Source organism: Syngnathus typhle, linkage group LG17, assembly GCF_033458585.1.
Source record: "Syngnathus typhle isolate RoL2023-S1 ecotype Sweden linkage group LG17, RoL_Styp_1.0, whole genome shotgun sequence".
Taxonomy (NCBI): Eukaryota; Metazoa; Chordata; class Actinopteri; order Syngnathiformes; family Syngnathidae; genus Syngnathus; species Syngnathus typhle.
Genome location: NC_083754.1, coordinates 5,383,762 through 5,591,666, shown reverse-complemented (window position 1 = coordinate 5,591,666; position 207,905 = coordinate 5,383,762). Strand labels below are relative to the sequence as shown.

General features: G+C 45.0%; 12 protein-coding genes and 3 long non-coding RNA genes across 18 annotated transcripts; 8 read left to right on the top strand and 7 right to left on the bottom strand.

The window, feature by feature from the left end:
* Nucleotides 1–11,151: 11,151 nt before the first annotated feature.
* Nucleotides 11,152–24,766, top strand: s1pr2 (sphingosine-1-phosphate receptor 2). Its single transcript, XM_061302654.1, has 2 exons — nt 11,152–11,509; nt 21,346–24,766. The coding sequence occupies exon 2, from the start codon at nt 21,437–21,439 to the stop codon at nt 22,550–22,552; it is 1,116 nt and encodes a 371-aa protein (XP_061158638.1). The 5' UTR covers nt 11,152–11,509; nt 21,346–21,436; the 3' UTR covers nt 22,553–24,766.
* On the bottom strand, nt 16,958–26,624 carry LOC133170070 (uncharacterized). Its single transcript, XR_009718494.1, has 4 exons — nt 26,491–26,624; nt 25,121–25,280; nt 19,983–20,027; nt 16,958–18,387 (listed from the first exon to the last, which is right to left on the bottom strand). It is a non-coding gene; the product is annotated as an uncharacterized LOC133170070 (long non-coding RNA).
* Nucleotides 26,623–36,131, top strand: dnmt1 (DNA (cytosine-5-)-methyltransferase 1). 2 transcript variants are annotated; one of them, XM_061302529.1, is made up of 35 exons: nt 26,623–26,756; nt 27,083–27,119; nt 27,822–27,926; nt 28,015–28,219; nt 28,310–28,382; nt 28,509–28,587; nt 28,675–28,724; nt 28,795–28,849; nt 28,972–29,055; nt 29,124–29,233; nt 29,308–29,426; nt 29,596–29,688; nt 29,756–29,907; nt 30,014–30,201; nt 30,362–30,376; nt 31,258–31,438; nt 31,512–31,609; nt 31,703–31,847; nt 31,918–32,033; nt 32,260–32,461; nt 32,526–32,659; nt 32,733–32,909; nt 32,988–33,212; nt 33,279–33,471; nt 33,573–33,663; nt 33,778–33,918; nt 34,000–34,282; nt 34,355–34,496; nt 34,579–34,745; nt 34,816–34,993; nt 35,065–35,260; nt 35,343–35,506; nt 35,576–35,692; nt 35,769–35,862; nt 35,933–36,131. In XM_061302529.1, the coding sequence occupies exons 1-35, from the start codon at nt 26,710–26,712 to the stop codon at nt 35,968–35,970; spliced, it is 4,494 nt and encodes a 1,497-aa protein (XP_061158513.1). In that variant the 5' UTR covers nt 26,623–26,709; the 3' UTR covers nt 35,971–36,131. The 2 variants fall into 2 exon arrangements, with proteins under 2 accessions (XP_061158513.1, XP_061158514.1); XM_061302530.1 differs by lacking the exon at nt 30,362–30,376.
* Nucleotides 36,132–36,724: 593 nt separating this feature from the next.
* On the bottom strand, nt 36,725–38,804 carry eif3g (eukaryotic translation initiation factor 3, subunit G). Its single transcript, XM_061302683.1, has 10 exons — nt 38,706–38,804; nt 38,586–38,632; nt 38,106–38,194; nt 37,990–38,049; nt 37,812–37,916; nt 37,550–37,745; nt 37,286–37,396; nt 37,083–37,219; nt 36,904–37,010; nt 36,725–36,835 (listed from the first exon to the last, which is right to left on the bottom strand). Exons 1-10 carry the CDS (start codon nt 38,726–38,728, stop codon nt 36,820–36,822), a joined length of 891 nt encoding a protein of 296 aa, XP_061158667.1. The 5' UTR covers nt 38,729–38,804; the 3' UTR covers nt 36,725–36,819.
* Nucleotides 38,805–39,149: 345 nt separating this feature from the next.
* Nucleotides 39,150–42,614, bottom strand: ppan (peter pan homolog). Its single transcript, XM_061302608.1, has 12 exons — nt 42,410–42,614; nt 41,984–42,154; nt 41,809–41,910; nt 41,689–41,739; nt 41,329–41,499; nt 41,028–41,104; nt 40,629–40,736; nt 40,443–40,566; nt 40,294–40,372; nt 39,994–40,123; nt 39,749–39,909; nt 39,150–39,678 (listed from the first exon to the last, which is right to left on the bottom strand). The coding sequence occupies exons 1-12, from the start codon at nt 42,422–42,424 to the stop codon at nt 39,254–39,256; spliced, it is 1,614 nt and encodes a 537-aa protein (XP_061158592.1). The 5' UTR covers nt 42,425–42,614; the 3' UTR covers nt 39,150–39,253.
* Nucleotides 42,615–43,332: 718 nt separating this feature from the next.
* LOC133170067 (uncharacterized) lies at nt 43,333–48,490 on the bottom strand. Its single transcript, XR_009718491.1, has 2 exons — nt 48,241–48,490; nt 43,333–43,479 (listed from the first exon to the last, which is right to left on the bottom strand). It is a non-coding gene; the product is annotated as an uncharacterized LOC133170067 (long non-coding RNA).
* On the top strand, nt 43,358–46,534 carry angptl6 (angiopoietin-like 6). Its single transcript, XM_061302621.1, has 7 exons — nt 43,358–43,499; nt 44,157–44,615; nt 44,770–44,907; nt 44,972–45,164; nt 45,497–45,690; nt 45,828–46,098; nt 46,170–46,534. Exons 2-7 carry the CDS (start codon nt 44,157–44,159, stop codon nt 46,352–46,354), a joined length of 1,440 nt encoding a protein of 479 aa, XP_061158605.1. The 5' UTR covers nt 43,358–43,499; the 3' UTR covers nt 46,355–46,534.
* Nucleotides 46,930–49,023, top strand: LOC133170034 (uncharacterized). The gene is made up of 5 exons (XM_061302675.1): nt 46,930–47,093; nt 47,258–47,464; nt 47,705–47,941; nt 48,017–48,316; nt 48,483–49,023. The coding sequence occupies exons 1-5, from the start codon at nt 47,045–47,047 to the stop codon at nt 48,680–48,682; spliced, it is 993 nt and encodes a 330-aa protein (XP_061158659.1). The 5' UTR covers nt 46,930–47,044; the 3' UTR covers nt 48,683–49,023.
* Nucleotides 49,024–49,912: 889 nt separating this feature from the next.
* On the top strand, nt 49,913–61,349 carry trip10a (thyroid hormone receptor interactor 10a). 3 transcript variants are annotated; one of them, XM_061302604.1, is made up of 15 exons: nt 49,913–50,287; nt 53,863–53,978; nt 54,517–54,573; nt 54,726–54,873; nt 55,386–55,448; nt 55,716–55,820; nt 55,907–56,035; nt 56,175–56,321; nt 56,396–56,584; nt 57,881–58,045; nt 59,096–59,205; nt 59,318–59,450; nt 59,862–59,950; nt 60,035–60,171; nt 60,306–61,349. In XM_061302604.1, exons 1-15 carry the CDS (start codon nt 50,264–50,266, stop codon nt 60,455–60,457), a joined length of 1,764 nt encoding a protein of 587 aa, XP_061158588.1. In that variant the 5' UTR covers nt 49,913–50,263; the 3' UTR covers nt 60,458–61,349. The 3 variants fall into 3 exon arrangements, with proteins under 3 accessions (XP_061158588.1, XP_061158589.1, XP_061158590.1); XM_061302605.1 differs by lacking the exon at nt 57,881–58,045 and adding an exon at nt 58,260–58,283 and having other exon boundaries at nt 49,915–50,287; XM_061302606.1 differs by lacking the exon at nt 57,881–58,045 and having other exon boundaries at nt 49,915–50,287.
* Nucleotides 61,350–79,329: 17,980 nt separating this feature from the next.
* Nucleotides 79,330–105,918, bottom strand: olfm2a (olfactomedin 2a). Its single transcript, XM_061302632.1, has 6 exons — nt 105,476–105,918; nt 85,901–86,050; nt 83,329–83,484; nt 81,955–82,174; nt 81,502–81,608; nt 79,330–80,299 (listed from the first exon to the last, which is right to left on the bottom strand). Exons 1-6 carry the CDS (start codon nt 105,536–105,538, stop codon nt 79,625–79,627), a joined length of 1,371 nt encoding a protein of 456 aa, XP_061158616.1. The 5' UTR covers nt 105,539–105,918; the 3' UTR covers nt 79,330–79,624.
* Nucleotides 105,919–112,756: 6,838 nt separating this feature from the next.
* On the bottom strand, nt 112,757–139,788 carry col5a3a (collagen, type V, alpha 3a). Its single transcript, XM_061302519.1, has 67 exons — nt 139,501–139,788; nt 133,708–133,857; nt 133,424–133,628; nt 133,187–133,352; nt 130,276–130,398; nt 129,233–129,595; nt 128,515–128,628; nt 128,324–128,437; nt 128,192–128,245; nt 128,074–128,115; nt 127,684–127,746; nt 127,429–127,503; nt 127,252–127,335; nt 127,101–127,157; nt 126,950–127,003; nt 126,756–126,809; nt 126,631–126,684; nt 126,451–126,504; nt 126,237–126,290; nt 125,833–125,877; nt 125,026–125,079; nt 124,916–124,960; nt 124,788–124,841; nt 124,571–124,615; nt 124,193–124,246; nt 123,756–123,800; nt 123,592–123,645; nt 123,444–123,488; nt 123,282–123,335; nt 123,097–123,204; nt 122,961–123,014; nt 122,652–122,705; nt 122,521–122,565; nt 122,325–122,378; nt 122,138–122,182; nt 121,954–122,007; nt 121,802–121,855; nt 121,594–121,647; nt 121,414–121,521; nt 121,170–121,259; nt 121,038–121,091; nt 120,822–120,929; nt 120,636–120,743; nt 120,402–120,455; nt 120,157–120,210; nt 119,956–120,063; nt 119,835–119,888; nt 118,877–118,930; nt 117,890–117,943; nt 117,771–117,824; nt 117,588–117,695; nt 117,444–117,497; nt 117,303–117,356; nt 117,170–117,223; nt 117,021–117,074; nt 116,820–116,927; nt 116,664–116,717; nt 116,462–116,515; nt 116,295–116,402; nt 115,945–115,998; nt 115,801–115,836; nt 115,650–115,703; nt 115,281–115,557; nt 115,093–115,205; nt 114,960–115,028; nt 114,652–114,885; nt 112,757–114,575 (listed from the first exon to the last, which is right to left on the bottom strand). Exons 1-67 carry the CDS (start codon nt 139,574–139,576, stop codon nt 114,429–114,431), a joined length of 5,505 nt encoding a protein of 1,834 aa, XP_061158503.1. The 5' UTR covers nt 139,577–139,788; the 3' UTR covers nt 112,757–114,428.
* Nucleotides 139,789–143,831: 4,043 nt separating this feature from the next.
* On the top strand, nt 143,832–148,257 carry rdh8a (retinol dehydrogenase 8a). Its single transcript, XM_061302677.1, has 6 exons — nt 143,832–144,185; nt 145,730–145,891; nt 146,703–146,882; nt 146,952–147,045; nt 147,378–147,561; nt 147,636–148,257. The coding sequence occupies exons 1-6, from the start codon at nt 144,080–144,082 to the stop codon at nt 147,861–147,863; spliced, it is 954 nt and encodes a 317-aa protein (XP_061158661.1). The 5' UTR covers nt 143,832–144,079; the 3' UTR covers nt 147,864–148,257.
* A 5,684-nt stretch (nt 148,258–153,941) lies between these two features.
* On the top strand, nt 153,942–166,809 carry LOC133170069 (uncharacterized). The gene is made up of 7 exons (XR_009718493.1): nt 153,942–154,530; nt 157,539–158,836; nt 159,614–160,158; nt 160,282–160,424; nt 160,758–160,789; nt 160,897–160,995; nt 166,700–166,809. It is a non-coding gene; the product is annotated as an uncharacterized LOC133170069 (long non-coding RNA).
* Nucleotides 166,810–170,134: 3,325 nt separating this feature from the next.
* On the top strand, nt 170,135–193,136 carry notch3 (notch receptor 3). The gene is made up of 33 exons (XM_061302510.1): nt 170,135–170,495; nt 171,098–171,170; nt 178,062–178,204; nt 178,266–178,601; nt 179,301–179,423; nt 179,495–179,728; nt 179,793–179,948; nt 180,022–180,207; nt 181,097–181,210; nt 182,098–182,211; nt 182,915–183,148; nt 183,260–183,370; nt 183,499–183,691; nt 183,753–183,898; nt 184,569–184,802; nt 184,874–185,026; nt 185,103–185,331; nt 185,405–185,606; nt 185,678–185,834; nt 185,916–186,100; nt 186,479–186,611; nt 186,680–186,937; nt 187,164–187,273; nt 187,355–187,884; nt 187,947–188,273; nt 188,347–188,486; nt 188,570–188,798; nt 188,939–189,029; nt 189,114–189,282; nt 189,431–189,735; nt 189,819–189,966; nt 190,038–190,135; nt 190,257–193,136. The coding sequence occupies exons 1-33, from the start codon at nt 170,435–170,437 to the stop codon at nt 191,685–191,687; spliced, it is 7,353 nt and encodes a 2,450-aa protein (XP_061158494.1). The 5' UTR covers nt 170,135–170,434; the 3' UTR covers nt 191,688–193,136.
* Nucleotides 193,137–193,264: 128 nt separating this feature from the next.
* cntnap1 (contactin associated protein 1) lies at nt 193,265–204,246 on the bottom strand. The gene is made up of 24 exons (XM_061302714.1): nt 204,088–204,246; nt 201,863–201,964; nt 201,592–201,785; nt 201,367–201,520; nt 201,052–201,255; nt 200,798–200,982; nt 200,577–200,726; nt 200,240–200,501; nt 200,026–200,175; nt 199,780–199,954; nt 199,598–199,704; nt 199,402–199,524; nt 199,106–199,309; nt 198,880–199,036; nt 198,674–198,801; nt 198,422–198,595; nt 198,122–198,340; nt 197,810–198,049; nt 197,504–197,743; nt 197,310–197,437; nt 196,959–197,052; nt 196,646–196,876; nt 196,526–196,570; nt 193,265–195,767 (listed from the first exon to the last, which is right to left on the bottom strand). The coding sequence occupies exons 1-24, from the start codon at nt 204,146–204,148 to the stop codon at nt 195,568–195,570; spliced, it is 3,927 nt and encodes a 1,308-aa protein (XP_061158698.1). The 5' UTR covers nt 204,149–204,246; the 3' UTR covers nt 193,265–195,567.
* Between the last annotated feature and the right edge of the window lie 3,659 nt (nt 204,247–207,905).

Sequence of the window (207,905 nt, the reverse complement as noted above, 5' to 3'; positions counted from 1 at the left end):
ATGAATTTTCTTCCTCCCATAATCTGACGAATGAATCTCTCAGGGAGAATCCCGTACCTACTCCTGAAGTTCTGGGAAAGGTGGAAACAGTCATCGTGGAGTTCAATGGCTTTCCCAACGGGTGTAGCCTAAGGGGGACCCGGCAAAATGGACTCCCGACTGTAATCAGGCTTCATACAGTACGGCTCTTTGTTTGACGAGCGGGCGCTTTAAAACAAGCTGTCTTTGTACGTGGGGGTACTCATCAACACTGCCCCTCCCTTCCTCCTGTTCGACGTACCTCGGGTTCCTCCGCCGCCTCGGGCGTCTTACATCAAAACGTTCACCTCCCTTTGCCCTCGCAACCACGAGCCGCCCTAGCCTGGATTTGACCTTCACGCAAAGCAATCATGTGTGTGACGTGACGCTAACCAGGAAGAGAGAGAGAAGCATACCGCAAATTTGTTCCTCGTCCCGCATGAGGAGTTTTTGTGTATAACAACCTAATGAGACGCGGCAAGCGCTCGAAACACTCCGTTGACGATCATCTGGATTGTTGACGGCCTCGTTTTTTTGGTCATAAATGGGGTTCCTGATCTTTAGCTGACTTTTAATTCATAAAACGAGATGAGCGCAAACACGTTGAATATTTATTTGGTCCGTCAGAGGTTAAAAACGATATTTCATTACTCTCCAGCTGCATATTTTGCTTGGCAAAGGGCTCTTTGATTCATGTTTGTTGTCATAAATTCATGTTGGGAAATTAATGTGGAATTAATTTATATTCGTGTTGATATATTTTGGCTAAGGGTAAATTTGGATCCCAAGAGAGGAACTACATTTCTAATGCGGGGTTCAATTTGGGGAACTACTGAGTTGTTTGCGGTCCCTTATCTTTATTGCACATTAGGATTTTATTGCTTTTAATAATAGTATCATTCTAAGCTTGTCGTTATTTACCATTATTTATGCATTTGTTTGGAGAGACTGTGCAATCTCCAAACAAAGAGGCCAAGAATCAAACCCGAGAATTGTGAGAGACGTGCTAACCACTAGGACACCGTGCTAAATTAACTACAGTATACACCATTTCTTTTTTTTTGGACAGTTGCGTGAGATTTCTAGACTAGTTTTCGCACCTTCACCGCTAATTCTTTTAAAAAAGGAAAGAGTTTCCATAACAAGAGCACATGCTGTGCTCCAACAAAGCGCCCCGGGGGCTCACTAGAGACAAGCACTACATGGTCCTAACCCGCCCCCCCATGCTTGCACCCCCGCACATCAAACCATCATCTGCTTTCCCTCCCCTCGCTCCCTCCCACTGTGCCCTCCAGTCAAGTCTGCTGTTATTGAACAGGAATTTCACAGACGCTCCCACTGAGACCATGTGACCTCATCAGCGGGCAGGAAGTCAGAGGGTTCAAGTTCCCCCCGCCCCCTTTGCGAGAGCGATCCCACACAACCCCGCGGAAGGGGAGAATGGGGTCGCAGAGAGACCCCCTGCCACATCATCACTGTCATCACATGACGCAACGCCAGGACGGAGGAGAACAATCTAGATCCAGGTGTCTCCAACTTCCCGGCTCCGACGTGGGCGAACAATATGGAGGAAGAGGAAAGGCGATGGGAGCATTGTGACAATTGTATATATAACCATTCAAAGACGTTAACTGTACTGTACGTGACCATTCATAGAGAAAAGCCCCCCCCCCCCCCCCCGGCCTCCCCATGACATCAGGGAATAATCGTTAATGTGAAACATCACGGACACAAATGATTGGAGGCTTTTTTTTTTCCAATTCTCACTGCAGTAGGTCAACGACCTTGACTGTTTGTCTGTCCCTTCCTGTGGCTTGCACCAGTCATGACATCAGTGGGAATATAAAGCCGCATGAACCCAGCACGCCCACCTGGTCCCATCCAAGCTTTCCTCAGAGAGATTACATGTCAAGAAATATAAACGGAAAAATTGCTTTGGTGTTGGAAGTGCGCGGCTCCGGCATTGATCCATTTTTATTGGAGGCCAGAAACTTCAGCGAGCTTGTTTACAGTGGATCAATAGCAACAATTTGATGTAACCCGGGGCAACATCACGAACAGGGTGACAAACGCACACCATCACAAATCGCGTCCAAAAGTCTCATGTTGCGGTCCAACAACCGGCTGCAGAGGAAAACTTTTTTTTTTTTTTCACCTACCGCACCACACACAGTCAAATAAGTTTTGTTAGCTTTTGTGACTCAGCTAAAAAACACACATGGGTTCGGTCGCTTCTACAGACACCTCACTATGAATTGATCATGGTACAAACTCTAATACCGCTTTTCCATATGATGTGGAGAACCATGAAAACCACACAACATTCAGCCCAAACCAGATCTTTATTCAAGAGGAGACAAGACGGAAAGAAAACAGTCAGGCGCATTAGCTTGAGAGCAAGGTCCTAGCGATAGCATTAGCACACTCCTTTGAAAAACAAGAATAAAAGAAAGCACATCAGTAAGCGTTAGCGATACAAACTATCCGACTTATCGCAAAGAATGCGGAGATAAAATGGTGAAATCTAAACAGCACCACATGTCTGGGAGGTTGACCGTCACCAGGCGAATATCACAATGGGCTGCCTGTGCCTGTGTGTTTTTCAAGAGCCTCCGTCTGAGTATTTGTAGCTCGGGTGAAAGACAACATTCAACGAGATAGAGGCTCGGCGCTGAAGACTGGGAGGACGTTGACTGATAAACTCTGAACTCTCTTCGCACAATGCCAACATTCAGACGGAGCTTGTGATGAGATCACTTGACGCTTAAAGCCTTCGGACGTGGAACGGAACGTGATGATATAGTGTGTTAGCAACAAGACCGTATTTTGTTTGAGAAATGAGTCATTGAAGGTTTCTTTGGAAAGCACGTGAGATATGGATTGGGTGGCCAAAGGTCATCGAGATGATCAGAAGTCAAATGAAAAGCTCTACGTGAGTGCTTTATTTATAGAAAGTACGAGAGGGGAGTCGAGATAAAACATTTCCAAGTGCTGATAAGTGTCAGTGGAGTCTGGCTGGACTGAAGTTAAGAAGGTCAGCGCTCGGATTGGATCGTCACCAACCGTTGCCGTGGCGACAAGCCAAGGTTTACGGGATGGGGTCCTTCATAAGTAAAAAGGGCCAAAGAGAAGCAGAGAGGACCAAAGGGGAGCGTTTTGGTCCTTCAGCAGGTCTGGTTCCCATTAGATCAGGAGGCCCTGGATCACTTTGTTTGTACAGGCAGAAAGTCCCAAAGGGGGAACACAGAGGCGGCCTGCTGTTGCTCCTCCCAACTTGGCCGCCATGGAGGGAATATCAGCTGCAGTGCTTCACTCTCTCACCCCCCGAATTTTGTCCCGGTCCTCCTCCTTCCCACCCCACCACCAAGTCCAAACGGGCCTTTTTGGAACTGTTTACGGATGTTCTCTGTTTATACGATGAAGTTCCTGCCAGAGTCTTGCCGTTGTTGTGATCAATATGAAATTTGTCAGCTGTCAAGAATTGAACCAGTTTCGATGGTACAACCTCAAACAGTCACAGGTACGAATGTTTTGGAGTGACACAGTATGTAGGTCTAACCTTTGCGTGTCCTTGGAGGTTTGCAAATATATACTGTTGCTCACTCGGGTCGGGCAAATCAATAAAAAGATTTTCCGCTGGCCTCGTACCAAAAAAAGCAGCTCTTATATAACATCACTTGTCGCGGGGTGACTTTCCCACACCTCAAATGACACATTGCCTTCATCTGCAGTTTTGCACAGTATGTGCAAAAAACAAAATTAAGCGAGCAAAACGTTTTGGGGTTTTCAGACTGTGGTTAGACTTAACAGACAGTTGCCGTCGCTTTGTATTGCAGGCTATAAAAAAAACAAAAGCGACACCCGGATGGTAAGCTGTGAACGGTGACAGGTAAACGCAGCGGTGGAGTTGACCGCCGCGGCGCCGTTTGACGTCAACGTGGTGCCGTCGTAAAGATCTGACTGCCCGGTGAGCGTCTCAAAATGAAACAGACGTTTGTTAAAAGGAGATAAAATGGTGAGAATGCTTTCAGTGCGGTAGAAAAGGGGGAGGCATGGAAAGGGGTGGGGGGGGAGTACTTGGTGGGGGTTCAAGGAAAGGGGATGATGTTTCTCCCTTCATGCTCAACAGGGAGTGGTCTGGGGAGGGAGATTTATGGAAGCCAGTACTTCACTACAACTTTTCCAGGAATCCGAAGCTTTTCCGAGGGGGGGCGGGGCATATGACTGAGGAAGAGGTCAGGGGGGTAAGAGTGGTCCAAAGCTGGAAATGAAGCAATATTTCACCAGGACCTCAACCATCAATCCACTTCAGGAAGGAAAACGGGAACCAATCAGCGTTTCCTATTGGGGCGTTCTTCGACTTTGACGACGGTCAAAGGGTTGACTTGCCCAAGCGGGGAGTCGAATAGTTTCAGCAATTTATTGCAACTTGTTGAAGCAGGTGACTGCCAGCTAAAGAAGTCAAGATGGGGTAAAGGTTTTGGTTTTTGACCTACCAACCGGCTCGTGTGACCTTTGACCTTAATGTGCTATAGAAAACTAATAGATGGATGAATCATTGATTGATTCATCTGGTTTGGTTGAACATCTGCTTCATTATCCTCAAGCTAACATGTTAGCGCCGATGCCTTGACAATACCCCGCCTAATTGCCGATTGTTTATATTGCCGCTTCTTCCGCACGCTGACAGAATGAAGCCCCAGCTGGCGAGCGTCACACTCAAAGCTCACGTGGCTAACGTTACGTCGAGCCAGATTTGTCATAATGGATGCTGGTGGCGCTCGAGAGTCACTGCGGGTCTTCAGAAAGACGTTTGATTTGGAATTATTTAGCCGTCGGATGTTGCCGGTTGCTGAGCAATTATAATAATCATGTCGTATTGAGTTTCTTCTGCAGCAGTTCTCTTTTTTTTTTATTTGTATGAAAGGCATAAGTGCAAACCCATCTGTGGTAGACGCTAACTTGTTTTAAAATGAAGAGGCTATTATAGCCTGGCAACACTACGATGGCATTCAGAACTTGATTGGCTGTGGCCGATGAGGTCATCGTGCACATGCAGTCGCTGTGGCAGCTGAATCAATAAAAGTAAACTCCGCTCACTCTTTATTGTTTCGCCTACTACCTCACTACTATAAGTGAGAGCGATTTCAAAGTCACCAAAAATTACATTTGAACAAGGTTGTCTAAATTATCGAGAGCCGTGCGGCTGGTCAGGTTCAGCGGGAGGCCTTATCACTGGTGCAAAGGTCAAGGGTCACTGGAAAAGGAACAGATTTATCACAGCTGCAGGAAAGTCAATTCTCTTTAATAGCTCATTTAGGAGAGAAAAGACTACGGTGGACATGTCATTATATTATACGCACACGTATATAATATTCAACTCGCTGCTGTGCTTGCATATAATTACTTCAGGTTCAGTCAAACAGAGGTGAGCTGGAATGGGAGCGAGTCGGAGCGAGGGAGCAAGAGGTGTTCCAGCTGCAGCCAATAAAAAAAAAAAAAAGTCCGGCAGGGGATTTGAGACGGTGATGGGAAAAATGCGTGCAGCATGCGGATCAAAGTGTCGTGTGTTAAGTTTGACCGCATGGGCGGGACGGTCAACCGCACTCTGGTTTATATGCAACCTTAGCTGGACTAGCATCATTTAACATCACCTACTTATACTGATTTCCCTCATTTTTTATCTATTTTATTTTGAAATTGTATTAACGTATTTAATTTACACTTTCACAGTAAAAAAAAGTTTCGTTTCGTCAGTGTCTTATTTAAAAGAGAGAAGGGAAGCCGAGTTTCGGTTTGGCACAAAATGGACGCCGCGCAGTAAAAAGTATCAAGAGTTGAAGTTTACAACAGGTTTGCGTTGGAACAATTGCAGAAGTAACAGCACTCGGAACGATTTCCAGGCAGGATGTTATCCCCATCATATGCCATATATCAGCTTGCACCATTCACCATCTGCCTCCTGGATTGATCCATTTTAAATCCTCCATTTCAAATCCATATTCCCCCCCCTCAAGTCACCTGTGTGTTTCCTTCCAACACTCACTTCCTGTTTATTAGTTGTACTTTCTGTCTCAATTGCGTCAACCAACGGTACAGTATTAGCTAACATCGAGGAGTTTTGTTTCCTCTATCCATCTATTTATCTATTAGGGGTGAGGGAAAAAACTTCATATTGCAATAAATTAAGGATCTGCAACTGTCTGTCTGTCACTTCCAGTCTTGGTTGCGCTCCAGGCTATATCGGGCTAGTGTGAGTTTTAGGCCCCCGCTGTTCTCTTGTCATCCCTCCTTTTGTCTATTTCAGTGCAACATTTGACCACTTTGACCACAAAGCGCATGTCTGTGTGTACCTTGTGGTCGGAGTGCGAGGCAGCGGCGAGGATTCCTGACCGGCTAACAAAAGAAACACACAAGCGCGTACACCTTGGATTAAAGTAATGGCCTGACCCTGATCCTTCTTATCTGATGACCCCCCCCTCACAGCCAAGTGGAAGCCAACGGTGAACGGAAGAGAAAAAATGTGCACCTTTGACGCACGTGTTTGCACAAACTGTCTTTTGTTGGCTGGATTTTAAACAAATAGTGAGCGCCGTGCCTCTAGCAAAAATACACAAAGATCAACGCGGATAAAGTCCTCCGGGCGGGCGGCATGCCGACCTCTCCAGGCCAGATTCCATCGGGCGCACGCTTGACCTGTTTACCCAAAAGCTTATTTTACCCTCTGCCGAGCGACTTCACTTCCTCGGCCTTACGCACGTCATCCGCTTTCTGTTTTCTCGTCCCATCATTACCTTTCGTCTGTTTTTTTCCCTTTCCGGCTAATTTTCTGGACGAGCGTGAAGCGTTTTAACGTTTGAAGGTCCTGCGATGCTTGACGCAAAGCGATGACTCACCTTTTGAACTTCCTCGGTGATTTAGCGTCACAAACGTCAAGCTCGGCTTTCTGGCCGCTTGATGGGAGCCACATGGTGATGCCCGAAAAGATTAAATGCCGAGCGACTCGCATGTGTGCGATTGCGTGTCACGACATTGAAGCCTTTGTAGTGCTTCTACACCTCTTTAAAGGAAATAAAGACAAACTCCCCGACCGCCTAATGACTTTTTCAACCGCAGGGCTGCCAGCCGCTTTTTCCAACAACTAGCGCTGCAAACACACAGTGTCACCATGACGATAATAACGTTTCAGACTTTCGAAAGTGTAGATTTGAACGTGTTTTGCTAAGTCTACTTCTTGTAAACACTGCCTAATCTGTAGGACGCTGCAAAAGTCATGACTCCCCCCCCCCCCTCCCTTCAAACCATGTGGTCCACTTTACTCTCCCCCTCCTTTAGTGGAGCACAATACAATAAACACATCCGACATCCAATACCCAAGCAGGATTTTCCTCCTTAGGGTCATATGGTTTGCAAAAGCAACATATTGAAAGGGCGGTTTACGTTAAGCGATTTATAATGCAAAATGCTCATTTTGATTATTTGTTTACATTCTGAAGAACTCATAATAGTGTCCGTCTAAAAATAGTGTAAGCAGAAACGGATTGCATCACATTAGAGCGCCTCATTGTTCGCCATTAGAGCTTCCGCATGACAGTGAGAAAGTCAGAAGTGCTAAGAGGGGAAAACAATAGGAGATTTAAAAAAAAAAACCACACATTTCCCTTTTTCAGTGGTCACTAATTTGTTAGATAGTATTTTGTCTCTTGCACATTTAAGGCAAGATGTACTTACGTAATTAGTGTCAAGTTCTGTCATTTCAAAACAGGTTCAGACTTCTCCTGTGCACAGGAAACAGTTGAGTTCTTTTGTCCCAGAGAGCGAGACAGTAAGAAAGATGGTGAAAAGATAAGTCAACACTGCAAAGTCTTCGAAGAAAACCTGTGAACAGCGGAAACATGTGGCGCAGGCAACGCTGTTTGGAGTGCAGAGAGACATGAGCCAGCCTGACTCCAAGGCACAACAAATTGTTGAGGGGCTTTTGCGATACGCATCTATTTTTTTTTCCCACCCAAATCACACACACAAACTAACCAGTTGTTATATCAGTTGTTGCACTAAAGAAACAAGTCAGTGACAGGCCCCGCCTCCATCTTGTGGTTACTCACATGAGCGGCCATAAGTGAATTTTACAGCTTTACGACATAATCAGTTAAATGTAGGTCATTATGGCATTTCTGCAGGGAAGTTGAAGAAGTAAATCATGTGCCTCTGGTAATAACAGTTATGTTTTGCTGAGATGCATCCCATGACTGATGCCTTAAGGCCCCAGCTGACTTCCTGGAGCCAGATGATGAAATGTGTTTATGGGCCAAATTATTCCTTAAATGTCCAGAGTGAAAGGATTAGTTACGCTACATGGGGAATATCTATCACCCCTCGCGAAACACTCATGTTGAATAACCTGCTGAGGCCTCCAGGTGTTGTCGCTGACTCATTGGCAACCTTGAGCCACGTTGTTGCCCAAGTGTATTCATCAATTCCCTTGAAACGATTTTGCAAGATTTAGGAAAATGTGGGTCAGGCGTCAACGCCCTAAGTGGGCAAAGTAGGGCGGCGGGCCTACGTTGTTCTTTAATCTGGTCTATGCGTATGCATGATCAAAAGTTCCTGAAAACAAATTCTATCATTTATTATCCTATATATCTATTTTTGATATATTTTTTACACCATCTATGAAAATAAATTCAATTTGTAGCCCACTCGTGTTCTACACCAAAAGGGGCCATGTAAGCAAACCTTGCTTGAAATTTTAGGTCAAATTCCAAATTGTTTGACTGTCAAATAATTGAGAAATCCTAGCCGGGTAATGCTAATCTAAGCTAACCGATACAAAAAAGCCATTTTTTTCGACCATAGTAATAAATGTCAGTAAAGGCCCGATTATCCTGGAAAGGTTATTACGTAGAAGAAACTAAGTGAGTAAACTCCGCTTAAGATGATGCTAAGCTAACTGACTATAGCTTCAAGTGTCAAGATCATTAGCCAAACGACTGTTTGTTGCAATTCTCGAGTTCACTCCTCACAGTCGCAAGTGAAATAAACTGATCTTCCTGTCTTGTGAAATGCACGCTTGTGAAACATTAGCATATCCGAGGCGCAGGTCCACCCTCTTCTCTCGTGGCGGGGTTGACTCGTGTATGCTGGTGCTGCTGGCTTGGTGGCTGTAGGAGGCTGCTAATAACAGCTGCCAGATGTGCAGAGTCCCTCGAGCCCATGCACATTCTCACAGACAATGGAATGCCTGTGAGGAGCCCCGACAGGAAGTGAGGTCAGGGCTCGTGCCCCCTCCCTTAAACTAAAAGCGCCGCAGCATGCAACTTCAGCGGACAAACTCTTGAGAGTGTCCCGTCCGTCGTAAAAAGACGTAAAGTGCCGTCTACGACACATCCCGCCGTACGAAACGTGTGAAAAAAGAGCCCTAAAAAAAAAAAAAGGGTTTCTCTGCAGCCTGACTACTTTCCACATACCAGCTGCTGCGGGGGCGGCTGGGAGTGTGCGTTGCACAATCTCCTTGCCGTTCTTCCCCAGAGTCAACTACGGGCAGACACGACATGAGTCAAAGTAACTGAAATGCATCAGCGTAGATTTGTCTGCTTTTTTTTGTTTCCACTGGTGAACTCTCGCCACAGGTGGATACTGTGAGTTATAGGCCTCTTTGTTAGTGCTCTGATGTCACTCAGCCAGGTATGAGCAGAACCGCCTGTCTCGGAGGGAAGACACCGGTCATAATCCCAGGGGGTCCACCCAAGTGATTATTATTACCCTCTAAAATAACTACTTGCACTTGCTTCATAAAACAAAAAGTACTGGAAAAGTCAAGTGTCAATAGTAGATATGACATGGACACTATGTAATGTTTAATATTTGTACTACTTCTGTATTATTGTCTAATTTTCTCGTCTGCAACATTATGTATTCCCCAACACTTTCTTTTGTCCAAAATTAAGAATTACAGCACACTTTGCACCCCCATTTTTTTATTTGCTGAAATTAGCCTGTTTTAGGGGGGTGGTCCTGTCTAATGCAAATGAGAAGCTAACGCGATACAATGATGAATAGCTAGCATAGCTAGGAGGCAACAATAAGTTGAACCCAAAGTCTAAAAAAAAAAAAATCAACAAACAAGCCCTCACTAAGACATGGGTGGCAACAAGAAGACAAAATGAGCATGATAAAAACGTATGACTTTGATACACCTCAGACATGACATCACACCCGCTAGAGATGACTTACTCAGTAATCACTATGAAGACCTTATTAGCACCAAAAGCAAGGAGCACCTGCCCCAGTGAATGATGATGACCGACAAGCCCCGGAGGCTTCATGGAGAACGTAGCGCAGCCTCACAGGGGTCAGATACTAACGGTCGTCGCGTTTGATCAGGCTGAATTGACATGTGAATGACCGCCTTGGGGTCACCGTTTGCAAGTGCAACAAGCCCTGATGCTTGCAGAGGAAGCGAGATTAGTTGGGAAAAGCCAGGACTCGGCGCACGCTGGGATCTTCGTCGGAGGGGGGAGAGGAAGTGAGGAGGTGGAACATCTGGACTTGATTTGTGCTACGCTCCGATCCGGGGAAACGGTCCCAAAAATAGGCTGTAAAACACATTACCTCCGCCAAGGTGGTTCGACTTTATTTGTTTGTTAGTTAGAGGCCTTCAACGGAATCCTTTACGCAATCTTACGGAAAAAAATGGAGGGAGTGTTTCGGATTATTTTATCTTGGCTGAGGTACCATTCTATGATTTATTCAAGTGTTTACTTAATTTACACTAAAAACTATGGAACAGAAAAATAAAGTACATTAGAATAATAATTTTGAAAAATTAAACTGATTTTTTTTTAACAGTAGTCTGTTGGAATTAGGATCTATTTAAAAAAAAAGTCAAATAAAAATCAGTGGAACCGGTATGAACTGATCATTCAGTCTGCTCCATTCAAGTACATTATTAACAAAATCATAATTATCTTAACATTTTAGTTACTCTTTTACTTTTCAACATTGCTGACATGATTGTGGTTATCACATTATTAGAACACGATGGGAGCTGACTCAAGTGTGTTTGTGTGTGTGTGCGAGGCGATGTCGTCATACGCGCGCCTCCCCGCCTCCGGAGTGTGCGCTTGTGCCTGTGTCAGTGTGTGATTGCGTGTTCAGTCAGCAGCAGAAGCAGCAACAGCAGGACGAGCACTCGTGCGTCGGCAGACGCGCTGCAGGATCCGGCTGCGGGACGCTTTTTGGGAGCCTCCATCGCTACCCCGACAGTTAATTGGACTTGTACCGGAGTCCGCCTAATTTGGGTCCGCTATGGATCGTCTACCAGCACGGACCAGACGGCGCGTCCTGGCACCAAAACGATCGTGATTGTCATCCGCTGGATCGGAGCAGGAGAGCTGAACTTTCGGGTTGCTTTTATTATTTCGCTCTGCAAGTTGATGACTACATGTGAGCGTCATTGGGGGGACCAAAGTCATATTTTCTCTCTCATGGGGTAAGTTTGCGAACATTTAAGAATGACGTAAGTTTGCGAACATTTAAGAATGACGCTCGACATAAACTCCCAACAAAGAGAAGTTTTTCCCCCCCAAAGTTTGGCGCTTAAGTGAAAGTCGAAGCGCAGATGTGGCAACTACTGCAAATGCGCGTCTTTTGTCCCTCCGCGTGCGTGTTTAATGCCTAACACGGTGTCGTTAAACATTAAATTGATGCCGATGGGCGTACAGTGGGCTCAATGCATCATTTGCTGTCTTGTGCATGTGCGTATAAGGAGGGGGGGGGGCTCCCTCAAAGCCGTTGCGCAGCCTGCTGTGTCCCCCCCCTACTGCTATGACCCCTCCAATGTTGTTGAGGCTTGTTCATCCGTCACTCTAAAGAAGGCATTGTATTGAAAGGATGTATTAATAAGACAAAAGCCTCCATTATCACCAGCACCATAACCCCCCCCTTCCATGTTCTGACTAAATCTCTTAGGTCAGAGATGTCCTCCCCAGAGAAAAGCACCTCACAGCTCAAACAATAGCAGGACTTAACACACTCCTGTTGTGGATAGTGGGAAGGTTATTTCGATTTCTTTGTGTGTCTTGGCATGTGGATGGAATTGACAATAAAGCGGACTTTGATTTTTTTTTTTGCTTTGAATATGAAAGCACACACAAAGACTATCACTACTTTCTTAAAAAGGCATTGCTCTAAAAATAAGCTTGAACCGGTGGCAGGGATTGTTTCCTAAGGCTAAAAGCAGCCCTGGAGGTGTCGGCAGCGCTTTGGCAAGAAGTGCCAAATCACTGAGATAAGATGATAAGGCGGAGGAAATAATGTTTATTGCTCAGATAAAAGCGCTGATCCATCATTTGCTTTGCTGTGGTACGGAAGGCAGGAGCAAGTGTGGCAATGATCTGAAGGGAAGACCTGAGCAAAGAAACCAAATGTGGTGGTGCAGTGCAGGTCGAATAAGAAACCCAGATAACATCACGGCACGAGTGGGTGAGGAGGAAACACGCTCAGCGGCGGCGGGTGAGGGCTTATCAAGTGTCGAAAGCTCCGTCGGCAGTTTCATTGATGGAAGTGTCACGCCAGAGTTGCTTGGTTTGTTTTGGATCGCCCATCTTGGGCAATCCCAGCATACCAGCGACCGACCAGAGTCCATCCGCATTTTGGTTTTGTGTCATTGCACGGCCCATTGAACCAGAACAAACACTTTGCATCCTCATAGAGCCTGTTTTGGTTTCCTTTGTCCTTTCTGTGATTGATCTCGCAATGTTATTGAACAGATGTGGGTTGCCAGAAGCGGAAGAATTTCTCTCTTTAGGTAGAATCTACACAAATGTTGATCATTGGAACTACAAATTTGAATCTCAAAGGATCAAATAAAGTTAACAATGTGAACAGGAAGGGAACAAAAGCAATAACTTCAGGAGAACCCCACTGAGATATAAAAGAAGGCTTTGAAACTGAATCTTCACGTGAGAGTCCAAATCTCGTTTTAGTTCCAAAAGACTCTGATCTAGTCCTAAACTGCGAAAGTAAATGATTCAAATTCTTGAATCAGCACCGTAGGATGACCAGTATCTGGTCCAGAACCCAAAAGGTGCAGAGATCTTCTCAAGCAGTTAAAAATCAAAACATATTTGAGTAATATCCCATTGACAAACTCTTGATATCATACACTCCATATAGGGACTCCAAAAGTTGGAACCCATCTTGGGTCAAAAAAGCACAGAATGTGTTTCCCAGCTGTGAAAGACTGATACAAGAGCAGTATCTCTTGGGGAACACCCAGTCCATATAATCCTTAGGGCCAATTACTGGACCACATGTTTTATATTCTATTTCCAGGATGGTGCAATACCCGGTTCAAACTACTGTACTCTGTAAGACTGACTATGAAATTCCAAATGTCCTATCTTGTCCTGAATCAAAACAGTAGAGGTATTTACCCAAGATGTAAAAGTCAAGAATTGAACAAACCATTGTCCCCCCTGAAGATAGACTTTTAACCCAAAGTTCAGTTCAGGTAGTCTGCAAAGGTCAAAATGAAAGCTATAAAGATAGTCAATATAGGGCACACAGTACAATATTTTTCTTTCATCTGAGAGCACATGCCAGAAGTAGTAATCAATATGTGTAGCGCAGTCCCGCATGTTTGAGTTGCCTGTATTTCATGTGTAACCGGAGAAAGGGATTAGCATGAGAATTGGCGTCACATAGATCTGTCAAACAAATAAACGGATGTCTAAGTGTATGCGTGGATAAATAAATGACAATTGAGGGGTGGGAACTGGATTTGCGAGGGACTTTTCTTTTTCCTACTGGAACCGGCGGTCACTGGGGGGGAGTCAGGCGGGCGGTGTCGACCCCCCCTCTCTCGGAGGACGCTCGGGTTTCAGTCGAGGAGTGGGAGCGGTCCGCTAACAGGACGCAGCGAGGCGGCTTTTCCGTTGGGCGGGTGACTCGTCTTTTGTTGTAGACGCACACCACTTGATGCGACGTGATCGGAGGGCTAACAACAGATCTGAGGACTACGTTGCCAGAGGCATCGAGCTGGTTAAGTGAAACCACTGTCCCCGACGTGACGGTGTGACACATCGCAGCAGACAATCAAGCTGTTTCGAGAGTTCTGACAGTTCTGACCCCGTCACCCCTACTCACAGAAAAACCCTTTTATCGGGTGTGGCAGATGAAGATATGTCTTCTCACAAGTCACAACACAACACCATGTTGCTTTCTGATTCTCAGCCAAGATCAGGGAGTGTCGCCTATCTGAGAATTATACGGCGCCTTGTGATTTGTTCTTTCTAAGCCACTCAGCTGTGGTTCTCTTCGAGACATTCGCACAGGCTCCTCTGGAGTCCGAAGGTGTCTTAGTCAATGAGAAATCCATTAACTCATGTTTCATTCCTTTTTCCACTTGAGGGACTTGAACAAACTATGGGAGAACCCGCCAGCGGTGGCCTTTCCTCTTTTTCAACACACCGTGACCAGGCGTGGATTCTTGTAGCGGCATGCTCGGGTATCCTGCGTGGATACAGGCTCCAGTCGCGTTTAATTTTAAAAGTCAACCCCAAAACATGCGAGGCCAGGGATTTTACGCCTAGTCCGCACAGAGGCGACTATTTTTAAAACCCCTTTCGGTCCTTTCATCCACTTTTTTGTTTGAGGTCAGTGAGAAGCAGCGTTAAGACTTTCCAAAAACTGTTGTCAGCGTTTGTGTGTAGCCAGGGAAAACCGCCGTTTTTATTGGCCCCTATCCTTTGTATGACGTTACCGCCATCTCCTTACGTGCGCAGATTTTATGCTTTATGGTATACAAAAATAACTGAACTTGGCAAGCAGTAGTCGTGTATGATTCTAACGTTCCTTGTTATTCCACCTTTTTCCAGATATGACTTTCTTCAAGCTTCTGATTGGTTCCAAGAGGTTCCAGAATGTCAGTTTTTCAGTAACTAGACTTTTACAGCAACATAGTGAGGACTCAATCTGCTCTGGCAGTGTGACGTTTCGAATTACAGAGTATCTGTCCAGCTTTTTACTGTGCACGGGGTTTTGATTGTCAGGTTTCTGGTTCTGGTTGCGGTTTCGGACAGGATTGACAGCGCTTTGCAGCTTTCACTTGAGGTTACACTGAGTGATTTATAAAGTGGATGGCAAGATTAATCAGTGTGGTAACATCTTGGTTTTTCTGACTGCTGGATCAGTGTGAACGGGAAAAGTACCAGAGCAGGTAGACGTGAGGATGCTGTGTCTGAAAAGACCTTCTTGTTCTTCCTCCCACTTGGGAGTCTTTGTTATCCAATCAGCTTTGTTTGTGCAGCTGCAAAACTCAACGGGGTTACCTCCAATCCAGCAGTAAGCCAAGCATCTTTTTCTTAGATTTGGAATTGTCCAGCCGGTTGGAGCTGAGAGCTCGAAGCATGTCATGCACAATTATTACAATGCCACTTTAGCCTCTTTTGTTGAGAAGCAGCTATTATCCTTTATCCGCTTTCCAGGTTTTTAAACATGAAGGATTTAAGTTAATACGGGCCGGGGTCACGATTGAGGCCAAACAGACTGGCTAGATTCTTTAATATGATCAAAATAGCTCATCCATTAGAAAATATTGACAAAAAATATATTGTTACCGTTTTACTCACTCAGAATTGTTTCAAGAATATATGTGGGGATTTTTTGGGACATTTATTCCGAAAAACTTCAGGGCGTAGTCGTTGTTTCTGTCATCCGAATTTGTTAAAACGGTACCAAACCTCCTGCAAATGTCCTTTTGGCTTTAGTACACACATACTGGAAGTGAAAATGGCCTTTCCCAGACTTTCCCACAATGATGTTTCATACAATGGTCCAAAATGTCTATCAGGACGATGACTCAAGGGCTAAAGATCTCAGCCAACCCATGATTAATTACTTGATCAAGAGGCGTGTCTTAAGACCATATTGTGTGATTTCAAATGGGCAATAAATGCAAACTGTCCTTTTGGCAGGCAGCAACGTGATTTATGTTGTTGTCATAGTAGATTGCAGTTCTTCATGAGAAGAGAGTTGACATCATAGAGAGATATCCAAGAGGTTGTTTCAGTACATGTTTCCCTCCCTAGGCAACCATGTTGTTTTTTTCCCCCCCCTTGCATAACTGTTCCCGGATTTTAATGGATTCTTGTTTGCTTGGGGGGAGTCTTGACACTTTGTCCTTTTGCTTGAGTGTGAGGATGGATGGATGGACGTTCCTCCATCAGTCCAGCATCTTATCAGCGGGTGCTAGGCAGCGGCGGTAGAAGCTTGACTAGATGGTATCATGTTCCATTTCACGTTGTTGTCAACACATGACTCCCCCCCCCCCCCCCCCCCCCCCCCCCCCGGGTCTGTAGAGTTCATGAGATGGAACAAGCGTGGTGGTTGCGGTCACGGTGCGGAAAGCGTCTCGTCGCCTCCTCTGAAAAGATCACTTGAGAAGGGGTGGAGTTCAAGGTCTGGATTTTAGAGAAGAATGGGACAATGGAGTCCCAAAAAGAAGGTGCCGAGGCATTCATTCATTTCAACTCATTGTGAAGATACGGGGAAGCTGAAACTTGAAGGGTTTTTTCTGTGTGGTTTCATCCACACAGCAAGACCTGACCGCATTTCCTTTTTCTACTCCACGTAGGCACCCTTAATGTAGAACCAAAAAAAAAGTCTTGGTTGAGAGTTAAGATGAAGTTCAGCTTGGTCGAAACACACAGCAAAAACATCTGCCGTAAATAAAAGCACGGCAAACCTTCCTGAGCTCGGACGTAAGTGAGAAAGGCAAAAGCGCCTAAACCGCATTGACACGCACGGAGGGAAGAGACTGTGCCCAAACTGTCAGACTATTTGACAAGCGAAAAGGGTAATCCCTAATTAAAAAACGAGACCCCCGCTATGAATTGAGGGCACCCATTTTCAAACCCCCACCCACCCACCATGAATATCCAGACGGGCGTCTCTAACGAAGCACGTTTTTTTTTTGCGTGGAACAAAGACCACGGAAGGTTTTGGTGTTAAAGACAAAGAATGAAACCACAAAAAAGGGCCAAGAGTGAAGTGTTTCATGTGTCGGTAAAAGAGGAAGTGTTTTGCTCTCTCGCTAATGTCATCCAACGCTTTGGTGACGTAAAGATACTCCAGTAACTGACAGCCTGCTGCGTACATTCAATCCAGAACAATTTTTTTCGCTGGCTTTTGATTGACACTTCAGGAGTGGTGTTAGGTGACAATGACAAAAAGTGAGCTGACGTTATTCTAAAAATGTCTCGTTCAACTTTGGTTGTAGTTTTCAAATCTGCTTCGTCTGTTCATGTTGTGAAGCTGCGCGAAGCTTTTCTGAGTTCCTCTCAGCATCCGAGCGGGAGTTATTGAGGGTCGGGCGCCTCTCCTCTTCCTCGTTTCAACTTCCTCTTTGAGGCGCCGCTCGGTGAGATGTCTTAAAAAAGCAAATCCCGGCAGTGTCATTGTCCTACGTGCTCGGCCCACGTTTGACTCTTGGTCGAACTTGCTCCCATCAGGCCTTGCACTTTTTGATTATGGTTTTGAAAGATAAAAAAAAATGATTCTAATGGATTTTAGGCTATTTTTATTTGATTTTGTCTGAACAAACAAATCTTTTTATATTATTACAAAGACATAATGAATTTCATCGAAATAAATGATTTTAGGATCATTTCCCACGCTAGCTTGACGACTGTTAGCATTGCCGCACTAGCTTGATAACAGTTGTTGTTAATAGCAAATGCAGATAAGCCGCGTGCGTGCCGTCGCAACTAACGGATGTGAGCCTCGATAGTTATTTTCGTCTCATTTCAAGGTAGTAGTAGACAAAATCAGCAGCACCAGAGTTTGTGATCTCTTTGCACCCCTCGGGGGCTTATTCTCATCATCCTGCTTTTAAACCCTGCGTATTGACCGTGGATCAATATTGTGGTGTGGCTCAGATGTGGAAAAGCTCACGTATCAAGCCTCAGGGTGGAGTCAGAGGGAGGCCATGGCCACGTGCCAGCAGACCATCCCAGCGTTTCCTGTTTAGTTCAAGATGTTCGTGCGTGTTGGTGTTGCTCAAAGAAGCCCGATCGATGTCATCCCGGTCCAATTAGAGCAAAGTGTGCTGTTTTGAAACCTTGTTGTGATTTTTGCCAAATAATAAATCAGTGGAAGATTTTCTAGAGCCAGAACTTCATTGATATTGAATAATACAATAGTATTGTGTTGTTGTTTTTTTAAAACACAGTTGTGAGAGCAGCAAAGACATTTCTTTTAGTGCGAGGAAAAACTTTGCCTTACTTTGTCACAGGATGTCGGTTCCAAACCACAAACGTCTGCGCGGTCACGAAACAGTTGAGATCCTGCAGCGCAATCAAGGTTTTCCTGAAATGACAAACAAAAGCAAAACAAAGGTACGGCAGGGTTCCTGTTTTGTAGGAAAGGTGTGCAAAGCACCTAAGAGGAGAAAGTGAGGGAGTTTAGAACCGTGACAGGTAGCAGCATTTGGTGTGGTGCTAATTGGAGCTTATCAGGTGATGGAAAGGGTAAGGTGTTTTTAAAAAAAAAAAAAAAAAGGCTTTGTGGCTCTTGTGCAGCTGTCACCGGAGAGCTTCGACTGTTCGGAGAGAAGCATCGGTTTTCAGCATGATATTGAAAGTCTCGATGGCGTGCAGGAATAATAAGTGCCAGGTGACTGCTTTGTTTTTATCTGTCGGTCACTTGCCCTAACACGCCCGCCTGTTCGCAGCCGTGGCGCTTTTCGTCAGCTTTTATTTTTTTCCCCTCCCCAAATCCAGACAGCGTATTTTGTCTTTGTGTGAGCTTTCGGCACGGCCGACCATTTAGTCAAACAAAACAAACAATTTTGCAGTCAAAATAAAGTGAGAATGCAAGACAAGGGGGGGGGGGCAGGTAGAGAGGCGGGGAGAAACCGGCGCATCAGGTTTCCCCGTTCCGTCACGACAAGACGGCAGCTTGGTGACAGGAGGACCTGCGAGCTGTCTCCGCAATGCATGCCAGATCAGTCGTGTGCTGACCTGTCGGAGATCACGGAAGAATTCCCTCTTGCCATGTAGTCTGTTTAAAAACATTACGTAAGCGTACGTAAAAGCAAAGAGAAATATCGCACGATTATGATATATTTGAGAAACGGCCCACAACACAAAACACCACCACAGGGAGGCCAGAAAATATCATCATGCGGGCTGCAGATGGGCCCCCGTGCCACATGTTGGAGACCCCTGGTCTCACACATGGCAGCCTAATCGTTGCTGGGAGCCGATGGCCACGGCCGACTTAATCAATCCCGGCTGCCAGAATGAAACCTAATGTGTTTTGGCCGCCGCAGCTGGCACATGTGCTCAGTCTCGGGCTTTCTTGTTTATTTCTATTAACAGAGCTAAGAGAGTGATGCCGACTGACTAGACTATTTGCGAAGCTGGACGCTCGCAGCTGTTAAGTCCATTCGTGCCAGCCCCTCCAGATGCATGATCAGCCTCAAAGAAAAGTGAGCGGCGACATTATGAGCGCCCGAGGCCGTCAAGTCTGGCCGCCGCGCTCAACAGCTTTATTGTTCCTCGGCTCGGCTTGAGGAAACACTAAGATGGTTATTGCTGGCGAGGCTGTAAAGCACCTGTGCAATTGCCCACACGTGCACACTCCGAGGCCAATATTTGGCGGAATAAAACTCGAGTTACTGATTAATTGGCTGATTCATTTAGTAAAATATATAATAAATATAACATTTGTCTTCAATAAATATATATGAATTACTGGCAAAACATCTGGCGGCTTTGCTTTGACCTCCAATAGACAGAAGAATTGACAAAAATCGGACAATTCTTTTTTGCTGAGGAAGGTGTTTAAGTGTGATTATCTTCATCTTATGATGTGTTTTTAAAAAATAGTCCATTTTAAAAGAGCTAATATCCGCCGATGCAATAAGCCGATTAATCGGTCACCTAATTGAAAAAGCTCACCTGTTTGCAATCTTCTCTGGACCACCCAAAGATGCTGACAAAGCACTGTCAAATAAAGAAATCGGTGTCAAGGAAGTCGATCAAAAATGAGATTGCACGGCACAAAATGAGAGACAAGTTTAGCCCGGGTTGTTAGCAGCAGTAACAGAGTTTTTGCTGTTTAGTTTTCTTCCAAAATTAAAGTAAGATGAGTTTGGTTTTGGCAAACTGTTCAGGCATCATAGTTGATGGTATTTCTTTTACAGTGTATTCATGAAGATTTGTATTTTTTTTCGGTAGGGGTCCCGTATGGATATGCAGATATGCGGCTTTGTGTGCGTGCGGTCATTCGGATTCCTGCCATTGTGTCCAGATGCCGTTCCACATGCATGCTCCTTGTGTGGTTTTCGCTCCTTCTTGCTATCACAAGCGAGTAGCAGGGCGACGCATCAGTGTTAAATTACCTCCGGAGCAACGGCGCACATGGATTGTATTACTTCTGACAGCTTTAAAGCTGCCAGCTCCTCCTCTAATTAGATTGTCCCTTTTGTTTCCAGCCAGTTTTTAAGACTCGCTTGACAGTTTTCAACTTTTACCGGAGTCACATGAATATTTAAACTCATGTGAGTTCAAAGTTCACCTGCGTGGCTTTCGCACCATTATGCTTGTTTGTCAACTTGACATAAGAGACGCCGACATACATTTGAGTAACACGTGCGTGGGAGATGTTTAAAAGTCAGAATCCCAACACGCAGGTTGGTAAATATTGATATGCTAACGAGGTACGCTAAGTGAGTATTTGCAAAAATCAAAAAAGTAGGAAGCTTCCAAGCTGTTGCGCAGGCCTGCGGAGGCCGGAGAGAGAACGGTTTGGATCCAACAACAATGCCTTGTGTTGACAGCGGGGCGTTCGTGGAATGTGTCCTTCAGTGAGTCCGCTTTGTCCATCTGGCAACCCTCTTCCCTCCGTCTTGAACTCGAATCATCTACCTGAAAACGAGATCTACATCTGACAACAGGAAGGCACTGTCCCGCAAAATAAGATATGTTCCCCCAAGGTGTCGTTGAAGGTTTCTTACAAGCCAAGGACTACGGCGAAGATGCAAAAAGCAGCGGAGAACGTTGTGTGTGGGGGCGTTAAGAAGTTCCAAACAGACAACGTGTGTTCATTCTGTGCCAAATTCCTGATGAGGAAATGACCAGTGATTCTGTTTCGGTATTCCAGTTCAATAGGTGGCGCCAAAGCGCATTATTTTGTGGCATCCTTAACTTTTCATGATCTGAAGCTAATTTGCATGTCAAGGAAACCTCCATGCAGCTCTGCTTACCCGAGAGGGATGAGTGGTTCCGGAGAACAACTTCTAAAATTGTCTTCTCTTGGTAGGTGACCCACGTTAGAGCTCCTGAAACGAGACTGAGGGACAGACGTCCCCCTCCCTTTCCCCTTCCGGCGAGCGGCACGGCCTACCAAGTGAATGAATCTTTGCCGTGAAGCGGCAGCGGTGTCCCAGCTCGTCGCCATGAGGAGCAGATACTCACAGTACTACAACCGGACTCTGATCCCCTACTACTACGTGTTCGCCAAGAACATGACCCTGGAGGACCTAGACAAGCGCTACGAAGACAAGAAGGTGCTGACGGACCCCAGCATCATCATCGTGGTCCTGTGCACCATCATCATCCTGGAGAACCTCCTGGTGCTCATCGCCGTGTGCCGTAACAAGAAGTTCCACACGGCCATGTTTTTCTTCATCGGCAACCTGGCCTTCTCCGACCTCCTGGCCGGCTCGGCGTACATCGCCAATATTTTCCTGTCGGGCTCGCGGACCTTTGACCTGGTGCCCGTGCAGTGGTTCATCCGGGAGGGCACGGCGTTCATCGCCCTGGCCGCGTCGGTCTTCAGCCTCCTGGCCATCGCCATCGAGCGCTACATCGCCATCAACAAGGTCAAAGTCTACGGCTCCAACAAGACCTGCCGCATGTTCCTGCTCATCGGGGCCTGCTGGGTGACGTCCATCCTGCTGGGCGGTCTCCCCATCATGGGGTGGAACTGCATCGACAACCTCCCGCAGTGTTCGGCCGTGCTGCCGCTCTACTCCAAGAAGTACATCCTCTTTGTGGTGACCATATTCAGCCTCATCCTGCTCTCCATCGTCATCCTCTACGTGAGGATCTACTTAATCGTACGCTCCAGCCACCAGGAAGCCCCAAACTCCCCCACCTACTCCCTCTTGAAAACGGTCACCATCGTGCTTGGCGTCTTCATCATGTGCTGGCTTCCCGCCTTCACCATCCTCCTACTGGATTCCTCGTGCACCATCCGGTCCTGCCCCATCCTCCACAAAGCCAACATCTTCTTCGGCTTCGCCACGCTCAACTCGGCGCTCAACCCGGTCATCTACACGCTGCGCAGCAAGGACATGCGCAAGGAGTTCCTGCGCGTGCTATGCTGCTGGGGGGTCCTCCAGAGCGGGCGGCCCGCCGAGCGCTGCCTGGTGCCGCTCAAGAGCTCCAGCTCGCTGGAACACTGCACACACAAACACGAACACCAGAACACGCCCATCATGCAGAACTGCACCACTTGCGTGTGACGGCGGCGGGCAAGAGAAGAGAGCGGATGCAATCGCCTGAGTTGGGATGCGAGGCCACTTTTGAACACCAACAAGATCTCCACATTGGGGTGCTTGGCAAATGTGAAACTCTTCATGGGTACTCTTGTGAAATCACATGGAGTCATTTTAATGTATACTAGGCTGGATTTACACTGCATGGTGTGACGCAATTCAGATTGTTTTTGCTCTCAAGTGACCATAACCACATATGTCAAATCATCATTTCCCCTTAAAATGAATAGAATTGCCGTTAATCTGTTCCGGCTACCCCCCCCCCCCCCCCAAACAAACAAACAAAATTGTGTGGTTTTTGATAAGTGAAAATAGCACTCAATAATAACTTACCTTATAAAAAGGAATTAAATAAAAATTTAAATGTACGCAATAAAGTCATACAGACACAAATTAGAATAGCACTTTTACTATTACCGTAATTGAAGATGCTGTAATATGAATCGTTCTTGGCAGAGGATAAAGAATATGTGGCAGTGAGTATTGTTATATTAAATGTGTACATGTATTGCTACATTGTGTGTGTTTTAAATATTGGTCGCTTAAAAGGTTAAGAAAACACACACACTGTTCATGCTAGCTCTTAGCATGCTAATAGAATTTTCCATTTACTCCCATTTAAATTCAAAATAAGTGGAGAGTCAACCTCATGTTTCATATTTGTGTTATTTATAAATCATTGTTTCGTTCCATGTTGTGTTCACTGCCCTCTGTTAATATTTGCGTCATGATCTCTGTGCAATTTAGGGACAGCAGATGTTTTCAGTTTTAACACAGCCATTTTGAGCCTACGAGTCACTTGAACCGTACATAACGACGAATATGTACTTCCAATCGGAATTGAGCAACTGCAGTGTAAATCCAGCCTCGGAAGCCAAAACCAAAAAGACGCGCTGAACACCACATTTGTGTTCTTTTTTTCGCAGCGTCTTCAACGCAAAGCTTTTAGCGTTGCACTTTCTAGCGTGTAGGCCAAGCTCCTGACACTCCGACGTCGTCACGTGTGTGACCTTTTTGGGATTTCCTCTGAATTCATGGATGCAAAAGTAGGAATCTTGATGATTGTAACACGAGCCATACGATTACTATCCCTTTGCATTGTATTGTACTTGATGACTATATGAAGTCCTGTTTGCTTTAAAAAAAACAACGACAACAACGGATCCCAAACGAGGAGGTGAATACAGGACATATTAAGCCTTTTTAAAAACTCATTCCACAACGCACGGCTCAAAGCAGGGCTATATAGTCCCGATATAACCTTACTTAAAATCCATTTGAGTAACCATAATCTGCTTCTTCGTAATGCATGGAATTGTAGCTCATTACATGTGTATGATGTACTCCAGCTTCCATCACTAACCCTCCTTTCTATTTTTCCTGTTGTTTATATTGACGCTCATCTTGTGTATGTATCTTCCAGGGAAAGCACATTTCCTCCAGTAATTCGCTTTGACTGGTTATTTGTCCCTGACAGTGTTGTTAGCAACGTTTCTGTTTGCGCCATCCAACTTGGCTGAATGTATGCATGAAGAAGAAGAGGAGGAGGAGGAGGTTTTCGGGGCAGGGGTCCCGTGGTCGACAGTATTACTGCTCATCCTGACTCACTGTGAAGTCTTAAAACAAAATCCTGGTTTCATTCGTCCGCCGTATGTCTTGTGTGCAACTCGAGCTGTGGGAGCAGATCTGGTTTCAAAGACCCAAACCTAGGAGGTCAACATCATCCTCAATCCGGATAACTAACAGGAAGTCCTGTTGTGTTGGTTTGTCCGTGTTGTCCGGTTCCTGTTGTTCGGGATTATTCTCCCATTCTTCCTGTGTGTGTTATTTTTATGACAAATAATTTAAAAAAAAATCACAATCATTCATACTCACACAGACCAGCAGAAATGGTGAAAAGCACTTTGGCAGCTTCAGTGATGTCTTTTTTTTTTTTAGGCGTCTGTCGTGTCACTTGTCGTGTCGCCTGACTATAAATATATGAACATGTATGTAAGTATGTACAGTTTATATGCGTGTGTGTTTATGTATGAAAATGCGTCTTGTGTGCAATAGCCTTTCGTTTGTGTCCTGTAGCACGCTGCCTGTGTCCATTCGGTACAATCTGAAACACTAATGTAGGTACATTGTTTTTGTTTACTGCATTCCTTTTTTTTTTTAATAAAATGAAACATTAAGGAAGTTGTTATGTTCTTTACTTTGGCACACTAACACAAAAAGACTGTACAATGACTCGAAGATGACCTTTAGCGAGCTAGCCAGGCTACACCGTAGACAGGTTGCCAACCAATCACATACGGAGAAACATTAATTTGGGCCGCACTGTTTATCTGTTAATCACCCCTGCCTTACTCAACAGCATTGTTCATTTGCTCAAAGGAAAGAAATGATGGGAAGCCGGGCATAGGCCATGGCGAGTGACATTCGGGGTGTGGCGCTGACCAAGAATGTCTATTTGTAAGCTAGCTTGTCTGAGAAATGCCCCACGGGGATGTTTTTGGGGTCTGGGGGAGACTCGGGCGAGGGTTGACTTACAGCGGCCTCGAGAGACTTGGGTCTGTTTCCTGTCAGCCGTCCAGGATTCCTGGGTGGGAACTTTGGCTGAATCAGGCCCAGGAGACTGCGGCGACTGGGAAGACGGCCAGATTGCCGTTCAGCCGTTTTCCTTGCAGGATGTGACATCAGACGCTCAAACCTGGAAGGGGAAGTCACGCATCAAATCAAGCAAACAACCTAATTGAATGAAAGAACTTGAAGATGTCAGGGGTAAAATATCTAAACATAATCAAGGGTGAAAATAATTTTTCAAGATTAAATACATTTATATATTATGTATACATACACACTCAAGTTTTTAATCAACTCTAAACAAATTATCAGTTAAATGAAGGACCGTGGATACATTTTCTTTAGAGCAAACGCTTTATTATGAGCAGAAATCTAATGTTACGCTGCCACCTAGTGGCCGAGTTATGTACTACAATCACAGTATAGAGTTAGGTCCTAACAGGGGTGTCAAAGTCATTTTTTTCGCGAGCCGTATTGTAGTCATAGCTTCTTCCGGAGGGCCATTATGACTGTCAACCCAAATAAATGTATGAGCACCTCATATTATATGCAATAAAAGCTACAAAACAAACTGACAAATAACTCGTTTACAAATCAGACGAGTAAAAACTGGTCAAATATTTCAAGAAAATATATTATTAAAAGTGAAGACAATTTGCAATTCTAGTAATGATACACGAATTTGATGCACAATTTCACATAAAATGATATGGCGGGCCGTATCTGGCTCCCCGGGCCTTGAGTTTGACACCTGTGAGTTAGGATAAAATGTAAAATCAGAAAATCTTTGATTGACCCGCGGGGTAAATTCACGTGATAAAACAGTAAAGGATTGATAGATGGCTAAATAAACGAATAAATAAATAAAGCCGATGCTAAGGACGCCATGGACCCGAGAGGGCGCCACAATTCGAAAATTAACCTTCAATATATGATCAAATAAGCAAAGACAACTGACACATTCTATCGGTTTTACATACTTGGCTTAAACGTGGATTTCTTCTTTTTTTTAATATATACTCTGTAATGAGTATGGGTTCCAAGCATGCTGTCTCAGATTTCGAACAAACAAAAACAACAATGAAGTCTATTATTTTGTAAAAATTGCCAAACAATGGTCTGTCCGTTTCCGTATGCTCCGTCGACTTCCGGGAGATAAAAAAAAAAAGGGGTAGACTCATGTTATATTGAAGTTAATGACTATTACACCATACCTAAAGCGACAAAATTTTAAATAGTAGTTAATTTGTAATTATTAATTACATATCTAGTGTGTTTTCATCGAAAATTATCCCTCTGTTGTTGACTAATGCGTCACTCCATTGTAGGTATCTTACCCATGGGGCTCTGCAGTGGTACGGTCTGAAACGCCCAGGTTTCCGCGCGAAAAGACGGCCCAGGCGCGCCAATTGCTTTTCTAGCGTCCATTCCACAACACGACCCATGCTAAGGCAGAGCTGCAACCCCGCTCTCACGCTCAGCCGCCTCTTTTAGATTGTTTTAAAGCCATTTTATCTTCCGCTCTTAATCGTTTATTTTATCGCCTGCCAAGCGTGATGCCAGCCAAGACTTCCCTGTCGTTGCCAGAGGATGTCAGGAAAAGGTAGGCTGTCGTGAATAACCCGGATGCTAATTCTGCGTCGTGCTCCAACAATGCCACTTTATTTCGTTTTTTCGGGGGGGGGGGGGGGAATTTCATTTCTGTTGGGCTGTACCAAAAGCTCGACCGCTACCTCTTCACTGTTTTTGTTAGCATGTTGCCACTGAACCGTCGCGTTAGCATGCCTGTTAGCGCCGCAGCCTGTCAACGCGTGTGTGCGGGGATGAATTTGGCGCCACTACGAAGAGTCTCATAGTGATAAACAAAAGAGATGCTAACATGGCTAAACATCGTTCTGACCTTTTTTTTTTTCTTACCTTCCTTTAAAGGCTGCAGGTTCTGCATGAAGATGGGTCTTCGGATGAGGTGAGTTGGACTGTCAACCAATTTTATCACAGGAGATCGCTAAACGTGGACAAATATGAAGCGCTCTTTTCAAACGTCTGCTCTCGGTTCCGGTAAAGCAACAGGTGTAAGCATTGATGTTAATTGGGGCTTCGTGTAATTGCGGGTACGCCATACAAGTGGTCCTCGGGTTACGACGGGTTTCCGTTCTTACCGCGACGTAACTGTCATTTATATGCACTTATAAACTCTATCGATAATATTAGTCAATTCCATGGGTAGTGTTAGTTCTCTTCACATTTGTACACTACAAAGATTATGAAATATTAATGTTTATCAAGTTTAACTAGTGATTGTGTCAAACTTTTCTTGTTTACGGTGCTAAATAGTTGTTTAAATCCACCTCAAGGATCATTATCTCATAAGTTTTAACGAATGTTTAGTTAGCATGAACAAAAGTTAGCTAGCCATATTTTGCTATTACACCAGGTTGACTTCCTTTTTTTTTTTTTTGTTAACGTGGCACTCTCCACTTCATCTCTATTGCGTCCTCCTCGGCTGACATGTTGCTAGAGTGGCTTTATTGCTTATGTCCCTTAGGTGTCGCAGTGGAAAAGGTTATGACTTGTTTGTTTTCCTTTCGACTTGGCTTTTCCACTCTGCCGGGACTGCTTCCCTTTTCCCTCCACAATGCACCAACAGCGATTTCGCATGTCGTTCCAGGACGTGAAAGAGAAGCTCAAGCTGGTGCAGGACTTTCTGCACGCCGACACGCAGGATGCCCTCGGCAGCCTCGAGGAAAAGATGAAAAGCTCAGAAATCTCCATGGTGAGCCTCTCTCTCTTTATTTATTTTTTTTATTTTGTCTACATTAAATACCTTAATTTAATCTCATGTCTTTGTTACCCTCTTTTAGGAAGACTACATCTCCAAAGTGAAGTCCCTGCTGGGAAAGGAGCTAAATCTGGAGAACGGCGAGGAGACCAACGGCAAAACAAACGGCCTCAGTAACGGCTCCCACAAAGACGAGGACGGCGGCATGGATGTGGAGGAGGAAGACGAGACCGTCAAATCACCCAGCGCACGAGGGAAAGGACGCAAGAGCAAGACTGATGCCAAAAGTTGGTTCAGAGCACTTTTCTTTACCCGCATCTTTTTTTTTTTTTTGCGTCTGTTATTTTTCATCTTTTATTCTCGATTTTCCCCCTCAGAGTCTCCAGCCAGTTCCAGGGTGACGAGAAGCGGCGGCAAGCAAGCATCCATCATGTCCATGTTCCCCAAAATGTGCGTTAGTCCAACATAAATTCTTTACTGGCTTACTGTGGGCTCTTTGTATTGTATTTCTTGAAAGAATGATAATTTGAGCATGATCATTTGGATTTTTGAAATAAATAAAATCCTCTTCTACAGTCAAAAGCGCAAGTCTGAAGACTTGAATGGCGAAGCCACAAATGGAGAAACTGCAGTGAAACAGGAAGATTGTGCCGAGGTGAGTCGTCTTCCTGCGGCTCACTTTTTCACACTTCACAGCCTAATAATGTTTTTTTTTTATTATTATTATGAACTCCCTCTTCAGAATGTGCCACAGTCCCAGGAGAAGCGTCTGAAAGTGGAGTCTGATGACAAGTAAGTTCCTCAAACACTTTGAAATGGCACTTCCTTGTATTTATCACTCTAACGTACTTGATTTTGACAGAGCCGCAAGTCCCGAAGAAGCCAAGCCGGAGACCACGACAGTTTCTTCTGCAAAGGTAACATGTTGAGCAAAAACGTCAACACAACTAGTTATCGGGCATCCAACGTCTTTGCATCAAGCTGTTGTAAAAAACCAAAATGATAAAAATGTGTAGCTTACATTTTCTGTGCTTTTCAGACTCCGCCTCCCAAATGTCCAGATTGCAGGCAATATTTGGACGACTCTGATCTCAAGTTCTTTCAAGGGGATCCAGACACTGCGGTGAGTGTGAGATTATTTTTTTATTTTATTTTACCAAGAGTATTCCAATAATTTGGTTGCATCTTCAGCTGGACGAGCCCGAAATGCTGACTGACGAGCGGCTCTCCTTGTTTGATGCAAACGAGGACGGCTTCGAGAGCTACGAGGATCTGCCGCAGCACAGGATCACAAACTTTAGGTAAAAAAAAAAATCGTTTTGACTTTCGACATTGGAACAAAAAAAAACTAAATTATTTGTTTTATTTTCCGCAGTATCTATGACAAGCACGGCCATCTTTGTCCCTTTGACGCCGGACTAATTGAGAGGAACGTGGAGCTCTACTTCAGTTGCGTTGTCAAGCCAATCTATGATGACAACCCCTGCTTGGATGGTAAGGATCACGCTGGCTCAACGGACACTTCATTAGGCACACTTGCACAATCTTAAATGCACTCATAAAGCTGACTCAGAATAGTTGGAGTCAGTCTTCCATTTAAAAATATCTGACGCTAACAGACTCGATTCCGCTGGCGTTACTTAATTAACTGATTCCTCTTGAGGTGGCGTTCCTGCCAAGAAGCTCGGGCCCATTAACGCCTGGTGGATTACTGGATTTGATGGAGGCGAAAAAGCGCTCATCGGGTTCACCACAGGTATTGACACTGACTTTTTATTTCCCGTCCAATGGAGATGAACAATTTTTCTTCCCTCCCTCTCCAGCGTTTGCCGACTACATCCTGATGAATCCCAGCGAGGAGTACTCCTCCATCTTCGCGCTGATGCAGGAGAAGATCTACATGAGCAAAATCGTGGTGGAGTTCCTCCAGAAGAATCCGGACGTCACTTATGAAGATCTTCTCAACAAGATTGAGGTGAGGATGCGGGTGCTGTAGAATTTATAGGCGATCCCAAATTCTCTGCTATTATTAATTGTGCTTCCCCCCCCCCCACCCCCCCCCCCCCCCCCGCCGCCGTCAGACCACGGTGCCGCCGCCGGGCCTCAACTTCAACTGCTTCACCGAGGACACGCTCCTGCGCCACGCCCAGTTCGTGGTGGAGCAGGTGGAAAGCTACGACGAGGCGGGCGACTCGGACGAGCAGCCCATCATCGTCACGCCCTGCATGCGTGACCTCATCAAGCTGGCTGGCGTCACTTTGGGCAAGAGGTACGACTTTGTTTTGTGGGCGAGGGGTGCTCCGCCTTTGGGGTTGCTTTTTAAGTTGCGACTCCTGCCGCTTATTAAAGTTGTAGCTTTTCTTTCTGAAGAATTATTAGTGTCAAGTGCTCGCTAACGTCTGCCATTCCTCTGACATTTCCTTATGCAGCATGCTGCTGTACTGGTAGGTAGGCCGGAATGCGTTAACGGCTTGTGTGATGGGGGGGAGAAAATAATCCATGCTATTGTTTTGTATGGCTTCACATACTAGTCGTTTATGTGCACTAGCCTCATTACGCCATCTGGTTTGTCCTTCCAAGGCGCTCCGTGAGCTGAGTGGCGCAGTGCCGCGCCCACATACATTTATTGTTAGCCAAGGCAACAAGGCCTTTCGCGAAACTATCGAGTCATTATCGCGCTAGAAAGCAACGTTTTGGAAAAAGCTCTTTTCGAAATAGCTTTTGAAGGAATAAATTGTGTCACGAGCACATGTAGCAGTCAGGAGGATGGAGTGTGTGATTTGCCTCCAAGGGTCAGGTTATCAGCCCAGTGTTGCCATGGCAACTAGTACATGGTCTTTGAATTTGGAGTCTGCCTCTTCTCGCATCACCGCTGTTTGTGTGACAGTGTTCAAATTATTTGGAGAAGCTCGGATTTGAAACCCCTTTTTTTTTTATGTGACCTCACACAATACACAGCAAAAGACAACAATCGCTGAGGCATACTGCTAGAAAATATTAAGAATAGTGACAAAAGAAGAAATAGATGCTAGGCCAACTGTTAGCTTAGGTGCTAGCGACATTTCATTTGTAAACGCCTGTCATTGGGTGTCATAACAAATACTTAACACAACCAGCTGCTGTTTGTGTCGAGCATCAACATGACTCAAAAAAAATATAATCAGTCCGCTACTCTTCATTCTGCAGCTTCACTGTGTCTCGCTTGTGTGGCGTTGCATGGCTGGACGCTTCTGATGATTGGGCCAATTGCTTCATCGTGTGACATTCCATTCCACAACCACTAGGGGGTCCTAAATAACCAGCATTTGAACACAATTTCAATCAGGCGAGCTGCCAGACGACAGGCCATCCGTCACCCCACCAAGATCGAGAAGGACAGCAAGGGTCCCACCAAAGCCACCACCACGAAGCTGGTCTACCTGATTTTTGACACCTTCTTCTCGGAGCAGCTGGAGAAGGACGACAAAGAGGCCATCGCCAAACGGCAGCGCTGCGGCGTCTGCGAGGTGAGGCTCGGCGGCCTGATTCCCCAGATGTATGTGGAAACCTTTACGATGGTCTTTTCTTTTCTTTTTTAAGGTTTGCCAATCTCCAGATTGTGGCAAGTGTGCCGCCTGCAAGGACATGATCAAATTTGGAGGAAGTGGCAAAAGCAAGCAGGCGTGTAAACAAAGAAGGTGAGCGTAAACGCACCTTTTCGATCTCAGTTTTATCACGTGTAAATTTTCAAGTTAGCGGCCCATCGTTAATCAATGTCTTCATCGATCCAGGTGCCCAAATCTGGCTGTGAAGGAGGCCGAGGATGACGAGAATATAGAGGAAGAAGATGTCCCGGTGAAGAGCAAGAAAGCATCTCGCGTGAAGACCAAGAAGCAGGCTCAGTGCAAGCTGACGTGGGTCGGCGAGCCCATTCAGGTACGGGCCGCTTGACGCGCTAGAGTGTGTCGCATACGAGACTCTGTGCTCACCTTTTAGTTGCTTTCAGTGCGAGGGCAAAAAGCAGTACTACAAAAAGGTCCGTGTGAATGATGAAGAGCTGGAGGTCGGCGACTGTGTCTCGGTTTCTTCCGAAGATCCTTCCACTCCGTTGTACCTGGCTAGGTAAAATTTCTAACCCAAATTTAATTGACATGGCGTTAATGTGCCCAGGTGCCAAAAAAATGGCAACCGCAAGATCTGTTGCACATTGCGCATCTTGCCCACCAGGGGGCAGTAACCCAAAACCTTACAACTGACTCGTTAAACTGCAATAATTTTAGTTTGCCTTGTACGGAGGACCAAGAATATATGTTGGCCTTGTGACTTGACATGTTTTCTTGTCCACCAGGATCACGGCAATGTGGGAGGACAACAACGGCAAGATGTTCCACGCCAACTGGTTCCTCCGCGGCACGCAAACTGTGCTCGGCGAGTCGTCCGATCCCCTGGAGCTTCTCTTGGTGGACGACTGCGAAGACATGTCTCTCAACTACATCCAAGGCAAAGTCAACGTCAGCTACAAGGCGCCCTCCAACAACTGGTTCATGGAGGTGAGTCCACCTGGCTGAGGAGTCTCCCCCTCTTCTCTCCTCACTGCTTCTTTTCGCGCAACAGGGCGGGATGGATGCCGACGTCAAGGTGATTGAAGACGACGGCAAAAGTTTCTTCTATCAGTTCTGGTACGACATGGACTTTGCCCGCTTTGAGACGCCGCCCAAGACCACGCCGTCAGAAGACTGCAAGTTCAAGTGAGTGCAAGCATTTACTTAACATTCCTCAACTCTAGTGTAGTCTCATCATTTCTTCATTTTATCCGAATAGATTCTGCTGCAGCTGCGTGAGGATTAAAGAACGCGAGGAGCGGGAAACACCTTGCGCCTTTGAGCCGCTGGATGAAGAGCATGACTCCAAGGCGCTCTACGCACTGGCCTGCTTCAGAGGAGAGCAGTTCAAAGTGGGCGACAGCGTCTACTTGCCTCCTGAGGCCTTCAACTTCAGGTGACCCACAAAATAAAGTTCTGATCATCACACTTGGCGGCGCAACATCATTGCTGACAGTCTTCCGTCTCCTGTCAGTGTGAAAGCAACCAGCCCGGTGAAGCGCTCCCACAGGAAAGAGGACGTGGACGAGGACTTGTACCCAGAATACTACAGGAAGTCCTCAGACTATATCAAAGGCTCCAACCAGGACGCCCCGGATCCGTTCCGCATCGGCCGCATCAAGGAGATCTTCTGTCACCGGCGCAGCAACGGCAAGGCTGACTCGGCGGAGGTCAAACTGCGACTATACAAGTTCTACAGGTAACAGTTTGATTGTTTGAATTTTCAAAGAGATAAAAAAACTAAAGTGACTCTTTCCTCTCCTAGACCGGAGAACACCCACAAGGGAGTAAAAGGCAGCTACCACACAGATGTCAATCAGCTCTACTGGAGCGACGAAGAGGTCACGGTCAGCTTGTCCGACGTGCTGGGACGCTGTCACGTGGAATACGGAGAGGACCTCACCGAGTCGGTCCTAGAATATTCCAACGAAGGACCCGACCGCTTCTATTTCCTGGAGGTACAGTCAAGTCAAATTTGCTGAGTCGGGATGAATTAACGCTTTCCTCACTCATTGAAAGCTCAAATTTCCGCTCCCCCCTTTTAATTTTCTTTTTTCAGGCTTATAATGCCAAAACCAAAAGTTTTGAGGATCCTCCAAACCACGCTCGCTCTGCCACGTCCAAAGGCAAAGGAAAGGGCAAAGGAAAAGGTAATTAAAAAAAAAAAAAAAAAAAAAATCAACTAACATTTATGAGTTGGTGCATTTTATTTTAGTTTTTTTTTAAACCCCAATCTAGTCAGTCTTATATTTTTTATTTCCAAGGTAAAGGCAAAGGGAAGTCCTCCGCCCTTCAGGAACCAGCGGAGCAAATCACCGAAGCGCAGACTCCCAAGGTGCATAAATATCGCACTCTGGACGTGTTCTCGGGCTGCGGTGGTCTCTCCGAGGGCTTCCACCAGGCTGGTACGAGCTCCCCCTCCCACCCACATGCTTAAATGTCCTGATCCGGGCAAGTTGGCGAACGTCCATTTTCATATTTTGAAGGCATTTCCGAGACTGAGTGGGCCGTGGAGATGTGGGAGCCGGCGGCGCAGGCCTTCCGGCTCAACAACCCGGGCACCACCGTCTTCACAGAGGACTGCAACGTATTGCTCAAGCTGGTCATGTCGGGCGAGAAGACAAACTCCCTGGGACAGAAGCTGCCGCAGAAAGGCGACGTGGAGATGCTCTGCGGTGGGCCACCCTGCCAAGGCTTCAGCGGCATGAATCGCTTCAACTCTCGCACCTACTCAAAGTTCAAGAACTCGCTGGTGGTCTCCTACCTCAGGTGCGACAAACCGAATATGAAGCGACTTGGTCGATGAGTTGAGGGAATGGCTAACGTTCGGTGGACTTGCAGTTACTGTGATTACTACAGACCAAAGTTCTTCCTGCTGGAGAATGTGAGGAACTTTGTGTCCTTCAAAAGCTCCATGGTCCTCAAGTTGACCCTGCGCTGTCTCGTCCGAATGGGATACCAGTGCACGTTTGGAGTCCTGCAGGTATTTATTTATTTTTTTATTATTGTTATTGATTTTATTGTTTTTACTTTACGGCAAATCGACACGGTCCCTTTGGAATCAGGCGGGTCAGTACGGCGTGGCCCAAACTCGCCGCCGAGCCATCATCCTGGCAGCCGCTCCCGGAGAGAAGTTGCCTCGCTATCCGGAGCCCCTGCATGTGTTCGCCCCCAGAGCCGTCTCCCTCAGCGTAGTGGTGGACGAAAGGAAATACGTCAGCAACGTCACGCGGTAGGTTTCCTCTCCCCCCGTGCATGCGCTCGTCATCACGTTGTGTCGTAACACGACGTCCTGCGTACAGCGGCAACGGCGGAATCTACAGAACCATCACCGTCCGAGACACCATGTCTGACCTGCCAGAGATTCGCAACGGCGCCTCGGCCTTGGAGATTTCCTACAACGGCGAGCCTCAGTCTTGGTTTCAGCGGCAGATCCGTGGCACGCAGTACCAGCCCATCCTCAGGGATCACGTCTGCAAGGTGAACCCTCACGCTGAGCCGCACATCTCCTCCGTTTTTATTTTATTGATTTATTTTTAATTTGATTTTAGGACATGAGTGCTCTGGTGGAGGGCCGCATGCGCCACATTCCTTTGGCGCCCGGCTCCGATTGGAGAGACCTTCCCAATATCGAAGTGCGCCTGAAGGACGGCACCAAGACCAAGAAGCTGCGCTACACACACCCGGACAAGAAGAACGGACGTAGTGGCACGGGCGCGCTCAGAGGCGTCTGCACCTGTGCCGGAGGTACGCACATCCTCAAGTAGCTCTTTCATGAAGTCACTCGGATGCTAAATTTTTTTTTGTGTGTGTGTGTGCGCCCATGCAGGAAAGCCTTGCGATTCGGCCGACCGACAGTTCAACACGCTGATCCCGTGGTGTCTGCCTCACACGGGAAACCGCCACAATCACTGGGCGGGGCTTTACGGGAGGCTGGAGTGGGACGGGTTCTTCAGCACTACCGTCACCAATCCTGAGCCCATGGGAAAACAGGTGAAGAAAATCTAAGCTCAGGCCAGGAAATGAATTGAACATAAATGTCATTTTGATTTATTTTCACAGGGTCGCGTTCTGCACCCTGAGCAACACCGTGTGGTCAGCGTGAGGGAGTGCGCACGCTCTCAGGGGTTCCCCGACACGTATCGCTTCTTCGGAAACGTTCTGGATAAGCACAGACAGGTGAGCAACCACGCCAGCGCTTTGAGCCACAGAGAAAGTCAACGTTAATCGCCATCTTGTTGTCGGTGCCTGGCAGGTGGGCAACGCTGTGCCCCCGCCCCTCTCCAGAGCTATCGGGCTGGAGCTTAAGAAATGCGTCATTGAAAGGATGAAGGAAGAACAGACAGCAGGTAAACACCGCATTGTTAAAAAGTATCAAAGGAACAATTTAGTTCAAATGTTGCTTGTGTTTGCCTCCAGAGAACATCAAACAAGAGAAGATGGAGGTGTCTGATTAGTGTTCTTCTCTTGGCAGCAAAACGTGGATGATTATATTCATTCATGGCTGGCTCGGTTACCGGTCAGAATTTAAATGTGCTTTTAATGCCTGTTAACATGTTGGACAAATTGTATGTAGTTTTTATATGTAATATTTCAAATAAAGCTCTTATCACATGAATCAGGTGTCCAATTGGATATGCCTTCTTCTTTCGTGTAACGTCAGATGTCCAACTCGGTGTCGCGTAGCCATGCCCGCATCTCTGGTCCTAGGTCGAAGAGGCTGGCTTCCGAGGGTGGTCCATATAAGGGGCAGATGTTGATTTTATATGGTCGGCGGTCTGCTCAGGGTCACCACACTCTCATGCCGCACTGTCCGCCAAGCCCCACGTCTTCATTGATGACCCAAAGCGACCGACCCCAGTCCGTAGGCGGTTCAGCGTGGTCCATTGCCGGCGTGGTAGGTCGTATCCTAAGACGGCCCCATCTCCCGGGTCCCAAATGTAGGGGTGGACTCGGGAGGGTCCGGCCGACTCCCACTCCTGCTTCCAAGCTGCTGCCAACCATGCATCTCTGGAGATGTCCTCAGAGGTGGAGTTGAGCATCTCTTGTGCTGCCTTGTTGTAGGGGTGCTTCAACTCAATGGATATGCCAAAAGGTAAGCAGTGCTGCATTGAGTTAGCATTAGTGCCCCTTGAATGCTGTTGATAGGGTGAGGTATTTATTTCCATGATTGTTTCAGCAAGGTGATAAATGGGTTACGTTGACAAAAACTTTCACAAAAAGTGATAATGATCTTTATTTCGGTAACCAGCCATATTTTAGCACCGTGACAAAACATGGCCTTGTGATGGAATATCCTGAAGTCCTCAGTTGTTTGATGGTCTGCAAAGAGAAAATAATAGCGCTCACTTATTTTGAATCTTTTAACACCCAAAGCAGCGTCAACTTACTTGGCCCATTCAACGTTGAGAATAAGATGATCATATCCAAATCCTGACACGGCCACAATGGCTCTGGCAGCATCCTCGCGACGGACGAAACTGATGAAAGCGAAGCCCTGCGACGGTTGTCCACGTTTAAATTTCATGTTCTGCTGCTCGTAGAAACTGCGAGGGGTGTGACTACTCACCTTGGACTGCCCGGTGTTCTTGTCTTTGGCCAGGTAGATTCTTGAGATGGAGCCGAAGGGTCTGAAGAGCTCCTGCAGATCGGTCTCGCGTGTATCCTCCGAAAGGTTGGTAACACGGATGGTGGCGTTGTCGTCGGCTATGCGGGTGTTGTGTGTTATTTACACACGTTTGGAGCCGCTTATTTATTTTATCTGTAGCTTACCTCTGCGGTTGGGCTGCATGGACTCGCCTCTGCGTGTACTCCCGTCCCTCAGGCTGGGGGGCACGTACTTGCCAGTCTTGCTCTGTGCGGGCTGCGCGGGCTCTGGCTCGGCTGATTTGAGACAAAATGGATGACATTTTGTGACTTTTTTGGGGTTGATGGAAGATGTTAATATGGCTAACTCTGCATTGGACTGATGACAAAAAACAACGGCTGTCTTCCATATGAAGTTTACCAAAAAAATTCTGGATGACCTCGCAATACCTGAGCCGGCAGGCTTTTCCTTGTCGGAGGTAGACAGGCCGAGCTGCTCGGCCAGCTCCTTCTGCATGGGGCCCAGGGTGTCTTTGTAGGGACAGCGGGTGGTCCAATGGTCGCCTTTGCAGATACGACAAGACACGATCTTCTGTCCTTTCAGCTTGTTCATTGGGTCCTCATCTTGGTCTTGGGCATTCAGATCCTGCAGGAGGAGACACTCATCAGACGCGTTATGCAGAATTCCCTGAAAGCGGGAGTGGATCTTCACCTCTTTGCTAGAGATGAACGTCATGAAGACGTCATCACTGACGGTGGTGGTGGCCACATTTGGACCCGGGGCGTCGAACTCTGAGTTGCCGAATTTCTTCCAGTTCTGAAGGTGAGGGGGAAAAAAATTCGGTCATTGTGCTTCATTTCCACTCCGCTCTGACCTGTTAAAAGCCCACCTTCCTTCTCGCCACAGCTTTGGAGGCTTTCCTGGTCTCTATCTTGATCGTCCGCACAATCTACAAATTATACGCATGTCACTTTTTGTTTAACTAATATAACATGTCTGATTTACCTTAAACTTCTTTCCATCGTCGTCAATTTTATACTCTGTAAGAGTTTTAATGTTTCCTTTGATGGTTTCCTTGGGAGGTGGAAGCGTTCCTGACAAAATGACATTGGCAGTCCGACATTAACTTTATTAGCAGTTTAAACTCCGACATTTCCTTAATTCATAGTGTAACCCATAAATATATTATAACTATGATCCGAAAATACTTTAATAACATTGCTAATGCTTACAAATAGGTTTACTACATTGCATTACGTCACATCCCAGACCATATGTCTGCTTCTTTTCTGCTTGGGTCAAATGTACCACATTCATTATTAGTATTTATGACATGCATAAAGTTTATGCCGTAAAGGGGGGAAAATACACGCATAGCTCGGTGTCGTGCACGTGGAAATGCTAGTCGCTTAGCTGGCAACGTCCTGCCGGCACAGTTCCGATTGCGCGTACGACTAGCATGCTAACGATTCAAGCTAGTTTTACCTTCATCTACTTCCTCTTCTACTTGGTCGGCCCAACTGGGCTTGGAGCTGAGGGGGAAATTGAATAGGTTATTAAATATGGAGTAAATACAAATGAAGAGATTTTTAGATGAAAACTCACTCGTCGAACTCGATCGACGGCATCCCGTGTGTTCAGCTAGCTTAGCTACAGGACGGTAAAGACCGGAAGAGCGCCGTGCTAACTCTGACATCACTTCTGGTATTTGAAATAAAAAAATAAAAGTTTCCAGGTCCTCGCTTTACGACGTCGTTATGTTCCTTTGAGTGCCGGTGTAACCCGAATTTCGGCGTTGGAGCAAAATATATGCTAATGAAGCTATATGGTAAATATGTTTATGAAAACTAACATAACAAAAACGCCGTATATAAAAGACTGCAATACTTCAAACGCGTTTTTTACGAACGTGGTGTATAATAAGATCAAGCTTGAATTTAGGGTAATTTTAATTAATTAATTAATTAATTTGGAAAGAACACTTTATAACCCTTACATGTACTTAAGCCAAGTTTTTACAATGCAAGAAACAAACAATATTTTTTTAAATAAATTTATTAGAAATGAACATTTCTATAATAGTACAGGCAATAATACAATAAACATGTCCATCCTGCTTTCTCCAACAGTCAATGTAGCCGAGTCAAACATGCTCAGCCTTTTCCCTTCTTGCGTTTGAAGCCTTGCTTTGCACCTCCGCCGCTTTTCTTGTTAAACGGCGCTTTACTTTTCTTGCTCTTGGACTGAAACGCTTTACCATTATTTGTCTTTCCACTGAAAGTTCTCTTTCCTTCAAATTTGTTCTTGTTGCCAGATCTATTTTCCCCGGCGCTCTGTTTATTTTTGAATGGCTTTCCTCCAGGTGACGACTTCTTTCCAAATGTTTTCTTTCCAACGAATTTCTTCTCCCGATCGGCAAATTTCTTTGCCGGTTTATCCTTGTAATGTCCGCCCGGGCTGCTTCCTTTAGTGCCTTTCTCTCGGCTGGACGCTTTATCAGCATAGGGCTTCCTCATCTTTTTGGCAGGTCCTCGAGATCCATCGTTGCTTCTCCGCCTCTTGGCGCCAACGAACATATCTGAAGATGAAGGCTTTGGTAATATGCCGATTCAAAAACAAGCGCTTGCTATAGTGTAACTGTTACTAACCTTCATCCGGCTCTTCTCCCACAGCCTGCCTGTAGTACTCAGCCTCGTCGTCCGACTCCACCGCCGTTGCTGCTCGGTCGTCCTGCGCGCCTGGATCCTCCACCTCGCTGTCTTTGTCCTCGTCACCTTGTTTCTTCTTGAGGCCCGCCAGGCTCTTTTTCCTGTTTGCAGGTAATATTCAAAAGCAGGTTACATAATAGTCAAAACCTATGGCTAACATTAGCGAAGTTCTGATCTTATCCTACTTGTGCTCCTCCTTTTGCAGTTTCTTCTGAGCCACGTTCTTCTCCTGCTTCTTCCGGCGCGCCTCTCTGGCCTTCATCTTATCCTCCTTCCTCTGTAGGATCTCCAGGATTTCCTCCTCTGTCTTGGAAACTGCGAGGAAAATGATCCTCAAATAAGTACATTCCTTTGGTTTCGCATCCACATGAAATATCTTTCGGTGCATCAGTAAGCGTTTACTTGTAGTGAAATCACAGGTTTCATAAAGACATGGTCATCCTCTGCACCAAGACTGGCGGACCGAGCCGGCCGACGGGACTTACTTGTGGAATGATACATGATGTTTCCCTCGGCCATGCCGTCTTGTATCTTGACCAGCTGCAGAGTCATGCGAGGTCCAATCTGCACATCACACAAAAGCTCTGAATTAGGAAAAAAAAAAAACCCCACAATGTGTTTTCTTCCAGCGTACCTCCGTCAAACGGATGGCACTCTGCTCGGACGCCATGTTGCCGCGACCCGAGTACACCTGAGGCAGCTCGGTGATGTTGTGCTCGCCGTCCTGCTCGGCTTCGCTCTCCGAAAGGTTCGCCCCTCTGGCAACAGTGATAACGTGGATCAGATGAGGAATTTGTCCGTTCCTAATGTCTCCACTTACTTTATCATCAGCTCACTGATGTCCTCAAATTTGCACATGTTGGGGAACTTCTCCTGCATCAGCTTCTTGACGCCGCGGCTCATGCCTACCGGCACCACCTTCAGGCTGCTGCAAGGTAGGACATGTTTTGATTGTTGGGTTTTAGAACATATCGGGAACATTGTCTGTGTTTCATGGTGGTGGGGAGGCCCGTCAGTACGTTTACTTTGAAAATGAATCACTGAGCAGTCAAGTTCAGAGTTTGTCATCATCTGGGCCGCCACACTTGCGCAAGAATAAATTATTCTGCCATTTATCCAATAGAAAATATATATCACAATTGGGTCATCATCATGTTCCATACTATACTTGTAACTTTGAATGTGTGTGGCTTTAAAAGGCGATCGTAAATCAACTTACTAGTGGCGAAACTCGATTTCCTGCGTCTCCTGGTTGTAGTTGAGCAGCACGCACCTCTTGATGGTGTTGAGGCTCACCTGGCGGGAAAGAAAACTTGTCATTTCTCACAAAAACTTAAAATCTGTGCATTAAATGAGTACCAGGCTGAATAATCAGTAAGCGTTTACTTTTTAGAATTCTTCAAAGGAGAACTCAGCAGACTATACTGTCATCATTTTAGTCAGCGTGGTTATAAACGGAAGGCTGTAAATACTGCCACAAGCCTGTTTGGGCGTCCTTAAATTAAAAATTCTCATCACACCTTGTGCACATTAATGGACGGGAACATGTTCTGGAACATTGTGGCCATCAATTTGATGTGCATGCCGTCGGATCCAAAGTTGTTGAGGATGAGTAGCGGGTGGTGCGTGAACTGTTGCCCGTGCATGCGGTGCTTCTTCAGTGACGAGACCACGTCTTTGACCAGAGTGTACTGCAAAGATGATAAAAATCGGCTATTGGTACCAATGCAAATTTAACACGAATTAAAAATTAACAATAGAGTGCATCAGTGCGTTTACTTTGAAAAACATCACTTAGAAATCAAGTAGGAAAAAAAAAGTGTCATCACTTGCACCCATCCATATGTTCTTCTTATGTTTAGGGTACAAACAATATTTACCTTGAGCACTTTAAAATAGAGCATGGGCCCTTTGGGTAGTCGAGCCAGCCTCTTAAAATGACAAAAAATATGTTAGCATTTATTTCTTCTTGGCACCAAACGTGCTTCTTGTGCTCTCACCATTGTGATGCTGCTTGGCGTCTTGCTGAAGATGATGAAGTGGGTCACTCCGATTGGTCCGGCTACAGTTACAAAGTCTTTCAACACGTTCTTTTTCCGGACCTGGTTCAGGTGAGGATCATTTTGATTATTGACTGTGACAATGCGAAATGTAAGATATAGAAGAAGGTCAAACCTTTAATTGTTCCGCAGTGTAAGGGTCCATGACTCTCCTGACATCCATGATGAGCTGAGCCACGTTTTTCCCCACTTGACCCCGATGGAAGACGAACGAGTGGGGGACGGATCGGTATGACTCTTCAGCCACATGGTGAGCTTCTGCTCGAGACTTTTTCTGGTTCTTGGTCTTAAAAAAAAAAAAAAAGTATTGTTACACATTGAATCTTGTAACGACGTTGTAGTAGCAAGGCCTGACAGAGCACGCTTGATGTTTAAACAGTAGCACTACGTTCATTACAAACATCTAACTAAAATATTAATAATCAACACATGAAAAAAAATCATGTCTTGTTTAGTACACAGATGCAATCTCAATAATCTCAGTTTACTTTCGGCCAACTCTGGAGCTAACATGCTAGCACATGGAAAAGAGGCTACTTACCTTTGATTTGCCCATGATTACGTGAATCGTAGTTTGAGTACAAATAAGTAACTTTACTCTTTAGTATACAAAACATATAACGACCAATCGACCATACTGGCTATGTTTTTTTCTGTTTTAAACCGACTACACGTAGAGTGTTAACGAGGCGTCCATCGCCATTCCGTCCACATGGTTCCAATGCGTATCACATACTAATATGTCCGTGTTTCCACTTGCGCGCTAGACTGACGTTCCTAGCTACGGTAAACTTAACGCTCAGCCAATTTTACCAATGCTGTGACTTTTTGTCGTCAAAATAATGTGTTCATAGTCGTAATATAATATGCTTATACAGCCACCTAATGTAGTTTTAAATTATTATTATTATTATTATTATTATTTTAATTTTTTTTTAAGTAATTAGTTGAGTGTTACAATAATAAGCTTCCGGGTAATGTGCAAAATGCAAATAAAAATACTTTACATATTTTTGCAAACCCGAATGTAAGGCCAGAACAATGTTAGCAATGACTATAAATACTTTATTTCTATTCTTGTTACTAGTTCCAACAAAACATTATTAAAATAAATTAAATGAAAGGGATTCCTATTCTGCCCATTCAAAAAACGTTTGCAATTTTTTTCAACATCATTTTTATTGTCATTACCAGAAGCAGTAGCTGTAACTCTGAACAAGAGCCCAGTAAATCTAATCACATTAGAAATTGAACTGCAAAACAAATGTGATCAGACTGTACTGTATATCAATTGCATGAATATAATTGGAGTGTGTGAGCCTTTCAGGCAGCTTTATATTGAGGGAGGAGACTCCTCCCAGAACTTCTCCAGTAAGCAAGCAGCTGGGAGGAGGTGTCTTCTGGCAGGCATACATACTTTGTAATTAGCCTTCTCCCTTCATTCAACATCCTGTACAGGCCGTGACCCCTGCACACAAACAAGGGGCTGCAGGACGACTTGCAGGGTGTCATTCTTCTCCATCGCCCCACATCCCTCCACATTTGCCCCTGGATCATATTCTTCTAATTGACGGAGAACATCAGGCAGTTTTCAGGAGGATTGTTTGGATCCTAAAGAACCAACGACCAGAGTGAGTTTTTAATTACACAGCAATGAATGAATGTATAGTATTCATAACACACTTTGATTTGGCACTTATGATTTATATATTTATTTTTATAATATGATACATGATTTTTATGATGTGATTATATATATATTTTTTTTAATTAAATCATCTTCATTTAACATGATTTGAAGACATATTTTAAACTAGACTCTTATAGATGTATGAATACGCTGATATTAAAATAGTTTCCTCTCAAAAATAAATCTCAGAATTCACTTGCAAACTCCTCGAAAGTGGACATTTTGTCTTAAGGGCTTGTCAACATTGTGCATTTACGATGTTGACCGTGACAAAGTATCCAGCTGACTGCAACATGGAGGTGTGTGTTGATTTTGGATGCCTTAGTCAGTAAATCTCTGCCACTCTTGTTTGTTGCCACTTTGCAAGGAGACATGTGGTCAGCACAAGGCACGGGAAAGTGTTTAAAACTCTTTAAAAAATTTGGCCTTGTAAATCGACACAATTGCTTAAATTCTTGCCGGTGTTGTTGCTAGGCGGAATATGCGGAGTGGAGTCTATTAAATATCGAAACAAAACAAGGCCGCATTTCGCTACTTTGTATTAAATATAAACACAACTAAAAATAATCTTATCATCTTCTCTTTTTGTCCTTCAAAGATGGAGCACGCAACATTAATAGGACTGATTGTCCTCTTGCCGTTAAGTCTGGACTTGCTCCAGGTCAATGGCCTGAGATCCATAAGAGACACCACAGGAACTCATTCACCGAGTTCCTCGGATGTCAAAGCGGGGCGTTGCTCCTATACGTTCATCGTCCCGCAGCAGAAGCTATCCGGAGCGTTGTGCTTGGACACGAAGGCCGCCAACCAATCAGAGGTGGTGGCCTTACGGGCAGAACTGAAACGGCAGCAGGAGCAGCTGGAGAACCTCCAGACGTTGCTGGAGCAGGAGGGGAGCTTCATCACCGAGATGAGAATCCTGCGTAAGGAGAGCAGCGGCATGAACGCCCGCATCGCTCAGCTCTACAGCCAGCTTCTGCACGAGGTCATCCACAAGAAGGACCAGGCCATGGAGCAACGCAGGGCGGAGAGCATCCTGCTTAATGCGACAACGCATGTGAGTAACACGATAAAATATTAATAATAATAAAATAATTCCGCCTGGGTCATAAGTGGAAATTACAAATTTAAATATAAAAGGCAATTGTGAGGTTACTTCCTGGTCCTATCATGAAAAGTTTGATCTAATGTGCATGGTGGTCTTCCATCAGGCGCTGCAGGTGTCCAGCAACTTCAGGGAACTGGAGAAAAAATACGGAGTGCTTACATCCATGTTGACCTCCCAAAGCCAATTAATTACCCGTTTGGAAAGGCAATGCCAGTGTAAGGACAACTCTCAGTCTGACCTGGTAAGAACGTCATTTTCAACCCAACCCTTCTCTCTCTTATCTAATAACATTGTGACCGCTGCAGATGCCGACGGACTCTCCAAAAAGCCGCTCCGGTGTGCTGCTTAACGACAGTTCTGAAATCAGCAATGATCTTCAAAGGGACCAAAGTGCTCTACAGCAAGACAACCCTTTGGAGGCGCTTCTGATTTCCAGCACCACTGTCAGTCCTTCAACAGCCCAGCCTGTCATTAACTTCCCTGTCACCAAGAGCCCAGGTATGCAAAACCGCATATGATTCATAATTCTGGTTTAATTCCGTCTTTAATTCCTTTGTCTGCACATCGTGATGGATTTTAGTGCTCGCATGAGCGTCAAATGCCGTCGGGGTCGGTGACCTCCTCGGGGGAGAGTCTTATCTCTCTGGGGAATGCCAAAACAATGTCAATGGCAGCGTGCAAAGCTTATCAGAATGTTTGAAATTAGTAAGCTAAATAGCCTCGTGTGGGAGGCATTCCCTTCATACCGAACTTCTTGTTTCTTCTCCACTTCATATTAAAAAAGTGAATTCCGACAATGAAAACAAATATAGTTGTTTGCTGTGACTCAGGGCCATGGCGGGACTGCAAACATGCGCTGGAATCCGGCGAGACCACCAGCGGCATCTACCTTCTGCGCTTGCAGAGCGCCAACCGGCTCCTCCAGGCCTGGTGTGACCAGAAGCATGCTCAAGGAGGCTGGACGGTCATCCAGAGACGGCAGGACGGCTCCGTCAACTTTTTTAGAAATTGGGAGCAGTACAAGGTCATATTAAAACCGTTCACTACCATTGACGACTTTAGACGTCAAAGATCTGTTTTAACTGGCATTTATTTTGGATTTCTATGGCAACCAATCCAGTTCAAACTTAATCGCAATATCGATCCTCCGATGTATTACAGCATGGCTTCGGGAACCTGGACGGAGAGTACTGGCTGGGCCTGGAACATCTCTACTGGCTTACCAAGCAAGCCAAATACAAGCTGCGTGTGGTTCTGGAAGACTGGCAGGGCCGGCAAGTGTTCGCCGAGTACGACAGCTTCCGGCTGGAGCCGGAGAGCGACTGGTACAGACTGCGCTTGGGTCAGTATCGGGGCAACGCCGGCGATTCGCTCTCGTGGCACAACAACAAGGCCTTCACCACTCTGGATCGGGATAAAGACGCCTATACAGGTTTGCATTGTTTACGTCGCTCACCTACGCGGACTTGAGGCTTTATTACTTTCTCATGGTTTTGTCGGCAGGTAACTGCGCCCACTACCAGAAAGGAGGCTGGTGGTACCACATGTGCGCCCACTCCAACCTCAATGGCGTTTGGTATCGGGGCGGTCACTACCGCAGCCGCTACCAGGACGGCGTCTATTGGGCCGAGTTCCACGGCGGCTCCTACTCGCTCAAGCGGGTCCTCATGATGCTCAAGCCCGTGTAATTTCTTTGCATCACACTCGTGGGAGGGAACGAGATCGGCCTTCCCCTTTTTGCTGCTTTCGAGGTCCTCCACTGACATTCGCTTATTCAGTTACTGCCGTGACTCCCGCCGTTTCTCCCGAGTTCAATTGTGTAGAGCGCAATAAATCAAATGACCAAATAAATCCAATTTGTTCAGTCACCTGGGAAAAAATGGATACATTATTTTCAGACTATTGTCACATTTTCTCATCACCTCAATAAATGCTAATGGTTTATGTTCTTTTCTTTCTTTTCTACTTCATATTATTCTCGCTTTTTGTGGTACATACATTTGTAGCGGCTACGCCGTTGTGCAATCGGCCTCCTCACCTTTTTTTTTTTTTGCTGCTTAGTGTCATGACTTTGCCTCATATTTTCAGTTGTCATATTTCCTACCATATAAATTTGAACGACCCCGCCCTCCAAATTGATGATTTTTTTCCTTCGGTTTAAAAGACTCCCTGAATCATCGCCGATTGCTTCACAACCTGCTTTTTTTTCCAACCAAATTTAAGGTTTCTTGTGAAAGAGGGCGTTGACGCCTTACTCACAAGGTTGTGCAACTGAAGCTAGACGAGGTGTTGTTATAAGGAGACTCGATGGGGAGCTTCACCTAATAGTCCTGAAGATGGCCATCATATAAAGAGACTCTCCATTTATTTCTGTAAGGATGGCGCTTCAGATGTTGGTGGCCGTCCTCCTATGGGCTGGATTATGTGGTGAGTTTTAACAGTGACCTTGAAGACATTATCTCTAAAAACAATGTTTGAAGACATCCTACAACATTTCCCTGACAAACATCATTTGTTTTGTATGTATGTGTTTCAATGTATCCTGTTAAATGTTATGCGCCCATGCATAAAGTTGACCTTTGCTTCCCCAGCTGATCCAGCTCTAGGGGAACAAGTTTCCAATATAAAACTCTTCTGTGGAATGTATCCCATACTCACTGAGATAATTGACAATAGGGATATGTCATCTACTCAATTAGTCTACGACTGTCTTGTCTTCAATTTCCATTTCAACGGGGAGATGCCTCTCTTGATCACAGTGCTAAGAGTCCCTTCCACGGAAGTGGAACTGCCACAAGGTTATTATGATTATTATTATTATTTTTATGATTATTATTATTATTTTTTTTAACTGCTGCCAGGTGAACGTATAACTTAAATTGCATGGACCAAAATATTGGGGTCCCAGTTGTTTTAAATGAGTTATTCTAAATCTAAAAGTTATGCGTGAGCGCTCTCTGGTGCTTTACCAAAGAATAACAGCCTTATTTTGTTCTCTTTAATTAACACCTCGCTCGCTGTTTTTCCCTCGATGTCAGTTTGTCCTCTAGCGCATTCGTACTTTAACTTTGCTGCCAAAATATCCGAACCCTGCTACGAGAATATCACTCTCGTTTGGGACGAGCTTTGGAGGGAAACACACGGAGGCCGTGACGTGAAAGAACTGTATACTGTCACCAATGGGACTCTGAGAGAGTGGGGCGCAGAACAAGAATGTTACACTGGCAACTTCTCCCGTGAGGCATGTTATGTTCTGCCTCCCATTGTCTTTTACTGTGAGTACACTGCATCGACACAATATTAATATTTTTTAAAAATGTGATGAAAATAACATTTCATTCAATTTGCAGCGGATCCAGTTATGGTGTTGGTATATGTCAAGCCCGATTCTGGTCCCATGTTGGAGGACAACTTTTACACTCTTTTTTGTAACATTACCGTGCGGAACCTTGTGCAAAACCTGACCATCAGATGGCTGGAAGACGGCGGAATCGTAAGAATTCATAACTATTCGGTGACCTCGGAGGAGACCTCATTTATCTTGAGCATCAGGATGAAAAGAGAATCAACGTACACTTGCCAGGCTGAGTACATCCTGATCGATAATGTCATCGGGCAGCAGGAAGCTTCCTTTATGGTCACGAGTGAATGTAAGCGTGCTCAATCTTTTCGGATGCAATTGCATCACTCTTCTGCTTCTTCTCCTGCGCATTATTACGCAAAGCTCTCTGGAATGGGGTGTGCGAGTCTATGCATATTTTCCCGATAGCAGGGTGAAATGTCGCGACTGAGCCTCCACTTTTGTTTCTCTTGCAGTCCCCGACAGCAGTCCAGTCCCCGACAGCAGACCAGTCCTTGTGCCAGTCATTATAATTTCTGTGTTGACATTGTTGGCAGTCCTCGCCCTGATCTTTATCTGTATCGGCAGGAAAAGAAGAGGTCAGTACTGTTTCAAGGTCCAAAGTGACAATATCGCTCTCGGAAACATTCTTGGTGGGAACAGGCTTGCAACATAGATGATTCAGACCGTTTACTCACTCAGTAATGTTGCTCGATTTAACTTTTGAGCCTCCCAATAACGCTCAGTGTGCTGAGGATTACAGGAGGGGTGGGACAGGGCGAGCTGGATATTATTCAGTAAACTTGGAAAATGCCCAGTCATTGGCAAAGCATTGTTTTAACAACAATCTCTTACAGGTTTGCAGGTTGTTATTGTTTTTTTTGTTTATTGTTGTTTTTTTTATAAAATATATATGTTTTAAGATCATATTTAGTATTGTGTTTTGGATCGATTATTTTAGAACCTTCACTTTAATACTGTAAACTCTGGTTGTATTCCATTAAATGTACCACTTTATTTTTGTGCATATTGTCTTTTGAACTGGACCATTTGACCAAACGGTTTCCATACATGTTTCATGAGAGGCAGGCACGATGTTCTTAAATGTTCTATCAAATGCTAGAAGGTACAATAGATGTGTACAGTAATCCCTCGTTTATCGCGGATAATTGGTTCCAAAAAACATCCGCAATAAGTGAAATCCGCGGTCACCAAAAAGAAGTACTGGGCAGGCGGAAAGATGCTAATTCCTGAAAACGGACTTCTAAAGGAATATAAACGAACATTTGGAGCAGTACTACATTGTCCTAAAGATTAGACACATGTTTCCTCAATTTAGAAGTTTTAGTTTGACTTTTAAACGTTTTTTTTTAATTTGGAAAAAAATCCGTGATGTAGTGAAGCCGCAATAAACGAGACGCGAAGTAGCGAGGGATCACTGTATATCCATTCATGCAACTGAATAATTCATGACTTCCTCGGAATCTATTAGCAAGTAGATTTGTGAATAAATTTAGACTTGATCATTATTTTCCTATGGTATATATATATAATAAGCATAATGAATACCAGTGTGTGAAATATTTTGCTTGTTACGGTTTTGACCAACAAATCAGACAGAGGACAAAATAAAGCTGACGTCATGAGGGCCAGATTTGCTTTGAAGCCAATCAGGGTAAAGAAACTCCCGTTGCTACAACGCCTTCAAACGTGCTGATAAAGGCCCCTGGGTAGATAAAATTGACACGAAAGCACGTTGAGAATAAAATCAGATGAGAAAAAAAACTAAACAAAAAACATTCCTTTACAACAAGTGTCCCTAATGTGGTGTCCTGCACGTGTGCCAGCCGAGTGTCACGTGATGACCGACGTGCGCGTCAACGCAGAGCACGTTCGAGGACGCGCACGCCAATGCAGGCGGGACGTGGCCTTGCAGTCAAACTTGCTTGGGCTGGCCCTTTAAGGACTGAAGGATTTGGGAGTGACGCGGATATGAAACCCAGTTTAGTTATCTTTTTTTTCTGCGCTATGAAAAATATTTGGACAAACTAGACTAACGGCTGTCAGACGGCTTTAATTAGCCAATTATGCTACCGGTTTACATGACTTGTTGAAGGAAGCGAGCGACGCTGCGGATAGGGCGACGATCGGCCAGAAAGTCTTCCTCCGCCCGCCTTTCGGGGGATTATACTCTGAGAACTTTGGAGAAGTTCTTTGTATTCGGGGCGGTCGAGAGGGCTTGGCCAGCGGGCTGAACATGGACTGGGGCACGGAGCTTTGGGTGAGTCGCTGCCGAATATGCAACGCGACCAGGACGACTCTTGCTAGCTTTTACGTCTGATTTAGTTAGCTTCATTTGATTCCCCGACATGGTGCGTTCATGGTCACCGCCGTTTTGCAAACAGCGAGTTTTGCAAATTGAAGTCCACGTTTGCACGATGACACACACAAAATTGCGGGTCATTTTATTAGGTACACGAGATGCATTTGATCTATTTTGGACGGAGAAGGTTGTGCAGGTTGTACCTAATTTAATGTCCGAACATCCCTTGCAGAGCACATCAAGGTTCTCGCGTCACCCCTTTCAAATGTTTTGCACTTAAAAGCAATTCCGTGCATGCATCTTCAAGGTGTCCCGCAGGGAATTGTGTGTTATTTCCTTGTTGACACTTGGCTTCCATAGAGATGACACCACATGCTCAGTGTTATTTGGATTTGAAAACAACCTTGTACTGTAAATCACACGCGTGTGCACTTTTACTGTATGATGATGTAATCATTGTTATTCAGGTGTAAACAATGACAGAAAATGGGGACAACAGCTCAATAACAATTATGGTTATGTACGAACAACTGCTCAACTTGTGACACACAAAACAATTGCTTCTAAAGGTCAACTGCAATTGTGTACTAGAATGTTCTCAATAGAGTCAAAGTGTTTCCTCTGACAGCTTTCTTGAATCTAGAATATGTATAAACAAAGTATGCGTATATAAAAATCTATTCATAAAAGTAAAAGTGACTCTTCTCTCAGCTTATCAGTACGACACTGATACCATTGGTTCAACATATGAAGGCCCTGTTTCCATTTCTCGTCATTGCTCACATGGCCTAAAACTGAGACTCATATGCCCTCTAAGCACTTAATGGGCACTGTTTCTTTTGCACCGAGTGCTATGTTGCCACATTTTCTTGTGTGCAGTTTTTTCCACACTTATTCCGCAAACTACATTCTTTTTACTGGCGGTCAGATAATTCGTTCTGTTAGCATAAGGCCGTTGCAGCTCATAGCAGCTCGTGAGAACGAGACACCAGTAAGACGGCATAGTAACGTGACGTCACGGAGCCATTTTCCTTGACAGGCAGAATTGAAGAGAGAAATGCTGCAGCCTCATTACGGCGGTCCCCCCCTCGGGCCACGTTTCCCGTCCCTTTTTCTGTTCAGCGTGCTTGTGCAACAGCGTAATTAGTTTTGCCCTACTTTGATTGGACGGCGGTAGCGGCAGTGTGAAGAGCAGGTTCTTTAGCTCATTTAGGTATTTGCTGATCCACATGCTTATGTGTTGCCCCCCACCAACGATTCTCTCTATTTATTTCTTCTAGCAATTCTAAGTTATAACTTAGTTCCTTTCCCCCAGTGTGGAATTGGGCGTCCATTGCTCACTGCTAAAAGGTTATAACACTGTGATTATTGATGCTATTCATTAGCTCGCATTTTGGTTTAGTTTTAAGATAATGGCCCTAAATTCGGACTCCTTAAGATACCATAATAGCAGTGTTTGCCTTTCTTTGGAGTGGATTAAAAAAAAAAAATGCCTGTGAGTAATGTTATATTGTTTGTCGACATGTGTTGCTTCACCGTTCAAATTTGTTGCTAAAGAGACAAATGATGCTTATTGTTAGCCTGTCGTCTGTGCTGTTTTGCGTTGTGTGCCACAGTAAGTAGTAATGAATTAAAAACTGAATAAATATGTATATATAACAACATAATTTAAACTAATAACAAATTCACTACATGATTTGCGACAGGGAAAATGGTTTTGAAGAATAACTAGGAAATGAACCAGTTGCTGGTTTCATGAATGTTTACCTCAAGAGTCACTTGTCTGGCATCTGATCGCACTTTAATCCCGCTGCTATTTAAAGGTGCGTGGTGTGCTAACCTGATAGCGAGCGCTAACAGGGATGGATACAGATGGTCATGAGCTGTTCAGGTGTCGCAAGTCACCTCTCTGTGAATGAACTCATCGATGGGGAATATGTAAATGAGAAATGGCAGAAAACCCAAATTCTTGCGCCATTTCTAAAAATAATAATCCTATAAAACCGTGACACACAATGATGCGGCCCTGCTGTCTGAAAATGTTCCAGACGACATAATCACTCGGACCGTGAATGAATAGCATCACGTGTTGATGTTTCATGCTCGTAGCCTCAGGCCGATTGGTCAGCTAACGCTAAAATTGTCCAGTAGGACTCATCCACACAACTGACCTTCTTTTTAATTTGAATTTTTTTGCTGTTCTTCACCGTACCGCAGGATTACCTCAGTTGGGCGGGTGAACAAACGTTTGTTGGATGACCTTTTGTTTTAGACCAGAGTCTTTAACCTTTTACTCTGTTCTGTAATTAGCCCAAATGTCGTCTCCGGAAGGGCGGACAAGGACTTGTCCGGGTTCCCCTCTTCAGTTTTCCACCCCCTCTCCCTCCCACCGTCTCCTCAATACAATCACTAGTCAGAAATAAATCCCGGGAATCTCCCGTGAGAGACAATCATCGCCACTCGCTCTTGACAGAGTTGCCTGAGCGTAGCCTTTTATGATTTAAATCAAATTCCACCCGGCAGAGAATGTCGAGGTTTGCCGCTGACATGAAACGCAGTCTCATTTTACGCTACATTTGTCGTCAATTTGCCGTCGTCATGCGTCGTATCATAGCAAGTGCTTGCGCGCCTCATTATCATAATAGGAACACAATATGGAAGATATTTTTGTAGACACAAATACGCTTTTGCTTGTGTGGGCTTTTTAGATTCTTTGTGTGTCTTGAAAATTGAATTATTGTTAGCATATGTGTATTATTGAACATAATAATGCCCTTGTTACTCGCCAACATTCCGTGTTTCAATGTCATGGCTCGCCCAAGCTAGCGACATGAAGCTAACTTTGTTTCATGCTTTAGCAAATCAAGTGGTCATGTTTTTTTCCCCTTAAATCATTACACTGCTGATCTGGTCATAATAATCTCTCTTGGAACGTATTTCGAAATTTGGACTGGCTCAGTAATTTTAACTTGGTGATACTTTAGGGGCATGTCTCAAAATTCATAATTATAACCTCCCTAAATTTTTCCATGTCCCACTTTTGTTTTTGCTTTGGTAACCATGATACTTTTCGACCAATTTGATTCCAGCATCCATTCACATGGCGTTCTTTTGCACATTTGAGGCATCCGTGTCGCGTTTCCATGTGACCAAATACGGCTCCTTTCTCGATAAACAACTACGATTCTCACATTTGGAATGCCGGTGTTGAATTGGGCATGAGGAAGTGCTCGAGTGAGTTTACGGTATACAGTAGGCTTGATCTGCTGGTTCCTTTATCTTTGCCGGTGTTTTGTGAATGGAATCTTGGACAAGCAGCTGACGCGGACAAACCTTTTTATTCGTGTTTTAACTGTAACTCTGGTACATATGCTTGGAATGTCTGCAGCGTAACATGAAGCAAGATTCTTGACAGCATTCCAGCCAGTGCAACATTAACTCAACATGAATCACATCCTGCAGCGAGCGTCTCCTTTCTCTAATCACTCCCTCGTGTTCTATTTTAAAGATTTTTCTTTTTTTTTTTTTTTAAGGACCGATGTGACGTCATCGAGAAGCATACGCACTCCGGGTTGGAGCTGGTGGAGAAGTATGTGAAATTTGTGAAGGAGAGGACGGAGATTGAGCAGAACTATGCCAAGCAGTTGAGGTGGGCCTTGTCCTTCTTTTGGATCATCTCTTTCGAAGTGTGTGTGTGTGTGTGAGCTGTTTATGGCATGTTTGTCGAGTCCCATGACTCTATCGGAACACACTGGCCTCATTCTCCAGCTGCAGTCCCACTGCTCCCACTCGCTGAGCATGCGCTGAGGAAGTGGGAGCAGACGAGCACATGACACACAGGATGTGGTCAGAGGAAGAGTGAAATGAGGAAGAGGACCGGCAATTTTTTATTTCTAAATTCCATCCTGTGGTTGACAAGTCGATGAGTTTCCTCATGTTGTGATGTCATTCGACTTTTACTTTCACTCACCCAAACTTCCTTCTATTGCATCGGCATTGCAAAACACGCTAAATATAATTGTGCTGAAGTATTGGGACACACACACACACACATGTTGGATTAAAGATTTTTTGTAGGATTCAGTTTGTGCCTGGAATGTGAGGTTGCATTGAAGGTGTCCCAATACTTTTGTCCACATTGTGTATATCGTGCCATTATTTTTGAATCGCTTTTTGTCTTTTTTCAGGAATCTGTCCAAGAAGTTTAATCTAAAACGGAACAGCAAGGAAGAGCCAGATGTCAGGTGAGCTAAAATAAAAATGACACTCCCAAGGTATTAGCTAATTTTTCACAGGGCGCTAACCGACAAATCTCTTATCACGACTTCCGTCCGAGTGCGTTATCTGAAATCCTCATCACCGTCTGTTTGATCTTTTCCTCCGCCACGACCTTTAGGCTCACCAGCTACCAGTCGTTCATGGAAGTCTTGAGCGAGACAAACGACTACGCGGGCCAGAGGGAGCTGGTGGCCGAGAACATGCTGATGAACATTTGCGCCGACCTCACTAAGTACCTGCAGGAGCTCAAACTGGAGCGAAAGTCGGTCAGTAGTCACTTTGACGCAATTAAATAGATTTATGGGACAAAGTATTAAGATACGCCGCTTTTCCATAAAATCATACTTGGATGAGACCTATGTGGAAGAACCAATTCAAAAACGTTTTTCGAGAAAGTTAACTTCCTGTAGGTGCGTTGCAATACTTGAGTACCCTGGCAGTCGATATAAAGGGGCGGTTGACGTGCGTCACAGTCATGCGGATATTACGGACGTTCATTGAAGTGGATGAGCAGTGATGTGGCGTCTCTCGGCGAGGAGTCATTCCTTGGCTCCGTCTCGTCGGATTATCAGTCTGAAGGCAGACGAGACGTCTCTGGCCGACACGCTGGCATTTGTTCTTTCCCTTTTTTTTTTTTCCTCCCCATCGGATTGTCACTATTCACTCCCGCACTTACACACGGCTGCCCCCCCCCGGTTGTCACATGACCCCCCCCCACCCCCTCAGCCCCCACCCTTCCTTCCCCTTTCGCTGACTCTATTTTTACAAATTTCTGCAGTATCTGATGGAGGCCAAGAAGGCCCAGCAGGCGTTGGAGAGCACCAACAAGCAGCTAGAAAGCGTAAGTGTGGTCTCGTATTGACACGGCATTGAAGTGAACCTGGCAGTAAAGGTTCATGACAGATTTCATACAGTCCGTACATTCTAAACTCATATAGTCAGTTTTTATTTTATTTTATTTTATTTTATTTTATTTTATTTTATTTTATTTTATTTTATTTTATTTTATTTTATTTTATTTTATTTTATTTTATTTTATTTTATTTTATTTTATTTTATTTTATTTTATTTTATTTTATTTTATTTAACTGGGTTGTCCACTTACCAGAGTAAAAAGCGTTTTGAGCGGGAATGGCGAGAAGCGGAGCGAGCGTCGCAGAACGCCGACAAGACTGATCAGGACAATAACGCCACGAAAGCGGATGTGGAAAAGGTGAAAAGAGTTAGAGGAGTTGAATTGTCTCGAGTCCTGGCACTTCTGATGTAAATCCGTGTCTTCTTCCTGCGTGTTCTCGGAAGGCTAAGCAACAAGCGCACATGAGGGCGCACGTCGCAGAGGAATGCAAGAACGACTACGCCGCTCAACTTCAAAATTTCAACAAGGAACAGAAGCAGTTCTATTTCACCGACATGCCGGTCATCTTTAATGTAAGTTGTTGGGGAGGCAATTTCCCCTGCAAGCCACCCTCTAGCTCCGCCAGTGGCAGTAGCATCATCCACGTTGAATCACACTGAAAGCAGAAAATATGCTAATATCATTTTCATAATTGTTGTGTGCATGAACCAGAAAATGCAAGAATTGGACGAGCGGCGGATGCGAAAGTTGGCGCAGGGCTACATCTTGTACTCGGATATCGAGAAGCAGGTGATGCCCATCATCGGCAAATGCCTGGACGGCATCACCAAAGCCGGCACCAACGTCAACGAGAAACACGTGAGTCACTTCGGCTTTCGACCGACTTTGAACAAGTGCAGAAAAGTAAGAGTCGGATGGCGCTCGCCACTCAGGACACCATGGTGGTCATCGAGCAGAACAAGTCGGGCTTCGATCGGCCCGGCGACGTCGAATTCGAGGACTTCAGTCAAGGCATGAATAGGACGTCGTCAGACGGTAGCGTGGGAACGCCCAAAGGCTCCATTGACCATACGGTTAAAAACCGAAGCAAAAACTTTTGGATTTTCAGCAAAAAGTCCAAGGTAGGAGTTTGCATGTCATCCAAGCGCACATATTTGACCATATCAAGTTGAATATCGAGCGAAACTTTACATTTATTTCAGTCCAGTAAATCAAAGGTTTCTACGATATTCAAAATGAGTGGGATGCAACTGTAATGCAGTAGCGCAGCAGTCGACTAGCGGGCGGCTCCTTGCATGGCGGGCCGAGCCGGAACGGACCTCGCTCCCGTTCTAAACCTCCACAGCATGCAATTTTTGAAATCATAATGCCCTTTTGCACCCCATAGTGTTTCTAGAATCCCACCTGTTTGCATGATTGAGCCCCCCCCCCCCCCAACCCCCTCCCCTCTTCAAGACCCCCACCTACGCACAGGTCAACCGGCAGTCAAGCGTTGTGCTGCGCTTGTGCTTTCAGAGCCGGGGACAACATTGAATTTTTCCTCGGCAGGCATCCGCAAAACACACTGCTTCCATTATCCTTGGCGCTACAATCGCGAGCATTGTGAGGACAAGCCGCAATGTTATTTGCCGGGTCAGTAAAACGGGACTCAAGGTCAAGTGGCGCTGGCAAGTGGAGAAGCTGTTAGTTCGAAGCGACGACGTGGGTGAAAAAAAAAAAAAAAAACATTCGCCACTTGCGCAAAACTATTCCTGCGCACCTTCCACGCAATACTGCCACCTACAGCACTGGAGTGGAACGACGTCACGGTGGAGGGATTTTTGTAATTATCAATCCGCATCGGTCACGTGAAATCGCTCGGTCTTCCAAGTCACATGAGTAGCCCCCCTTCCATCACCCCCCCCCTCCCTTCTATTCACAGCACTAAATGACCCCCTCTGTATTTCTTGTTTGCTTGTTCAACGCCTCTCTCCGCTCAGCATGTCTCCCCAGGCTGCGCTCGGCCGTGCATGTGTGTGTGTGTGTGTGTGTTGCTGCGTGTCATCAGTCATGCTCTCCTAATTAGGCCCGAAGCCAGATGAAGAGCAAGCTCACTTGAAGGGACTTTCTAGGTCTGGCAATGAAAGCAGCACTTCTCCTGTATTGCTGGGTTTTTATTTTCCGTATGAGCCCGAAAGCCTCGCTTGTTCGCTCGCTCGCTGGCTCGCTGGTGTGTGTTTGTTTGCTGCCATGTCGCCGGGGCTCAATGTTGTCTTCTTGCTTTGTATTGGGCTTCAAGGTGTTGACGGTGTCTTTTTCTTTCTCTTGTCATCTTGTTTTGTCTTTTTGTCCCACCCCCTTCCCCACCCCTGCTGTACATCGACCCGCCTGCTTCCTGCTGTACCCCCCCCCTCCCCCCATCCCTATTTCCTTACCAGCTCTCCCCTTCTACGCTCACACCTTTCTCCACCCCTCCCGCCCCCTCGCCCATTAACGGACCCCCGTCCCCCAAGTTTGGCCGGGACCCCCTGTCGTACTGTTTGAAGGAGATCAATAAGACAGTCAAACCCAGAATCTCGTCCTTCCGCACACTCAGGAGATCGGTGAGTCGGTCAACTGCTGGGGCCTGCACATCCTGTTGCCGCTCCACCTAAGCACTACTTTTGTCTTATTGTATTTTCTCGCTGTGTGTGTTTTACTGGACAGTTTATGGAATGTTGCTCACATCACGTTTGCATAAGACATCATTGCACAGGCTTCTTTTTAACAACACTAAGCATGTGTTCCAAACTATATTTTGCTTCCTTCTCTTTTTAGAAGTTCACACCAGAGAGGATTCCGGTAATATGGCACGCGCTGGTTTGCAAAGCGGGTGACTCATAAAGCGGCCACCTTCCCCATGCAAATGCTCATTTGGTTACGATTATATATATATATATATATATATATATATATATATATATATATATATATATATATATATATATATATATATATATATATATATATATATATATATATATATATATATATATATATATATATATAAAAAAAAAGAGCAAACAAATCTGACTCAGCTGCTCAACGACTTGCCCCACAGCAGTTGACATGATTTTTTTTTTGCATTGAAAAGGTGGTCACTTGTTGGTGGAGGAGAGGACACACAATTGGTCACGTTATGAGAAAATTGGGCCTCATTATTCTTAAGTAGATAACAAAAGTGGCAAGTTGAAGGTTTGTCTCATTATGGAACATGACCATGAAATATGTTGATTTCAAATGAAAATGAATTCAAATACTGGATTAAGCTGTCACTTTATGAGAATAAAGTAAATGATTACATTTAATTTATTTTCAATAAAATATCCATATTTATATACATTTTAAAATCCCCCAATATGTTTTTTTTTTCCTTCAAAATATTCTTGTAATACAGCTTCCTTTTTAAAAATCTAATTTTCAGTGTGCCCCTAACATTCCCTCATCCAGCGTGACCAACTGTGCCCAGATTAACCTTTTGTTTTGGAAGGTAATCTGATCTCCAAACGTGAGAGCGCCTTGGTGTTTTTTCCTGACTGTGTGTGTGTGTGTGCTTGTTTCTTTTCTGTATGCTCCGCAGCGTTAACGCTGACTTCCTGTGACCTTTTTTGCAGCCGGCGGTCACGGAGGACTTCACGCACCTCCCTCCGGAGCAGCGCAGGAAGAGGTTGCAGGAGAAACTGGAGGAAACTGGCCGAAGGTTGCAGAAGGAAATCGATCAAAGGTCTGCACCCGTCCGTTCATCCCCATTAGGGCTCCCCCTTGTGGACATCGTGTTAATGGCATTGCGTGAGTGATTGAAACTTCTAAAAAATCTCTCTCTGTCTGGCTGTCAGTGAGGCCCTGGAAAAGATGAAGGGTGTTTATGAGAAAAATCCTGATCTGGGAGACGCCGGCAGCCTCGTACCCCAAATCAACCATACAAATCTGAATATAGAACGCCTCAGGCAGGAGCTAAACAAGTATGAGGTAATGCCGACTTCGGGGCTGGTCTTATTTATTTTGCCCTGTAATAGGTAGACGGGCCATACTCTGAATTATTAATCTGAACATGAAGTATTTGTAGCAGCCTACTGAGAGAGGCAATTAGGCCTTTTAGTTTGATGGGAGCAGGTACAAGGTATTACCTTGTCGGAATTAAGTTCACCCACAGGAGCTTAATAGTACCGCACGGCTTTTTGGTGGTAATTCTAAGTTGCAAATCAACTTGTGAACAGAAACACTTAACAAGGCAAAAGTGCGAAATGTGAGCTGTCCAAATAGACGTGGTATTTATATTATATATTTTTTATTTGATTATATTGTATTTTATTTATCTGTATTTATATTCTATTATTATTTAATGCTGTTAAATGCTTAAGCATGGCAACGCTTTTCCAGACATGGCTGGCTGAAGCAGGTGGTCGAGGAGACACTCCACGATACAAATCTCACTCCTTCAACAACAACGACACTCACGAACCGCTTAGGTGATTCGCATTTTCCTCGCCCCAGTGTTTGACCCATTGAGATTGCCTACACACCCATATGTGTGTGTGTGTGCTCTAAAACAGCCTGGATGGAGCACACTCCGATGGTGGCACGCCCGACGCCTCCTCCCACGCCATCTATGCTGAGTTTGATGATGACTTTGAGGATGAGGAATTGGCGGCGCCCATTGGGAACTGTACCGCCATGTATAACTTTCCCGGTATGTCGCTAGCTTTATTACTACGTCCACCTTGCCACAAAATAAATAACAAAAATGTTAGCAATCTGATTATCTTTACCCTTGGGGGGCGATATTTCGAAATGTTCATCCTCAAGGTTGTGTCTGTGTCGCAGGCGCCAGCGAAGGCACCATCGCCATGAAGGAAGGAGAAGTGCTGGCCGTGGTCGAGGAAGACAAAGGCGACGGCTGGACTCGCGTCCGTAGGAGCAACGGGGACGAAGGCTACATCCCGACGTCTTACGTCTCCATCTCGCTCCATAAATGACGCACGCAGGCGAGAGCAACAAGATTGGACTCCCTTGAAAAAAAAGATAAACAGTTAAGGGAGACATCGTGAAGATGTTAAAGCGCTTGTGGGCAGGACCAGAAGCGCTACCACGAAGTAGGGGAGGGGAGGGGAGGGGAGGGGGCGGGGCTCATGCAAATGTCGTCCCAAATCGGTAAAAGCACGGTGCTAACAACGTGTGTTCCACATGGTTTGCTCTTCTTGTAATCCCACTTAGGAAAAACATTTTCGGATGAGTTCTCAGCATCACTTTACATCAACACACGGTGACGCATTTGCTTCGAGTCAAGTTTTGGACCTCGATTGTCTCGGTGCGTTTTCATTTTTGGTTGACAGCAGACAATCGCAAACCATCGTCCAAGCTAAAAAGACACAGTGGTTTCCTTTGCTGTGTTTTCTACTACATGTAATTTATTACAAATGTTTATGTTCGTTTTTTTTTTTTTAATGTTCCGCTTTGAATTTAGTAGTTTTTTTTCAAGTTCTTGCACACGCAGCGGAGAATGTAGTCACAAAAGGGAGCAGAGGAATGCACGAGTTGCAAAAGTAGTGACTATTGTATTTATGTAAGATACACTTTAGAGTCACAACAAGACCACTATTGTCTTATTTAACCTTTGAAATGAAGATTTTTACAGTGTGATAGAGAAGTGAAAGACGCTAATTATTTGTAGTGCGTTGCTCTTAATTGTCTTCATACACTTTTAAGTTTGTTCTAAGCTACGTTTCGGAGGAAACATTTGTCTTTGGTGCCTTTCAGCTAAGAAATCCTCAACGTTATTGTTAAACGTGTCCATATTCACCACTTTTGCATTAAAGTTATTTTCCTGGTTCAGAACTAAATAAATCTGGAGCACATTTTAAAGTTAAATGTGTCGTTCAGCCTCTTACGTTCTCATTTAATTTTCACATTTGTATGTTTTAAAACCTGTTAAGTATTATAGCTATTCTGGAAGCTGTTTATTGTTTTTGCTGGTTTTATTCATTTAAAATATATGCTGTGCTGTATGGAAATAATTGATCCATATTCATAGTAGAGAACGCTTGAAACATATCGACCACTAGATGGCACTGTTGTACCTTTCCACGTTAAGACTTACAGTAGCTTTCATCGTTTTTCGCGTGTTTATTTTATACAGGTCATATGCATTTTGGTTTTCAAATTGCTTTTGAAATGTACATCCCAAAATATGTCTAATTCCAAACTGAAACACTTAAAACAATATTTTTCTTGAGTGTATAAAGTCCAAAAAGATTCAAATACCCTCGCTGATGAATAATCACTATACCTTGAACATCCAGAAGTTAATGATCGGAAATCGAATCGGAGCGCTCCACCGGGCCAGAACATTTATCACACACAAAGGCTCAGGAACAAAAAATGATAAAGGGCAACGGCGTACACTTTTTCTTTTATTAACCATCGCCAAAAATGCATTACAAGTAATTAACTTGTCAGTCAATATGAAGGGGACCTTTCTATGATGCAATTATCCGCCTCAACCAAACAATATAAAGACTAAAATTGTATTTTATAGCCAATACTTTTTTTCTACGTAGTTTCATAAACACAGAGTAGACTTGGTGGTTTGTGTTACAAAAAAAGCAATTACTCTATCTCTCTGCCTGCTGCACCACGGGTGTTTAAAGATTTAAAATTCCATCCTCAAGCAGTTGCCCAAAGAATGAAAAAGGGATATATCCACAGAGGTTAACTTTTTCAGAAGCTCTGGTGGTCTTGTAGCATATTTTTTCCTCCCTCCTCCAAGCCACAACATGAAACAATTTTACGAGGCCAAGTCGGAGTGAAAAATACTGAATAATTAAATATTTCAAGTTGAGAGTTTGCGTAGCTGCTGTTTAGACACTTTGTGAATCTTACAATGAAAGTAATGAATAAACAATAAGGCTTTTTGATTACTCTCTTGTAAATGTTCAAATAATCGTCCCGAAGCCTGACAAATGCCTCATTTTCATTCCTGGGGTTGTGCCTGCAAAAAAATCTATTGGACTTTCTGCGACCATTCATCCATGCATTGGCGTTGCCTTGGTTTTATTTTCAATTAAAAGATGGGAATGGTTAAATTGCACTTCAACTGGACCGTTTTGGGTTCTGTAAAAGCAACATTATGTCAAGATGTTTTCTATGAAAATAGCCTCTAATGATGATAAAAATGTAACACAAGGAGTTGTTCATTAAATTGACTCTTACAGATGCACAACAATGGTTCTAAAGGACAATCTAATTATATTTATCGCTATTTATTTGTAATAAACTGGTGTGCGGATAAATTTATTTACTCCCCTGAGTCACAAGATCTTTTTTTTTTTTTTTTTTTGATCAACTGAAACCCAATGTAAGGTTGTTTAATTTCCTAGCTGTCCTGAATGCAGCACAAGGTGTTTTTTCTTTTTTTTTTGCCAATTATGGCTAAAAAATTTTTTTTAAAAGACTTCGCCAGCTCTACTTGCCGTGTTTTGCTCTTGTTCAGTCAGGTATGTGACATGCACTTTTCACCCTCTAACATAATACAGCCTATATAATACAGGCACATAACTAGTTTGTGTATTTATACTTGATTTTATTTCTCATTACGCATACCAGGTGAGAGTGGGTGGCCATTTTGGGTGTTAAAACAGTTTGAAGTTGAGTTTTAAGTTGCTTTATTTGGCCAACAGCAACTTTTGGTTCACATTTGGGGTTGCAAATTGCGTTCAATATCAATCTCCAAACCAATATGGCCACAAAAAGCAATTGTATTGCGCCTAATAAATACACAAAGAGGCCACACCTGTTAATTTGTATTTTATATCCTAAACAACATTAAGTAGTGTCCTCAAATGCTCTTAATTTGCATAATGTGAGTCACCATCTGTGTTGTTTTGAAGCGATCCCCCCCCGAGTTACCTCTAATGATTAAAATTATGCTTACACAACATCTTTAAAAAACAAAAATAGTTTCATCATTCAAGTGTACGGGGGTTAATAAAACAAGTGGGTATCGATTACACTCGACATTTTTGCCAGTTCTTTACTAAGTTACAAGAGCGGTCATTGCTCCTCTCATATTTTGTTGATGGGGAGCAGCTCCTCCATCAAAATGTCGCAGAGTTACGGATGAATTTGTTGCAATGTTGAGGTGGACCCTGTGCTCATTGATCATTTACTGAGGGATGTTTAGAAGCAGTGTGTTTAAATAGAGATTTAAAACTTTATTCATGATTCATTTTGTTGAATTCATTGGAAAGCGGTGTCTGTCCAATTCCATTACGAGGGATATGGGATCAGGTATGCAAATTTCCGAATGACAAACGGTAAGTGACACCTGAAACCAAAACACGCGATTAGAGTGTGATGATTTAATACTTTGTTCAAATTGTCTCTTTTTGTTTCTTTATTTGGTATACGTTTTCTTCTCAACTTTGCCTGATTTAAATGTATTCAAATAAAAGATAAAAAAAAGCCAACCCTGGCCCTGTTTTCTAATTAGAATTTTAAGAAACTACCGTACTTGAGGAAACACAACCAGTTAGCGACTGTGACTGATATGTCGTTCATTCTCATGCCCTTGCAGGCACAGGTTGGGGTTGAGGAGCTTTGCTGAAACCATGGCGGAATATCCACCATCAAGAAGCTCGAACGTAGACGGTATGTTCATCACCTTTTGTTGATTTTCAAAAACACTTACTTACTGAGGCTAATATCGGCTCACTAAGCTTTCCAAAAGCGGTCGTTGAATGGTTGCTTGTCTATAGGTGCCCTGCGATTGACTAGCCATCAGTCCAGCATGTACCTAGTGTCTCACTCAAAGTCAGCTGGGATCGACTTCAGCTCACCAGCGACTCTAATGAGGACAAGTGCCATAGAAAATGAATAGATGGTCGTGCTTCAGGTTGTTTTGGGTCGCTCAGTTCAGGGTGATAGAAGCTAATTGGCTTTCTTCCCCTTCATAAAGATCTGGCAAAATAAGTTTGAATTCCATGCAGTGCTACATCCAATTTACTTAAAGACAAAGAGTCATATAAATAATGTTTTTAATTTGGTGCATGTAAGAAAGTCTTCCAATTGTAGAATGTCTCTGACTGATCAGTGTTCATTTTCTTTTTATTTTCTGGCTGTGGCAGCTGCATTTCTTGCCAAGCCAGCGTCGGTACCGTAGGGTAGCCCCGGAGAAAAATAGAATCAGAGCAAAGATGTGCAATTCTCCCACAACGGCGTGCTTCCAGCATGTTTCTATTAATAGTTGAGATTTAATTAGAGAATCTAATTGGTGGCGCCAGCTCAAGTTGACGCGCGGGGTAGTGCGGCTGACATCGGCCGCTGAGTCAACAAACGCCATGCTTTTTTCTTTTAATCTTTTAAACTTTTTATTCTTTCTATCATATTATCTCCAGGGACATATTTTTCTATCCTCTGAGAAACACGACTAATATTACAGCCGTCACTTCCAGTATTTGTGAAAGTCTTCTTCGTTCGTGTTCGATTGGCTATAATAATATTAATCAAAGTTGTATGCCAGAAGAGCCAAAATAAAATTTACCGTTTTTTTCCATGTATAATGCGCCCATGTGTAATACGCACCCAAATTTTGACTCCTACTTAAGTCTGTGAACGTAAAGTTATTTCAGAAAAAAGATCATCTTTGGGAACAACCGGATGTTTTGCCGGTCAGTATCACTGCGCATGCGCTAGCATAATCAATAGCGAAGAAATGTTTCGGATTTGTGTAGGATACATTGTGACAGCAAACGAGCAGGGGATCTAGTAAGCGTCTGATACGAGAGCATTGTGTTCGTATGGAGCGTGTTTGAAGTGAACAGCAGAGAAGAAAGCGCATCTGTAATGGCGGCCTCTGAATGATATCCGGATTTTTTTAATATATTTTTTTTAATTAAAAAAAAGGAATTTTTTTTTGTACCCATGTATAATGCGCACCCCAGATTTTAGGACAATAAATTAGTTAAATTTTGCGCATTATACATGGAAAAAAAACGGTAGTTTATTATTCAGTTACTTTTATTATTTTTTGTTCTTTTATAATTATTCCATTAATCATAATTCTATTATTAATTATTGCTAAGTGTTTCGACCCCCCCCCTCCCCTCAAATAAAAGTCTTTATGGATTTCTCTCGACAGTTCAACATTAGTAAGTGAATCATATCTGCGAATGTGACCTTTTCCTTTCCTCGCACACGGAAGCAGTGTCTTTCCCATCCAGACACATTTGCAGTCGCCTCGCTGTCATGCGCAGGTTCTACTCGTCTCTCGAGTCGCCGGTAGGCCTCCCCGTGACATTGCTTGGCACCGCTGCCTGCTTGAGTATGCACGAGAGCCCCCCCGGTGATTGATGCCCAGAAAAGCGGAGAGGAAATCTATCCCCGGGTTGTAGTGCCGACTGCTGATGAATGACCCCTCAGAGGCCTGAGCAGAACTGATGGGTCACGGGCGCCTGAGACCTCGGAAGATGGATGAGGCTGGGATGGATGAGGATAGTCCTAGCAGTGGGAGTGCCAAGAGAAAAAGGCCAATTGAGTTGTGAATTTTTTTTTAACACCAAGGAGCCTCGTCGACATCGCGACCAAAACATTTGCACAATTATCTTTGTTTTATTATTAATATTATAAAAACTAAGGAGCACGGCAACGTGACTGTCATCTAAAGGAAGCTTTTGTATTCTACCCTCGTAATCCGCCGACGTGGCACCTCTCCGGAACATAGATTTGATCATCCGCCTGCAGTGAATTAAAGCAAAAATCAATCTGGGTGATGCACACCAAGAGGAGCGAAACTGACAGAAAATAATACCATCTGTGTTTTTTATGACGGCGGCAGATGAGAGCGGGAGGTGATTTTAGGAAGCAAAAAAATAAATCCACTCCTGACAGGTTCAGCCCTGAAAGTATCTTCTTCACTGGTTTCTCAAAAAAAGCTCCGCCTTATGGCTCCACAACAAAGACAGATAATGATTCCATATCATCAATGTAGAAAATATGGTAATAAACCACTCCAAAAACTTTGCAATGTTCTTCACCCTCTCTCGGCTGCCAAGGAGATTCCTCGCTACATCTCTGCATGGCCGCAATCTTGGCCCGCCTCCACGTGGCCATAAAGGGGCGCACAACAACAAAAATTGGCTTCCTTTATGAGCCGCCACGGTTTTTAGCATCTCAATGGAGAATTTCTCCCACCTCCAAGCATCGCCCTCATTTACATACCCGCTAAAATAAAGTCATTTGCATTGCGTCCCCTGCCATAGGCTCCTCCCCCGAGGCAGGCCGCCGCTGCCCTTTCCGACCACTCGGGTGGGCCGCAGTGGTGATAAATTGGCATGGATTAAATGTCAGCCCTTGGAGCGCATCCACCCTCCGCCGAACCACTGTGAATCTCAGGAACAGGTCGGACAAATTAGAGTATAGAGTCGGCGTCCCGCGCCGTCATCCAGACAATTTAAGGGGACTGCTTGACCCGGAACATACAGACACAAGGTGAGACCAGCCCACCTTGGCACTGCTACGTGTACTGGTCTTAAATTAGGATTTGAGTGGATAATTGATTTTTAACATCTTGACTGCTTTTTAAAATGACAGCGACCTGACATGTGACAACGAAAAATTGACGCGGGTTTTCCACCCTGAACCAGAGGTCTGTTGTAGTCCAAAGACTGACCCATTTAGACTGCCTACCTAGTATTTCTCAAAGAAGAAATTAAATAGGCTTAGGACATTTGTCACCTGCAAAGTCAAGAACTGAATGGCTACAATTTAGTGCACAGTTCATTCAAATTGGATAAAAGCTGACAGCAAAGTCTGATACATTATAAATGATAAGATTTCTTTTTTTCTGGCTGGGTAATTTTTCACGACTCATAAAAATGTAATAGGGGCACCTGTGGAAGAATAACTATCCATCAAAAATACAGTTTATATATTTCGCATCTGTCAAATCAAAGCCATGTAAGTATTTTTTTTTTCTGTGTGTGGCGGGGGATAATAAATCGAAAATGTACAAATGAAACATTGTAACAAGCATTTAGTTTTGTCGACCTTTGTTCTACTAGGAGAGCTCCAACTCGACAACAATTCCCAGAAAAAAAAAAGATAAAAGACCAGTTTTTCTCTGCGTGGGTTAAAAGTGAACTCTCGTCTTTGCATGCTGTGGCTTTGGTGTTATTCCCAAGCACATAACTTTCCAAGACTTTTGAATATACAAATCGATGGAATTGCAAATTCTAGAAGCTGCTTCTGCCTGGTAGCCACCAACACACCATGGAGCTCCAAAAAACATTAGTGCTCTGATTTTAAAAAAAAATAAAATACAATTTCCCAATTTCCTCTCACCAGAATAACTGAACAGTTTGCAAAAGGCTTTTTAGGAGAACCTCATGGAGCCCCAGCAGAACTAAAATAACTACTTTCCTATTAGCCAGCGCTTTGGTGCCACTTGGTGGGCGTTTTTGAGAATTTTGGAAAGCTTCCAATTAAGTGAGTTTGTTGTGAACCACAACTCGGCTAGGGTTCACTACGCAGTGTAGCTAACAAGTAAGCCTGCTGCTTTTCTGTGCACCAAAACACGAGGGCAAAAAAAAAAAAAACCCGGCAACTGTGGTCTCACTGCTCTTTATCTCTAATGGACGACTGCCCAGAACTAAGTTGCTTCTGGGACCAAGTGGAGCGCAATGCTGCGCCACACTTATTACACAACACAAACTGCTTGTGTTGCTGAAAATGTCGACAACAAGGGCAGCAAAAGGACAACGTGAGCATTTGCTGGCTCCGTTTGAGTATCTGTCAACAGCCTCTTGGTCGCCGCGCAATCTTCGGCGTCTATAAGCTCCGCTCTCATTTAGCGTCGTAAAGCCGGCGGAATCTCCGCTGAGGTGCCCGGTAATTGATGAATGGCTGCGGTTGTGTTAGCGCAAGCTAGTCTAGTGCAGAGGAGAGGCCAAGGGGAGGGGAGCAATTTGCAGCTCAGCGAGGGGGGGCCCCGCTCGGCAGCTTTCGTCCAACACTCCAATTTGGCTTGCTGAGTTTTTTTTTTCTTGAAATTTTGTCGCAGCTTAGATGGCTTGCTGTGAAGTTTCACAAATGCGACTCTACGTAACCTACATTTTCGGTTCGTTGACACACTGTGACGTTACAAATTGAATGCCCGTTCGATCTCTGTTGCTAACCAAAACAGCTGCACCGAGGCATATGAACAGATTCTACTTTGTAGAAAAAAAAATGGCAGCGTGGTGTCCACTATTATAGGACTTATGGTTTTGAGGTTTCGGACTGGTGACAATTTATAGTAGGCCTTCGATGAAGTAGCCTGTGAGGATGAGAAGTCGACTGAGCGAAGAGCTCCCGCGAGTGAATGCGTCCTTATAAATATTCATGTCGCCCGTTTGTCTGTGTGCGGCAACAGCTGCGGCGCTTTCATCTGGCGAGCTTTCACATTTTCCGAGAAAAGATGCGTCCGGGACGGCGAGCGGCATCGCGTGCCGTTTGTTAGCCGAGTGCGTGCTAAAGTTGTTGTTGTTTTCGCCACATGATTCATAATGAATGAGGCTCACCAAATTTATATTTGGGTGTGTTTGTTGGCAGGAAAACTTTACTTTAAAGATAGACTCATGTTTTAATTGACAAATAGGTGCTCCCTTGGTATATGAAAACTTGCATTCCATTATAATGTCGATTTAAAGTCGATTAATTGTTCACCCCTACTACCTAGGGGTCAACTCTGATTTATACATGGTTGTTTTTTGTGTTTATTTCCAAGCCTTTCCATTTGTCTTCATTCATATATTTGATTAACTTGCACTACTACTCCCACCAGCTTGCCTTGCCTTGCTCTGACAAATCACCACAATAAGCAGAGTAGAGGTAAAGTCCCTGCTGGGGACCACGGCGCACACACGAGCGGCGCTACATGCAAGTGCGCGTGCACAAATAAATATGTAAATATCTCCATCTACGTATAATGCTGGCACAGCGGTGGCGTCACCAAAGATGGAAAGCCTCCCTTGCTGTTTGATCTTTTAATTGCCACCAGGATGCTAAAGGTTACGATCCGTTTATGTTTGCGAAGACGTCCATCGTATCCCTCGCGCGTCTATTAGCATTAATTCACCTCTTGCTTGCATTTGCGTGTCTATTCGTAGTAGTAGATTTTTACGGGCAAATCGGAATTTCGAGTTCTCCGCTGTCGTAGTAAACCACGTTGTAGCGCAGAATGTTGAGCGCCTCTGAGGTCTACTGGAAGAAATACAGCGAAATTAAGAGATGATGCAATAAAACTCTATTAATAGTCGTTCTTCCTACAAAGCGGGGAGAATACAGTGGGTATAAAAAGTCTACACACCCGTGTTTAAACGCTTGGGTGTATTAAAATGATTAATTGAATATGAGTGGCAAATTTTGAACCTAGCCACTCTTGGCCACGGTTATAAGAAGGTGTGCACACTTATGCAACCACATCTCAGTTGATTTCACGTCCCATTTTGAAAATGTTTTTTTTTGTAATTGAGTTGTACAGGTTATAAGTCACCATAGTGGTAGAAAAAAAAAGTTTTAAAAAGATTTTCATGGCCTTGATTTAATACCACTAAAACTTGACTCTTCACACATTATGCTATGCCAGCGTAGCACACTGAGAATAAAAGTGACCATTACATTTTTTTTTTTCCATTGGGATGATGAAAAAATATCAACACATGCTTTAACCCTGACCCTTGTATTTTTTTTTTGCCTTTATTATTCACATACTATTTAGTCTACGGCTACTTTGCATATTCCGTTTTCTGCTCCCATGGCAATGCATCTTCCTCCCAGCTGACTGGTTGCCATGGTGATGCCACTGTTGCTAATGTAGTATAGTATAAGCCCATGGGGGCTGCAGTCGAAGTGCAGTCCAACTGAAATGATTCAAGTTACTGGAGCATAGCATCTGCTTGGAAAGAAACAACATAACATCTCGATATTAATTAAACATCTCCCTTGCACAAAAGTAGCTCCTGATTCTTCCATAAATTAATCTAAAACTCAGCACATGCAAATTCTTACTTTGGTCTTCACTTTGTTGTGCTAGCAGGAGGGACACTTAAAAGCGTTTTTGTTTTAAATAAAAAAAAAAAAGAAGCTAATTTCATGTTTACTTGAGCTGCATCTTGATGACCATTTTTTAAAGATCTTGCTTTTTACGCTTCTTCTTGTGATGGTCATCTTTGCGAAAGCGTAATGTTGGCTGAATTTGGAATAGATCATTCAAGGTCATTAATTAATCAGAACATTTTTCAGCCTACTGAGCCGCAGATGAAAGGCTAATGGAATGTGGGGAAAAAAAAAAGTCACAACAAAGTCAAAGTACATTATTGCAAATGGAGGAAACGGATTTGAAGACAGTCATAATAAGCATTAATACTATGGAGACTTATTTCCCCTACGGTGTCCCTGAAGGTAAAAAAAAAGTCTCATATTTGCTTTGAAGTGCTGCGTTGTGGATGGTGTTTATTGAGTTTATGTACGATTCGCCCACCTGCTGTCTGAATGCTTGTTGTCCTCTTTTTTTTTGCAAGGGCCGTTAAGTCGACTTCTCCACCTCTTCGGCGAACAACCCAAAAGCTCCTTGGGGAGGGGCAGGAAACACCAAAGTCCAAGAAGCAATTAAATGCAGACAGATGAGGAAAAAGCTTGGCTAAATGTAAGTTCAATTGAATTTTGGCTTTACAATTTGGGACTGCGACTGCAAAGTACTTCAACAACACAAATAAAGGTATAAAACATGTCCTATAAATATTTGCTAATCGAAGAAAATTATTCTGGTTCTGACACTTGTTGCTAGGAAGAGTCAAGTGAGGTTCTAAAACCCCTTTATAAATCTCTAAAAACTATAAGCCAAAAATAAGATGACTAAAATTTGCCCCTTTCCAACACTCACATGAGAAATAAGTTAATTTGGTTCACCCTCTTGCAGTGACCTTAACCTTAACCTTAAACTTTTTTTTTTTTTTTTTTTAAATGAAAAAAAAATCAGATGTAACACACAAACCACAATATTAGCCTAAGTAGGGAATATTAGAATGAATATTAAATATGCCTGGAAACATTTTAGTGGAGACATGAAGCGAGAAAAGTTGCAAGCCACACAATATTGCCTACAAAATTGTGGATTAAACCACTTACAAAAAAAATACTGGCATTTTTTTCCCTCTATGCTCAGACTTGCTTAATAAAGTTACATCACCATTTTTTTTGTCTAAGTGAGGCCTTAATACAACTTAAAAATTCCTTAAAAACAAAACATGACTGGTGAAATGTTGCTTCCCCAACACTCGCACGAGCGACGGCACACTTTACGCCGCTTGTTCTTCCCGCGTGTTGCCCTGAGCGATTTCAAATTGACATTTGGAAGTGCTCGTTTGCAGATTTGTTTGCATCCCTCGCAGCTACTGTGTCACTTAATGGAAGGAGCTCCCCATCCCCACCCCTCCCTTACCTCTTACATCCTCCAGGTCTTTCTTTTAAATCCTTTGCTATCCTTTTTCTTTTTTAAACTTTTTCTTTTTATCTTAACTATCTGAGTGCTGTCACCCTTCAAAGTCAACACAAACGAAACGGCTAATGAATCAAACCGAACGGACTCTTTTGTCACGCCAACAATTACACAGCATGTTTCTTTTTGAACAACAACAACAACAACAAAAAAGCCTCAAACAACAGTTTGATTACCGAGTGGCGCTTCCAGGAATTCCAGGGCAGTAATTGGATGCTTTGCATGAGTCAGCATTTTTTGGCAGGGTTTCAGCTTCATTCTCCAATTCCCCCCCCTCTGAAACATGAATATCACACAGAGAGACACATTTGCAGATTTTGAGCCCCCCCTCCCCCCCCTCCATCTTTTTGCCAACATCCACAATGAGTCAACTGGCTCAGGGTCCCTGCAGGACAAAGCTGGTAGCAGCAGAAGCTTGGCAGAGCACAAACCCTTTCATCCAGTGCTCATCATGTTGGTCCACATGATTCTCACTGCCGACTTTCTTTTCTTCCAGGCTTTTTAAAACACATTTGAGAGGTTCCATTTTTTTCTCGTGCGGTCATTAACCTGAGCGTTGTGAAGTTTGCTCAGGTGTCTTCATTCCTGGCCAGTGCAGACCATTAGAATGATAAAACTCTTCTTTCTTTTATGACTCCCTCGTTCATCTGCAATACAATATAATTTGCATGAGTGTGGGTTGGCCACAGGGGTACTCTTTGGTTCCATATAAAACTGGATGCATAGGTGGGCCTAGACGCCCCCCCCCCCCTCCTCCCCCTCTGGGTTAAACCTTCTCATGCCAGCCATAAAGAATTTCCTCTTATTTCAAGATGATATTTGGCTCTGTTGCTGTTGTGTGTTTTTTTTTTTTTTAAATCTCCACGGGGCTCCAGGGAACACGGTCGGTGTTCCGCTTCTATTTTTCATGTTAAATGGGGCGAGGCTTTAATTGCATCAACAAGCAGCTTCAAAGTGTATACATTCTTTCAGCTATCCGGGCCAATTACTGTGCACCTGACTGCGTTGGGTCGCATCTCTGCAAGTCATGAATAAATCTCAAGTCCTAACCTTTTGGATTGCCAGCGTGTCAAAAAAAAGTCAAAATAAATGACACACTACCCCCCCCCCCCCCAACTCAGCTGCTGCGTAGCTAACTAGGCCGCATTCTTCTATTGTTATGTCGTAATCCGTCTCACGGAATTACAATTATTGTTGTGAAGCCCCCCCCCCTCGTACTGCATGACGGCATGGGGGTTAATTACACGACAAGGCGCAGATTGCACATGCACGCTAACATCTGCTCCTCCGTTTCCGACATCCCGCCATGCCGCCGTCCATGTAGGAAGCGGGAAAAGGAAAGTGGGACAAAGCCGACTTGTAATGAATTCTAAAATTAGAGAGCTACGTTACGCCTTAGTTCTGGATTGGGGGGGGGGTAGCAGGAGGTGTTCAGCTTCCAATAATAGCCCCACCCAAATAAACAATAGGGTGGGTGCTAAAAAAGATGCAGGGTAAAAAAGAAATTGTGCTGAAATGCGACTTGGGACATTTTGGGCAAAACAACCCGGAAAGCTGATTTGTTTTGATAGACAAAAAGTATTATAGTATAAGTAAGTGAAGGGAAGACAAAATACACATAAATGCATTTTTGCTCTGATGATTAATGTGTATTGTCCCCCCCCAAAAAAATAATCCCAGCAGGTACTAGTTTGTCCCAAGGACGTGAGTAGCCCACGCGTCTAATCTAAGAATAGCTGATTCCCTAAGAAGAGACAAAACCGAATATTAACAAAGATCTTTAAGGCTTCTATATTTCTTTGAAAAATAAAATAAATTGTATTCAATTAGGGGGAAAAAAAAGACCAAAGATTGATTCTCTTGCTTGCAAAACACTTAATGCCGATAAAAAAAAAAACTCTGCCATCTATTTTCTTTGTTGAAACCTTTAAAGATGTCAGGCTGCGGCACCTCGTTATGGAAGAGAAAGCAGTTTATAACCCTCCTCCGTTAATAAAAAATGACATTATTAAACATAGATAGATCCTCCCTGCCTTTTATTGGGATTCTTATTTTTCTGTGACACGGTGTCATATCTTTTTAAACATTTATTTAAAGACTCCTCTTCTATCTTAAACAAGGACCGGGTTGCAGATGACCTCAATCTCTCATACTTGGATGTTTCCTTCTCCTCCCTCTGACACGTCGACCTGGTCATAGATCTGACACGACAAGCTCGCACCAAGATTTATCGTAACGATGAAGACGTTTTAACGATTCGCAGTGCCCGCTGTTGCTTCATGCATGGTTGTGCACGTGTAGGACATGTGCAAAGCCCTCACTCCAGGAGCCATCAGTTGCCGTGTTTGACACGTTGCAAGATTGTAAAAGCAGCGGCTCGCCCGCTGCGCAACGAGGATTCTCTTACAGGCACTTTTCTCGCAGTTTGGACGTCAAAAATGACAGCTGCGCCCGCTACAAAGGCCCGCTTCCTGTCTGTCTTCGTCTCTCTCCCCTTGTGATGGATGCTTTACTTCCACTCGTTCCTTTCGCCGCCTCGTCTGACGGCGAGATGGGAGGTCTGCCCTCTGACCACGTTAGAGAGCACATAAGGCAGACGGCGGCAACATGTTTGAAATTCTGCCGACGGGAGTTATATTCGCCGCGGCCAGATTATTAGGTACACCTGCCTGAAAATCAAGCTGGCTCTGCAGATGATTATGATGCTAATGTTATTATCATTCTGAAAGCTGAAGAATTAATCCATCTATCTGATTGCTTTTATATATTGTCCCTAATGGCGTACCTAATGAACTGTCCGCTGAGTGGAAAGAACATCGGGGGAGAAACAGCACGTCTGCTTCCTCACGACTGCGCTCTTCCTATTTAAAGTTACAAATAAATCCCCCGAGATTCCATCTCCCGCCGCTGCAGAATTGCCATCGTTAGCGTTGACCTTTTCACTATTTGAAGAAATAGAACCTAGGTTGCGCCCTCGGATGGAAGTTTACGCATGAGGCAATTCAAATGTAAAGACGTCGTATACTTTGCTTTGCTTCGAAATTCTCATTTCAACACAGGCGCTTCATCTTGGTCCTTTCACAGTCTTGATGAACACGTCGCTGCTTGGTTCCGCTTCCCTCGCCAGCTCCCGCCCGCCCCGCGGCTTTGACGGGCCTAGTTCAGAGACGCCCACACTGTACAGGGCCCCTTGAAGCGGCGCTGACTTGACAAAGAGGCCCCTTGACTATTGATTGGCCAAGCACATAATTAGCCCGGGTCTAGTGTTGTATGAGTAAGAGTGTGTGTGTGTGTGTGTGTGTGTATGTGTGTGTATGTATGGAACGTCAAACGGCTCAGAGAGCATTAACGACATCATTGTCCAAGACTGATTGCATTCATTTGATGCGCTTGTTGATAAAAGCGACCTCGTTTAGTGATGCTGATCCAGCCGCATTCTCACTGGTCCCTTGATTAGGTACGCCTTCGCCAGCTAATGAGATCCAACTCAAGAGCGGAATCAAAACTTCTTTCGTGATGAAGAGAAAAAAAGCTAGCCAAAGTGACCTTGATATCGCAGTGATGGTGCCTTTTTAATTATAATTGCGATTCAACAAAGTACCTTTACCCGCTCGGTCTTCACTTATTTAGTTTCTCTTGCAAGCGTCATACGTATGAATCATAATTCCCTAGCGTGTGTGCAAAAAAGTTTTGGTGCAGTTTTTCAACTTTTAACCCCACATTGCACAAGTATGTCCCTGTATTGAGCAGTGATAACACTTTTTGTACTGTACAATTTGGATTTTCCACCTCGGAAAATATTTCATTAAAAACATCTGAATTTGAAACATCATACAGGATGTGGTATTTATTTATTTATTTATTTATTTATTTATTTATTTATTTATTTATTTATTTATTTATTTATTTATTTATTTATTTATTTATTTATTTATTTATTTATTTATTTATTTATTTATTTATTTATTTATTTATTTATTTATTTATTTATTCTTTTCCTTTTCTTAATTTTCATTTTTTTATTTTTTTTTAAATGTATTTATTTATTAATTTATTTATTTGGTACCCTGTTTTTTCGCGTCTTGCGTGATGTTTGATGTGGCATTCCAGGGTCTCTCGAGAAAACGTTCCGAAGCGTCGAGCAGAGCGGTTGGGTTTCTTCTCTTCTGAGCCCGCCTCCGCCAGTTTGTCTGGAACTATTTGAAAGGCGTCTCTGAAGTACCCCCAATATCCTACCCCCGCTTGTCGTTTCCCCTTGAGATCAGCCGAAGTGATGTTCTTGCTTTGGACAACCATCGCCTCAGACGTCATCGGAGGTCCTCTGAGGTCCTCCGATGAGATTTGGATGGAAGGGAAAAAGGCCAAGAGGGCTTCGACTGTGATATCAAATGTCGAGATTGCGCTTTGGAACGGCGAGTCCTTAAGGAAATTGAAGTGACCGGCGGTGATGTCTCAATATGGTGAGCTCCGTGAACTCCTCCGACCTGACTCTTATCAGCCGAGACGCACACTCGGCTTGGGAACACGTTGACATTTACAATGCACAATTTCACACTCGAAAAAGCTACCGGAACAAAAATGCTGGAGCAAAACATCTCGACAGACAAAAATTCTATTACTATTATGGCAGTTTTTTTATGTGCCTCTGTCCATATCATCCTGCCCCCAGAGCAAACCCAAACGTGATGTGTAAAGTGTGCTGTAATTCCGTGAAAGATTAAATGATACCAACACAATTTGGATTCGACTGCCTTTATAAGACTCGCAGTGACGCTTTCCTTGCTCCGTCGAGAGATTGCCCTGCCCTTGTTTGCGTGTAAAATGACCCTTGGAAGAGGCAAACGACGGAAAGCATTAGCAGCAAAGCGGCAAGCGTCATTAAAGACAATTACAGGCGAATAAGAACCATTATGTGCTTTGTGTTTACAGCCCTGCACAGGAGGACAACAAAAAGAGATTCAAGGGGAGCCAAACAAGGAAGGTAGGGGATGACAACAACATTGCGTCAAAAGCTGGGATATATTTTTTTAAGATTCTGATTCAAATTTCTTTTCATTACACTTCCACTCTGGTTTACAATGCACACATTTGAGCCGTATGAAATTACGACAAGTTGGGAGATGACATTGTAACCACGGCAGAGTCAGCCCCCGTCATCTAGGCCGTCCGTATAATTGAGTCTGACTCATTAATATGCGACGGAATAAAAACCCTTTGACTACCTCAGCAGCTCCCGTCGCTTGTTTTGGGGAGAATTTGATTTAATAACAGGGATCAGTAAAGTGCTGTGATCACAGCCTTTTCCTCCCATTTGCATATTAATGCAGTATAATGTGTGGAGCCTGCAATGTTTATAAATGGTTCAGGTCCAAGCATCTCTTTTAATTACTTTTGCTTTGGTGGTCCACGTAGGACGTGCTGCCTACAATATAGGCCAAGAAGAAGAAACACTCCCGAGTTGAATTGCCAGTGTAACAATATACAATTTATCAAAAAAATTAGCATTTTCTAAAAGAACACTTTAAACATGGGAGAAATATAGTCCACATTAAACTTGATCTTTATTACCCTCCACTGTGTTATGAAATTAAAAATTGAGCCCGCATATCCCGCCCACGTATGTATTTATAGCACCAAAGTGTGGAGAACAAGCAGAGGCATCTTGCATGAACAGCAGCTTGACTGGAGTAGATGCCACACACAAAACAAAAGTCCCCCAGAGAGTCAACAGGGAAGCCGAGTGGAAAAACTAGCAGGGACATATTATAACTTTTGCTGTCACATCTATTTGCCTGACATCCGTTTCTAAGTCCTATTTCGGCACAAAAAAAAAACAAAATGGCGCCACCATGAACGCGATTAAAGAGTCGATTAACGAGCGGGCTTCTCAGTTAATTGGTGGAAAAATTACCTTCATCTCCGACCCGTTACTCCATCTGCACACTCCGTCTTGATCTTAAACCTAGCTGTGAAATGTGGAACTATAAAACACACTTAAGGCAATGTAGTTTGAGGTGGGGTCATCAATGTTGATGCAAAATAGTTTTGGGTTATTATTTTGCACAGTTGACATTTAAGAGGTACTCTACCATTTTGATATCTAGTCTTATTGATCATTAAGAATTGGATTATTTAGAGAATCGGATAAATAAGGGGCTGTTTGATATCTACCGTAATTTTCGGACTATAAGTCGCGTTTTTTTTTCATAGTTTGGGTGGGGGGGGCGACTTATACTCAGGAGCGACTTATATACATATATGTTTTTTTTCACTTTTTTGGGCATTTTATGGTTGGTGCGACTTATACTCGGGTGCGACTTATAGTCCGAAAATTACGGTAGTTTTATTGATCATTAAGAATTGAATTATTTAGAAAATTGGGTAAAGAAGGGACTATGAAATGAGCCCTGCGGGACTTCATGGGAACTGTTTTATTTTTGAGCAGTACTGTAAATGATTTTGTCGTATATTACGGGTAGGATGCTAGAACAGGCACATCAGACTGTCGGGATGACGTTCTAGTGAATGAACAGAAGAAGAGCAAGTGCACACTTGAACGCAAGTGGAATCTGCCAAGAGCAGCTGCACATGCTGAGATAATTGTCTTTCCATTGAAATGAACCAAAAAGAAAGCCAGATGACAAAAGTGGCATTCGTGCAGTTGTTCTTCTAACTTGTATATAAACTCTTCTGCATTGTAGCCCTCGCCCAAGTCGTGAACGGGTAATGCGAGCAGCCTACCTTGATGCTATTTCTTACGCCGCTGATCTTTATTGTACAATCATAACACGGCCGACGCGAGTACCGCAGGCCACGTTTGGGGAAAAAACGGTTTTCGTACTAGTTTCATCTCCGTCACTATTTACATTGGACATCCGATGGCGTGTTTTATTTGAGCTCTTCTATTGTGCTTTAAATGTCAGCCATGAACTTAGCAGCCAGGAGCACTATATCGGTAGAAAGGCTATCTGCTATGAATGAGATTGCCATGGTTACATGCAGCGGCTCCTCAGAAGCTCAGGAATAGGCTGTGTCTTATAAATAATTGATCCGGGTAAAAATTACACCACTACGAGACACAGGCTACGATAATCCAATGTGGGTTTATCGCCGCGAGCAAAAAATAGCCAACACGCGTTCGCAGCGTTCCTCAATTATGGGGATATCTTTTTGGGACATATTTGAGGAGACGTTTGCTTGACAGGAGCTGACAGGCAACACAGACTGTGAGCGATATTGTAGCAACAAGTCTCTTAGTCTTTGTTTTCATTTGGAGTTCACCTCTTGAATGATTTTGAAGGACAAAGAGTCACCAGGTTGTAAATGTTAAAGACTGATATTTATTTCTCATCACAATTAAAATGGACCATGCTTACTCATCACAGAAAGAAAACAAAACAGAAATGCTTAGTCCAGTTTCATGTCTGACCTTGCTTTGTTTTTCACAATGTGAATAATAGCACTGTATGAAGGTTTGATAAAAAATACAAGGCTACGCCTGTGTAACACTTAAATAGCCCCGCCCACCCAGCTTGAACTTGTTCCCGCCCACAGTCTTTTGTCCCAAAAACATTGTATACAGCATTAGATGAGTCCAGCCTCTGTCGGGCTCTCAGTCTCCAGAAGTCTTAATGACCTGGAACAGTGTGACATTGTAGAGCACCTGATGGCCATTGTTCCAGGTGTAGAGGACCCTCTCCCTGGGGTTGTAGTCCATCATGGAGATGTGGGAGTATTGATTGTGGAAAGGGATGTCCGTGTACTCGTAGCTGGACGTGTTGGTATAGTAAGCAAAGTAGATCTTGGCGCCGGCCAGGTGAGAATTGGTGACGTAGAGGGTGCTGCAGATCATGAAGGACTCTCCGGCGCTGCGCTTGGGGAAACCGGTGTCCCAAGTCTGCTGGACCTCCAGACTCTGCGGATCCAAGCGGCTGATGACGATATTCCCGGCTTTGGGGATGGTGGTGTAGACCGCCCATAGACCGTTCTCGTCGGCCATCAGGTCGATGTCGGAGGAGCCGCCCCAGGAGTAAGGGAAGGTGTTGTTGTAGCCAGCGCCGCTCAGGCTGCGCTGAACCAAGACGCTCCGGGAACGGAAGTGATACTTGATGATGATGTTGCTCTGGTATTTGTTGTAGTACAGCGAGCCGTTGTAGACCACGTGGCCGGTGCCTGCCCATGGGTGGGGGAGCAAGTGCTGCACAAAGTTCTGACCCTTCATGAAGTCACTCATGGTGCGGTACTCCAAAACCCGACGCCCCTTGAAGTAACCGTCCATGGACCAAACCTGCGACAGGGAAAACAGTCAATGGCGTTTGCGTTCGACTTTGAGTAACTTCTTGTCCCCGCTCGACTAATTCAGGTTTCAAGGTTCCGGAATTTAAACAAGACGCGTCGTCTGCTGACCGTGCGGACGCCTGACTGCCATTCTGAACGGGCATCGATCCGGACTGAAGACATCGCCGCACTTTGCAGTCGACCGTTTTGCCACTTAGAGAAAATCGATCAATTTAGCAGCTCTATCCTCTTCCTCGAGCGCTGACAAGGCCCCGTTGGTCTGCCGCCCCCTCCCGATGCTTCCACTGAGAGAAAGTTCATCTTTTAATTGATTTAATTAAACAGCACTCCACATAGATGTTTATTTTGTGCTTAACACAGCGAAGAGGGGTTTGCTACAATAGCGCCCTCCCCCCTCCCCCTCCTCCCTAGGTGCAACAGTCGGCACTTTACTTGCACTAAGAGTTGCGCTGGGAGAAGCGAGGTGCGGCAGTCGGATTGTGTGAAACAGAAAACGATGGCGCGTTAAATATCCTCGGCCTGCTAGACGAGCCCCGGGAGCTCTGCAAGGGGAAGTAGCTGAGCCTACTTTAATTTGATGTCCATTTTGTTCCAGTTTTTTTTTTTTTATTATTATTTTTGGCAGAAGATGATGATTCAGCAATCGTTTTTCCAAACTGAGTAAAATTCAAATCCAAACTTGGAGGCCACTTCTGATTATCGCCCGTGTCCAGGGTCCACACGCGACTAATTGCCTTGGCCATTTGCAAAACTCCAGAGCAAACAACTCATTTATTCCTCCATTGTTGATGATGAAGTGATTTATTAGCTGGCGCTGCAGAGGCGAACCAGCGTCGGGAGGAGGTAAATGGATCCATTAGTGATTATCGGCTCACAAACGATCATTCCTGATATATTTCCGCTGGAAATGAAGCTCAAATCGGGGGCATTTTTCATTGGGAACAAATGAGAATGATTTTCTCGTTAATTTTTTGGAATTCATTTACACCTGCAACCCCCACCCCCCCACTAATGGGTGAGCGGGAAGACAAACAAGCCTTTCTATCAACTCATGGAAATTTCCATTAATTTCCACTTGTGGAAACCAAACACCTTGTCTTAACTTAGCTTCCATTTTACACATCCCCTCTTTGGCTTTGCGCTCAACTCCATCTTCTGTATTTGCTCTCTTCCAGGGATTAGAACACTCACTCGGTTGTCAGAGCTGGGGATCATCGTATCTGTCATCCAGGAGCCGAACCTGGACCCCGACGCACGGACCGTGATCGGATTACTGACGCCGGTGAGCTTCCCGCAGCCTGCAGGTCAAAGAAAAGATAAAGGCAGGAACGTATGAAAATGAATAGTACATATGTGGCGGAACGTGCAGTTGGACATTTTAAATTGGATTTTGAAAGGGTTCTGACAACTCTCCATTCGTTTTACTCAAAATGGATGGAGTGGTTTTATGGATAGATGTTTTTCATAATTTGAGACAGCCACCAGGGTTTTAATGTTATACAGCAGATCATTTATCTCTTTATGATGTTCATTCTGTCGCTCACATGGGTCACGCTAATTGCCCATCGGCGTACAAATGGTGGAAAGGATCGATTAAGAATTCATGGAAGGCGCCCCGACGCTCATTTGCATGCAAGTACACACCCAGTTTCTGCATGCAAGAGTGGAGGCGGGTTTCCAACAGCAAGACCCTCTGGCGCAGTTCCTCGTAGTCGTAAGCGCCCAGCTCCTCCTGGATGGTCATCAGCACCAAGGACAGATTCCTCACCTCCTCGCGCAAGTGCAGGATCATCTTGGTGTCCGCTTTGTATTGCTCCAGCACGGGGAGGCGACGGAGGAGATCGCCCATCTTGTCTTTCAAATCCTACATGGTCAGCCGAGAGAAGAGAAAAGATCATCCATCCATCCATCCATCCATCCATCCATCCATCCATCCATCCATCCATCCATCCATCCATCCATCCATCCATCCATCCATCCATCCATCCATCCATCCATCCATCCATCCATCCATCCATCCATCCATCCATCCATCCATCCATCCATCCATCCATCCCTCGCTCCCGTCCACCTACGATCTATCTCCACACGTTTTCCTTTTTCACCATCCCTCTGATTGTTTGAAGATGTGACTCATCAGGTGTTCCGTATGGGAAAGGTAGGAGTGCAGGAAGCCGTGGGAGAGCCACCCAGCATGCAAGCAATACATCACCCTGGAAATCAACCTCAAATATGTTTGCCACGGGGGGATGGCGCCTTTGCCCCCCATCTCTCTCTTGTTGGGGTTTATCTTAAATCTACTGATGGAGCCACTCTCACTCCCGTGGCGTCACGTCATAAATCTCCCCCCCCACCTCCTCCCCCGCTCCACTCCTTTCCAAGGCGAGCAGATCCCGTTAATCTCCCCCGTCGCAACTTGCAGCTGAGCGCAGCCATCAGTCAATATAGTGCAATGCACATATTTTTCAACTCCCTCTTTGTAATTTTGCATTGAGAAGCCCGAGGTGGAACATTTTGCTCGTCTTTTAATCCTCCCGGCCTTAACTAATGCTCACCCCCGCACATTAGCGAGTCCGCCATGCATAAAACACAGTTGAGCGACATTCACGCACATCCCCAGGGGGCTGGCACGTTTTGCATTCGTACTTTAATCAAACTATTATATGCTTCATCTCGTATCCCAACAGTGTGAAGAATGAATTAGGAGCCGGCGAGAGACAGGAAGACAAAGAACCCGCCAGACGATGGCATGCTTGTATTCGCTTGTAAAGAGATAAGCTGGAGATTGATGCCGAGAAGGATACGCTCGACTCCAACGCAGCCTGACGTTGAACAAGGTAAATAAGATCGCGGGAAAAATAAACATCGCCAACACGAAACTTAGAGCTAGTCGCCGCTTTTCAAAATTCAGCAGGGCGGCTCGGAACTTTAAATTCAGTTTGTGTCGCTTCAAGTCATACAAAACTTTATTGGCTGTGAAATGACACAAAGCAATTGCGGCAACACGCAGCCAAGTACCTGAAAGCTTTTTGGATTGAGACTGCGGGGGTTGTCCGAGGCCACCTTCAGCCTCCCGTCCACCGTTTTCATCAGACCTTCGGTGTCCTTCATGTATTGGAGGTCTCTGTTGGTTCGCAAATCCAGCACCTCCATTGTTTGACTTATATTCTGTACCTAGTCACAGCGCAAAGAAAAAAAAAAACTCATTAGACGATGATGTCTATTTATAGCACAATGGTACTGATGTGCAGAATTTTTGACTCCGGATGGCATCTGCTCGGATTCTATGCTGGCAGTGCAAGGAAATCCTTTCAAATTGAAAGTCCGTTAACTTTCCTGTGAGTAAGACGGCCATTTGAATAGCGTCCCTTATCCTTATCTGATCAATAATTGGCACTGGTGCCATTCTCTTAAGATGTGCTGAGAAAGAGTGAGGTTTTTTTTGGCAGGCATGTATAGACAAAGAGATTTGTTTTCCACTTTTGGTGGATTTTAATTAGCACTTTATTAACCTTGATAGACCACAGACGAGCGTACAAACTGACACTCATAACAAAATTAACTAGCTCGCTTAAACCCATGCAAAGCACACCGAGATCATAAAAATGCCACACAGGAGTATTACATAAAACATATGATTTGTGGGAAAAGAAATTTGCCACCATTGATTTATCTAATTTAATTTTAGACACACAGGCTAACAATTAGCGGTACTGCTAATGGGTATCTGAACACAAATAGTGCGCATGTAGACAGACAAAATGAGGCATATATTTATCCTCGACAAAGAGCGGCGAGTATAAGTGCCGTACTGAGAAGCCGAGAGGAGAGAGACCCCAGAATGAGCAGCATGATAAGTTTCCTGCTAGCGCGTCTGCGCTCGTATTAATAATGTTCAACACAATATAAACAAACAAGATGTCTTCTTGTAAACAAATCTTCTATTCGCTGCTAGCTTGATTTCCCCATTCAGCTGTGCGCTAAATTTAATCCTCGAATACCGACAGCCCACTCTGCTTCTGCGTAACCGGCCTACCGTCGCACCCCCTCAGCCGCGAGCGAGCTCATTCGAACCACGACTCCGTGTCTTCGCCAGGCGGCTCACGTGTCCTCGCTGTACGTCCATGCAAACAAAAACCTGCAAGAAAGGCAGGACTCTAAACTCCTCCGAGTTGCACGTAGGGCTTATTTCATCCTTTATTCAACAGTCCCGAGTCTCAAAGGGTCGCCGTTTGGCATGGAATCTGTTGCTCCAGATGCCTCGTTTGCCTTCCCCGCGCTCGGCCCACTCAATGACTGTGTCCAGCCTACTGTTCTTTTCGCCCGTGTCTCCTCCCACATGCTCCATCAAAACATGATGTTGAAATGCTCATCGAGAAACCAGAATAGAACCAAACTCAACGTTTTGGCGGGGGTATATCATTTTTACATACTTCTTTTTATACTGTGTGTGGTGGGGGGGCGGAGCTACTAATCGTCAAAACCTTCCACATTGAACATTTCCGCCGCAGCTCCTGGGTCATCTCCACATTGTAGCAGCTTTACATGAAGCTGTCGACAGACTTTGGCGTCAAGCTGTTGTGAATTCTTTGAACCTTGACATGCCCGCCCGCCCTTGTCTTTTTTTCTTTTTCTTTTTTCGTGCCTGTGGAGGGAATTTGTGGATGGGCTTCAGTGAAATTCTTCCTCAGCATGCTTTGGATCCAAATGAGGATGTCTCTCTTTGGTGTGTGTATGGCGCTGTGTCTTTTTTGCTTTTTGTACCGCTCAAATAGCACAAACCTCAGGTGTCCTCATTAAGACGGGCTCTGAAATGTATTAGAGCGCAGCGCTTGCCTTTGATAGTTGGCGCCTTCCAGGCAGAGGCTGATATTCTAATCACCCTTAGTCCATTCCGCATCCTTGAATTATACTAAAAAATTGATTATGCTACGTTGGCTTGGAATAGCAAGCCAAGACACTTTGTACCTGAACCTTACTTTTGGTCATGTTTCACAAAAATACCCCAAAATAGTCCTAAAAATATTTCTTATTGCCTATAGGTGCCACAAGATGGCGGCAAAGCACAACATGACTTTGTCGTTATCCTAAATCAAGTGCTTTTGTCAGAATACAATATGGCGCTACTAATATATCGTGGTTCTTTCCCAGTTGGTGTAAATTTGGTCCGTCTGGGGAAAGACAAACTTCCAACGGGGCGGGATGCAATTTGTGGATTCAGGAGCCTTCTTGCATTTCAATTTAGTTCCGCCTCCCTCGCAACAGTACATCAATGTCAGACTCTGTGTGTTTTACTATAATATTAGCTATTTTTTGTAGAGGATAAAGAATATATGAGTATTATATTATTTGCCTTCACATATTACTCCATATTGCTTAACGTGTTGTAAAACCCCAACCAGTGACGCTAACTGATACGCAATTAGATGCTAGCATTAAGCTAGCTCGGGCCATTTAAGCAACCACAACGTGATAATCAAACAGCTTGAAGCCTCTTTTTGTGATTAAATCCTCACGATGTGACACTTGTACATGACAGCTTGCATTCTCAGTTGTGCCTGAAAGCGAGCGTGTGACGGATAGCAGTCACCTTCTCCATGAGCTGCCGGAGCTGCCTGTTGCGTGGGTCGCGGTTACACATGTTCTGAGCAGGCGCCACCACCGTGCAGATACATTTTCCATCTGCGCCTTGCGCCGAGCTGTAGATCTGCCAGCCTTCCTCCGGACTCGGGTACAGCGCCTGCGGAGACGTACATCTTCTGTATCAACAGCCAAACGTGCACAGTCGTCCCACCCCAACATTTGTAGCAACACTTCCTTATCCCGTGGGGATGTGTTTAGTGGGATTTTTTTATTTTTAATGTATTCCATATCGTGATTAGTTGTGCCCATTCTGTCAGCGCAACTTAGCTACAGAGGCAGAATTTCTCCTCGGGATTCTCTTTCGCTCTCGGAGCCCTGTCAAAAGTCGTTCTTCCCCGAAGACAATTAATGGCAATTGATCCCGGCAACGACTGAGAATCACTTGCTGTTTAATTCTAGCTGTGAGTGGAGGGTGAGAATGAGAGGCTGCCACACTTCGCAGCAATTTCAGAAGACTGAGAAATGAATAAAAATACTAATCGATGAATAATACTTTTTTTCCCGACAAATTCTGTGAAACCTAAGCGTTAGGATTCTCCCCACATTCAAACCGTGGGAAAAAAACAACAACAGGATCGAATCGGGGAGATCAATTAAGAGCTTGATGGAAGATGAAGAAGCAACATCTCAAAGTAAAAGGCGCGATGGAGCAATGGAGTGGAAAACAGATGATATGTTTGGAAGCCGGCAGGAAATGGAGCTGTCCACAGATCAATAGCTAGCCGGGGGAGGAGCCTGGCTGAAAGGTTGGATGTCCCTCTCGGGCTAATCCATTCAGAAGTAGTGCTGAGTGCTTGCAAACACACACACGTACACACAAGGCGACCCTTTCATTCATCCCCGCTCACTCTTGGCAGACAAGGCCGAAATGTAATGAGAGAAGGATCGGCTATTTTGGAGATGAAATTAAAGAGCCATCAAATTAAGTGCAGGCAGAAGGCGGCAAATAAAATGGCTTGCTTTCTCCCTGCAGTCGTGTCGTCCTCTTTGCAAAGGGAATTTTTATTTGGCGGGAGGATGGGGGACTCGGAAAAGGGTTTCGCTGGAGTTTGAAGTGACGACCACACAAACACACACACACCGATCTGCATCTGCCATGTCGCCTCAAACTCCTGAGCGCGTTCACTTCCAATTTTCTATGATTAAACGAGTTGTGATGGAAAATATTCTCGGCACTAGTATTAAAAATCTGCCCTTCTATCAGTGGCGTCTACCCCAGTATAAGCAACATTTATTATTCTTTTCATATTTCCTGGATTTTTCTTATGAGTTGTTGCCAAAGTAGTAGTTCCTCACAAATCATTCCCAAACAGCTCTGGCATCCATCCATTACATTTCATTGAACGGCTTTGAGAGGAAATTAAATAAATGGATGAAAGAAAATGGAAATGAATGTGTAAATAATTAGTGAAAAGAACAAAAAAGAGATTTACAGAATTTATTGAATGAAAGAAAAAAAATAAATACATTTTTTTAGAATTGAAATATGCCTAACAGACATTTCCTGTTTGGCAGGAAGTCAAGGGGCGTGGCCTAAGGAAGGAACTCAATTGGAATACAAATCATTTGCACATCCTCTTAAGTTCTCTACCTTTGTTTTTAGGGATTCATCAATGGATTTTGAGGATTGCATTGGAAGGATCTCAATTCTTAACTGGGATGAAGTCTCCAATTCTACATCCAGTAAGTCTTCATTTTTTCTTTAATTTTAATTGGCCATGTCTGCAAGTGGCACTTCCCATTCACATTGATGTTCCCGACTTATGACAGCACTTTTTGAATCAACTCTTTTATCTTTTCAAAGACGCAACTGAGTCAGATATGCCGATCCGCCTTTCAAGTCTGCATTACTTGTTCTGCTGCAGCCTTTCTGCGAACGAGCATCTATATATTTGCACAAACCCTCTCCGGGGCCTTTTTAATAATTCATGGCTTTTTATATGCGACAAAGTCTCCCGTGAGCATTTGTTTGCAAAGGAAAGGCGGCTGCGATGCACACGTGTGTGGGTGTGCTTTTAGTTTGTCTGTGAGGAAGACGAGACGCACGAGCAGGTGACGTCTTGTTGCCGTCTTAATAGATGGGAAAGAAAAAAAAAATGGCCTTTGACTGTTGCATGCTCTTAACTGACAGACATAGATGGCCTCACTTGTTTCCTTCACTTGTCCTGTTGCTAAAGTTTTCAAGTTTAGCAGTGGGATGCCCGAGGTCAATCCTGTTGCCCTAACACTTCCCTTCTCAATTTCCAACGCCATGCTGTGCTCCCCCCCCCCCCTCCCCCCCGAAGCTTCTCAGCAACACTTCTCCTGCGTATTAATATTTCATAAATGCCGAGCTGAAATTAAGAGTGCATTTGAATCCGTTCCAATTTCCATTCGCCTCTAACTCGACTGCACAGGAAGAACGTTTAGAGGGAGATGGATTCACTCGGATGCGAATGGCATGGCATGTATTTTTAATTTTTTTTCTGTGTGTGGTTTTTCCCGTGAAAATATGTACTTAAATGCAGTCAGCCAGATTTTAAGACCTGTGATTTATTCATCTCAATCAAACGTGTCAGTTCTTTACAAAAAGAATCCATTTAAGCTCACCAGATATCGTATTACCCAAGGAAAGCATATTTCGCAGCTCTCAAAAAAAAAAAACATGAATAAAAGATGCTGATATGTATTATGTAGGCAGGTTAAACTGGTGTGCCTGGTGTCATTGGTGGGGAGCAGGATCAAATCAAGGATTAAACCATTCCCAATTATTTTCAGAGCATGACTGTGACATCCTATAAATCATCTTTATTCTATAGCACGCTTTATATCGTCTATTTCTTGATCTTGTTGAAATCAGCTTGTTTACCAGACCACCTCTATCTGGTTTCGGAAACTAAGAGTGTGTAAACCGGGGATGCAGCCTAAATTGCGGAGAAAAATGTCGTATTTTGGGAGAGACAAGGCATTGTTGCATTTCATTGTCACAAAAAAATGGATTCTGTAGCAGTGAAGGATTAAATTGAATATGCAAGTGGCAGACATGAAGCCGTCGCAGACACGGTGAGATGAGTGGGGCGGAGATGACGGCGACATTGAATTGAGTGACTGTTTTGCAGAAGACATGATGGAAAAATCAATTGGGTGTCCATTTATGACCTATTTTGTTTTGACATTTTTTGCGGCAACGCCGGTGTTTTCTCTCCTCCTGCCATCAAACTCCTGACAGAAACCAATGAACCACAAGTGACCGTCTGAAAGGATGACAGTCACTCACAAAACAAGTTTACTAGACCGCCATTTATCGCTGCTCATTTGGCCGCCGGACTTTATTGTCGAGGACCATTTGACTGTGGCGACTTTGGGGCTCAGTAGCTGTTAGCGCTTTGTGAATATCAATTTGTCGTCACCGCCTGAATATCAATGATCTTGTTTCCTATCGTGGGACTCTTGGGGTGGGACGTCAAAGCTGTCAGTGGCAGGGAATGCCTTAATTAGCAATACCGCTAACATCCAACTAGCCAAAACCAAAACACCCTTATGCCACGTTGCATTGTTTTAAATATAAAGACAACAAGATTGAGTCAGTGCACCAAATGGCCTTAAGAAATATTTGGTAATCACACTTTAGCCGTTAGCGATTAGCAGCATAAATGAATGGAGCGTAGAAACGGCACAATTTAGCAGCGAGCGTCACGGCAACTAACAAATCAACTTGTGCAATTACCGGAGCACCTCTCAGCAGCAATGAATCTGTGAGCCCTTTAATGATTAACAAAGTTCACCGGGATTATCCAATTAGGCACGTGAACTGCAGGTATCGCTGTCGAGAGGATGGACTTCCTCCGCAGTTTCATTAGACTGACCCCGGAGCTGGCTGCTGTACAGGCGCGGCTAAATGAGATCATAAATCTGCTGCTCTATACTTTTATGAGCATGACGGGAAGTCTATTAGAACTTTCATAAGCAGCGGGCGATGCCAGAAAATCGAGGAGGCCCGTCAGCTCAACCTGGCGTCACATCTGCGAGAGAAGGCATGTGAAAGAAAAACAAGCGGGGGGCTTACGTGACGGATCAAGCTGAGTTTGAGTCTAGATAGAATCAGGACACCTCGCTGATGAAGTGGTGCCATCTTGAAACGAGCGGGAAGTAACCTAAAAACACTTTTTGTTGCTAGAAATGGGATCATCTCTCTGCGGGCTGCCTGTTGTTTGTCTCTTGGCTTTTACGATACATTAGTCGAGTAAAAGTGTTGCAACACCTGCACATTACATCTTCACCTGGCAGGAATAAACTCTTTCATAAGAAAAATTCTCAAAGTACACCTTCACTGCCATGTTTTCCATAAAAACATTTGGACAAAATATCTTAGTTTCAATGGACGGCTAATTTTAGCTTTAAGAAAACACCAGGCTAGCTGAAGCTTGGCCTTTGCTAAAACTGTTATAATAGCACCTCTTTTGTATTTCTAGCTAAATTTGTATGTTGTAAAACCGATAACATTTTGTTATAGTAACAAATAAGTCGTGGCTAACGTGTGTTTGTTTACAGCGCTCATGCTAGCTCATTGGCTGCTGTATTGTCAAAGCTGGACAATCGTGCTTGGCTTCGATAAGATTCTCCCAGTGGGCTAGAGATTATTAGTGTTTGTTACTAAGTGCTTCCAGTCTTGCTAGCGGTTTTTAATCGGCACCATATAAGACCATTCGAAATGAATCTACTGAATCGCAATTAGGTGGGCCAGTTTCACTTTATTCATCTGACCTAAACTCTACAATGCGCGGCAAATGGAGCTAAGCACCGCTGCGTCCTCTTGGCTCCCCCCACTCCATCACTTCCAACCGTGGCGCCAACTTTCCATCTGCCGCTCGCTTGTTCCAAAGGGCGTCCAGGGGTGCACAGATGCGTTACGTGCGGTGTCGGGTCGGTTTTTGGGGCTCGGCCGGCCAACTCTGAGTGAGACTAATGACGCCAAATGACGGGACGCGATGGAGGTGCTCGAACATGGTTCATTTGAGGATATCACGTCTGTGTGAACTATGAGGACTTGCGTTACAATATCGCCACAAGACCTTTCGAACGGCATCACGATACACGATTATGCAAGAAGCTTTTCATTAACGGTTGGACCAAATTCTTCCTCCTCAAATATAATAGGATTATAATTATTTCCCAGCTCGCAATCACCAATGACAAGATTCCTAATTGTTTCAATCCTGCCATGTGTTTGATTTCTACAAATTTCAAGTGACTGCTCTTAATTGCACCAAAGCTACTCCTATAAAAATCCGCAGCGCTCTTTAATCAACGGCCTATAATCGATCGACACAATTTGCTTTATTAGGACGCACAGTGGATGTAAAAGTTAACAGTGCTGGACGGACAGCGCCACACTGACCTCAATCACATTTTGAACGGTACGGTAAAAATGGGGAAAAAAAATCCATTCTGTCAGCTGCCTCAGAGCTTTTTTTATTTTCCATTGAAGATAACACACACAGGTCTAGAAGTCAATGTATTCACATTATCTCGCACACACACATACACGCACACACTACTAAGCGTTTTATAGTGTTGATGAGATAAAAAAAAGAAAAAGAAAAGAGCGGTGACTCACTGACTGCCTATTTACACACTGAGGGTCTTTTTATTCCAGTGACTGTAAATGCATCCCAGCATTTTGTCAAATGTTTTATTGTTAGACCCTTCATGCGATATTAGCCGGATTTAACAGCATGATTTTAAAAATTAAAGTAGCCTGCTGACTAGTAGACAAATAAGCAAACACAAATAATGTGTGGAGGTTGGTTTACCACCTTTTGAAGGTCTGCACTCGACCGATTATTATTCCAGCTTTCTTATGAGGTTATCTTTTTAATGAAATGATTTAAGCCGTCTTGTAAATTTGACACGACACAAAGGAGAAGTTTGTTAATTAACAATCCTGTCAATTTGGAATGATTAAAAAAAACATGCAGAAAATGAGGCTTCAAAATCACACAAAATATTCAGGTCAAGCCGCAAAAATATATTTACTTAAATCCTCCGGTGGTTGTAAGACATCCCACTAGGTTATCCATGCCTCGATAAGAGGCGCTTAACCACCTGCTAGCTTGAGAGCTAGTGATGTTGGATGAACCCTCCTACATTAGCTTAGCGCTAGCTAGCTGATACAACAGTTTTAAGATCAAACATACACTGACCAACGGGCGGAACTAAAGTAAAGTCAGTTATTTTAAGCTAAAACACACAAAAAAAACTTTTGGCGTAAGTGCTGTTTAAAAGGAATCTTCTGTAGCCTGCCAAGATTCTTGTCAGTTAACACTTTCAGGGCCTTCCACATTCATTAAGCAAACACACTTTTGCACTATCCAGATGTGCACAAGCATCCAGGCAGCGCTGTATTTCCTGACGTCAAGCCGTCCGTTTTCCTCAGAATGAGTCACTTTGAAAGGGAAAGCACCCAAAGCCAGCGGACCAGACACTGAACTCTAAATGTAGGACGCGGGTGCTAAAGGGCGAGCAGAAGCCGCTGGGTCGCCGGCGGCGGGCTAGCTGCCATTCTGGTGTCACAAGAGCGTTGCGACGTCGCCTTTGATAAGAGCAGCAAACACGCCGGTGACTCACCGCGGCGTGATCGTGCCCGCGAAACGTCTTGTTAACCGTGATGAGGCGTTTACTTTTATTCTTTATGAGCGGGAGATTATCTACCATCGCATACCCTAACGATTCAAAACGCCATCTCGGTTTTTTGATCAAAGCTGATGAAAGGCTCCGGCACAATACCGGAAATCAAATCTCTCCTCATCACTCTGTATATTTTTCACGCCGACTCTCTCTTTGAAATGCAAAACAGAAGACTTCAGCCACGAGTCTCAGAATTCAGAGTTTGCCGACAACATATTTCATCTCTCTCTTGACTGAGAGCGAGATAAGCAAAATGGATGGATAAAGCAGGGCGTATGCCCCAAAGGGAAATGTGGAAGCTGGGCCAGGAGTTCCAGAGTTTAGCCGTGTGAATAATTCAAAACCTGCTCTGAGCACCTTTACATTAAATCGACTGCAAAAAGTTTCATAGTACTTGTGTTCCTTGAACCTTACAACTGCGCTTTTGACTAAAACAGGATTAAATATGAGAGTCTTCTTGAAACAGATGGACTCAAAAGCCCCTTAAGACAAACATAGTCGGAATATGTTGTTAAACCAACAAAAATAGACACACACTTCATAGCCAGATGGCCTCGCATCTCTCGGGACGCTCAATTTCCTTCCATCATTTGAACAGAACGCTGTATTTGCGTTATCGGGCGTGAGGCCATTTGAAAACGTGCGTAGGATGAAAGCAGAAAGCATCGCTCATCAATTAGGAATGATCAGAAAAGGACAAATTAATTTACTTAATGGTGTTGGTGATGAATCGTCGTCTCGCGGCGCCCAACAGCAAAGGTGCCGAGTTCAAGTTTGTGTATTGTAATGGAATATAAAGGACATCGTTCAATTTACTCAATGGTGATGTTATTATAAATAAATTAATTAAAATATGTTTATTTCTGCTACATTTGCTGGAACTCGAATTGATTTAATTTATATTACTTTTGGCCAATTAAGTCACAAATCCAGTCCATTTGTGAGTCTGGTAAATCACAATATTTTACAGTTGATTAAATTTGAATGTATTGGTTTTAGTTGGATTACATTTTGGTTTGATGGATTTGCTTCATTTGATTCACTTCCATTGTGTTTACATTCATTTGAACTGATCGAGTTGAGTCACTTCCGGTCAGTTCCGTTTCAATCCAATTGAATTCCATTTGAAATCGATTCAGTTTGGTTCAGTCCAGTTAATGAACTACAAATTGGCTCGGTTCAGTTGATTCAATTCTCCTTGGTTCAATTCTACTTGGTTCAATTCTGTTGGGTTTAGCTTGGTTCGCTGTGATTGGCTCAGTTTGAATCCCTTCTTACATTCCCTTTGATTTCAACAGCACATTTACTTCTGCTCCATTCAGTTTTTGTTTCTGTCCAGTTTGTCTTGGTTTGATTTGTTCAATTGAGCTCATTTGGTATGTGATTTGCTTGTGTTCCATTTAAATTGATTTGATTTGAGAGACATCTGGTCAGCTCAGTTCCAGATGAATCCCAGTTGATATAATTGCCTAGATTTGATTCATTCAACATTTAGTTCTGCTTATCTGATTCCATTTGTTGTATTCACTTCTGATCAGCATTGTTCAGTTCAATTTATTTCACTTTGAAATCACAGCTGCTCAGTTCAGTTCCGTTCGATGAAATAGACTTGATACACTTTGATTCAGTTCTGCTGATTCAATGCGATTTATTCACCTCTGGTCGAATCACTTCAGATTGATTCAGTTCATTACATTTTCTTTTGTTTTGGTGCAGTTCAGATTTGCAGTGTTTGTTCCATAGGAGCCGATTCGATTCAACTGAATCAATTCCAATTTATGTACAGTGATATATCACATCCCAAGTTACATTAAGACCTTGTTTAAGACCACCCTATTTCACTTCACACGAGCAAGCACAAAAAAAAAAACAATGGGGGGGGATAAAATCCGAGGGAAACCTTGAACGGCACCACAAGTCATCCGTGCCCAATCCGCCTTAGCGAGACAAGTTGCATTTCAGCATTTCCACATTGTCGTTTATCACATCCCCTCGTGAACACGGTTTGTGTCCCAGCTGACAAAAGGCATCAGCATCTCTCCCAAAGTCACACACACACACACAAATCATAAAACATCCAATCGCCACTGCTTTTCACCGTCACTCATCCCCACCAGCGGCATCGTTATCCCGACTCACACGTTGCTCTCTCTCTCGCATGCCTTCAGCGTCGCCCTCCTCGGGGGGGGGGGGATATGACGGACACTCGGAGCAGCGCGACACAAAACTCTATTGCTAAATCACTTTGTCCCACTTGCAAAAAAAAAAGTGATACCCACACTAACGATCCTCTCGGAGGTGCCCCCTCTGGAGATGGTGGTCCCGTTGAGTCCCACCAGAGACGGTAGAGTCTGAGACATCCAGTTGGTCACCATGGCCATAGTGCTGAGCACCGCCCCGATCTTCAACATGGGCACGCTCATCTTTGCCTCCTACGGGGGTCCCCCCCGAAATGGCCCGACAGCCCACCCTAGACTCTCAAAAGCCCGGTCCGGTTCGGTTCCGACTCAGCCTGAGCGGGAGCGGGAGCTGATCAGCCAGCTGATGTGGTTACCGGACTGGCCGCTTGCTCAGACCTGTTAGAGGAGAGCAGCATCACGCAAGAATCCTCCCTCTCGGAATGACATCCTGAGCCTCACCCCCGCTGCCGCTCCCTCCTTTCCTCCCTCCCTCTCCTCCTCGAGATTCAGAGCAGCACATTGGCCGCCTCACGTCTCATCCCCTCCCAAACAGCTCGTCCCCATTCGGCTCTCGCTGACATTTCTGTTCTTTTTCGGACTCGCGACCCGTTAAAGGTGTGGACATCAAACCGTGCCGCTCATTTCACAAAACCGACGCGTGCCTTGTGACTTCCCGCCGGCATCGACTCCCGTTCTTCCGCGGATCAATGCGGCAGGATGTTTCAAAAGGTTGCCGGCGGTTGGCGGGTGAGACATCAGCAGGTGGTCCGGCGAGCCGTCAAGGCGGCTGCTGTCAAGCCGTTCGTCAGCCGGTAGCGTGAGGTCTCATTTGTCAACATCCGCCTGTCCTGTTGATGCTCTGAGAACATCCGAACAGCAGCTTGATGGAAAATTGATAGCTCATCCGTCATGGCTTCGCTTTGCAAGCCCCGTGGCAGTGAATTAGAGTTATGCTGTCACTCTGGGCAAAATAGGAAATATAATGCCAAATAATGAGTGATGCATTCTAAGATATGCTGGCAATTCCCTGATAGCGGGCAAATTGGCCCCCTGGTGACTTTCAGAGGGCACCATAGGGGATAATAATCTGTAGTCAAGTTTACATTACATATTCCAAATTGAAGATCTCAGCACATTTTGAATATATTTTTAATCTTAAAATAGTCAAATTCTATGATTTCAGCCTCTCAAAAGTGACTTTGAGGGGTGGTGGTCCTTGCCCTCTCCCTTTACATACTAGAACAGCCCCTGTATGGAGCAGCAGAAGAGACATTCACTTTCAGAACTTAATTCAAATCATCTCCGCTGACACCGAGCCACCCAGTTTAGAAAGTACGGGAAGTTTGAGGCTGCATCAATTGTTAATTTTAATACGTGCTGCGGGCCACAACAAAACGTACAGCGAGTTAGAAATCCCCCCCCCCTCCCCAGCGGCTGTACTATGTGTCTGATGGGATGTCTGTCACCCCATCACCGGCAATGGGGTCATTCTTTGGAAGGAAGCAGCAAGTCTAATGGTGCAAGGAGGAGGGCTCGCTCAAATAAAACCATTCCGGTCATTTCCCTTCTTGGCTCCTGCCTTGCTGACTTATCCATTGGCCCACCTGTCATGCACCCCCCCCCCCCCCCCCCCAGTCACACCATGTGAGTGATATGAGCACCTTCGGGGTGGCTCTGTCTCACGACAAGAGATTCATTAAAAAAAAAAAAGTCAGCACCCCTCCAGCTCACTTGCGGGCTCACCAACGCTGAAGCCACAGTGCAAGAGTGCCCCCGTGTGGCTAGCAACGGCAGTACATGCCCTTTCCAAGCTCATCAAGTCCAAACCTGGTGGCAGGTAGCTGTTACCTGGCGGCACTACATGAAGGAGATGACGAAGGGCATGTGACAGCCTTGGTTAGTGTCACACCATTTGCAAAGTGCAAAATCAACACAAAGACAAAAATAGACAAGGAATTAGAACACCTCCGGGAGGTAATATTTTTGTTACTCTGCACTTTTAAATTCACTCACTGGGTGGCAGCAGAGACTCAAGCATGAATTCAAGCTTGAAGATGCTAGAAGTTTATTAGTCCAAGAGAGGAGAAAATCACTATCTCAGATCATTGAACCTTTGGCACGAGGAGCATGTTGGATAATTCACCGATTAATTACCTCTGCCAAGGAGGTTGTTTCCGCGTGTGTGTTTTATTCTCGGCCCGCTTAATTTTTTATTTACACTGCTAATTGCATTTTTTGGGGCACATTGAGTAATATATTTGAAGGTAGATTAAAACTTCAGAGGCAGTTCAGTTTACAGCTACTCTGTCTGGCACATTTAATGACGTCTGACACCCTTTGAAGGAAAAAAAAAACACTTTCATTTCATTCTGGCTGAATGTGCACTGCCATTTAAGTTCAACTTCAATAATGGTCGATTCTCTGCTCGCTCGGAGGCTATTATCTTCAATTTTCAGCTTTTTGTTCTCACTTTTTGTGGATTTTTCCTTCTCGCGCCCAACCTCTCATTCTACCTTGTGGCCATGATTTATATATAAAAAGAAAAAAAAAAGTAGATTGGCTTCAGCTATTTGTCTCCTCCTCTCTTACACGATATTAAAGAATCTTCATTGCGAGAAATAATTGCTATTGTTATACCCAAATTAGAAATCTACATACCTTTTTTTTTTATCATTTTAATTTTTTTAGTGGCTCCAAGTTTTAACATGAGTAGAGCAAACCGGGCTACGGACGAAATTTTGAAAATGTGCATTAATGGAAGCACTCGCCCGTGGAGGGCAGTGGAGCATCGCGAGCGTCAAAATCCAGTGTGACTCTCTGGCTGCGGTCAGAATAGCCAGCGCACAGGGAGGGGGCCGACTATTCTTCCCTAAACGAGTCATAATTTGATAATTACATGATAGACATAAAGACCCGCTACCGTCTTAATGGATTAGGAACCAAATCAATTTGGACACGTGACCTCTTCGCCATGGCAACAAAGTAAATGGCTTAAATAGAGTGTAGCTCAGGGTTGAGGCGGGCCGGCTCGGCGCCGTGTTTGTAATTTATTAAGAGCTCCTGTGGGCTTGGGAGTAAAAACAGCAGCGGGAGTGCACATGTGTGACAACCTGAGTGCAAGGAGTGAGTCATTGCACGTTGAATATGCTCGTTATTCCATAACATATGCAGGAAATGGAGTCTTTTTAAGAGACTAATAGCAGGCCGGGACATGCTGTCCAGTCCAACCGCCGCGTTGGTAACAAACAAGTCCTTGCATCCTTGTGTTGAAGTTCCAGTTCATGTAAAACGCCGCAAAATGTCTCCCACTCCCTCAAACATCATTCGTGATGTGCGAGTTAAGGCTTCAGATGTTAGCGCTTTGAACAAAGCCGCATCGCTAGCACTGGCTCAATAGTGCTTAAGTCTAATAATAGCCGATAAGAGCGAGCGATCCGTCCCTCTGTCGGGCGAAAGTGTGGGGAGGCGATCGATACAGTAGGTGAGCGTGGCTCGCTGGATTGATTGTAAATCGCCCGCGATGAGTCCATCCGTTGTCAGCGTGTCACATCGAGGCCGGATAATCGAGAAAATACGCCGCTGATGACAGCCTAGCAGGCACTTCTACTGATAAGGACTAAGTACAGTATGACTCCACTTGTGACCTGACAGCCGTGTCGTGTAATTTGCCGTGGTTAAGCTTAAAATGGGACACACAATATATATATATTTTTTTAGTTGGGAATCGTAGCGAGAATTGTATAAAGTAGTGCTAAAATAATACATTTGATTTCATTCTTTTTTTCCGAGGATGTTTAATACTATCATAAGGAAGACTCCAAATCAAATTGAGGACTTTGATTTATATCTCATTACAATCACCCACAAATTCATCATAGCTCCTTTCATGGCAATCTGAGCAATTCATACAGAATACGATTATTATTATTTCGGGGTTATGGCCGCTCAGGAAGGCAGGCGTCGTTGAGATGATAATCCCAAAAAGCAGACAAGAGACGTAATCAGCCGCTATGTAACCAAGGACCATCCTGACTGTTCGGCGCCTGATTGCGGGACCGGGCCGAAAAATCTGCATATAATTGACACCCATTGATGCCTTCGCAAAAAAAAACAAGGGTGGAGGAATGTGCAAATGAGTTCAAGAGTCCATTACGTTGTTTTTTTTCTTTGAATAATATACCTGTGTGTATTGTAAGATTGTCTCCATGTGTTGCCACACCATTTGTGTTCAAATGTGCTTAAAAGATATCAGAACAATGAGCCCTGTTAGCCTGTCAATGGTGTTTTCAAGTACGTGTTAGCATCGAGCTACCCGGGCAATTTTTAGTAGAAATTGTCCCAAATTTTGAAAAACTAATCTAAACTACCCAGATATCGACAAAAACTTGTCAAAGTATATTGATATTCATAAGAGGCGGCGAAAGAGAGAGAACAAATAAAAGCAAAAAAAAAAAAAAAAAAAACGAGCAAGAATCTCAGCCATGCATTCAAACTGCCCGAGGTGATTGAAGCGTTTTCTGCTCCGTATGCAACAACCCAACTGACAGACTGCTGAGATGCTGCCAATTACACTCTGGGTGACTGACTAGAAATTTGCTGCATATTTTTGTCGAGGCCTGCAAAAAGAAAAAAAAAAAATTCAACCGTATCGGCTACACGCACTGGCCTGCGCGTCTGTGATGAACGCACAAGAGCCTCGCTTCTTTGTGGCAACTGAAGCCTCCATTTGTATCCGCTATCTCCGGGTCATTAACGTGCAGAGAAGCTGTGACATTTAATTAGGGAGACATTATTAGTGCTACACAAGGCGTATTGTGCACTGGCGATCCCGAAACGACCTCTAACTCAACGTTACAGCCAAATCCAGGAAAGCGCAAATATGCTTAAGCAGAACACTAAACAACAGATTAACAAATCTGTTTATCGTTTATTTGACCGCAACTAAAAGATTAATTTAATAGCTGTCCAAGCCCGCAGCCAAATATAAAGAATATGTGAGGGAAGCTTCTATGATTAATGTTCAGAGAAATTAATTATCAATTGTCAGTAAATTAGCAAATGTTATTGTCCCAGTTTATCGAGGCACTAATCACCAAAAGTGCTGAAAAAAGAGAGAATAGGATTCACAAGCCCACAAAATAAAGGAGTCGGCCGCTGAGTCGATGGGGTCGCGTGTCGTCATCGGGCGGCGCCATAGACGTGATATAAGCGCCGATGCCATCTGTGGTTTGTTGCCCCAATACAAATCTGCTGGGCTCGTCGGTATTATTTGCGAGTGCAACCACAAAGGCCATCGCCGACATTAATATTCCATCCACAAAAGAGGGAGCGGGAAATGATATTCATCGCAAGGCTGCAGCAAAACCTCCTTTGGCTGTTTTTCATTTGCTGTCTTTAAGACACAAATGGACACCTCCAATGACAATGTTGCTCCCTAGTGGGAGTTGCAATTGTTAACTTGAGCCTGATTGACTCCGGGAAAAGGACGAGGATGCTTTCAAAGTGAGATTCAACCTCCAAGCTGGGGAATTACTACATCGAGAAGAAATAATGAGATTTAGAGGCTAACGAGAATTGAAATAAATGTCTCCGTTGAGACTTTGTGTTCAGATAATCATTATCTAAAGCTGATTTTGGAAAGATATTAGCGACAATGCTACTGGACACAAAAGGTGCCTCAACACATGTAGACAGAAAAAAAAAACAATTTTCTTTATCCAATGCGAAAAATTACAAATATTTTAGTTGTTGACTCACAGTAGTTGTGAAAGTCTTCTTTGGTTGCGTCTTCATGACTCCACAGGGCATCTTGCACGAGTCCGATTAATGGCTTCAACTTATTAATCGCCTAATGAGAAACGGCACTTTTGAGAGCTACTAGATGGATGTAATTCGCACACATTTTTACGTCTGCTTTGATCAGATCATCACAGCTCTACATTCACGTCCCGTCTGCGTAATGGCCAAGCCAGAACACACCACGATTAAATATGCTCGTCCACCACTCGCATTCAAACTTCATTCAAAGTGATGAGCTCCCGCCGCCCGAGGCGTCAAAGCTTAAAGAGAGGCGAGACCCTCTCCTGAATACCACCTATTCATTTCATCACCATTAGCGCCGCTCGGGCACTTAGTTCTTTACTTTAGATACAGACCTAGAATTACCGCATCAGATCCTCTGGCAGAGTCTGACATGATCATTTCCCTCTGATGAAGCGAGGTGAGGGAGGAGGAGATGAGTTTCATACAGAAAGGAAGATGAGTTAATTTTTTAGTTTTCTAGCAAGGCATTCAACATTTTGCTTCCTCCTTGGATGAGTTCCCTTCCGCAAATCGGTTCATCAGAATGTCCGCAAGTGCAACCTTTCATTCGAGATGAAGCTCGACGTCAACCGCCTCACCGCGTAGCTTTGACAGTGGCGGATGGATAACACATTGATTAAATGCTTCCTTTCGCCCGCCCTCACGCCAACCGGATTCCACCACGGCGCCGAGCTCTCATCTCTCATTAGCCCGGAATAAAAACTCTGCTGCCGAGTGAGTCTGGACCGGGCGAGGACAGCTGTCGCATTGAAGGTAGCGAGGAGAGGATGTTTTGGTATAATAGCGCTATGGCTCAGAGAATTTCAAGGATGGGGAGGAAGAGGACTCACTTATCAGCTGTCCTTCAGTCCAGCCTGGAGGCAACGTCCATTTTTTTGTCTTTGGGTAAAACTCAAGTGCGACGCCCAATTAGCAGCAATCTAGCCGAGCCTTTTGTGCTCATGCACAATAGGAGCTTCGGGCGCTACGGCCATATTTATATTCCGATCTTCTCATCAGAAAACCCACATTGCTGGGCTCATAAAAAATTCATGGTGCGGGAAAGGCAAGGTCGCACACAAGTCTGGTCAGGAGCTGTCGTATGCTGCAACAGCCGCAAAAATTATGCATGTGAAAAACGATCTTTGCAGCCGTTCCATTGTTGACCTTTTCGAGTCATTGATTTCGGATTTTGACCACTTCAGTAGTAGCCCATTATTTTCCAAGCATCTTAAGATATTGAGCAACCCTAACCCTAACCCTAACCCTAACCCCCTCAAAAAAAGCTCACCTGACCCGCCCACATGTGATCCCCCGTCTTGCTACTTGTGAATTTGCCAGTAGAAAGGCAAAGTGCACAGTGCGGGAATGAGGCCGAGCATGGGCGTCCCCGGTTGGAGCGTTGTCCGAGGAGTGTCACTTTTGCTTAGTCGCATAGAGCCGTGTGGCCTCCGGCGGACGCACGCTGGCTCAGAAGGAAACTGACCAAGTGGGGAGCTGGGAGGGGAGGGGCGTGGGGGGGAGTTTGAAAGTGATGTCAAAATTATGTTTATATTTCGCCCGACATTACACTTGACAGCAGGGTGCTCACCAAACAAAAACATGAGGAAGCATGGATGCATTATTTAGTCCTAATGAAAAAACATGGCGGTGAGAGAAGGTCATAGAATTTTTGTCTCCTCGCAGAGCTTTGGAAGGACAATTTACGAGCACGGACCACAAGGTTTTTCTACGAAACAGAAAACAACATAACCAAGGTCATACAGAGCAAACCCTCATGTTGGGATTCGAACCCAGAACCAGTACGATACTGCCCACTAGGACACTATCCCACTGTAAATAATCCTCTTCCTACCACAACATTAACACAAAGAAGCTAACAATCCATTACGCAATCAATAAATCCCAATCGCGTGTTCCAGCACTTTATAACACAAACGGCAAATCGCGGCCCACGGCTGATGTAATTCAAAGAGAAGTGAAATGTCTTTTCCGTTGCACCTTGGGATCATCATGTACAATCATCCGCTACTTTTCAATCCCGCCACAAAGACGACAACATAATGCAATGCCATTATCTGCGTATGATTGCGAGGCGTCCCGTTGGTGCATAAATGGTTAGAGGAGGGAGGGGGCGTGAAGATGTACCGTCGACACGCGTAGCATAATCTTTCCCCAAATGACTTTTAATATTATTGTTAGCCACATTTTGAACTTTAAATTCAGCATATTTTCGCTAGCATATTTTGACCGTGTCTCAATTGTTCGTCACTGTGACGGTCACTCAATCCAGTTTTCCACCTCGTGGCCTTGTTTGTACAAAACACCTGCCACTTCTTCTCACTCAGTAAAAGCCTTTAAGAGCTCCAGTCTAAAATGCCGGAGGCACTTTAACGAGGTTCGCTGCTCTTTGTAAGAGTGCCATGTAATAAAAGACCTTTTCCAGATTTTCCAGCCTCGTATTGGTTGCTGTTTGATCTTGACTCGGCCTTGAGATTTTGGGCTAAAGGTTTCGCAAGGAGGCCTGCGGACTCGTCACAGATGTCCCTATTGGATCTGCGCCCACGCAGATGTTTGCCCTGCCTCGCTGTGACGGATTATTTTTCATATCCGCGTCATTGCTTGAATGTTTATCGTCCATTTATTGATTTTACTTATGTTCGCAGACTCATTTAAAAAAAAAAAATAGGATGATAAAAGACAACCCGCTAGCATAATTTTTAGCATTAGCCCTTTTTTTTGCAGTACCTGCTTTATGGTTTTATAGTTACAGAGAAACCCTGGCTGAGTTCCTCGTCTCATTACAGCCATCTGGAATGAGGTAAACAACTTAATCAGCCCTAAATGGCGCAACTCCTCAAATCTTTTGTTGATCGTAACTCCTGGAGCGAGAGAGCGGCTGCTAGCTAAATTGTTGCCAAATCCAGCCTGTTATGTACACAAGGGGCGCGTGATTCTTTGCTTGACGATGACAACCAATTAACTTTTTAGCTCCACTGCACTTTGGTGTTTGCGGCGGCAAAAATGTTGCCGTCCATCAACCAATAACCGGCAACCGCCCGTCTTCCTCAGTGCATATTCTCTGCGTCTGATTTCTGTCAATATCAGCTTTAGGGCTACGTGACAAAAACACGAAGCGAATTATATTACTCTAAATATTTCATTTGGCGCTCGAGTGGAAAATATGTGGGCAACATTACAGTGGGGGTGGGGAAGGTATCAATTCTGCATTATTTCAGCGCAATCGGCCTCGAGACGGACGGGTAGTGAAGCATTTTCATTTAGCCGTTTGAATATTTAATGTAGCCATTTACAACAAATTGTCCCTTGAGGCCATTTATAGCGTGAACTGTCTTTAAGGGGGGGGGACAGTGGAGCTGCTTCTTAATTATTTTTTTTTATTTTTTAAGATAAAACCCACATTGTTTTTTAAGAATATTTCCAGACTTAATTTTTACATCAAATAATTTACTTTTCTCAGCCTTTTTAATCAACTGTTTTAATTTGATCATGTTACTGGTAACCTATCAATACAACAATACACTGACGTATCTCCCCTTGCGGGTTGGAAAAGGTCACGTGTATGTCGTGCGCATGAGATGTGAAGCCTGAGCAGCAGCAGCGTGTAAGGCCCGTGCAATTTTGCAAATGTCACACTATTTATTATACTGCGAGCACAATACAAGCAGTTCTGCACCAGATAACCCCGCAATGGATCAAAGCATATTTAATCCAATATAGACTTAATCACGGGTTGTTAAGTGAAATTACTCTCGCTTGCAGTCAGCCTTGAAAAGATTAACGGGATTAATTTGCCTTGTGTGGACTCCTAAAAGATGAATGTCCTCAGGGCCAGTGGGAGGAAGAAAAAGTTTTTTTCTTTCACTCTTGAATTCTATTCCTGACACAAATATGGACGTAAATCTACAGTATACAACGCTTTTCTAGGTCAAATAATTGACAGCGCCACCGTTTGGCTTTACAACTGTCACATCATCACCCGTCATCTTCGACAAAATTGGGCTGCCGCGCGCACTCGTGTTCCGTCTCGACTCAGCGGACACAACATTAGGTACACCCACGGCATCATTCTGTCAAATTCTGACAGTAATGTTTTTGTTTTTTTTCAATATGCTCACTGCCCAAACCATTAGGTACACCTAGAGGCCATTTTGTTATTTTCTCGGCGGAGCATGCGTGCTAGTTTTAATCGAAAAATAAATCATCCATCCATCCATCCATAGCGTTTATACTCATTCATGCCTGTGATTGAGCTAAAGCTAGCTGACTTTGGGCGAGAGGCGGGGTACTACTCGCCAACCATTCAAATTCACATCAATGGAAATTAAGAGTCAGTTCCTAAATGGAGATTCCAAATCCCAAACTTTAGAGGCAGCCTCGGAACCCGTTAGTCCACCCAAAATAAGAAACATGCTTTTAAATTGACCACTTGTAGATGTGGCATTTTTTTAATATATATTTTTTTTTTATACAAAAGCAGAATTTTTCCATTCCAAATTTGCAGGTGTCAAACTCAAGGCTCGGGGGTCAGATCTGGCCCACCACATCATTTTATGGCTCGCACAAGCGTAACATATGTGATGTTGGACTTGTGGCAACAAAAAATATGCCTCAAAGGTTCAAACCATCATTACGTGTAAAATCGGACACTTTAGCTTCGTGAGAATCGAAAGTATTTTTGCCAGCTGTTTTGTGTGTGACGCAACCAAAGGAAATCATAAAACGACTAATCTACAAAATGTATTTTTTTTTTTTATTATTAATCAATTTCATATTTTTTTACCATAATCACAAAACATGCAAAAAGCCAGCCATGAGAAGTTTCAAACAAGTATCATGTCCGTGTATCCTACCTGGCAGGATGTGGCAGCTGACATGACCAGCAGGAACATGGCACTGAGGAGATGCATCCTCATCCAAATGTTTTGCTTTCCGCAGATTTCCTTCCAACCTCCTCCTCTTCTCCTTTTGCTGCTACTGATCTCTTCCTATCCCGCGCTCCAGTAGCCTCATCACTGGGGGATGAGGGGGAATGAGGGGGGGGCGAGGGACGCACACACGCAGCTCTGCCCGGTTCACAGCCGGCGTTGCCTCTGCAGAGCTGCCGCTGAATTTGAGATGGGCTGGAAGGTGGGGAAAGGGTCCGATGCTTGGAGAGTGTGCGGGGAGTTGGATGATGGTGTCAACGCTCACTCGCACCCTCCCTCCCACACTCTCTCTCTCTGTCTCTCTCGCTCTCTCTTTCTTTCTCCTCGGTCTTCGTCCGTCCTGCACTGAGCGAGGAGAGGCGCAGAGGTTGGAAGGTGATTGCTGGTGCTTTTGCAACCCGCAGACGATAGGGGCAGCACACACGACACACACACACGACACACCATGTTGGAAGCTCTTGCTGTTTCAGTGTGTGTGTGTGTTTGTGTGAGATATTTGTATGCCTTCTGGACATTTCATTAGGAACACCTGCACACTATATCCAATCTAAAATTCAGTCTCCACTAAGATAATTCATGCTATAAGAAAAATATGCAGGGAAAAATAATTACTGTTTTATTTTATTGGACAATAAACTGATTACAAAGTGCAATCTCAATATGCTGGTCTAGTTTTGGAAAAAGAAGGCACGTTTTTAGATTATTTAAGTGCAGTTTATAGTCTAAAAATAATTTTATTTTTATTTATTATTATCATTATTATTATTATTATGTGTATAGTGGGCCCTGCTTAAATTTGAAATCTGTCAATGGATTTAATATAAAATCTTAAATGATATATGGAAAAGTAAAAACTGTTTGCACTTTCCAAAATATAATATTTACTTTTATGAAAAAAGCCATTTCGTCCACACCTTTCTTCTTTTGATTCTGACCTCCCGCTGCTCCTTGAAATGAAGTGAAGTAGCTTTGGGGAGGCGCGGTGTCATCTTGTGCCATTTTTAGGGGCACTATTACATCCCCCCCCTCCCTGTCGTCTCTTCTCACGTCGTCAGCTGCACGAGTGGCAATAATAAAGGCGGCGAGGGTGCCTACAAGCCACGTTGAGTCATGTGATCCCCCCCCCCTAGTTTCAGTGGCTGCATGTCGAGGTGAACGCAAACAAAACATGACCCATTTTGTTCTCATCTTTTTTTTCCTCTGGTCGCTCCAAAGGCGTCGAGACAAAAGGACGCGAACCTTCGAGACGGACGGTCGTTGTTGCCCCCTCCCGATCCGCTGTCGCTTCGCATGTGTCTGCATGCGGCGCACGTATCTATTTATTTTTTTTCCCCCAGTTAAATCATTTCCTTTCGGAGTAGTCATTGCCAAGTCTCTGCATGTTTGATTGCATGTCGATGTTTGATGGCTCTCTGTGTTTGGAGGCTGTTCAGAATCTACAAGCTGCCCATCAAAACATGTCAAGTGGTCAAACAAGCGAAATGGAAACGTCATTTGTAACACACTGGACAGTTTGCTTAAGGATTCGAAAGAATTAACTAAAATACGTTGTTGAACGAATCTATCCTGGCCTCTCCCATTGCGGGCAGAATTCTGCAAGTTGTATCACGCAGCCTTTGTTTGCATTTTAATTGGATGAAAACATAATTCATAATGCCGCAAGGAAACCCAGACGAGGAAAAGCAAGTCCGCCCTGCCCGAGGCGAGGGAAACCAGCACGTGTGTTGTTTATATTTTGTTTCCGCTTCATTGAAAATTGCACCGACTTCATGTTTTTTTCATGCATCTGCTGGTGTGTTGTTGTTTTTTGAGGGGGGGGTGTAAACTTTTGAAACATTACAATACTTGGGAATGTCAAGCGTAAGAGACACGAAGAGGTGTTTTAGTGTTTATCATTCGTACTGCGCCTCCATTTTTTTTTGCTGTTCCCAAAGATAACGGCGAACAAGATAAAAATATTTTTACATAATTAGGAGATACAGCGGCTTATCCGCAGAGCACAATCTGCAATACTATAAAGTTAAACACTGTCCCTATTTACCTTTAATAGTGAAATAAACCCTTTTAAAGCCACGACTGTTCATAAAACACTCACAAGATTATTTGTCGCTTTTCGTTTGTTGCCTTCCCACGGATGATTAAACGCTCTGCGCTGACCAATATCTTCCGAAACCGCACACGCGAGCCAGCACAAACCTGGCCGGAAGGTACTGCCGACTCAGTGCTTCTCGGGAGTTAGTGTGAGCAGATGAAATTTTTTTTGGGAAATATTTTTTTTTTTTGAAATAGACATATTTGTTGATGTGTCTATATTGGACTCAGTTGGACACAGTTTGTATATGCTCCGTAACACAACTGTGAACAACCATGGAAGACATTAGCTAGCACTAGCAGGGAAAACATCTCTTTAAAGAGCCACAATGCAATTATTCAGTGGAGTCAAGCATGTCTTTGCTTATCAACTCAAATTCCCTTTTTTTTTTGTAGTAACCCCATCACACACTTTACTGTTCCTGATATAGAGATGCAGGACGCGCAGCGTGACACTAACAGTTATTTACACTATTCGATCCGCGCTGGCTTTCTCCACGCTCACACACCAGATTGTTTACAGATGAAAAAATTCTGTCCCCTATTTCGGTGACGTTCAGAACCACCCACATAAAAATCGGTCCCTCCTGGTGTTTTTTTTGTCATTTATTTCAACAGTCTATAATACACAGAAAGGAAAAAAAAAAAAGCTTGGCTCAATGTAAGAGCATGAAAAAAACTTCACAAAGTCTCATCCTTCTCTTCAAGTCCATCTTATTAGATTTGACGACCTGTCCTGTCTGCTAATATCCTTTTGTGCCGCCTGAGACGACAGTAAATATTTCATTGGGTCTGAGTGTCCCCTCCTCCATCTTCGCTACACTCTTATGAAAGGTAGAACTGATATTAAAGTAAAGTTCGACCAAGAAAATCTTGCCAGAACACAGCAGGTTAAAAGTCAAAGGTGGCATCTCGGATAAGAGGTGAAGTTACCTGGAAAAAACACCGGACCCTCCCCCTTTTGGCGTTCAGGAGCAGCGAGCAAGCCCGTTCACGGTCACGGACTTCTTATTTACTTTAGTCTTGATCCCTGCAGTCAGCTTCCGGTCAATACGCGGTGATTTGAAGGCAAAGAAGGGTGACAGATGGCAAGTCAGCTGGACAGAGGTAGCGGCAGTAGGACGACAGGAGAGTGGAGATTTATCCACGTGTCACTTCAGCCCAGGCGCACACTAAACTCTCTGGATACCCCCTTGCGTAATTATAGAACACATCAATTGATTTTGTGATGGATTTCATTCCTTTGTGATATCGATGAGTGGAAGACTTTTTATTTATTAATCCCTTCACTGCCAGCCCAGTTAAAATGGATCTTTGACGTCTATATCCGTCAATGGGAGTGAATGAGTTAAGACAGTTAATTAGAGTTTAGAGGGGGAAAAAAACTAAAGGCTGGCAGTTTGTATTAGATGGTTAAACAATACATCGTTCGGGGATTCTGGTTGTCTGCCCCGTTTGTTTTCCACTTAGTTGAAATAATCGGCTTCAGCACCAAATACGATACGGCTGTTGTTGTGCCCATTGCTCACTACAGATGAGTAACGTTATTAATGATTACATAATTCAAGCTAATCCTGTTGTGCCCATTGCTCACTATAAATGAGTATTATTATGAACGATTACATAATTCAAGATAATCCAAGCATTTCTTTTAGTCCTAAGAAGTAGTGTTGTTTCGATTTACCCCCCGTCGCCAAGCGCTCCACCAAAGTAGGTTGTCGTCCCCGCTGTGCCGTATTCAATGCTAGTTGGTGCGCTACAAGCAACAACGTTCAAGAGCCCCTTCCAGAACCCCCGCATCCCACAACAACTCGTATCTCATGCTGCCAGCTCTTGTTACCATGGAGACATGTTGTTGTCATGCATGACCAGCGCACCTGTAGTATACGCCACTCGAGGGCTGGAGGCACGAGGATGGACTAAGAACAGTGATGGCGTGCTGTTAGCTCTCTCCTAGTGAGGACGTGTTGATGCAGTATCGTGGATGAGAGCAGAAGAGCCTATTAGATGCCGATTCCATATCAAACGCGAAGTGCCAGAGGGTTGGTTTGTCCCACTCGCGCCAAGCCATCTGAAGCACCCTACATGTGGCACTTGATGGAAAAAAAAAAATAAAGCAAAATTACCAGTTCATACTCGTCAGTGCAGTGGATACGTGCTCGGAATGTATGATCAGCTCCTCTAGTGTGTTTTTCAGCCTTCTGGGTTAACTGTGATGGAAGCGGCTGGTGCCTGAGTGTAATTAAAAAGGTGGTTCCCAGGCTACGAAGAAGAAGCCATAAATGTGAGTTAGTGAGCGGAATCTATACTGCGCACTGTACGTGGCTGAAATCATACAAATCAAGAAGTAGTCTTTAAAAATAATAATAATTAAATTTAGGCCTTGAAGCAAATGAGGCAGAATGTACCAGTTGGCATATTTTGAGTGCCGCAAAACAAACGTACAAAAAAAATCAAAACTTAAAAATTCTTCAGAAAAGAATGATTAAGCTTCATTATATGGGCGATGTGTTGAAATATTTTGGAAAAAAAAAAAATATATATATATATATATATATATCTGAAACCACCCAAAAGTCTATTATTTGGCCTGGCATCTGTAGGGGGGTTGGGGTGGGGCAGTTCCCCTGTGGACACCCCCTAGCTACGCCAGTGTCTACACTTACAGCAATTAATGAGTGACTAAAATTATATTTCAAAGTTGTCTCGGTCATCTTTTGTAACAAAAATTCCACAATGTCTGCTTCCATATTTAGTGAAAGCATCTTCTCACCCCAAAAGTGCTAGCTGCGGTATGCTAATAACGTTACTTTACGTGAAGCGGCCACATGGGAACACGATGGCACTTCTGCACAGGTGTGCGTGTGTTTATTTCCGCGTCGTTAATGAGCATCTGTCGGCCACTCGCTCGATCACTATTCATGAGTCACGTCGCTCACCTCCCCGTCTCAAAGCGCTCACCTCAAAGCTCTTCGCTATCATTAAGTACCATAGCCGCCATGACACACACAAGTCACACATGCTAACATCGCGCGTGACGGTGTTAGCAAAGAGAGCCAGCATGCCAAATAGGATTCAGATTGAAGCCTTGAAAGCGGCTGACGGGTTTGTTCGGCAAACAAAAGCATTCAATCAGCACTTTGCCGCGCTTTGTTCGGTCGTTCGGGAGTCGACGAGAAGCGATTGTTTGATGTGTCTTTGAGGACGGCGGAGGCGAGACGACAGTTTTACTAAAGGCCGCCGTTTCATAGCACCGCGGGAGGAAATTGAAATGTCAGACTTCTCAGTCGGCCGCCCAACGTGGAGTGAGAGTTTTTTTTTTCCTGAGCCATTTTGAAGTAATGATCACAAGAATAACAATTCGTTTCTTTTAAATATTGATGGATTCAAGATGAAAACGTTGCGCAAAGTAGGGTTGGAAACACATTTGCTGACTTTTACTTGGCAGCTTTTACTTACTCGGATTCAAATAATTTGGAGGAAAAGTTATGAAACAGTTTTCCCAGTTTTGTAATTGAATGTGAGGCCTTTTAGTTCTGAGCCTCCCGCTGTGCTGGCGTTACCCTTTTTTTTTTTTAACTTGGTAAGCACTTTGTGACTTTTTCAGTTTTTTTTCTTCCTAATGCCTTTGCTGTTTTTTTCCAATTACAGGAAGAGTCCATTTCAGAAAAACATGCAGACATAATTCCAGATAAGATGCATTTTATTTATTTTTTGAAAAGTGGCCCTAAATTGGGCTCCAAGTCAAAACGTAAAGTACATTGCACAGAAAAGTGAGGGTTAGGAAATTAGAGGAGGAGGCTGTTTGTGCGAATAGCGAGCGATCCATCAGGATGAACGGAAACGATGATTTCCTCCGACTTTTTGACTTTAGCTTTGAGCCACGGCTGCATCACCGACTCACCGCTCATTGCTGTGATTTACGAGGGCTGAGCATCTTTATTGAGGGATTGCTTCATGCTGCTATTTATTACTCTCCCCCCCTACACCCACACAGGGCAAAGGTTCTTCATTAGCGCTGCCTGCTCAGGATTTATCAACAGATGTGCATGTCCAAATTGGCTTAAGTCATTCACACGAACATGTTCCCTCGCTAGCTTGTCCAATATTGCCGCTAATATCTCGCACACTATGCAGGGATGAGACGGCCGATCGAGCATGCTCCCCCCCCTTTTTTGATTTTAATGAGGCGTGTCTTGCTTTAAAGTGCAGTTTCATGCTACTGTCACACGATATGTCACAAGATTTTCTTGCTGTCACCTTCACCCGTCCAATTTTGATTCTCTTTCCTGGATAATGGACTGAATATGCACGGCCACTTTCACGCATATCAGCCATTTTGTAAATAATGCATGGGTGCTTCTAGCCCATTTTTCCCGGGTGCTCAAGCGCCCCTAAATTGAATTAGAATTCAAGCTATTTATTTTTTTGTCATTTTTAAGATGCGCTGTTTTATATAGATGTGGCATTATGTTATTTCAGTATTATGCCTTGTGAAGGTCATACTCTCATAATGTTGTGACGGTTATAAAAAGGAGGACAGCTATATTGTAACCTGGACTTTGCTATTGCTGAGCTCGGTGTGGTGAAAAGAGTTCAAAGGCAGCAGAAGGCAGCACAGGATAACGTGCTTTTCTTTCGACCAGCTTTTTGAAATTGTGTGCCAAAGGCTTTGAGTGTCTTGATTTATTATGTGTGTGTGACTGTGTGTGTGAACGGAAAAGGCTTTCGAAAAGTGAGCGTGTGCTGCGTCTGCAGATAAGACGGCGAGGATGAAGGGGCTGAGCAATTACTGCATGTGTAGGCCAGCGATAGATGGATGGCTGGAATTCAGAAGGAAAATGTGATTAAAATCGTATATTCACTGATTTAAAAAAAAATATGTGTCAGGAGATCTACCAAATGAGTCAGAGGAGAATGCGTTGTCATTTGTGACCTTTCGCTTCGTCTCCCTTCAACTCTGCCTCCTCCTCCTCCCCCTCCCCTCTGGAAGACTCAAAGAGGCTAATTGAAATAAATGAAGTTGAGACTTGGACGAGTGCAGACGTCCTCCGGTGGTTGTCATTGTCGAGCGAGACTGTCTGGGAGGTCGGTAGACAATCGATCACGCAAATGCAGCATTTCTCCAACGCCCTTTATTCACGCCATTTCTTTTTTGGGGTTTTATGACAAGTACATTTATGTTCAGTTCAGGATAAACATCTCAAAGTCTAAAGAATAACTGTACAGTATGGAAAATCAAACACACCCAAAAAAATAAAAATACACGGGAGGTGTAACACAGGGTTGCACTGGAGGACGCTTACATTTCAAACCAACGAGGTTGGATGCATATTTTAACGTCCAAAAAATATTATGTAGCACCGTTTGTTTATTTAAAGACATTAAAATGTTGGGGTCACCTGCAATGAAGTGAGATGCATCAGCTCATTTTCAATTTGGGCCCGACCGATATGGATATTTTTTTTTGGGTTCCAATTAAATCTCAAAATTAATCCGATAACCAATTTACTGCCCAATTTCTTTTTTCTAGTTAATTAATCTTTTTGTTTTTATTACTTTTTTTTAATATCAGGGGCACCATTTGAATGTCATTATCTTTGTCCTATGTTGTAATGAACCTAAAATAAACCCAGCAAAAATCATTTTGAAATTGCTAATATCTAATTTAATCAACCATGCCCTACTTTAAATGTAGCCTCGGCTGGTTTTCATCTGGAACCCTCCTTTCATGCTTATCAAATATTCCACGCCAAGTTCAATGCAAGAGTGGAGTTTCCCTTTAAAGCTGCAAGCCACACTGCACTGACATGTCCCCAGCGACCTTCCCTGGCCCTGTGAAATTGGCACAATCAGCCAGAAGATGTGCAACGCACCCCGACCCTCACCAACCCCTTCTCACCCCCCCCCCCCCCCTCGCCTCAGCAGTCGTCCCCAGCCTCCCTCAGAGGGTGATTCTTTCTGCTGAAGGAGCACTACCACTCCCCCTCCCCTTCCTGTGATCCAGAGGCACAAAAACAAAACAAAAAATAGCACCGGCGAAGAACAAATAACACGTTCATATTCCAACATATAAATAATCCAAAGAAACAAATGCCTGCGAGTGGCGCTCTGAGTTGCATGACATGTCTCTTGGTATAACAGAGCATGGCGGAGTGGTTTTAATCGGCACGCTCTTAATTCTTGCCCTGGAACGTCCTCGCAGCGAGGAGACAAATACAGTACGTGCGGGAACACACATTTGTGAATTAAACGCAATAAGAAATCAAGCAGTCAGTTCTGGAGAAGGCTAAATACTAAATGCTAATCACGTTTTAGCAAACTGCGTTTGAAGGGTAAACAAAACGATTCATCGTTCCTACAAAGAGAAAATGAAAAATGGTTGAGGTGTAGAATTAAGTATGACGTGCAATAAGCAATCGTCAGTATGGCAACCCGGCGGCATGCAAATGAATGTCTGGGAATTACTCGGTTTCAGTCTTTGCCAATATTTGGTAGCTCGTAAGATCATCCCGGCGCAGGAACATTTGAAGTTGAAGGAAATGGAGGAAAACCCAAACAAAACAATAAACATCTTATTTCCCTTTGGTGCTTTGTTGCAAGTGATGAATGTTTTCGTCTCGTTGTAAAGCCATAGGAATTCCCAACATGGGCTGTGAAGAAAGTCTTAAATAATATACAACATAATATAACAATAAATATTGCTGGGGGCAGTGAGAAAATCCGCGTTCCTTTGGTTTTGCAGTGTTCAGTGGTCTTGTTTTTTCCCCTGGTGGTTGTCATCGTTTCAGCCAGTGAAGCACACCCGTCCAACTTGAAATCCAAACTTTTGGTTGCTGTTTCCAAAGTCTGTTGCCGACACATCCATAATGGGAAGCAGCTCAGACGAGGGAGAGTCTATCTCCAGAACGGTACTTTCCTGACCTTTGCGTACCTGAAAGAAAAATGGGACCATTTTTGAATTTCAAATCTAAGACCAACCATGTAAGGTCACGATCCCCAGCACCAACCTGGCACCCGTCGTACACGACGCGGATGAAGGTGCTTTTTGCTTGCGTCAGCTCCTCGTCATTGCCGGCACGGAAGCGAACGGCGTGGCGGTAGGAGTCCGACGTGGCGTCATACCACCCCGCCGAGTTCTGGCACGTGTATGTGAAGCGTTGCTTTGCCGTGGCGCTCAGTAGTTTAAGGAAGGTCAGCTGGACCACTTGTACGGTGTTGCCGTCCATGTCGTCGTAAGAGAACTGGCAAGTACCGGCACATAAATATTAATTTTGACAGAACTGTTGTTAGAACTTTGAGGATGTCCAGTTTGTACCTTCCTGCCTCTTCTGAATTGACTGTACCAGCCTCCCGGTTTCTCTTTGTTCCACGATGCTAATTTCACCTAAAGAGCAAGGCAACAATTGCAAGCTGAGTTTCTCGGCAGGCTAATACCGTTGAAGACATACCATTTCGATCTTCTTGTCGGGGTCCAGGCAAGTATCTCCACCAGCTGTGAAGTTGCAGTAGACCTTGAGGGCATCTCGGTTGCAGCCTTGGTTAGGATCAATCCAGTAGTCTCCTAGCAAGCGCAAGGAAACAAGTTGTCATCCATAACCAAGAGAAGACGGCATGCTAAGGACAAATGCTGGGTCACCATCTTTGAAATCTGGCTGAACCATCATGAGCTCCTTGCAGGTGCGTGCCGGGCTCTCAAAGGTCCCCAAAGGTCTCCTCATCAGCTCCACCTCGATTTTCATGGATGAAAGAGTGGCAAAGACTTCTTCCATTCCATCCTCTCCTCCTAAAGGTTGATCTGCTTGTAGATAGTCTTCCATATTGATCAGCGCTTGCTCCTCTCCAGATGAGTTTCGTCTTTTCTTCTTCCTGCCCTCCCGGATCGGCAGCGGTTGAACCACCGTCGCGGCGGGTCCCTGAAAGATTTAATACCACCCAAAAATTACCCCCCCAAAAAACAACTGCAAGAGGTTTTGATGCTTATTAGCACATGCACTGATGTACTGACTGGGGGTCCTGGAAGGCCAATAGGGCCCGGATCTCCTTTGGAACCAATCGCACCCTGGAGAGCAGAAGAGGAGAACGTCACGTGTCAATCACTTGCCACCTGCAGGCTGCCCTTAATAGAGGCCAAATTGAAACCCTTCATTTTAACTCACCATGTTGCCCTTGGATCCTTTTTCTCCGCCAGCGCCCTAAGAACAGAGGAAGACACATGAAAATATTATCGCAAGGTATTATTACGTTGAACAGGATAATAATTCAATAATCCAATTGCACATAGAATCCTAAGTGTAACTTACTGATAGACCAGTCGTTCCTGGTGGTCCAGTGGGACCAGCTACGCCAGTCACACCCTAAATGTATATGGTACAAGATTAATTAATTATCATAAGTGATTACATTGAAGTATATGAGAGTTGGCAGTTTAGATGTCTCAGCTTGTCTCAGAGGATAAATAATGCATGCCTAGAGTATATTCAAGATTTAAATATATTGTGGCAAATATTGTTCATTATTTGCCACAATGCTACGCATTGAGTGGAGTACCACCACACAATGCTCATATCTCAAGTCTGTGCTTACAAGTCAACCTTAAGCAACTCATAAGTTGGATCACTCATATTTTCAAGGCACCTGCAACCATCCATACCTCATCTCCTTTAGGCCCGGGTGCTCCCTCAATACCAGGCAGGCCTCTGTCACCCTTCTCACCAGGTTCTCCCGGAGGTCCCACTAGGCCAAGCATCCCACCATGACCCTGCAGGCAGATGCATAGTTAAACTTGATTTGTCACTACATAGACCTAGACAGGCTTACTTTTTCCCCATCTCTTCCGGGGTCCCCCTTCAATCCTTGAAGTCCCGGTGGTCCCTGTTAACGATATCAGACATTATTCCATTATGTAAATTCACATTGGGGAAAAAAATGATTATAGATATTGCATGACACCGTTTTCCAAAAAGAATTCTGAACTTCTTTTCAATTCATCATCTTTACCAGCTCAATTTAAGGAGCTCACCATTGGCCCAGGTGGTCCAGTTTGTCCTTGTGGACCAGGTAACCCTTGCTCACCCTGGAGGCAAAAGAAATGATACAAGGTTAGACAATGTAGTTCAAGAAAGATGAAACCAGACTATCCACTATTCTCTCAGAGATCCAAATGTCGTATACTGACCGCAGGGCCTGGGATGCCGTGAAGTCCATCTGGACCCGATCTCCCTGGGTGGCCTTGCGGCCCCACAGGGCCAGTCTTACCCACAGGACCCTGGGTACCTATTGTTCCCTACCGAGCAAGAGACAAGAAATAAACATGATGAACACAACACATCAGGAAATTAAAATTAATAACCCCCAAGCTCAAAACTGGCATGCTCACCTTGGCGCCTTTCATTCCTTGCTTGCCTTCCAGTCCCGCAGCGCCCAAGTGACCCTGAAGCAGCAGATTAATAAAATATGTTGATGCAAAGACGACTTGCCTGCTTTGCATCATCAAAAATACACAACACACCAACGCTTTAACCTCACCCTTCGTCCAGGAGGTCCAGGAGGACCTGGCTCCCCAGAAGCTCCTGGGGGTCCCTGTAGGTTATGATAGTAATTTGATCCCAAGTGTGAATAAACACAGATCCGAGTTAACTCCATCCCCAAAGAAACTCACCGCTTTGCCTGTGTCTCCGTCATCACCTTTAGGTCCAGGTCCGCCATCTTGTCCCTAAATGGTAAACAACATGTCATAAACGTTGAGGGACTCCTATATTTGTGTGTGGCTGTGTAGTGGAAATGGGCATTAGTTGCTTACAGTGACACCAACTTCTCCAAGGGGTCCTATATCTCCTGGGAATCCAACAGGCCCCTTGGAAGGCAGAGCAGTCAGTAATACAACACTCAACATGATTGTTTTACTGGCATATCAATGGCAATGAACTAAACCAAACAAACGAACAATATTGCCCTTAGATCCGTCTTCTCCTGGTTGTCCTCTAATTCCTGGAGGTCCTGCTGCCCCAGCTGGTCCAGAGTCCCCCTTCTCCCCTATCTCTCCTTTAATACCCTGAAACATCAGCCAAGCATGTCACAAAACCTGCTCGGAGTTATGGTTGAGAAAGTCAGGTCAGTATTGACTCACAGGAGCGCCAGACTCGCCAACTGGTCCCGGGTTCCCGGCCTCGCCGTCTTCACCCTAGAAGAGAAAAAACATTAGGAACACGAGCGAAAGGATTCTGGTTGCTAATGGGACATACTGACCTTTTCTCCAGTAGGTCCAGGTTGACCAACTCCACCTGGCATTCCCGCTGTGCCCTGAAAGATAGAACATCTCCAAATAAGAACCAAGGACAGAAAAAAAATGAATCTCAAAACAGAACGAAGCGATCTCCGGGTGGCGACTGCTTTTTTGTCACGTCCTGACACCCACACGGTATCCCACTTGACCACACATCAGTCCATTTACGTACGACTTATTGCACTTGAATTTTGAATAATAGAGCAGAATGAGACATTGTACGCAGATGGACAGCCATTACCCGGGTAAATATAACCGCCTCTCAGGGTTGACAGTCAAATAGTTGTAAATGATTAATGAAGCTGCAAATATAACCGTCTGTGGGAATCTTTATCTTGCGTTAATAATTCAAAAGTCTCAAAGGTAGATGGGAGAGTCTCGTCCAAATCACGTTACCCCTTTATTGTAAAAATAATCAGAAGCTGTCTGAGGAGAAAACACAGAATTTCTGGCCATATCATTAGGTACACCAAGAAATTAAATCCTAAACTAATTAAAGACTTTCAAAGCATACCGACTTTTAAATACAGCTCTCGTATTAGTTCTTCATTCTGTGAATAATTTTTTATCCCTTTGGTGGTAAACCAAGTCATGTTTTTTTATGAGTCGCTCAGCCGTGCGAGAGTCAACATTCTTTTTTTTTTTCCTTCTTATCCCCGACTTAGTTCTGGATTTGCTTTTCCAGGTGGTTTGGGTGAACACTCCGGGGAGCCGTTGGGAATCAGTCGGAAGTGTGATTATCAATTCAAGGCTATACTTTGTGGAAAATCTGGTTTTACCTTTCTTCATGTTTTTATAATTCCTGACTTGCCTTTTCCAGACTTATTGTTCTTTTGCCATCTTACAGATAGAGGAAGTTTTTAGTGGCTAAAATAGGTGCCCAAAATTGGTCCAAATCTACAATTGTGATCCAAACAAACACAATCAAAGAACAACAATGGTTCCTCTACCTCTGCACCAATTAGTCCCTGGGGTCCTCGGGGTCCGTGCTGTCCTGGAGGTCCCTGTGGAGAAAGAAATGTTTTAATGTTCATCTTTGCATCAATCAAATATAGTGTGACCCCAAAAAGTCCCTTGGGTGTCATAACATTAGCGACACGATGAAGACATCCAGACAGGTCGTTACCCTGACAGACTTTTTGTCATTTGGCCCCGCCACCATTATCTCTTTCTCCCTTCTTTCTAATAATAAAGCTGTTATGAAGAGGAGCATATTCTCTCAGCCAACAGTCAGTCAGAACGTGATCAGACTGCTCAATACCGTGCTGAGGTGCCAAGAAATTAATCCCAACTGTCTTTCTGTTGGGTAAACCTAAAGTATGATGTCCAGACACAAAGGAATACAATCTAGGTTGAGGAATGGGGACATGCTAGCGACAAGTCCTGAACTGTAACGGTTAGACATACACCAAGGTCTCTCAAATGTCTCTGGCAGTCATTCTGTTTTGGCTCCATGCGGCTACATTATCTGGCCGTGGAAGCAGAGAGGCTGGAGAGAATCTTGCAGAGCGTGTGTTTATGGTTGACGAGGCACCGAGATGACTGTCACAAAGGAGGATGCTCATTAGTCAGCCAAGGCTGAGGCTAATCTGATTAGCAGCTGTCACGGCGTCTTCCTTCCTTCTCGCAGTCAGCGCCCCGCCTCTTCCTTCCACTCCATTGCGCCGCCGCTTCCTCTCTGTAGCTCTTATCTCATCTTTCTTCACTTTCACCAAAGCGAACCCTCGTTTCATTCAAAGAGAATGTTATTCCTGTGGTACTTCCAAGTGTTTCATCCTAAACTTATTCATTTATGACAATCTAGTCGAACACAGGTCTGTAATTAAGATGAAGAGCAAAAACTAAGCAAAGTTGACTAATGGACTGCATGGACCGAATTCGATCGTGGTGTTTTATCTATTTACTCACCAGAGAGCCCACATGCCCGCTTTCTCCTTTCTCCCCTGGCAGTCCTGGCATTCCCTGCACAGAAAATCAATTCATTTCTGGATCTTAAATCTATAATCATACAATCAGTTGCCCTTCTTACCTGTAGGCCTGTCGGGCCAGTTGCTCCTTTAAAGCCTCTGAGTCCTTCGTCACCTTTGGGTCCGTTCATTCCCTGTTGCCCACGAGGCCCTGGCTCACCATCCGCCCCCTGAAACACGCAAGGCCAGATCAACACTGCCAAACCAAAGAATCTACCACGGATGCATATTCATGCAGTGTAATACGAGTTATAGTGCCTTACAATTACTCCTGGCTGGCCTGGGGGTCCTTGAATTCCAATGGGTCCTGGAGGTCCCTAAAAAACAGAATGACTGTTTCACTGAAGACATGATTAAAAACCATCTGCTCATTATACCGGCGGGGTACATTGTACAGACAAACTAATCATAATGAATTATCCCAAACCAATTATGAGCCAGGATGTCCATTGCCTCCTGCCTGTCTCTTGCATAACATTAAGATTATTGAAATAGGATTCATACTCACTGCTTCTCCTTTGTCTCCCTTGCTTCCCTTCTGGCCCGGCCCTCCTGTTTCACCCTACGGAGACAGATGAGTTGATTTTCTGATCTCTGGATCTATATAATATCCATATTAGATGGAACCTGGTGTAACTGTTGGTACATCCTTCAGAACCAAAAAGTGACGGATAAGTAAAACCTTTGCGGATACTGCCCAAGCGATCAGTCATTGCATCCTTCAAAGTGTAGTGTTGAATACCTTGTCTCCGTCCTCGCCCGGAGGCCCAGCTGGTCCCACGGGTCCTGGCAGTCCAACTGGTCCTTGTTCTCCATCATGCCCAGCTGGCCCGCTGGGTCCCTTTTCTCCCTTTGAACAAAATTATTTTGGTCACTCTCACCCATCGGATCATATTGGTAGCATTAACTCAATTGTTTGTCGTCTTACTGGTTCGCCTTTCTCTCCCATCGGCCCCGCCGGGCCCACACTGCCGGACCGTCCTGGCTGGCCAATACCACCCGCTGGCCCAGCAGGTCCCCTCTCTCCATTGGCACCCTGGGGGGGGGTCACAAAAGATTGAGATGTCATTCAGAGTGGGTGCTCTTCTTCCAGAGAAGTTGTAAGGAAAGGGGATGAAGTGAAATAGCCTAAAATCGGACTTACAATGAGTCCCGCAATACCAGCAACACCCTCTCCTCCTTTTAAGCCTGCAGGACCCTGCGAGGGATGCAAACAACTCGTCAATCGTGTCATCATTGCCATTGTGATCCAAATTTTGCAGAATGTTTGCATTACCGGTGCGCCTGGCATCCCTCTGCTCCCTCTAAATCCCTGGGTCCCTAAAGGGCCACTCTTTCCTGGTGCTCCTGGTGGGCCCAGGTCTCCCTGGAACGCAGATAAATGCACATCAACTGGAGAGTCTTGCAATAAAGAATACAATTCCTTTCTGTGAGCTTTCTTTAACGGAAGATTAGCTGTAACCACGTCCTTTGACCGCCTGCGGAATAATTATCCCGACAATACAATGAAAATTACTCACCTTGGCTCCCTCCTTTCCAGCCGATCCAGGTAATCCATGTTCACCCGGCGGTCCCGGTGAACCCGGATGACCTCTGTCGCCAGTTGGCCCTGTTTCACCCGTCTTTCCCTGAAGGGGACATTCGGAGAATTTTATTACAGGATGAAAGAGAGAGCGGCATTAAAAGGAAAATCCTCTTACTCGTGGTCCGACAACACCCGAGGGACCAGGGGGGCCATTTTTGCCTTGGAATCCCTTTTAAGAAAGAACATTTAGAATGTCACGACTTTTGCTTCATCTGCCGTGTTAATAAAGTGACTATATATGACTCTCAGCTCTTTGGCAATTTATCGTCAGGGCCCCAAAGGCAACAATATGAAGCAACTATAAAATGTTGGTGAGGACTTACTGGCTCCCCTCTCTGGCCGGGATGACCTGGAACTCCATCTTTTCCAGGTGGACCCTAAACAAATGGTGTCTTTTATTATCGTTGTAAAAACTGAAAATGAATTATCTAAAAAGGTATGATAAAAGAACAGTAATATAAAACCCGCTACTCACATTTGGTCCTTTTGTTCCTGTTTCACCGTGCATTCCCTGCGGGCCTCGAGGACCCTAAAAAATAATATCGAACGTAAATAACAAATGTGATTCCAGCCAATGATTGTGTTTTCAGGAGCCTGTGCAATTCCAGTTTGACTGGTGGGTATAAAGCCAAGCCCCTGTCCATGAATCATGAGGTTACCTGTTCTCCAGGGGATCCTTGAGAGCCATCTTGTCCGGAAGAACCCTATGACAAAAAACATGGAGGATCTGTTGACCTTGCTCAAAATTACTGTATTTTTGCTCCTTTTGGGTCGACATTAACAGTATTTGATGCCATCATTTTTCAAGATTCAAGCATTGCGTGTGTTTTTCTTAAGCCCCATTACCTTTTCTCCAGGCTTCCCAGTGGGACCTCTGGCTCCTCTTCCTCCTCGGGCCCCCTGTCGGCAATAACAAAAGGCTAATAAGCATATGAATAATTTATTCCAATGGCAAAATGTGGAATATAGAAGTGAACCCCACAATCTAATCGTTGTCATTTTGTATTAGATCATCATATTCCATAAATGCAGCTATACTCACATTAGGACCTCTTTGGCCTCCGGATCCAGGCTGGCCAGCTGGACCCTGGATTGAGAAGTGCATACATTTTATTGTGACTACAAATTCCTACTAAAAGCTATCGGATGTGGATTTAATGGAAGTCTCCTCACCCTCCGTCCTTTCTCTCCTGGGGCTCCGAGACCACCAAGGAAGCCAAGCGACCCCTGGGGGGGGGATACGTGGAGGTTGATCAACCTCGGGCATACACTCCAGTGTCTCATCAGTGTATAATTAACAACTGTATCAAATTATAGCTAATCATACCAAACACATTGTAAATACCCTCATTAATCAGCACGAGATGAATGGCCTCTGAAGACCAATTAATAGAACAGGCCATTTTAAAAAGTCGTTTATCATGATTTTGTGTTTAATCAAACAAGGAAGGATACAGATGAGCCTCATCAGTAATCAATTACCTTTGACCCTTGACGTCCTGGGTATCCTGGCAGTCCTGGCACTCCAAGTTGACCCTACAGCAAAATATAGCGTTAGCATTAAGCTAAGACATCTTGAATTGAGTTAAGTTTATGCCCGCCACCAAATGAATCATACCTTCTCCCCGGCAATCCCAGGAGCTCCGATATCCCCTACAGCTCCGTGTTGGCCCTTGAACCCTTCCGTTCCGTCCTCTCCACGAGGACCTGGGGGTCCACTGTCGCCCTTGAGGGTACAAACATTTGTTTTGCAGACTTGTTGTTTTAAACAGGGGAGGGTTGTAGTTAGAAAGATGTTCCTACCCTGTCTCCCTTGAGGCCCATGTCACCTTTGGAGCCGGGGAAGCCATCTTCTCCCTAATGAGGGGAAAGAAGACATCTTGAATGATGAATGTTGCACTATATTGTGATAGTAAATCCATATCTTAACTGCAGCCAGACACGTTTAACCAAAGTGTAACTCACCTTCTCCCCTTTGCCACCTTTTAGACCTCTGACGCCATCTGCTCCCTTAAATCAAAAAATGTCATTAACACAAGCCATGTTAATCTCCCATCCAACTCGTAGATAACATTATAAAGAGCGACTAAATACCAGGCGTCTATGGTCTCACCTTGACTCCGCGGGTCCCGGGGTACCCGATTGGCCCCAGGGCACCTGGCGCTCCCTGCGTATGACAGAAAATATTTCCAGCAGCGTTTGAACGCGTGCATCACAAAGCCAATGACATATACAAGCTGCAAATAAATCTGGGCAGAGACTCGTGTGGTTACTCACTTGGTCGCCTTTCTCCCCTTGGGGTCCCTCTCTTCCTGGGTGACCCTGTAGTAAGATATCAGCTCAAGTTAGCTCCATTCAAATACACTGTCATTACGCCGCGTTTAATGGAATCCCCCCCCTGACTGAAAAGAGGGGAAAGTCAGTGTAAGTGAGAGTGAAGCCCCCATTAAAAGGCAATTGCTTGAAACTAAGCTTTGCTGGGTAATTAAAAGAAGCATCAAGTGAAAGACATTTAAATGTGTCCCACTGCAATTTAGACAAGGAAATGGGAGAGCTATTTTTTTTTCCCCAAATATAGTTAAAACATCGAGGCGGAACACAATCTTTTGTCATTTGTGCGTATCGAGACAAAGGTCTGTGTTGACTCCATTTAAATGTACTGAAGAAAGTTGTTGCTCCTGATTGCACAATAGCTGCTCATTGTGTATACTTACAGGCTGTCCATCAATTCCTGGTAAACCTTGGAGGCCTTGCTTCCCTTGGGGACCCTGTATTGGACAGAACCGAATAGAATAGAAGTGGTTATGTCACAGTGGCAATGAATCAATCAACCACACAAATATTAACAATGACTTGCTGCCATTTTTTTTTGTCAGGCCAGCTGCTTGATGCACAAAGACCAAGGCTGCCTCTTAATGTCCACACGCTTGTGTATTTCTCTTTGCCATTGATTTTCTGTCTGTATCAATCCGGTCACAATGGAAGCCAGCGCTAGTTGAGTCGTACTGTCCCCTCCCCGTGGGCGAGCGCGGTGACACTTACAAGGTCACGCGGGTTTAATTTCAGGAATAGACGAGAGAAAAGAGACCCACCTTCTCTCCCGGCAACCCGATGGGACCCTGGGAGCCGGGCGATCCCTGCGTCGGAGGAAAGCATCACTCAGGTTAAATGTCACAGGATGCGGAGATGAGCTAACATATGTGTGTGTCTGGAATAGTACTAAATAATCTAATAAAAAGAATTAAAAATAATAATAATGTAGTTTAATATTACCAGAAATCAGGTCTGGATTTTGTTAGTGTGCGGTACCTGTGGTCCAGGATTTCCTTGTTGTCCTGAAGGTCCAATTTCTCCATGTGGACCCTGTTAACAAGCGTCACATTTTTAAGTCACATTCAGCAATGATTGACCGCCAATCATGAATCTTACTGACGGACCTGGTTTCCCTTTGACCCCTCCGCTCCATCTGCTCCTTGGACACCCTAAAAACAAAAATAATTGATTTAAAAAAAAAAAAAAAGTGTATCGTTTTCCGATGTTGACTTACCGGTTGGCCGACCGGTCCCGGTGGCCCTCTGGAGCCAACAAGACCTCGTGGACCCTGGAGGCAAAACATGTATGGATTAAAAATACGAAAGGATGTGAAAAGAGATAACATCTCATTTGTGCCATCTTGTATTTGCACATGTATATTTGCGTGCTTCTCGTTTAATTTGTTGTTGTTTTTTTTGTTTGTTTTTTATTACCAGCCCCCTTCAACCCCGTTGCAAACGCTTTGTAGGCTGTCCAAGCCACCTGTTCCAAAGCCACATCTGTGATCTCCCGAGACATGATTGATATGGAAATATAATCATTGCGCTTGTGATTTTTATCTCTTCACTCTGCCTCTATCTTGTTCCCAGCAAACCCAATTTCTGCCTAGCATTTGTCTCTGGCTGAGTCCTCCTTCTTCCCCGCCTCCTTTCCATTCTCGCCGGTGAAAGAAGCCCGTGTAGTTTAGCACAGCTCTGCGAGAATTTCTTCTTGCAATTTATTTCCTCGCCACGCATTTGGAGGAAGGGCTGCCCGCTGAGCTTGAAGCTCCTACTGGGAGGAAGATGGAGTGCAAGTCCATCAGCAGCGTGCGTTTGCTGCACAAGCCAAATGACACGCTCACTACCGGCACGCTTAACATCTCGGGCTGCCTCGGGTTTCACCGAGAGGCACTTTGGAGCTATGATTATCTACAATGATGACTTTTTGTCATTTTACTTTTCTTTTTTTTTTTTTTTAACCAAAGGTGCTTGCTCTTTTCAGTGCAACGTTTCTTCCTAGCATGCAAAATCCAGATTTTTGATACTTGTGTTTTACTCACAGGTTCACCCGGTTGTCCCCTTGGGCCAATAGGTCCGTTTGGTCCCTAGAAAATACAAAAAACCTTTCACATTGGATCGGAACCTAAATGACAAATACTCCAGCTAGCTTGTTCCAATGACTCCGCCCCTTCTCATGTACTAAATTTGTGAGACTCTCATGCATGTCTGGATCAATTGATATTATCCCAGCAAAAATAGTTGTATCTCGTACATTCCTTGTGCTTGATTTAAGAGTAGCTTCAATTCTGAGCAGCCTGCTTTGGTGTGTGCGGCCGTAGCATTTATGCAGCGTGTCGTATTGATCTGTTCGTCACTCTCTTAAATCTTTTTTAACCTTGTGAGGTGGAAAAATAGAACAAACAAAAGCTCCATGTTGATTTTGGGAGAAATAGTCTTCTCTCACCTTTTCTCCCGGCTCTCCGGCAGGCCCTTGAGGACCAGGTTTTCCTCTGTCCCCCTATGAAGATGCAAAACCATCATCACCAAATTAAAACAGGTTCTCTCCATAGGACACTTTGAACAGATGCTACTCTGTCACTAATTTCAAAACAATCACGGAGAATATGCAGATAAGCCCAAATGCGGAGTGTGTCAAAACAAAGGAATTAAAAACTCACTTTGTGTCCCTGGTTTCCCGGCAGTCCTGGAAGGCCGTCAAAACCTCGATCCCCCTGCGAGGTCATAGAGGAAGGTTTTCGATTTTACTCCAGAATTGCATTATTTAGATGAATATCAGTTTCTGTTCTGCTCGACAGAGTGTCGAAAATTCACCTCTGCAATGCAGCACTCTGTCTTACCTTCACACCAGTTTCCCCTGGAGCTCCACGTCCTCCATCTATTCCAGCATGTCCCTAAAGAAGCAACAAAAATAAAATGAACCAATATCTTATGATGTCATAGTGATTTCCATTCCATCGCTTACCCTTTTTCCTGGTTTTCCATTACCTCCTTGAAGTCCTGGCAATCCTTGAGGACCCTGTATGGCCACGAAGAATAGGGAAAAAATAAAGGTGTGAAAGCGCGTCAGCAAGCTAGACGAAAGGAAATCAATACAGCGACAACAAAAGCGAGTGGCAGATGGACGCTTGCGGCGAGGTAAACATGTCGTCTCATTACCGGCGGTCCGGGGTCGCCGACGTTTCCTTTGTGGCCGGTTGGGCCCGGAGAACCCTGCCAAATAGATAAGGAGCAAGTTATTGACACGTGAGGTCGTATAAGATTGAGCATTGGTCCTTTAAAAGGCTCCTACAGGACTCTGTCATCTTACCAGATGGCCCGGTCGCCCTGTAAGACCCATCGGACCCGGGGGTCCCTTCATAGACAGCTGGAAGGAAAGTGCAATTGCGTGACAAATGTTTTGAGATCTCGATCAATTGCTCCAATGGCAGGATGATCAATACACGTAATTAGGTGATTACTTGGGCCTGTTGAATAATAGCTCGCGCTTGGGCCTCCTGAGGAGATACCGCCGGTCCTTTTTGGGAATCGCTTCGGTACTGGAACTGAGGGCAAGAGAAAAGTCAAACAGCACCTCCTTGTGGTTAATATTGCTGATGGAGAATTTGTCATATGAGTGGTATTGTGCCAAGTCTTACAGGGAGCATCAGTAAGGTTCCTGGTGAACCTGGAATTCCATCAACCCCAGGAAGACCGGGACGTCCTGGGGGACCCTTAAAATACAAAATAAAGATGATAAATATAAAAGCATATGCAGAAATTATAACATTAATTTATCACGACATCTGTCTTATCGTTTGAATGTCTGATAGCATTAGCACTATCTTGTCGTGCACTGTCAGCATTTTATTTTATTTGTAGTTAAAAAATAGTTTATTATACGCCCCACTCACCATTTCGCCCGGGTCTCCCCCGGGTCCCGGGGGGCCAATTGGTCCAACTGTACCAGGGAGTCCCTGTGAAGGATAATCAGATATTGTCACTTTGAATTACATAGTCCCCAATAAATCCCCAGGTGTGTTGTCTATCTAAGGCGACTTTGTTTTTGTTTTTTGTGGGGACCCACTCACCTATTCACTGTTTTTCTGCACAGGTCAAACCCATCTTCATGTTACAAATACTGCTCATGGAGTCTTATTACCAAGAAACTATATCAAATAAAAACTGGGAATTGTTGCCATCTAGTGGCATGTTTAGGCAATGATTAATATAAAACCATATTCTAGATCGGGATTGTCTATTTAAAGCACTAATTAGATTTTATTAAAGGTCCTAGAACTCACCTCCATTCCTGGCAGGCCGGCCGGTCCTTCCACTAGTGCACCCTATAAAGCAAGACATTTTCACGTTTTTTTTAGCTGAAGCCACTTTAGTATTCATGCCACGCTTCCGGCAGCTCACCGGCTCAAACACTCCAGGCTCGCCCTTCTGTCCTTTTTCAATTGGTACTCTTGCCTGAGGAAGGGATACAAAATCGCTTGATCGTTGGGGAAAAACTGACCACTGGTTTCAAATAGCTGAGTGAAAGTTTACTTTTCTTTCCCAAGTCTCGGCTCCTTCCCGCATTGCAAAATCGTAGCCTTCGTCGTATAGTTCGTACTCCTCATACTCGGATTTGGTGTTATTGTAGTCGTCGTGTTCGAGGACCTGTTTCAAAACAAAATTGCTGACCCCTTACAGTGAATGTCACATGCTGTATTTGTTTGTATGTGCTTTCAACCCACCTCCGATTCAGTCATATTTACACCCGCTGTTACTATGGAAACAGCGAGGGCATCAAGGTTGCCGTAAAGGTCGTTGCCATTCTCCACCTCTCTGCTCTTTCCCGTCTCCATCTCCTGTGTGTCAATTGTGAGATGAAATGTTAGCGCTAATGTGGACAATGGGCTAGCTGGGACGTGTTGCTGTTAGAAATCCGAGGCTGAAGCAGATTCTCGGCTGCAAGGCGGAAACAGCAATGCAAAATTAGGATATAGCGCAAAGAGGCAAATCATTCCTTATGTGTTACTGGGACGTGACACAATTTTAAGAAAGAGAACAATGACATATATTGTGTTGTATGTACCAGGGATGGGCAATTAAGGGGACAATCCATCGGTGCATGTTCTAAATTTTCAAGCCAATGTTATAATGAGCAAAATAATGACACAGGACAATGCCAAAGCAATCATTTTAAATCATAGTTGAATTTGGCGCCACCTTGTGGAATCTTCCAGAAAGGTGAATAGGTGAGTTTTTCAGTGTCTAAGAGTAGATAGAGTCCAAAAAACAATATTTGCGCATAGGACAGTAAGTACTATGCCCATCCCTTGTAGATACCGTGCAGATCATTGTGGTCTAAGCAAATCCGGCCCGGTGTTGCATGACTGGTTAGTGGCGAGCAGCTGGAGAAATGTGACGTTAGCAGAGGCGGCCAAAACCAGGAGCTGTTAACTCAACTACCTCAACATGATTTTGAGATTCGGCTACGACGGCGCCCGCTGTGGGGGCTTCCGTCGACGGTTCTTCCCTTGACATCTCCACAAGGTGCTCGTCTTCGTACACCTGAGTGGGACTGACTGTTTCTTCTGCGCTTTTTGTATCCAAAAAAGGCTCTTGGGAGAGATACTCGGGAAGCATCGTAGACACGCCGATGAAGCCGTCCTCCAAAGAATTCTCCTCCTGGAGTTTTTTCTTCTTTCCGCCCTTCTTCTTCTTCCCCTTGCCTTTGCCTTTACGTTTGCCTCGATCCCGCTTCTTTTTGTTCTTTCTGCCCTTCCTGCCTTCTTTGCCTTGTTGTTCTTCCGGCTGCTCCAGTTGGGAATTCTTTTCATGAAAAAAAGGCATTGTGAGAGAAACACACAATGTAGCAAATAACAATCCTGTGATCGAGCTATTGACAGAGTTAGAAGCAATTTTGATGGATATATAATGAAAAGCATTATTCTGAATATTTACGCATAGAATGTGAGGTTATTCGTGGCCTGTATTCCCCACACACGCTCAGAATCTCTATCCAAACAGCCATAAATCTTTAAGCGTAAGAACAACATTGAGGATGCGATTAGATCGAAACGGGGTCACTGCGTGCAAACGGGATGTCGGCCAGTGTTGACATGCTTTGGCATTCTGAGCTCATCCCAGAGCTGAAATAGTTTTGGAAAAGCCAACAATCTGCAAGATGGACAATTTCTGGATGGCTTTCATTGCAGACACACGTGCACAGATTCAGCGTGAGAAGTGTGTCACTGGTTGATGGCAAGATGGTTCTGCTCAACATTTGTTTGCTTCATCTCAGCTGTTGTTCCCTCGACAATGAAGCGCTTGATTTAATGGAAATGCTTTCCCGCTGGCCTTTCCGAGGAAGTCGTCAATCATAAAATCGTCAGTTCGCGCTTTGCTGTATGTTTTGTGTTTTTTATTGGCTGGAAAATGTAGTTCATACTTTTGATGTCACTTGCTAGTCTCAATCTTGAAAAGCCACAAATAGGGAAAATATAGGTTACCCCTTGAAGATCCAGGTCTTGGGTGCTGTGTTGCAAAGCGGATTCACAGTCTGGCATGTAGTCGATACAGTAAGCGGCAGCTGCCTGGGGGTCATCGACAATCAGCAGTTGTTGAATTTCTCCCTGCAATGAATACAAAACAACACGGCAGCTGTAAATATCGTGAACAGATCGGCATTGGCTCTCGTCAGATACTTCAAGTGTTTCTAATCAAAGTATCCGCTTCACGGTCTCCAAAGCAGTGCCTGCAGAGTGACGAGGGTTGACCATGGCCACCCTGTAGCGCCGCCCCTGGCGATCTGCTATACAGCATTTCTGAAGCATTTTACGAAATCACTGTTGAAGCACTAATTGGTACGTTAGTACAGTGTGCGCAAAGGTTATCCAAATAGTGTCTTTTCTTGCAGTTTTTGGCCAGAAGCCCGCAGAGCGAGGGCACGTATTGCCCTCTTTGACTGTCATAGTGAGTGGGGAGAGACTGGCAACAGGGAGTAAATCCACTCTAATCCAATCTCAATTAGAGATCAAAGGCAAAACTCTCAAAGAGAAGATTTCCTATTCTTCTTGCCCGGCGGGGTTTCTCTCCCCTACTAAAATATTGCCCCCGAAAATCAGGCACACTTCATCGTTCCCCAAATTAAGATGCGGCAGCAACATCGGAGGAGGATGCACTCTGACTCATTGAACGACTGTGTACGTGAAATTTATTTCACCTACTGCTTATTGTGACCAGAGTTTATCAGAGGTTAAAGCCATTATTTGCGGATAACACATTCAACTTAATGAAACAATCTTTTAATGCTCCCCGGTCATTTCAAGTTAATTAGCGCAGTGTCTGCTCACCATCAGTTATTGTGCGTGCAGCGAAAATTAACAGCACACTGACATTTATTCATTATCATAACAATTATTATTTATTCATTCAATTTTCAATTAGCCCGCAAGTGGCATGAGCATTGCTAATCCGTCGTTGACTCACAATGGCGGATGCTAATTTTTAGTTGTGACTACAATGTCTTTGGTAATCAATGCTAAATGATTCTAACAGAGGCACTGAATATTTATAAATCGAAAGTAAAATATAAAATAAAATGCTGGAGAATTTCAAAATATGGGTTTCTGACAGCTCGATAAAAGAATAGTTTGTTTGACTTTGTCCACTCCTGGGTTAGCCATTAGCTTTTATTTTTAGCGTAGTTTAGCATTACCGTGTCGGTAATAAAGTCCATCATTCAATGTGACTTTAAATGCTACTTACATGCGCTTTTAAACAGACCTTGACCTATAAAGTCCGCCTTTGTGTTCTAAATCAACAACTCAGCATCCAAACACAACTGCCCCGACTGCACGCGTGTGCCAAAAACATCTTAAATTTCCAGTCAAAGCAGAAGAGATCTGATTTTTTCCCCAACAAATAAACACTTGGTCTTATCTAAACAGTGTGTGTGTTAAGAGTCACATAAACAAAGCCAACGGCAAACTATGAATAAGCTCGAGCAGACATTTTGATGTTTGCAAATGGTTGCGTTTGCCAACAAGTGTTTGGGCTTCAATCTGGAAGTAATAGAGACATTAGTGGCTCAGCACAAGTCCCCCTTGGTCTCACGCCGTACAGCTCCCACGCTGGGAGAACTGGGCCGGAACACGGGCCTCCTCCCACAGAACTGGGGCCTGGGAACAGTGGTCCAGAGGTCAGCCCTTTTAATCTGCCTTCCCCTGGTACCAGCCTTGCTAGCGACACTAGCGCTTTAATGTACACAAACAGACATGTATACTAATGAACTTGTGAATTTTCTCCTGGAGAGATTCACTCAAGCGGAGGAAATCTGACAAGCTGATTTCTACAAGACATGTGCAAAGCGTGAAAGTGTAACACGGTCTGGGTAAGAATGCGCATATAATCATTTATTTTCAATTTTTGGTTGTATAGTCCACTTGCATCAGGGCCAACTTGGGCATTGTCCAGATGGAGCTGCACCTGCTGGACTAGAGTGGAGCTCATCTTGATTTTTGAATCAAGCAAATCAAACGGAAGTGATTCTTTTATGACTCTGGCGGTGGTTTGTCTTCTGCAAGGTGCTATTCTACTTAAAATTTAATCACCAGTTTTCAGTTAGCTTGCAGCATTGCTAAAAAAAAAAAAACTGGTCTTGCTTCTTCGTACCAAGCTTTAAAAATCTGAATAATTTGGGAGAAGATTCAGGAAAAAAAAAGTGCAGATTCATGAATACATTTGTACACTTTGACATTAGATCATCCAAATTGTCTTGGGTGCAATTACTGGTTGCTAAGCAACCGAATAAGAAGTAGCCTGGCGCTTCTTCCTGCAATACAGTTGAGCTATGCGTATATATTTGTTATAAGATAACACTTTTACTGTTAAATGCTAATGCTATGACCTCCCTTTTAAACCTCTTTTACCTCAAAAAACACTTTGTTCCTCCCGTACTTGATTGACATGAGACCCACGACACCCTCTGGCCTCTTGTACTACAGATTTTCTTTCAAATCGGATCTGCGGTGGCTTTGAAGTCTGTACGAAAAATGCCTCTCCGTATCAGATGCTTTGCAATGATGAGCTCTTACCGGTGCAAATGTATCCTGGACAGAGTGAGTCAAGTCAGCCAGGGTGATGATGGAGTTCAACCCCAGCCCCTTAGTAAGCATTAGTCTAGCATTAATGCATGTGCCAGACGCATTTAATTCTTCGATTTTGACATTCTGTGAAGTGACTCAGGCATTAAATCAAGGTAATTCATTTTTCAGCCATTATGCATCAAACATTAGCCCAGTAAATGGCTTTTCGTGATCGCGCATGTAAATTTAAAAAGTTCTCTCCGTTGCCAGGAGTTTGCTTTATTTACAGTCAACCTCGGCCTCGTTGAACCTTCGGGACGAGGGAAGGCTTTACCTCAAATACACCTTCGTCCAGTAGTCGTGATCCGAATACGACGATTCCCTCCGTGCTGACGGCGGTGGCGTCGTCTCCACGTGTTAGCTTTAGTGTCTTTACCTTGTGACAGTCCAAAAAGAGGCTAACAGACTGGCCTTGTACGGTGTAAGCTATCCTGTGCCACCTGGAAGATAAAAAAAAATAGGTTTGCAGAGATCTCCAATTCATTGGTCATCCTAGCTTAAAAATACCCACTCTCCATCGGCCAGGTTGACGTCTTGGAACGCCGGATATGTTTCCGGCTGCCTGGCGGCCCGATACAGGAAGACGGGCGAAGGGCCCACTTCGAGCCCCAGCTGCTGCAGTCCGTGCTCATCATACACGGACAGTAGGAACGACTGCGATCCCTTTCTGGCTCGCACGGTGGCCATCAGGGAGAAATTGACTGGGAATGTAAAATCTGGGGAGCAGAGCAAATACTTCGAAGATATTCAAATTGACAAGATGATACAAAGTCAATATGAGAGACAATCTAATACCAGGGAAGAATTGTTTCGTGGGAGCACTGAGCTGGACTTTGTGGTCTATTTTGAAGGCCTCTTTACGGTTGCCGCAGAGACCGGGGTGCAAGGACACCCCCTCCATGTTCTCCGACAGCCCCAGCACTTGGAGAACATCGATGGAATGAGCTGAGAATGAAAAGGAAAAGATCATAAGTACCGTTACAAAAAGTATCGTTATAAAAGAACGGGATTTAGCTGCGAGCCAGTCTCAAAAACTTCCTGCCTCCTAAGATTCGAAAGAGGCAATTCTGCAGAGAGATTCGGCAGCAGGTGGTCGGGCTTTGCCGAATGTTATTATGGGATAGCGGCGGTACACCATCCCGCCTATAATCCGATTGCGGCACACCTGACAGCTGCATGAGCATCACACTTGGAACACTTGAGTGGCACAAAAAAGCAATGTAAAGCCTTTTGATTCAGTCCAGTGTTTCCCAAGCTCTATGGCGCCAAATCACATTTTATACAGTACAAAAATCACTGCACACCACCAGCTGGTCAACTGGGCCTTCTGCCTGGTGTACTTTATGAGAATTTAATTGTTACAGCTAGCAACAGATACTGTACGTGAAAAAAATAATTAGTAGCTCAAAGGTACTTAACAATAAAACTAGTCAGACATTTAATGTTGTCATCCAATTCACGGTGCTGCTCCTTCTGTTGTGTCTGCCTTGGCCACCAGGGGGCAGTAAAATACCGTTAAAGTCATTCAAACACAAACAAAGAAGAATAGACTGGGTAGGATCGAATCACAGTGGACTAGGTTGAACCCTCAATTCCATTCTGGCTGTTCTTTTCTAGAAAATTACTTTCTTCACACTTTTGACTGACTGAAATGACCTTACAGTTGGGCGTTATGGCACCAGCTGTTGCTTTGGCATGCAAATGTATTTTCATGTAGCCAGTACTAGCGAGCGAGACCATCCAAAGCAACTCGTTAGCACTTAAACATCTGAAACTCGTCTCCTCCGGGCAAAACTGCTTAGCAAATTCTTCTTTTAGTCCGCATATGGCGCAAGTTTGCCATTACGGAAAAGTAGCACATTCCGTTTTATGACATTTGCACAGCAAACAATGTTTATGCCAAGTAGCTTTGAGGGCTCTCAATCTGTTGCGACAAAGCAGTAAGTAGGATAAACTGTAAATCGCCAATAGGAAAAGGGGACGAGAAATGCAAGTGCAAACAATAAAAAGTAAAGTTCCACACAAATCTGCTGCATATGTTCCTCCATACTCAGTCAATTAAAATTTTCATACATAATAAATACGAAATGTCAACAAGGCCTCAATGATATATGGAACCAAAAAAGTTATCTACGCCTATATGTCAATTCTGGCACGTCGTATAATTTACAGCTAAAGCGAAGCTACGACCTCATCCGGCAAACGATCCGTATTTGCCGTGCTTGGGACAAAAGCCTGATTAAAATGTAAGCGAGCTTTATCGTCCCCGGTTGACTTCTCTCAGCACATCATGTCTGGGATCAAGTGCTTCATGTTTATATTCAGCCACCTTGTTAGCTCTATTTGCCGCTCACCTTTGATTTCTGACTTGCAAATCAATTTCCGTTGGGAAGGAAAAGTTGAACGGTTATAAACAGAGGAGAAGGTCAGTATCTCATTAAATGATCTGGTGTGTAAAGTCGAGAACAATTTTTAGAATTATTTATATTGTGGTTTCATCAACGGTTTCAAGGTCGAATGAGTTTTGCCCGGAGAGTAAACAAGTGAAGTGGTTCATGTCTTTTTGTATGACAACCAGTCAGTGCACACCGTGAGCTACATGAAGTACATTTTGTCTTTGACATCTCCAGTTCCTTTTTTTCTCCCCTTCCCAAGTGTGTGTTGCGCAAAGCAAAACACTTTTATGCAACAATACACTGTTGACCTTCTGGCATGTTTAAGATAAAAAAAGGGGAGGGGCGGAGTAAAAATTCCAAGCACGGCGAAAGAAGTCATAGTATTACATTGCTTAGAATTCATGTAGGGGATAAAAAAAATTCATTTCACACCAAATGTGCAGAATAAATTGCGATGGGTTTGGCAGACATGGCATGGGAACCAACGAGCCTGACTTGGAATGAGAAGCGGGCAATTATGTTAATAGTTTGTTGGAACGTCTTTACCTGAAAGGCTCATTGTTGACTTTGCTGCTCTGTGCAGCATGTTTGGAAATATCACCACATCCCTACGGACTCAAGAATGTTTTGAAATCCAATAACAAGGTCAGAGAGAACATGGGAAGAAGCTCGAGCATACACAAGTTTCAAGAATTTAGAATTTATTCGCATAGTTTCTAAATCATCGCTTTGGTATGCTTGAGCCCAGCGTGCAAAAAAAAAAGAAATGCCACCCAAAGGGCCATTTCCACTTGACATGGCCAAGATGTTCCGCATGAACATAATGTGTTCTTTTGTGTGTCCCCCAAAAACATCTCGGAAACTTCCCGCCATGACTCACGGCCACCTACGCATCCATCTTGAAAAGTATCGCTAGGCCTCGTACAATGCTACACTGTAAACTGGGAACTAGCACATGGGAGCGACGGAGGGAATTGAAAAAGAAAGCGAGCCAAGAGGAATCTGGGCAGCGGGAGTTTCCCATCCTTTTTTGGACCGCACCCTGTATAAGAGCAGAGGAGGAGAGAAAAAAAAAATGGATGATTGGACTTCGATTTATTACTTGGAGATGCATATCTGTGTCAGATTGGGAGTTGGAGCGTGTGTACATGAAATGAAGATGGATGTATTATTCGTAGCATGTTTTCAAACAGACATCTTGATGTATGTCGAGGAAAAAAGTTATAACGTAAAGCAAATGGAATGCATATTGGTCAAGCAGCCATGTTTTTTGGAAGCAAACACAATGTGACGAAAGGGTGGACATTTACGTTAGTATTTAATGAGCGTATGGTGGAGTTGATTCAGTTAGCATGCTAGCTGAGAACAAATATTTTTCTGTCTTTTTTTTTTTTTGAATCAATACATTTTAATATGACGGAGTGGACATGTTGACAAATGTGTTGATAGAGAAATACAAGTGTAAATAATAACTCTAGCAAGACAAAAAATGATAACAAATGTGTTTTTCACAGCTGACAGTTTTTCTGGGATAAGCTGACTTTGTATAACCACCGTGTACTTTGACAAAACAACCTCGGTAGCTTGTCAAAGCCGATTATATCAGCATAATATCATCAGAAAGCAATTTGCACGCCCGCCCTTGTCCAATTTCCTCTCAGATGTTTACTCCGCAAACTCGTTGCATGTGTTTGAAAGGATTGAGGAGAAACAAAAAAAAGCTAATTTTAACTCCACGCTGGTTTGCTCAAAGATTGCAAAAATGATAACCTCTTATCGCAATCACACCGACTGGGTTGGGCCAGCTTTGGGTTCTGCTTTTACTTATCGCTGACACCGTCGGAGCGTGTCGAGAAGTTGAGGGAGGGCTGGGAAAAATGTTCAACGTTATTCTCTGCGGACACGCTCGACGCTCTCGTGAATATCAATATGAGAGCGGTGATGAAAGAAGGCGTCGGGATATCATACAGAATTACGTTCGACTTCTTTTGTAGTATTCGTCTTTTTATGATGATGGATTTAGGTCAAGCGTGCAAGCACACGGTGATCATTTATGTATTACAGTTCTTAACATACAAATCCGGCTATTGATGCCAACGTGAAACCGTTTTGACAGATAGCCGAGCTCGCGGAGAACATCAAGATCGCTTTCACCAGTTTGTTCACTTCTCATGTTTGTTGACAGGACGACAGGCCGGCAGGCCAAAAAGCTGCCGGACCCTTTGAGAAAACACCTGCCCCTCAAGGCCTGAGCACATGTTTCCACTTCTCGATGGAATTTCAGCGAAAGCCTCATTTTGGATCTTCTCTTACTTCAGCCCCAGTTTCCATTGACTAAATCGCCTTAAGTGATGTTTTGTGGAGGGCAACTCTAGGAAACTTGCTCCTCAAAAATGTCTTCTAAATCTTAACACTGCATGGCAGCTATTCATGACTAGCCGTATTTACGACAAACTCATTATTAGATCTCAAGTGTACCTAATGAAGTGGCCTCGTGAGAGTCTCTAAAACATGTCAGGACCTCTGAAGTGACACATCATAAACACTCAAGATCACATCCGTAAACAGCATCCAGGATGAAACCTTTGACGACATCACAAGCCGACAAAGTTTGGTTGACCCCGTACAATGACATCTGCTTATTTGGATTCTGCTGTACATCACGCCAACTTGTCCCACGGACAGCTGCCTGGAGCATCCAGTGATGCAGCTTGAGGGGGGCGAAAAGAACAAAAACACGTTCCTTAGAGCCAGATGTACTGCCGCCCATAAGGAGTTAAATCACTTGACCTATTAAAAGACTTGACAGACATATTCCGTATGGGGACTTAATGTGAGTAACTCAAAAGACAGATCATTACTGCCGTACTGAGGAGCAAAGAGAGGAGCTGAGTCACCAGTAAAGCCTGTTAGCTCTTAATGTAACTGTCAGAAAAATGAAATAAAATATTGCAGACTGTTCACACCTGCACAAACATACCGGCAAGAGCTGCGTTATCAGTCAGCGCCACCTTAAATACGAGCGCAATCACTTCGCAGGACCTCATAAGACGGCAGTGGACACTGCAGCTGCTCTCAGTGTGATTAAGACACTTGGCTCGCTTCCTGCGTCTATCACGTTATTGTTTCAGCCGGTGGATTCGATCAAGCCGGGGCGACAGTAGCGTTTTCATATTTTCACATACATTACTACTGGCGTCGGCTCCAGCTCAATTTTAATGAGGCTATAAAAAAATAATTGATTATTGCAAAAAGACAATAATGACAAAACTTATGACTATGACCATCCTGATCTCATATTACAGTGGTGCCTTGACATACAAGTTGAATTCATTCCATGACCACACTCGTAACTCCAGACACTTGTATCTCAAATCATCTTCTCCCATTGAAATGAATGGAAATGGTATTAATCAGTTCCAGACTCCCCCAAAAAAAGCAACAAATGTTGTCATCTGTAATTTCATTCATTCATTCATTCATTTGCTGAATCTCTTATTAATACAGAACAATACAACAGATGCTAATTAGCATTAGCATTGAGCTCACTTTCTTTAAGCAGTTGTTTTAAATAAGCACTGAGTAATTATTTTTAGTTTGTTTTGTTTGAGGGTTAACTTCAACTGGGGCTGGCATTAAACAACTTTTTTTTTTACGACTTATTCACTATTTGCTAACTGCTGCATATTAAGTGTGTCGAGAGTTCCCGGTCACCAAAGCAATTGGTAGCTTTGGAATAATTGTAACCAGAAGACACGATTGATTGAGCAACAAGGAGGCCACAATTTAAAATAATAATAATAATAATAATAATACGAGTGATTGAGGCAGTTTTATACAGTGTGCGAGCACGCAACAGATCCATGCCAGGAATTTTAATCTACTCCCTTTAAGTCAGTCGTTGAGCCCTTTCGCGAGCCAACGTGAAACTCTTTCGCAGTCAAGCGAAGCGGCTCGCACGCACACGCCAGCGTGACGTCATACGTTTGCACAAGTGCACACCTGACCCAAACCTGCACGAGAAAAATCTGGATTGCCATCATCCCGAGAACTTTACAGTGTGTTGCTGTGAATTCTTCACAATTGCGTGCAGAGAGAAAAACATTTTCAGTTAGGGATTTTCTTTTTAAGAATCATCATTCATAAAACGAATTTTCTACCTTGACATGCATTTACTTAAACGGTACCGTACCAGCTTGAGTGGCGGCGAAGTGCAGTAGAATCAAAACCAACAGCCGTATTGTCCCATTCCTTAAAAAGTCTTCCATCTTCCCAAATCTTGAGGGCCCCCCCTCTTCCACCAAAATTTATCAGTCCAAAAAGTTTCAGGCACTAAGCAGCCATGCATGTAGAGGACAAAGGTAAAAAAAAATTGAAATTGAAATTGAAGCCGGTGGTTGCCGGACTGTTGGAGAGGTTCCTTTGTTGTGGTGGCTCCTCTCAAGATCCTCTCATTCAATTTCTCCTCCTCACCATCACTCCCTCCCTCTGCTCGCCTCCCCCTCCTCCTTCCTTCCCCTCCCTTAGGTGGGCGTCTTGGAGAGAAGCCTTCTTAGAGCCAAGCTCGGAGGAAGCCCCTGCCGTTAATCACCTTTATTACTGCCATCATTTGCTCGCTCTCACTTGTTGACACGATCATTATGTGTGGATCATCTTTGTTAACCTGCTTGTTGCCTGATCTCATTTGATGTCATGCATGTCAGCCGTAAAAAAAAAAAAGTCGACAATACACCGCATTGTGAGTCAGCCGTGTAAAATGGAGCCTCAGTGGAGAGCTCATTAGACATTTTCTTATTATTATGAACAAAAATAATCCATGACTCATCTGAGAGGTCAGCATGTCCTGCCTCGAAGCTCTCAAACAAATCGTCTAACTCAGGGGTTTTGTCCATGGAACCATCCTTATAACCAAGAAGCTACTCTGCTACATTATTTTATTTTGCATCAAAGTAAATGGGTAAATGATTCAGAAGATTAGCTGGAAAGTAAGTCTAAATAATCAATCAATTTTATTTTTAAAAATGTTACAATTATGTTCCATTTCCAATTTTGCAGACCACCTGTAATACCGGCATGGACCACGAGAGGGTCGCGAACCACCGGTTGACAATCCCTGGCCTAAATGATCAAATAATATCTGTGGACATATGGAAGTTGTCCAAGCTCCCACCGCCGTCCGTCTCTCTTCTCACAGGCCCACCCGTATGGGAGCCGCGCACATTCCGAGAAGCTTTTAGCAGATAGTTACCAAGAGTCCCGTGGACAGTCTGAACCGTGGGTCACAAATACTTGCGCTGTGTACACGAGTCCAACTTAGGCCTAATTGATTTGTCAGGTCCGCAACAAATGTTTAGCAACGGAGCGATTTATCCTTCCCCGTGCCGGCAGCCTGTCACGTTTCATAAATCACAACGCTCTTGATGAAATGCTGAGGAGGTGCAGGTCAACATGGAGAACCTTCTTCATTGTCAGACAAGTGTAAAAATAAGTTAGCCGCTGTAAAATGGGAATGTCAGCAAAGCTCAAACGTCAAGTTGATCTTTCTGAGGAAAAATAGACACTCCTTTATTAAATTTAATTCTTTTTTTTTTTTTAGGAGGGTGCTTCAGATTTCAGATTTGGTGATTAAGGTAAGGCTGCTCAGTTTTTTTTTTACATACCAGCAGGAAAAAAATTAATCAGCAGAGATCAACTGAGCCTGTTTTTGCAAACGCAAATCTCGGGAAATATCAATTTACAATGTTAAATATACTCTTGGGTTACTCCCTCTCATATACATTTCATATTTTACCGTACCCATGCTCATAACATGACGCAGGTTCACGTGAGTGTCAAAGATGGCCGACGTCGCTAATCGTTTTAAACGCCAAGTCACGCAAAGCAGACCGCTTGACCTTATTTCGGGCATCTGCGAGGCGTGGTCTGACTTTTTAGCATCCTCGAGTGGACTTGAGAAGCGTCGGGGATTAGGAGGAGATCTTTTGGAGTGGCCTTTCCATTCAGCTTCCTCGGGATCAGCTCTGTCTGTGGAAGAAAAACATGCCAGAACATGACAAAATGCAAACAGCTAAAGAAAATATTTATGTGAAGGAAGGGGCAAGAGAGGGAGAAAAGACAGAATGGACTAATTTCATTTCAATTGAAAATGATTTATATATATTCAAGGGCAAGGGTGTTTTTTTTTTTTCCACTGACAAAGCTGATTTCAAGGAATGTGTTGAATGAGCTTGGGAGTGGAACGAGAAAAATGTATCAGCTATATATAGTTGGAGCTTTTTTTTTTTTAATGATTCCCTTGTGCTCATTAGTTAAACGCTAGCTTCTTTTACAATTCAATTGCACCGGGAAAAAAAAAAACCTCTGAATGTGGAAATGTTTGACTAGTTCAGCAAAAAGGAAATGCCAGTGTGGTGATAATTGTGCCCATTAGACTTGGTGGGAGCGCTAAGCTAGCTAACGTTGCAGACTGGGCTTTCCCAAAAGTTCAGTTTTGATCCTTTTTTTAAACAAATCTTGCATCTGTGAGTTTATTTCTCTCTGGTTATCACCTTTTGATGATCTTTGCTGTGCTACTTTTTATTGTTTTTTTTTTAATTTAATTTGCTGTGCTGCAGCTGTCGCAACAGTTTTGACGCCCCCCCACATCCCCTAGAACCTTTTCCCAGCTTCTCAAACCAATTCTTTTCTGTTTTTAAGTCGACTCTCTCCCTCCCTCCACTCGCAGCCCATCCATTGCGCCATCTCTTTCCTCGCGTCTCTTCTCATCAAGTTTGCATTCCACACCTCCTCTGCAGACTGTGCACAAAAGAGCAGAAAGCGCCACTGATGACCTGCAGCAAACATTCCACTCCGATGCGCTCAGGTCGTCGTCATTCCCAGGCGCACTGTCAATCGTCTTAAAAAAAAAAAAGTATATTTTTAGTTACTAAAAAAAAGAAAAATCTGACTGGCTCACAAGAAGTCAGTTTGAGGACAGGGAAATCTCTGCACATGCATCCTCGAATCTTTTAACAGGAAATTGGAAATAAAGCTATAAAAGAAGATTGTGATGAGGGTGGGCTGTGCGGGGGATCATCAGATATGAAGCAACTCTGGAAAAATAAAAAGTTATGGATGGAGTTGAGGGAGCAGAGCGTCTAGGTAAAGAAAATGCTCTAAGGTGTCAGTGCTGAAAGGTGGAAAGAAACAAAAAAGATTAAAGTGGAGAGGGAGGAGGGGGGGGGGGTCAACGTTTACAAGTATGGACTTGCATTATCTCCTCGTCTTTGTCTCGCCCGCTCACTCTCGTGGTCTTCATTCCTCAGTTTTCTGAAATTCCACAGTGGCAGTTTCAGGGATCATAATGTGGGTCACAGCGCCTCATTATCTTCATCCACACCTGTCCACTTTCTAAGCATGCAAAAGAATGCAAGGAATCATCTAGCAGCTAGCTCCATTGTTAAGCTCACGCAAGTGAGCAGACAATAAACTCTCAGGAAATGTTTTATTTATTTGCTACAGCGAGAGGAAATGAACCTTGATCTCCAGATCAAGCGATAATAGAAGCTTGATCACAGCCGTGCTGAATGAAAATCAATTCAACCAGTTTTTATCGTGATATATTGGGGCTACATGGAGTGATTTGTTAGCTTAGCCACCAGGCTGTGGTGAGTCTCGCTTGGCTGCGAGAATATCTCCTTTCAGCGTTTTGAAGGAAATGAGCAGCTGCTCCCTGACAGTGGAGGCTTCTTTTCACCTCCAGAGTATGTCAACATCTCCCGGCCTTCATACTGTGGCCAGAGTTCTTTACATAATTCCCTGCTGTGACCAAATAATAACCTTGATGCTTTGCAAATGTTTAAAATGTGCACAATCAAACAATCTGTTCCACTCATGCCCAAAAGGCAGTCGTCTGAAAAATTTGAAGGCAGCTCTTGCACTTTGACCTCACACGGTAGACAAAAATAACAAGTCTGCTCGAGCTCTTATCAGATGCACTTTGACCCCTGTCAACGTCACTCACAGTTGACAAAGCCTGAAAAACGATTTACTGATGATAACCTGGATGGGATTTGTCTTCAGTTGCTTTGCCTCAGTTTTGGATTACTGTGATTTAATTTCTGCCATCGTCAATTCTTGGCTGCGTTCACTGAGCCTGTGCTATACTTTCTAACCACAAGATGGCAGCACAACCTCAGGGATTAAGTGACTGCAACTTGCATATTGTAAATTTACTAAAGTACAATTTCGAAATAAATTGTAAGCAAGTGCTAGTTGAAAAATATTATATCAAACTAAATGACGCATTTTGTTTGTCTTAGTTAATGCTATGTGTCACCTTTTAAGAATTGATCAATGCGTTCCAAGAATGAACCAAATTAAATCTTACGAAAGTTGTGACGTAACCTGGAAACAGCGGCTATAAACAAAACAACGTGTCAACAGTATGGTGTGAAAAAAATAATAATAATCGTGTCACATTGTATCCCGCTTCGTAATCACATAAGCACTGCCCCCTCTGTCACGCGCACGCTCACGCATCACTTTCCCCCCTTCTTTTTTCGGTGAGGAATTACACTAACTTCATTGGAATAAGTCTTAAACGTGCACGGGCTTGCGCGGGATGCCACGTACTTTGCGACCGGTGATCCCACTGCCGGGGCATGTGACCGCATTAGACGCTCACATGGCCGCTGCAGCGATCCGCATTTAGTCGGGGCCGAGCGAGCTAAAGCATCCGGAGGAGCCGAGGAGCGCTTCGAGGCTGCACGGCTCCCTTATCCGCACTCATCATGGCGAACGGCGGGCAGAAAGTTGTGCTGATCACCGGCTGCTCCTCCGGCATCGGCCTGAGAATCGCCGTCACGCTGGCCAGAGATGAGAAGAAGCGTTACCATGGTAAACTTTCCGGTTCTGTTTTAAAGACCTACTATAGTGGCCTTTCGGAAAAAGGGGTCCATGTTTACTTTTGTGCCCCCCCCCCCCCTGCAGGGCTGAAACGTGCCATCTAGGCTCCTTTTACGCACTTTTTACGCACTCGGTGTTGCGTCCACGCGCGGATATGGTATCTATTCCCCCCCCCCCCCCCCTTTCCTTTTTTTTTTTTAAAGGAGGATCGGGAATCAGTCACCCCTCTGTTTTGTGTTGTGCTTGAGCCATTATCATGTGAAAGCCCACTTCTTTCCAGGGCCGGAGGGGAGGGGGGGCTGAGGGGGGGTTCTCCGGGGAGACTTGGTTTTCCAGGCACCATCGTAAAAAGGAGGCTTGTCCCTTCTCTTTCACGTGACTTCTCCACCACAAACCCCCCTGTATTTTTTTTCCCCAACCTTAGCCTTTGTGGGTATATGCACCGCTCGCTCTGCTTTAGTACCGTGTCTAATAAGCCCACAGAGCCAAAGTTTTAAGGTGAGGAGGGGGGCAAAGTTTGAGACCTGTACAAGCAAAGCGTTCAATGGCGCCTGGGAGTCACTCAAGCTCTTCTCCATCCATGTTATCACTCAGAATTTAATTTTCTGTGGAAAAGTCAACAATTTTGTTATACCTCCTCCGAACTCAGCATTCACTCATTAGCATTGACCATAAAGTGTTTTGAAAAAGCGTCTTGTTCAACCACAGAATATCTCCAAGGTAACACTATAATTACTTTTTTTTTTTTGCACCACAAATTATGTGAAAAAGTCACCCTATGAATAGTGGAGGTCACCAGATAATTTCCGAAGACCCTTTTGGGAAACAAAATAGAATATTACGTGAAAGCGGTGCTTAGTTCATTCAGTTGTGTTTGCAACTCAGTGTGGTTCATCCAAGAATGTTCAAGCGGCCCTCGCGTAATTCCTGCAGGAGCCCCAGAGAACAATGGCCCTCTTGTTGCTTTCGCAGTCAAACGTACGTTTCTTCGTCTGCCTCACAAATTGCTACATTGTTCTTAATTTACTTCACGATGCCACGTGATATCGGAACTGTTGGCGAGTAATTGCCAGGCTGGTTCTCAAGTAAGAAACCTCAAACACTGTTTGCCTTCATCTAAAAATACTCAGCCAACTGACATGACGCTTGGATGTTTATCACTGGAGGCTCCCCTGTCCTACGTTGCGCAAGAGTGTTTTCCTCCCCCTGATAGCGTCACTCGGCCGACTCAGCGAAACGTACGAGGCCTCGCAGTTGTGGGCTAATGCGGCCCCGGCGTGTAAAGTTCAAACCGAATCAACTCTGTGTCCTGTGAGGCGTGCGTGTCGCGGGAACTTTGACCCCCGCGGCTTCTCTGAGTGTGTTGCGTGTGCTTGATGGTGCGTAACGAGGAAGTCGCATAGCGGTGGCCTCTCGGATCAAAGAGCTCAAAGTCCCGTGTGCCACCTCGGTGCCGTTGGTCATTATTGTTAACTAGCAGCCATAACATTTTGTACAATATAAAAATGTCTCTCTTGTTGTCCACCCCCCTGTAGTCATCGCGACCATGCGTGACCTGAAGAAGAAGAACAAACTGGTGGAAGCGGCCGGAGACGCGTACGGGAAGACCTTGGTGTTGTTGCCGCTGGACGTGTGCAGCGACCAATCGGTCAAGCAGTGCATCAACAGCGTGAAGGAGCGTCATATTGATATCTTGAGTGAGTCAGTCTGCCCTACATGACCTCACAATGTCCCAATTTATCATATAATAGTGACGTACTGACGAGCTCAGAGAGGAGTTGAGACGTTCTGAATCCAAATTGAAGTCTAGGCAGGACTGCAAGGCCTGTCCGGAACTTTGGGAAATTTCTTATTGGACACTTATTGAGGCTTTTATATTCAGTATTCTTTTTATACAATTAAATTACCGTAATTTTCGGACTATAAGTCGCGGGTTTTTTCATAGTTTGGGTGGGGCGGCGACTTATACTCAGGAGTGACTTATATACACATATATGTTTTTATTCACTTTTTTGGGCATTTTATGGCTGGTGCGAGTTATACTCCGGTGCGACTTATAGTCCGAAAATTACGGTATTTATTTTTTTTATAGATCAGTACCCCAATTGACACAATGTACTCTCTTAAATGTAGTGGTGACAGCATGAGGAAATAGGGTCAGTGTAGCAGGTCTAATACGTATTTTCTGCTTGGATGCGCCAAACAAGCTCTTTAATAATAAAGTCGGATCATGTGCTAAGGCTTGAGTGTGAAGAAAGGTTCCTTTTAGAAGCCTGCTTGCATCTTGTGCAAAGTCCAAAGCCCCTTCACCTCATTACTCAAGAACTACAAGGCCTTTGTCAACGCCAACCGTTGCGTCACACTTTTTTGAGTGTGTTTGCTTTTACACTGACCTCTGGTGGTCGGCTCAATTAAAGCTACCAGAAGTAAAGCCGAGCTGCATCGATCCGATCTTCCCGAGCGTAATCGTTTATCTGATGCTGAGCACCGTGTGTTTATCTCTGACAGTAAACAACGCAGGCGTGGGCTTGCTTGGCCCCGTGGAGAGCATCAGCATCGATGAGATGAAGCGAGTGTTCGAGACCAACTTCTTTGGAGTCGTCCGCATGATCAAAGAGGTCATGCCAGACATGAAGAAGAGGCGGTCCGGACACATTGTGGTCATGAGCAGCGTCATGGGTCTTCAGGGTAGGTGTCCGTTGATCCTGTGCGGAATCTGGTGCACCAATTGATTTGCTTTTGCCTGTCTCGGAACAGGTGTTGTGTTCAACGATGTTTACACCGCTTCCAAATTTGCCATGGAGGGCTTTTGCGAGAGCATGGCCGTGCAGCTGATGAAGTTCAACGTCAGGTAACGTATGTGAACTCGTTAAGAGCCGTATTCCCAATGAAGAGCGCCGTCGGCGTCAATTACCGTCAACTATGTTTTTTATTTTATGGGAATGGTGTTGTCCAATTCTGGTTTGATCATATGATGCGAAAAATTCAACTATGACCAGCAGATGGCAGCATTGCATTTGTTTGCATAAGTTCACCTTGTGTCGCAACAATGCGTAAGCTCCTTAAACATGGCAATGTTTGTTTTTTTTGGTAAATGTTAAAATATCTTAGGCAATGAGGTTGACGAAATGATCGTTTACGAAAACGGAGTCAATCACTAATCCCTTCCAACTTTCTCATCAGGTTGTCAATGATCGAGCCGGGTCCGGTTCACACGGAGTTTGAGACCAAAATGATGGAGGATGTGGCCAAAATGGAGTACCCAGGCGCGGACGCCGACACGGTTCGTTACTTTAAAGACGTTTACCTGCCGTCATCGATAGATATCTTCGAAGCCATGGGTCAGACGCCAGAGGACATCGCTAAAGTGAGTAAGACACTTTTTTTGGATGGTGGGGGAAAAAAAATGGCCGACCCAACGTCGCTTGTCGTCCCCTCCAGTGCACTAAGAAGGTGATCGAGTCCAGCAGCCCTCGTTTCAGGAATCTGACAAACAGCCTGTACACGCCCATCGTGGCCCTCAAGTACGCCGACGAGACCGGCGGACTGTCTGTCAACACCTTCTACAACCTGCTCTTTAATTTTGGACCTCTCATGCACATCACCATGAGCATCCTCAAGTGCCTGACGTGCAGCTGCCTGCGCCGACGCACGCTTTCTCCCAACTGAGGACAATCCCCCGCCGTCGCCATCAAACTCGGGTACCGGAATCAATCATTACACCCAAAAAAAAAAGGCACCTTGATTCACCAGTGTACAGTAAACGCAAATGCATAAATATATTTTATCATAATTAAGATACGCACAAAATACATCAGCCACAAAGCACAACGGTGACCTCAACCGCAGAGAGATGTTTTAATTTTTTTTTAAGGTCATAATAATGCTAACGCATAGCCTAGCATATCAATAATAAATCCCCACCTCATGGTCATAACTGCTGTGTAATCATAATTTTGATGAATTTCAATCATGTTGCAAGTTTTCGGGTGGATCATATATTCTTGAAAACGTTTTTTTGGTTTGTTTTCTAATAAATAAAAATCTGATTTACCTTTTACAAGCATATTTGTCCACGTGACACTCCAGACTGGCCGCTTTGCTTTGCTGTGAGGCTTCTTCTGGAGCCGTAGATGGCAGTATTTTACAGCCTGGGAGTCTCTGAGACTCGCCAGCAAGTAGACAGATCCATTTTCAATTCCTCATTCAATCAAAGTGATGAATAACTATTATAAAAATACAAAGTTGAGTGGAGTTTGTCTTGAAAAAAAAAAAAAAAATCCTATGAGCAGATCCAAATCATTTCATGCTAATGAGTCTTTTACATTCATTGGATTTACTAATGCAGTTTATGAAAATTCTCACAAAAGTTTGGAAATTTGGTAACATGATCCTGTCATATCTGTTAATATCTTCTTAAATTAGCCCCAAAAAAAAAACAATCTGACAGACGTGGACATCGAAAGCTCATAGTTTTCAGCTAAGAGGCCTCACGCAGAAAAACTTTTTAGCATTTGTCGGCATGCACATGCCCATTAGCATGCGTTTGTGTGCGTGAATGCGTTTTATGTGCGCGACCGTGGGCCGAGTTATTGATCTGTTGATGGATATAAAGAGGTCATGGGCCGCTACCCATCGCCCCCACCCCTCCCTTCGCCCCTCTCGGGCATGCACCCCGCTTTGTGCCGTGTGAGAGAATGTGACCTGGTTCCCATCCCCGAGGAGGGGTGCGCCCTAATGACGGCCTCCCTCAGACGCACCGCCGAGCCCCGAGCCTCCCCTCGGCAGCTGGCCGCCTCAGCCCATCAGACCGGGACCTGCCTTAAGGCTTTTTGTCCTCACGGTGACACCCCGGTAGCACCCCGTGTCCAGAGTGTGACAGGCTCGCACACACGGTCGCCGTCACGTTACGGGGACCGCGCAACCGGTGTCGGACCTGTTGTTTCGGTACGTCGTACAATGAGCTCCTCGCCTCTGTGTATGTGTCTTCATCAGAGGCGACAGCTCCCCACAATGGAACAAAAGCACTGTCAATCACAATCAAATGGGTGAGGGAGGGGGGAGTAGGAGTAAGTTGGGGCGGGGGCGGTCTTGTTTGTCCCAAGTGTTCTGAGGATGCAAGTGTTGGGACGCTGGAGGCGAAGGGCAGGGATGGAGGGAGGGGGGGACGGATTTGGGAAAGTGGGAATTTGGTGTGCCTGAATGGAAGAGCTGTTTACTAATTGAATGAAGACAGGAGATGTAGAGAAGTCTCATTGAAGCGGGTCGCTCATCAAACCATTGTTTCACTATCAAGAGCCTAATTGCAACATAATGAGGGCAGCATGTCATGTTGAGGTCTCCTCCGTATTGTCGCCCTGTCACATGTACAGAAGCGCTAAACTCACAAGACTTGAATACCAACTTGTTTACCAGCCCCCACGCATAATAAAGAACCGAGCCTCCATATTTATCTTTGGCATGCCGACGGAATATTTAATGCGCACGCGATTGGCCTGCTCTCTTGTGTTACGGCTTAATCCACTTGCCACCATCCTCATTGTGAGACTCGAGGCCCGGCTCACCTCTTTCGAGATTATGATGAGATGGACGGGACGGGCTCACAACAAAGACACGAGGTCAGGAAATTGTGAGAACTAGACTCGGATAACTCGGCAAAGAAAAGGCTCGCGAGGCTCGGGGACGGCGGCTTTAAAAGGAGCGGCTGTCTAGACGGAGTGCTCGAGCCTGATCCCGGGTCAGCGCAACTCGGGAGCAGACTCGTCTTTTATCGCAAACCCTCCGGCACTCCTTTAAGAGCCTTTACCGTGACTTTTGTTGCAAAATCACGAGCTTCAAGGAGGCTGCGCTATGCATTGACCAAATATGGAGTATGAGGGGACCACTATCAATCTTTCCCGCGTCAAAACAAGGAGAAGGCCAAGTTGTCCTGCGGCGTCCGTTAAAGCAACAGAGGCGACGGGGAGAAACAAACGGAGAACATCCATCTCGCCACTGTCTGTCTGCCCTCTCTGTCCGTCTTTACCTCCCCTGTGCGATGACCTCTCACACACCCAACAACGACAAATCGGGCGGGGGAGATTCTCTCCGGTTCTGAGTCCAGACGTTTTTTTTTTTTTTTTTTGCAAAATCATTTGGGGGCATTTTTCAAAAGAGATGAGTCACGCGTATTGTTTGTCCGACAGAAATACTATTGTGGCGAGCGTGACGTGATTAGCTCGCTCCCCTTCTCTCCAGACCACAACACAAACAATCCAAGAGAGTCGGCTCTCAGATCCTGCGGCTGTGATTAGTGAGCGTGTGTGTGTGTGTTTTTGTGTGTGTGTGTACCAGCCTTGTCATTCCCCAACAAGAGAATTACGGGTAATGGTCCAAGGCTGGGAAACAATGTCATCTGATAGCGGGTAATGCGATGCTGCGCTTTTATTCTTTACAATGATGTAATATCGGTGTAATATTGCACCATGTTGGAAGATAAAAAGAAGGACAAAGAGGAAAACAACAAACACATGGTCAGTGCTGTGATTAAATGACACGTTAGCACACTTTCTAGCTTCACATTTTGCAAAACAATTTTAAATGAGCAGAAAAGCATGAGCATGTTTTTTTTTAATTAAATGTAAATCATTACTTTATTTTAGTGCTCAACTGAATTCAAACAATCCACTCGAAAACCACACCAGGCCTCTTGCGTCAAAAGTCCCTGCAAGTCACATGTCCCCACAAATGTGTTTTTTATGACTGACATCCAAGTTTACTATTCAGTCATGAATGGATTTTTTTTTCTCTTTAGAATCCAAACAAGTCCAAAGTTGAGGTTCTGCTGTGACAGTACATTTCACCACCTCCGGGCTTTCAGACACCTGTTGCACCCTTTCCTCTGCATTTTTTTTTTGCCCCCTTAAATACCCTTCACACCTGTGCTGTCTGGGGGCCCACCTCTCAAATACACACTCAAACTTTTTGTAGCATTTTCTTTCAACCCCCAGATTTTCCAGTATTGTTTTCCTGCATGTGTCCGTACCCTGAAAAATCTCCCGATTTTTATTTGTGAAACTCGCACTTGAATCTGAAGAGCGATGAAAATGTTTGGAGTGCACGCTATGCAGCCAGCGTGCGTATTTTGATCCGGGCCTGCACGGCGAGCGGGATGAAGGGGATCTTTGTGCGCCGTGTCCATTGATTTTTCGCCCCCTCCTCCTCCCTTACCCCCGTCCCCTCATCAAAACAAAAGAATGCCTCCATCTATTGACCGTGAAAAGATGTTCGTCGATTTGTCCTCGGTGAAGAGACGTCTTTGTTGGTTATCTCCATTGGTGAGCCGCCTCCGTTTGGCTGGGTCTAATCAGAACACAAACACTCCTCTGTCGTTTTGGCCACTCTCCCTCTCACCCCCCCCCCCTTCCATGTCTGTCTTTAACAACAGCAAATTAGATTACATTCATTTTTACTTCTATTTTTCCGCCCTTCACATGCCAGAATGTAGCATGTTGGTTTGATTTATTTATCTGTTGTCTCTCGTCCGATCATTAAGTATGGTGTAAACGCACCCCCCTCGGCCACAAGCCAAATAAACTCCTCCTCAGAGGAAATGCCGCAACATAGGGAGGATATTTTGCTCATCATCCTGAAGAAGCTCAGGATTGTTTGATAAAAAGAATACAAAAGTAGCATCGCCCACATATGTCGTAATCGGAAGCTGAAGGCGGATAAGAAGTATGATTAAAATTAAGTACTATTAGAATCGGAAGCATTACCGGCCATCCGTCAAAAAGACAAACGCAGCAAAAGCTTTCCCCATGTACAGTTGAAATATTTCCCGTGGAATCAAAGCCAAGAGTTTGTATTCCATATTAATGGCAAGATCCTTTTCTCCCACAACCGGGCCCTTTTGCCTTTTCCCCTGACCTGCGCAGAATAGCCTAGCTGTGGCATGTGCCAGAGGTCAGCTGGGCCATGAGTGGCGTCCAGGACCCCACTCACAATCACCCACTCCCCTGAACGTAAGCCAGAAGCGAGAACACAGCCATGTGTTTGCTCGACAGTGGGAAAAACGTCCCCTGGAATGTGACTTTGAGACAACTTGTGTGGGTCCTCGCTTTTCCCGTCACAAGGCCTCTCCTCTTGTCGCTGTGGGAAGGTCAGAGGGCGCCGGAGTGGAGTACCCACACTCGGCAGAACATAAAAACCTATGGCGGGAGCCCCGAAGGCAGCAGGGGAAACAACTGTCTACACATGCTCGCCACCTCCTCTGGTGCTCTGAAAACTTCATAAAGTGTCAGAGGGAGAGTTATGAGAAGCGCTTTGGGGATTTCGTACGCTGCTCGTGATGCCGTACCTCAGCAGCTGTCTTCCTAGTTATGCACTACAAGGTGTTCAAGCACGAAGCCAAGAACGTGATCGTTTGAAAGTTCGAAACACTGTCAGAGAGCCTTGGATACAGACTTTGAAAAATTTTGAACTTTTTATTTTGTTACAGCTAGCACGGCATGATAATTTGCAGGTGCTCATGAGGCTAAAACTTTTCAGTCACCTTTAAGCTGCTTGGGAATCAGCCAGGACTGACAAAGAAATGGTGGAACTCATAAATATGCACATTTGGAAATCTTAATGTGTTATGTGGTCAACAGGGAGTTCATTTGAGCTATTTTATTATGTAAAGTGGAAAGATGCTGTTAGCAAATAAGCTAACAAGTAGCCTAGCTTATTCTGTTCATTCTGTGACTACACGTCTCGAGTAAAGAGCAACATGGCTGTTTTTGCCCATAGTGTGGTCACTTAACGGTTGGAAAAAAAAAGTCATATAAGATGTTAGAAGTCTGTAAGTAAGTATATCCTCATCTTTACGTGAAAAACTTTAGCATCAGTAAACCCCTCTAATGGTTTACATTGTAGCAACAGTCATGATAGATGTGGCCATGACTTCTAGAGGAAGTGAAACTAAAAAAAAAATAGAAGCATCCAGTCTAGTGGGAAGACATTTGTAGGCCGAATGAATCTCTGCCTTTATGGTGCACTGGGTGGACGTTTTGCTGAATCAGCAAAGGGACCTTCCCCAAAAAGTGTTCCCACAAGTGCATGGCAGTCGCTCATGTGTAAAGTCTCGAAGCATTCCAGAATACCGGGTGCTGTAAAATTGCTGATGTGATTGATTGATCTTCATTTCTAGATCCTTTGGGGCATAATCAGTTGACGGGCATACAGTGCAACACATGTTGCTCAGTTCCCATCTGACCCCGCGCATGGTTTCTTTCACAAATCTATCAAACATGGGAGACTATTCCCTCATTCTGACCTATTCCCCCGCTTCCTCGTAAAGGCACAAGCCCGCACAGGGAAATAATAAACAGATGAGTAGGATGGGAATGACTTGCAGCAGGAGCTGCCACGCTTTGAGGCAAGCCAGTCAGCCTTCAGTGGTTTTTGGTTCTCAAGGAGAAGAAATGAAGAAGGAGGAAAAAGAACGACAGGCCTCAACTTGACTTTTCTTGCGTCAGGAACTGAACCTGAAATACTCGACCGAAACCACCGTTAGCTGTCACTTCTCACGGGCGGCTTACACGCTGTTCCGCGCAAGTCCGGACAAAAAAAAAAAAAACCGAGAGTGAGAAAATATTTTGATTTTGAAATCTTGCGTTTGTTTCGGGGGCGTTGTTTAAATTTGGTGTGCGGCCAATAAACATTTCATTTCGTACTCCCCGACACACGCCCATGCATTGAAACATATAAACACTCGAGCCACTTTTTCCACACTCGGCGAGGTTTACGTTGCCTCTTTTACTCTCACATCCTGTCGAAAGCGTAAATTGCAGAAACTCAACATGCAACCAGAGCACTAATAGTACGGGCCTCCATTTCTCTCTGTTGTTGCTTTCTTTCTGAGTTCTGGCAAGGCCTTTGCGCAAATTAAATCCAGAGTTCCCTCCCTTGGACGTTGGGCTGACAGCTCTAAGCGACGTGCCAACGCTACTAAACGTCTGCAGATTAGAAGGTCGACCAACTCGGGATTACGGTCCTCTTGTGCCAACCGAGTATTTCGCTTGGAGCCCGCTCCAAAATGTTTTTTGTATCACTTGCATGGAAGACCTCAATGGCAGAGCAGCTGATTGTTTGTACCGGACATGAGAAAATAGAAATAAATAATTGTCAGTATGTAAAGAACTTTTTACCGGAGACTTCTTAGATCTTGTTTTGTGTTTCTAGACAGGAAGAAGTACTGGACAAAGGTAGAGGAAGAAAGACACCAAAAGAAAGTGGCACTCAAAGCTTCGGAAACGACAGCAGCCAGATAAAAGTGACGAAAGCGAGAGCGTCTGGACTCAATCAGCGTCTGCTCGTGAGTCATTCTATTGTCTATGAGATCTGTTGTGTGGGAGTTGCCAATCACCCACAGACGCTTTATTAGGTACACCTGCAAAATCTGGAGATTTGTGTTCCTAATGTTGTGTGCGGTGAATTGCGTTGAGTTGTTGTGTCAGGAAGGTGACGTCGAGTCCCCAGAACGAGTCCTTGTATGGTGAAAAAATGCAGACGGCCATTCCAGCGATCTTACTAAAAGACTATTTGGGGCATTTTGAACTCTCCCACGCAACAATTCAGGGGGTTACTTCATTTATTTATTTTTGATATTCTTTCCTCTCAGTCATTAATGCCCAAGAGAGGGACTTGTCCAGTTGTTTTTGGCCTTTGAGTCTGGCCCAGTTGGGGAGGGGTGTGACTGGAGCCTGTGCAATTATTAATATTGCTACAATCTTTGACTGTTATTGCGCAAGGTGCGTATGCATCATCACCACACACACACACACACACACACACACACACGCACACACACACACACACTTTCAAACCTGGGTTTGGTTTGCACATGCAGGAAATGGCAGGCGGGGGCGTGGGAGAGACCCCAGGGTTAGAAACTCTGCTCTCACAACCAAGACTGATCTTATTAAAAAAAAATTTTTTTATTGTACTCTGATTGTGGGTGTGACACCGAAACCTACATGCACAAACAAGTTGAATAAATTTTACTCCAAGTCCCGTTTGGCTTCATTCGAATGAATGACTCATCCGCCAAAATCAACAAGTGCTCAAGCGCCATGACCTCATTTTAGGTTGTTTTTTTTTAAACCTAAATTATTAAGATGACTTCATTTTAAATACATTATGGAAACACTTCCTTGGTTGAATGAAGAGGCACGGCAAGCCCAAATGTCCATGCCGCACTTGAGGCAGATGTTCAAGCCGCATCAGCAAACCACATCTGAAATGTTGCCTAAGCTCATAATTAGACAAGCTCCTCCGAAAGCAGCAACATTTATCCAGCTGTATTCCCGCCTTGGCCCCGTCTTCTCCGTCTAATCGGTCCACGGTGACCCAAAGATGTCTTTTCGGTCCCGAGTCCCCTTTACGCATGACGGCACGCACGCACGGACACGCGCTCCAACCCTCATGTGGGCCTTCCAGATAAGACGTGTGGATGTCGTGTCGTCTTTCTGATGGCAAGTTTATCGCCGAGCCCCCCCCCCCCCCCCCTCCTTTGAATGGGCCGCCATACTTTTGCTGAAAGTGCAACAATAACACACTGGCGGGATGAGTGTGAAGAATAAACTGTCAGGCTATCTCACAGAGATCAAGTTCCATACTGCAACTTTAAAAAAAACTTTTAGTGAGATAAAACTTGGAGTGTAAATATAGGAACTGACAAGTGTAATTCTTGGAGTCTCCTTTTGTTTTTCCCGCTCAGTACGCATCCCGAGCCATGATTAGCAAAATTTAAAGTGGCTCGACAAGCCAAAGTGTTCCCAGTGTATAAGACCCCGTTCTAATTGAAAGAGCGTGGGAGGGAAACTTCTGGTTGCAATTTGAAGATGCTTTTTTTAGTAACTCTCAAATGTGGGAAGTCAAAGTCGGTGAAGCTCCGGCGCCGTCGGGAAAGCGAGCATGAGATCTTGGGAGAGCGGGGGAAGTTTAAATCCACTGGAGGAATTCTCTCACTTTCAACTGCATGTGTTTGTTGAAAGTTACTTACGCTTATTTACATTAGATTGATTCGGCCTGTCACAGTAAAAAAAAAAAAGTGCCGCATACAAAGTTAATCCGCAGGAAACGGAACACACGGCCCTCGCCGCATGCTGCTCCCTCTCATGTGGGAATCCTGCTGCACCACATGGCACTGTAATTTTTGGGAAGAAGAAGGCCTGGAACAGAGCCGCTGATTATATTGACAATTTGAGCTGATCTGCTGTGCTTTTGTCTACTTGAAAGAAATGAAAACGTGCAAGAGAAGCAAAGGAGGAGGAGGGAGGGCAGTCATGCATAGGCTTGTAATGGTCCAAAATGCATCTTAGTTCTCCTTGCCGGTTCCCAGACTTGGAGCCAGCTGGATGGTAACTGTCGTCGCTACACAGCTGCCCTCCAAATGGATTTGGGAGAATTGATGGGCTGCATCACAAAATATCATCTAAAGAAATAATAGTATACTTTATATTTTCAGTTAGTTCAATTCATGAATCAAATTAAATGGTGCACACATAAAGTGTTGACCAGAGATTTTAAGACTACAAAGTCTGCAGTTGGTCACTGGCGGAGCTAAAGGGGGGCCCCGTGGGGGCACTGGAAACAAAAATGACTTAAAAATTAATTGTTGGAAGCTTCTTTTGATCATTATTCTCACAGTCTTAAGATTGTAGGTTGGAATCCAGGCTTCCTGTGTGGGGTTTGTATGTTCTCCCCATGCTTGCTCCTCAGCCTCTTGCCTGAAGTTAGCTGGGCCCACCCACGACTCAAATGAGTACAAGCTGTATAGAAAATGGATGGTTGAATAAATAGTTGAATTGACCTTAAGACATTGTTTGGAATTTAAGTAATCAGAACATCAGCAGAGACGGTGTTGCGTCCCTCTCAAGTTGTTCTAATAGAACGAAAATCAGCTAATAGCAACATCCAGACAGATCAAAATTGAATTAATTGCTTGTTAATGTTCCCCATTTGAATTCGGGGAAATGCGACCAAATTCTCGCCCTCATCCATCCAGAGGTTGTGAATGATTACCATCTGGATTTGTAAACAGAGATCCTCCCTGTGAAATATGATGCAGGCTCTCTTTCGGGACCCTGCATTTTGCTCAAATCCAAGTTCAAAGTAAACCAGTTGATAGACGTGACCGACGGCCAACGTCGCCACTGTAATGTATCCGGACGTGTGCGTGTCTGAAACGCGATACGCTTGTCTGTATGGGGGTCCTCGGCTTTGCTGCGGCAATCGCTGATTTAATTCGTAGTCAATCCTCTCAAAGGACTCGCTTCCTTCCTGTCACTCACTTTGTGTTTGTTCGTACCACTTCCATAGGGCCTTCAGATGAGGAATGACAACATGTGGCCGTTGAGGACCTCAAACCCCCTCAAAGTAGCCTTTCAAAAACAAGTTTTTGGTCTGGAAATGAAACTGTATGATAGCAGATGCTAAATTTGTTAACTAGCGTCAAACGTCCCTTCTTTGTAGTTCATAATATGAATCAAAACATGGCTGACTTCTTTCTTGAAGTTGAGTTGTTCAAGCAAACAATCAGTAAATGTGTCCAATAATAAAAAAAAAAAAATGCTACTATCAGCATGTGTGGCTAGCTTCAAGTTGGCTAATCAGATAGCGAACCACACGCTAAACTTGCTAACTTGCTTCAAACTCAATTTCCTCTATAATATTAATCATAACATGGGTGACTTCTTTGTTGAGTTGAGTTGTTTAAGCAAACAACCAATAGTCGTGTCCAGGTTTTATAAAGAATTAAAAACATGCCGCTATCAGCATGCGTGGCTAGCTTCAAGTTGGCTAATCAGATAGCGAGTCGCTCAGCCTGTGTTATCTGGCCACGGTCCACCAGTCCGCCCATTCTGTGTGTTGGTGCACTTTTCCATGCGGTCATAAAGGAAAAGTCGCGTTTGGCCTCCTGCAGCACTGTGGGAAAGTGCAACTCCTGCTTCCTCTGCTTATTTGGAGCCATCGGGTTATAAATGGACTTTTGCGAGGACTGCCCACAGGCCTCGAGTCACATCGCTTGCGCTATTCTCTCAAGGGTTCGGAGGGCGAGGTGCTGGGGGCTAATTTCCATTTAACAGAGGAAAATAAATATGAGTATATAATCGAGGAGACAAAGTCCTAAATGTAGACGGGCCCTTAACTTGCTGTTTTACATCGCTCAATTAAAGTTAACAGAAAGGAGCCCTTTGGTTCATTGTTTTCTGAAGCCGCTTTGAAAGGAGGAAAAAACAACAATGGAGCTGAGTTACGGTTTGTTTGGATTCATTTATGACACGTCAAACTGCTACTCACTTATTTTCAAATCCAGCCGCATTCCTTGTGTTACGTATCGCTGACGTTGGAGCTCTTCCATGGTTATGTGAGCGATTCAAACAGAGGGTGATATGAGTCAAGACCGTCTTGGCCGAGCTTGAGATCGAAAGCACAGCTGCACAGACGAATCCAGAACCCGACAGGTGCCGCGTTAAAACCTCTCGGAACCGACCCCCCCCCGTTTAGCTTAACGCTGATCCCCTCTTTCCAGACACTCCCGGAATGCTACTTTCATGACATGTTGTTCAGCTCAAAGCTAATCTGTGACCAAAGCATCAAATCTCTTCCTGGACACGGTAAAGAAATATTTGGATCCGCTGGCGACCAGAAACTTCACGTGTGTGTCGCTTCTGTTTTCTAAATGTATATTGAAAGAACAAGAAGAAGAAAAATAAGCACTCATCTTCTGGGGGGAATTGACACGTTCCCGGAATCGGCGAGTTGGACGCAGTAGCAGCAGCTGTCAAAGTTCTTCTTAGCGGCTCGTTGCACAATAGATACACTTGTAATGAGTGATTAGTGTCAGATATCGAAATCTGGCTGCTCGCTATGCAGTCCCAATTGTGGGAAATAACCACGCTGGTTGCACCCGATCCGAGGGTTTCGAGTTTCCTCCAAAGCAAAGTGGAAAACTTCCGGCTTCAAGACTTTTGGAAGATGCAGTCAAACAATTTCTCTTTAACTCTCGACTGCTTTTTTGCAACTCTGTAAACTACCAGTTCCTGCGGTTGACGAGTTGAGTCATGTGGTGCAGTCGACGGCCAATCAGCTGCATATTGCCCGAGCGCCTCTTGCAGCTGTTTGACTGATGGAAATGACGTTAGCATTTGCCACGGTTGAGAAGATGTTCTTCTCGCTTTGCCAATTTGTTCTGCTCTTTTACGCCCTTGGCCGCTTAGGTCTGTGCAAAGGCGGCGACGTCGGCGACGTCCTTCTCGTTTAGACAAAAGCAAGCTTGGCGGGCTCGCCGGGCCGCAGTTTATTGGACCGCTGTGTCTTTTGCTCTCCTTTGAGAGTGTGTGTGTGGTTGTGTGTGTGGAAGAGAGTCCAAATCTGCTCTCTCTTTCCTCTAGCACGCGGACCACACACAGTCACCCACTTCAACCACCACAAAGGCCAGCGAGAGCAGTTGCAGAAGCTGATGACTTGACTGCGCACACGGCGCTGACTTTTCTTATCCTGCCGTGTTTGCGAACCGCGTTGATACGAAACAGACTCTAGCATTTGCTCCTCCCTTTGCTTTTCTGCCTTTTTGTGTCTCTAGACTCTGAGAACAATATGACTCTGCTTTCCCATAGTGCCACCTCTGGAATGTGTACTGTAGAGATTTGCAAACACGACGGCACGCCGAGGACTTGGTGGCTGCTTGATAACGATGCCAAGGTTGAAGACCAGCGTTTCAGTTATATGTCATAAAAACAAATCTACCTGTAATGACTCCGAAATTATGAGGGAGGAGGCACGGTATCATTTTTCATTTTCTCTTCCTGCTCCTCTTCGGCCCCGTACAGTTAAATCTTAACATAACATGACAGGAGGCTCGTCCTGACAGAAGTTTATTGCCACTCCAGTGAGAGATAGTCATCATGTTGACATGGCTGAGTGGAGAATTACGTAGGTGGGAGATCATCTTATCCTTCCATCTTGTGATTCCTCAAACACACTTTGGAACCCACGCACATGTACAGTCAAGACAAGCGGTCGAGTCGTGTGCTAATACTCCCCTCCTCCCTTCCCCTAGTTACCCCCGTTATGTGTTTAACCCACCGGGCGCTCCTAGGCTCCCACATCCTGCTCGTATCTGTGCCCTTGGTTCCCACAGCGAACGCGGATGGGAAGGTTGCAAAAACGACCGGGATGGGATAAAAATTCACCATTTGTGAGGTTTGTTGAGAATTTTCTCAGAGGAAAAAATGGACAGAAAGCGAAGGAGTCTCTCTACAGGAAAATGGCAGACAAATAAACATGAACTGAGATTTCAGGTCTCATTGGGTTGGAAGCAAACCACAAGTTTAATTATATTATCATTAATCTGTCTGAATTCAACATACTTTTCCACTTCTCATGGTAAAAAAAATAAATCTTTCTTGGTTGAAGGGTTTTGTGAGCATGCTAACAAACGCTAACTACTTTAATCATGGGAAGATGCAAATGATCAATATCAGGCTCACTAACATTTGCAGCCAATTTGTACTGTTTGTTTGCTTCTCTTTCCAGGTCACATGTTGTTAAATCCAAAGCGGCAGCAGGTAAATAAAAACGTCCTTCAACTGCCGCAAGGCGCCACATTAGTGCAAAGCGCTCGCTTTAATTGTTCTGCACCTTTGACCCTCACTCAGTTTTTTTTTTTCCACAGGGGCTCGTTCCAGCGGTGACCTCGCCGCTGTTCATTTTGATGGAGAAAACCAGGAAGTTCTCACACACAAATAAAGGATTTCCACGCATGTCAGCCAAGGTCAGTGGACACTGTTATCTGTCCTACATCGATCCGGTTCGGAGGGAGCCGATTTTCCCACATGGTGTCCCCTCGCTCGGGGATCGATGAAGCAGGATTTGGTATGTAGTATCATGGACAAATGTATTGAGACAAGTTGGCCATTAGATATGCAGGAAGTGAAAAATGGAACCCACAATTCTAAATTCCATTAAAAGTTGTCTTGATTCAAGTCGGGCCTTGATTTGTGCACTCGGAACGGAAAAAAAAAGTGGCTTTGGATAAACTGTTTACACAAAGCTGGAGGCATACATACACAATGCATGACATCATACATACTGCAATACACAGTCTAAACTATAGTAGGCAGCGTGGTGCCAAAGGAACTTCCAAAAGAAGAGAAGAAGCTAGGCTAACTGTTAGCTAGGCTACAACCAGATAACTTTTGTTCTTTTTCACGTTACAATGACATTTTAGTTAACTTAACAAATTCTCCCCTATTGCCTTAAATATGTGAGCGAGACCAAGTTATGATTGCTGGAGAAATAGCACATATGGAAATATTAATGCTGGAGGTCAAACTGGCAGAATCGTGGAGAACTTCACATGAGAGAGACTGAAAGCTAATTTGCGTAAAAAAACGCAAAGAGTTTGGACTCTATCCGAGGGAGAAGAATTCCCCAGTTAATGAAAGGGTGTGGGTCTGATTTGTGACCCCCTTCACTCCCGTGCCTCCAGCCCGCCTATGATTGCGTTGACCCTCTTCCTCCTCGCTCCCCTCGGGCTGCTCTTTTTCGAAGTAATATGGGAGCGAGGTGCTTCCGCTTCCCTGTTTGTCCTCCGGGTGGTTCGGTGAACGAGGCGGAATTAGAACAAGCTGTCGAAACAGCGCGTCCATGGGAGTGCGGCTTGGAGACCCCCAAGATGGCTTTTAGAAATCCACCATCCAAAGTATTAAGATTCACACGTACTGGTGTGCTGACGACAGCAAGACAAAAAAAAATGGGGAACTTGCTAATGTGCATCAGTTGGATAAATTCTTGTATGTGTCAGACAAAACATTGTGAAATGTTATTGTGTTATTGCAGTCGCATCTGTCTGCGATATGTGTGTGTGTGGGTGGTGGTGTGTGTGTGTGTGTGTGTCGGGGGGTGCACGCATGCGCAACACAGACATCCGAGGTCGAATAAATCAAATGGCATCCATGCGCTGGTTTGCGTTAGCTAGCCGTTCCTAGTAATTAGCTCCCACAACAGAGTCCACGGTGTAATTATGGAGCAGAGTGTGGACCACATCTGGGATCCAGCATGTCTTAACACGTCCTCCACCAACACCAGTGTGAGAACCTCAAGCCGTAAAATAAATCCTCACACAGCAGTAGCAGCTAATGATATTTTTGTGTCTCCTCTGTTGTGAGAAAGCTGCCTGTCATGAGCTCTCATGACACACGTCGCAATCATCACTCACGAAACAAAAATAAGCAACAGGTGACTATGAGCCTGGGTTCCTCCTCAGAGGAACAGGTGCTCGCGGGGAAGCTTCACTTTACAAACTTCAGGCTAGACATACACAGGAGTTGTTCTTAGCATTATCGTTCATCCTGGTCCAATTAGACATATTTGTAGCTTGCTCCCGTAGATTGCAGTCTTCATGATTTGAAGTGAGTGCTTTGTAATTTTGCCTCCATTTTTACAGGTGTTAAAAGTCATTATGTCAAGCTAAGAAAGTGGCTTAAAAGGGGGGGTCTTCTTGCTCCTCCTCTTCCTCATCTTCTTCCTCAGCCAGCTTTGATGCTTGAGGGTTTGCAGGACCCGACAACTGCTCTTAAATTAGAGACTATGAGAGGACACAATGGCATGCAGGAATCTCTGGATTGTCTCCGTTGGCTTTCTCTTCCAGGGCGGGCATTTGAGGAAGAGATGTAAATTTGTTTAGGAAGGTGCGGAAATGAAGAAAATGAAAAAATATATATTTTTATTTGGAGATTTATTTTGGGGAGGCCTCAGCCTCTTTGCTGCATGATCCCACTTTCCTGCATTAGTTGCCATGGAGACAGTGACCAGGTCACCGGGAGGGGTCGGAACGGCCAGAGGGCCTGGTTGTAAAGTTGCTCCGACAATAAACTCATCCATTCAGGAGAGATTAGTACTGGCGAGCCTTTGAGGATCCACCCGGGGACAGATAAGACAACCTGAAGCTGCAGGACGCCGCACTAAACACGCACAAACGGGAGGAGGAGCGCTACAGAAATCTCCGTGGAGAAACATCTGTGGGGCGTTTTTAGAACACTGGGAGGGGGAAGAAACAAAGAGGAAATGGAGAAGCTAGATGGTTTGGGATTCACTCAAAAAGATTAACCAGGTCCAGAGACAATGATGTGATTTATTTTTTTATTATTATGAATGCGAGCATGGATGTACCCCACCGTCACGCCAATTTCCACTTCCTGCCGCCATAGACTGGCTGGTTATTTTCCTCTTTGTGTTTTAATAAAAGTGGAATTACCCCCCACCCTCCCCCCAGGGTGGAATGTCTGCCACTATCAGCCCACCCCCATGCCCCCGCACCTCTCCAATTTTTTTTTCCTCCTCATCGGCACCGAGTCTTTCTTGAGAGCACTGCTACCTGCTCCAAACATGCACTTGACCTTTGTGGCCCACTTCTGAGAAGCGAGATATTAATAGCAGCACGGACTTCACTTAGTTGACATTTCAAGTAAAACATAAAAACCGAACCGTATTATCTTTGCAATGAAGTCGTCACATGCAGATGATCAATTCTGCCCGTGGCTCGTGGCTGAATTCTAATCTTCTACAAAGTAAGCGGTCAGCAATCCTTGAAGAGATTTCCTTTTTTGCCCTCAGGCGCACAGCACTTAAACCTTGTCAACTACCAACACTTCCCTCTTGTCCCACCCCGTCTTATTCCATTACGGCTTCCCTTATCACTCAAGTGGGCTTCTGGGCCACAGACTGGAATGCAGCACACTCATTAAAACCCAGAAGAACATTTTTGGGGGCCTGATCTTTGTTTATCAGATCCATGAGCATCATCTATTTTTTTTTTTTTTAGCACAGCTGCTGTGACATGTTAACTCCTGATCAGGCTCTCCTCGGCACATCCACTATAATGAAGTAGGGATTAGAATCACATATAATCTCACACCATCTTCAATGGGCTCGGATAAAGACAGCGGACAGTTGTCATGATGCGTCCTTTGAATCGGACTCCAGAAACAAAAGAGTCATTTCATTGCTCTTCAAAAATGTGGGAGAACATTTGTGCTCCATACAAGAGAGTCATTAACTGGAAATAAACTTAAACCAAAATTCATGGAAAAAGATTTGTCATTGTCTTAAACAAAAAAAAAACTTGCAGAATTAGAGCGACTGTCATGCTGTTTGACAAAATTCTGATCTAAAAGAAGAATAGAAAATACAATGGAAAATGAGCTGGCTATGGTTCCACTGTGTCTGCATGACAACCAGTTTTACTCCCCACTTTCTCGGAAGACTGGCATTGCGTTATGCAATGAGAGAAGTCACGCAAGATTGTGACGGACATCTCTTGGTTGAACTCTGTGCATGCAGGGTGAGATCGAGATTTGCTGTGGAGGAAGGGGGGGGGGGGAGTGTCCCTCATGGGATGCTTCAGTAATAATTATACCTTAGTGGTGCACTTGCATTGTGACTCGCTGGCAGTTGTTTGGATTGCGCACAAGCCAGCTTGAGTGTTTTTTTTTCTGTCTTCCCCTTTTTTTAAGGACGGATGATCCCGACTTAAATGGGCCTTGCTGGGACACGTAAAAGGTGTAGGTGGGGGCGGTGTGGGTGCAGCCTTTCTCACCTCACGATGGTGGAAGTGTGGGAACCACGCCGCTGCCAGCAGCGCATGAGTAACAAGTACCCCGAGGGACTGTGTTGTAATCTCTTCTAACGCCTCTCCCGTTCTTCTTGGAACACACACACACACCGCACATTCATGCGTTTATGTCAGTCAGCGTGCATTTGCGAGCCACAAGTCACACAGAAATGGCATGGTTGCATATTTGTAGGATAAACACAATCACAGTCAAGGAAAAATGAGCTCGGAGGGAGATGTTTGTGGTTAACATGCAGTTTCGAAAGGTAGCGCTTATAGACGTGGACGTTGTTAAAGGCAAGGTGACATTTGTATAGCACACGAAAGCAAGTCAATATGCTTCACTCAACCAAACCAAAATCACAACATCGAAAAGCATTTGCAAAACAAAAAAGAACAAAAAAGAATGTACTCCTTAACAAAAGGGGTCCTAAGATTGACACTTGAGGGACTCCACCTGTCATGGCCGTTCGGTTAGATTAAAAATTTACAATTTAAATCGCAACTTCAACATTTCTAATATAAAATAGCATTCAGTTGGACATTTTGCTTTTTTTTTTTTTTTTTTTAATAAGTGAGTTACCCACTGAGAAAAATAATCACAAAATGGACAGTTGGGTGCTCTGGCATGATTGATGTTTTGCAAACCGCTTGCAGCGCACACACAAGAATGAAACAGCAGCAACAATTTCACAGTAAACTGAGCCCAAGAAGTGCAAATAATCGAGGATGATGCCTACTGCCGCCATCTTTGTGAGGCGATGCAAAGGAATGTTCTAATACGGGTTTCATAGAGTAGTGCGAGTGTGGGGGGGGGTTGTTTGGAGCCAGTGGGCTGGCAGCTGTTGCTGCTGTGCAGGGGCCCTCAGGTCCCGGGCCGACCCTAATGGCCGGACCAGCTGTCCGAGTCCAGTCTGTAGGGGCGTGGGGCTTCGGGAGGCGGGGAGGGCATGAGAACTTCCACCCCCCTGTCCTGCGGGGCGGGTCCCTGCCTTGTCTGCCCTCCTCTGAAACGGGGTGATTGATGGCGCGGGGTTGACACCGCGCTTCCCCAACAATTGACTCAAGAGGGACGGGATGAAGGGGGCGCTCGGGACCCCTCCGCGTCTTTCTCTTGCCGTTTTCACAGGCAAATGTGGGATCAGTCGCAGTTGTAATTCAGTCATTTTTCTCAATATGTCTTTTATTTGACGTCTTGACTGGAGCATATGCCGCTTCAAGCGCCTTTCAAGGCTGTCAGTGCAATCACGTCGCAACTTAACTCGGGTGTTCTGCTGCTTTATTTGTCACATTACATGCTCTGAGATCTTTTTTTTTCTTTTTCTGTCCAATATTCTTAATGAGCGCAATTGGCCTTTGTCAGTAGAAGCCCTCTGGCCGCAGCCCCCATACAGCTACCGTCTTCCCGGAAGCTCATGGTCCGTCATGGGTGTCCAGCGGCTGATCCTCGAACGTGTGTTGGGTCATCAGCATCAGGGCCTTACTTACACACAAGTGACCTTTCGCACTAAACCCCGGGATCCTCCCTGGTTCCCTTTCAGCACGTCGCTGGCACCTCAGTTCTCCCTTAAGATTTACAGGCCTTCTCAGGGGCAAGGGGGAGGGAGGGAGGCGGGGGGGGGGGGGGGCAAACGGGGCACTGTCCGGCAGCTGTTCACGGTGGCCTTAAGTTGCTATTTCACACGGAAACACAGTCGTGGCCGCTCTCCAACTCTGTTCGTGATACATTCCTATGCAAGGATGGCTACTCTGTGCCCTCGCTGACCCCCCATTTTCACTATACATTGGGAAACCAAAATGCCTTAGTGAGTCTCAGTCCATGTCAATCCACTGACACCATCCTCTGTTTTTTCTCCATTCACAGAAAAACAAATTATTTCCCCATTTGGATTTTCAAACAAATGTCCCGCTGATGGCTCCCATCCCAAACTTCTGTATAATGACGAACAAGCCCAGAAAAGATTCCACATAGGTAAAACACTCTTTTTTTTTTTTCTCCCCCACTCGCTTCAAGCCCGTCCCTGGACGTGTGTACACATTGAGGATTTAATAGCCATTTAGAGAGCTTGTGAGAAAGTCAAACACTTTTTCCCACAATCTGAAAGAAGATTCATCATTTGCACGTGTTTACTTTAGTCAAAAAAGCCCCAGACGCGATGACCGTGTGTGTGTGCGTGCGTGTGTCTGTGTGTGTGTGAGTGGGTGGGCAAGAAAAAAAAGAATACAAAAGTTCAACCATTTTGTCTGTTGTCTCAACATGCAAGATGACACATTTATTGTTGCGGGAAGTTAAAAACAAAATGAGTGAACTTGTTGTATTGCATATATACAGGGTGTGCACACTTATTCAACTTCATGACCTTACTTATTTTGACTTTGCCAGTTGGAATTTTTTTTTTTTAGAATTTAATGGTACAGGTAGGTCGCAATAATGGAGAAAGTTTTGGATTGATTTATCTTGATTTCATTATTTTACATTTGAACAAGGAAGGGTGTGCAGACTTTTTTTTAACCACTGTTTTAATGTTATAGGGATTCTTTTTTTATGAATGTGATGTTTATGAAAGAGAGCCTGTTAATAGTGCTTAGGAAAAGGAGGAGGTTTTTTTTTCGAATAGATGATGTCACTTTTCCAGCATCAACAAAGTATTATCTTATCTATACTTGTGTGTGTGTGTGTGTGTCTAACTTTTCAGCAACGACCTCATCAGGTCTTTGCTTTTGGCTTTACGTCCCATAATTTCACAGCACTTGACGCTGACCACCACTGTGCACACAATGCGATGACCAAATTATGAAAGCTCATCAAGCCGGCCACTACGCTCTGATTGGCTGCGACATGCGGCAGCAGGAGGTCCCGGTACCCCCCATTGGCCGTGAGCACTTTTTATTAGGCGGTGGGCTTTTAATCCTCTCCACGCTCTCCGTGGGTGCTCTCATGGTTTTTGCCCATAAATCAGTCTGCTCTGGGTGGTAGAGTCATCACGTCTACTTTGTGTCCATACACACACGCACACACACTGCCGAGTGATGCTCTGAAAGGTCACCTAGCAATAGCTAACAATCAATAGCTTCTGACCTTATCAGTTTTGATTTTAATTTAAGATTATGCAACCTAAAACCAGATATGTAGCTCATATTGGTAAAAAAAAAAAAATCTTACCAAACATCTGCACCAAAATTTAGCTACTTAGAAGATTGAGCTAACCTTTTTGGTTGCAAACCAATTTAGGAAGAGGTGAAGGGAAGAAGCTAGTGGCGTCAAGATGTTGCGTCCCAGTCACACGTAAGGTAAGCGGCTGTGCCAAGTGCATTGGGTTGTCTCTCCAGCAGAGAACAGAGTTATAAATCGCCAAGCCGACGACAAGCTTGTTTGTGTGACGGGAGAATTCCCCCGGAGCCGTGCGCGAGAACTTTGCCACCAAAGCGTCCACTCTCACACCCCGGCTGCAGTCCAAACACAACACCCAATACTTGATGTTTGTTTGTGCGCGTGAGAAAAGAGGGAACGCAAATAAATAAACCGGCGAGATGTCGGTGGATTTCTTTTGAAATTACTTGAAGTAAAAGAATGGAGGCCGACCCGCTGCTGTTCACACGTGATTTAGTTCTGTGTTTTCAGTTCCAGAACAATACAACAATGCAGGCCAGGTCACATTTCCACAGGGAAGACTCGGCTCCGTTTCTACTGATGACATCAGACGAGGAAGTGAAATGTTCTGAAACATAACTTTGACCACAACTGGCAACAAATCAAACCTGGAATCTGATTGGACGAAAAAAGTGTTAACAATAGCAGAGTTATATATCTTGTGTTCTAAGAGTCCCAATTCTACGAATCCGACCCAGCTTTGATCGGATGCGGTTTTTCAAAGGAAGCAGGTGTTTCCAAAAGCAGTTCTTTTCACGGATCCGATGACATCAGCGCACTTAACGAACTTCACTCCCAGCCATCCCTCTGCATTCACGGCCTTACCCATGCTTGTAATTTATTCAAGGCGAGTTCTAGTGTTGTGATGGCGAGGTGGCGGTGGGATGGTGGCATCGGGGCAGTGAGCTTGAATATTAGTGTGCCGCCCTCCCTTGCGGGGAGAAACTGTGTCATAATGCCGGACTCCTTTTATGATTCAAATCAAGGCTATTGTCTCTAGAAGAGAACGGCTCCGTGCTGGCCGCGGAACAACCGAGGCTCTATATACAAGGTGCAAGTTGATGTGAGTTGCATGCTGGGAGCGCGGTGTGTGGAGGGGGTGTTCAGAACAACGAGACTTGGCTTCTTCTTTTTTTTCAAGTCCACTATACAAACATAGTTAACAATCTTATCTGTCATGCGCAAACTGTAAACACAAACAAACAAGAGCATTCATGCACAGGACTGGACGTCTTCCAGTATATATGAATGCTGTGTAGCATCTTTGGCTAATGTTAGCATTGAGAGAGGCCATGGTGGATCTTCACTTAATTCACATGATTCAGTTGGCAAGCTCTGTATACTGTTGAACAAATACATTTTAAATTCCTGCAAGTTTTTTTTAATGAGTTCTACACAAGATATTTAACAATAACAAAGTGGACATGTTAAGCTAACATTCACATTGACACACATACAGCAAGCTAGTAAGATGGATAATATTAGATAGCTATTAGGTAGATATTAAATAATAGATATTACATATTGAATAAGATGGATGGATGGATGGATGGATGGATGGATGGATGGATGGATGGATAGATGGATGGATAGATGGATAGATAGATGGATAGATAGATGGATAGATAGATGGATAGATAGATGGATAGATAGATGGATGGATAGATGGATGGATAGATGGATGGATAGATGGATAGATAGATGGATAGATAGATGGATAGATAGATAGATAGATAGATAGATAGATAGATAGATAGATAGATAGATAGATAGATAGATAGATAGATAGATAGATAGATAGATAGATAGATAGATAGATAGATAGATAGATAGATAGATAGATAGATAGATAGATAGATAGATAGATAGATAGATAGATAGATAGATAGATAGATAGATAGATAGATAGATAGATAGATAGATAGATAGATAGATAGATAGATAGATAGATATGCATGTCATTTTAATTAGCTCTTTTAAATGTGGGGTTTTTTTTCAACTAACGCTCGCTTTCATTGACAATGGGACCAATAAAGCATCTTAAAGGTCTTCCAGCGTGCGTGCGTCGATGGGGTGCGAGAAGGGGAGAGAGAGAGAGAGAGAGAGAGAGAGGGAGAGAGAGAGGGAGGGACGGAGAGAGAGGGAGAGAGAGAGAGAGAGAGAGGGAAAGGCGGAGTGTGTTGACTGGTGTGCTGCCGCAGCCTCTTGCCGTGCAGCCAAAGTTTTCCAAGGAATCTCAGTCAAGGAGGATCCGCGGTGGCTGAGCTGCGGAGGACTTTTTCTTTTATGCGGGACTTAACGCGACTCCTTTCCCGGTCAACTTTATGACAAAGAGGGCATCGTGGCCAGCACACTCCGGAGCCTTCTTTCTCACGCCAATTTGATTCCTCAAGGATGTATTTGTATTGAAAGGGCGTCACAAAGTGCCGGAAACTTTTTCCCACCGACATGGAAGGGAATATACCGTGGATTATTTTGTCTTTTTTATTGTTTATGCAACTTTGTGAAGGTAATTAACGCTTTGATTGCATTGCGGTTCTTTGCCTGGACATGCTTTGATATGGTCACCTTGTTTTAAAGTGGAGCGTTGCATGCATCTAATTAAGTGTGCCAGTGAATTTATTACGGTTTAAAAAACATCTTATGTTTATGATATCATGCATGTCAATGCATTGTGTTGAAGTCCGACCATAGGTATGCTAATGAACCTGTTGTTCATGCTAATAGCGTATTTATGCACACGTGCATGGAGAAAGCGCCAGCTATTGTGTCAATTCAGCAATATTTTCAAAAACTAGTTGCACCAAAGGAGTCTTGCAGAAATAAAATGAAAATATTACGGCTAAATGAATGAACTCTTTGCACATTTTAGTACCAAAAAACTTTACACGTGAGCGTGTTTGCAGGAATTTAAATTGTTTTAGGTTATTGAGGCTCAACAAAGTACATAACAAACACTTTAGAATTGAACAAAAGCCTCTAGTTGCATGGCTGGGCTCAGATAAGAGGAGTGGGTGGGGGTAGGGGGGGTCAGATCAGTTTGTCTTCATGTTGCAGTCTCATTATTTGCTGCATGAGTTCCATTTAAATCATTTCTCACATCTCCCACAGGTTTTCGATGCTCTGATAAAGCCAAGCCATGTGAAAATGGAGGGACATGCATAGAGTCGCCCTCCCGATGCATGTAAGTGCAACTCATTAAACTCTGAATGTGTCTTTAAATTCACTTAACACTCTTTCAACGAGAGGTGTCGTTTTTTTCAGAAAAGCCAGAAAAGATAAACATTCCTACTTTTAATTGCCTTCCAACGAATGTTACAAATGGGTTTATCCAACCTACGAGCGTCAGCCAGCCTCCACACGTCTCCTCTGCACCTGTTAAATGTCTCCACCAAAACTATTTTATTTGATTCCCCTTAAAAGCTTCATTTAATTGAAGTGCCTTGCTTGCTTTTACCGTCTTTTGACACTGATAAGGCTTTTGTTTTAAAATTCCTTTGGGTGGAGGGGTGGAGAAAACGGTTTGTGTGGGAAAAGCCGTGACTATAGTCAAGTGAAATCGCCTCCAGTGTCTTGCCCGAGGGTCACTTGTCCCCTTTTAAGCCCTCCTTGTAGCTTTTTCGAGGAGGAACATGCTCGAGTGTTAAACTGAGGAGAAACAACCCGTCTCCGCCACCTGCTTTCCGAAAAGGCCCTCATTTTAGTAGAATAAGAGGTCAGATAAGGATAAATAAGATAAGAATAATCCTCTTTTGTTCCACTCTATACGTAAATCTCATTTATCAATACGAGGCGGACATAACTCGACTCACAAACGTGTAAGTGGCCTCCGTTAGAAGCAACCGCCGCCCACGTTTTATCAATCATTTGCAGTTGGGATGTGGCCAGAGTGCCATTAAGTCAGTCAATGTGTAATTTCATGAAGCCATGAAAACACTGAAGATGAATAAGACTCTAAAGTATTTTTGATGAAGGCGGAGCATCTGGACCCACTGTAGTGCCATTTAAATAGAAATAATGCGTCTCCCGCAAACGACGGACAACAAATATCAAACTGGAGCAGAACAGAGAAGCTGAGCTTGTTGGACTAGTTTGATTCTGAGGTAACTACCCCCCCACTCTCATTAACCCCCACCCGCCCCCAACCAGGAGAAAAGAACAAAGATATACAAGAGTAGAAAAGATCTTTTCTTCCTGCAGATACCCGATACAGAGTGCACAAAGTGGGTGCAGGAAAGAAAAAAGCCACAGAAACTAGCTTTGATTTGAATGTTTACTGACAAAATGAAATTTATGCTAGCCCGTGTTTGTAGATTCAAGAAGGTCTTCATGAAAAAGTTGAGATATTTTGTTTTATGGCCTTCCCAATTGGCTTGAATATTTGACTGATATACAGTAAATGGCAGCTGGCTTTTGTTCCTGCCCCAGATAGCCGCGTCTCGAATATCCTGCGCGGCCATGATGTCACGCCGTGTCAGATTAGAGGCGGCACATCAAAAAAGGTTTATGACTGAGTGTTCCGACTTCCTCAACAGGTGAGTCACTAAAGGATGCAAGATTGGAGGCCAACCCTTACCGAGTAGCTGTAACGGCAAAGTGAATGGCACGTGTTAGAAAAAAAACAAAAACTCTGATTGAACTTGGCAATGGACTGCCTGATTGATTACACAGAATCACAAATTGTTCCCATTTTTAATAGCTGTGGGACAAAGATCGTGAAATGTAAAATAAATAACAGAAACAACAACCTGTTATTTTATATTAAGTGTTGAAATAGCTTGCACTCCTTAAAGAAACAAAGATTTTTGAATTTTTTGTGGGCGGTCCCACAGGGGCTTCGATGATGCGCTGATTAGCATATTTTAGACGGTTATGTTAGCGGTAAATCAAATCATGGCTGGAGCTGAAAAGATACTGCAACAAAATATACAAATATTTTTAATAACACGATCGACTTGATAGGGCGGCGGTATGAGCGCAATAGAGATAATTAGATTATGAAAGTGTTGATCAGAGAAAATCCAGCTGGATTTTAATGGGGGGGGGGGCGCTGAGCAAGTCGTGAGGGGGGTCTGGCTTGGAAAATGGCGGAGGGGGGGCAGCGTAGAGGACAGCTGGTGGATGTTGTGATGGTAATCCAGTGAAGTCAGAGCTCAACAAAGGGGCAGCGTAGGGCCAGGTGCTACCATTGAGTCGCACACTGGGAGACAAGTTCGCTGACTAGCCTGCTAGCTCGCTAGCACATGTTGATTCTCTCACAGAGCGACTTCACTTGCCACATGTTGACATTAACCTCTGTGGGACAGCTTGGATTCCATTGTATGAAGTGTGATTTGTTGCTAGGCAGAGTTGGAAGAGCTCAATTTTAACAACTTCATAGTGAAAAAAAATGGCGTTTGTTCTTGGATGACGAGTCAGCATCAAGACAAATTTAATTATATACTTTATTATTTTCTGACATAAATCCCTTAAATGTGTGTAAAAGAAAAATGAGACAGAAACGAAAACATTAGTTGCCCCTGGCGCGGCCCCCATGTGGAAGCAGTGGCTGTCAGTGTTTCTTTTCCTTTTTTTTTTCTTTTTTTTAATAAATGTGTTGCCTTTGGCCTCAGTTGCCGAGTTAGCGTATAAATTGTGCGTGTTCTGTCGTGACCCTTCAACTACTCCCAGGCCCTCGAGACATGATAAAAGGAGGCTTGTATTTTTGATCATCCGCAAACGTCCCCGTCATGCCTAATGTCCCCGTCCACAGTCGATGTTTTCTTCGGCCATCTTCACGGCGGATTTAGAAAAGGAATGCTGCTGTCTGAGGTTCCCTCCTGTCGTTGTGGAAGTTCCAGGTTATTGTCCATCCCCCCCCCCCAACCCCCCCTGGAAGCCTATTCAGGAATGCACCCGACAATACAGTCTCATTGAGGTCCTGATGGTTGGAATGTTTGACTTTGCAATTAGCTGCGAGTGGTGCCACAATGGATTGCAGAAAAGCTTTAGTTAAAAGGAAGCTCATGGCTTATATCTGACCATTCGGTTTGAAACTAATATAGGGAGGATGGTATTTGTATATAATTGTAAACTGGGAGCTCTGGTTCCCAGGCCCTGTCACAGGAAGTTCTGCCTTCTGACCTTTTTGATCCACACATCCTGTCTAATCGCAGCAGCTTTACTCAAGCATCAGGTTGACTTCATTTGGGGAAAAAGTAACATAATCAATTATGATATATGTTTTGGGAGAGGTTTGATTATCAAGCAGGCCTTGAGAAGTTCAAATGATCTTTGTCTATTACTGTTGTGGTGATAGTTTGAGGAGTTCTGGACAGGGTCTCTTCTTTCATGTTGAAATCAAGTTTTGATTTTGGAATTTTAAAGTTTTTGCACAAATCTGGTTTAACTTTGGTGGTTGTGGGTAGCGCTGTAGTTGTGTGTGATGCCGAATGTTTGGAAAGACCTCGGCCTCGGGGTGCGTGTCATGTGGTTATTGCTGCTATTTGAAAAATGTCAAGGAGCTGCCTCGCAAAAAAAAATCATCCACGCTTTGCTTGAACTTGAATATTGTAGGAATTGATTGCGCCGGATTTCAAAAAACCTCAATCCGATTGTTTGACCGTGAGCATAATTTGTTGGAACAAACTTCCTCGCGATGGAGCGGGTTGGCTTCAGAAGGAACTCAATTACAAGAAGCGAGCGGTCGTGTGTCGCCAGCTTCCTGCACATGCAAAGGTCGTTCCTCCGAAGCACTCAAACTGTCCGAACCTCACGAAACCGTCGTTCCCAGCACCCCCTTTTCTCCCCGTTCGGGCTCCCTCTCTCCATGGGATACTGTTGCCAGGCGACGGCCTCGGCCTGTTGGTCCATGGAAGCCCAGACCTGAAAGACTAGCTGCTTGGGTCACTAACCCCCCTTTCTTCCCTCCCCCTTGGCTCCCTCCGCCTTCCAACCTGATCATACAAAGGACTTCTGACTACTTTAGTGCTTTTATTTGGGGGGGCCACAAAAACAACCCCCACCCACCCCACCAATGTGCTTGTTTGCTGAGAAAGGGAGAGCCAAGGACTCCTCAGAAAGAAAGGGGGATGTGGGTAAGGCTCAAGTTGGCATTACTATGGGAGAATAAATGTCATTGGGTTTCACTTTTGGACCTAATCACAAAGTAGAAAGATGCTCTGAGCTCAAAGATAGCGAGCCTCTTTGATACACGTTGCTTTGTTGGGGTATGGAACCGTGTCACAGTTGACAGGGTCTTTGTTCACAGGTGAGTCGCCCTTTGACCCCGCGGCGGAGGATCTGCTATTGTTTGGGAGGAGATGAGCTCATGTTACCCCTTGCTTCAATGAACCACAGAGCAGGAAAACCCGCATTGGGTTCCACCAGATCCCATAAATCAAAAGTCCATATCTGAAATGAAAGCTCTCACTTCCACTCGTTAAAATGCTTTCTTCTTCTTCTTTTGCAATTTCCTGTTTGGATGTCATCGTTTGTGGCTACCACGCCGGTTGTAAGTTTCTTCCCTTTGTGTTCAGGCATGCGGTTGTTTGCTTTGCATGCCGTGTTGCAGTGGTGAAGCTTTGTGTGAAGCTAAAAGGCTAAAAGGAATCGTTAATGCATGTTTTCTTTAGGTTGATGTGTCTCTTCAGTCATGTGAAGTGGTTTTTGTGTGTGTGCGTGTGTGCGTCCCCGGGAAAAAAAAGCAGTTGTTATTTTGACTCGGAGACGACTAGACTCAATGACAGATGTGGACAGATGCGTGGTGCCCGAGAAACGCAGCTGGTAAAATATCTCATGGTTTGACACGGGGAGGATTAGACACATCCATGCAAAACGGCTTGAAAGAACTTCTTGCTCGTCATCATCTGGCGTCTTCTTCCTCAGAGGTCAGAAGTCGGCACCCAAGGGGGAGGAGGTTGGTGCGTAACAGCAGCCGGCACCTGCCCTTCGCGTGCTTCCCCTTGGCGTTCCCAGAAGCTGCGGAATCCGAGTCCGATAAGCACTTGTTTTGGGCCAGCGGGATCGAACTGTACGCTGGTATCAGTTGAGTTTGGGTTATGAGAGAAAGAACGCTGGCCATGAGACGAGTCTATACAAAAGAATGCGTGTTTTGAAAATCCAGAAAATAGCTGACTTAAGTCGCAAAAAAAAACAACTTTTGACAACCGTTGGCCTCGCCGAATGGTCCTCTGTGTGCCACGTTTCTTTTTTTTTTTATTGTCCTGACCCGCTAGATTCCAGACATAGTTAATTTGCCTCTAAATAAACCCAGCCAAGCCATGACAAATAGCCCTGGGTACCAAGGGGCGGGCGGGGTGATTGGTTGAGTGTCAGGCTTGCTCTTTGGTCTGCCCCGTTGCCAGGGCGACGGCCATCCTGCGTTTCGGAGCCAGCGCTGTGTTTTTAGAGCAGCGGACAAGGGATTACAGGAAATATGACATGGCATTCCCTCTGGACCAGACCGTCTCTAACCCCCACACCCCCCCTCCCAAATTCACCCCCTCTCCGTCCACCAGTTGCAGCCTCCAAAGACATTCTCTCCTGCGGCGTAGCCCAACCCCTCGCCCTGCAGCCTGAGTGACATTATCATCACAATCAGACGGGGGACCTCTGACATTTGACCTCTCAGCAGTGTGGGGGGGGGGGGGGTGCCAAGCTGCCGTTTTAGTTCGAGTGGGGGGTAGTAGCTGAGCCAACTTCTAATCTTAGAGCCTGTGCTTACATTCAACTGTAAATTGTTGGGATGTTCAAAATGTGTTTTTCAGACTGATACCAATAAGAGTTCTGTTTTATTTTTTATTTTTTTAAATACATTTTAATTTAACCCAATGTAAAAAATTTGCCATAATTGTCAGCTGCTGGTATCGGCCGCATCTAAAAGTACCCGATACCTTAAAATAAGGCTGGTATTGACCCGATTCTTAATTTTGCTATTAGCAGGCTACTCACCCATCCCTAGTAAATGTTGTGTTTCTAGTTGTTCAACTATTTAATAGTTCTATTCGACTGCACTCTTTTTTTTCTTCATGTCTCTTTCTCTTGGATATGCCAGTGCAGTCCTTTGTGCTGAAGCCCTGTGGCTTCCCTTTATCATTTTGTCATTGTAACACTCCAAAGCAAGTCAAACATAGTAACAAACATAGTAAAAAGGCTGGCCTACTCCCAACAACAACTGCAAAACAAAAAGTTTGTTTTGTAGATCAGCGTGCAATAATAGAATGCTTGTACAAAGAAGAACAGAGGGGAATCCATTGTTGATTAAGCCTGGGGGTTCTTCGGCAGTAAAAAAAAAAAAAAAAAAAAAAAGACAGCGCCTCGGGGCGAACCAAATCCTGGCCGTCACTGCTCTGTCATCAGCATCAAACAGCCTGTTTGAAGAGAGAGGGGGGGCTTGTACCCGAGGCTCCAATCTGGGTGTCGGGTTTCTAACTCAAACTAACCTCCTCCGTTAGCACAAACCTTGTCTGAACTCTCATCGGCCCGTAGAGAGCAATCAGATACTCCTAATCCGATGTTGATATGTTTAAACAAAAGGCGAGACGGGATAGTGTGTCTTGGAAACAAATAGAACTTCTCCAAATATCACAGCTGTCTTTTCCTCTTTGCTCAGCATGCTGAGTGTAGACTCCAGTTTTCTTACGTCGGCACGGGGTGGAATCGTTTTGGCTTCCTGTCAGCCATCGCTGGGCGTGTTCGGATATTCTTTAGAGCCGACCTGCGGAAAAAGCCGTAAGGAAGGAGGAATGTTAGCTGACACTGAAAAAATGGCTCTCGCCAGCTGGAGAGGACACAAATTGCGCGTTTGGTAAAGCCCGTCCGTCAGGATATGGCCTGGCTCCGTTTGCGAGTGCATCACTCATTCCACAAAACCACGTTGCACTTTTGAAGCAACCGGCGCTTAATATGAAATTATTCCAGGGCGTAGACGCCAGCCTCGCACCACATTATGAGTCAAGAAGGAGTTGTCACGGGGTCCGCACGGCCAGATGCGCTGCATTAATGAACAAAATGGGAATTGATTGCATCGGAAGTTTGGCTTTTTAGCTTGTTACCTGTTTTGCCTCTCAAAGACTTAACGCTCATATTTGTCCAGATGCCGTCCAGGATTCATCGGTCCGCTTTGTCAGCACCAGGATCCCTGCCACCGATCGCCGTGTCTTAACGGGGCCGCTTGCAAGAGCCAAGTGGTCAACGGCGTCCCGCAGTACAGCTGCGTGTGCCAGAGGGGCTTCAGAGGTATGCCCCTCACAATTAGCACGAAGCTTCAGCACCATCTGACCGTTCCTTCTAATTCCAGGCCAAGACTGCTCGCTCATTGACGCCTGCGCCACGAGTCCTTGCGCCAATGGCGCCCGCTGTGCCAACTGGAATAATCACTACAATTGCTCCTGCCCACCTGGCTTCCAAGGGAAGAACTGCCGCAGCGACGTGGACGAGTGCCGCAAGCCCGGCGCTTGCCTCAACGCCGGCCTTTGCATCAACACCCACGGGTCCTTCCGCTGCCAGTGCCCGCCCGGGTACAGCGGGCGCACGTGCGAGGTGTCCACCCAGCCCTGCGCCCCCTCGCAGTGCGTCAACGGCGGCACATGTCGCCAGACCAGCGACCATTCCTATGAATGCGCCTGCCTGCCAGGTATGTATGCTACTGCTAATGCTAACCGCTATCCCACATAAATTTAAGCCAAACTGCGGCAAGCCCACTGGGGCCATCCCACATAGGGGGGGGGGGGGGGGGCGGGGGTATGCACACATGCAAACCATCACTATCAGAGCGTAGGCCCGCTGTTTTCCCAAGTCTGAAGTTCTTCCCATGGCCGATGACGCAGTTGTGAACGTCGCTGCTGGGATTTACTCATACATGGCAGATCAGCTTCCCACCTGCTATTTATAGACTGATGAGAAACGGGGTGGCTGTGTTGAGAAGTTGTCGGAGGAGGATCGCACGCCCGCGTTCCTGCTCCACTATGTCCACAACAGAAAGAATTTACTTTATGGACCCTTTCTGGCTTGCCACTGGGGAGCCGACAGGAAATGTCTCCTGCCAGAAAGGAAGTCATTGAAACTGGAAGATTATAAAACAAGCAAACACCGCAGGGAGCACGGGCCTCCGAGGCAGCCGCCGAGTCTCTCGTCGGCGTCGTGTGGGAACCGTCACGAGTGCATGTAAACAGTCGCCCACTCAACCTTTTAACTACCTCGCGCCCCTGCAGTGTGGGAAACGTGACTCGAGGTTATGAGTTAAATTGATTGTTGCGGAACAGGGGGGGGGGGGGGGGGGCGACGGCGACTTAATATGTTTGTTTGTTGTAACCTTTCCCTCCATCCGCTCCAGGCTTCCAAGGCCACAACTGTGAGAATAATGTGGACGACTGTCCGGGTCACAAGTGTATGAATGGCGGGATTTGCGTGGATGGAGTCAACACGTATAATTGCCAGTGCCCACCTGAATGGACAGGTACAGCACACGGTCTTTCTTGAAAATTTTAAATATGAGTCGTGTGAGCTAATCACACCTCACCACGCCAGGCCAGTACTGCGCCGAGGACGTCAACGAGTGTCTGATGCAGCCCAACGCCTGCCACAACGGGGGCACGTGCTTCAACACCATCGGGGGTCACACCTGCGTCTGCGTCAACGGCTGGACGGGCGACGACTGCAGCGAGAACATCGACGACTGCGCCATCGCCGTTTGCTTCAACGGGGCCACCTGCCACGACCGAGTCGCCTCCTTCTTCTGCGAGTGCCCGGTCGGAAAGACGGGTAAGTGAACGCATCATCGGGCCACATTTTGAGCGGCGTTATTTTATTGTTGGACCTGGTTTAGGTTTGCTGTGCCACTTGGAGGACGCGTGTGTGAGCAACCCCTGCAACGAGGGAGCCGTGTGCGACACCAACCCCCTCAACGGCCGCGCCATTTGCACCTGCCCTGCTGGCTTTGTGGGAGGGGCTTGTAACCAGGACATGGACGAATGCTCCATCGGTATGTTTGCGACTTGTTTGTTGCCACTGGACTGTCACGTCTTCTCTTCTCAAACCTCCATTTTGTCTCACAGGTGCAAACCCATGCGAGCACTTTGGCAAGTGCGTCAACACCGAGGGCTCGTTCCAATGTCAATGCGGCCGCGGTTACGCCGGCCCGCGTTGCGAGATCGACATCAACGAATGCGTGTCCATGCCTTGTCAGAACGACGCCACTTGCCTGGACCGCATCGGAGAGTTCACCTGCATCTGCATGCCAGGTACGGGGTATTATCTCCACCGTTGCCATGCCGACCGCCAGAGTGGGCTATTATGTAATGGAGTGCAAAGGGGGCTCTCGACGCACTGTACAACCAGACAGAGAGGGTATTAGTGCGGACAAAGTGATGGTTTGGACTCTGGGTGACAAAAACCAGAGTGAAACTCTCACGCACGGTGCTACATGCATCCCGGGGTTTTGGGAACTATACAAATTAGAGCTGGGAGTGGGCTCTATAGGACTGGATGTGAGAGAGGGCGAGCAGTTAGGGGGAGCGCTGTGCTCTGAATAGTAATGAGTTGTAGAGTGGTGGGAATGGAGCCGAACAATAGGGCCCCTCTGTGCTCCACTTTGCACCCTCGTACACACAGAGAGGGGAAAGGAGGCCTTTTCCCAGAGCCCCCCTCTTCGACCCCCCCCCCTCCCATTTTTTTTTTCCTCTTTCCAGAGACAGGCTCTTCCTCCTCATCGTCAGGCCGCCCGGCAAAGCTCAAGCCGGGCGGCTTCCACACTCGGCTTCACTTCAATGAGGGGGTGGGGGGTGTTAGTTGGTTTGCTAACAGCGAATGTATAACATACATCCGGTGAATGGGACGCCGACCTCGAGGTGTTGCGATGCGATGTAACATCTTAGGACTCGAGGTCAACGAATCCTGCGGTTCAGTAAAGTCCCCAGGAGAGCATGAAAAAGGGTTCTCATAGAATTGTTGAGAGTGGGGACCATACACACACACACACACGGTCATGGACGTGGGCCTGTGAGTAGGCCCTGAGGACCACTCGAGTAGCCCGCGGGCCTGTTCTAAAAATAGCTCACCAATGATGGGATTATTGGGATTTCCCAGGAATGACATTTTTGTTTTGTACTCACATGCAAACATGTCTTGTAGGTTACACGGGGACTTACTGTGAGACCGACGTCGACGACTGCGAGAGCAACCCGTGTGTGAACGATGGCATCTGTCGGGACATGGTCAATGGCTTTACGTGCACCTGCCAACCTGGTAAGATGAATTTCAGACACACACGATGTTGGGGAAATTAATGTTATTGCTGTCACATTCCCACATATTCAACAGTTTGCTTCTCACCCAAAATACACAGAGCAATATTTTATATTAGAAATATCCTCATTTGTGTGCACATGATTTGAATGGCAATCTGAGACAGTCCAGCCTCCACTTATTAAAAAAAAAAGTGCCTAAACAAAGACACTATTGTGACCCCCAAGCCCCTCCCCTTTGGAATGTAAAAGGGACAGCAGTCTCCCTCAACTTGCCTTGGTTGGTGGTGATGGCGAAGGGGAGGGGTGGTCTGAACAGCAGTCCCGCTAATGAGATTCTTTTCCAGGTCCGCAATTTACATCTGGGACAGACGTCTCCCCCCCCTCCTCGTCCGCCTCCCCATCTCGCTATTGAGCCTGTGGGGTTGATGTAGAAAAGGAGAGGGAGGGGGGCAAAAGAGAAAACAATCCCACTGTCTCCTCTGCTCACACCCCCCATCAGCAGCAACACACAGCCCATCCTCACATTGTTAATCAACAGAGCAGCGTGCTACCAATGAAGCCCCCCAATCTGGGCACGTTGCCCACCGATTTCAAGGCTGCGTAGTTTCTCAAGCTTTCAAAGCAACAGAGCGCTACTCGCAAAATCCGTCTTTCTCATCGTTGCCAAGTTGATAGGCGCACCTCGTATGAGGTCTTTTCCGTGACCTTGAAATGCCATCAAGGTCATGGGATTTCCATCAGCGTCCAGATGACGCAGCTCTTAACCAGTCTGAGCCAGACGTCTCTGACCACGCCGGAGACCTTTGCCCCCAGGGCCACTAAGAAGGGACAAAACCGCCCCGGAGTTACTCTCTGACCTGTCCCCTCTGTGTTTGACTGTCCCAGGCTTCACCGGCACCATGTGCCAGATTGACATCGACGAGTGCGCCAGCACGCCCTGCCAGAACGGCGCCAAGTGCTACGACCGACCCAACGGCTTCGAGTGCCGCTGTGCCGAAGGTAAGTTTGTCGGGCGCCTAAAGCACTTGTGCATTTGTTTAGTTTTTTTGGGCGGGGGTCAGCTATATCTCTACAAACCGACTTCAGCCCGCTAATCCCCCAGAATCCCCCCCCCCCCTCCAAGATCACCGGGTCACCAGTAGTTGCCTAGAAAAGAACCTTGGTCGTCACCCCGACATCTGTTCATTTGTTCATCTGTTCATCCCCCCCCCCTCCACAACACCTTATGGTGTGCCCCGTCCCTCATTCCTTCACATGCATCGACAGTTTTATGAGGATGAAAAAAATGCCTTTGCTCAACAGGTTGGGAAGCACGGCATCGCTTTATGTGGTTTGATGTTAAGCGTTTATGAGGGCCTTTGCTTCATTGTTTCAAATGCCAGCTGCTTGGTATTCCCTGTATTTGCGACCCCCCCCCCCCCTCCCTCAAAGCCCCCCCCCCCCCCCTGCATGGTGAAGTGGCTCTGTTTGACGTGCTGCGGCCCGCCATTGTTCCCTCCGCCGCAGAGAACAAAAGCGGGCCTCGTCGGGGGGGTTTGGTAGAACTTTTTTTCTTTGCTGCTTTGCCCAACTCTGTGGCACTTAGCAAACAAACCAACACTTGTCTGATGCACAGACAACCTGTTGCCATGGAAACCGGGTCGATCCATTTTTTGGGATTCTGTTTTCGAGCTAGGTCAACAATACTCTGTTCTCTCATTAGGATACGAAGGTACGCTATGTGAAAGCAACATCAACAACTGCCAGCCCGACCCGTGCCACCACGGCACCTGCGTGGACGGCATCGCTAGCTACACGTGCAACTGCGACGCCGGCTACACGGGCTACCGCTGCGAGAACCAGCTCAACGAGTGCCACAGCAACCCTTGCCAGAACGGAGGGAAGTGCGTCGACCTGGTCAACAAATACATCTGCCAGTGCCAACACGGGACGTCGGGTACGGACCAGACAAATCTCTTTGTATTATTTACAATAAGGACATTTTTGTTGTTGTTTTGTTTCATTGTGAGGGCGGGGAAAAGTCGTTAAAAGTTTGCTCTCACAACAGGCACCAACTGTGAGATCAATTTCGACGATTGTGCCAGTAACCCGTGTGACTATGGCATGTGCAAAGATGGCATCAACCGCTACGACTGCGTTTGCAAGCCCGGCTTCACCGGTAAAGTCCATTTTTTTATTTGAATATTTTATTATCACACTTGTACATTTTTTCCCCTCAGTGGAAAAAGTTTGGACCTCCCCTGATAGACTCATTTAAATTTCATTTGACACTCGCTATCTTGTCAGGTCCCAAGTGTAACGTGGAGATAGACGAGTGTGCGTCGAGCCCCTGTCGCAACGGAGGCACGTGCGTGGACGAGGAGAACGGCTTCCATTGCCAGTGCCCGGATGGGTTCAAGCCCCCGTACTGTTACTCGCAGGTGGACGAATGCGGCAGCAGCCCGTGCGTCCACGGCGCCTGCAGGGACGACATCAACGGGTACGCACGCTCTCCGAGTTTGCATTCCGGGCGAAAATTGACTTCCTTTGTGTCTTTGCAGTTATCGCTGTGATTGCGAGCCAGGCTGGGTGGGAAAAAACTGCGACCTGGACCGGAATGACTGTTTGCCGAGCCCTTGCCAGAACGCCGGCACTTGCATCGATCAACTTAACGGCTTCACCTGCAAATGTCGTCAGGGCTTTAGAGGTACGTTGTGAAATTGATTGAAACTGCTTGGACAAGAAACATTGGGGGGAAAAAAAGGATTTCCACATTTGATATTCGAGTTCTATCATCTCTGCTTTGATTTATGAATTTAATTGATTCCTTGACCCTATTTTGCGGTTTCTTTTTCGACCGCTAAAAAATATGTAGTTTGCCAACTATAACACCATCATGACTAGCAATAAAATACAGTAGCGTAGTCGGCCTTGGTGTTCATCCAGAACAAGACAGGATTTATTCCTTGGAAGTATATTTACTGTTGTTGAAGTCTTTGTTTCATTATACAGAGTTTGAACACCGTGCTTACATGTAGAAAGTAAAAATAAATAATAAGTCAAATAATAAATAATAAAATAATAAGATAAAAATATAAAAATAATAAATACAAACTAAATAAATGATCTGTCAATAAATAACAATCAAATAAAATAGTTTTAAATAAAATTTAATTGAGCTTTCTTCATGTACTTGCAAATGCTCAATACTAAAAAGTTAAATACAACTGAGCTGTTTATGTGCCACTAGAGGGAGCCCTGGTGTCAACAGTCGTATAGCACCACACTTTGAAAGAGGCAATTATAATTGTTTTTAGAAGGGCGTCAATTAGTCCACTTGGATTCATGTATAATAAATATTTTTTGTCCCCGGCTAGGTAACCTCTGCCAGGTGAACATCAACGAGTGTGCGTCCAGTCCCTGCCTGAACAAAGGCACGTGTGTGGACGGCGTGGCCAGCTTCACCTGTCTGTGCGAGCTTCCCTACAGCGGCCCCACGTGTGCCGAAGTGCTCACCCCTTGTTCCCCGAACCCCTGCTCAAATCAGGCCATCTGCACCCACACCGCAGACTACCTTGGCTACCAGTGCAACTGCCAGCCCGGTTGGCAAGGTGGGCACGGGACCACATGAAGGAAGGTGGTCACATCTACACCGTGACCTGACATTTTTTGCCATCCGCAGGGCAACTTTGTAACAGAGATGTGAACGAATGCCTCTCCAATCCTTGCAAGAACCGCGGGACCTGCTCCAACACACTGGGGTCTTTTGTGTGCTCCTGCAGGCCCGGTTTTACCGGGCCCACCTGCGACACAGACATCAACGACTGCTCCCCCAGTGAGTGGCCGCACGGATGTCAACGTACGGCGCCCTTGCGCAAATCCCTCATCGGTTCCCTTCCGTGGCTCCGCAGATCCGTGCCTAAGCGGAGGCTCCTGCACGGACAGCGTCAACTCCTTCCACTGCAGCTGCCTGCCGGGGTTCACCGGGCCTCGCTGCAATCTGGAGATCAACGAATGTCAAAGTTTGCCCTGCAAGAACGGCGGCACGTGCACCGACTACGTCAACTCCTACACGTGCTCGTGCAGGGCCGGCTTCACCGGCATCCACTGCGAAACCAACATACCCGATTGCACGGAAAGGTGGGTGCCGTTATTTCTCCAAATGGCTCGAGCTTTAATACGTGACTGACGTGAGTTGTTTCCACGTCGGCAGCTCGTGCTTCAACGGAGGGACGTGCACGGATAAGATCAACGGCTACTCGTGTACGTGCCGCTCGGGCTTCACCGGCTCGCACTGCCAGTACGAGGTCAACGAGTGCGACTCGCAGCCGTGCCTCAACGGGGGCGTCTGCCAAGACGCCCTGGAGTCCTTCCGCTGCACCTGCCCCAAAGGCTACGCTGGCTCGCGCTGTCAGGTACACCTAAAAAGACAATCGACTTCAACTTCTTGAGTGCTAGCATGCTAATTGTTGCTTTTTATCTATAGACACCAGTTGACTGGTGCAGACGCTCCTCCCCCTGCCAGAATGGAGGACGCTGTCGTCAAAAAGACTCGGCCTTCCTCTGCGAGTGCGCTCACGGCTGGTCCGGACGTTACTGCGACATCCCCCGAGTCTCCTGTGAGACGGCGGCTCGCCAAAGAGGTCTAGTTTTGACTTTTTATACTTTTCCATCTTTTTTTGATGCGCAACGTGGTCGCTCACGTCCTCGTTTCTCGTCATCAGGACTCCAGACGGACGAGCTGTGCCACCATGGCGGCCACTGCGTCAACACGGGCAACACGCACTACTGCAAGTGTCCCGGCGACTACACGGGCAGCTACTGCGAGAGCCAAGTGGACCACTGCGAGGACAAACCCTGTCGCAATGGCGCCACCTGCAGGGGATATGTTGGAGGATACCAGTGTGACGTGAGTTCTTGAGCTGTTGTGCCAATCTGCATTCCTGACCATTTACTTCATCAATAATATTCCAATATTTGTTGCCTTCATGAAGTGTTTTATCCACCCAAAAATTTGGTGAACTAATTTTGTTTATTCATCCATTTAATTGGTAAATAAACAGGCCAATGAAACAATATATGTTTTAAAATTGTATGTAGGAATTTACAATGAATGAATTAATCGTGTTAAGAATCAAATGTGGCCCTTGAACACCGAAGTACTTTGTATTAATTCTCTATAATAAAGAAAAATAATTATAAAAGTAATATAATAAATAAAGTAAATTTAAAAAAAGAATAGTAAAAATGTAATAATGTAAAAATTCTCCTCGACGTGTCCTTCCAGTGCATGCCGGGCTTCACGGGTCAGAACTGTGAGCTGGAGATCAATGAGTGTCAGTCTCACCCTTGCCAAAACGGCGGCACGTGCATCGACCTGGTCGGACATTACATCTGCTCCTGTCCTCCTGGCACTCTGGGTATGTCCGACAACCAAAGGAAAGACAGGGCACAATTCTGACTTTACTCAAAACGGTCTCTCTTCAAGGCGTCCTCTGCGAGATCAACGAAGACGACTGCGCCCCACCTGTGAGGTCTCGCGGCGCTCTCCACAAGTGCCTCAACAACGGCACCTGCGTGGACCGAGTGGGCGGCCACCGCTGCAACTGTCCGCCCGGGTTCACCGGCGAGCGGTGCGAGGGGGACATCAACGAGTGTCTCTCAAACCCTTGCAGTCCCTCCAACAGCCTGGACTGCATCCAGATGCCCAACGACTACCAGTGTGTCTGCAAAGTCGGCTTCACGGGTTAGATAAACTTTTGTCCTAACTAAGGAGCGTAAAAAATCGAAATATTATTCTTGTTACCAAGACAAAAGAGGATGAAGTGAATTTACAATGTCTTTTTTCTGTTTTTATTTTAGTCTTTCTTTAAGAAGTCTACAAACAGCTTGTTTCATTCAGAATCAAAATTTTGGTGAACTTCTGCGATTGAGCTTTGTTTTTGTCTGTGTGTTTTTGGTCGTTGTTTTAGGTCGAAGGTGCCAAAACCGATTCAGTGCTTGTGAATCTCAGCCTTGCCAAAACGGAGGAGCGTGCTCCGGGTCCAGTTCTGCTGTTGGCTACACGTGCACGTGTCAGCTCGTAAGTCCATATTGACTTCAGTCACATAAAGGATCAAACGGATCATTTTTTGTATTTGATCAAACTTGATATTGTCTGCAGGGTTACACAGGCCCCAACTGCGAGCGAAGCATGTCTTGCCGCGAGCTATCTTGCTACAACGGCGGAAGCTGCGCTCTCACCACACGAGGGGCGCGCTGCAGCTGCCTGCCGGGCTACGGCGGGCCGCAATGCGCCCACCGCAGCAACGAAGGCTGCTCCTCGCAACCCTGCCGCAACGGCGGCCTCTGCACCGAGGAGACCGCCTTCCCCTTCTTCCACTGCCAATGTCCCAGCGGGTGGACGGGCAAACGGTGCGAGCAGACCGGCCGGCTCAACGAGGCCCCGGTCCTGTCGTGCCCGCTGAGCGACTGTCACGGCAAAGCCAACGACGGCGTGTGCGACAAAGAGTGCAGCACGCTGGCTTGCCGCTGGGACGGCGGCGACTGCTCGCTGGCGGTCAACCCTTGGGCCCGCTGCGCCGACCCTCGCTGCTGGCGAGTCTTCAATAACAGCCAGTGCGACGAGTCGTGCAACAACGCTGACTGCTTATACGACAACTTTGACTGCAAAACCAAGGAGAAAGTTTGCAAGTGAGTTTTTTGTGTCATGTCCTGTTCTGATTGATGTTATTCTAATTTTGTGCTTCCTTCAGCCCCATCTATGAGACGTACTGTATCGACCACTACGCCGACGGCCTTTGCGACCAAGGCTGCAACACGGAGGAATGCGGCTGGGACGGCCTGGATTGCGCTCAAAAGGTCCCGGAAGATATCGTGGACGGCTCCTTGGTTCTAGTGGTGCTGCTGCCCCCGGAGGAGCTTCTCCGCACCAGCACGGCCTTTCTGCTCAAGCTGAGCGCCATCCTTCACACCACGCTACGCTTCCGGCTGGACCACAACGGCGAGGCGATGATCCGACCCTACACCCGGCGGGAAGCACGCCTTAAGCGGGAGCTGCAACCTCAGCAGGAGATTATCGGGTGAGTGGTTTAGTGTAAGGAAGCCCACTCGGGGTGTCTTTGGATCACTAACATCAGTGTCTTGTTTGAGCAGCTCCATCGTGTACCTGGAGATAGACAACCGCTTGTGTACTAACGACTGCTTCCCAACGCCCGAGAGCGCCGCCGACTACCTCGGAGCCTTGTCGGCCGTCGAAATGCTCCGCTTCCCGTACCCGCTCAAAGAAGTCCGCGGTAGGTACAAGCGAACGCGAGAAGCACAGCAGGAACCACAGAGGAACATATCTGTAATCACTCCCTCGCTTTTGCCTGCGTAGGTGAAAAGATTGTGGATGAAACGGACCCCATTCCTCAATGGGGCAAGCTGATGCTGGTCAGCATAGCGTCGCTTTTCTTGCTGATCATCGTGGTGTTAGGCATGTTGATTTCCCGGAGGAAGCGGGAGCACAGCACGCTGTGGTTCCCCGAGGGCTTCTTACCCAAGAAGGAGCCCGGCAGCAACAAGAACCGCAGGGAGCCGGTGGGCCAGGATGCTCTCGGAATGAAGTAAGGCTGGAGGAATATTTGTGTAGTCCTCAATTTGCGCTGCTACAAGTAGCCGCCATTTTTGTGGAATTTACTTTTAGATGATTGGATGGTTCTTTTTATCCTGTTTTATTTTTCATATTCTTCAATATCATCAACAGACATATGCCCAAAACGGTTGAGGAGTCTCTGCTTGGAGATCACAGCGACCAGTGGATGGACGCCGAATGCCCAGAACCCAAACGACTGAAGGTCAAATTAATCCCCACATACACTTAGAAATACAACAGTTAATTTATGACACTAATGTCTCTGCCATTTTTTTTTTTCTTCAAGATGGAGGAGCCAAGCATGCTTTCAGACAGAGAGGACGCCGTTGATAGCCGGCAGTGGACGCAACATCACCTGGCGGCGGCGGACATCCGCGTACCGCCCACTATGGCGCTCACGCCTCCGCAAGGGGAGTTTGAGAGCGACTGCATGGATGTTAATGTCAGAGGCCCAGGTTGGTAGTCAGAAAAAAAACAATTTTGAATTTTATATATATATATATTTACGTACACATACTGTATACAGTATGTTGCACTAGCTAGCTAGTTTGCTAGCTTGCTATCTGATTCATTACGTATATTAACTAACTTCTGTTTTACTAGATGGTTTTACTCCACTTATGCTGGCGTCGTTCTGCGGAGGCGGACTGGAACCCGAGATTGCCGAGGAGGAGGAGAGCGAGGAGTGCTCGGCCAACATCATCTCAGATCTCATCTATCAGGGCGCGTCGCTCGCCGCCCAAACGGATCGCACGGGTGAGACGGCGCTCCACCTGGCTGCCCGCTACGCCCGTGCCGACGCCGCCAAGAGACTCCTGGATGCCGGAGCGGACGCCAACGCTCAGGATAATACCGGACGCTCGCCCCTGCATGCCGCCGTGGCTGCGGACGCACAAGGAGTGTTCCAGGTACACATCAGAACAAGTGGAATCATTTGCTAAAAGATATTTTCAAGTGTAAAAGGTATGAACTTGGCTTTGTCTTGTCGTAGATCCTGATCCGAAACAGGGCCACAGATCTTGACTCGCGCATGTACGACGGCTCCACGGCGCTCATCCTGGCAGCTCGGCTGGCGGTGGAGGGAATGGTTGAGGAACTCATCACTTGCCACGCAGATGTCAATGCAGTTGATGAACTAGGTCAGCACCGGTTAGACCCTGGGACTCACATGTTGAGTAGAAGATGTTGACAGAAGTTTGTTTGCCTTCAGGTAAATCTGCCTTGCACTGGGCAGCTGCTGTTAACAACATGGATGCGACGATTGCCTTGCTCAAGAATGGTGCCAACAAAGACATGCAAGATCTTAAGGTATGAATCGAATTTCATGCATTTTTCAGGTCCTTGGAAGGCTATTGAAACATTTTTGTGGGCATTAAAAGTGATGAGGTGTACGCATTCTTAACCATCTGTGTGTGTGTGTGTCGTTCAGGAGGAGACACCTCTCTTCCTTGCGGCTCGAGAGGGAAGCTGCGAGGCCGTCAAAATTCTGCTGGCTCACTTTGCCAACCGCGAGATTACGGACCACATGGACAGGCTGCCCCGAGACATTGCACAGGAGCGCATGCACCATGATATTGTGCAGCTCCTGGATGAGTACAACACTGTGAGGAGCCCCCAGGGCCACGGCGGGCCCGGACTCCACCTCTCCAGCGGGCACACCCTGTCACCCCTCATGTGCCCGCCCAGCGCGTTCCTTCCCAGCCTGAAGACCACCCCGCAGGGAAAGAAGAACCGCCGACCGGGAGCTAAGGGCTCCGGCCTGGGAGGTCAGCACGCCGGCGGTCTGAAGGACTCGGTCAAGGCCCGTAACAAGAAGCTGACCTTGGACATGCAGAGTGCCCTGCTGGAGAGCTCGGTCACCCTCTCGCCAGTGGATTCGCTGGACTCGCCTCACGGGGGTGCCAGCAATGCCGGCTACATCACCAACCCCACGTCCCCCGTGGCCATGCCGTCGCCGGGGCTCTTCCACTCGTCCATGTCTGTCCCGAGCACGCCCATGGTGCACGCCGGCATGCTGGACGGCGGCGGCCCCTTTGCTGTGTCTCTGGCGCAGCTCAACGACCTGGGCAATGGCGGCATGGCCATGCAGGGCCGCGTGTCCATGGCGTCGGACGTGGGCCACGGCTACGTGCTGAGTCCGTCAGGTCAGATGGGGCTCAACATGGGCCTGGTGAGCCCGGTCAGCGTGCCCTTCGATTGGCACGCCCGGGCGTCCGCCTCGCAGTGCGGCCAGCAGGTGGTGAACCTGGTGCAGAGCATGCCGCCGCCGCAGCAGAGCATGCAGCCGCCGCCCCCGCTGCAGCAGAACATGCTGTTGCACCAGCAGCAGATGTACCGCGGCGCCATGCTGCAACCCACGCCCGTCACCTCCACGCCGAGCGTCAGCCCCGTCAAACTGCCCTCCATTAGCGAGCAGCAGATTATGAGCCACTCGGTAAGCCAGCAGAGTATGGCCCGCATGGCGTCGTCCACGCCGCCTACGCCGCAGACCTCGCAACCCCCGCCGCCTTTCTTCCAGCAGCCGCCTCAGCAGGCTCCGCCGGGCGTCGCCCCGCCTGCCCAAGCTCCCGTCCCCCAGCCGGGCTCCACGGAAGATTACCCCACCCCGCCCTCGCAGCATAGCTACACGTCAGCGCTCGACGCCACCCCCAAGCATTACCTGCACCTGCCCACCGAGCACCCCTACCTGACCCCTTCGCCCGAGTCCCCCGAGCCCTGGTCCAGCCCCTCCCCTCAGTGCGTGTCCGACTGGTCAGACTCCACGCCCAGCCCTGCAGTCGCCGTTGCCGCCGCCGGCTCCGCCCAGACCCAAATTTCAAATATCCCAGAAGCCAACAAAAAGATGCAGGTGTTTGCTTAAAGATGCAGTCCATGCGTCAACCTGTTTCCAAGATTTTTTATTGGATTTGGATTGACTTGTTTACGCCAAGGAACGCCCGCCCGCCCGCCCACGTGTGATGTTTGCGGACGGCCTGTGAGACACAGTAAAGGGAAAAACGTGTGTTGTCTGAAAAACTAGCAGACAAATTAATGAAGTAATTCTGTCACAGATGGACTTTATTATTAAAAAAAAAAAAAAAGTATATGAAGAAAACCAAGTCTTTTATTTCAAAAGACTGTGGGATCCTCTCCTAAAAACTAACAAACGTTTAAAAGTAGTTAAAAATCTGAAGGGGGGAATTCATTTATTTTTATTTATTGTTTGTATTTTTGTAGGTATTTTCACACTCCTTTTTGTTCTAGTTTCATGCAAAAAAAAAAAAAGTCCCACAACCTTTCATTTGACTTCTTATTTTCCTAATTTAATTTATCCTTCAGGCCTGCTCATCACCTCTCCTGGTATTTATTCAGGCCCGTTCAAAAGTTGGGTTGCGACTCCAGAGTTCCATTTCCCATTGGATTCAATTGTGCTTTTTTTTTTTGAGTATTAAGAATGTAGATGAGCGTGTCCGAAGCACTTCAAGTGGTGACTGGCCAAATGAACCGCACGATGGATATTTATATGACGGGAGTGGAAATGAAAGCATTCTTTAATGATGGCCTTTGAAAAAGAAAAAAATATTTTTTTAGTTTTTCTTTAAGGGACAATTTTGACTAGTTTTGAAAATCAGCCTGTCACTGCCTTTTTTTAAGATTTTTTTTTTTTAATCTTTGTAACAACGTTTAATACATGCATTCCTTTTTTAGTTGACCTCAGATATGCTAAGCTATGCTCACCAGCTGCTAATTTTTTCTCTCCATCATTCCTGAAAATTTCAATATAGTTTGGGTTTAGGTTGACGTGCATCCTAAAGGACTGTTGGAAGAGATGTAAGGGAGCAACGCTACTGTGTAGTGCTGCACTTTTTTTCTTTTGACACCTTTTAAGGATGGATGAGGTTGCTTAATCCAATTAAGCCAATTTCCCGTCAACCTTGATATGATTTATGCATCAGTAAAAGAACAATTCATAGTCATTCATCCGCACCACTCCCGTAGAAACTACTACTACTACTACTTCTACTATTAGTTCTTTATTTTTGTATCCTGTTCACTTTTGTTCCCAAGTTCCACTCCGACTCAATTTGTAACTCTTGTTGTTTTTGTTTGATCATTTTCGGGGTTTTATAAATATATATATTGTTTATTTTGCCTGCCAGTTTTCCCTACCAGGTCGCACTGAGTGTTTGTACATTTCAACTTTTTGACGTTTTCTGTGTGTACATATGTTTGTTACCGGGTAGATGTTTTGTTGGAAAGGTCTTATGTTTCTAAAATGATTGTTATGTACTAAAAAGGACAAAAATAAAATGTACTTCATTTAGCACAATTTGGAGTGTGGGGCTCTTATTCATGTAGATCTTAATTTAATATTTATGCTTCTCTTTTACCCTCATGATAAGTTTACAATAAATGCTTAGAGTTACTACCACATCAGCCAATAGGTTCCTTCGGACTTTTTATTCAGGTGAGTTTGGCTTTACTTAGATTTATACAATAAGAATAACAACAATGGGCATTTACAGTGACAATATCACTCAAAAAAAAAAAAGGGTGAATGACAATATAATCAGTGACTGAATAAAATTACCAAGTGTAATCATTTTTTCTGTTTAGATGCCACGGTCAGTTCTGGACACTTCATTAGGAACACTTGCTGGTGGTCCAATGCAAGAGGTTTGACAATGTGCATGTCATTGTGGTTGGAGATGCACTGAGAGTTGTGCAATCAAATTTGAGCATTGTCATTTCGGCCTAATCAATGTCCAAGTGACCAAAGCATCTGGACATTTGAAAGCAAACAAAGATCTGTCTCCCTCTAGTGGACATTTAAGGCTCTACACCATTCAGCGCATCTTCTGATGCTCACTAACACACTACCATGATGTCTATTAGTTGTTGGCATGTGTGCACGTCTGCTTGTTTCTCGTCTCTAGGTGGGCAAACAGTGAAAACACACACACACAAACGCTTTGGGGGACCACGCATGGTGAGTGAGATGATACCGCTATGCTAGCTGTACACTGACACTATGCTAACAGACGCACCTGTATTCTAGCAACGCTCATTTACATTCGTTTTTACAGCATACTCTTAAAAAATAGAGCCTCTAATTACCATCTGTACAATTTCATCCATTATTGTCAATGTACAATCATTCAATCAAGCCAACAAATATACACTTTGAAGGCCCAATACAGGTAAAAGTAAGTACTTTCTTTACCCTGAACAAACTACATTCGTGTGACATTTAAAGAGTTGCTTTACACTCTCTGTTGTGCATCTGCGGACGTAAAGAAGCTTGTTATCATGTGTTCATGCTAGGCTATATGCATTGTTTCATATACTGTCAGCTGCTAGCAAAGAGTGAGTTGGCTCTCAGTTATTAATTCATAACATATTGCCCTAAATCTATTAGCAAATGTGTGAATTGGAAGTAATACACCATCATGGTCCTCTGTACTCTACATGTACTTTGTGCTTTAGGACTCTTTCGCACCAGCAGTTCCCTTTAGCTTGTTCTTATATTTTCAGTTCCTATCAATAATGCAGTGTTGCTAGAGATGGGGGAAACAGAAAAAATGGACAAATTGATTTGTTACTTGAACTACTGGTGTGAAAGCACCCTAATTAGAGTGTGTGTATGTTTATATGTAAGCGTCTTCACTCGATGATTGTTGTTTCTGAAAAGCCTGACAAAAGTTAACAAGCGAGACGGATGCAAGTAGAAATTGGATGTGGACACCTGGTTACCCATCATTATGACAGTCTGAAGCTCCGTGCTAAATAGTTATGGTACTGCAATCATTAAAGCTGCGAGGTCATTCTTTGCACTGCCTTACTGTAACGGTTAGGCTTCGAATACACAGTACGCAAACCTTTGCACCACGGTTGTTTTATGTTCATGCTTTTCCAACATGTATGACTCAGGTTGGCTTTTTTTTTCTCGAAAGTAACATAGATTTTAGTAGTTTGCTTGGGAACATTGCGAGCTAGGATGTCACCAGATTGTCAGCTAAAGGTGCAGGTTTCACACGGTCCATACGATAGCCTCAAATGGGCCCAGAAAATGATTTAAGTCTGTTTCCTAATGCCTTCTAATGAATCTTTAGTGGATACTTGAGTGGGGTCAAGCTTGCTCAGATGAGGCACTTCAGTATTTCACCCTGCGGGACAGTGTGAGTCTTGCATGTGGAAGTTTTGAACTTGACAAATTATCAATTTTGTACAGCACCAAGAATTCCATCCCACCCAAGCTGGGGTTTAAAAAAAAATACAATAAAAGAAGAGATGAAATAATTGCAAAACATAAATCAGGTGACTCTGGTGATAGTTGGGCTTTGTCTTATTGCTTGTGGGTTTAACTTATTGTGGTACTTTTTTTTTAAAATGTCTTTCTTTTGGTCCTTAACCAGGACATCTGAGACCATTCCCAGGACAACAACAATAAATACACTAACTTCTACACCCACTTCACTCGAAGAGCCCACAGCATCAGGTAAGAACAGTGAAAGTCCGGGAATGCATGCCTGATGGAATACCATAGAAATAATCTGACCTCAACTGAATTTCAAAGTAATCCAAATTAGGATGCAGGGCAAATAGCCCCATTAATGAACTATGATGGTAGCTAAACCCACAAGTGATAGACTCAGAGGTGCTACAAACCAATAATCAAGAAAATCAACTTAAAGACATGTAACATATATAAGTCCTTCCCAAAGTCACTGTCCCATTGGTCCCATGTGTTGATAATTATCTTAGCCGCTCCTGAACTCTTCGTTAATTTCTGGTGGGATATTCTTTTCCCGTCTCAACGTCTCGGTTAGGGGTCGGGCGCTGCTGGGCGAATCCAGGTGTTTGGGCTCGTTGGTGCGGTAGGTGCCCTTCTGCTGGTACGCATACACGTAGATGCTATACAAACCGGCCAGCAGAAGGAGCAGCGCCAGAATGACAATGACTGTGGGATAAAAATAGCAGTTACAGAAAGAAATAAGAGCCACTTGACAGGCAGATGCTCAAACAGAGCGCACGTTTGCCTTATCAGCACTTTTGATCGGTCACTGGGAATTTAATGGTATTACTGTCATATGCTCGGCCATGTCTAGTTTATAATATATTTTATTATAATTTAAATCAATACTCTTAAATCAGGAAATTCACTGTCGCTTTGCGTTGTCCTGCATATTGTTGCAATAATTGTATTCCCGCTTTGGGATGTTTGCTCTAATCTTTGACGATGACGTCTCGCATTAGTATAATACCTCTCAATCTGAGCGCTGGTGACGTATTAATCTGTAGTGTCTAGCAATGACTGGCAGTAAAATGATGAGCTCTACACAATGCCAAGACTAAACTGAGCCGATCCGGTCTCAGACAGGGATCGAGTGTGGGGGAGTTGGTACAGTCTGTCCTTTGCATCTGTAATACAATAATGGAGGGCACTCGGCTTCTCAAGTGAAACATGCTGACACTGAGATTCAATAATAGGAGCTATGCATTGAAGAAGAATTGTAAAAAAATAACATTCTGAAGATCTATTTTAAAGTGGTCGATCGAGAAAAACTGTTTCTTAATATCAATTTTTGGCCATTCACAAAAATGTCACAAATGCGTCCTAAATTGAAGGAGATATCATTTTTGGCCCATTTTGACATTTCATTGAATGGATTTTTAAGATCAGATACAGGTGATTAGTAACTAAAATTATGGACTCACCTATGATCCAGAATAAGCCAAGGTCATCATGAATGTATATATAATCTGAAAGGCAGATATAAACAATAAGACAGAATGTAGGTACAGTTAACTTCTATATTTAGATGTGAACTGACATACCTATGGTGGTAAACCAGGGATCCACCTCCCATGGGACGTAACCAAAGACAGGAGGGAAAGCGCCGCAGTTGGACTCGGAGACATCACCTTGTGTCGTCACCGGCGGGTCCGTTTCATTCGGCCGGAAAAGAGCCTTTAGAGGAGCATAGACATTGTATCTCACGCCAGAGATGCAGCCAATGAAGCCTGGAGCATTGTGCCTCTGGATTTCATAGTCGATGTCGCCGACCTCTGGGGGACGCACGACATAGTCAAAATACAGTCCTTTACAATAACAACAAATATGTTTCCAGCAGGAAAATGAAACATCTACCCATCACTCTGCCCAAGAACATGGACTTTGGTGAGTCAAATCTTGCATCCTCCACTAAAGTTATCTTTTCAACAATGGGCTCCATAAAATCCACCTGTAGAAACGAGAGAGAGCATACGATTTATCTACGGGTGAGATTACGCAGCTAATGTCAATTTTGTTCTCGCAACTGGAGATCTGGTTTTTGTTCATTGTGAAAATTGAATCATAATCATGTGGATAAGCCGAAGAAGAGGCGCTTGACAAGTAAGAAAAGGGGTATCTTTTCTAACCTTTCAGGGTCTTGGGAAAGATAAGCATAAATACTGTCGATCCACTGTTTTGTTTGGGTGTTTGTAGGGTGGGAGGAACCTGCGTTTTGATGGTCCTGTTGTGTCTGGTGATGTTGATGTAATGGGGGTATCCATCAGCAAGGTTACGGCGAGTCAATTCATACTTGTGGGTGATGAGTCCCAGTTTATACCTCAGATCCACGCTACCTGTGTTAAAAAAAAGTCAACATTGACGGCCGAGCGATGAAAGGTCTTGTCACATGCGGTCCCTACCGTCGTTCTTTAGCACGACAGCAATGTAGTCATGGACGAAGGAGCTGATGTAGAGCAGCACAGCCGGTTTGTAGATAGTGCTGAAGCTGAACTCTATGTCGTCCGCCGTGTCGTTATAGCCCAGGCTGAAATTGTCGTAATGCGGGTCAATCCAGTTGGCCCAAGCTGCTTCGTCGGATATCGGTTTCTTCCGCACGGTGTACTTCAGCCAAGAGCCAAGCTCAAAGTGGGCACCGATATCTTAAACAAGACCAATGGAAGAACCCAATCATCTTAATGCCTTTCTCGGTTGACCCAAGTACTCACCTTTGTGGCAGTAGAACCCATCAAATGCAGTATTGTTGCAGTCACAGGTATAGGAAGCGTAGCCCTCAATACATTGGCCACTGTTACGGCAAGGTATGGAGGCATTGAGACATTGGCCAGTACAGTTTCTCCTGATTCCTTTTTCTTCATCAACTTTCCCTTCCAAATCCAGAGGAACACCGTTCAACCTCAACCCTCGGAGACAACCCAAGAAGGGTTTTTGGGTGCGGTTACGTGAACCTAATATAAGACAGAGGTCATACAACTTGCTTCTGGGACCTTTAATGTATCGGTCAGTTTTGAGTCACCTACCTACAACAAGAGGATTTGTAAAGTTCATCGTGACAAAGGTCTGACTGGGGAAACGTTTGACAGTCCAAGGCTGGTAGTCGACTTTGAGCCGAGCCAATTTTACATTAATCTCGGCCTGGACAAAGTGCCACTCGTTATCGTTGAGTGGCACGGGGGAACGTAGTGTCACGTTCTGGATGCCATCTCCCACCATGAAGACAAATACAAGATTGTGGGTTGCTGGGAAGAAGGAAGAAAAGGCTCAGAAAAGAGGTCAATCAAATGAGCAGTAAAGGTGACTGTTGGTTTGGGTGAACTCACTGTTGAGCTCTAGCCGGATAAAGTTTTTGAGGTGATCGTCGGAGTTCTCCAAGAAGACCGAGTCGTATCTGTATGTTTTGAAGTGGAACAAAATGTCAGCGCTGGAGCCCGGCTTGAAGGTGGGGAAGGTTATGTTTGCAGGTTTGGTAAAGGATATCGTGTTCCAGATGTTTCCTGCAAACAGTGTGGAATGGTTGTGAGACAAAGCAACTCAAATGCCATCAAAAACTAAACTGTAAGTGTTGAGCTCACTGTCGCCATGGCAGCGCAGAGGTCCTACTTTGAACTGTACTTCTGAGCCTGTCCTGTTGGTGTCGCCCACCACCACCCTCCTGACCGGAAGATGGTCTCTAAAGTCCAAGTAGCCTTTATCGGAGAGCCTGGAGGCACAACAATGACCATCCTGATACCATCATGTCAGTGATACCGACCTTGTAAACCTTATGTCCATGTCTTACCATTGTCTGTAGTCTGCATCACAGTTGCATTGATACCTGGGGTCAGCACAGGTCTGGTTGATGGCGCAGCCACACGTTTGGACCTCTCTGAACGTTCCTCCCCAGTAATAGTGACTCTCATTATTGCGACCAATCCAGTAACCAAAAGGTCTTCCGCCTGAACCAGAGAGCGTGTCAGCATCCCAATCCTAGCTTTTCATTCCTACGGTTCTGTAGGCAGACTCACCGGGCGTGTTGAGAAAACGAGACTTGTAGCATGAATAGTCGACCCACTGCTCACAGTACAAGGAGGTATTGGCCAGGGCGGTGACTTCATCCCAAGATGCGTTCCAGTAGTTGACGTTGCCAATGTACGGATTGTCAATCGAACTCCCTGTTACCTTTGTACCTTCCTCGCGGTCATTCAAGATCACAGTCCAAGCTTTATATGCTGGAGCGGTTCAAAACCAAACAAGGAAGAGCAAGATCATATTGATGATTTGACAAATCAGAAATGGGCTACAAGTCATTCGTCGTACTTACATTTAATTTTACAGTATACTTCGAATGGCTTTAGCGGTCCACTCAAATCTGGATCAATGGTGTAGTTCCCGGACCAGTACTTTCCGCTGAGTCTGTAGGCCTCGCATGACTCTTTATACACAGCTGTGAGGGTTTACATGATTCAGCTTGTATTGATATGAATAGCTTTGTCTTTTGAAAGGGCATCAGTACTTACACATGTGACACACTTCTCCTTTATAGCCAGTGTTTTCACATAAACAAATGAAGTCATCCCACGACTGGATGCATCGGCCTTCATGCTCACACGGATTGGGATTACATCTGGAAAACAAAATCTTTTCATTTTTGCCATTCACATCAGCGGTGACTTGGCATTGGTGGCAAGAAGACTTTTACCTGTCAGTGATGCCACATGTGCCCAACAATAGTTCAGCATAGCGCCCCCACTGCCGCTGCAAGATAATATCGATGTCGAGTTGTTCGTTGTCTATGAAGATATGCTGCATGCAACCGTGGAAGCGATTTAGTTTGGTTTCACACTTCCTGATGGTGTTGTTGGTTTTTGGGCAACCTGGACAGAAAGAAGAACATCAAAATAGGTAGAAGATAGGTTTTGTTTATGAGTCTTAGTGATTAGTTCACCTCCAAAGAAGTAGCGGTCCCCAGTACGTATTGTGAAGGGGTTGGTGATCTTCAACGGGGAACCCTCCTCCTCATCGATTGTGAGGGTGAGGAGGTTATCTCTGGCCGCCAAATCAACCGAATGCCAGTAGCCATCATTAAGCCTGTAACCTAGAGACAGTAGAAAAGTCTGTCAGATCGAAGATTCACACCACTAAGTTTGTCCATTAATTACCTGCGGCAAACTGCAGTTTCTTCTTGCCGGGCTGGAAGATAGTGACGTTGATCTGCCCCTCGCTAAGTCCAAGCTCCAGGGCGCCGAGGTCGTCAGCAAATCGCGTGAACATGAGCAGGCCCGTGTAGTCCCACGAACGGAACTTGAACTTAACAAACATGCGCGGCCTTCTGAAAAAACCCGGCACCTGTAGGTAGTTGTTAGGCCCGGCGAAGGTCATCGGTTTGAGAAGAATGTCCCGGCAAGCAAAATGCATCTTTTTCTGTAAGGAAAAAAATAAATAATTCAATCTACTGTCCTACTATTCCCCAGCGAATCAAAACTTTAGACGGCATACCTTTCTTGGGATGACTACGTCCTCTTCTTCCTGCTTAGCCTTATATATGATGTTGATGTCATTGATGAAGACGTTCTCTAGGCAGCCACGGAAATTCGGGGTGGTCGGTAGGTGAGGCATTTTCGGCTCGATGACACCACCAACGTACAACTAAAATACAGTCCCAAAGAACCAAAACAGTTTGTTCCAGATCTTAAGACTCACCAAAGATGCTGGCCTACCTTATTGTCCAGATCCAGGTGGCTAAACTCCCCATTACAAATGGCCGTCACCGTCTGGCTATCAACAGTGAAGTTCACCTGACGGCCTGAGCGCTTAATGGTGACGTAGTGCCAATGTAGGTTGTCGAGAAGGCTGCCAGCTACCAAAGTGGTCCGACCGTCTGTTTTATGTATAACGCTACTTCCTGAAACAATGGAAGGAACAGACAATTAGACTGACGACTTCTGTAACCTTGACTCTAATCAGGCTGTACCCAGGCTGATGTGTAGGTAGAGTCGACCTCTCTTGAGCTCAAGGGTGAAGAGGTCTCCTTGAACTCCATCACTGTGTAATAGGACACCATCCTGCTCCAGGGTTTTGAAGTTTATGGCAATGTGGTCATTTAACGTACGGGATCTCTTCCCGGGGTACATGTAGACCACCGAGTCATCCCCGTTGTACTGTAGCACATAGGAATCTGAGACCATGGGGCACATTTGATGGACATTAAAATTACTTTATATGTGGAATCCTACCAATTTCCCGTAAAAATAAATAATATGGTGACTACGCTGAATTGATCTGTTACCATAATGGCATCCAAACAACTCCAGCCTCACACCAATCTTCCCTCCGTTCTCTGTGTTCCACGCCAGAGGAAGCAGACGAATGTGTTTGGCTGTGAAGGCGTAATGGAAGACGTTCCTCTTCACCTGATAATAATTCCAGTTCCCAGGCAAAGTCTGTGAACAGACAAGGGCGGCGGTGTTATTGAGTCATAGCTTAATGCCCCGCCCCTTCCTGTGGCACCCACCGAGTTGCCTCCTATCATGATATATGGCGTCCATGAGTCTGGCCTGTCACCATAGAGAAGGGTGTACTTGGTGACCCAATCGTACGAGTTGAAGGTGCCCTGGGTGGCGATAGCTCTTAGGCGGTACTTCCTGCCCAGGTCCACCTGCAGCCATGGCTGCCGATCCCTGAGCGAAGGTGACCAGCCACTGCTGCCTACAAGGAATAAGAAGGTGTGTTGTTGTTGTTGTGCTGTTAACATGTCTCTGAGTTTCGTACCGTTAGAAACTTACCATACAACTTGGCGAAACCGGCAGAGTAGAGAAAGTTATACCTGGAGGAGGCCAGGAAGGAAGAGGCGTAGAGGCCAGACACGAGTGGGTCAACACATTCTTCTACGGGCAAATAAGGAGGAGGAGTTTATGTGATGCACATTATGTTCCTTGAACATTATAAACGAGAAAATGAATGGAAATCACTTTGAGGTTGTTTTATAAGAGCAGACATTTTGGATTTGAATTAAACATTAGTGCATGCTCTGGCAAACAAAATTAAAATCTAACTAGAAAGTGTAATACATAACCACATAGTGCAGCAATGTTATTATCCACTTTTGAAAAATTTGTAATTACGTTTTTTGAGAAGATCCAAAAATGTATTATTACTGAATCAATGTCAAAATTTGTTTCACATTGTGTCAAGGTGAGTTGCTATTTCAGCTATACAGGATGCCATCCTTCTTCCTCGTCTCGTTTGTGACACCGGGTTGGATAAATGTCCTACACCTTGATAAGCCCGAACGTAAATTTGAAAAAGGAGGACCCTCGCTTTGTTCCGTATCTTTACCCCCCAAGGACAGCCTCAGGTGGACTAGTCACAGCTGACAAGGTTAATGTCACCTTCCTGCCGTGCCTGCATTCTCTGAGAGGGTTCATATTAGTGCTCAGCCCGAGCCAGAACCAGAACATTCCACAAGAGGAACACTGCATTGCATCTAATTGAAGGCGCATCGATTAGCTTTAATATCTCCAGAGGGGAGACAACTATTTCCATAAAAGCCTCGCATCTTGCTTTAGGGTGTTGTCAAGTTGCAAAACTGCAACCTGCGTAGATCCTTCAAGCCACCCTCCCTCTCTCTTGCACTTATTACAAATTCATCAGTAGACGTCTGTGGCGTGGAGACAGTGTGGCCACATTTAGAGCGCCAGTTCTATTTGTGCTGACTCATCAGTCTTCTGTAGGTGTAGGACGGGCCCACCGAGCTGACACATCTCTCCTGCAGCAGCGCTATGCAGAGACCAGGAGGAGGAGGAGGTTGGGCGGCACCTCCTCGCGAGTGTCACCCAGCCGTGAGACTGCTGTCACTATCGCTACTGCTGACAGCCTCACTAAAGCTAGCCTTTCTATTTACATAGCCACTTTTGCTAAGTCACTCTAGAAACCCTTTTAGTCCTCGTTTCTAGGGACGCTAGCTTCCATTTTTTGGGCCTGAAAAAACTTGTGACATAAGGCGAAGAGCTTTCAGATGTCCTGTCTCCACATATTGAGTAGTTGGCCCATCTTGCACTGTGAGGCCTCCACTTAGTGTCCGATCAACTTCCACTCAGTGCAACGATATCGATTCATAGATGAGATGGTTCATTCACAGTAAGCAGTATCCGACAGCACACTTCAAATAAGAACGCCGATGTAGTCAAAACAACATTGCACGCACTGCAGGATTATTTTTGTATTGCAAACTATTAAGCTACGTCACTAGTGCCCATCCCTAGTTTTCCCACCATGACAGGCATGCTGCAGAGTTAAACCTCCCTGATTGTTGGATTATTTCGGGAAATGCACTCATTTTAGCATAATTGTCATTTAATTACGACCTATTTAAGCAAAATTCGACATCTGACTGCGGGGATCCTTGACCCCTCCCCCCCGCCATGAGGGAAAGTACGCGTAGGCTATTTGACTGACAGGTACTGCCTCCCCCCAAAAAAGTGCTGCAGTGGGCTGGTCCCGGTCAGGCTGAGCCGTGCTCTTTCAAGCCTCATTTTCCATTTTAAATCTCACTTGAGTGTTATTGCATGCTTAATATTGGCAACGTGTACAACGCATGCAGCCGCAGCATCGACCCTGCAGCGTTACCCCCCCCCTGTGGTGCAAGTTGAGGCTGCGCCGGGCTCAAACTTGCGTGCAAGCTGAAAGCACTGCAATGCAGACAGTCCCGTCCGTGCTCACCTTAATTCTGCGGGACTGACGCTGTTCCCTCCCCGCGGTCTACGTGCACGCTAACAGCACGAAACGACCGACTTCAACCCCCCTAAAATTGCATTCACTAAAATAAAAGATTTAAATGGGCGATTTTGAAAAAAGCGTGCCAACGTGCCCTTGAAGGATTCCTATACAGACGCATTATGTCCTTCACTGCTTCGTTTATGCGCGCAACTTTTTCCACAAAAGACACGACAAATACGGATAAAACAAACCAAAAAAAAAGACAACACATTTACTACAAGACGAGACTTACGTGACGAGCAGCGTCGCGCAGCCAAACACAAGAAGAATAAAGTCAATATTTTGCAAGTCATCCTTCACTTTAGGGCGCCTGTTCCCCGCATCGAAAATGTTAATTTGACGTTAGTATGTCTCCGTGGCGTGCTCTTCTCATCGCAACCTTTCTTTTTTTTTCCCCTCCACCCTGGTCCAACTTTAACTCCTCCAACTCCCGGGCATCTTCTACCGGTGCGGGCACGCGCATGAAATGCTGGTGCTGATGCTGCGACCGGCCGAGAGCGCGCACCTCCTTCTTTTCTCCAAATGGTTGAATGTTAAGATGATAATGCACGTTTTGTTAAAGCACGGCGAGTGTTTGCAGGCAAGAGAAATGGGGAGAAAAAAAAAGAGAATCTTTCCCAAAATGGCTTTTTCAAAGAACCTATAATAAATAAAAAAATATATATATATTTTTAAATCCCTTTTAAAAAGAATCCATCAGGCCTCTTATATCATCAGGCACAAAAGATGCTTCCCGCCGCGCTCGTCTGATATTACATATCCCAGTTTGGCACAGCTCCGCCTTTTAATCCGGTTGGCATCGAGTTTTGCGAGTGCGTCGAGGAAGTGGTCCCAAAATTAGGCCTAGGCAACCTTGGCGAATGGCCGCCCGTAACCTTCTCACGGAGGTACAGTGCCCGGCCGCCAACGTTCCAGAACAGGTTAAGATAATAATGATGATGATGCCAGCTGCTGTGCTTGATTTTGGACGAGTGAGGCAGGAACGTGAGAGGGAGGGTGAGATTTAGTCTGAGGGGGATTTACGGTGGTTCGAAACACAGTGGCCACAAAATAGGGGGAAAAAAACAGCTTTGGGATTAAGAATTGGGTTTATGGGACGTCAGTGTGTCAGTGAGATTGAATGCCAGTGTGTGCGGATTTTCAATCAAATCAGATTGTTTGTAAGCTCCCATAACACCACCCCAGCCTGACCTGGACCCCGCCCCCCCCTTGCCCACAGCATTCCCACAACGATATACCAGTACAGACCAGTATCTGCAAAGACAATGCATGAAAATATTATGAGAAAACAAATCATTTCAAAAGCCATCCTGTACATGTGGAATCAGGCCCACCATCTGTTCGTCTTTTAATTCTTGACCTGTACAAGCCACAGATTTCAGTCTATATGATCTGTCTGTGCCATGTGCTATTAAATCTCTCATCGAAAATGATTTATGATAGAACATATAAATGAGAAACAGTTCTCATTTAAAGTCAATGGCCATTTTTATGTTGGTACCACTCACATATCACCTTTGACATATCGAATTGTTAAAATGATAATACATTTTTGATTGTATGGCAAAAGGGATTTCATATTGCCCATATTTCTAGAATACAGGTTTGTGATTGAGATACATTTTCTAAGATGGCAGACTTCCCGTTAAATGTGTTGATTTATTCATACATAGAATATATCCTTGCCTTTTTTTTTTTAACTAGAGAAATGTCGTTTTTGGCTCGAATGTGTGTTACAACAAAAGACCACAAGGTGGCAGCCTTGTCTCTCCTTGCTTACTTGGTGCTACTTGGATCACACTGGTGTTACCTACCAGTACCAAAACATACAACTTAGAAACAGTTCATTCATTCATCTAATTAGATAAACGAGCATCTATAAAACATGGCAGCCAGTCATGTGTCCTCCCAAGCGCCCGCTTATTTTGCACACAAACACAAATGGACCTTGTTTCTTACCAGATAGCGCTAAGGTCTGCCCCCATCCCAGTCGTGTGTGTTTTCCATAGGGGTGTGCACTGACACACACATGGATGCACCTACACGTACAACCCGAGGGCAACGCCTACGGGTCACAGCTCGTGCCCAGATGTTTCCATGCGATAGTTCTGCTGATCTGTTATCATGGCTGAGCGCTACTTGTCATGAAGATGGATGAAGGAACCTTCAGCTGTCGTGCGTGTGTGTGGGATCAACTCAAAACACAAGCAGATAACGCTGACAGAGGCCTGTTGGGAAACTGAGGAATTCAGCAGGGTTCTCGCCGGGATGAGTGTTTATGTTGGCCGGCTCCCATGAGAACATGCTGTCACGGCTTCCCGGCGGTGGCCGTAAACAGGGGACGACGGTGTCCGCACACTGGCGAGGTGCAGATCAGCTGTTTGACCTCTCACAGTTTGGATGTGACGCAGCTTTGGAATTTTGTTGCTAGTTAAACCTGGCCTGGTGCTCCTGGTCCAACTCTTAATGGCTTCATGGTGGACCGACCCATTGACCTCTTTGTGGCGCTAATTGTTGGAAGTGGCGAGCAGTCCATCACTTGGATGTCATCAGCCATTCATTTTGCTTATGCTTATCTTCTCTCCACACCTGCATTGAGGTTTAAATGCCAACAACAGCTGCGGCCCGACGGATACGCGTGGTGACGAGACACTTTTGTTCCCATTGTGCGCGACTTGTAACACGCGCTAAAAGCAAATCCACGACCACACAGACGCACGTATGCGCAAGCCGCCGTGGTTATTTAGTCTGTCCCCCAGTTTGTTTGCCAACTGTCTTTACTTCTTTGTGGCTCCGCCTTGGGCTCGAAATGCTGACTGCGGCAAATGATCGACAACATTACAGTTGCACCTGCAAGGGGTGCGCAGGAGAGGAAAAGAAATGAGATGGTTGAAACCATTTTCGCATTGATGTCACACTGGAAATGGTGTTCCAAACTCAACAAAAGGCTGACTTTTTGGAATATGAATCTTCATTGCCACACAGGAAGTGTGTGTCTAAACCACCCTTGTGTGTTTAAGGGTGTGTTTGAGTGTGTATCTGTGGCTGAGTGCAGTTGGGGGTGGGAAACAAAATACAGGCCTTCTCTTTGCAGGGTGCACTGTCCGCATCCGCCAATGTGTTGCTTTTGGAGGTCACGGCACCTAGCAACAGCCTGGATCTCGTCCTGGGGGGGAAACATGAGACAACACATACACACAGATTACAGTCACCCAGAAAGAAGTTGGAAATGCAATTTCACTTAGCCGCACAGTATTTTGCTCTGGTTCTGAGTACTTAGTAGTATCCAGCATAATTTGTATTTTTGCAAGCATATCTAAAGCAACATCAACTTAATTCTTTTTATTTATTTTCTTATTTTGCTGCACTGGATGCAGAATTCCTCGCACGTTCCCACCGCGCTCTCGTGCAAAATTGCACCACTAATCCAGGCCAGGTTCACATTTTGGCAGCGTGTCATCAGTTCTTCATTCTGCCTCGCTTTTACTGGAGTCAGCAGGCTAAAAATAGCTCAAATGGCTGGCTGCCCCTCTGCCCGGCGGCCCAGCCTAACTGTCAATAAGTTATCTTCTGCCTCGCCGCAATCATTAGCGCCACAGACGCGCGTTAGCTGTTTATAATTACTGCACGTCAAGCATGAAAGTGACTAGATGGGTTTGTTGTCATGTTGGTTAGCTAAACTGCGGTAAAAGTGGGTTTGACTTTGTGGTGGAATGGCAAAATATTGGGTTCAAATATAGATATGAGCTTGCATTTGCTGTTATATGAGGCACAATGGATGCAAATGGTAGGATCTCTTAGCCTGATAGCTAACCTACAAAAAAAAGGGACTCTATTACTACTTTCTCTATGAATCAAAGAGTAATCTGCTAGCTTACATAGAAATATGTATATAAAAAAAGTTGTCATCTTTCTTCCTTCTCCGTGAAGTAGGAAGTAACGCACTAGCTAACAGGGAGACACCTGCTAGCTAACGCTAACAGGAAGACGCCTGGTAGCTAAGGTACAAAACTACGCATGATTCGGAATTAGCTATGACCTAACATCTTT

What these genes read in the sequence shown, in the direction of transcription:
- s1pr2 (XM_061302654.1), top strand. Translation starts at nt 21,437, where the DNA reads ATGAATCTTTGCCGTGAAGCGGCAGCGGTGTCCCAGCTCGTCGCCATG.
- dnmt1 (XM_061302529.1), top strand. Translation starts at nt 26,710, where the DNA reads ATGCCAGCCAAGACTTCCCTGTCGTTGCCAGAGGATGTCAGGAAAAG. An exon ending in AAGATGGGTCTTCGGATGAG is followed by an intron (nt 27,120 to 27,821) that starts GTGAGTTGGACT and finishes ATGTCGTTCCAG; the next exon opens with GACGTGAAAGAGAAGCTCAA. An exon ending in AAAGTGGAGTCTGATGACAA is followed by an intron (nt 28,725 to 28,794) that starts GTAAGTTCCTCA and finishes TGATTTTGACAG; the next exon opens with AGCCGCAAGTCCCGAAGAAG.
- eif3g (XM_061302683.1), bottom strand. Translation starts at nt 38,728, where the DNA reads ATGCCGTCGATCGAGTTCGACGA. An exon ending in GGAAAAGCCTGCCGGCTCAG is followed by an intron (nt 37,397 to 37,549) that starts GTATTGCGAGGT and finishes GTCTCAAATCAG; the next exon opens with CCGAGCCAGAGCCCGCGCAG. An exon ending in AGAACACCGGGCAGTCCAAG is followed by an intron (nt 37,011 to 37,082) that starts GTGAGTAGTCAC and finishes CAACCGTCGCAG; the next exon opens with GGCTTCGCTTTCATCAGTTT.
- ppan (XM_061302608.1), bottom strand. An exon ending in GTGCCATCCGTTTGACGGAG is followed by an intron (nt 40,373 to 40,442) that starts GTACGCTGGAAG and finishes TGTGATGTGCAG; the next exon opens with ATTGGACCTCGCATGACTCT. An exon ending in CTGCAAAAGGAGGAGCACAA is followed by an intron (nt 39,910 to 39,993) that starts GTAGGATAAGAT and finishes ACCTGCAAACAG; the next exon opens with GAAAAAGAGCCTGGCGGGCC.
- angptl6 (XM_061302621.1), top strand. Translation starts at nt 44,157, where the DNA reads ATGGAGCACGCAACATTAATAGGACTGATTGTCCTCTTGCCGTTAAGT. An exon ending in ACAACTCTCAGTCTGACCTG is followed by an intron (nt 44,908 to 44,971) that starts GTAAGAACGTCA and finishes TGACCGCTGCAG; the next exon opens with ATGCCGACGGACTCTCCAAA. An exon ending in GGATAAAGACGCCTATACAG is followed by an intron (nt 46,099 to 46,169) that starts GTTTGCATTGTT and finishes TTTTGTCGGCAG; the next exon opens with GTAACTGCGCCCACTACCAG.
- LOC133170034 (XM_061302675.1), top strand. Translation starts at nt 47,045, where the DNA reads ATGGCGCTTCAGATGTTGGTGGCCGTCCTCCTATGGGCTGGATTATGT. An exon ending in GGAAGTGGAACTGCCACAAG is followed by an intron (nt 47,465 to 47,704) that starts GTTATTATGATT and finishes CCTCGATGTCAG; the next exon opens with TTTGTCCTCTAGCGCATTCG. An exon ending in CTTTATGGTCACGAGTGAAT is followed by an intron (nt 48,317 to 48,482) that starts GTAAGCGTGCTC and finishes TTTCTCTTGCAG; the next exon opens with TCCCCGACAGCAGTCCAGTC.
- trip10a (XM_061302604.1), top strand. Translation starts at nt 50,264, where the DNA reads ATGGACTGGGGCACGGAGCTTTGG. An exon ending in AAGGAAGAGCCAGATGTCAG is followed by an intron (nt 54,574 to 54,725) that starts GTGAGCTAAAAT and finishes CACGACCTTTAG; the next exon opens with GCTCACCAGCTACCAGTCGT. An exon ending in ACATGCCGGTCATCTTTAAT is followed by an intron (nt 56,036 to 56,174) that starts GTAAGTTGTTGG and finishes TGCATGAACCAG; the next exon opens with AAAATGCAAGAATTGGACGA.
- olfm2a (XM_061302632.1), bottom strand. Translation starts at nt 105,538, where the DNA reads ATGAGGATGCATCTCCTCAGTGCCATGTTCCTGCTGGTCATGTCAGCT. An exon ending in CAGCTGCCACATCCTGCCAG is followed by an intron (nt 86,051 to 105,475) that starts GTAGGATACACG and finishes ACGTCTCCGCAG; the next exon opens with GCGCTGTACCCGAGTCCGGA. An exon ending in TCAATCCAAAAAGCTTTCAG is followed by an intron (nt 82,175 to 83,328) that starts GTACTTGGCTGC and finishes CTGACCATGTAG; the next exon opens with GATTTGAAAGACAAGATGGG.
- col5a3a (XM_061302519.1), bottom strand. Translation starts at nt 139,576, where the DNA reads ATGGAAGACTTTTTAAGGAATGGGACAATACGGCTGTTGGTTTTGATT. An exon ending in CCGGAGAGCCGGGAGAAAAG is followed by an intron (nt 125,878 to 126,236) that starts GTGAGAGAAGAC and finishes TGTATTTTCTAG; the next exon opens with GGACCAAACGGACCTATTGG. An exon ending in CAGGAACGACTGGTCTATCA is followed by an intron (nt 115,837 to 115,944) that starts GTAAGTTACACT and finishes CTCTGTTCTTAG; the next exon opens with GGCGCTGGCGGAGAAAAAGG.
- rdh8a (XM_061302677.1), top strand. Translation starts at nt 144,080, where the DNA reads ATGGCGAACGGCGGGCAGAAAGTTGTGCTGATCACCGGCTGCTCCTCC. An exon ending in TGAGAAGAAGCGTTACCATG is followed by an intron (nt 144,186 to 145,729) that starts GTAAACTTTCCG and finishes ACCCCCCTGTAG; the next exon opens with TCATCGCGACCATGCGTGAC. An exon ending in GCGTCATATTGATATCTTGA is followed by an intron (nt 145,892 to 146,702) that starts GTGAGTCAGTCT and finishes TATCTCTGACAG; the next exon opens with TAAACAACGCAGGCGTGGGC.
- notch3 (XM_061302510.1), top strand. Translation starts at nt 170,435, where the DNA reads ATGGAAGGGAATATACCGTGGATTATTTTGTCTTTTTTATTGTTTATG. An exon ending in CACCTGCATCTGCATGCCAG is followed by an intron (nt 180,208 to 181,096) that starts GTACGGGGTATT and finishes CATGTCTTGTAG; the next exon opens with GTTACACGGGGACTTACTGT. An exon ending in CGAGTGCCGCTGTGCCGAAG is followed by an intron (nt 182,212 to 182,914) that starts GTAAGTTTGTCG and finishes TTCTCTCATTAG; the next exon opens with GATACGAAGGTACGCTATGT.
- cntnap1 (XM_061302714.1), bottom strand. Translation starts at nt 204,148, where the DNA reads ATGACTTGCAAAATATTGACTTTATTCTTCTTGTGTTTGGCTGCGCGA. An exon ending in CTACCTACACATCAGCCTGG is followed by an intron (nt 200,983 to 201,051) that starts GTACAGCCTGAT and finishes CCATTGTTTCAG; the next exon opens with GAAGTAGCGTTATACATAAA. An exon ending in GATGCAGACTACAGACAATG is followed by an intron (nt 198,802 to 198,879) that starts GTAAGACATGGA and finishes TTGTGCCTCCAG; the next exon opens with GCTCTCCGATAAAGGCTACT.